Raw genomic sequence first — 212,307 nt, forward strand, 5'->3', positions numbered from 1 at the left:
TTTTCTGGATGTAATGGAGTCTGTAGGGTCTCTTGTGGATTGGTCTCACTCCATATGCGGCAATTTTGCTTATTAACAAACCCGTTAAGCCAAAAATGCGGCTCATCGCTGAACACAATTTTGCGATAAAACAACGGGTCATTTGCCAACTGCTCTAGAGCGAATCGACGACTGATTTTCAAAGTAAATTTGGATAATTTCGTAGCGTTGTTCAAGCGTGTGTCTATAAATGATGATTTGTCAGAGTATACTGAAACAAATAAAAAAAAGTTTCATCAAAATTTAATTTTTTGTGTTACTTTTTACAATTTAAAGTTCTATCTAGCTTAAAAAAACCCTTTACAAATATACAACTGTATAAATTATTATTTTTTTAGAGATCACCTTCAATAATTATTGCTACACATAATGCTACGCAATTTTTCTTTCGTTAGTTTATTTCCATTTATTTTATCCATAAAACAAAAACAAACAAAATATGTATACATAAAAAAATCATGGTTAAGTGACAGTTTATTTCGTATATCAACAATTCCATCTTAGTTAATCTTATGTAGAAAAAGACATTAATAGGATAATATTTAAATTTGAAATAAGTATTACAGCAAAAAATATACATACAAATATAAATGAGATTACAACATTATTATTATAATAAGGAAAGAAAAAAATAAAACAAAATATAATTAACAAAAAAGTGTAAAAAGGGGGAAGATATTGCAATGTTCTATGGTATTTGATCAATATTTATTTGTTGGTGGTTTAATTGTAAAATAAAACAAAAACTTATTTTTTACAAACAAAAAAATAATTTTAGACTTTTTTATTAAAAATGATAATTTCTTTTTCACTTGGTTTAGTTTTGTTTTATTGCAAATGTGCGATTTGTTTTTATTTGTTCTTTTATTTTTTGGGAGGTCAATTTGTTTAAATATTTACCTATTATTTTTATATTATATTTATTTTTACTTAATTTGTAGAAAAAATTAGAGATTTTATTTCTATATATAGATAGAGAAGGAGAGTGTTTGTGTGTGTATGTGTTGTTTACTTTAGAAAACTATTTAATTTATTTTTTCGTTTTAAGTTTATTTCCGCTTTTTATCTGCTCATAATTTTCTAATGCTTCGATCTGCTGCTGCTGAATTAAGTTTTGATCTGTAAAAATGAAAAAAAAAAATAATCATTAAAATCTATTGGAACAAAATTATTAAAAAATATAACAATTGCTTGCAGAAGGAAACAAAGCGAATAATTTGCAACTTGTGTTGAGAAACAAACAGCCAGAAGGTGAAAAAACAATAAGCATTAAAAAAATATAACAAGAATTTTGATGTTTGTTTTGAGTTCATAAATATGCCTATTTCAAAGTGTAAATTGTTATTTGTTACAAATATAAGAAGCCATTCTTATAACTTTATGTTGGAGCAAAATGAAAGTTGCATTCCAGTACTTTTTTAATATCAAATGTAGCAAAAAGAGAGAACAGTGAAAAAATGCTTCCACATACAAATATTGACAAAAAGTACCGGAACAAAACTTTCTGCTTCGTTAACAATTTAACAGGGAGTAAAAGATTTTAAATCGAGGCAAAAGCTTCGAACTGAATTTGAAATAGCGTAGAAAAACGAGCCGCTCACAAGTGTATCATTCAAGATAAACCTTTTTATTCTTAATAAGTCTTATTTCAAAGCGATAAGCCAAAGTTAGAAAGAATGCTGAATAGGCATTATAGCGAATAAAATACAGAGTATATAAAAGTTTTAGATCTTATGTATAGGGATTCGTTAAACTCACAGATAAATTGAAAGATTCAACATTTTATGTACAATTTATAAAACATTTAGGAAAAAACTTTAAAATATAAAACAAAACAAAGAAACAAAAACATATTTTACAAAAAATATTATTTTTCAATTCAACGCTTAAATTTTACATATTTTTGCAATAGAAAACACATCACATGTGTAGTAGTATTATATGTAGAAATGTTAGAAGTAAACTTGGTTTTTATTATAAAGGAAGGTTTAAATGTAATAATTACCGCACTTATATTTGTTTTGGAACAAATTCAATATCAACAACTAAATGAGCATTAAATGCATATACATACATTTAATGGGGGCAGAGTCTTGTAATAAATGTTCGCGTGCCTATGATACCTGGATTGAAGAAGCGAATCTTTGGCATCTTTGAAATATCCTCAAAATTAATGGTGAAGCATATCGTCTGTTACAGAAACAAATCGAAACACGTCGTATGATACAAAGAAAATGATAGTATGTCGCGTTTTTCTATATGTTTTGCCTTTGTGGGTCGTAAGTAAGAAAAACGTAGAATTTGAATACGAAAAGGTCGTAAGTCCACAGACAAAATTATATTTTAAAATAATACTACAGCTAATGTAGTTCAGATATACTCGTAATGTTTAACACCATCTATGGTTGGGGTACATTGCAAATATGTAACTAGTCTACACCTTTGGATGATAATCGGATGATATTTGGCGGAGCCAATGGACCAAACTTTTGAACAAAAATCTGATCATTTCTATTTAAAAATTTAATTATTTTGCAACGAAAATGTATACATAACAGCTATTTTGCTTTATAAGTTGGACACCTGGCCTTTTCACTGATGCCAATTGTGATTATGTATGTGTTCAAATTCCATATTGCAAAATTTGTAAAAAATTAAAATTTTGTTTGTCCTACATCTTACATAAAATTATATGTGTTGTAATACGTCCTCTGTGCTTTTGCAAAATAAAAAGGTTGATGTTTCCGCTGATTATATATGTATGTATGTATGTATGTATGTATGTATGTATGTATGTATGTATGTATGTATGTATGTATGTATGTATGTATGTATGTATGTATGTATGTATTTGAATCAAACATGTTTTTAAAATTTTAAAAACGTTTCATTCTTTAAAACTATTCGATCTGGTCGATGGTGCAAAAGTGACGGATTTGTGTGATTTTATATACATGTCAAATTGCGATCAATTGTTTGAACTAAACTTTTCAGATCAGGGGAAAAGTTCTAAGTTCTCCTCATTGGTGTTCTAACCCACATAAATATTTGGCAATTCCGTTATTTAGCCGCTTAATTTTCATCAATGGAAAGGCCAAAAGTTCTTTTCCATATATTTTTAAGCAACTTTACCGAAATATGTAAAATAGGCACCAAAAATTTAACTTGACTATTTTTAAAACCAAGTACTATCCAACCATCTTCCACAATGGTTAGCATCTTTCTTTGGCGAAAATGTTGTCGATATTGAATTATAAATGCGTCCTCAATCGTAATTATGGTTAAAATACAAACAATAAAAATTGTGGATCCCGGTATATATTTGGCTGAAACTCTGTTATCTGACCATGTGTATCAACATATTTGGCAGAGTTTCTCTACTAAATATAACTTATGGGGACGGAACATATCTTCCAATAATAAAGATATAATAATTATACTAAGAATGTTACCAATTTTTACATAAAAGTTTCGGTCCATTTAACCCGCTAATTATTGTCTGATCATCATATTAAATTGAAAGCTTCCTCTTTGTCGTAAACCCAAATCTTACTTAAAGCTTCGCGCCGATCAAACCATCATTGCGACATCCCGAGTCGTTGCAAAATAAGACAAAAATTTGATTTTGGTTCGTTTCACCCCTTACGAACATCACCAACAAATAATAGGGGTCTCTTTTGGTCGTAACTTGCCCTCCCCACAAAATTTCGTGACGATTGGTCCATAGTTGAGGCCTGGAGTTTTTATTACATTTTTTAATGGACGGACGGGCATATGTTGTTAGTTCGCTTTATCTCGTCAAGATATGAAAAATGGCAAGGGGGATCTGTGACGAATATTTCGCGATGTTACATGAATATTGGTCAAAAGAAACTTACCCTTTCCACATTGTTAAGTAAAGAATAAATAATTTATTTAAAAAATATTCTTAAAAATTCGTTCGAAGGAAAAGGTCGTAAGTCCCAACAAAAATTCAAAACTATACAAGGAAAAGGTCGTAAGTCCAAAGATATCCAATTATCTCCCAAACGCCATGGAATTTGATCAAACAAAATACAGGTATTGAAGCGAAAAAATAAATGAAGAATACTGTTTTTACCACCATAATAAAATGTTTAATACAGATAGCGGTAGAATGTTTTTTCTACCTCCTGGACAATTTCTAAAAATGGACTAACGACCTTTTCGTACGTAGCAGACGATATGATCCATTCCTTGGCCATCACAATAAAATTATTGTTGGCCAAAACTGTCTTCCACCACAGTGACAACGAAATGAGGATCATACAGTAACAGATTTAAACACCTCGATATACATATGTATATACATAGGGCCATGTAGCTGTCACAAGATAAACTTACAAGAAACCAAGACGGGCGGGGCCGACTACCTGATACCATACACCACCACGATTTTAATATAATTTGGGGAAATTATTTCTAGAGGAAATTCTGTCATGGGAAGTTCGTTGCATCTAATACATGGAATCGGGAGAAAATATCTATGCAAACCACCGACGTAGTCGGAGGGGACTTTTTTGCACATTTTACTTGCAGAAGTTCAAATGATGTCCGCCAAATACATAAAATCGGGCGAAAATATATATAGGAGTACATGTGTACAAATCTGAGCCGATACTACCCAAAAGTAATAGCATTCTTCGGACAAAAATGTTACCTGTACATTACATACATTGACATACGATCAGACGGACGGATCATCAAAAGTAACCATGGGTCTACCTCGTAAAAATAGGGAAATGATAGAACGAGAAGCTCCAAATTTCACCAAAGAGAGAAACATCAAACTGATGGCTGTAGCCACATTATTCTGTAGCGAATAGTTAAAACCCTTTCACCTTACTCAGATCACTTTGCTGTTTTTTTCCGATCAGAATCGTGGGTATATCAAACAAAAATTTGTCTTACTAATTTCTGAGAAATTAGTAAATTGTCTCCAGGTATGCAATTATATATAACTGACCCGAGCTGGGTTTGTCAGTTCACATAACGGGCGCGTCCCTGATGATCATACTATTTTGTTTTGAAACTAAAAATGTCAATCAATGATATGAACTGTTCGGCACAGAATAGTGTGGTCATCTGTCTCCTCCTAAAACAGACACAAAACATGGAAAATGTAAAAAATTTACGGTGCAGGACCTAAATAACCCACTTCCTGCGGATGTTGTTGGTTGTCAACCAGAAGAACCAGTTTTCCTGAACATTAAGGTTACATATTAGGGGGTAATCCTGGATAAAAAAATATCCAAAAAGGGGGCTATGACTCCTAATGGTGGTTCAATCCTAAGACGATGCACTGGTTATTCATATGTGTAACTACCCCCTTCTAACCTACGCATCAGTAGCTTGGTGACAGGTATAGATAAAAAAATGAGCATTAAAATACATATTACATAAAGTCGAACGAATGTTATCCGCTAGCGTCTGCAATGAAGACAGTAGATACTATATATACACTTAATAGAAATATAAATGAAAAAGCCAATATGAATCGGTGTATACTCATTGATATGAGAGAAGTCTCCCGTGTTCCTTCGGGGATGTGTATGGGTATGTATATGTGTGTATGTGTCCATTTCGTCCAACATTGTAGAACATCCTAGAATGAGGATTCTAGAACCGTCTATGCTTCAGGGAGAGAGTATAAATATGGGAGAGTAGCAGGTGGGTGAGTGAGTTGTAAATCGGATCACGAACTAAAGCCGTCAGTTAGTACAGAAGTATTAAAATTTCCACACAAACAAACAAAATGACTAATTTAATATACCCTCTATTATATGTTGGAGCGTACATAAACAGGTAGCCTACTAAAATCGTTAATGTGAGAAGTGTATAAAGGAGTGGCTCGAAATATTAGGGGAAAGTAGCTCAGGAAATATTGGCTTATGATGTGAAAATTGGGATAATCAGTTCGTAAGTAATGGTCCCCATCTCTCATTTTTGTTGGTGTTGGCATGGTTTTTAGAGCTTTTGGGCCATTGTCTCAGGACGCATGGACTACCGAAAAAATTACACCATCGTAGCGGAACCAAGGACAACCTGTTGAAAAAATCGAAACGATCCCAAAGCTGATCTTCACATCACATCAGATAAAGTATTATCTGGATAAAATATTACGAGAAATAAATTTAGGAGCAAATAATATTCTGAACTTTTGTGAGTGGGCCGATATGGTCCATCTTCCAACTACTAATATGCCCAAACGGGTAATACGTTCGAGTGTTGTCGTGACAGATTAACGGACATGGCTAAATCGACTCGAAATTATCTGAAACGGATTTCGCCTAAACATATTTGGGATATACAATTTTAGGCCCTATGTGTGTTGGGCGCCAAAATATCATGTTTAAACCCTATTCCAAGACAAAACACGACTTGCACAATTTATACAGCAAATTAATTATTGTTATTTTAGAAAGGTATTGAACTTTATTCATGCTGTTATTGTTTATTAGGACACGTAGCGAGGAAGAACATTCAAAAAACTTTAACATGTAGGTCATTTTCAAAAATAATAAAACGTATTGTACATGCAAAAGAAATACCGCTTACCCATTTCCCCGTTAACAAAATTTTCTTTATAGAGTTGAATTTTTTTCTATCTAAAGCTGGTTCTTATTTCAAATGAAAAATATTTTCTGCTCATTTGCAGTGTTTCATGATTTGGTGAAACTCGTAAATAGTTTAAAAATGTGTGTATGAATTTCAGTTGGAAAAAAGAAAAATATTACAAAAATATGTACTTGAGTATGTTCTTGTAAAAAATGCTATTTTAGAAGAAAAAAAATTTTGAGATTTTGAAGAAAAATTACTCTATTCGATATTAGATCCATTCATCCTAGAGAATAAAAGTACAACGTTTTTTATTGACACGGGGAATATGTATATAGAATGGAAGAGAAATAACAAAGAAGAGATACGTTTGTCATTATTTGATTATGTAATTGAATGTGTTTTGCAAATGTTATTAGGAATAAACATCTAGCTTCGCAAAGGCTGAGAAACATAAGTTTTTGGCATTGAGTTGAAAAGAATAATGGACAAGTACGAATGTGGCTCTCAGAGTTCTTTATTTTTTTACCAGAAATTACACAAGCAAGGAAGATATTTTCTTTTGTGTCTCAGCCCTTAGTTTTAAATATCGAAATAAATGTTATTGAACTTGTATTTAGTAATACAATAAAGTGAAAAATGTTGCTTGAACGAATCAGAAAAATCGTTAATATTCAAAAAAGGTGTAATTTCATGGGTGTCTCAGTCATTCAAATTCAACACATCAAATCCATAAGGATTTAAGTTAGAGAGTTTTCAGTGGCTAGTGTGTTGAAGTTTTAAGCAAGTTTTATCTTTAGAGACTGCTACGAAAAGTTACATAGCTACATGGCTTAATGACAGTTAAAAGGATTTAATAACGATTAGATTTGGCTGATGTCACTATTGATCAGTATGTTGGATTTACTATATTGCGTGCTACCGATTATTTCTTATTACAATTAAAATGACTGAGATACCCATATTTCAGAGAGTTTAAAATCGAAAAAGCTAGTGGTGGTTCCAGGCAAATGAAAAAGTACATATTATGTATGTGTAAAAAATGATGTTTTTCTTTTTTGTTTAGCAGAAATTCATAACCTCAAAAAATTATTTTCATAATACTTTGCAAAAAATGACATTTATTCAAAAAAGCTACCAAAAAAAAAAACAAAATTATTACGACAAAAATGGAGCTTTCGATGTAAAAAAGCTTACAAAATTAAATTAAAAAAAAACATATTAAATATTTTATTATTTTAGCTGTGTGTACAGATAGATATGTAGTTGTACTAAAGTGTACAATAAGAAGAAGACGAAAAGTAGTTTAAATAAAAATAATAATTAATTGAAATATTATATCTTTCTATTTAGAGACATTAACTAAATGTAAATCATTTTCTGTGAGTACCGGAAACGAGGCCCTTTTTTGTTGGCAAGACACAAATGTAAATATAATTTATTTATTTATGTTTTTAAATAAATGAAAAGAAAGAGAAAAGTAAAATATTAATAGAAATATTAGAAATAAATTTTAATAAAGAAATTATAAGAAAATAATACGAATATATTCGAAATAAATAAAAAAATATATATATTGCAACAATAAATACTTACAATTCCATTGAGAGTACAGTTGGATTGGGACAGGCTTGTGGTGCCCGGACATGACATTGTTTGTGACAAATTAATTGACAGTCACGACACTCGTAGCCCTGTTTTCCAGGTCGTCGGGGTATTGATTTCATACATATCGAACATTGCAAGCCACCGCTAGAAGAAACAGAAACAAAAATAGAATTTTATTAATAATGGAAAAAAATCAAGGCATAATGATAAATTAATAATGGTAATAATTTTTGTAATTATGGTTGAGAATAACTGTAATTAAAAATACCCGAGGGTGTTTTGCCACTTCAGATACGGGGGAGTTGAATGGTCAGATATATAATCAATGGCACCATCGATAATATCGACTATTTTTTTTTTTTAAATTCGATATCGACAGATAGTTTTGTCTATCGATATTATCGGATTAAGAATCCCTAACCTAAGCGGCTTTTCGGTGTTGTGGATGTGAGAAAAGTAAGTCCGTAGTCGCACGTACAAATTTGTCGGAAAAGTAAATTGTATTTTTATTTGAACATTTTGCCTATTAGGGCGAAGATAATTTTTAATATTAAGTTCTCGTTAGAGTCGATCGTAATGATCAATGATTTTTGCAAGTGAAAAAGGAAAGCCACACAACCACCATATCGGCTGTGGAGCGGCTTTGCAATTTGTTTTTTACAACGCTGAATATTTGTTCATTCATTGTATGGCTTGCATGACAAACGCTTAGCGTTGTAAAAAAACAAATTGCATATGAAACAGAAACAGTTAGGTGATAGCGAAGCCGCTCCACAACCGATATGTCTGATGAGCCTGTACCAAAGGCGAAACATGTCACCTAGTGGTGGTTGTGTGGGTTCGAATTTTCGGCTTTCCTTTTTCACTTGCAAAAATCAGTGGTTATTAAGCTCAGCTCTAACGAGAAATTAATTAAATTTATTTTTATTATTTTTATTAAATGAAAGCAATTGTTTTTCTCCTTTATATTTTTGTCAACTACTTGTGCAAAATGTCAACAAAAGCGTAGACATTTCCACCATGTTCATATCCAAATTAATGGTGATGACAAATAAACGATAATATCGATATCAATAGATTTTTTGAAATGAAATATCGAGAACATCTAAGATTGGGAATATCGATAGTTTGCCAACTCTAGTCAGAATACTCTGCTCTGAACTAGGGAAATCACTTGTAATATGACCTGCTTTGAATAAGAACAGTATGTCAATTGCCTCTGGAAAACTTCGAGTTTCACTGGAGGGTGAAAGAGGATTACACTTGCCTTGTGGTGTGACTTGACGTTATCTCACTGGCCAGTTTGATGAAGACTAAGGGCATGGCGTATTGCGGTTCAAATGCCAACCATTTCAAAGTTGCCAGGACAGGTTAAACCCCCCGAGCGACTTACAGGAGCCCGTCTATTGCAGGACCCATGATTGAGGTCATCTAAATAAACCTCCATCGAAGTGGAGTTAGGTGAGTTGGTTTGGCTAGGCAGTTAAAAAGATACATCGTATCACGCGGACTAGTATTGCATGCTGAACAGCTGATCTGCGTTGTCAATACTGACCCACCAGAAAGAATTGAGGCGGTTATACCAACCGCATCTCAATTGTGCCAAAACAACTCTCATTTATCTAGTCAGCTGTAGTTCTTCCGTTGCCAAGGATGGTGGGTGATCTTCGAGTAGAGCTGGAAAACTATTAATAGTCTGACTATCGTTTTGATTACTGTCACAAAACAAAGGTTAAATCGGCCACCAAAACATGTGGTTTGGGTTGTCTGTCGCAAAGTACTTAACAAAAAATTGTTTTGGAGTTCGATATGAAGAAAGCTTTAGGACAGCGATTAAAACGATAGTCGGACTATCGATAGTTTTGCCAGCTCTATCTCAGACTACGTCAGTATGATTATCCCTCAAATCTGTCTGGCAAGCTTGTTGATCTAGAGGTTCTCTTTTGTATCTATGGACCTCCCTCCCTAGATCATGAAAATCTTTCCTGACATGTCTGGACGAGGAGTACCTATCCTATCCTACCTAGATAGTGATTTGGATGGTTTTGCCTATAGCATCCAAGCAGATATTGCATCGACACCATCTTGGTGTGACGACGCACCGGCAAGATTTTAATCTCCTCATGTAAATGGTCCATTCAAGACATGAGAAGACACCGTTTATCGGTTCTCAGGCCTGCATTCTGCAAAGTTTGAAAATGTTCCAATTGCGTCTCACATACGTTGGCAAACCTGCCTGGAGATAACAAGGTTTCTTTGTCTGCTCCCTAAGTGCTCCCTGCTAGGTTTTTAAGGACCTTGTTCCTACTCCTCATCTTGTCGCACATAGTTGTGGATGCGTGGACGACTTGTAGAATCTGTCGAATGTGTCACTTAGAACTTTGTCGTAGTTAGTGGTCGGAATTATTGACCCATCACCCTGCATATCCGCAGTCCATGTGGTGAACAGGGTGCCTCGCGTGGAAGAACTAAACAAGATCAATTAGATACGCGTTTAGTATGACACAAATCAACAACAAATCAACGGTGGGACCTGACGCCATTAGCGTACAATCATACTTATCTCAATGCTGTCGGGAGGACGTGGAATTGCAAAAAGGTCCCGGAGATATCACCCCGCCTTGGGAAGCTTCCTGTTTCACTCAACGTGGATTGGACTTCTTGCTTCTGAATTCCACGTATGACGGGCGACCAAACATATAGTTGGTGAACCAACGTTTCAAACAAGGCTCGACATCCTCGAACAGCTAAACATGGCTGACCTAATCTCTAATCAGGTCCAATGCTATCATCACTGTTTTGTGGCACTGTCTCTTTTGGTTGAGACCTCGGCTAATATGTGTGCAAATGGTGTGCATTGCTGTTGTGGTACTATGCTGCTTCCGAAACCCATGTTGATGATCCGCAACTGGATAACAAGCTCAGGTGCTGGGTAGAAGTAACGTCTTTGCTACTTGTGACAATAGTGAGATCGGCCTGTATGATTAATCTTTGCTGGCATTTTTGCCAGGTTTCAGTAACGGGACCACCATGCCCGTTTCTCAGGCTTCAGTAACTATTAGCCTGGCTAACGATAGCCGGAAGACCTTGCCCTGCATCACCACTGAAACTGCTTTAGCATCACCACTGAAATTCCGTCAGGTCCAAGCGCTTTGGATGATTTTGCATCATGATTTGTGGTGGTTCCACCTCGGCTGGAAGAGATCGCAAACTACATAAAACGCTTCACTTCGGCCACCAACCACTCCGTTAAACATGACAGACGTCCGATCATACCTTTTGCCAGGATAACGTTTTTACCGTTTTCCATAATTTACTACTACCGATTCCAATGTTGCAGCATTTCAGATGCCCTACCCCTTTTTCCGATTGTGCTCACCGACTCATCTATTGACTTCCATTGTCAGTTCTCTGCCTTTGGGTCGCTAGAGTTCGTACGGAGAAGCTCATCACGTCCATTCGCTAATCCCGTCGCCTCTGCTGAGAAATTAGATCTTATTTCAGGTATTCGATCAGGCGGGAGGCTGTAGCAGTAATGATGCCTCGCAAATTCCTCTCTGATACCCGAACATCAGATACGCCATGATTAACGTAGGTACCTACCTTCCGGTCTAACCCCACGATGTTCTCACAACACTGGACTGGTTACAGGCGACCAATCAGCGCCCCTTGGATCGTAGTGAGGTACTAATTGTCTTCAAGTGTTTGGCCCTGTTTACCACCTTGATTTGGTGCGGCTCCCATCTAAAATTCATGACTTTCAATGGCACAGACAGCCGATTGCACTACAACTCCACATTCAAGCCGGAGACTCTATCCGCGATTTGGGTACAACAGCAACCATCACCATACTCCCACTACTGATACGACCTCGTACTAGAGGTGGGCGAGTGTCGTGCCGTGAGTAGTGCGTGTTCGTGCCTTCTCGAAAAACGCCGTGTTTGTGCGTGTCGTGCCGGAATAAATTTTTGACCGTGCGTGATCGTGCTTTTTTGTTCGACACGGTTTTGCACGACACGACTAAACACGATCTGCACTATGTGACACGATCGTGCTAAATTTTTGGTCTCCCTTTAGAAGTCGTGCAAGAGACCATACTAAACACGAAAATCGAACAAGAATATAAAATCGACCAAAATATTCCAAAAATTATTTGCTTCGATTTTGTAGTCTGGTACTTATTGACGTTTTGTTATGGGGAGGCCAGAGTATGAGTGAATAAAAGATGATGTTTGTTTGCCATTTGTTTTGTTCATGAGGGAAGCAAATACAAAAACTACTCAGGGGGTTAACGCAATATACTGTTTTGCAAATCTTATGTTTATCTGACTGTATTATCTGTTATGGATGATGTTATTGAAAAACATCCTCTTCCCGAATTGGGTAAACTGATTGAATGCCCAAAAAACGTTGTTAGATATTTTAAACACTCGTAGCTGAACAACAAATTGTCGAAAATGTTAAAACGAGATATAAGAACACGTTGGGATTCAACATATACAATTATGCTTGAGAGCATATACCAAGTCCAGAATGAGATTAAGAGTATTTTGCTAGGATTTGGTAGAATGAGTTGGATCGTTTATCTGACTTAAAGTTTTCATTGCTAGAACTTCTATTGGTTTTTCATAAAGAGTGTTCCGAAACATCAAACTCGGACAAGTACCCTACTATGCACATTTTTGCCCTTTGGCCTAAAAACTTTTTCAGAGTTTTTGGATCAAAATGGCAAAAAGACGAAAAATGAAAAAGTCTCCAATTGATAATTTATACATATTATCGAGCAGTGTTAAGCTAGCTTTCAAACGGGTCGGTTGTTAGTGCGCTTAAATAAATAAAAATCACTACCGTGAATAGTGAGTGCTATTTTGTTATTGTGCTTTTGCACAAATTTGTAAAACAACAATAATATTATAGTGTTTATTTGCATACCAACCGGTCAGTGCATAGAAGCACCACATAATGGTCAAGCCCCCCGGGGGCAAACCGTCGGCACGCCGGGCCGACTTTCCATCTAGATCCAAATCTAAGGCAAAATCTCGTATTTTGTTTTCTTCGATGAAACCAATGGCTGATCATCCATCATGCTCAAGCTTTAATAGATTCAGTTCATTATCTGATATGGAGGATTTGAACGACTTGGCAGAGTCCAATATTAATTTAAATAATACCAAGGTATTACGAAAACCACCACCAATTGTTGCTGATGCAAATATTCCTTTGAAAGAAATTCAATTACTAACGGGTGACGGTTGTGCATACAAACGCACTTCCATCGGTACCAAAATTTTTCCGCAGACACAGGAAAAATACGATTTCTGTGTAAAATCATTAAAGGAAGGTCTTATTGAATTCCACACCTTTAATTCAAAATCAAATAAGCTGTATACAACTTTCCTATATGGTCTCCCAAAGATAAACACTGATGACATCATAGAAGATCTCACAGCATACAATCTTCCACCTAAATCTGTGACAGAAGTGCAAACCAGATATAGCAGTCCTCATAATGCTGTATATAAAGTACAATTCGATAGGAAATCATTTAACCCAAACCACTTAAAAAATATTAATTTGATTTGCAAAATCTATGTTACATGGAAAAAATACAAACCGAGAAAATCGGACAGACCAACTCAGTGCTGGAACTGCCTGATGTACGGTCATGGAGGTGATCACTGCAATAGAAAGTCAGCATGTATGACATGTGCAAAATCTCACCGAACAAATGATTGCCCTCTTTCTAAAGATAATAAGAGGCCTACTATTTTCTCCTGTTTCAACTGCTTGAAAGCAGGAAATGCAAGATCCGATCATGCCGCGAATGATGTTAATTGTCCTTTGCGCCAAAAATATATTGATATCAGACAAAAAGTAACGTCCAATCACAATAGAAGGGCCACCGTTGCACGTCCCAGACAAGCACGTACCTCTGTAAATATACACAACACACATCATGTTCCGCCGACGATCATAAACGACAACAACAACTATAACAACAGCTCGTATGCTGGGACCACAAGAAATGAATGCACAGATCTATTTAACATAGACGAATTGTTCAACATTTTTTCCTCATCACTTGATGAACTAAGCAAATGTACGTCGAGAGTACAACAAATTCAAGTGGTAATGTCTTTATTAAAGTATGCCTATGACCTTAAATAATTACATTGAAAACCTAAATATTTTACATTGGAATGCTAACGGCATTACTTCAAATTCTCATATGTTACAATTCGAAAATCTTCTTAAAGAAAAAAATGTTCATATAGCTGGGCTAAATGAAACATTTTATAAAGAAAGTCACAAGCCATTTTTTGAAAATTATATCATTTATCGCAACGACCGTCAAAGTGGAAATGGTGGGGGAGTAGCTTTACTAGTCCACAAAAATATTAAGCATATAATATTACCAGTAATTAAGACAGCATTAATAGAAAATCTTTCTATTGAAATTGTTATCAACCACAGAAAAGTCATTGTAACGACAGCGTATTCTCCTAGATTCGCGACTTCATTTACAAATGATATTAAACGACTTACTCCGGACAATGCTGACTTCGTACTGCTTGGTGATCTTAACGCCAAGCACTCCTCTTGGAACTGTTCATCTAACAACGCGGCTGGTAATGCTCTTAACAACCTGCAGCAGCTACAAAACTACTTTGTGTATTATCCGAACAAACCAACTTTATATCCACATCGTCAAAATTGTAATCCATCCACGGTGGATATCGTCCTAAGTAATATTTCGATACCGATGGCAATCACAACTTTGGACTACGAAATCCCATCAGATCATCGCCCTGTACTCTGTTCACTATCAGCTCGTGTTATGAAAGATAATTCTAGTACATATTCTTATAAGCACACGGATTGGAGCTTATTTCAAAGTATTGTAGAAAACAGTATCGGTTTATCGTTTGATAATTATAGCTCTAAAAATACGGTAGATAAAGAAATTGAAAAATTCATCAAACTAATATTAACAGCGAGAAATCTCTCAACCCCTCAATGTGAAACAAGGAATTCCAATCGAATACCTCGGGACATCTTAAATATGATTGGACAGAGAAAAAAATTCAAAAGAAAGCAACTTAGAGCTCGCAGTAGCTTTGAATATAATTTTTATGGTCAGTGTACATCATTTCTCACGAAACATATAGACCAAAAACTACATGAACATAAAAACAGGAAATGGTCAACTCTCCTAGAGAATATGAAACCGGGAGATAAGAGCTTTTGGAAGATAAGTAGGTCATTAAGAGGTAAAGGAAAACACATTATTCCATCACTTATTGACGGTCCTTCAAAATCAATTACTGATCCAGAAAAAGCTGAATTACTTGCGAGAACTTTTAGTAAATCACACGAACTAACATCCTCTTATAGTCACTCTATTGATCGTACTGTTAACAGAACTGTATCGCAATTGTATTCAGAACCACCGTCTGAAACGGATATTATTTATATAACAAATAATGAATTGACATCTGTCATTTCAATGTTAAAATCGTCAAAAGCACCAGGCTTTGATAATGTACCCAACATCGCATTAAAAAACTTGCCGCCAAGGGCAATAAGTCTTCTTGTGCACATTTTTAACAGTTGTCTTCGTCTCAATCACTTTCCACGAGCATTTAAAGAAGCAAAAATCATTGCCGTACCGAAGCCAAATAAACCTGCAGCAGAGCCAACCAGCTACAGACCTATTAGCCTCTTAAGCAATTTGGGAAAAATCTACGAAAAATTAATCCATTCAAGAATTTTGGACCTTGCAACAGAACTGAATATTATTTCCGAAAACCAATTTGGTTTTAAAAAAAATCATAGCACAACTCACCAAATCGCCCGAATTAAAAACAAAATAATTATTAACAAAAAACGAAGAAAATCGACTGGTGTTATACTTCTCGACATTGAGAAAGCGTTTGACACGGTGTGGCACAATGGCCTTCTATATAAATTGGTAAAGGCTAATATACCCACCTACCTATGTAAAATTATTTCACAGTTCCTGCAAACTAGAACATATGCCGTTGAAATTAATAAAAGTAGGTCTTCTTTCAAAACGATACCAGCAGGACTTCCACAAGGTTCTATACTATCCCCTACTCTCTACTCAATTTATACATCGGATTTCAAGCCTCCCCGTGAAGTCCTTACAGCTTACTATGCCGATGATACGGCACTAATATCATCAAGTAAATTAACATCTGCTCTTCTTAAAAAAATGGAGTTAAGCTTATTGGCGTGCAACAAATATTTCAGCAAATGGAAAATCAAAATGAATTATAATAAAACGCAAGCAATAATATTCCCATTCAACAAGTCCCCAAAAAGAATTGCTAGAAGACAATTACTTTTCCATGGAAATGAAATTAACATCGCCGACGAAATAAATTATCTCGGAGTCATACTGGACAAAAAGCTGACATTTAGGAAACACGTTGAATCGTCGTGCCAAAAAGCTCTAAAAGCCTTTCGTTCTTTATGGCCTTTCCTAAACAAAAGATCAAGTTTAAGCCTGAAAAACAAAAACCTAATTTTTAAAAGCGTTATTCGCCCAATTATGTCTTATGCTTCTCCAATTTGGTACAGAGCTGCAAAAACACATTTAAAAAAGTTCCAAGTGATCCAAAATAAATGTCTTAAGATGATACATAAGAAACACTGGCGTTTCTCAACATCAAGACTACATGAAGAAACTGGCTATGAACTATTCATGGATTTTGTAAAAAGACTAAATGATAATTATTTCAATAAAATTTTAACATCACGATATTCTAAAATACGTGAGTGTATAGAAGAATTTTAATATATTTTAATATAACAATTTAAAATCATCAAATGGAAAACTATTGTATTAAGACTGATTATGTACATATAATCTATTTTTAATCAATTAGTTTTCTAATTATATTTGAAATCTCTATAATATAATTTAAATATAGGTTTTGTATCCTTTTCCCTATAACTAAATCAAAATGAAATTCACTTATTAATGTAACATTACAAGAATCTCAATTGCTGTTAAATCTTTAAGATATATCTCGAAAATTGTAATACATGTAAATTATAAACTGATTATTGGATAAATAAAAATTGAAATTGAAAACATATTATCGAGTGCCGCATCTAGCCAAACTGATGTTTTAAACTTTAAACAATTATAATATAATTATAAACAATTATACTATGTTTACATTTACGAAATTCACTCGATTTCAACTGTCAATTCCATAGTGTATAGGTCAAATGAGAACTCATCTGAAATCGATTGGATTTAATTTGACGTTTGAGCAATTGAATTGACAGTTGAAATTGAGTGGATTTCGTAAATGTAAACTTAGTGTTAGCCAGGAAATGTTTGGCTATACCCGTCAGCTCAGCAAAGAGCGAAAGATTTTTTCCACATCTGGAAATATTTTCAACGTATTAGACTATTTTCAACGTATTAGACTTTTGAGTTCTAACATGGTCAAAATAATGTTTTCAAATAAGAATAGAACACGTAAAAAAGTATCAGTCGGCTTTGCCGACAGCCTGTGTGGATTGAAATACTTTTTTTTAAAAAAAAAAAAAAAAAAAACGTATGTATTTAGGGGGTTTTTAAAATTTTGGCCATATGCACCGACAAAAGCATGGATAGGATTAAAACTCAAAAATTTGCGGGGATATCGATAGATATGGCTTTTTTATCACACTAGCCTGCGAAACACATAATATATCTATATTTGGTAGTATATTCGGTTCGAAACCTCCAGCCACTACATATGGTACCATAGGGGTTTTTTTACAACTTTCGGGCTGTTTTCTCAAGAAATATGGACTTGCCCCTGAAAAAACTTTTACTGCCGTAATTGAGGCAGCGAATGCAACAAAAATCAAAATGATTCGAGAGCTGGTTTTTAAGTAAATTTATCCAATATTTTGTGTGGGAGGTACCCGAAGGAGTGAACATATATAGTCCATATTCGAACCTGATCTATATCTGGTATATATTTTTGGATGCGTAAGGTATGGACCAAATCGGTCACTCCCATCAAGAGTTATCGTGTGCACAATTTTTCCGAACATTTTTTAACTTTCGTGGGGAATGTACCTGAAGGAGTGGACCTATATGGCCCATCTTCGAACTTAAATCAAATCTGGACAAAATATTTCGATACCCAACATTTGAACCGAATCGATTGATCCGTTCGAGAGTTATCGTGGGCACCAGCCAGACAGACAGACGGACGGACATTGCTAGATCTACTGAAAATTGTCTGAAACGGATATCGTACAAAAGAACTTGGGGTCTAAAACCAGTATTTCGATGAGGCACATTTTTGGTTGGCCTCAGCCTAAAGGCTGAGGGTATAAAAATTAAAAGTACATATGAATATTTTTTTAAAAAACAAACAAATCTACACCTTCACTCCACGTCAGGAGAATAGAAGTCCTAATTTTTTTAATATTAGTTTATTTATCCCAAAACGAATGAATCTACGTTTTTGATCTTATATGTATTTAAAGTCTATGATGTTCCTTATCAAACACAGAACAAACAAAATTATGTTTCTAGCTCTCCGCGAAATGATTTTCTGATTCATTTTTCGATAGTACTATGAAAACTAGGCATTTATTTTTGGTCATCAGGATAGAACAGTCATTTTATTTTCCCGAATTTTTGAGATATTAACTCCTATTGATATTCCGAGATGTTTCAATTATCTGTCATTTAAACCCCTTTTACGATGTTATTTCGGTGTTCGCGGAATTATTTATAGGTTTTCTTTGGTGAAAAATGATTAGAAAGCCTTGCTTTATCGACTGAAAGAAAATTCGGCGTTAATATCCTAAAAATTCGCGAAAATAAAATGACTGTTCTTTCCTTATGACCAAAACTAAATGCCTACTTTTCATAGTACTATCGGAAAATGGATCAGAAAATCATTTCGCGAAGAGCTAGAAACATAATTTTGTTTGTTCTGTGTTTGATACGGAACATCATATACTTTAAATACCTACAAGATTAAAACGTAGATTCATTCGTTTTGGGATAAATGAGCTAACATTAACAACAATTTAGGTGTTCTATTCTACTGACGTGGAGTGTATATCGATTTGTCCTCTTTTGTAATTTCGTGCGTGAGTGTGCGTGTTCGTGTCTTCTCAAAAAACGCCGTGTTTGTGCGTGAATGCGCATAAAAATTTTGGTCCGTGTTCGTGCATGTTCGTGGCTAATTTTTCAGGCACGCGCCCATCTCTACCTCGTACCCAATACTACGACCAGTTGGTTCCCAAACGAAGCCGGGACTGTTGGCCCAAACCCGAACATCAGAGGGATTGAACAATTCTCTGAAGCGTTGGTTGGTGAATTCTTTGAATCCTTGCCGATTGGTTTTCCCATGTTTAAGAAAGTTCGCCATTCAGAGGTTATGATGCATATGAGGATAGGAAGATGGTTTGTCCCAAGGGAAATTAAGTGCTGCTAAGTCACGTCATACGTCAGACTAGGTGACAGTCTCATCTAAACCCGGTGCGTGCGTCATCGTTTACGGCGGAGGTGGAGGTGTCTATTTTCTTAGCCAACGCTATTGGTCTCTGGCCATTTCCTAGAGTTGAATTCATGATGCACATTGAAATTCCCTAGGGAAATTCCAACAGTGGCCTGATGTCAGGCGAATAACGCGGGGCATAGCTATTAATCGGAGGGATGTGCGCATTTAGCAATTCTATCTCGGAGGTTCCACACTTTACCGCTAACACCACACTCTCCAAATACGAATCACTAGAGTCGAGCTCAAGCGGTCAGACTGTTGCAAAAAGAATGCAAGTCTACCACCCCCCAAATCTCGTAAGATTCAAGCGAAGAACGTTGTATCCATCACAACTCCGAAGTCTGCAATTGTTGTTCTGCTTCGTTTCCTGAATGAATCATTTTTTTTCATCGACTCATAAAATTCACGAACTCATTGATCTTGCCACAAGGACCATCACAGTTAAACTGCAGGAATGTTACATTGTCAGGAACTGGAAAATTTATACGCGGTGTTAAAGACTGCGGTTGGTACTGCTGTTTTGGAGATTGTGGGGGACTTTCATAATCCCATGACGACAAAGACACACTGGGGATCAAGTTCATGCTGCACGAATCAACATAATCCCTATATCTATACTCCCTCAAGAAGTTCAGACCTGAACAATTCCTGAAATGTACCCATTCACGGCATTCGCTGCATCTCACCGACACCGACCTATTATGGATCAAACGGTGCGAAACCGAGAAAAATCACGGGCCGGCTGTTTTGGAAATTGTGGGGGAGTTTCATATTCCCATTACGACAAAGACACATGGGGGATCAAGTTGGTGCAGCACGAAACAACATAATCCCTATCTCTATACTCCCTCAAGAATAATTCTTGAAATGTACCCATTCACGGCATCCGTTGCATCTCACCGTCACAGACCTATTGTGGATCAGACGGTGCCAAGCCGAGAGAAATCACGATCCGGGGTTACTTCCTCTCTCTGTCATAATTTAGCATAGCAAACATTTGGAATCGTTCAATTTCGTTTTGTTCGCGAACAAATCGAGCGGCTTTCTAAATATATTTATATAAACTTACCCGCTTAAATGCTTGGCAATAAAGGTGTGATCATTGTATATGTGCAGTTTGGTTCCCTTACGGCGCCATCTGGGACGTTGTGCGATATTCAGAGGCACAATGAAGTGTCTGTGGGAAGAGAACAAGAATATAAAATTACACTAAGTTTCAACAATAGCGTTAAAATTCAAAATATGCTTTCAAAAACACAAACTACCTTCAAATCTTTGTTACTATAGTATATAGTATAGGTTTCTGCTTACCTCTTAATGCCATTTTCAATGGTTTCCAGTACCAGTGTGGAGGCTTCGTGAACATAGGTTTTTGTGCTGGCCGAAGAGAAACCTGAGATTGCTGAAGACTCTGAAATTGAAGAGCGTCTTGAGTGATCTAAAGTGGGTGACATGCCCGAGCGTCCTTTACAAATACCCCCGAACCACACATAAATATGTTTTTTCAATTAACAAACCAATTTTTTTTTGGAAATTAGAAAAATTTTTAGCAACAAAATTGGAATTGCCGTACAAACAAAGTATCAAAAAATAAAAATTAAAAATCAAAGTGTGTGCAATTTGTTTTTTGACAAAAAGGAAAAAGGATAATGTAAAAAAATAATAAATAATATAAAAAATTAAGTTGTAAACCATAAAACCATAGTTATATACAAAACCATAAATGTTGTTGTTGATGTAGTTGTTGTTGGTTGATAGATTGTTGTCAGGTTCAGTTGTCAAGTTGGGGGTCGAATTGTGTTGTTGTTGTTGAATTTCAAACCAAAGTTCAATAAAAATAGCGCCAAGTGTGCAGACCAAACCAAATAAAAATTAAATGTTTATGTTTTATATGAAATGAAAAAAGAATTAAAAAATAAGTTTATTAATAACAATTTAATGATTTTCGTTTTAAATTTATTTATATAAAAAAGAAGCAAATTTCAAAACGTTTTCCCCGACAATAATTTTGATTTTTTGCAAAATTTGTTTTTTTTTTTTCAAAATTTTAATTTTTTTGGTATGTGTATAAAATTATGTGCAAGGTGTTGCAATTTGTGTAGTATATTTGTATGTATGTGAGTGAGTGATTGTGTGTTGCATGGTGAGTGCAGTGAGTGAGAATGTTTATTTGTAATACATACAGTTAAGATTTGTTTTATTGGTTTTTTGTTACAAAGATAAACATTTAGTTGAACATTTTAAGTGTTTTTATGTGTGAAGAGTTTTTTTGTTTTGGAGAGAGTTAAGTTTGTTGTTGTTGTTGATTTTTTATTGAAGAAGAGAAAGACATAGATATTTTTTTAATAGAATATAAGAAAAGAAACAAAAGGAATAGAAATTAAAAATTACACACAGGAAAAGGGAAATGAAAAATCGTTTCAATGAAGAAATCAACACAAAAATAATGGGGTGGGGGGTCTAAAGAAAAAGTCTAGAAATTTGTGTAGAATGTGAATTACAGAAGCCACCATAAAGTTGGGAAACTAAGAGCAGGGTTTACTTTTATAATATGAACTGGATAAGTCTTTATAATCTTACATGATTGTTTTTACATATGTTTAACGCGGCTGCGTGACATTACATAAGTTATGTCCGCACTTGATGTAAAGACCAACATTTTTGGACTTATATATGCCGATGTTCTGAGCTGATATAACATCCATTTGCAAATCTAAATAATATTGTTTTCAAATTAAATGTTGATGTAGGTAGAAGTACTTCGGCCGGGAGATGATTAGAACTTAAAGTTAGACCAATTTCAAGAGTTGGAAGTGCGATAGAAACTGAAGTATCTACATTTGGCCATTCTACATTAACAACTATTGGAGGTACAGGATGAGCTTGAGAAGTTATGGGTAAAAATTCTGAAGATGGAATTTTAATCATCAAATTTTGATTAGAATTTGAAGTGATTGGAAGCTGTAAATACAGCGAAGAATCAAGCAGCACCAGGAACAACAGCTGGGGGAGCCATTAGTGTATTCAAAAATTTTAAAGATTTTTCAAAAATGTCCAGCTGGAAAAAACCTCTTCAGTTTAATGTTGAAATGGACACCGCTTTCTCGCCTACATCAAATTTTCAACTGTGACGAATTTTCCTGAGTATCTCAGCCGTTTAACACTTCTGAACTAGTGGCGTCTTAAGACACACCGTTCGGACTCGGCGATAAGAAGTAGGTCCCATATCATTGAGCTAATATGAATCGGGATAAACTCATTGATATTAGAAAATACTGCGTTGTCCCTTTTGGAAATCTATTTCTATCTATTTCATGGGACTTGCAATTACCACATACCCAACGAAGTCCTGCCTCTGGATACATACGACTTCTCCGCGAACGAAAAAGTGACAATGGTGGTGTTACCCTAAATAAAAACAATTGATGGAAGAAGGTAAATATAAAATAAAAGTTACGATGCAGGGCGTAAATAACCCGGTACCAGCGGGATTAGTGATCTGCCTGTGAATCACACCTCGTCGAGTCATACCAGCGATGGTGTGCAAACCTCTCTGCCTTGGCATATGTGGTCGAAGGTACTGCTACAAACACCTAAAGGAAAATGAGAGGATGAAGAAAAGAAGCCGCTGTCAGGGGCTCAACAAATCAAGTTGGGAAGAGCCAGGTTGGGAATAAAAATACAGCACGATGATCCCTAGGAGATCAAAACTTTCTCGGTAATGTCGAAGAGGATAAAATCTCAGGAAGAGCAGAATACAGCGAAATAATCGAAAAAGAGCTTCCCTCCCACCTTAAAATGTGCGGACTAAACCTTGCCAATACCCACACAAAAGTGACTATAGCGAGAATCTTTTTGCACAGGGCGACACAGTGAATTCAGAATTGAAGAATTTGAGTCCGACAAGCGAACCTTTTAGAAAGACTGAGGATTTTGAAAGAAAAGCAGGAGACAGGAAATGAGCAGTCATAAATTACGCCACATTAGCCAAAAGGCAATACAGGAACGAACTATGTTATGGGGTGGTCGATACCAGAAGAGGATCTGGCAGGCTACATAGGGGCCATCAGAAAACCATGGAGGTAATTGCCAACGATAAACTCTTGGACTACATCCTACAATGGCTTGGACCAATTGCAATCATCAGCAGTAAGCTTAATGGGCCTATGCAGTTTTCGGGAGAGATAATCTGACAACGAATCCGACAGCAACAAAAATCCGTTGTGAAAACCCTTCTAAAGAGCATGTCCACAAGATGGCGGACGAAGTGAAAGAGGGCATCGCAAAGCTTGCAATAGGAAACAAGCAGCTGGCATGAGCTCAACGACGCACATTTTAGAAGTATAAGGCGCGGCTGCCCGAAAAACCAGCACGCTGCTCCGAAGGAGGCCTTACCTTCACTTCCTCGGAAGCGGGAAGGAGCATAAGATTTCCCGAAGAGCAGAGTACTGCGAAACCATTGAAGAAGAAAAAGAGCTTCTCATCCTCAAGTGCATCGAGTAAACCTCGTCAAGAGGTTCGGGAGATTGTCCCGAATTTTTTTTTTTTTGCAGAGGGCGACACAGTGATCTCCGACATAAAGAAGGTGAATCATCCTTGAATGACAGGGGTACTGAAAGCAAATCCCTGACCTTTCCTGGCCGCGGAACAGGAAATATGCCGCCATCAACTTACGCCAAAGTAGCAGAAAGGCAATACAGGGACGAACTGTGTTATGCGGTGATACCAGTAGATAGTCTGGCAGGCTACATAAGAGCCATTAGAAAATCGTTAGCCGTTGACTCTTGGACCACATGTTACAAAGGAGTAGCGAACTCTGCCAGTCTCGGGGAGACCATCTCTCTCCATATGCTGGGACATGAAGGTCTCTCACTGGGCGTCTGACAAATACATCAAGGGTATTACGTATTACGTCTCAAATGTTGTCCACATCAACATTGGAAGGGCCAAAATCGGCGTTGGCATACAAAACCAGATTTTGAATGTGAAGAGGTGTGAGGTCTTCAACAGAATGGGTATGGCACTCTTGTGGTGGGACTTGAAGTCTATCACTGGATATTCTGACAAATAATAAGGGCATGGCGTATTGCGTCCTAAATACTGTCCATTTTAAAGTTGGCAGAACAAAAGGCGTCGAGGACGAGGATTCCAAACATAACAGCCAGGAGGTAAAAACCCCGAACGACACACAAGAGGGAGCCAATACTATCAACGACTCGTTACTGGAGCAAGAAGGTTAAACCCCCCAGCGCCACACAAGAAGCCCGTTTTCTGGAAGCCCTAAGATTGAGACCATCCAGATAAACCTCCTCCAGGAACCTTGGAATATAAAGAACAAAGTTTCTGGATTAAATCTTGTAAAAAATCAACTACTAGGACTGGACTGGACCGAGAACCTGTAGAATATGCCACAAAAAATGTATGTTTTCTTTTCTTTCCAGTGTTGTCAACGTCGGGCGCCACTTTACTGAAACAAGGGAATGGAAATATATACCTGGCGTATAGGGCCAATCTCTGGTTTGAAGTCCGTCTTTTGCCATCTCTTGCGCTAGTTGTCTATAATTTCCAATGCCCAAAAGACTTTCATCTGAAAGAGCGATTTCGACAAATCATAGGCAGTCACAACAGCCACTACTGAAACGACTAGGTCGACTAGAATTTGGTTTGTGGTCACAACAGTGCCAAGCATCAGTTCTGAACATATACTTTATTAGTTATACTTAATTAACATTGCGCAAAGCAGATTATTTCAATCAGAATTCAGAATAATGACGGCAGCAAGAATTGGGAACGAAATAGAGAAACTTCCTGATCTCATCAATTGGGCATTTGTCGAGATTAATGAAACGCAGTCTGAGGAGTACCCTGAAGAGGCGTATGAGTTCTTCGAAAGTCAGGGAGCTGCAGCATCGAATCAGGCACATAACAATAGAAGGATCCGCTTGTTTACTGAGAGGATTGAGTTGCGAGAGAAAGAGAATGCAAAAAAAAATTCCCGATTTAGCCATGCCATGGGAGGAACGAGGACGTGGGAAGGTCGTGAAGGAGAATCCAGCACCAAGAGTTGTAAAAATCTGAGCGAACCTTGTTGAAATTGAGGACAATGAATATGAAACTCCTAAGTGGCCCGAACAAGCGATATACATACATATGTATGTCAACATTAGCTTTGAAGCTAAAGTGGGCGCTTAGTTTGAAATTATTCGAGACCACCAGCTTATAGATGTAGAGCCCAAAAAGAAGTCCGTGGCCTGAAGAAACAAGTGGACGTGGACGGTGACACCCCAAAACAGAATAATACCCTAGCCAATATTCTGGCATTTCTTTTACATTCCTATGAAATAAATGTGAATGTTTTTTGTGATATAAAAATGTATGTGACAATAAATAGGTGATGGGGTGAAAAATCAAACAATATATATGGTAGGGCATTCTACAATAGAGGGTTAATGAGGAGGATGGTGACGGTGGTGGTGGTGGAGGTGTGGAACATAGGTAATTACCAAGTGAATTGCTTTTGGACAAAACAGCACGATCGACAGATAATGAACGTGAATCACCATTAAGTGTTCCTGTTGGGGTAGTTGTTTGATTAGATTGATGTTGTTGTTGATCGGCCGAATGGGTGCGTGTCTTGGAACGGCTTAAACGTTTTTTCAAAGTACCAAAGAAATTGCGTTTCTTACTGCGGCCACGATCGTCCAGATCAGAATTTGGCGGCGATGATAATGGTTGTTGGGTCATAACACCGTTGCGAGGTAAACTGTTTGTGGAATAGCCATTATTCGAATACGAGTTATTGTTGTTGTTAGCAGGTGAATAGCCACCCATTGAGGCACCATTCTGTTGATAATTGTTATGACCATTGGGCGAGGAGGCAGCATTCGGTTGACCATACTAAATGGAGAAGAAGAAGAAGTTACTTGATTAAAGCTTTTATTAGAATATAAGCAGAGCAAGTAACTAAAAGCCAAGCTTTCAAAAGGAGCTTCATGCTGTTTTAGTAAAATCAAGAAGAAACATAACTTTCTGCGACGTAAGTTCCAACTTACGTTTGTAGTGTGTCTACTTACCTCTGTGGTAGAGTCTCCCAAAGCACTATCGTTACCTGTGGTGTTTTCTGGGGACGGTTTTTCAGTTAGGCACTCTGTTTGTGGATACGAATCAGTTGGACTTGCAGTTATATCTGTGGTCACTGATGTATCCTGTGTGATTTGTTCGATATTCTCTAAGCTATCGATAGGCAAAATAGATTCGTCCGTCGCCTCTAGTCCAGCAGTGCTTTCCAAAGCTTTTGAGACGGCGGCATTTAATACATCTTGAGATTCTTTAACTTCGATTTGTCCATCTTTATTGACTTCGACCTTTTGGTAGTTTCGAGTTTTCGAATTTTGATTCGAAATGGGTTTTATTTAAGCGGGGTTAATAAAAGCGCAGAGTATGCGGTAACGTAACGCAAATTTTGAATCGAGACGTACACGCACACATAACAAAAGTTTTTTATACAAAAATACAGGCCATGAAAAGAAAATATTTTCAAAGTTAGCATTTGAACAATTTCTAAACTAGAGAGACTTAAATGCAGAAATTTTCAGTTATTTACAATCTAAAACTAAAGAAAAACGCACGCTCTTCATCTTATTTCATCACCCAGTGAGTTGTGATCAGTGAATGAATAAGTGAATGCAAATTAAATTTAAATCGAGCATGATTAGAATTTTTTTGTTATTTTAAATTTTAATGAACCAAAAACTCAAACGAAACTTTTAAACTTAAATGTCATGAGCGTTTTTTCAATGAAATTTTTTTCGCAGATCTGTTGAAATTACCTTAAATGCATTTGGATTGCTTGAATTCTGTTCGTGAGATGAATGTGCAATAACGATGATGATTTTTTTGAAATCATGAACAGTTTTCAGGGAATAAGTAAGTGATCAGTCAGCAAGGAGTGCAGAATGCAATAACGGAACATGAAAATAAATATGAGAAAAATTTAAAATAAATAAAGACAACCAATACTGAAAATCAAATTGTGTCGAATAAAAGAAATAAGCTATTAATGAGCGATAAATATGCTAGAAGTTCGATAAAAGTAATTTTTGTTTTATTTTATAATAATTAAGACACAGTTATGATTCGATTTTCACTATATTTTTTATACATAAATTTATTTATATATATGTAATTCTCAAATTGTTGTTGGCGTTTTTTATTGTTGGACTGCAGAATTTTACATCTTTGTGTTTATTTCAGCTTGAGTCCATATTTTGTTGTAATTCAATTGTTTGAATAACAACAAAATATTTTAAAGTGGATATGAAATTGATTAGTTGCGGGCGAAGGGTAGGGAATACTATAGTTTCAGTTGTCACCAAACAACTTCATCAGTTCCCTTTTTCGCCGACTTTGTATCGATAAACAGGTCAATAAAGCCATCTAGCAAATTAAATAAAATGAGAAATTTGCTGTATGGCCCTAAAGCTGTTTACCCTACAATTTGAGTCGAACTAAAGAATTTCATATCCACTACTGTTTTTATGTCGTCTTTGCTTCGCAAAGAATACGAACATAGTAGTGTTGCTTCAATAAGCGGGGGTAAAAACAACAAGAAAGATGTTTTTGCTTTACGCATTGATCAACAAGGCCGTGCTGATGCCTATTATTGTTGTTGGCGTTTTTTATTGTTGGACTGCAGAATTTTACATCTTTGTGTTTATTTCAGCTTGAGTCCATATTTTGTTGTAATTCAATTGTTTGAATAACAACAAAATATTTTAAAGTGGATATGAAATTGATTAGTTGCGGGCGAAGGGTAGGGAATACTATAGTTTCAGTTGTCACCAAACAACTTCATCAGTTCCCTTTTTCGCCGACTCTGTATCGATAAACAGGTCAATAAAGCCATCTAGCAAATTAAATAAAATGAGAAATTTGCTGTATGGCCCTAAAGCTGTTTACCTTCGCCCGCAACTAATCAATTTCATATCCACTTTAAAATATTTTGTTGTTATTCAAACAATTGAATTACAACAAAATATGGACTCAAGCTGAAATAAACACAAAGATGTAAAATTCTGCAGTCCAACAATAAAAAACGCCAACAACAATAATAGGCATCAGCACGGCCTTGTTGATCAATGCGTAAAGCAAAAACATCTTTCTTGTTGTTTTTACCCCCGCTTATTGAAGCAACACTACTATGTTCGTATTCTTTGCGAAGCAAAGACGACATAAAAACAGTAGTGGATATGAAATTCTTTAGTTCGACTCAAATTGTAGGGTAAACAGCTTTAGGGCCATACAGCAAATTTCTCATTTTATTTAATTTGCTAGATGGCTTTATTGACCTGTTTATCGATACAGAGTCGGCGAAAAAGGGAACTGATGAAGTTGTTTGGTGACAACTGAAACTATAGTATTCCCTACCCTTCGCCCGCAACTAATCAATTTCATATCCACTTTAAAATATTTTGTTGTTATTCAAACAATTGAATTACAACAAAATATGGACTCAAGCTGAAATAAACACAAAGATGTATAATTCTCAAATATTTTCGACAGAATGTCATTACTTGTAATCTTATTATTATTATTTCTATCCATACTTTTTCCCCTTTACTACAGTTTCCAACATGAAATAGAAGTATGGTAACATGGGTCGGCTTCGCCACGTTTTTCTTCAAAATGTTCTCATATCGACACCGTTAAAGTTTTTTCAAATATTATTTTTGGTAAAAATATTAGCATATCTTGACTATAAGTTAACCCATCACACCTCTATCATGGCGTAGGCGCCCCGCCCCCACTTAATTCATAATATGAATATATTAGGGTGAATATTGCGAAAAGACTGGTTTCTGTGTCCCGACGCATTTAGGGTTAAAAATATTGAAAACAAGTAAAAAAGTATCAGTCGGCTTTGCCGACAGAGATATACCCTCAGCCTGTGTATATTGAAACAATTTTTTTTCAAAAAACGCATGTATTTAGGGAGTTTTAAAAATTTTGGGCGTTTGAACTGACACAAATGTTGATTAGGATTTAATATCAAAAGCTTTGCGGAGGAGATACTAAAAAGAATGGATCTCCAGCCACTAGGGGTTTTTTAGAACTTCAGGGATGTTTGCTCAAGAAGTATGAACTTGCCCCTGAAACAACTTTTACCATCGCAATTGAGGCAGCAATGCAAGTTGCTTCAACAAAAATCAAAGTGATTCGAAAGCAGGTCTTAAAGTGAACATGTATCCGAAATTTTGAGTGGGAGGTACCGGATGGAGTGGACAAATATAGTCCATATTTGAACCTGATCTATATCTGGTAGATATATTAGGATGTGTAAAGTATGGACCAATTCGGCCACTCTCTTCATGAGTTATCGTACGCACAATTTTTCCGAACATTTTTGAACTTTTGTGGGGGAGGTACCTGAAGGAGTGGACCGATATGGCTTATGTTCGAACTTAAACTATGTTTGGACAAAATATTACTAAGGCCAAACTTTGGACCGAATCGGCAGACCTGTTCGAGAGTTATTTTGCCCTCCGGTGTCATAGGGGTTTTTTTGCAACTTTCAGGCTATTTTCTCAGGAAGTATGGACTTGCCCCTGATGAAACTTATACCGTCGTATGGAGGGCAGTGAATACAAGTTGCTAAAGCAAAAATCAAAGCGATTCGAGAGATGTTCCTAAACTGAACTTTTCCAAAATTTTGTGTGGGAGGTACCCGACGGAGTGGACCGATTGAGTCCATATTAAAACCTGATCTAAGTCTGGTAAACGCTCCACGATGGGCAAAGTATGGACCAAATCGGTTACAACCTTCAAGAGTTATCGTGCGTACAAATTTTCCGAACATTTTCGAACTTTTGTGGGGGAGGTTCCGGAAGGAGTGGACCGATATAGCTCATCTTCGAACTTAAACTAAGTTTGGACAAAATATTACGAAAGCCAAAATTTGAACCGAATCGGTTCATCCCTTCGAGAGTTATCGTGCGCTCCAGCCAGCCAGACAGACAGACAGACAGACAGACAGACGGACGGACATTGCTCAATCGACTCCAAATTGTCTGAAACACATTTCGTCCAAACATACTTGGGGTCTAAAACCATTATTTCGATGAGGAACATTTTGCCCGTATGAAAGTGTATATACCCTTCATAGCCTAAAGGCTGAGGGTATAAAAAATTAAATTCTTAGAAACGGAATAAGTAAAATTGAATGTTCTTAAACGAGTCTCGAAAATCAAAATTAAATATTCTACATATTTACTATATGAAAAATGGTCGCAAAATGCAAATACTCATTACCGTAGCGTGTCCCCAGTCATTTTGTGTTCAAAAAACAATGATATTCATTAATATTTCAAAATATATTATATAAATGAAGTACGTCGAGTTGTTCTAGAAGAATGAACTAAGTCCCTATTTTTTGTCATTTCCGTGGGCCAATGTGTTTATTAAGAAAAAATGCTTTAAATCGGTTTGTATTTATATGTAATATGTCAATGTAACGACAATTCCCGTTAGTTTTAAAGATAATCGACAGAAGTGAAAAATGTGTTTTTGTGCATGTTCCTGAAATTTAGTCATCCCGTGGTGAGTATTTTTTCCGTTATTTATATTATAATTTCAAAATTGATGGTATAGGTATGTTCATTTTTAAAGTCTTCATTAAATTATATTATATCATATAACAAATTTTGAAGATTTTCACATTTAAATCGAAGAATAATCACGTTTCCATCATTACCGTGGGTATAATTAATGTACATTTGAGATTATTTTATTTATGATAATTATTAAATAAATTTATCATAAGATTTTTAAACAAACCATCAAATACAACATGGAACTGTAAAGAAAGTAAAAATGCAGAGGAAAATGAATAGTCAATAAGGATAGGATAATGTCGACCGGGCCCGACTATATGATACCCTACACCAATGTGAATATGTTAAATTGTAATTGGGAGCTATATCCAAATAGACCGATTTCAAAGTCAAGGCTATAGTTAATTAAAGCAAAGAAAGGACAAATCAATCTTACAAAGGGATGAAAAACTCCTTAAATATTCATGGACCGTTGCTGATTTATGCATAACATTGTCTTATAAAAAGTATCAGCCGAAAAATATTTATTTAAGGTCATTTTGGCACTTTGCTGTTTCCGACCCTCGAAACCAGTCATTTCACAATATTCACCCATTAAAATTTGTTATTACTTTTTTCATGCAAATTATTGGGATTTCTTTTCTTCAGTAGTTATCTTTTAACTGCATAGAATATAGTTTTGATATCACAGAAGGTAAACAAGATATTAAAAAATATACCTACCATGAATTTTTTTCGTAATACTATGAAAACCGCGTGCATCCGTAATCATATTTTTAGCACAAATGCCAACTTTTGGAAGAAGGTAGATCTTCGTTAAACTCACAATTTTCCTTTTAACGATTTTTTTCTAGAACTTGTAGTTTTCATGAAAATCGGCGATGGCGTAGGCGTCCCAGTGGCCGGCCCATGTTACCGTATACTCTATTTTAATAACAAGAGTACATTGGTTCGTATGACTATTGCCACTATGTATACACCACCATGTCTCAACAATGAATTATAAAATGTTGAGACGATGTGTTAACAAAGAAATCCGAAAAATAACCAAAATGATCATTCTCTATGAAAGAGATGCAACTAATTTCTATAATCCGGAAAATCCTTTTCAGAAATTTTGTCGCTTCGCTCTTGTTTGAGAATATTATTACATTCACTTGACATAAGTCATCCAAATATTATCATTATCGATATCAAAACTAATTTCAATAAATATCTACAGATACTAAACACATAATAAAAAATATTTTTCATGGCCCGATTATATATTTAGTAACGAAGTATTACATTGCTGAATAAATTAGGAAATACTATGTCTCTAACTGAGGCGTACTTGTCATACAGACAGAACTCCACCGAAGCGATATGGCAACCGTGGTCCTGATGGAGCGAATTAATACAGGTAAACTACATATTGGCTTAATTCAGAAACTTTGAACTATTCAGAACAAGATTTCTGGACTAAACCATATTAACTACCATCGTTTTTAGGCTAACAGGGGTCTCAATCGAGAACCCGTATAATATGCTACAAAATGTATGTTTCTTTTCTCTCCAGAGTTGTCAATATAGGACGCAACTGTGCTGAAGCTGGGGAATGGTAAAACAAATATCTGGTGTCAGTATATCTAATCGACCCGGACCCGGCGGTACAATCATCTACATACATTTCGATCTCTATGCCGTCTGGAGGGTGTGGTATTTCAGAAAGGCAGAAGTTAAACAGTTCCGGAGATATCACCCCACTTTCGGGAACTTACTTTTTCACTCTACGGAGTTTGGGCTTCTCATTTCTGAAACGACTGGTGTCCGCAGATATAGTTGATTATTCAACGTTTCAAACACCTTCGATAGGACAAGTTCAGTTCTCTACTGATATGGCGTGTAATACTGTTGTGGTACTATTCATTATCCGGTATCCATGTTGATGTTGGACAACCGAAAAACAGCTTCTCGTTGTGGGAAGAGGCACTACTTCTCTAGAATGTTTACTCTTGGCAACAAGAGGGAGATCGGGTTGTATGATGCGCCTCTGCTGGCATCCTTGCTTGGCTTCAGTATCGGAACCACTTTCCCAACTTTCTAGGCTTCTGGTACAATATGGTTAGGCACCCATATTAATAGATTGAGAATACTTGTTAAATACTCAACCCAGGCTTCATATAGTTGCTAAAGCATTAAAATTGAGATTCCGTGGGGACCCATCATTATTTGTGGTAATACCTCCTCGGCTGGGAAGGCTCTTATACGTCATAGCACAGTCCTCTTCGCCCTGTCATTCTCGTGGTTTAAATTGCCTGTTAAAATAATACGCACACCTCTTCGAATCTATCACTGTCACGCCGTTGAAAATAGCAGCCGTTCTAGCATCTTCTTCTTCCAGATTCGAGAGAACCGTTGTCCACAATTTACTTAATTCGGTACCGATGTTGCATTTAGGTGGTCTAGCCAATTCTTCCGCTTATACTCGCCTGCTGGCCAATTGACTTCAAGATGATGTCCCGGAAAATTCTCCCAACTATCCAAGGATCTGAGGGAATGGGCAGCTCAGAAGCGGTGATTGGTAAATTGATACCTTGCCTATCATGTTCTCCATGGTTCAGAAAAGAATGCCGGTGAAGTCGGATGGTCTGTTATAGGAGACGATGATCGAAAGATGGTCTGAGACAAGTGAAATGGCGGGTTGCCAAGATACATTATTTATCAGACCTAGTGCCACAGTGGTAATGTCTGGCGAGCTGTGGCAATCTCCTTTTATCCTCATAGGAGTGGAGGGTAGTCTTCGTTCACCATGACAAAATGCGCAGCTTTTAATATGCTTGGCCAGTGCTGTACCTCTTTGGTCATTGCATAAAGTCTAGAGTTAAATGACCACACATCCGTACTGAACATAGTGGAGAAGGGGAAAACCACTAAAATCGTATGGAGTACCCAAACAAAAGTAAATACCTCTTATTACTGTGTAAAGCAGATAGGAGTAGGCTAACGGTGTCCTTACAGTCCACCTGGGTTTAGAGGCTCATCTGCACAAAATTAGATATATGCACATCCTATTTTGTGCAGATGAGAATAGCATATGGAGGGCATGCGGAGAAATACGGAGGCGCTTAAATGCCTTTTATACTTTTGGCATCAAGAATAAATGATTTGCTTTAGCTATATATTCGGGATTCTATACAGGTCTGGTCGGTTTCTTAATGTAAACATTTTGTAGCAAGAACAGTTGTGTTCCAGAACCTGCAAATGCTAGAAACGTGTTCCCGTACTCCAAAAACTTGCAGTTCTGTTTAAACAAAAATTACTCTACGGAATTCAGATCACAGAATTCTAAAATATTTTTTAAAGGTGTATATTCTTTTATTAAGGCCATCTATGAGATGAATTTAGGCCAAAGTATTATCTTGTTGTCTTGCGGGAAGTCTATCAAAATAAAATAAAATAACAAAATATTGTTCAAAAGATATAATTTCATCATGTAAATTGAATTGCGAACAATGTTTGATTATTTTATTCTATTTTAGTGGATTCCTTAATTTTTAAATTAAATTATTCGTTAAATTTTAATTTAATTATTTGTTGATGGAAGTGTATCCCAGTTCTAAACTAAATATATTCTAATTTTCTTAAATTGCTACACTACAACATTTTATCGATCTTTTTTTAAATAATCTAATACATATATAATCCACTAACATGATGATTTCACCCCATTCCCCACGGGAACAATTTCAACTTACCCTCTGAACACTATGTATTATTAATGTACTCTTGCTGGGCTGGCCGTTGGTATTCAGGGCGCCCTCTTGTAAGGCACGTACGGCAGCATCAGCCAAATTTGAACCGTTCTTCAAGTGTTCGTTTATACTCGGCGTACTAATGTGCAAAGCTTCTTTCAGTTTATATGGTCTAGGGCCGGCAGGTATTTCGGCACCTTCAATGAAAACAAAGTCTACGGTTATGGAACCAGAGACTTGTTGTGTTTCATAGGGACGTGGTTGCAAGGCCAAGACTTGCGTTGAGGCTGGACCCACGGCCAATTCATCAATGCCTACCAAACCCAGGCCCAAAAACTTGGGAGCTTCCGTGGCATCAGCAGGACGATCATAGACTTCGAAGAGGATCTCGGCAGATTGTGGAGACAAATCGCTGGAAGATAGGAAATGCTACATAAACAGATATTAAAAGAAAATATGTCAAACACTACTTACAATAAGAAATGTTCATCCCAATAGGGTTGATTGCCCTGACGGGCACCAGTTTGATTCTTTTGAGGTGGCTCATCCATTTCTACAACAACATAAGGGTCGCGGGCATCTTTCAAGCCTTCACCCTTAACGATCTTCACAAGCAAACGGCGACCCGATATCATTGGTGTTGGTCCCTGTGCACCAAAGTCCATGTTGTTCTGTGTGGATGGTGGTGGATTCGTTCAAGTGTTAAGGATATGTAAAGAACATTTGAAAATGAGTAAAAAATGCCAAGCTAATGAAAAGGGTGGGTGCTAAAAAACAGTAAAGACTGCTAAACCGAGGAAAGGAATATATCACAATGAAAAAACAAAACCTAAAATATGTCTTTTTTGGATATGTGGATCGTTGGCGGGGTGGTATTTTTATTCAAAATTTATAAAACATTTGACAAATACATAAACACAGATTTCTTTCGAGGTTAGCAAATTTATATAGAGAAATGAAATGAAAATTTAGTAATTGTAATAATATTGAAGGTGTCCCTGAAAATAAGAAAATAAAGAAAAACAAAAAATTGGGAAATTAAAATAAATTTGCCAATAAGTACCCAATCTCGTGAAGAAGGTGTTTAGAAGAATAAAAAAACACATGATTTTTAAGGGAAATTTCTTTGGGACTGTTTGTTGTTCATTGAAACGGTTGTTTTTGTTAGACATGTATAGGGGTTTAGTTTGATAGACCTATATACACAAAAGTTTAAAACGTTGTCAGACACTTTATAGGTATGGTTTGGGTTTTGAGTTTGGTCTTATAAAATATATAAATGTGAAGTAAAATATATAAAAGTGAATGTAGTCTCTTTGGATGTATACGTAAAATGGCTAAATCTCCACGTTAGTGGTGTATTTGAAGTCTCTCAAAATAACAATTTATTTTTTTTTGTGTTTTGCTTGAAAATTATTACATTTCTCAAGTGATCATCCGAATAGGGTTTCCGATTAACATCCTTGTCCAAAATCATGTTATGAGAGAATTGAACCTATTTTCATGTGAACTTAATAATCAAATGACAATTATATTTCCAAATAAGCAATATATAGCTTGCGGTACTTATAAGTGTTGTCAGAATGTATACGCCACCTATGTTATTACCATTTTAATTGCTGATTACATGGAAATAACCCGGTGCTTTTTGTCAATTCACCTATCGGGTGCGTCCCCACCGGCGGATATGGGAAGCTGTATTGTCATACTACTCTACTCTGTGTTATAGAAATCACTTATGATATGACCTGCTTTGAAGTAGAGTAGTATGATCACCTGCTTTTGAAATTTTCGAGTTCCCCTTAAACAAAAACATATATGGAAGATGGTAAAAATGACGATAAAGTTAAGATCCAGGGCCTAAATAATTTAGTACCGGTGGAGAAAAGTAATCTAACTGCGTGCCACAACTTGTCATCATCAAGCGATCGTGAGGAAACAATCTCCCACAGATGTGGATGCCTTGATATCTTTGGTCTTAAGTACTAATAAAGCCACACATCCTAAAGGAAAAAGGAAGCTTATAGAGAGTTTAATCTGGACACAATCTTTAGAGACTGGTCGCTCTGAATTTGACAGCAGTAAGAAAATGAACACAACCCCACTAAGAACGATGTCCACAAGATGGTGGACGACTGAGCGAGAGCATCGCAAAGCTCACAATGAAAATTAAGCAGTTGTCAGGAGGTCAACGACGAAAGTTCAAGAAAGACCTAGCACGGCTGAATAAATTAACAGCAGAATGTTTTCAAGAAGATCAAAAGCTCCACTTAAACGGAAGCGGCAAAGAGAATAAAATCTCCCGAAGAACAGAACCCTGCTAAATCATTGTTTAAGTTCTTTGGCAGAGGGCAAGAAAGTTAAGTCGGATATGAAGAGAGTGAGTCCGATTACAGAATCTTCTGAAGAGACTGGGGATTGCGAAATTGAATCTCGGTCCTTCCAGTAGAGGAAAATGGCCGCGGAGATCAGCCATACGCTAAGGTAACCAAAAGGAATTACAAAGAAGAGTTTTTTTTATGCGGTGATAAGTATAACCTGGAAACCATTGAGAAAATGGTCAACGATAGACTTTTTGACTACATCCAACAATGGTACAGACCAATAGCAATTATAAGCAGCGAGTTTAAGGGGGACCTACAAAAGCAGCACTTGGGCTTGTAAGCGAACTTCGCCGCTCTCGTGTAGATTGTTAGCAGCATAGAAAACCATTTGGAAAGTGGCTATAAAGCTGGTGAGGAGGGACGAAATATCTCATCTGACCAAAGCGGCTGTATGTATACATGAGGGGAGAATTATGATGCTCCAAGGAGATCAAAAGCAGTCCCTCAACTTACATAGAAGCAGCGAAGAGGATAAGATCTCCTAAAAACAGAGCACTGCTAAAAATTTGAAGAAAAAGCTTTCCACCTTCAAAACCTAGTCAAGACCCCACGCGGAGGTGACTCTCTTGAGTGCCTTTTGACAGAGGGCAACAAAGTGAGCTAGGATATGAAGAGCGTGCGGCCGAATATTGATTCATCTGAAAAGACTCAAAGCAAAGAAAGAAAATTCCGGACCATCCTGAAAATGGCTGCGGAGACCGTCCATACGCTAAGGTAGCCACAAGGGATCTCATCCAACGAGGACCTGGACCAATAGCATTTATCAGCAGCGAGCTTAAGGGGGACCTACTGATGTACCACTTGGTACAGCATGCAAACTATGCCGCTCTCGGGGAGATTTTTGGTAACATCGAATTCTTTGGGAAGACTCGAAACGAAAGCTCGGAATCTTTGGCGACCAAAACTAGGCTTTGGGCGTTAAGAGATGCGAAGAGGAGAAAGAGGATGGAACTTTTCTTGTGGTGGAACTGGACGATCTCTCATTGGTACGACTCAAATAATGTCCACTGCAAAATTGGAAGGGCAAGAATCGATGAGGGAGAGCAAAATCAACCTCGAGCTCAAAAAACTACCTTTAATCTATTCTTGCTGTAGTCCATTCTCCACAACTGAAAATAAGCAAGCACTCTCAAAATCTAACCTGGTATAGCCGCTAAATTAGACTGAATCTACCGAGAGTTTATATTCCATAGCGGCATTCGTATGAAAGTGTGGTTCGCCACATTTTTTACAGATGCTCTGACCATCCCATTTTAGGGGGTATTAAAAATCATCAAAACCAGACCAGAATTCAGAAGAAGCATTAAGGTATACAGCTATTGCCCTTCGGGTGACGTAGGGGATGAATGATACCAAGCAACGGTCTTGACCGGCTTTAACATGGCAAAGCCCAGGATTTATCTTGGTCCCTCTTTCATCTCAAGTGGACACTGACCTCCCCGTGGTGTCACCTGGGGAACTGCCTTTAACACCCGTTAAAGGTAGTGAGCTAACATGTGCCGCGCGTTCACCCATAAGAACGTTAAAAACTTGGGTTTGGGCGTCGGGTTAGTAACCCTCCCCTAGAAAAAACAGCCTACTATGAAAAAACGAAAGAAAAGAAAAACAAACCCCTCTAAAGTTGACGAACCCCGCAAACGTTTTAAGGACCATGATCTGCGAATCTGCACCTGGAATGTTCGCACTCTTTATAGAGAAGGTGCAGTCTTCGCATTGGCAGACGTACTTGAAAGGTACAAGGCCGATATTACTGCCATACAGGAAATACGATGGATTGGGAAAGGCGTCACAACAACACCTAAAGGTGACGCACTGTATTATAGCTGCCATGACGTAAAGCATGAGTTTGGTTGCGGATTCGTAGTTAGTCGGAGACTAAAACATCTGGTATCCAGCTTCACCCCAGTGAATGAAAGACTTGCTGCAATTCGAATAAAAGCTAAATTCTTCAACATCAGCTTTATTTGCGCTCATGCTCCCACTGAAGAAAAGGACGAACAGACCAAAGATATATTTTACGAGCGCTTAGAAGAAACATACGACCGTTGCCCTGCCCATGACATTAAAATCATTCTAGGCGATTTTAATGCCAAAATTGGAAAGGAGAATATCTTTGGCCCAACAGTCGGGAAATTCAGTCTCCACAGTGAAACATCTGACAATGGTATGAGGCTGATAGACTTTGCAGCTGCAAAAAACATGGTAGTTAGCAGTACCAGATTTAATCATCTCGATATTCATAAGGGCACCTGGCTGTCTCCAGATCAAAGAACAAGTAATCAAATTGATCATGTTGTAATAGATGGAATACATTCATCCAGCGTGTTGGATGTACGATCGTTCCGAGGCGCAAACATTGATTCGGACCACTACCTTGTTGCAGCAAAGGTACGTACCCGTCTAAACGTTGCAAATAAAGCATGAACAGACACAACGCGGAAGTTGGACATCGATAGGCTGCAAACACAACAGATAGCCACAGCATATTCCACTCAACTAGCCCAATTGCTTAACGCGAGCACTCCTTGTCCCGATAACATAACAGCACAATGGCAACATATTGCCCACTCCATGCAAACAGCCGCAAAATCCATACTTGGATTCCAGAGACCTCCACAAAGGAATTCATGGTATGACCAGGAGTGTCGTGCTGCTACCGAAGAGAAAAATGCGGCATATAGAGCTACTTTACAATCAGTAGCAACGCGTAGCGCACGAGAGAGATATCGGGAGAAAAGGAGAGAAGAGAAACGTCTTTTCCGCAAGAAAAAGAGAGAAATGGAAAAGCGGGAGTGTGAAAAAATCGAGATGTACAGGAGCCAGAATGAAGTCCGAAAATTCTACCAAAGAGTGAAACATCAAACAGATGGCTTTGGTACAGGCACATCCTCCTGTAGAGACCAGCAAGGTAATCTGGTAACAGATACAGACAGCGTGCTCAGGATATGGAAGGAGCATTTCTCCAATCTGCTGGTATCCAATAGTAGCGAAGACGATGATACCACAGATCCAATCCCAGAAGATGGTATAGAATATATACCGCCCGGCCAAGATGAGGTAAAAACAGCAATCAACCGGCTGAAGAATAATAAAGCAGCAGGAGCCGATGGCTTACCAGCCGAGCTGTTTAAAACCGGAGGCGACGCGCTGATAAGGTGTATGCATCAGCTAGTTAGCACCATCTGGCAGGAAGAACGCGTACCCGACGATTGGAACCTGAGCATCCTATGTCCCGTCCACAAGAAAGGAGATAAGACTGTATGCTCCAACTATAGGGGCATAAGTCTTCTCCCTATTGCCTATAAGATAGTGTCAGGGATATTGTGCGAACGACTAAAGCCAATGGTCAACGAAATAATTGGACCATACCAATGTGGCTTTAGACCTGGCAAGTCCACCATTGACCAGATATTTACCCTGCGGCAAATCCTAGAGAAGACCCAAGAGATGCAGATCGACACATTTCACCTTTTTGTCGATTATAAAGCAGCATTCGACAGTCCCCTCCGACCAAAGGTATTCCACGCAATGTCTGAATTTGGTATCCCCGCAAAGCTCATCCGGCTTTGTAAGATGACTTTAACTGATACTAGGTCCTCAGTTAAAATTGGAAAGAACCTCTCCGAAGAATTTTGTACCAAAAGAGGTTTCAGACAAGGAGACAGCCTTTCGTGTGACCTATTCAACATTTTGCTGGAAAAGGTAATACGAGATGCAAATGTCAAAAGAAATGGCACAATTTACACCAATAGCCACATGTTACTTGCCTATGCTGATGACATAGACATCATGGGACGGTCAGTAAAGGAAGTAACTGATACCTTTAGGAAGGTCGAAGCAGAATCTGCGAAAGTGGGTCTGGCGGTAAACGGCGAAAAGACCAAATTGATGGTGTCGACGCGCAAAGCGTCCATAGAGCTCGGGCCAACTGTGGAAGTTGGTACCTACAATTTTGAGGTAGTTAAAGATTTCGTCTACCTCGGCACTGCCATAAACACAACAAACAACATCAGTTGTGAAATAAGAAGAAGAATTGTATTGGCCAACAGATGCTACTATGGTCTAAGTAAGCAATTTAAAAACAAAGCCACATCTCGTCAAACAAAAATAACACTATACAAAACGCTGATACTACCCGTGCTAATGTATGGCTCCGAAGCATGGGTACTTGCGCAAGCAGATAAGGCAGTGCTTGGTGTGTTTGAGAGGAAAATTCTTCGAAAGATCTACGGGCCGATTTGCGTTGACGGTGAATATCGACGTCGTATGAACCACGAGCTATATAAGCTATACAAAGACATGCATATAGTTAAACGTATCGAGATGCAACGATTGCGTTGGCTAGGCCATATTATGAGAATGAGCGATGATGAACCCGCTAAAAAGGCGTATGAATACATGCCACATGGCGGTGCACGCAGAATCGGTAGGCCTAAGCTTCGATGGAGCATACAAGTGGATGAAGAAATGGAAAGGCGCGGTATTCCAAAAAGTCAAGCGAAAAACAGAGGGGAATGGAGATCTTTTCTTAGTTCGGTCTATGGAACAAATGTTCTGTAATGGGCCAACTAAGTAAGTAAGTAAGTAAGTAAGTAAGTATTGCCCTTCTCTCGATGTGTTTGAAGATGTGCTGCGCGGCCCATTGAAGAGGTTAAAAATCATTAAAGCCAGCCACGAATCCAAATGAAGCATCGAGTTACCAACCTATTGCCTTTCTCTCGGCGTGCTTGAAGCAGTTCGAACGATTTATATAAAGCCGCAATGATGACGATATCGATAAGACCATGCCTAAAGAACAAGCTGGCTTTCATAAGGGGCGAAGCTACAATGACCACGTACAGGCCCTCATGAACGACATCGAACATGGTTTTGTGGCAATGCAAATAACTGCAATGTTGTTCGTCGGCCTACCAGCTGCCTACGACAAGTGTGGTAAAAGGGCCTCATAGTAAAATTGAACAAAATTATACCTTGCAGTAGGATATGTAATATTATCCATGGGATGTTCTTCTTCTTCTGTATCTATTACATATACAATTACACACAATAACTACTACGAAGAGGCCTCTAAGGTCATACTAAAACAGCTGTCCTATAAGCAACACACACTGCCTTATTACTACCCGCCCTGATTGGACAAAGGAGAATTGTATTTCAGTGCAATATTATAAACGTAGTCGTTACTACTTGTGAGTAATAATTCTCATTCACATTATATCTCAGGTCAATTAAGTATTTCAGAAATGGATGTTTACGTGGAGCTTAGAGGGATTTGATACCCGGGTTGAAATACTGTCCTAAGAGAACAGAAGCTGTTGTAGATCCATCAACTTACAGCTCGGCGTCATTACATTCGAAATGTGGTTTCAAGACTACCCACTAATTTATGGTGGGCAATGCATACACACAGGAACTGCAATTTGCTGTTCCACTGGGCCTTTGGATCGCTGTGCTATAGTGACTTCGCTTCGCTGTTCCACAGGGACTTCGATTCGCTGTTTTACAGGAACTTCGGTTCTATTTTCCGTACATAAAAACCACTAGCACATGGTACAGACTATATCGTAGCGCTAGAACTAACAGTTTGCCAGGGGGATCATTCCCAGTTCCAAATCTATTTAACCTTTAAATCATCGACCTTGTTGAAACTGCTTCCCGCATGTTCAACTATGTAGACGATATCGCAGTTTAAAACCCGAAATTCGACATTCTCAAAATCGTTCTCGAAAAAGATTTATCTGCAATTTCTTCCTACTGTCACAAATGGAGATAATCACTCTAAGACAGACAGAAAATTATCTACCCACTGCTCCTTCGAGAAAAAATAAAAAATCAAGTCAAGAAACAACATAATCCAGAAGCTCACATAACCTTTGGGGCTTCGGTCAGTTGATTACGAACATCTGTATTGGCTTATCCGACGGCTGCGTATTGGGACCGATCTTGCAAAAATTATCCACAACTATCGAGATTAATATCCAGAAAACGACCATCGATGCTAGCAACACACCTAGACAGCGACAACTTTAACATCCAACAAGCGTGGTAGGCACAGTGGAGCGACTGGCGACGCAGCAGTCCTCTATTCAACTCAGACAACATGGCAGCAGTATTCGATTTTCCCCTAAATCATGGTAGTATTTCATCCGTATCCGCTCTTCTATAGCGAGAACATCGGAAACTCTTTCAAAGTGGGGCCTTTATGATGGGCTAGCAATATACATATGTGGTTCCTCCCAGAAGACTATCGTTATTTATTTAGACAGTTATTTTTTAATCCGACAATCTCTCATCCAATTCCGGAAATTTCCGGTATAATGTTTTCAAGCTTGCATCATATGAAGTTTAAGACGATTCTTGAATTAACTTTTCAATGAGATTTTGGAGTAGAACTTGCAAATATCCAAGCAGCGTATGCAAATCGAGGGTATAAAGGTAATTATTATATATTAAAATTATAAATAATAAAAATAATATTAGCAAAATTTTTCATCGCCACTGCAAAAAATTGAGACATATTTTAGGTTTTCACTGTTTGAGAATGTTTGAAATGTTAGTAAAAATTAAAAATAAATATATTTTTTGTTAAAATAAAAGGGGAGGTAAGGGATATAGAACATAGAGAAGTGTTGTTGTAGTATTTTGTGGCAACAAGTATTTGTGTACCAAAGACATTAAAGTAAATCTGTTCACCACACAGACCAGTATAAAATAACGAACATACATATGTAGATTTAAAGGAAGAAACTGTATAAAATGTTCTGTATAGTGTATGGGTTCCAAAGGGGGGTAAAGGAAGGAACAAATCCCGATTATTACATAAAACAAAGATAAAGAAACGTATTATTGACATGCTACTATGATTATTTATCCAAAAGCTGGATAAATTGAAAATATTGAATGTATGTTGGTATGTTTGTATGCATGTTTAGGGATGCATTGATATCAAGATAAACAAAATGGACTGCTGCTTCTCAATGTTCTTACGCTCACCGCCACTGTTTCATATGGCATTGGATAAATTACAGGTAAATCCATGGGTTCGATTTCGGCACGTGGACAGGTTGTATAAATGGAGAAATCTACGGGATAGACGGTTTCACGTAAGGCACGTGTCATCATTTCCGAAATGGTTGCCTGGACTTGTGTTTCCTCTTGGTCCATGGGCTTAATGGCACCGACGCTGTTCATGGAGATGCGTATCTAAATTAACAAATAGTGGTTATTTTCTTATAAGGAATTAGTCCTGACTTTATGAACTTACATCTGGAAAACCTTCAACACGCATATCACCCTTCAATGTGTTGTAGTTCATGGCATTGGCAATGCGTGCTCTAAATCTGGACACGGTCAATTTGTAGTGTGATGTTTCCACTTTACCAGATTTTTGGCGGAAAGCCTTAACTTGGAATACGGGCATGGCATCACAATCGAAAGTGATTAACTGAAAAGAAGGAAATGACGTAAAGAGGAGGAAATTAGAGGGAATATTATTATGGGCTTTTTCTTATTGTTCACTTACCATATCAGCGGGATTGGCTTCATCGGCATTACAGAAGATGTTACTTAAAGCTGGTGGTGGACTGTCCGGTAGGACACGTACAATTTCAACACCAACAGCTTGTTGCTGAAAATAAATAAAAATATAAATTGAATATCACTGATAAATTGGAAAAGAATATAAGTAAATCGGATTTATATTTGAATTTTGCCAGGTTTGAAACGTTCGTTATATAAATAAACTGTCCTAAAGCTAATATCAGTCGTGCTCTTTTGAAAATGTTTTTGGGTCTCGATGATACCTCGTGCCTGAGCTTGATTAATTAATATAGAGTGTGAAAGCCACAAGCTTCTGAAAGGTTAACGAAAATGAACAAAGATGTTCCAATGGAGAAGTGGTGCGTAATCACCAATGAGCCACCTAATATGCTTTTTTTTGCTGGGTTAACCTTTTTATAAGGATTTATTTGCAAGCGGAGATAATGTTCGCAAAGAAAGCTCGTAGTATACTTCAATAGCATCACACATTTAACCCAGTAGAAATGTTTGTCGATAGTTATGCGGTGCTCCTAGCTTTAAAATCAAACACTGTAACATGATAGCTACTGAAAGAATATAAAGAAGAACTTGCTAAGTTAGGACGTCGGAATAGAGTAGTTACTGCATGGATCCCGGGCCATAAGGACTTGTAGGTAATAAAAAGATGGACGAACTAGCCAGGACAGGATCCTCCACTAACGAACTCCCGAATTCAGACATTCGCAACACCAGTGGGAGAAGTTAAAGGGAATATCTTCAAATGTGCATTACATGTCGCAAGCAGAGATCAGAGGGGACAAGACTGAAACATGTCTAATATAACAAGTAAAAAAATATCAGTGGACTTTGCCGACAGAGATATACCCTCAGCATGTGCTAATTGAAACTTTCTATATGGACTTTTCAAGAAAACATAAAATCGCTGTAAACAGTGTCAAAATGAGTAGCATCGGTATAATTTTCCAGTGATCTTCGAACAGAACCTAAACTGCACTTAAACAAAAATGTTGAACTTTTGTGGGCGATGTACCCTAAGGAGAAGACCGATATGGACCATTTTCGAATTTAAACCACATTTGGACAAAATATAAGGTGGTCCATAGTTTGGACCAAATTGGTTGCTCCGTTAAACAGAGCTAGTACGTACCATTGACATGGGGCGCCCATTTTCGAGCTTAAACTAAGTTTGGATAAAATATTACGGAGATCAAATTTTGGACCGAATCGACTGATCCGTTCGAGAGTAATCGTGGGCTCCAGTCGTTGCATATGGTGCCATATGAGGTTTTTACAGCTTTATCTCAGGAATTATGGACTTGCCCCTGAAAAAAATTTGTATCAGGTCTTAAACTTTTTTTCCGAAGGAGTGGACAGATAGAGTCCATATTGGAACCTCATCCATGTCTGGTACCAATTTTAGGATGTGCAATGTATGGACCATTTTGGGTATAATATTACGAAGGCCAAATTTTGGACCGAAACGGCTAATCCGTCCGAAAGCTATCTAGCCACTCTATATATGGTGCCATAGGGGGGTTTTACAACTTTCGGACTATTTTCTCAATATATATGTCGTAATGGGCGCAGCGAATACATATTGTTATAACAAAAATCAAAATGAATTGAGAAGAGGTCTTAAACTGCACTATTCTGAAATTTTGTGTGGGATGTACCTGAATGCGTGGACCGGTATAGTACATATTCGAACTTGACCCATGTTACGTTAGCGAAAAGTTTTGAACTTTTGTGTGAGAGGTATCCAAAGGGGTGGACCGTTATGGCCCATCTTCGAACTTAAACTCAGTTTGGACAAAATATTTCAAATGCCAAATGTTGGTACGAATCGGTTGATCCGTTCGAGAGTTAAAAGACAGACGGACGGACATGGCTAAATCGACCCCAAAATGTCTGAAACAGATTTCGTCCCAACATACTTGGGGTCTAAAACCATTATTTCGATGAGGCACATTTTTGGTCGTATTTAAATGTATATTAGGGTTATGACTTTTCGACATTTTTTCTCAAAAATGATTTCCTATATAACGGATGAATGAACTTTTGGCTATTAATCAATAAAATAACGTTTATTCCATTGTAATATAAAAAAGTTCACGCACAAATCGATTTAAAAAAAAATATTTTTTTTATGTATGAAACGAAATTTTTTTTCTCAAAAATTATTTCCTATTGCACGAATGAATAAACTTAAGCCTAATAATAATAGCTAACATTACGGGTATTCCATGCAAATATTGAAAAGTGTCATGCACAAACCTTTATGAAAAATTTTTGATTTTTTTTCTTAAAAAATTATATCCTAAAAACCCCGCTTACGAGATGTTTATGATTCAGAATTAATGAAAATTAGAGAGAAATAAATATTGTCAGTTTGGTTATCTCATGTGGCTCTAAAGTTTATTTTAAGTAATATGTCTGCTTACAGTGAATTCAAAAAATTTACTATAATTCTGTTAAATTCAAATTTTAGAATCATTTTGTCGGAGATTTTTTTCATCGAATCTCCTTATAATTAAGATTTTATGTAATCTTATGTAGAAACTCATCACGCTATGATACAGGAATATGATGTTATAAAAAGTCATAACCCTAATGTATATACCCTCATGACCACGTTACAACATGAAACGTACTAGGATCTTTAGCCAAAACCGACGGAACTTGTTGCGCTTCTAACCTAAAACTCAAACATTACGACCACAATCGCACATTAAAGCCAGAACTCTTGAGTAGAGTATTCAAAGTTCTTCTTTTTTGAAGATACCTTTACAAATGGTTTCCAAGATTGTTTGTTTCAAGAGTTGAGTTGGAGAGGTACATTGTAAGGGGTCGAACAACCGTATGTATATGTGTGTAGGGTGGTCCTGTTACTGAAGTTTGTCAAGGATGCCAGCAAACATGCATCGTACCGATCGACCGATCTTGGCGTCAGTTACTCAATTACACATAGTTGAATGTCCCGGAAGATGGCAACAGAATTGCGATAAAGAAACCTTGTTGACCACATCGCCACGAGAATTTCAACAGGGAACCCCTAGATCAACAAGCCTATCAATTAGGTTTGGATAGCATTCAAACAGATACAGTCGCAGATGCCATTAACAGGTTTTGTGTGAATGCGGTCCTCGGAGTACATCCCCCGTCTATCGCAGCTGAAGAAGGTCAACTGCCACGACAAACCAAGCCAGAGTAGGTTTGACTCAAATACGTTCTATATGGTGTGTTCGTTACAGCAAGAGCGGGACTAAGCAAGAAAACAAACATACAATCATACCATATACTGTTACAACAACCCACTGTAACGACCAAGATTGCTGTGGTGTTACAGAAGTTAAGAAAGCTCGATGTAGTTTTTAATTTCTGAGTAGAAATAGGACTACTCTGATATTAAAAGCTACACGAAACATTAAAACAGGTATCGGCACCAATACAAACGCATTGTTTGCGGCCTCACGCATACGTCTCTCTCTCGCTCTCTCCACAATGCATTGCTAAAATTAAAAATCATTGAAACAAGCGACAACAGAACCTTCTTCATTGACTTCTGAACGGAGAGGAGTGGTGGTTGTTCTGTTGTTATTCTCATCAAGCGCACGTGTGCCGCTTTTTGCCGGATGCTACATTAAAATATAAAGACAGAGGGAGAGAGAGGGAGAGATAGAGAGGGAGAGTGGTTTCGTAGAGAATGAAAGTGCATAGAATACATAATGAAATCGGAAATATTACCAGGGACAGAAACATCAAACGGGTGGCTTTGGTGCCTTCACTTAGTAGGTTGTGTCTGCATCAAAGTCGCCAGTTTGATGACCAGTGGTTCTGGCAATAAAGTCAAGTTACCAAGTTATAATCAAATAAATGGTATCAATAATCAAGATGTCCAATAGACTTGTACCAGCTGTGAAACTTGAAGTCTATAATTTTGAGGTAGTCAATGAAAAATTCTTCGAAATACGAGAATGTTAAGATCCGGATGGAATGACTAGAGATATCGGAAATCATGCTACTCAAAATTGAAATAAAAAGAGGATTCTTGCCATGGACATGGTACTTTAATCCTATCACCAAGAGCGAATGTGTGAGTATGGATGCCCATGACGTTAATAACCCAGGTCCAAAATTCGAATATTTGCAGTGGTGTTCTATAACCAGTTAACGACATATTTACCGACTAGACCAAATATGACTTTTTGGAAGAAAAATTTCAAAAAGTGTATGAAATATATTTATTTCGGGGGGCCCGGGTCCCCCGTGCAACACCCCTGGGTACGCCCCTGTAATAGTTTGGGCCACGCTTGATCACACACTGCCAACCACTAGACTGATATTTCCACTGGAGTTGACTTGTGGTAGTCAATATAAACTCTCTGATATCGAAACAAGTAAGAAAAGCGTTAAGTTCGGTCGGGCCGAACTTTTTATACCCTCCACCACAAATTTCAGCCATTTCGGTGGATTAATGTGGCCACAACCTTCAAAATACCGAAATTCGGAAGGTACCGTTCTATGGGGGCTATATGATGGCGTGGACCTATACAAATTTCTGGAGGAAAGTTTTATACGCCTAAAGAAAACTAAATACCAAATTTCAGCCATCTCGGTGTGATAATGAGGCTAAAACGTTCAAAATATCGAAAATCGGGAGATATTGTATTATGGGGGCTATATCAACACGTAGACCTACCATTTTACCATTTTATGGTAGAAATTTTTCTTAGACTCTGGAAACACAAAATACAAAGTTACAACCGATTCTTTGGTCAAATGGGTCTAATACATTCAAAATATATTAAAATGACGCGTACTTTATAAGGGGCCTTATGTGGGGGGCTATACCAAAACGTGGACCTATATAAATCAACTTTGGTAGGAATGTTTTCTGGCCTCTGAAGACACAAAATACCAAATTACAACCAATTGTGTGGTCAAGTGGGTCTAATACATTCAAAATATATTAAAATTACGCGTACTTTATATGGGGCCTTATATGGGGGCTATACCAAAACATGGACTTATATAACCCAACTTTGGTAGGCCTCTGGAGACACAAAGTACCAAATTACAAGCAATTCGGTGGTAAAATGGGCCAAATATCTTAAAAATTCCTTAAAACGACGACGCGTCACGCGTCATTTTGTATGGGGGCTATACGAAAGCGGGGACATACATAGCCCGCTTTCAATACCAAAAGTCCTACGTAAATATAACATGTTTTCCCAAAATTTCATCAACCTACGTTAATCCGTTCGGACGCTAGAGTGATTTCCACAGACGGACAGACAGACGGACAGACGGACGGACATGGCTATATCGATGTAGAATTGCACGCTGATCAAGAATATATATACTTTGTGGGGTCTACAATGATTATTTCGAGTAGTTACAAAAGTAGTGACAAACTTAATATACCCCCATCCTATGGTGGAGGGTATAAAAAGATTTCGAAAAGATGCTTTTCAAATTTTCAAAAAAAGACAAGAAAAAAAATCGTGTTTGGTAATTCTCATTCTGGGATAAATGTTCTGTATATGGGCCATTATTATATGTTTTCTTTTACTTTTGGATGGATTTGAAAACGCAAAATAAATCAATTTGGAGGCATTAAAAATATAATTTTTACATTAAAAGTTAATGCGAAGAAGGTCTTTCTTGACATTTAATGATTACTTTTTACTTTAAGTTCACCGGAACGCTATAAATCTGTCCGTAAAACCTATAATTTAGCAAAAGAAGACTTATAATAATGGGGATATGTATATTAAGTAGGTTTATATATACGGTCTGTTCCCGTACTTTATTAAATGAATATTGTTGCATAAGTCTAAAAAGTGGCGAATGACTCCCTTATAAAGTGTGATGTGTTTTGGTGTAAGGGAACGCAAAAGGAACGAAAGTAGTACAGATTTTTTTAACCTTTTAGTTCTGGAACATTACTATAGCAGTCATGAGAGGATTAAGTTTGTACCCATATTTTCTAAACGGATTATATCATTTTGATTTTCTGTCCAATTTAATGTAACAGTTCATCTCGTGGTAGCGCGAGGTTTTGTCTTTACTTCTTTATTACAAATATAACTTCTTAACCAAATTCTATTGACATCAGAAACCTTACAATAAATTTCAATACTTCAACGCTCAATCACGTATTTAAGGCTACTTCCCTTTTTCGACAAACGTGAGTCGGCCGACTGAGAAACATATTCAAAAATTAAATATACAAAAAACGTTTCCAGCTTTTCGTTTTCAATGCTAAGGCCAAGGTCGTAATTTGACCGCAACCCAACAAAAACAACACATGTTTTTAAATAACAAACAAGAGACGTCATTTCTCATTCAACTCAATACATTGCCAAGCTAATAAAAGATTTATTGATAAAAAATTAACATACATAAAAGAATTTACATACATACGCGTAAACATAAATATTTTATTGTCTCATTATATACATGCTTTTGAAAAGAAATATTAAAATTTTATGTAAATTTATCTCACACTTTTTTTTTTTTAAGTTTAAATAATAGGCTTAATAATTTATCATTATAAATTATGAAGTTTTTGAAACACGGAAAGAAATTCTTACGTAATTTAAGCTTTTTACATGAATTGTGTCATATTTGTGTGGTTTAAGTGTAAAATCTACTGGGAGCGGTATCTGAATCTGACTCAATCTGAACTAGATGGACAGATATTCTGACATACATATGTATGTGATGCGATTCAGAAGGCAGCTCTAAGCTTCGGATCCAAAACATATAAAATAGCAAATGTTAAACTGGCTAAGTGAAAATAGATGCTGATGCTGCACCTAGAAAGTAATTCGAAACAGAAGACTAAACGTCCACGTTAAAGTACCCTCCTTCACGGTACTTAGAAATTTGTTTCACGAAAATTTTTTTCAAATGTGATATTATGTTAGAAGAATTTCAGTCACCCAAAAATTCTTAAAGGCTACGCCAATGATTTTATAAAATTGTGGTTTAAAATTTAAAAATCTAGTTTCTAATTATTGCAAACATTGTTTCTGATTGGAAGCTTTTTCTGTGGTTTTATTTTATACATGTCTAAGTATGGAGCAATCAAAAAACTGAAATAAAAACATATTGCGGGGAAATGCCAAATAAGTAAGTAACAAATTTATGCGAAAAAAATTCCAAATGGAACAAACCTGTTTAAACCATACCTAAACAATGTTGGGTCAAATTCCCTGTAATAATAATAATTAACAAGTGTCAATTTGAACAATCAAGTAGCCGCATATTAACATCCCCAATAAGTGGTCAGCCAGTAACATATGGCAGGGAGAATCAGAAAAGATACCATGTGAGTAATGAATGACGAGTAATTGTTTTGGAATGAACTACAAACTTTCACTAACTGGCTGACTGACTGATTGACATTGACATCATTTATGTGAACTGGGTGGCGCTCAGTTTATGATGCATAGCTGTAACCACTTTACGACCGTTCCTATTGTAATAACATTTGAATACCGCGTAAATTTCAAAGAGAAATGGCACACTCAGACACAAACACCAACGACGACATCAAGTCTATTGATACAAATTGATAACTAGCGAACCGTGAGCTAAAGGCGACAACACAAAAAGAAGAAACAATGAGTGTGAACATGAATTGAATCTGAATATGGTTAGGCACTGTGACATTGAGTAGAGTAGAATATTGGTACTCAAATATCATGACTATAGTTTTTTTCAATGATTCGGAAGACTCACATTTTTGCACAAAACATACAGAAGGGTTTTTTTGCCAGTAACATAATGCTTTATTCCCATGACAAAAATTGCTCAAGTCCAATATTCGACTATATTCATATAACCCAATCTCCATTTAGTTGATTGTAAAAATACTCATACCCAAGTTCCGACATATCTGCCTTAGTTGAGGACTCAACCAGAACGGTCTACGTTATAGATTAGTTCGGGTAACGCTTGATCTATCAAAAGCACACTCTAAACCACATGGATTATGGAGGTGATATGTCGACGACATGACATTGACTACTCTCAGATTCTCACGGACCTCAGTTCTAAGACGCCTTTACAAAATAAAGGCAAGGAGAAGGTGCCTAATGCTTTGTTGACCCCAGTGAGGAAATGAATATCCTTCCTTTACGGAAGGGTGCAATTCCGGGAGACATATAAAGAATTAATTGCTGAATTGAACTGAGACCAGGTATGTATGGCAGAGCTGCATTCACACCGACAATTTTTTAAGTTGAGATGTTTAAAAGACCTGGTTGAACACTCACCGCATTACCACCATTTTCCACGCGAGGAATAAGCAAGAGATGAGCACAGAACTGTATTTCCGGGACGATGGTAACAGAATTCCGACTAACTACCTAAATATTCTAGGCGTCACATTCAACAGTATGTCGACGTCGTTGTCAAATCCCTAGTCGGTAGCACTTGGGGTGCAGATAAAGAAACATTATTGACGTAGGGGATGAATGATACCAAGCAACGGTCCTGATCGGTTTGAACATGGCAAAGCCCAGGATTTATCCTGGTCCCTCTTTCATCCCAAGTGGACGCTGATCTCTCCTTGGTGTCACCTTAAAGGTAATGAGCTAACACGTGGCGCGCGTTCCCCCATAAGAAAAAATAAAAATTTGGGTTGGGCTAGTAACTCACCCCGTCAAAAGACCGCCAACTACGAAAAAAACACACCCCTCTAATGTTGACGACGCTCTCAAACGATCTCAAGGACCATGATCGGCGAATCTGCGCCTGGAATGTCAAGATTTTTTTTTTGCAGAGCAGGTACAGTTTGCGTACTGGAGGATGTACTTGATAAGTATAAAGCCGATATATCATTAACGGAAGTGCGATGGAATCGGGTAGACGCAAAGATCACAAACGATTACGCACTGTAATTTAGCTGCCATGAAGCGAAATATGAGCTAGGTGTTGCATTTATGGCAACTTTGAGGCTTAAAAATCTCGTCTCAAGTTTCACTCCAGTTGATGAGAGAATTGCCGCAATCCGTATAAAAACAACGTTTTTTGACATCAGTCTCATCTCCGCCCATGCCCCGACCGAAGAGAAAGATAAACAGACAAAGGATGTATTCTATTAGCTCCTAGAGAGAGCATATGACCGCTGCCCCGGCCATGATATTAAGATTGTTCTAGCAGATTTTAATGCTAAAAAATGGGAGGGAAAATATCTTGGGTCCCACGGTCGGCAAGTTCAGCCTTCATGACTTAACATGACGTAACCAGCACCAGGTTCCAACACCTCGACATATATGAGGCCACGTGGATGCCCCCAGATGGGAAAACCAGAAACCAGATCGATCATTGTTGTGTTGTGATAGACGGAAAAATTTTTTTCCAGTGTGTTTGATGTCCGACCGATTTGAGGGGCAAACATCGATTCGGACCATTTCCTTGTAGCAGCCAAGGTACGTACTCGTCTTACTGTTGCGGCAGAAGTGCAATTTAATAAGGACGGAAGTTGGATGTCGAAAAGCTGCAGATAGCACAAGCCTACTAAGCTCAACTTAACCATATGCTGGAAGATGTCAATCTTTGTCCCTATAATGTGGAAGTGCAATGGCAATGAATATTCCACTCTCTTGTGTTTGATGTCCGACCGATTCGAGGGGCAAACATCGATTCGGACCATTTCCTTGTAGCAGCCAAGGTATGTACTCGTCTGACTGTTGCGACAGAAGTGCAATTTAATAAGGACGGAAGTTAGATGTCAAAAATCTGCAGATAGCACAAGCCTACTAAGCTCAACTTAACCATATGCTGGAAGATGTCAATCTTTGTCCCTATAATGTGGAAGTGCAATGGCAATGAATATTCCACTCTCTTCAAACTGCTGCAAAATCTGTACCAAAAACCCCCACCTAAAAATCCTAGGTACGACCAGCAGTGCTGTAAGGCTACTGAAGAGAAGAACGCGACATACAGAGCAGCCCTGCAGTTAGTAGCAACACAAAGCGCCTAGGGAAAATATCGGGAGAAGAGGAAAATCGTATTTTCAGAAGAAAGAACAGGATACACGGAAGCGTGAGAAACTCGGCACGGCAGGCTTATTCTTCTGTAAAGATGAAGACGGGAACCTGGTAACTGATAGAAATACTGTGGATCGTACTGTGGATACAGATACAATCCCAATCGACGGCATTGAGTGTTTACCACATAGCCAAAGTGAGATCATGACAGCAATTAATCGACTGAAGAACAATAAGGCAGCAGGATCTGATGGGAGGAAAGCAACGATTGGAACCTCGGTCTGCTATGACGTGTGCACAAGAAAGGAGACAAGACGTTGAAAAATAAAATTTTGAAGTAATTAAAGATTTTATTTACCTCGGCACCGCAATAAATAAAACCAACAACATCGGTTTTGAAATAAAAATAAGGATAGTATTGACCAACTTTGTTTTAAGTAAACAGTTAAAAAAAAAAGAAAACAAACACCCCTCGTCGAACAAATATTACACTCTACCAGACACTGATAGTACCCGTACTTATATATGGATCCAAAGCATTTGTACTTGCAAAAGCAGGTCACGCAGAACTTGATTTGTTTAACAGAAAAATTCTTCGAAAGATTTATAGGCCAATATGCGTTGACGGTGAATACCGGGGTCGTATGAACCTCGAGCTGTACAAGCCGACTGACATCGACATGGTAAAATATATCTAGCTACAACGATTGCGTTGGCTGGGTATGGATAAAGAGGCCCCTGCCAGAAAGGTATATGAATACGAGCCATTTGACAATATACGCCCCAAGGGAAGGTCAAAAACCCCGATGCAAAAATGATGTCACAAAACATGGCACTCAAAATTGGAGAAGATCGGTGCGTTAGGAAATCTATTCTTAGTTCGACTTATGAAACAAAACGTTCTCTTTAGAATAAAAACAATGCAAGTACGTTAGGAATATTAAGGACAATTTATTTTTTCTCCATCTCTACTTTTACCAAGTAGACTTTCGAGGACGAGTAAATTTAACCTAAAGTCTCCTAGAAAAATGTAAATAATAAAATCAAATTTTATCAAATTTATACCCTCGGCCTTTGGGTCAGCGAGCGTATTACACTTTGATACGCTTTAAAATGTGTCTCATCGAAATAATAGTTTTTGGACCCCATGTAAAGGGTGTTTTTTTTTAAGCTAGATAGAACTTTAAATTGTAAAAAGTAACACAACAAAATTAAATTTTGATGAAACTTTTTTTATTTGTTTCAGTATACTCTGACAAATCATCATGAATAGACTCACGCTTGAACAACGCTACGAAATTATCCAAATTTACTTTGAAAATCAGTCGTCGATTCGCGCAACTTATAGACGACTTCGTCATTTGTATGGCGTACATAATCGTCCATCTGAACAAGCCATTTGTCGAACTGTGGATAGATTTCGTACCACATACTCTGCATATGGAGTGAGACCAATCCACAAGAGACCCTACAGACTCCATTACATCCAAAAAAATGCACCGTATGGTGCGGTTTTCACGCTGGTGGCATCATCGGACCTTATTTCTTCAAAAATGAGGCCGGAGCTCGAGTTACGGTCAATGGAGATCGTTACCGCACCATGATCAATGATTTTTTGTTTGAAAATATGGATGACATTGATCCGGAGGAGATGTGGTTTTAACAGGATGGCGCCACGTGCCATACGGCGAACGCAACCATCGACTTATTGCAATCAAAATTTGGCGATAAGTTGATTTCGAGAATTGGACCTGTCAATTGGCCTCCAAGGTCAATTGGCCTCCAAGGCGATTTGACAAATCTCGATTATTTCCTGTGGGGCTACGTGAAGTCACTGGTTTATGCTGATAAACCAGCAACAATTGATGCCTTGGAGGCCAGCATTGTTCGTGTTATTCGTGACATACGGCCAGCAGTGCTCGAAAAAGTGGCCAAAATTGGACGTCCAGAATGCACTTCGTCAAGAACAGCCGCGGTGCCCATATGCCCGAAATCATTTTCAAATGTTGATGTCACGTATTGATCTTTCGAATAAAAAAAAAATTGATTACAATTTAATTTTTTGTGTTATTTTTTACAATTTCAAGTTCTATCGGGCTTAAAAAAACACCCTTTATGTTTGAACGAAGTCTAAAGTCGATTTATCCCTGTTCGTCCGACTATCTGCCTGGTTAGTGCGCACAATAATTCACGAACGGATCAACCGTTGTAACTTGTAATATTGTGTTCAAATTTATATCAAGTTCGAATTTATATCAAGTTGGATAAATATGGATGCACTACTTCTGACACCTCCACCACAAAAGTGTAAACAATTTCGCTAAAAATTAAAATTTCCATAATTCTCGAAGGGAGTAATCGGCACCTTCGGGTACCTTCCGCAAAACATTTAAAATCTGTTGTTAAGGTGTATTTTAAGGACATGCCTCGGATTGTTCTGAATTTTTTCCAAAATGCATACTTTCTATAATAATTTCCCAAAAGTTGCAAAAAAACCAAAACCACCAACTAAAATGGCAAGATAACTGTCGAAAAGATAGAGAGTGTCCGATTTGTTCAAAAATTTGCACATTGTAATTGTTCTTCCAAAACATACATCAAATTCGATCCTGGACTGTGTCGATCCACTCCTTCCAGTATATCCCCCACAAACGCTCAAACAGGTTGGCGTAAGTACGTATTTAGATCTGTTCAGGTAAATTTTCCCGTCACAGCTGCTTGGAGCTGACTGAATTTCTGACTAGATTTATTAGTAATAGTATGTATATCTTTGACAGAAGTTAGAGGAACATTTGTTGGCATAAAATAGTTACAGAGAATTATTAAAAAAATAGAATTTTTATCGAAGCAAATCTTCTGAATCGAAAATTAAAGTTCCGATTTTTGGAATATGTTTTAAAATTCGTAAATTATTAAAATATTAATGAACCTGAACCTGAACCGAAACGTGGATATCTCCGAAACTAGAGCGGAAATTCAGAAAGAGCATACGCGAAAACCCTTGAAATCTCCTATATTCCAAAAAGTCTAAAATGGCGTATGGAACACTTAAGCATGACATCGACGGTTGGAATTTTTGGGGTTTCAATGAAACAAAAGTTTCCGTATCAAAAAATGTTGACATAGATCAATATCCAACCGAATTAGCTGTAAGTTGAACAATAGTTTGGTGCAGCCTCAATTAGCCTGATTTGAAACCGAGTCAGCTCTAATTCGTTTGTTTTTCGAGTTCTCTACAGACTGGAAATATGCCCAAACTTCCTGAAAGTCCTATATTTCTTCAACAAGTTGCTAGTTCCAAAAAAATTTTCACAAAATTTAAAAACCCACTATATAAATAATTTTTGTAAAACAAGATTTGTTTTCGGAGAAGCAGCCTATCTTAGGTACACAGAAAAAACTTTTCCGATAAACAGCTTTATCAAAATTGGTATTTTGTAATTAACTAAATTGTTGAAAGACGATGAAATAAAAGTTATTATGTTTTTAATAAATAACTACGTGAACAAAAACAGCACCTCAAAAAACTGAAAATATTTGGGGAAAGGTTTGATAAACACATTTGTAAATATGACAATTCGTTTATCGCCAAAAAATCAATCAAAATTAAATTGAATATTTGAATTTGTTTATCAAATCGTTGTTCATTTTTTCTGTGTATGCTTATATTTTTTACTAGCAAAGTGCCCGCTACTTCGTATGCGGAAAGGATATAAAAAACAAATAAACAATATATAATATGAAAATGGCGAACACTGAAGATTTTATTGTACTTATACCAATTTTAATCAATATTTATTGTTATTTTAGTACTGTTCGTACCGCTTTAGTTCGATTTTCAAAAAGATCAGCCGTATCTCACCCTTACATGTTAACAGCTACACCAACATTGTACACCAGTACTCACACTAAATTCAAAAAATGCAGATTCCGGCACTGTTCCTAGACCCAATAGTACGATTTTCCAAAACTACCTCAATCCTTCACTTCACCAGTAACCTAAATTCCAAAAAACAGGATTCCAGCGCCATCGGTACACTAAAATTGTACCATTTGGTATATTTCGTGGCCATAAGTATGAATTTCAAAGACTACCTCCATGTCTCAATCCTACACTCCAATCTTAGTCTTACCAAATTCCAGGATTCCAGCTCTATCCGTTCCCCCAAATACCCACTGTACCAAATTTAGTATCATTTAGTACTTTTCGTACCCATAAGTACGAAGTCTGAAAACTACTTCCGTTCTACTCTCAACCTGCAGCCTTAATTCAAAATTTCAGGATTCCAGCTCTATCCGCTCAACCTAAATCCAAATTGTACAAAATTTAGTACCATTTTGTACCTGTCGTACCGATAAGTACGAATTTTCAAAACTGATTCCATTCTACTCTCTAATTCAAATTTCAGGATCCCAGCTCTATCCGTTCGCCCAAATCGTAATTGTACCAAATTTAGAATCATTTGGTACTTTTCGTCCCCATAAGTACGAATTTTCAAAACTACTTCCATTCTACCATTCAACTGTAGCCTTAATTCACAATTTCAGGATTCCAGGTCTATCGGTTCAACTTAAATCCAAATTGTACAAAATTTAGTACCATTTAGTACTTGTCGTACCCATGAGTACGAATTTTCAAAACTACTTCCATTCTAATCTCTAACAGCAGCCTTAATTCAAACTTCAGGATTCCAGCTCTATCCGTTCGCCCAACATCGTAAATGTACCAAATTTAGTACCATTTAGTACTTTTCGTACCCATAAGTACGAATTTTCAAAACTACTTCCATTCTACTCTCTAACATTAGTCTTAATTCAAATTTCAAGATTCCAGCTCTATACGTTCGCCCAAATCATAATTGTACAAAATTTAGTATCATTTGGTACTTTTCGTACCCATAAGTACGAATTTTCAAAACTACTTCCGTTCTACTCTCCAACAGTAGCCTTAGTTCAGGATTCTAGCTCCATCCGTTCGCCCAAATCGTAATTATTCCAAATTTAGTACCATTTAGTACTTTTCGTACCCATAAGTACGAATTTTCAAAACTACTTCCATTCTACCCTCTAACTGTAGTATTATTTAAAAATTTCGGGATTCCAGCTCTATCCGTTCAACCTAAATCCAAATTGTACCAAATTTAGTACTTTTCGTACACATAAGTACGAATTTTCTAAAGTACTTCCATTCTACCCGTCAACTGTAGCCTTAGTTCACAATTTCAGGATTTGAGGTCTATCGGTTCAACTTAAATCCAAATTGTACAAAATTTAGTACCATTTAGTACTTGTCGTACCTATGAGTACGAATTTTCAAAACTACTTCCATTCTAATCTCTAACAGCAGCCTTAATTCAAATTTCAGGATTCCAGCTCTATCCGTTCGCCCAACATCGTAATTGTACCAAATTTAGTACCATTTAGTACTTTTCGTACCCATAAGTACGCAATTTCAAAACTACTTCAATTCTACCCTCCAACTGTAGCATTAATTCAAAATTTCTGTATTCCAGCTCTATCCGTTCAACCTAAATCCAAATTGTACCAAATTTAGTACCATTTAGTACTTTTCGTACCCATAAGTACGAATTTTAAAAACGACATCCATTTTACTCTCCAACAGTAGCCTTAGTTACAAATTTCAGGATTCCAGCTCTATCCGTTCGTCCAAATCATAAGTGTACCAAATTTAGTACAATTTAGTACTTTTCGTACCCATAAGTACTAATTTTCAAAAATACGTACATCCTACTATCCGTAGCCTTAATTCAAAATTTCAGGATTCCAGCTCTATCCGTTCGCAAAAATCATAATTGTACCAAATTTAGTACCATTTAGTACTTTTCGTACACATGTGTACACTTTTCCTAAGCCACCTCCTTATGTCAACCGTACCTTTTAACCTTGATTCTCACACCAAATTTCAACTTTTAACCTTTATCCGTTCACAAAATACGAATTGGCACCAAATTTAGTACACTTTAGTACTTTTCGTACACTTATAGTTCGAATTTCTAAAAACCTTTTAGCACATCTTTCCTACACTCCATCAGTGACCTTCATTCCAAATTTCAAAGTTCTAGCTCTACCGGTTCGCCAAATACAAACGGTACCATATTTAGTACCTTTTAGTACTTTTCGTACCCTTCCAGTTCGAATTTCCAAAAACCCAGCCTTATCTGACCCCTTCGGACCAAATGTGATCCACACCCAAAATTTCAAGATTCTAGCTTCAGTCGTTTCGTCTGGGCGTTGATGAATCATTAAGTCAGTCAGTCAGTCAGTCAATCACTTTACTCTTTTATTAATATAGATGTTACAAACTGAGGGTACATCTCTATCGCCAAAGCCAACTGATATTTAATTCGAAAGCAAAAGTTAAGTTTTGTACCTTTCGGCGTTTTCTTTCAAAGTCCACTTTGTGGCCTAAAGGATGATTTGACGATTAAATTCGGCATTATGATCGATTTTAGATAATTTTGTTGAAGGGGCCGGCCAATGGAAGAACGCGTTGGTAGAAAAAATTGGAGACTATCATTGAAAGCAAAGTTTAGGATTGTCGATTTCGGCTTAAAAATAAATTTACGTATTTCAATAGCTACAACTGACCAAGGGATGTGTAAAATTTAGAGAGAATTTAAGTAATATTGATGAGAGAATAGATGACAACAATGTCACAATTCCATCCTGTTTAAAATACTATATGGTAAAGGTAATCTATCTTTCTTCGCAGAGTCACCTCTAGAATCCAAATCCACCTTCAGTTTTAAATCCAATGAAACCACAATACAATTGCGCCAGTTGAAAACAATAAACAATTTTTTCCTTGTAGAAATGTGCATACAACAGACATTGTTTTAGAGAAATATATATTTTTTCTTGTTTTTTTTTTGCTACTTCTGTGCAATCGTAAAATATTTTACATATTCATCACTGTCTGAGTATAGAAATAGAAATCAAATGAATAGCTATGATTTAATTGTTTATTAAAAATGCATAAAGAATGAGAAAATTTGTTGAGAAAATGAATCTAAGAAAGTAAGGAAGGAAGCAAGGGACAAAGAGAAGTCGCAATCACAGATGTTGATGATGGACATTTGTTCGTTCAATGAATGACGCTGCTGTTAATTAACATTACATTGGCAGTTCGTAAACAAAGTTCGGAATTTTGGTGTCAATACTGAGGTAGATAGAGACTTCATATTAATATGACATCATTAGATTATTGACGATGAAAAATCTCAATTTATTGAACTTTATTTTATTTAATTTTATTTTTTTTTTGCACAAAAGCAGATGATATCACACTTTTTAAAATTATGGCCTTTATTTGAATTAATAATGATGTCATTAATATGTTTGTTTGAAAGACCTGTAGGACAGGTTTATGACAATATAATGTCCACTGTATATTATAAATGTTTCCGGCCAGCATGGTTGGCCGATTTTATATGGGTAATAAAATGTAGAATAAAATATGAGCAAATTTTGTTTGTTGTATTCTATAGGTGGAACCTCTTTTAAATAGAAAACCTTCTATTCCATTAATTCGAAGCATAATTGTTAGAAAAGGCGATTCTACTTACCTCATCTGTATTTTTGCGCAGTGTATCATTCAAGGCAATAACCCAGGACATAAGTAATTCATTGACAATAACCAGATCGCTGTAGAGCCAACGGAAAACTTGACTGGTCCAGGTTACAGAAGTCTAAGAAAGAAAGAGATAAATCAAAATGAACAAAACCAGAAAATTTAATTTTTCAATAAGAAGTTCATTTAAAATTTTAATTTCACAAAATGAATCTATAAAATTAAAAAAATGTTAATAAATACTCACTGTTTCTGGTCCAACAACATTTGATGGTGGTGGCACATAACGCTTCTTACGATTTTCTGGTCCAGTCGAACTTTGACGTACCACACGACGGCGTGCACCCGAACTGCCCATACCCATGCTACCACCAACACCACCAATACCACCGGGGCCTGGTGTACGTCCACGACCACCAACAGCACCACCCGCCGATGGTTTACTGAGTAAATCTTTAATTTCACTTTTACTCGCCAATATGTCACGGGGTTCCGATAAACGCTTTTCAGTTTTTACTCCACCAGCACCGGGAGCAACACTGCTCTGTCGACTGTTACTGGCGCTAACCGGCTTATCTTTAACCATATATTTTTGGTATAAAAATTTACACAGCCATACTAAGAAGAGAGCCAATACGGCCCATATAAATATGAACATAGCTAATGAATCCATTGTTATATCACCAAGACCTTCAAATGTACAAATATAATCATCGATTTGATCGGCTAAATCCATAATAATTTAACACGCAGGATGTTTAAGATGTTTGATGCATCATATCTGAAAATAGAGAGAGAAGCAATGATATATTTAGTTAGTTTTTGGCAATATGTATTTAATAATAATAATACATTTACAATATAAACCTAAAATTTCTATGTGTAGGAAACATCGTAAAATAAGTAAAACAGGTTTTAGTAGGAGTCATACCCTAATAAACATTTGTATACATTTGAAAATAAAACTGAAAATGATCAAGGACTGGGCAAAAGTTATCGAGAAAAATCATCATTGTTTTGTACAAAAAGACTTTATCAATAATTATTTATCAATTCTAGCACAACCTCTAAGCGGAGATAAAGAACACTATTTCGTTTTCTTTGACATCAACGTACTGCCGTCATCATTAAAGGCAATCGGCTAACATGAAGTTTAAACGAATAAAAGGATATGGCGATTTAATTCCCAATTCACTTAGGGTATGCCCAAAAATTAATTTTTTTTGTGAAACGAATTCGATTTTTAGCCACAACAATGAACTGGTAAAATTTCTCTAACGAAAGTGTTTGCAAAACAAGACAAACCTTCTTCACTGTTATGTGTCCTTGTTGAATTACAATGAAGACAACATAACAAAATTTTGTTGGTCTGTTTGTTATAGTTTGTTACATAACCGTGCCAGTGTCTTCAATTAGATCATTGGTGGCGTTTTTGTCTGGCCTAATCCCATTATTGTTGAGAATATTCACAAACAAGAAACAAGGGAACTGACGAGTTTCTGTGGCGAGAATCGAAATTATGGAAACAAATTTTCTCCACCAATAAATTAGTTGTTGTAAAATATTAGAACAACAACAATGGGACTAAGCCAGAATATTTCGAAAAAAAAAACAAAATTACAAAAATTATTTAAATTTAAATTATTTTCTCGGCAAGTATGAATTTGCCGAAAATATATATGTAGGTCTTATAGGGACTTTTCAAGGGAATATCTTGACAATTGTGGACGTTGCGAATAAATGTGGACTTTTGCCATTAAATTCGATTGAGATATATCTTGTCCATAAACACCTGATTCGGTTAGAAAGCGTGCCTAAAACAATCTAAAAACCCTTCAAAATACGTCAAATCCGATGTTACCGTTATGTGACAGCTATACCAAAAACGTGGACTAGAATGTTCCATCCTCTAACTTGAGCTAAGTTTGGAAAAAAATATTATATAAGAACGGCGTGAAGTTCGGCCGGACCGAACTTTTTATGCCCTCCACCACCACTGTAATGAAATAAATATGAACAATTAGTAATTCCTTGAAAGCATGTGGAGGCTACAACCTTAAAAATACCGAAAATCGGGAGGTACCGTTTTGTGGAGGCTATATGAAGACGTGGACCTATATCGACAAATTTTGGGTGGAAAGTTGTATGCACCCCACTAAGTCTAAGCACCAAATTTTAGCCATTTCTGTGGGATAATTAGGCTAAAACCTTCAAAATACCGAAAATCGAGAGTTACCGATGGATAGACGGACATGGTTATTTCGACTTAGAATTGTATGGTGATCAAGAATACCTTATAGAGTCTCCGACGAATATTTCGATGTGTTACAAACGGTATTAGAAATTTAATTATACCCTCCATACTATGGTGGAGGGTATACAAATGTTTACACCAAATCGATTAATCACTTCTATATTTACGACGCGCGCAAGTCAGCCAGATAAGTGAAACTGTTTGGCTTTAAGCCAACGTCTTCAGCCATAAGGTTTGGGGTGTAAAGAAACATCATTTTGGTTAATAGCTGTATATGTTTGGGAACTTTCGGGCCATTATCCATACTATGGTGGAGGGTATACAAATGTTTACACCAAATCGATTAATCCCTTCTATATTTACGACGCGCGCAATTCAGCCAGATAAGTGAAACTGTTTGGCTTTAAGCCAACGGCTTCAGCCATAAGGTTTGGGGTGTAAAGAAACATCATTTTGGTTAATAGCTGTATATGTTTGGGAACTTTCGGGCCATTATCTCGTAATAAGAAACATAAAAATTATCCCAAATAAACTTTAAAAATTAACCGCGAACTTTTTCCGATTTACGAGGATTAACAGCTTTAACAATTTCAAATGATCCGAAAGCTGGCTTAAGTTGCACATTTTTGAACGTTTTTTGAAATGTTGGTCGTTTTTACAATATCAGTATGTTTACAATATCAGTATGTTTGAGTAATAGAAACGTCTATACGAAATTATAAAGCTCAATCTTAAATACTGCAAGCTGTATCTTGATTTCAACAGGCCGAAGGAGTTACAGACGGACATGGTTGTATCGGCTTAAAATTTTATACTGATCAAGTATATAGGTTTGTATACTATAATACATTTTACTTATAAGTTCGAAGAAATTTAAATTGCGTGTAACTTAATATTATTTAGTCATATGGAGTGTAATTATTTTCGTTCAGTCAGCCTTAAGTTATCTGGTATGAACCAGCCAGAGCATTCTGTTATTTTAACAATATTCAGAATTTGAAATGGCTAGTGTGTTTTGTAAAACAAACGAAGTTTTGGATGCTTCAAAATAATTTGGATAGGATTAAAGCGCAAAAATTTGCGAGGATTTTTTTAAACTGAGTTTCGACAATATTTAGAGTACCATTTTAGCGAATATTTTCGAACTTTTGTGGGGGAGGTATCGGAAGGTCCACTTCTTCCACCTTCGAATTTCATTTAATATTCGAAGAAATATTACGATATCCAAAGTGTGGACGAACGCAGTGTTCGGTTCGAGCTCTCCAGTCACCACATATGGTGCCATAGACGGTTTTTACAACTTTCGGGCTTTTTTCTCGAGATGTATGGACTAGCCCTCCCAGCAAAATGTTAGCCTCCAAAGATGCAGTTAAATGATATGTACAAGTGATCTGGATGTGCATCAAATTATGCATTTTCACTGATGATTTTTACAAGAGCGTGACTACTGAAAGATGCACTCCAAAGCACTGCATTTTAACTAACCCTTTGGCACTGCATTTTAACTGACCCTTTGGCATTGCATTTTAACTAACCCTTTTGCACTGCATTTTAACTGACCCTCTGGCACTGCATTTTAACTGACCCTTTGGCATTGCATTTTAACTAACCCTTTGGGGTAGAATAGGAGGCAGTCCAAAGCACGTGTTTGGTACAGGCATTCTGCGGAAATTGTGCAAGCCATTACAAAATATGCCAGAACAAATAAAATGCATTTATTATTTGTGCAAAACAAAAATATTAAGAACTTTATTACATTAACACAAATTATGAAAATTCTCCATTGAATTCAATCGCAAACATGCGTGTTTCCTCCGCTTGCATTGGTTCCAAGCTGAACTGTTTTTGCTTCATTTGCTAAATGGGTTGTCTTCCCATCACCAGTTAAGATTTCGACACGTACTCCAACAGCACTCCATTCGGAAATTTTCTTCTGGTGAGTTGCCGGAAAAATGTTCACAAATTAAATATTATTTAAATATTAAATATTATTTAGTTTGTATTAACAAATGTTTGGACATGTTAACACGCTTATCTCTTTTTGGAAAATGAAAGCCGCTGCCTGTAGAGATGTACAATCTGATTTATGTACATATAGGGATCTCTAACAACTGCTAATAAAATGTAGCGAACGGAGCGCCTTTTTCACGACTCCGTTTGGACTGCATCCGGATGCTGTTAAATTGTGAGGAATTGGAGTGCCTTTTTCACGACTCCGTTGAACTGCATCCGGATGTTGTTAAAATGTGACAAGTGGATGTGATTCTTTGGATTGCATCCAAATGCGGTTAAAATGTGAGGACTGGAGTGCCTTTTTCACGACTCCAGTTGAACTGCATCAAAACATGCCGTGACAGAACTAGTCCACATTGCACTACTTCCAATTTATTTTGCTGGGCTTGAAAAAACTTTTACTGTCGTAATTGAGGCAGCGAATGCAAGTTGCTTCAACAAAAATCAAAGTGATGCGAGAGCAGGTCTTAAAGTGAATTTATCCAAAAATGTGTGTGGGAGGTACCCGACGGAGTGGACAAATATAGTCCATATTCGAACCTGACCTATACCCGGTAGATATATTAGGATGTGTAAAGTATGGATCAAATCTGTCACTCCCATCAAGAGTTATCGTACGCACAATTTTTCCGAACTTTTTTGAACTTTTGTGGGGGAGGTACCTGAAGGAGTGGACCGATATGGCTTATCTTCTAACTTAAACTAAGTTTGCACAAAATATTACGAAGTTCACATTTTGGACCGAAACGGCAGATCCGTTCGATCTTACGCTCCAACCACTACACACGGTGTCATAGGGTTTTTTCTGCACCTTTCAGGCTATTTTCTCAGGAAGTGTCGACTTGCCCCTGCTGAAACTTGTACCGTCGTATGGGGGGCAGTGAATATAAGTTGCTACAACAAAAATCAATGCGATTCGAGAGCATGTCCTAAACTGAACTTTTCCGAAATTTTGGGTGGGAGGTACCCGAAGGAGTTGACCGATTAACTCCATATTGAAACCTTATCTAAGTCTGGTACACATTTCACGATGTGCAATGTATGGACCAAATCGGTTACTCCCTTCAAGAGTTATCGTGCGCACAAACTTTCCGAACATTTTCGAACTTTTGTGGGGGAGGTACCTGAAGGAGTAGACCGATATGGGCCATCTTCGAACTTAGACTATGTTTGGACAAAATATTACTATAGTATATTTTGAACCAAATCGGCTCATCCATTTAAGAGTTATCGTGTGCACCAGACAGACGGACGGACATTGCTAAATCGACTCCAAATTGTCTGAAACACATTTCGTCCAAACATATTTGGGGTCTAAAACCATTATTTCGATGAGGCACATTTTGCTCGTATGAAAGTGTATATACCCTTTCTAGCCTAAAGGCTGAGGGTATAACTTGTTATCGTCCAATTATTGCCATTAGAACGCAGCGCACAGCCTAATGCTCAAAGAGAAAGTTAAAGAATACACTTCAGACATTAAGTTTCCAATGTGTCATTGTACCCTACACCACATTGTGGTAAGGGCTTTTCTGTCTTTTTGTTTTTTTTTTATATGTAACATGCAAAAGGAAACGAGATAGACCCATAGTTCCTTTTGGGGATATACATAGAATCACTTTCTGAGTCGATTTATGCATGTCGGTTCGTTTGTCCGTCTGTCCATGTATTTTTGTGATCAAAGTACACGTCGCATTTATTGTCCGATTTAGCTGAAAATTAGGGAAGATCGTTTTTTAGCCATAGGAAGAACGCTATTGCTTTTGGTGAAAATCGGTTCAGATTTGATATAGCTTCCATATATATTTTCACCCGCTTTGAGATAATTGGTGCACCAAATACCCAAATTATATCCAACATTGTTCGAATTTGGAAAATGTCACCGGATTTGAACTAGAAATAAGTATTCCAATTTATACTGAAATAGTTTCAAATTTGGATATAGGTCCCATATTTATATGTTTTTAACCGATTTCATGCATTTGGTGCTCCAAACACCCAAATTCTGTCCAATTTTGATGATATTTGGAAAATGTCACCGAATTCAAACTAGAAATAAGTGTGCCCTATAGATCCCTTATATATTTTCGCCCGATTTCATGTATTTGGTGCACCAAACAATAATTCGGTTCATCTTTCACATATATTTTCGGCCGATTTCGTGTATTTGACGCACTAAACACAACATTATACAGATATTTTTATGATATTTGGAAAATGCAACGCAATTTGGTCTAGAAAAAAAATCGCCAAATTATATTGAAATCGTGGTAGTGTAAGGTATCATATAGTCAACTTCGCCCGACTTTGGTGATTTCCTTACTGTTGTTTTTTTTTTTAATTTTCACTTCAACCGCGTCAAAAGGAAGCTGACATCTAGAAGCAAAAAATAGGTGGTTTTTGAATTTTTGCTCTAATCCAGATTTGTCTAAAAGCTATTGTGTGATTGATTGTAGTACTCATGACTTCGCATGTTTGCTTGAAAAACTCGAGAATATAACCTTCATAGGATTAGAACAATCCACTCACAAGGTAGACATTTTTGTGCGTAAATTAAAAAAACCTATTTTTTGGTTTAAATTTTACAATTGTCATACTTATAACGATTTCGTCCCCGATATATAAGTACAGACAGTCGCATCTGTTTAAATTTGCACTACTTCAAACAGAGCTTTGAAATTGGGCACAGAATTCAATTCAACATGAAATGTGATATAATTAGATAAATGTAGCTATAAGTCTAAAAATTGTTTGAATTCCGCACACCTGTGAAATTATTGCTTATTGCAAAATAATCACGGGCAAAATAATTAATCCCTTCCATTTGAAAGTTTTTTCTGTTTGTCCGTGCAAGATTTTCGTTTCAAAAATCCTCTCAAGAACAATACCGTTCTATATCAGAAGATTTGTCATCAATATTTGTTATCGGAAGTTCTGACAAGTTGGTGGTGGCTTAGGACGATGAGGTTCAAATCCCAGTCTAGTTCATGCTGAAATTATTTTATTTTTTCCTTATTAAGGCGAAGGTCATTTTATCGTGATATTTGAATTAATTATCTTTCGAGTTGAGCTCTTATGGCATTTTCATTGAAACTTACCACATATGAAAATTATTTTATGAACATTTTTTTGAAAAATTAAAGAAAAATATGTTTTGGTAATATTTTTTTAAAACGTTTTGCAATATAAAACGTAAACAATTGCAGCCGAAGAATACACGATTAATGAGTGCTTCTGAAATAAATCACTTCAGAGAAAACAAAAATTATTTCTTTTCTAAACAAATGTTCCAAAAAATAAACAACTCGATATTACACAGAGCGCTGGATATAAATTCAAAATTTACCACCTTTTAAATTTATACACCGCTGGAGAACCCGAACGCATTTAAAACAAATGCCAAGATAACAAAAACAATGTAAATTTACAATATCCATTGAATAAATAATGCAATAAATTTAAATTTAATGTAAATTATTTGTTTAGCAGAAAGTGTCTGTGGTTGCGCAGATATTATAAAATAAAATGTTTACATATTTTGTTTTTGCACAGAAAAGAAAAAAAGATCGGAAAGAACACATCTGGGATCTTGAAAAATGGCAAGTAAATGAAAAACAAGAAGAATAAGTAAAATAATACACAATTATGTTTGTTGAATGTTTTCTTGTTGTTTTATAAAATACACAAACAGATGGAACAGATGAGACGAAGATATCCCCACCACAAAGAAAAAAGAAAATCCCCACCAAACAATAATATCACCACCGTGCTAGACATTCGTTTTTTTGTTCACATTTTCACTTTTTCGTTCTGCATGTTTTGCTTTTTTCTTCGACAAAATTTTGTAGGTTATTTTTAGATTCGTTTTTCTTTTCATTTTTTCTTGTTTCAAATATGAACAAATTTTCCAAATTATATTTCCGTTGAAAATTTCCCAGTGACCGATATTTTCATTTTCAATATTCTATCACATATTCTATTTTAAAGACTTTTATTAATTTTTTATTTGATAGATTTGTGACACTTGTGTTCTAAAAACAAAACTCACTTCAGATATTTCTCCACTTATTTCTTGTATATTTTTATAATTATGTAAATTGCGGCAAAAATTAATACAAAAATTAAAAATTAATTTCTTAAAAGGAAACTAAAAACTCAAAATCGTTTCGAACTAAAACTGCAAACCGAAAAATATAGGAAGAACAAACGAAAAAAATAAAACCGAAGCGCGTTTATCGGAAAATGAAAATTTTTCACTTTCAAACCCCAAAAAGAAACTGAAATATTCTTTTGAATATCGTACAGATTTTGGTCAATGAGAGAGCATGGCGAGACACAGACACCGAAAAAAAAGTTGCGCCGAGATGGTGATCGTGCATAGCAAACAATGAGAGCAGGAAAAAAAGCTTTCAAAGTTCATAGGCAAAAGAAAGCTATTTGGCGGCGATTAAATTTGTGATACATAGAAGTTTGAAATTAATGTTAACTAACACCTGTTACCAAACCAACAAAAACATAGGTGCAGTTTTTCTCTTAGTGATAGGGGATTTTTAAAGGATTTAACGAAAATTTTAACCTAGTCCGGTCAAAAAAAAAAAAAAAAAAAAAAAAAAAAAAAAATCATAAAAATAGTGTCAAGTATGAAAAACTCCCACAAAGCAAAATTTTCTTGAAAAGTTAAAAAAAGTCCTCATCCATCTCATAAATGTTAAACAAATTATTGTAGCCAATTCGAGATATGAACCTTAAAAATTATTTCTTTTGACATTAATGCCCCATATCTTTCGTGGCTTATAAAAGCAAAAGTGCATGACTTTGGGAGAAAATACGCTTAACACTGCTTTCGAATTAAAAAAATTACACACTGTGTAATTGAATTTCCATAAAGCTAACGGTGGACTTATCAAGCCTTTATAGTGATCCTTTAGAAGTCGTTCCACTACAATCTTAACCTTTGTTCCTAATGATCCTCCGATTTAAACAGATTTCTATAGAAGCGCCGAGATACATTTAAGATTTTTTAGCGCTCCACCTATTTTTAGTGAGAAATTATAGAGCTCGGACGTCTATGAAGCTTCTCCTAATCTCAGGACCGTCACAGACAGCCAACATATACTGATTGATTATATATAGATTTTCTGTAATCACCTGAAGCGAATGTAAGCTCAAAAGTATATCATCCTCATCAAGCGCCGCTGCCGTAAATGACAGCTACTTCACTCTGTGACATTTGAAGGAAAGGTTAGAGGGATTAAATGTTTTAGGAAGAGATGAAAATGGTGTTTCAATAGCTTGCCTTGTAGCGTGGTGCGCTAAATCCTTCTCTTTGCAGCCATTTCAGACCTTTGGCAAGGAAAGCTGATTTTTTGCCTCAGTTACGCAAAAGGTTGGGTGGTATTTTCAGCGGCATAGTAAGTGGTCAATTGTCTCGATCTATCTACATATTTGTATAGTCTACAGTAGTGAGTAGTCGTTTCGCCTGATTATGATTATAGCTATCCACCAACGGTTTGCTTTGCAAAATTTTTTTTATTTCAAAAATTTATTTCCCGAAGGGGAAATATGCACTTTAAAACAATAAAAAATGTACCTTACCGAAATAATCGTTTTAGAAGTTACGAAGTTCTTCGGCAATTTACACATAGGCTCGGGTGTACTTACTAACTAACGCGCTGTCATAAGTTGCCAATATTTTGAATACATTTACAGTGTATACCTTAAGTATGTTTCGGCGAAATCTGTTTCTTTGAAGTCGAATTAGACCTGTCCGTCCCTCTATCGGATGTAACGTCCGAAATGTGGCCTCGTAATATTTTAATAATACTTAGTTCAAGTTTGAAAATGGGCCCAATCGGTCCCCAACTACCAGTGCCTCTTTTAAAGTTCAACATTTTCCTAAAATGGTTCGCACGATAAATCTTATGGTCCAACATATTTTCTCGTATTACATATTTCTCCCAAACATAGATCAAACTCGAATACCTCCTACACAAAATTTCAATTGTTTTCAGGGGCAAGTCCATTCTTCCTGCAGGAATCAACTAAAATGACTGATGAACACAATTTCTTACAAAATGAGTATCCGATTTTACCAAAGCACAATGGTCCCAAATCCTAATTTTCTGGCCAAAACTATTTCAACGTCCATTTTGTATTGAAATTAATTATTATTTATAATAAATGTGTACAAACAGCAGTTCTTACGTCTTACAGACCAAAATGACCAAAAACTGCCAACATTTGTTGTTCCGTTGTGTGGGGTCTAAACCAAAACATTGACCAATGTTAATAATTTTTGGTACGAAGGATTCATATCTTCCAAGAGGTCAAAATACCAAATTTCAGCCGAATCGGTCATAAAGTGTCGCTAAAATCCACAAAATATCTAAAATCGGACGGTACTTTTATGTGGGGGCAATGACAAAAAATTGACCTATTTTCAAAAAATTATACATACTTGTTTTCTACACTCTGAAATCCTTAAATATGAATTTGAAGGAAAATCGGTTGATAGATGTGGGTATTACCGTTCTATTTCAATTGGATACTACGTACAGTCACAACAGGTATTTACAAAAAATTCTCCCATCTTTAAATAGAAAAATCCACTTTATTTTAACTGTGGCAAATTTGAGCACGATTTGACTTCTGAATTTATTAGTACAAACCCCCTGCTATCTTTCAAATTCGATTTGTGGGTGGACATATTTGGAAATTTTTTTAAAAGTTTAAGTATATTTAAAAAATATTTGTAAAAATAATTTTTAATATATATAAAAACATTGATTTTATTACGCTAATTTTACATATTTCATCGTTCTTTTTGTAAATATTATGAAAGCACTCATTAACAGCTTCCCGATTCATAATAACTTTTGTTTCACTTCTGTACATTTATGCAGCGACGCAGTACAACAAAATTGTATATTTTACAGCACAAAGTCTGTTTTATTTTTACATAAAAAAGTATCAATTTGGTACTGCGCCAATCAACAAATACTAACGTTATTTACAAAAACTAATTATTTTCAGATGACTTGATGTGTTTTTTATTATTCTGTGCAAAAAAAGTTAAAATTTCGAAACATCAAAAAAAGGGTTTTGGCCAAAAATGTCCTGATTGAAACCTATGTGCCTTGTTAAAATAATAATCAATCAAATCAATTTATGAATACAAACATGTAGGTGGGTACTATACATCGTATGAATACTGCCGCTACGTATACGACATAAGGGCTTCACATGGAAATATTTGTTTTGAAACGTAGCATAATGGATGAATGTTTGGGACTTCGGTAGACTCCTAATTATACACTTTCATACGGGCAAAATGTGCCTCATCGAAATAATGGTTTTAGACCCCAAGTATGTTTGGACGAAATGTGTTTCAGACAATTTGGAGTCGATTGAGCAATGTCCGTCCGTCTGTCTGTCTGGCTGGCTGGAGCGCACGATAACTCTCGAACGGATGAAACGATTCGGTTCAAATTTTGTCTTTCGTAATATTTTGCCCAAACTTATTTTAAGTTCGAAGATGGGCTATATCGTTCCACTCCTTCTGGTACCTCCACCACAAAAGTTGGAAAAATTTGTGCGAACGATAACTCTTGAAGGAGTAACCGATTTGGTCCAAACTTTGCCTATTGTGAAATGTGTACTAGACTTAGATAAGGTTTTAATATAGACTCAATCGGTCCACTCCTTCGGGTACCTCCCACCCAAAATTTCGGAAAAATTCAGTTTAGGGCTATCTCTCGAATCGCTTTGATTTTTGCTTTAGCGACATGTATTTACTGCCCTCCATGCGACAGTACAAGTTTTATCCATTCTTCCTGAGAAAATAGCCTGAAAGTTACAAAAAACCCCTATTACACCGTGTATAGTGTTTGGAGCGCAAGATAACTCTTGAACGGATCTGCCGATTCGGTTCAAAATTTGGCCTTAGTAATATTTTGTCCAAACATAGTTTAAGTTCGAAGATAAGCCATACCGGTCTACTGCTTCAAGTACCTCCCCCACAAAAGTTCAAAAAAATTTCGGAAAAATTATGCGCACGATAACTCATGAAGAGAGTGGCCGATTTGGTCCATACTTTACACATCCTAATATATCTACCAGATATAGATCAGGTTCGAATATGGACTATATTTGTCCACTCCATCCGGTACCTCTCGCACAAAATTTCGGATAAGTTCACTTTAAGACCTGACATCGAATCACTTTGATTTTTGTTAAAGCAACTTGCATTCGCTGCCTCAATTACGACGGCAAAAGTTTTTTAGGGGCCATTTCCATACTTCTTGAGCAAAACTTCTGATCTTTAATCCCTATCAAAATCTTTGAAACCCCCTAAATACCTACGGATTTTGGAAAAAAGTTGTTTCAATATACACAGGCTGAGGGTATACCTCTGTCGGCGAAGCCTACTGATACTTTTTTACTTGTTTTCATTGTACCTCTCATAACAACTCGAATGATAATCAATTCAAATATCACTATAAAATGGACTCCGCTATAAAGGCCTGGGTACATAAGCTGCCTCGCCTTGTTGCCTTGCTTTCCTGCTTCATTTCTAACAAACATAAAAGAATAAAGAAGAAAGAAGAAAGGGCAACCTAGTTCGAATTGGCTCGGCCTTATTTATTTTTTAAATTAAAATTATTTTTTTTTTTTCAAAATGATTTAAAACCCGAGTAAATTATGAAAGTAGAACTAAAAATGTGAGACACGTTTATCGGCGTTTTATAGTTTATATCGGGAAGTAATCTCAGTAGGCGAGGCAAGTTCCGCCCATTTCTATTTTTTTCGAAATATTCCATTTAAGATATCTTGAAATCCTTAGATATATAGAGTCTTTAGCAACTTTACAGACAAGAGTGCGAGGAATATTTTTGTTAAAAATGTTAACCCTCATTAGAGAGGTCTTTTTGGCCCCTGTTCCAAAATTGTTTAAAACGTCTGCCTTTAAAGTGTGGTCGTATTAATATGTTCTACAAAATTAAAAAAAGTCTCCAAAGAAAAGAAATTTGTATTTATATTATATATTATTAAAATAAATGGATAGTTTAAGGGTACGTATGTGGTAGTTGTGAATGGTATACAATGTTTGGTTCTGACCCGATTATAGCCCTGCTTAATTCTTTACCATAGTATTTTTTGTTGGTTGAACTACAAATTCTGAAGAATGCTATATAATAAATGGCATTTGGTTTTTCTTTATACATTATCAGTAGTGGGATTCTCTAAGGCGGTTTTTGGTTACCGACAAAAATCGGTAAAATAAAAACGCAAAATTATGAATGAAAAGTTCAAATGAAAGTTGACAACACCGTTGCTATCGGTAATACTTATTTTGGTTGCTACCTTACCGACAATCTTCGTTAATTAACGAAGTTATAAAAATTTTAATTTTACCAATTGTTGTCGATTACCAAAAAATGCGTTAGAGAATCCCACTACAGATCAGATGTTCTGATCAGATCATCTGTTTTTTTTCGTAACAGCATATACAACATATTTCATCTAACTGCAAGTTTCCGCTCCCATTTCCTTTCTGACGCCGGCAAATAATACATTTGAACGCCAACGATAGCTTGTGGCACAAGTGAGAACATGACATACTCAGTGCGCCGCCTCCAAGAGATGAATTAACAACAAGAAATATGACGTTATGCTAGCAATGTTTATTTAAGCAACTCAGCAACAAGAGACTACCACAATTATGTTTTATGTTGAATGAGGTTTGTTCGTTCTCATGAACTTATACTATACTAACATATGTTGGAATAAATATTGCAAAATATTCCTAAAAAAATAAACAAATTGGAGATAATTTGAATTTGTAATAAGATTTTATGCCCACGTTAAAAATAAATTAAATTATAATTTTTATGCATTTTTCTATTTTTTGTTATTTATGATTATGCATTACATTGTATTTTAGCCAAGTTCTTTCTTTTGTTTGTTTTTCTTTTGGCTCCAATGCGTTACGACGTGTGGCAAGATTGAGTAGTTGTTGTTTGTTGGCAACAGCTTGTTTGGATTGCATCACGTATATATGTATGTACAAATGTAAAAATCATTCATAGAACATCAACTACAGAGCATCCGTATCATCTGCAGCACAGCTTTAGCAAGAATACCTCATCACTGACGTCATTTGACCAACTTTGTTGTCAAGTTTCTGTATCTTTTCTTATTGCTTTTTCTGATTTGTTTTTCACTTCAATTTCAATTGAAACTATTTGATTTGTAATTGCTTGCGGGGTTTTTTAGAATTAAAAACTAATGGGAAAAAGCAGAAAGAAAATAGATCTGCTGATTATTCTAAACACTCATAGATGAGTATGAATGTAGATTTGTGTATGTGTAAGTAGTGGTGCATGTTCATATATATGTAGGTTCGAATGTAATATATACTTAGTAGCAATGTCTTGTTCCCTGTTGACTCTTTATAATCAAATGCCAAATTCCTACAAATGTAAAGACACGGCCTTTTGTTGTTTTGAGTGATAGAAAACATTTTGGCCGATGCGACCGCCCGTCAAGACATTGTTCAGCTGGCTGCAACAACAGCTTTTAACACTTTGCAAACGAAAAATAATTAGTTAAAATCGTTAGTTTTTTATGTTAAACAAAAAAGTTATTTCAACTTGGGAAAATTGATGAATGAATGAATTATTACGTGAGGTCAATATTTATGCTCCCGGTTGAGTACAGCTTTTGGGGTTCATGACGAAAAAATGTATATCATTGTAGAAGGTATTTCACCTTTGTATGGGTTTTTAGAGCTCTTGGACCATTATGTGTGAAAGCTTGGACTTGCCCACGAAACACATTATATCGTTGTAAACAGGACCACAAGGAATACCTGCGGTACAAATTTCAAAACGATTCTCAAACAGCCCTTATGCTGTACTTAAGCGAAATTTTTGAACTTTTGTGAGGGAGGTACCCGAAGGTACCTTTCTTGGAACTTGATTTATCTTTAGAAGACATTTTCAATGTGTAAAGTTTTGGCCAAATGGAATACTTAGTTCGTAAGTTATCGTGCTGAATGGTCATGCTGCTTTAGTCCGACAGGGGTTTTTATGTTTTTAGGCAATTATCTCAGGAAGTATTGCATTTTATCCCGAAAAATTGTAATGTCGTAAAAAGGGCCGCGAAGACAAACTATTGCATAAATTTCAAAACTATCCGACAGACAGCTGGTCCTAATCTGCACTTTTGCTAAAATTTTTCAAATTTTTTGTATAAGATGTCTGATAAAGAGGAAAGATATGCGATCCTGATTTATGTCTGGAAGAAATATTACGATGTACAAAGTTTGGACTAAATCGGTTTTTTCGATATGGACCGGAATGGTCCATCTTCGGACTTGATCTAAGTTTGGACAAAACCATTATGGCTGAGGTTATAAAAATTCCCAAGCAGACCCAATTATAGAGCATTTGCTTAAATTTTGACTTTTTCCTCCATTTTTGTAACACAGATTGTCTTAAAAGTTTAAAATTTAAATTTAAAACATTCCATATGTTTTAGCTATTTAAAATTCAAAACTGATGTTCACTTGCTTTTCTTTAAACGTCTGCACAACAAATTGAAATGCAAATTTCATATTCAAACGGACATTGACATTTGATGTAATAGAATGTATGCCAATATGTTTTTTGTTCGCATGCTTGGACAGATAGGCAGCTTGCGTGCCACCACATTTTGTATAACGCATTAAAGAGAAGAAAAAAAAAACTAACAACGAACAAACAAACCCAATTCGTGGCACATGAAATTATTTAAAAATCAAAACAAAAGCAAAGAAAAATGCTACTAGTTACAGTATTTAAATTCAACTAAAAAGACATCATACACATTTCAATTTAATATTAAAAATATTTTATATTTTGAATATTGAATTGAGAAAGTGTAATAAATGAAATGTAAACCTTACTTGGTTTGTTTATTACACTATGCAACAAAATGGAGCTCGACGTCTGGGGGTGGAAAATTCCTTTTGGGGGTGAAAGCCCTTGATAAGTACATTCAGAACCCCAAAGGGCAGATCCGCCATAAGTCGAACTTTGGAGATATGGTGTGATGAATTTTTCCCATTAGAAATTTTTAATTTACTGTGGTTTTTATCTCCCTTTTTCTTCTTTTATTTTCAAAAAATTGCATAGCTATGGTGTAATTACTTGTTCAAATACAATATTCAATTTTATTTATTTGCACATATGTTGCATTGTGTGGTTACTTATTGATTTGGTCATCCATCAATTGATTGCTCGCTTGTTTTGGTTTTTACGCCACGCATTTCCAAGCATCTCCAGCAGTCGATATATGCGAAGTAAGTATTTAATTTCAGTGATTTTTGCATCCGTAATATGGTTTTGCATTTCATTGCAATATTTGTTATGAAATATCGCATAATTGTGGAATTGAAAGATCAAATTTCTTAGAGGGTTACAATTGATTAGGATAGGCGGCCAGTAATTTGAAAAGAATTGATTTGAACTTTTAAGTTTTAAGCATATTTAAATTAAAAAGACGTATCTAATTATAGCAAATATTTCCCTGGTATTCAACAGATTTTTCTCTTTTCAGATTTGACTGTGAATTCTCATATGGAGATTGGGGTAGTTTGATTAAAACTTCTTCAACACCGAAAACGATTTTTTTACTTTATTAAAAGCCGAAATTGTGTAGTTGGTGAAATGAATATGGATAATGTCCAGAACGACATTCATCCCAATATCTATATGGCAAATACAAATATGAATATGGTAAACAACTTAAATATTTGATGAAATTAAATATTTTGCTGAAATCCTCCTAGTCTGATATCTGAAGTTTAGAAGTAGTTTACCTTTCCGAGTCAAAACAACCTCAACAACATTAGTAGGATTTTATAAGCTGTGATGAAGACAGATTTTGAAGTGAATTCATATGTAACCTACTTCCATAAGAATCGATTGGCTTTGTTGAAAGCTAAATACCCACAGCCTTTGTATGCACTATGAACAGATCCCTAATTAAAAAAATAAATTGCATTTTCGTAGTTGACGAGAGGCGTATTGGAAGTTTCCAAAGTGAATCTATAATGAATTATCGGGAATTCGTTAAGAATTTTCGTTCACCCAACAAAACATATTGTCGAAAAGAATAAAGCAGGGGCTTTGTTTGGACCGTGTTATATCATTCACCGTCATACTGTCATGTTTTTTTAATTTTAAGTGAAAGCTTAAGCTGAAATATTCGTCATTACAACGAAGAAACCACATGTTACATGTACATAAATGTGAGATGTTCTACCTTGCTCTAATATATGTATGTATGAGGAGAACCTAAAGAGCACAAAAAGATTTGATCCCTAAATACTATCTGACCATCACATGCTCCTCTCTGGGTCATACACTTCCACAACAATGGCACACATCTAGTCTATGATTGAAACAATTATGCATTCAAAATTAAAATTTGGAATAATTTAACACGACAGGAAAAAATTCCTTGTGAAGTCATTAGGTCGTATACGGAGCGTCAGTATTCATGCGACCCATGGTACACTTAAACTAATAATAAAAAAGTAAAAAGAAATCATTTAGCATTGCCGACATACTACGCAAATAAACAATAAGGTGACAAATGATGTTTTGGAAGATCTCAGCGTAAATATTTAGGCGTTTGTAGGATAGGAGGCGGTGGGCCTACTTATTCCACTTATAGACCCAATAAAACCAGTCTATACCAAACAAAAAAACACAATCCTTCTTATATTTGAAGAGTGCAAGGATTTTTGGGCATTTTCGGAAAAAGTATGAAGAATCAAATTATTGTTTTGTAACAAATACCCCAAAGAATACTAAACATTACTGCGAGAGTGTGTGGCTCTAAATATTGGGACACTTCATGGCCCATATCTCTGGAAGTATTGGCTCTAGCAAAGCAGCAAAGCACATATAATGTATAATGTTGTAATGATCACAACGATTACTAAAATCTCAACTGGATTCGACAACGTTTGCGGAAGGGGTCTTGCAGGTATGGACCGATACTGTCTATATTGGTTCTGAATCTAATTTTGGGATTTTTTACGATAAGTATGGTGCCTACGAATAATTTTAGTTGTTTACCCTAAGATTTTTCAGAGCTTTTGGGTCATTATGTCGAGAAGCACGGACTAGCAAATGAAAAAATATATCGTTTTAATCAGAATCACAAGGACTAGCTACCTTCGATAAAGGTTCCAAAACAACTCTGAAACAGCCGTTAAACTGCACTAAAACGAAAATTTTGAATTTCTGTTGGGAAGGTACCGGAAGGAAGTAGTCCAATATTCTCCATCGTCGAACTTAATCTAAGTTTGAGACAAATATTACGATGTGCACGGTTTCGACTTATGTCAGTCACCAGGATCAAAAGGATCCAAGACTTGTCATTAAACTGTACTTTTGTGAGGGGGTACCCGACATAGTCTATGGGCCATTATTATATGTTTACTTTTACTATTGGATGGATTTGAAAACACAAAAAAAATTTTGGAGGCATTAAATGTATAATTTTCACATTAAACAAGTAAAAAAGTATCAGTCAGCATTGCTGATAGAGGTATACCAACAGCCTATATAAATTGACACATTTTTTCTCAAAAACTTATGAGTTTAGGGGGGTTTCAAAATTATTGGCGTATGAACCAACAAAAGTGTGGATTAGGATTATGGGCCATTTTTGAAAGTAAATTGGTTGTTCCGTTCAAGAGATATTGTGAATACCATTTTAGAGACAATTTTAAATATTGGGGGGAAGCACCGGAAGTTGGGAACCGGTATTGCCCATCTTCGAACTGAAACTAAGTTTGGACAAAATATGACGAAGGCCAAATTTTGGACCAAATCGGTTGATCAGTTCGAGAGTTTTTGTGCTCTCCAGCCACTACGTATGGTGACATAGAGGGTTTCGGGCTGTTTTCTGAAGAAGTATGGACTTGCCCCTGAAAAAAAAACTTTTTCCATCGCATTTGAAGCAGCAAATGCAAGTTGCTTCAACAAAAATCAAAGTGTTCTGAGAGCAGGTCTTAAAGTAAACTTATCCGAAATTTTTTGTGGGAGTTACCCGAAGTAGTTAACAAATATAGTTCATATTCAAACCACATCTATATCTGGTAGATATATTAGAATGTGTAAAGTATGGACCAAATCGGTTACTCCCTTCAATTTTTCCGAACATTTCTGAACTTTGGTGGGGGAGGTACCTGGAGGAATGGCTTGTCTTCGAACTTAAGCTAAGTTTAGAGTGATCGTGCGCACAAATTTACGGACATTTTTTTGGACGAAATATTCCGAAGGCCAAACTTTGGACCAAATCGGTTCATCCGTTCGAGAGTTATCGTGCGCACCAGCCAGACAAACGGACGGACATTGCCAAATCGACTCCAAATTGTCTGAAACGGATTTCGTCCAAACATACTTGGGATCTAAAACCATTATTCCGATGAGGCACATTTTGCCCGTATGAAAGTCTATATACCCTTGTTAGCTTAACTGAAACCTAATGATCACTTTTAACTTTAAGTTAGTCAGAACGCTATAAATCTGAACGTAAAATCCAAACAATAACAAAAAAAGAAATATTACTATATATATTGTATGAAAGAAATATTACGATGCGCAAAATCGGACTAATTCGGTTTGTTCGGCTTGGGTTAAAATGTAAAGTCCAGTTGTGACGACCCTTAAGTCTAGGGTTTCTCCCTTTTAGAGGCCAAATGAGATGAAATGCGATGTTGTCACTTCTTTCCTTTTTGCTAGAGGTGGAGGAACTGGCCTATGGTGTTCGGGAGCGACGAGGTCGATTGATGAAAATCGGTAATGAAGATGTTGGTCGATGACAATATTTGTTGATGATCGGGAGTGAAGAAGTTGGTTGATTCCACGATTTAGTAATAATCGGAAACGTGTTGATTTCTTGATTGGCGATGATATTAAGGGGTTCGGGAGCTCGGCAGATGACAATATGATACGACTATTGTAATGACAAACTGATACAACCATAATTACTGATACTCGTACAAAGTACTAGGTACATTTATGAACAGAGAACCAACGTTCCTGTGAGTGACAGAAACCGACGTCTCTACCTAGCCTATATCGAAGTATATGAGAAATTAGAGATGAATGCAATTGAGCAAACAATGCCATCGTTGAGCAATCTTGTTATTTGCGAGTCCAATGCAGATACGGCTGGAAGTACTTGTAGTCAGAAGAAGTACTGGTAGTCACATACCTGTTATAAGTCGCCTCCGACAGCCAAAAGTGTCAAATTTTGCAACGCTGCAAAATTAAAACGTGGTATTTAAACTTTGGGGGCAACAAAGAAAAAGATCAGTGCGTTTCAAAATCTTTTTTATGTTCTGCATAAAGGACAAATGTGCGAAAAATGCTACCTAATATTTTATGGAATAAACAGGCGTGCCTTAAGGCAGACGTGAACGCGTCTTTACGAAAACGGCGATCACAATTCTCACGAACACTTACGCTCAGTCGTTTAGTCGTTGTTGAAAAGGCAACGGATTATCATGCACGTGGATGTACACATTATCTGCTTTGATATTTATTAAAATTTTTGTTTTTAATTAAAATTACACCTTTTAACACATTTAACAATGAAAAAAACTAATAAAACCGAAACTTAATATATTTTATTTAATTTTGATTTTTCAAAATAGTCTGGCTTAATCCCTTTTGTTGTTTTAATATTTAAAACAACAAGTTTATTAGTGGAGAAGGTTTGGCATTGTTCGCCAAGGGGTAAGGCAAGGAAGACTAGTTTCGATCCACGCCACTGGATCTCATCAGTTCCCTTTGTTTCTTGTTTGTGGATATTCTCCACCGAAGTTATTTTTCAATAACTTCTTCAACAAGGAACTTTTTATACCCAAACATCAATCGTCAGCTCGAAGTATAAACGTAAACAAAGAAAACCTTTCAATGAGAAGTTTTTCTTTGGTAACCTAACACAACTCTGACGAAAGTGTTTACGAAACAAAGCAAACCTTCTTCCACTCGTATGTGTCGTTGATTTTTCAACAAATGCACATACCCAAATGCTGTTTGGTAGCTTATATACCAACAACACACAAAACCGTGCCAGTGTTTCTCAAATAGAACATTGGTGGCGTTTATTTAATTGGGATAGCTGTTACAATTTTGATTTTTCAAAATAGTCTGGCTTAATCCCTTTTGTTGTTTTAATATTTAAAACAACAAGTTTATTAGTGGAGAAGGTTTGGCATTGTTCGCCAAGGGGTAAGGCAAGGAAGACTAGTTTCGATCCACGCCACTGGATCTCATCAGTTCCCTTTGTTTCTTGTTTGTGGATATTCTCCACCGAAGTTATTTTTCAATAACTTCTTCAACAAGGAACTTTTTATACCCAAACATAAAAACTTCTCATTGAAAGGTTTTCTTTGTTTACGTTTATACTTCGAGCTGACGATTGATGTTTGGGTATAAAAAGTTCCTTGTTGAAGAAGTTATTGAAAAATAACTTCGGTGGAGAATATCCACAAACAAGAAACAAAGGGAACTGATGAGATCCAGTGGCGTGGATCGAAACTAGTCTTCCTTGCCTTACCCCTTGGCGAACAATGCCAAACCTTCTCCACTAATAAACTTGTTGTTTTAAATATTAAAACAACAAAAGGGATTAAGCCAGACTATTTTGAAAAATCAAAATTGTAACAGCTATCCCAATTAAATAAACGCCACCAATGTTCTATTTTATTTAATCTTAGAAAAATTCGGTTCTCTTTTCCATACAATCACCCAGAATAGCATGCTCCTCGTGTGCACCTCTGTCTTAAGGCTTCTTATTAGGAAGATTTTTTATCCCATTACATCGGTTGAAAATGTTATAAAACCCCTTCAAAGAGTATTCGAAGTCATTTTATAGGGCCCTACAAATGAAAAACGTTTTGCTCAATCCCGTCAAAACTTGAACTTATAAGAAGCATTTATGTTAAGTTCTGTAAAACCGGTATGCAACAATATTTAATTCGCTTCTATTTAAGGGTCAAAAGATCATTTTAACGGCATTAAATTAAAAAAATAACACCCCAACTTCATACTAGCACTCTGCGTCACAAAAGTCACACCATATCCAGTCAACTTTCATAATTCTCTCATTAAAACAATTATTCTAGTTTTTTTCATGTGAAAAATTAAATTTAATTGCAGACAACAGATAGCCTAGCCATATTTAAATATGGCCCGTACAAAAAACAACAAAGCGAAAGAGAGGAAAAATACAGGGAAAAAACTGAAACAAATTTTAATGATGCAATCAGTTGACCTGATTTGGCCTAAAAACATCACTGAAAACTGAAAACAAGCAGAAACAGAAACAATCTTCCGGTGTTGTCTTTTTTTGTTAACGGTTTGTTTTCATGCAAATTGTGTTGCTGTAGTTGTGTGTTCTCTTCATATTTTTTTCTTTTGAGACGGCAGAAGACATTCATATTCTCAACGAACCATAGGGAAATTATGTATGTTAATTTTAGCCACAAACAGGCTTCTGAACGAAAAATTCTCAAAGCATTTTGAAAGAGGCGATATTATCAGTGCCCCACACACAGACACAAACAAAAATTAACATAAAGAGAAATTTGTATTTCATTATTTTGGCTTTTCTTTTTGGTTTTTGGGAAAATTAAATTGTTTAGTTTCGGGATTTCAACAGATGCTTGTAATACATCAAGATTGCAATTGTTCGGAATTGTTTACATATATAAACGAAAAAATGTGTAAAACCATAAACAGTCCAGTTGGCAAATGTGAAATTTTGCTATGGAAAATGTTAGAAAAACAATGCACTAAAGTAGCGTTGAGTACAGCTATGTTTATGGAAAATAATTGAAGGTGTTGCAATAACAATTCTTATTGATGAAAATCAAATCACACAATGGTCATATCCCCATTCATTGATTGTTGGTATAGGCCAATAAACATTAATGTTTATTTGGAAAGAATTTCATGTTATAGGCTGCTCAACGATTTGTATGTTTCATGGTATGTCTGCTGATTTCATGTAGCATAAATAATAAACTATTTCCTTTCAGATTTGTTGTATACAGCAAGTCAGGTGGCTGAAAGTCATAGTAGACGAAATAGAATATTTTTATTGTAATTATTCAAACTCCTAAAATTTATGGAGTCCAGAACTCAAGGAAGACTCATCTTGTGGTGTATTTTTTGATTTCAGTCTTCAGTAAAAGTATTATAGAACCTCTCCGAAAAAATCTGTGACAAAGGAGGTGGAAGTTTATAAGTACACATTTCAGGTAGTGAACGACATAATGTACTTCGAAATCGCTATCACCATTCGTTTTGACATAAAAATAATAATACCCAACCTTTATGCTAACGAGACTATATACACTTTGATACGATCAAAAATTTCCGTCATCGAAAAAATTGTTTTGTACCCCAAGTGTGTTTGGACGAAATCTGTTTCAGACAATTTGCAGTCGATTTACTCATATCCGTCTGTCTGGCTAGTGCGCACGGCAACTCTCAAACGGATCAACTGAAATATCCGCTTGTGGAAAACCACAATAGCAATATTATATTTTTTACTATCAAAAGAAGTGACTCCATCACACTGCGTGTATGAGAGTTGACTCGGAGGAATCTTCGACCAGGGACCGTCACCTCAACATCTATTATGTGTTTGTGTTCGTGTATATTTTCACCATTGGAGCAGCAATGTATAACGGAATGCCTGCTCCGTGTTCTTTTAGTGCAAGTCGGGAACAGAAAACAAAAATATGAGCCATGGATCTGTTCCGTTTGCCAGAACCACATCCACACATGTCAACATCGGTAAGATGCAATGGATGTAGGAAATGAATCGTCGGAATACGAGACACCGCTGCAGTCTACCAATAACAACAAACCTAGCACCTTTCACCCTATGTTTTTCCGAACATATTTTTCGACATATTTCAAAAAGTTTGAATCATGGAATGTATTGAGATGTTAGTAAAGTGTGGGACATATCTTTTGAGTTTTGGCATTCCATCCGAGGCAAAGAGCAGAGAGCGTACGGCGCTGGCCGGGCAAATTGATAGCTTCAAATTTTGCACTGCGAACGAAGACGATCCTACGAGGATAAGAAGAGATTACCACAGTTCGGTAGACATGACCATAGTGGTGTCCAGTCTGATATATGACGTGACTTGACAACCCTTCATTTGGATGAGCTCTCCTTTGAACGCCGTATTCCAACCATGGGAAAGCTGATTGACAAGATTATCTACCAATCACTGATTCAGAGAGCCGCCCTTTTCCTCTGATCCTCGGATAGCTGAGAGATGTTTACGGGACATCATCGCAGCTGCAACCGCTCTCTGCACAATTTTAGTTTATATAGCCGAAATTAGAACAAATTTCTCAGCAGAGGCCACGGTACATGAAAATGAACGTGATGAGCCCCCTCGTACGAACCCTGAAGGTCCAATATTTAGGGAATTTAAATTAAAAAAAAAAAAAAAAAAAACAGAAAAAGTGACTAGACCACCTGAACATTGGTAAATGATTGAGTAAATTGTGGGCAACGGTTAAATCATCTCGAGTCTGGGAAAGAAGGATGTTATTTTCAACGGCGTGGCAGTGCGAAAAGGTGAGCGTGTTTTTTTAAATTCAGTTTATAGATTATGGGGGTCACCCTGGTGCAGTGGTATGCACACTCGTTTTACACGCTGAATGAACGGGTTTGATTTACAGACAGGATCAACATTTTCAACGCTGACAAAAATGGTCCTCAGTGTAATGTTTGCTACATTTTCTGAGTAATTCAGCCATGTTAAACTTCTCTACAAGTGGTGTCTTAAGACAAGCAGTTCGGACTCGGCTATAAACAATAGATTATAATGTATTGGGGACACTCTTTGATATGTAAGAAGTCTCTCCTGTCCCTTCTGGGATGTTTGTGAAACAATTATATTATTATATAGTTTGTACAGCATCCCGAGAGTGATAGGGCGAAGAGGAGTGTGTTACGCCGTTTGAGATCCTTCTAAGCCGATGAGGTAACACCACAATTTACGATGGTATGTGTTATACGAAACGTTGGAGAGACAAGCATTATGCTACGTTTTGCGGGTGGTTGGATGTGTGGGACTTCGATAGACTTCTAATTTTTCATTGTTACTCTTAGGTCATAACAACTCAGCTCGAATAATCAATTAAATAAATATCACTAAAAGTTACCTTGTCCTTAATAAGGCGAAAATATAAAAGAATTATTTTTTGTAGACTGTTTGTTCTAAAGAAAGGAATAACTTCCCCGCCAAAAGATGTGCGTTATGAGACACTATTTGCCAAACACAGTCAATATTTTCATTACTCCCTCTAGAATATGTCTTATCGCACTTGACTATTCTGTTTAAAATTATTTCAATTTTTAAGTTTATGAATAAATAAAAAAGTAATCGCCCACTACTGTTAAAAATTCATGCTTATGAAGGCTATAAAACATTTTATGTGCAAGGGGTTGACAAACTATGACGTGGCCAAGAAACAAAGTAAATTTAAGAAAAAACCTCTTTAAACTTTCTATCTTGCTTCCACTGGTGTAGAAAATAATTGACGAATTAAAAAGTTGCCTTACCATATCCAAACGGTAAGACAACGTTTTAATTCGGTACCTAACTTTTCTAAGATTTACTGAGAAAGATTTTGGTGGCAGTCACTGTCAACCACAGTTAATTGTGTAACAAAACTGTTACGTTTCAGGCAACATGCAATTACACTAAGTGAAATGATTATTTATTTTTTAATTTTTTCGACGATTAGGGTGAAGATAATTATACCCTATACCACAATGTGGAAAAGGGTATAATAAGTTTGTTTTCCCAAAAATTCATGTAACGCCGCGAAATATTCGTCGTAGACCCCTCATGTGGTATACCAAACTTCATATCTCGACGAGATAAAGCGATTTAGCGATGTGTGTCCGTCCGTCCGTCCGTCCGTCTGTCCGTCCATTAAAAATTGTAATCAAGCTAGAGGCCGCAATTATGGACCGATTGTCACGAAATTTAGTATGGAGGTCGGGTTTGGACCAGAATAGAACTGATTAGTTTTTGGCGATGATCGTGAAATGTTAAAGGGATGAAATGGACCAAAAACAAAATTTTTGCTCGATTTTGTAGCCGCTCTGTAGGTCGCAATAATAGTCCGATCGGCGCGAAATTTTAAACGTAGTTTTGGTTTGAGATGAAGAAGTAGCGTGCAAGTCAACGGTATGATCGGATAATATTTAGCGGGTTAAATTGATCAAAACTTTTGTGTGAAAATTGGTAAAATTTCTAATGCACATCTTATAACAGCTAGCCCGGAAAGCTAGTGCACAGGGATAGTGGTATAGGGTATCACATGGTCGGCCCCGTCCGACTATAGTCTGTTCTTACTTGTTTTTAATTAATTTGTTTTGATTTTTTTTAATTTTATTTCTCTTATAAAATTGAACAACAGCTTTGTTAAAATCTCTTGCAGCAAGATTTGGTTATCGTCATAATATCAACCACATACCACCATTGTTCTTTGAAAATATTCTAAAAATGCATTTTCAGTGCATTTTTCCGCGAATACAAAGTGATCCATTTATAAATGAAGTAACAACAACATAACAATTGATGTTGATCATTGTGCCTGTCGTCATCATTTAGCATTACATATGTTTGTAAAGAGCTGCTGTTGGTATAGAGATTTTTTCAATTTATTTTCTTGCCATCCATCACCGACGACGACTGCTTGGCAATCTTCTCTTGGGGCCAGTAGTGCTGTGAAAATGTCTAAAAATAACCAAAGCGGCAGCACTCAGTGTTCATTCAAGATGCGTTTCTAAACATATTCACTTTAATTGGCTGTTGATCATTATCCGTAAATTAAAGACAACGACGACAGAGATTGTTGAACTTCTGAAAATAAATTATTTGAATTTTTTCTGTTGGCTGCTTAGCAGTGATTCATTGTTGTTTGTAATTGGAATGATAGGAATTTGTTGAGTATATTTATTTTGGTATATTTTAAAGTATGTTGGAATGCAGATAATATGTTCATTCAAATTTACAGCAAGAGATAAGATATGTGAACAATTTATCCCATACAAGTACACGTCCTTTTAGGATTCATTTTTATATCCTAGAGCACAACATTTGTTATTTATAGAAATAGCTCAAACAGCCCTTAAACTGTACTTGAGCGAACATTTTGAACTTTCGTGGGGAGATACCAGATCACAACAACAAATTCGGTGAGATGCAATAGATGGCAAAAGATGGTGCATCTCAGTGAGGGACTACGACAGGTACTATATTGCTGCTGTTGCTACTCCCCGCAATCCCCACAACAGCAGCCGCACTCGCAGCACTTAATACCAGCCGTTGCTGTACCAATACGTGACAATGCTTGCTTTTTTGCAATTTAATTGCAATGGACTCCAAGGTAAGATCGAGGAAATAGTGGAGTTGATAAGTCGGAAGAATATCTTTGTCGTGGAAGTGCAGGAAACCAAGCTCAACAACAACTGAAGCTTACAGTGTTGTGATGGCTACAAGGTACTGAAGAAGGACCACACTAGAAGTGGAGGTGGGGGATTAGCTTTCTTATTGCACCAGTCTATTCAATGCAGACTTATCTCGCTTCTGTCTGGCTCTAATGGCCTTTGCATGGAATGTACGGGGGTAACAATCAGGGGTGAAACTGACGAGGTAGAGTCGCCTAACGTATACATCCCACCGATGAATATCGCGCTCTTGATTTGACAAATGATGTCACTTAGTAACCCGTCGTTTCTCTTGGGTCAGACAATCTCCATATAATCGTCTTCATCAGCAGTTCACCCTACGTCAATACCTCCGAATGCTCCGCTTTCATAAATCATGGGAAAGCTAACTGACCTAGTTTCAAAGAATTCACCAAGCATTGTCCAACCCTTCGGATGTTTGGGTAGCAGAAGGGACGTTCGGACGCGTCATCACTGCTGCAGCCGCTCACGTAGTGAAACCAAACATTCCAGCAGAGGCGACGGGATTAGCAAATGATCGTGATGAGCTTCGTAGTGCCAACATCAGTGACCCCAGAATCAGGGAGCTTACACTGGAAGTTAACAGGTTAGTCGGGGAGCACAGGCGGAACAAGTGATTAAATCATCTGCAGAGTTGCAACAGTCGGAGCCAGACATAGTGAACTGCGGACAACGGTGAAGTCACTCCCGAACCCTGGAAAGAAGGAAGATAGGACCTCAGTCAAGCTTGGTGACATTGCGCTGACTGATCCGAAGAGGTGCGCAAGCGATATTAGTCGACAATTTGTCGAGCACCCTGGGAGTGACAGGGCAAAGAGAAAGGTACTGCGTTGGATTAGATCTCTCCCTGCCTTGAAAATACCACCACAATTTACAATGGATGATGTTGCGAATGTCATCACGAACACTAAAGTTCTGAACCTGTCGCTAGCCATCCACGTCGTTCCCGAAGCCTGGAAAATGGCCAGGTTGGTCCCGTTACTGAAGACAGGCAAGAGTGCCAGCATAGGTCAATCGTACAGACATATTTCTCTTTTGTCGCCCGTAGCTTAGACTCTTGAGGCTTTACTCCTTCCCAGCGTCTGAAATATCTATCCGATATCAGCATGGGTTCCGTAAGCAGCACATATTGACAACAGTACTGTATGCCATCTCCACACTTATTAGTCGAGGACACAACCAGAACAAGCCGGGCGATAGGACAGTGTTGCTGGCACTCGACTTATCAAAAACCGTTGATAAAACCTTATCAAAACCCTTTGACTACCTCCGGGCAGGCTTGAGACTTTGGATAAATAAAGACCTGTACAGTGAAACAGGGAGTTCCACAAGTTGGGGAGATATCTCCGGAACTGTTTAACCTCTACCTCTCCTGAATTCCCCCACAAGACGGTATTGATTGTATAATATACAATCTTGGCTTTAGGTACCTTTCCTGATGTCATTTGTAAAATGCTGAACTCCCATTTGACTGATCTTGTAACCTTTTTCCACGCAAGGAATATGCCAATATCCGGCACTAAATCTACGGCCGTTCTGTTCACCATAAGGGCTGCATTAAAATGGCATGTTAGCGTTTGAGGTGCTGACAATATAGGTCGTGGCAAGCTATGCGGTGCCAGTGTGGTCCGCGAATATAAGTGCAATGCGATGGATAAATGTTCAAACCTCCACAGATGTAATCGCAAATGACATATCGCGGTAGTTCTTTACGTAATTTCCGGTCCCCGGAGAACATCCGCATCAATCGCAGCTCAGGTCAGCTACCACGACAAACCAGAGTAGTGTTTGCTCAACTAGCCTCGGGATAGTGTAGCTGTCTTAATTCTTATAGTGCAAGGATTGATGACACCGTGCAAAACATCTGTCCAGCATACGGCGCAGGCCGGCACTACACGCTACACCCATTCATCAGCCCTATCAAAACTCTTAACTAACTCCAGTAGCTTTGTGGTTACAACCAATGGAAACAGCTACATTCCTAGAACTGGAGATAGACCCAGAGCAAGATTAAGCAGAAAAAATAGCCTACAAATATATCATATGCTGTTACAACAACAACTGACCTCTCAAACAGCTGATGTTGATTTGCATCAGCTCCAGAACCTTTAAAATGGCAGATCTGATCCAGCTTATATGATAACCTGATCGTCAAGAATTCCGCCCAATGCCCTCTTGCATTTTGGATCCAAAGTACGTAAATAATCCCGCAAGGGACGAGGAAACACTTCTGTTGCATCAAAAAGTGCAGTACCATTCAGTGCGTAGATCGTTGGTATGGGACCTTCTTTTGCATGGCTGAAATAACAAGTTATTAAATAAAACAGTTTACTAGTTCCACCATTAAGGTGGGCCACTTGATTTTGTATAAAAAGGTTTAATTTTTCCATGTATTCTGTCATACTGAGTCTTCTCAAAGTTGCCTACCCTTGTCGGTCAAGTAAGCTAAGCTCTAAGCTTTTGCTAAATGTCGGTACTTCATATTTATGCTCCATGACATAAAAGAAAGTCCCATGTGTGTTTCATCTTTGCCGGAAAGTCTTTGTTTATTTAACGTGCATTGTCACTTGGCTGTCATAATATTAGCATGAACAATTAAATTAAATAAAAAGTTCTGCAATTGCTTTATGACCCCGATTTGTTTTTGGTTCAAGGAAAAAACTGTTCACAATCGAAATAGTTTCAATTCCATGGGGTCGTTTACCCCTTTAGTAGCGGCAATTTTTGCACAGTCATTTTTACATGCGACACAAAGCCATAGCCACTGAAGAACACCCGAACAGAGAAGTGGGGGAAAAGAATATGCAAAACATTGCCAGCCACGTCGTCGTGTGGTAGCCGGCACTTTTGAATCGGTTAAGCTTATAATTTAAAACTTTGTTGTTGTTGTGGCCACTAAGTATGGCTACTAAATTTTGAAATTAAAATGCTGTCATCCGTCACCGCTGTTGTTATGAACAACAACGACACAAACTATAACGGTCTACTAATGTCGAAAGTGACACTATTTTGTGTCACTTGTGTGTAGAGCTACCTTTATGGTTTAAAATGGGAATTGTGTGCAGCAACAAGTTTGCGCAATCCACAAAATGTACTGGCTAGTCAGCCATGCGATGGTAGCCGCAGCACGCAGTATTTCTATGTCTTTTGGGGGAAGAGTTGGACGAACAGGCGGCCACAAAAAATTGTGGTCTTTGATGCTGATTTTCTTTTGAAAAAAAATGCCAGCAACAATTTGCATAGTTGTTTCTATTCGTCTACCCGATTACCTGCTGGCTTGGGGATAGAGACCAGCAACAATCGCAAAATTATTTCTTATGCAAATTTAATTCATTCGAAAGTGTTAAATCAATTTGGAGAGTAATTACATGTGAGTGCCAAACAGTGTACCACTGGAGACACAATTTGCAATTGTTTCCACCAGATAGTTTATCAGTAATATGTGTGCTCTAGCACCCATCGGGGTGTTGCAGATTTGTTAAGATAGGTTTGGATCATAGGGTCATGAAGAGGACAACATTTACATACATATAACAATTGATGCAGGTTTCCAGAATATGCAAGAAGATTTATGTTTTAGAATTCAAACTTTGAGTACTTCTAATCTAATTGCCACCGTGGTGCAATGGTATGCACACCCGCCTTGCACGCTAAAGGTCGTGTGTTCGATTCCCCGGCCAGTCAACATCAAACACTTTTCAACGGTGGCAAAATACCCCTCAGTAATGTTGGCGACATTTTCTGAGTATTTCAGCCTTGTATAACTTCTCTACAAGTGGTGTCTCAGACACGCCGTTCGGTCTCGGCGATAAACAGTAGGTCCCATATCATTGAGCTAATATGAATCGGGGTGCACTCATTGATATGTGAGAAGTCTCCCCTGTCCCGCCTGGGATGTATGTGGAACAATTATTATAATCTAAGAAAACGAGAAATACTCTAGTTTTATAATTCGCACGCTTCGAATCTTAATATTGAGTCTAATTGCATTTACAAAAACGGGCATCCATTAGACCGAGTCGAACCCCAAAGGAATATTCAAGTCGTTATTTAACCCACTTAGCGCCGAGAATTTGTTTGCGAGAAAACTTAAAATTGTTTATGAAAAGAAAAAAAAACTTTTTTCTCTAAACTTATGGCAAAAAAAAGTGCCAAAAACGTTGGAGGGTAATATAGGTGTATTCTTATATTCCAATCCCTTGGTTTTTGATTGAGAAAATAATCTTACTATATTCCTTACAAATCCCTGACTATACGATTCTTCATCAAAATCGAAAATTATAAAAAGTCGATTTTTTGAATAGCTTGGTTTTTATTCCAATTGCTTGGAAATGCATAGATAAATGACAGATAATAGACAATACTATAACAAAATGCAAAAAAAAAAAAACACACACAAATATTCGAAAAAATCCTGTAATCCCGTACACAAAAACTTTTAAAACAAAAACATGTAAAAAGCTCTAAAAACACGTCACATTTGCTCCGTTCCAAAACTTGTAAAACTCTACTATTTTTAAAATTTTGAAATTTTTTGCCCTTTATAAATTTGTAAAAAAAAATCAAAAATAGTAGATTCTTCTAGATTTTGGAACAACAGGGAAATTATCTTACATACGTTTTTTATCTAAAACTTAAAAACGCCTTAAATTATACTTGCCAAAATACAAACAGGAAATTCACATTCACCACCATCCAAGAAGATAAAAAATACTCACCTGGAATGAAAAAAATGAAAACAAATATCAGAAATATGTCATCATCGTTATTTTAATTGTAATTTTTCTATTCATAAATGACATGTCGTTAAATTGTAAATAAAATTATTGGCAGTAAACGTTAGCTATTACAAAGATCTATAATTAGTATTCATTTAAATGTCAATATCATACTCAAATATTTGTTATGTCCATTTATTGTTATTGCAAAAAAATGCCTGGCTATTAAATATCTGTTATATTGCAAAAAATTGTTTCTATTTTCTTTTGCGGGATAGATCACTAACAGAGAGGTAAACAAGCCCAGCAAAATTTGACGGAAGGGGTTCTTTGCGATGACGTGATTTCATGTCATCTTTTGCATTGGTTCAAAGGAAGTCGTGGAAGATCCGATCTTTTCATTAGGATTTGAACCAATGCAAAGAAAGTCGTGAAAGATCCGATCTTTTCATCAGCATTTGTACCCATTCCATCGATCCAATAGAGATGATGTTTGTGTTTTTATTTACACACCTGTTTATTTTCATTTTGGTATGTTCCAGTACTTTAAAAATCTACTAATTTTTACTATTTTTTCCGATAACATAAAGGAAAAATTTTTATCGTAGTAAAAATAAGTAGATTCTTGCAGTTTCTGGAACAGACCAAAGTTGTTAGAACTGTCGTCGTGATGTTGTCTTAAGCATAGTACACACCGGCCAACAAAACTGACAGTCATCGAGGTCTATTTTGTTAATTTCAAAGTCTAGCTGAATAATTACTTTCCTAATCTCTAAATAATACTTTACATATTGTATATCAAGCATTATTACCTAAACAAAAGTTTTTATTTGCCAGAAAATTGTAGCAAAAGTTCGTTGACTGTCAGTTTTGACTGATGGTGTGTACTCCCCTTTACATTTCCTGCATATCAAACAACTAATGGGTACTTTACACGATATGTATTTTACATATGGGTTGTCACTTTTTATATACAAAATGTATACGCAAAGTGACAACCCATATGTAAAATACATATCGTGTAAAGTACCCATAACAGGGTGTTTTTGTAAAAATGCTTGCCTGTCACACGAACCGTTCGTACTAAAACGTATACGTTCAAAATTTGGTTCTTGTAAAATTTTACGAACCACTCGTTTTTATCTGAAAGCTTTCGTATATTTCATAAAAGCTTTTATATTTCAGGGTTTCCATGATACTTATTTTGTGAATTTTGCATAGGCATCTGCACGTATAATGTGTTACTTGATGGCAACCCCGAGAAACAGATGAAAAACAAAAAATAAGAAAAAAATGTAAACAAATTTGTCCAAAAATAATTGTGATAATATAAAGAAACGAATGTACATATACGCGTGTACTTCTATGGAAATAAATAAAATTGCATTCCCTTCCAGTTTTCGTGTGTTTTGTGCCATTTATTACTCAAATTATTTAATTTTCATTCAAAACGATGGGTCTTTTCCATTCGTTTATTTTTGACGTATTCGTTCGTCTGATTTTGTTACGAAAACCAACAAAATTACGAAAATAAAAAGCTTTCATTTGTTTGTCACACGAATACAAACGTCAACCGCTATGAAAACCAAATTGTGTCTTCGTTCATGAAATCGACGAACGAATGGGCAACAAGTTTTTACAAAAACACGCTGTAAAACTTCTAAATAATTGGTATTATATGAAGTCCGAACCATCGAGCTAAAAATAGAATCGGACTGCACACATTGTTATTTTAAAAGTTCCCTTGTCTGTTCTAAATCTGACATAGAATGAAATCAATCAAATCTCGCTTCTTGCCATTTGAAAAAAAAAGTCCGAAACGAAAAGGAACAAGAATCTGAAAATAAAGAAGAAACTACTTTTGGAAAGAAACAGTTAAAAATAAATTAATTAAGCATAAATGGTATTTTCCATAAAAAGTCTGTCCTCCCCGTTCGTTACATTTTGTTCTTAGAGATCCCTAAAGCAAGCCGGGTTGTAGATCCCTACATATTTCCGTCACTAAACAAAAGAGTATAAATTACCAAAATGTTGTTATAAAATAACAAAATTATAAAATAAAAGTAATTTACGAAATAAAAATACTTAAAGGAGTGCATTTGGAGCCCATGTCGAAATCTGAACTGGTGATGGGAAGGTAATTGAAAAACCTTTTGTAAGAGAAAGAATATCAGAACGGAGGAAGTAATCTTTTGCGTTGCAGCGGTGGTGATTACATTGCAATTTTGGATGTAAACTTTTGAAAAACTAAACTGATAAATTAATTGTAGTTATTTCATGAATTCGTTCGAATTAATAAAGAGTTTTGTTTTTCATGAAAACCATATTTCAATACAGCATTTCCATTTTCCAAACAAAACATGAAAATGTCATGCCAAGGGGTTGGTGAAAATGACATGCCAAAGCATTGGTTAAAATGACATGTCAAAGCATAGGTGAAAATGACGTGACAAAGCATTGGTGGAAATGACATGTCAACGCATTGGAGAAATGACATGTCAGCGCATTGGTTAAAATGTCATGCTTAGGATCCAGAAAAGAACGTCATCTTTTGGGGTCCACGCTCATATAAAATTCATCGATGAAGATGCTAAAAAGATGACATGCTAGATCACTTGCACCCATGATTGAATGTCATCTTTGGCATCGAACATTTTGCTGGGAGGTGATGTAGATGTTGGGAATGAAAAACGTCTAAATAAGTAAGAAAGTATTAGTCGGTTTTCCCGGCTGAAATGTACCACCTACATTTGACAGTAAAAGAAAGACATGACCCAATACAAGGTCAAACAAAGATTCCATCTGAATACCAATTTAGGTGTCAAAATACATTATTCCCAGCAAAATGTTCGATGCCAAAGATGACATTCAATCATGGGTGCAAGTGATCTAGCATGTCATCTTTTTAGCATCTTCATCGATGAATTTTATATGAGCGTGGACCCCAAAAGATGACGTTCTTTTCTGGATCCTAAGCATGTCATTTTAACCAATGCGTTGACATGTCATTTCCACCAATGCTTTGGCATGTCATTTCCACCAATGATTTGACATGTCATTTTCACCAATGCTTTGACACGTCATTTTCACCCATGCTTTGACATGTCATTTTAACCAATGCTTTGGCATGTCATTTTCACCAACCCCTTGGCATGAAATTTTCATGTCTTGTTTGAAAATGGAAATGCTGTATTGAAATAGGGTTTTCATGAAAAACAAAACTCTTTATTAATTCAAACGAATTCATGAAATAGCTACAATTAATTTATCAGTTTAGTTTTTCAAAAGTTTACATCCAAAATTGCAATGTAATCACCACCGCTGCAACGCAAAAGATTACTTCCTCCGTTCTCCGCAACTGATATTCTTTCATCTTACAAAAGGTTTTTTCATTTATCTTCCCATCACCAGTTCAGATTTCAACATGGACTCCAAATGCACTCCTTTAAGTATTTTTATTTCGTAAATTACTTTTATTTTATAATTTTGTTATTTTATAACATTTTGGTAATTTATACTCTTTTGTTTATTGACGGAAATATGTAGGGATCTACAACCCTGCTTGCTTTAGGGATCTCTAAGAACAAAATGTAACGAACGGGGAGGAGAGACTTTTTATGGAAAATACCATTTATGCTTAATTAATTTATTTTTAATTGTTTCTTTCCAAAAGTAGTTTCTTCTTTATTTTCAGATTCTTCTTCCTTTTCGTTTCGGACTTTTTTCAAATTCCAAGAAGCGAGATTTGATTGATTTCATTCTATGTCAGATTTAGAACAGAGGGAACTTTTAAAATAGCAATGCGTGCAGTCCGATTCTATTTTTAGCTCGATGGTTGGGACTTCATATAATACCAATTGTTTAGAAGTTTTAGTTGTTTGATATGCAGGAAATGTAAGACAACATCACGACGACAGTTCTAACAACTTTGGTCTGTTCCAGTAACTGCAAGAATCTACTTATTTTTACTACGATAACAATCTTTCCTTTATGTTATCGGAAAAAATAGTAAAAATTAGTAGATTTTTGCAGTACTGGAACAAACCAAAATGAAAATAAACAGGTGTGTAAATAAAAACACAAACATCATCTCTATTGGATCGATGGAATGGGTACAAATGCTGATGAAAAGATCGGATCTTTCACGACTTCCTTTGCATTGGTTCAAATCCTAATGAAAAGATCGGATCTTTCACGACTTCCTTTGAACCAATGCAAAAGATGACATGAAATCACGTCATCGCAAAGAACCCCTTCCGTCAAATTTTGCTGGGTTGTGTTTTGATAAGGGCCAAGGTCATTATTTGTGAGATATTTAATAAATTAATTTAATTTAATGACCTGTATGATGACTTCAGATTTGTTAGACAACAATCTCTAAAAAATGACGGGCCCCTCTGCCCACCTATTACTTCGTCGGTGGTGTCTACTGTTGTTAAACATTCGTAGGAGCTCGATGGTATCTGTCTTCTCGTCATCCTCCCATAGAGGTTTGTTAAGTAGAAGTAAGGAAGAAGTTCTACGACTCGATATAACCGGCTAGAAAATCCTCGAGACCGGGTTTGTTCTGCCATTCACGAACAATTACACCTGTGTAGAAGTTATCGAGTTTGTTAGTGAAGTGACATATTGAAGGATATAAAGTTTCCTCAATTGTAATATTGCAAGTACTAACTCATCGACAATTTCGTTCCCAACGATGTCGCTGTGTGCTGGCACCCAACAGGAACTGATTTAGTTTTGTAGTCTTCCTAGCAGATCGCTACACACATTAACAACCTCGGATTTGATAAAGAAGGGTTAAAGGAACAACAGTGTCACCTGGCTGTCGACAAAGACTGCTACCGATCTCTCACGACAAGTACGACGACAGCGATGTACACCATCTCCACACATAATAGTCGAGGACCAGAGTAAGCCGTGCGATAGAACAGTGATGGTGGCGTTCGCCTTATCAACCAAAGGGGTGTGATATATCCAGAATGGTTTACATGTTCTGTATTCCAGACGGCATGGAGATCGTAACTTATGCGGATGATTGTACTTGGCGTCAGGTACCTTCCCGCATGAACTCCTATTTAACCGATCTTAGTACCTTTTTTTACACGAGGAATATGCAAATATCCGCCACTAAATCTACGGCAGAGGTGAGCACTGAGTTCAATGTCATGGTCGATGGTAGCAGAATTCCGACCACCAACTACCCCAAGTTTCTAGGAGTCACATTCGACAGCATGTTCACGTCGTCCGCACATGCCTCAAATCCCTAGTCCCTTGGCGTGCGGATAAGGAAACCTCGTTGATCACATATAACGCAATAGGTCGGTCTGTGGTAAGCTATGCGGCGCCACTATGGTCCGCGAATATAAGTGCTGCGTGATAGAATATTCAAGCCTGTTAGAATGTTGTCCTGGGAACTGCAACGGGGTGCACCTTTATATCTTCAGTGGACCATCTATATGAGGAAATAAAGATTCTTCCAGTACAGCAACACTATGGCATGTTCTCGTTGCAGTACGTGATCAGGTGTTATCGTGAGAGCAATCCTAATCACCATATGGTGGATAGGACCACCTATCAAGCAGGTTTAAATAGCCTTTACACAGATGCAGTTGCAGATGGCATACACAACTATAGTGTGAATGCGGTCCTCGGAGAACATCTCCCATCTTTCGCAGATGAGGTCAGCTGCCACGACAAACTACTCTCTGGATGGTGCAGACGTCTATATTCCTATAGGGCCCGATGACACCTGGCAGCCACATTCCTAGAACAGGTGATAGACCCAGAGCCAGATTAAGCAAAACATATATGTTACAACAAATATCTGTTACTATAATCGGTCTCTCACTTAAATTGACCTGTTTCAGACTCAGGACCTTAAAGTAACTAGAATTTCCGCTTGGAACACGTTACAGATCTGATCAACTTATATGATCGCCTGACGTCAAACTTCTCGCAAAATTGTCTGTCTTTAGTGCCCACTTCCATTTTGGATCCATCCTTCTAGACGCTCTTAATTGGAATCAAGATTTTAGCCGCTGTGATATTAATTATCGGTGAGAAATAATTACAGATTTCCAGAGAAGACAGATAGCCTCTTGACTCGCCCTGAGCCTAACAGCGCGATATTTTCAACTAGAATATCCAAAGGTTTGATATCCACCATGCGTTCAGCGCACCCTGCGGAATGCTTTTGAGGGCGCCGGTGGTGAAGATCGATGTTCCGTGTTGTGCACTTTGAATAATTTGAGGTCTTAAGTACCAACTGAGTTCTTACACAAGTAGAGTGCAATTAGACCTGTTTTTTACGCGCCTCAATGTTCTTTTTCCATTACAAATGCTGGTCAAGGGGTACATACATACATACCTACATACATATATATGGTCCCACAAACTTCCCCGGAAGACTTCTCTCATATCAATAAGTGCATTCCGAATTATTTCAGCTTAATGAGATGACGTATCCTTTTTATAGCCAAATACGAACAGCAAGTCTTAACACGCCTCTTGCGGAGAAATTTTACATGGAGAAGTTTACATGAAATAGGATATGACGCCATTCAGCGTGCAAGACGGGGGTGCTTACCATTAAACCGCTGTGAAAATCGAAAAATAGCACCTTGCACCCCACGCCTTCGAAATCCTACAGTATCTCTATTAGTGGTGAAAATACAACTCCCCCTGTGGTTTTCTCTTAAAAACCGATTTCCTAATGCAACTCTCTACTAATCGCGAATTAATCAATATGCTTTTGAGCATGCCATCGATCCACCCAGTCAAGATAGATGAGACACCTAAGTCTTGCAAGACGCTGTGAATTTATTTAAGCTCTATTTTGTTAAACGTTTCTTTAATAACGAGGAAGGCAGCCCATGTGCACTTTGATCCCTCGATGTAACCCATTGAGTCACGTAAAATGGTTTCCATGGGCTTCACATTGGTATAAGCATACTGTGTTGGGCGTATCTTTCTATGGTCCGGTATATTTAAAATATTCAAAGTACTGATGGGCCATGAAATCCTGACATTACCTATTAAGTTATTGACCAGGTTCACATCTTTTACATAAGGTTACGATTCCAAACCTACTATGGTGGGTTTGTGTCAACACCCTTATGGTTCGGAGAGCTGTAAATATTGGACAATTGAGTTGTATCAAATTTATGTTTTTATATTTTGATCGTTAAGGGATTACCATCGCTTGTCACATAAAAAAAATCGAAAAATTGTTATTTGACTTATTTTGAAGAATAAGAAAGGAGCATACACCTGTTTTGCGAATTCTGAAACTACAATGTTCATAGATGAGAAAATAATAAAAAAAAAATCGCCGGAGGGATTTTTAAATAAATCGCTGTCAAATGTCACATTTTTAGGGTAGCAGTGAAATTTCTCTACAATATTTACTTTAGTCCCATTTCGATAGGGCTTTCGGTTTCCAAGAAAAATCCTGAAAACCTAAAATGATCCTAGATTGTGTCCTTTGGCCGCGATTTTTTTATTTTTTTTTGTTTGTTTCAGAATCCACAAAAACTTCCCAGATATAAGATCACACGCACCGTGTGAGGCGTTGGAAGTGGATCATTGTATTTTGTATTCAGCATAGAAAATTTTTACACGTTTTTTTTTCGAAATATCATTTTTGATGTCGGTGTCCAAAGGCTGAATATACTCAGCTCTCAAAAAAGTTCAAAAAACCACCACATTAACTACCAATTAATCATTGACCAACATAAATACAACTTCCCACTAACCGGATGCATTTCCAAATTTTAATCGGATATTATGTTGCTCAAAAACTAATTTGTCTAATTACTTTATTTACGCATAACATTCCCATTTGACTTGACACAATTAATATAATAATATTTACATTTCTCATCCAGTAGGAAGGGCAATGGACACGCATTGCATATGTACGTATGTAATTAAAATGTCATAATGATGCCAAACGTTAAGCTTATTTTCATTTCAAAGTTCTTTCTGACAATGTTGATACACATATTAATTTATTTAAAAAAGAACGAACCAAATGCGTGTCAAATTTAATGCGAACGCTTTTTTTTTTTGAAATGTTGTTCCCATTACAGGGAAATGAAGACCACCGCACAACATTAACATACCAAAAAGATGAGCATCATTTTATGAGCCGTGCGCTGCATGCCAAAACATTTAAAATAAATTGAGAATAATAATTTTCACCACAGACACAACGAAGCCACTGAATGACATTTTATAAATGTGTAACATTTTCATTCTCACGTATGTACAATGTACATACATGCATATGTATCTCAATATATACTGAATGTATATGAATGTTCACACTTTTATGTTTATTTTACATATTTACAGTAATAGCCAACATTTTCATTTCCGCTGTTGTCGAAATAAGACTATCACAACATTTATGAATGAATGAATCCATGGGGTATTCATTTTAATGTACATCATTCACTCATAAAAAACTAAAAAAGACGATTATTTCGTAGGGGATAAAACAAAAAATAAAATGGCTATAAATTCGTACATACATCTTTTGTAATATGGCCAATAACGTAATCAATAGTAAAGCCAATAAATTGTACAATCTTCACTAAGAAACTAAGGCCTAAAGAAGACAAATGTATTGATGGTGGTTTAGTTACAAACTTGTCGTGTTTATTACCACAGATCTACAGTTCTCTCGCAAATTGTCCACTTGCAAAATATTTTGTACTAGCAGACGATATTGTTGTAACTACCTTGGTGATGCATAGTAAACCAATCAATACTTTTTTATTGGATGCAATATCACGTTGCAGATTGCATTGTTTATATTTAAGCGTATATACTTTTTTGCTTCAAAGGCTTCACTCGTATGACAGACAGCATGAAAAAGCATTTTAATCTCTATTTACACATCAAATTATAACACCTGCAAAGTGGCTTTTGACCGAAATGTTGCGAGCATGTCATCATTAAAAATTGAGTTTATCTATATTGAATATCCGGTGCACTTTTATTATCGAATTGAGAGGGGTTGTTTCTGTCTATGAACAAAATAGTGTGAATGAATGGAATCTATAGTTATGTACGTCATTGTCTGTAAAATGATGTTAAGGGACTACTCTAAAGTGCATGCTGATAAAATACATTGTAGTAGATTTTTGTTATCCTGTGGAATCACTTTCTTGGTAAGTGAAGTTGAGTGGGTTGTTTAAAAACCATTTTCCAAATCTGCCGTGGCATCTTCATTATCATTTTGGTATCGTCTACAAAAAACCTTATGTCGAATGTTCAGAACAAATTGTTCAATATACAGTGGTATCAACCAGGGCAAAATATGGAAAATAAATAACACTGTGCCACAAATTGGAACTCAAGGTCTGTGCGGTGGAAAATTCCTTTTGGAGATGAAAGCCATTAGTGAGTATATTAAATGGCACTGTCCTACAAAAGTTGATCAGAAGAATATCCAAGCGTTCTGATGCAAAATTATATCGTGTTGCTATCCATGGACAACGGATTTCTATTGATCCTTCTTCCTTTTAAAGGGATAATATCTTTCGAACAAGTTATTATTATACCCTACACCACTATGTGGGGAGGGTATTATAAGTTGGTTTTGGCCAAAAAGTTTGTAACGCATCGAAATAATGGTCGTAGACCCATACTTATATATACCAAAATGAATGCCTCGACGAGCTGAGTCGATCTGGCTATGTGTGTCCGTCCGTCAGTCCGTCCGTCTGTCCATCTAAACCTTGTAATCACGCTACAGGTCGCAATTTTGATCGGATCGTCACGAAATTTTGGATGTTGATGGGGGTCCCGGAGGGGAAGAAGCCTATTGATTTTGGTGATGGTCGGATAATATTTAGGGGTCGGAATGGGCAAAAAACTTATGTGGATAAAAAGACAACGTTTTTTTCCAAAGCGAATATTTCAGCTTCTATACGGGATATACCAAAAGCAAAACCTGACAATAAAAGTAGAAAATATCACCTCTCTAATGATGTAAAGTAGGTTCTCGTAGGTGATCAAACAACGAAGATATCACAATAGTCGCAAATAAAACCCAAATTTTCATTTTTGCAATTTTAATTATAATGACGAATATCACAGCTTTGGTTGGGGACTTTCCAAAAGCAAAGCCTGGCTGTGAAAGTAGAAGATCCCATCTTTCAATGATGTAAACTAGGTCGGCGTAGGTGACCAAATAACGGAGATATCGCAATAGTAGGTAATACATCCCATTTTTCCACTTTTTTGGAAATCACGCTACAGGTCTCAATTTTGATCGGATCGTCAAGAAATTTTGAGGGTTAACGGGGGTCACACAGATGAAGAAGCCTATTGATTTTGGTGATGGTCGGATAATATTTAGGGGTCGTAATGGGCAAAAAACTTATTTGGAGAAAAAGACAACGTTTTTTTCCAAAGCGAATATCTCAGCTTCAATATGGGGTATACCAAAAGCAGAACCTGGCCATGAAAGTAGAAAATATCGCCTTTCTAATGATGTAAAGTAGGTTCTCGTAGGTGATCAAACAACGAATATATCGCAATAGCCGCTAATAGAACCCAACTTTTTATTTTTGCGATTTTAATAATAATGACGAATATCACAGCTTCGGTTGGGGATCTTCCAAAAACAAAGTCTGACTATGAAAGTAGAAAATCCCATCTTTACAGTGATGCAAAGTAGGTTGGCGTAGGTGGCCACATAACGGAGATATCACAATAGTCGGCAATACATCCCATTTTTTCATTTTTTTGTAATCACGCTACAGGTCGCAATTTTAATCGGATCGTCACGAAATTTTGGGGGCTAATGGGAAATATCTCTGCTTCTAAAAGGGGTATATCAAAAGCAAAACCTGCTAATGAAAGTAGAAAATATCACCTTTGCAACGATGTTACGTAGGTTGTCGTATGTGGTCAAACAACGAAGATTTCCGCTAAATGAACCCAACTTTTTATTTTTGCGATTTTAATAATAATGACGAAAATCACAGCTTCGGTTGGGGATCTTCCAAAAACAAAGTCTGACTATGAAAGTAGAAAATCCCATCTTTACAGTGATGCAAAGTAGGTTGGCGTAGGTGGCCACATAACGGAGATATCACAATAGTCGGCAATACATCCAATTTTTCATTTTTTTTGTAATCACGCTACAGGTCGTAATTTTAATCGGATCGTCACGAAATTTTGGGGGCTAATGGGGATCCTACAGAGAAAGAAGCCTATTGATTTTGGTGATGGTCGAATAATATTCAGGGGTCGGAATGTGACAAAAAAAAATATTTGGAAAAAAGGCCAACGTTTTATTTCAAAGTTAATATCTCCCTTCTGTAGGAGGTATATCGAAAGCAAAACCTGGCAAGGAAAGTAGAAAATATCACCTTTACAACGATGTGAAGTAGGTTGTCATAGGTGGTCAAACAACAGAGATATCGCAATAGTCGGTAATGCATTCCTTTTTCCATTTTTGTGCAATCACACTACGAAATTTTGATCGGATCCTCACGAAATTTTGGGGGTTGATGGGTGTCTAACACAGAAAGAAGCCTATTGGTGGTTGGCATACATCCCACTTTTCCATTTTGTATTTGGGTTGTACTGTCGATGCACTTAAATGCGTTTCAAAAAAATTGACCTGTGTTAATGTAGACATTCATAATATTTTGAATTTTATTAGTCAAAAGCTTATGAACAGGGGTAGTGGTGTAGGGTATCACACAGTCGGTCCCGACCCGACTATAGCCTTGGCTCACTTGTTTTTTTAGGTTAACAAATGGCTAAGTTATAGTGGTTTAAGTCTGAAAACCTCCACAAAAAAACTATAACTGAATTTCTCATAAGAAGCAAGAAGGATCAATAGAAATCCGTTTTAAAAAAAGAAGATATGTCCGTTTAAATTTGAAAATGTAAGAAACCCAGATTTTCACTACTTTTACCGTTATAAAAAAATAAAACGAAGTGATACAAACGAACTAAAGACATTGTCGTTGTCCATGGATCACGATATAATTTTGCATCAGAACGCTTGGATATTCTTCTGATCAACTTTTGTAGGACAGTGCCATTTATCGACATTTTTCGAAAAATTTGCACCTTCTCAAGGCCAAAACTGCCTGAAGGAGAGTTCCAATGCTTTTGCGATATATTAGAGAGTTCCTAACTACAGTCTTGGCTATAATTGTTGTCCTTGTGTTCGATCGCAAATCTCAATGGTTTGGCTGTTATATGCCAATATGTCCAAAAAACGTGGATAAAAAACTTAAAGTCTACATCGGGAGGCTCGATAGACCTATGGTCTAGTAGACATTTTTGCTCAGTTCAATCCTAGGAATAAGAATCGCGAAGGGCCCATTAAGGTTTTTTCCTTTCATACAAATCGCCCCGGCCTAATGAGCACTCTCTCGAAGTCAAATCTTTTACTCCTAACATCTATAAAAAATATTGATTTTAAATTTGTTCCACCTTTGAACTTAAACAGATGCAGTGGACCGATATGGCCCATCTTTTATCTTAAACTCCGAATTGTTCGAGAGTTATTGTGCGCTCCTGCCAGATAGACAGACGAATCGACATGGCTAAATTGACTCCAAATTGTCTGAAATGTATTTCGTCCAAAACATAATTGAGGTATAAAAACATTATTTCGATAAGGCAGATTTTTGTCGTTAGCCGAAAGGCTGAGGGTATAATAAAAACAGAAAGTGATGCTGGGCTAAGGTAATCACGGCTTATTGAAAGTTCTCAGTACGATTCAGGGAACAATTGCAGAGAGTACTAAATATGGATAAATTTTGTATACAAAATTTGGTAAAGCTGTTTGAATCAGTCCTAGAATGTCTGGTGTTGAAAATGGGCTATATCTTTTCAAGTTATAATATGGCCCATATAAAAGTACCTCCCGTTATTCTGTCATTTGAAGGGTTTAGCCTTACTGTCCCACCCAAATGACTGGAATTTGGTTTCTAGTTTTCGTTGGGGCTACAAAAATTCCCCTCTGAAATTGGTCTGCACGGGTCCATGTTTTGATATAGCCCTTATAGGAAGGTACCGTCCGATTTTCGATATTTTTAAGATTGTATATGTATTATCCTTCAGAAATGGCTAAGATTTGGCATTATATCTCTATTAGGGGTATGAAACATTTCTGCAAAGAACTGCCAGTATATGGCCACTTTTTAGACAGACTATCCAACCGTTGGGTTTATAAAATATTCCGGCAAAAAATTGTCGGTACAGGTCTAAGTTTTGGTATTTTTAAAGTTTCAGCTAATATGTTTGAAATCTGATTTCAATATACATAATTTATGGTGGTATAAAAAGAAGTAGGTATCCGCCCGCAGGATATAAGCCATGCAATATATAGGCCTACTAGACGTACTTGAATTGTATATGTATACCACGGGAAGCATTACTGGGCCATCCATATGCTGCGAATGGTGGAAAACTCTGTAGATATAGAAAGTAGCTAGTTTGTAGTTGCAGTTGAAGCTCTGGAAGACAAAGTGAGTATTAAAAACCCCAAACTTGCCGAAGCCTTGGGACTTTGTAGCCTGAACGTTCACGAGCTGTATGGTGTCTCAGGTAATTAGGTGACAACTGCAGAAAAAACTCATTGGAGCAGAGATCATAATATCACTGTCAAACGGGTGTGTGTTTGGACACATAGATAGCAGTCCTATCAACAAACTAGGTAATGTAGGCCAGCACCCACTTTTCCGAAGCTATATTGCAAACCAATCGCAGCGACCTATGATCCAGTGAAAGTTAAAGAAAAAATAATAATACCCGACGGAGTGTATTGATATGTACTTGACCTGAGGTAAATTTGTCATTCACGGGTTTGACGTGCACCTAGGAAGAAACCTTCGTTTCGATTGTCTCAACAAGGTTCGAACACCATCAGATATAGCAGGGAAACTGGACAGGCTTCAAAAGCCAACTCCGCTCCACTTATCATGATATCATCTTGTTTATACCCTCAGCCTTTAGACTATAGAGGATTTATACCTTTGGCAGTAAATTCATTTCATACAATTTGGAGTCGATTTAGAGCATCTGTCTGGCTGGTGCGCACGATAACTCTCGAACGGATCAACCGAATCGACCCAAATATTGCGAATGAAACTTCGGGTGTGTTTTTTTAGTTTTCGAAATATTTTTACCTTTGCTTTAGAAGCAAACGTAAAGCAAAACAAAAACAAATTTGAAAAACACAAACGTTTGGGCGTGTATCAGAAATTTGCTAACTAAAATGATTTGATTTAGCCCCACATTACGGTACCTACAGATCAATATATTTTATATATGGCATAATTATTGTCTTTGCTTTTTTGGTCAGATGTTGAAGGTATATCTCCGTCAGTACAGCTGACTGATACTTTCTTACTTCTTTTTTTTTTTGGGGGTAAGTAATAGGCTAAAGGTATTAAAAAACAAAATAGATAACGAATATAAGTCTAATGTAGTATATCTCATTAATTGTAAGGGTGGCAATTCCAACATATGCCAGAAGTCATATGTTGGCAGTACCAAAACCTAGTTAAAGATTCTGGTCTTTATCATACAAACCAGATCAAAAAGCACGCAAGAGACCTTTAGAAAAAACAGCAGCGCATTGCACCCTCACAGGACATGTCCCTGATTTCGATGGCATCAAAATTTTAGCTCAAGAGAATTACTTTTCACAAACGCTTCACTTTTGAGATTTTTCACATAATCTACACGCCAACAAACAAACGACTAAACTATAAAACAGATACTGACAATTGCGCTCAAAGTTACAGGCATCTGGTCAATAAATACAAATATGCAAAACTTTAGTTAAAGTAAGTTTTTTGGACAGAAAAAAGCCAATACCTCCTTTAAGTAAGTTTTTATACTAAATTAGTAAACAGTTTGTAATATGTAATTATTGTACTTCCCTGAAGATGATTGGACGAGAATCCAATTGAAACATCGGAAATAAATAACACTTGAATCCCCAAATCATCAAGTCATTTAATTGAAAAGCCAATAGCCGAACAATACAAAAACACAAGAAATCAAAAGACGGCAAACTATTAGAAAAATATCAAACAATATTCACTTATATATGTATTTAGTTTTTGTCATATATTTCGGCAGCCACAGCCATATCCCAATAACTGATTTGGAAAGAGCTAAATATTTGTTTGAGTTTTTGATCCAAGATAACGCATTTGCACATCTGTAAGCATTATATTTAAGATTTATTAAAACAATTCTTTAATCTTAAAGTTATAATTCAATTTTAATTTCGTAAACTGCATTGTTTGGAATTGCAATAAATCATTTCTAGAACAAACAACAATATTTGGAATATATTTTGTATTGCAAAGTGGCGGCAGCTATGCAATCCGCTAATAAATCACAGAAAACACATTCCAATCTGATAGAAACGCATGAAAATTATTCGGAATTTCAATTTCATTTTCTTTGCGTATTTTTAAGTGCATGTGGTGTTTTCGTTGTTTTTGCCTTTTGTACTTCAAGTAATTTCTTAGTAAGCTAATGATGAACATCACGTACAAAATCAATTATGACCATTTTGCCATGCTTTACCACATTGGCTGACGGGCGACCATTGTGGATCATTTAAATGATCTCATCTATTACTTTTATGGGTTTTATAAATCGATAAAATTAATTTCATTATTTTTGTGCGTCAGCTTAGTGAGTTTCTTCTTTCGTCTTTGTTGCCTTCTGGGTGCATGATCTCACTTTTCACAAAAAATACAAAATAAATTAGAATAACAAAGTTTCAATTTCGCCATACAATAAAGTAATTAATCTATGTCACACCCGAAACTAAGACGTCGTGTTCATTAGTGAAGATAGGTATTCAAGAGCGAAGGAACGAAGTTTAACGAGTTTTTCTTTGCTTCATTAAAGATTTTGGTAATTAAAAATGTGCTTCTGGTTATTTTGAAAGTGAAACACATTTGCATATCGGTTGCTTTTAATTCGAATACAGTAAAATACGTTAGCCCAAAGTTGGAGTTTTGATTTACGCTATAAGTTTATTTGAAAATTGAATCGAAAAATTATTATTGGCATATAAATGGAATAATATCGGAATAAAACAAATGTCCAATAAGCCGAACTCTGAGAAAATTGCCAAACCCTCCGATTGTTTACTCTGTCTCTCCCATTTTGGATACCACCCTCGTCGGACAATTGGTTACTCCACTGAAGTAGTGGGCTTCTCTTTTTTCGTACACGGAAAGGTTAATTTTCATGTGCTTTTCTAGTAGGGTAACCTTCATCCATTCTCCTGGCATTAAATCAACCCCAGCAAAAATTTGGATCCGTTAGTCATTATGTAACCCATTACAAAGTAATGGTAACAAAAGTAACTGCTTATTTTACTCCTTACTAAGTTACGAGTACGGTGGCACAGAGCGTGTGTGTCCGACTACAAATCAGAGGGTTGTGTGTTCAACGCTCAGCGCCGGCAGGGTGCTTTTTGGTAAAAAAAAAACAAAGAACAATTTGTGATGCACATGTAATGCGTGTGCGTGGCCTAGTGTGTTCGGCTATCAATCAGAAGTTCGTGTGTTTAAATCCAGCAAAGAGGGAAATAAAATAAAAATATAAAGTGTGTTGAAATTGAAAACAAATTCCTCCTCAACTGTTCTAAAACTAAAAAAAATATTTTTTAGCTTATAGCTTATTTTTCAACTTCTAGTGACCATAGAATAACTACACCCTTTTCAGATGTAATTCGAATTATTTTACTTGTAATTCGGTAATTCTATTTGTAATTCGTAACATTTCATTTGTAGTTCGAGAATTCCATTTGTAATTCGAATTATTCCGTTTATAATTCGAATGATTTCATGTGTAATTTTAAATAAAATAATTCGAATTACAAATGGAATAATTTATTTTACTTGTAATTCGGTAATTCTATTTGTAATTCGTAACATTTCATTTATAATTCGAGAATTCCATTTGTAATTCGAATTATTACATTTGAAATTCGAATTATTCCATTTGTAATTCGAATTATTCCGTTTATAATTCGAATGATTTTATGTGTAATTTCAAATAAAATAATTCGAATTACAAATGGAAAAATTCGAATGATTTCATGTGTAATTTCAAATAAAATAATTCGAATTACAAATGGAATAATTCGAATTACAAATGGAATATTTTGAATTACAAATGGAATAATTCGAATTACAAATAAAATGTTACTATTTACAGCTAAAATGTTTCGAATTACAACTGAAAAATGTGTGGTTATTCTAGTGGTCATACAATAACTAGTAATTCAGTGCGCCATGCCCTTATTAAAATAATGGGTTAAATCCCTTATAAAACCCATTATTTTGGGAAGGTTTTTTGCTGGGATTTAATCATTGTAACTAGAGTTGGGTAATCTAGTTCCTTGTAGTAGTTCCAAAACGTATGAGTAACATCATGAAATGTAATGTGTGATATTAAATATACGCAGTTTGCTCAAAGAAAAAATGTGGGCCATTGGAACTGCAAAGTGAACTAGATAGTTCCATATAGTTCCTTTGGCACAACTCTAATTGTAACTCGACATATTGAACCATGTCAATGTCGTTATATAGCCAATACAGTTCGAGGTTTATTCGACGTCGGAATCTTCAAAAGTATGAATAACAGTATTTTTATTTACTTTGTTTACTCAATAATAACCAATAAAGACCAATTTTCCATGTGTATTCCGAACTCAACCAACCATCCATAATAGGCTTTTTACATTTAATTAAGCACCAATTCACGATCAAAATACGAAAATACGACTTCGTGCAAGTTATTTATAAACTATGCATGTGTAAAGCTCAACTTTGACATTGATTTTCATTAAATTTGGATATAAAACCGGTATTTTTTCTATAGAAAACAACATAACAACAACAAAGCAATAAACAATAATTACTATACATATACACAAATTAATGTATGTACATATGTATGTATATAGTTATTACAGTTTAAGCTTCATAGCAAAACAGAATATAAGCTGCAGAAAAAGTACCGACAGTAGCAAATAGCAAAAAGTATAAACAAAACACGCATAGTCCGACTTTTTGCCTTATACAGAGAGAGTTGAACAAAAAATGAAACGTTAAAAAATAAAATTACTTCGTAATACATGTGGTAGTATGTATGTACGTATGTATTTGTTGTGTTATTATTAAATGTTGATGGATGTATGGCTGTATCGGCTAAACGGTTTGAATATTGAACTTGGCAGTTTTGCATTTTTTGTTTTGTTGTATTTCTAGTCCCTGTTGCTATAGTTAATGACAACTTGGACTAAGTACAGTGTACTAAAAGAACAAAGTCTAGTCTGGCGGCGATATCGTGTTAATTGATGCTAAACATTATTTCCATGACGTCGAACTTTGTAGTTTGTTGAAAAAATGTATGTAGATTCTTATTTCACTGTTATTAAAGGTGTCTTTATAATAACAGGGTAATTGGTCATCTACGCAAATAAATCATAGGAAAATTATTTGGAGCAATTTATTCATTGTAATTAATAATATAACTTTATCGACTTGTATATTTGAAAGATAATGGTAAGGACAGGTACCAATACCTGAATGTATTCACTAAATACCAAGAACCGAGTATTTTATTCATCATACGGTGAGCAACTGGAGGGTGCGCTATCTATCGAAAAGAAATGACTCTCAAAATAAGATTCACTTGCAAAATGGACTGTGCCGATGCATTACTTTAGGTACATTCTCCGCAACACTTCTGAACTTTAATCCAGAATTAAATTTGACGATATTGTCAATAGATAAATGTTTCAGTTCACACAGGCTGACGGTATATATCTGTCGACTGATACTTTTTTATTTGTTTTCATTATTTTTCACTTGTATCCCTTTATTATATATATCTTATAAATATATATGCGAAACAGAAGATGAACGAACATAACTCCAATCGTTCTTCATCTGATGAAGGTCTTAGAATCTTTTATGTGTAAACTTGCCCCAAAATTTATTGATGAATCATTCTAGGATTTGCGCTTTCCCATTCTTAGATTCTGTTTGATGGCGTTAAAATTATAATATAATTTCTATGAAATCTGATATTATGATATTAGGGCGGCCCAAAAATGACAAACTTGTTTTTTTGAAATGCCTATCCCCTAATTTTTTTCCATTTGATCAAAAAACTTTATATATGAAATTTTATAGCGATCGGTTAACGTTAACCCGTGCGCACAGAGGGATCTTTGTTTCCATAGTAATTTGTATGGAACCAGATGTCAATATTCACGAAAATGCTCTAAAGGCCGATCGCCATAAAATTTCATATATAAGGTTGTTGGATCAAATGGAAAACATTTAAAAAAATGTCATTTTTGGGCCGATCTACTTGATATACATATATCGTTCGCAGCAGGTCATTAAAACACGTAAAATCCTTGAAAAAAAATTCTATATACTTGCATGTTTGCCGATGTGAATACGTTTAGCGTTAAAGACATTGTTACTTGCAAATATTTAAAAGAATTCTTTTATATAATACTCTTCAGCATATACTAAAAATAAAAAAAGACAAAAATAACGAAATATGTTAAACGTTCTTTGTCCTTAAACCGCTAAATTGCGGTAGGTACATCGAAACAGCATGTTTTTGGCAATTTACTTCAGTTTCCTACAAAGACACCACACATGCACAAAGTGAACTTTATAAGGGATGTAGAACAGAATACAAATACATTTGGCAAACATAAAGGAAATCGAGGAAAGACAAACTTAAAGTTACTCCTATTGATTTTTGTTTTCAACGAAAACCCGCAGCAACGACCCAAATTAAAGTGGCCCCCATAACCACCACTACCAACTACCAGTATCGTAAGAAAATAAAATAAATGTCAAATAAACTATGTAAAGGAGGTCAAACAGCGAAAGGAAATACAACAACAAAAATGAGGACAATTGAGGAATTACCACACAAAAACAAGTTGTTTTCTGTTTTCCTTCTTCCTTCGAAAGGAGCAACTTGTTTTTGTGTGTGGAGTGCCACAGCCAAGAGTAAACTTTGCGTTGTGTGTTGCTTGGCGTGGTGAATGAGTATTTAATGATGTCAGTAAATTGTCAACCATTTGAGATACAAGTTAACTCTGGTGGCGCCATTATTGTGGTGTGGAGACGCACCTTAAAGTTGTCGGTCGGCCCGCGTTAAAGGATGACAGAAAATTCCACGAATTAGGTTAAGTGATACGCGCACGGCAGGAGGGATTTTGAGGATAATTAAGGTTGTCATATAGTTTCATTTTGATGAGTATTTCATGTGACATGCAAATATTGCTGTGCAAATGTCTTTCGCAGGTGTGTGAGTAGTGATGATTTACATGTTTTAAATTAGGATATGGATTTTTGAGTTCAATATGTGTCATATTGTTTGCTCCAATTCCCTAAAATAGGTGAATGATAGTTTTCGTAAATTTAAAAATTGGGATATCATTATTCATGTTTCATTAGGCATTGTACACGTTAGCTAACATGAATGAAAGTTGTTTTTCGTTAATATAATTATCTTATTGAATAATTATTTTTCTAATCTTTAAATAATGTCTTACAAATTGGTGCTGTTACTTTTATATACCTAAACAGAACTATGGAACAAAACCCATATATGAACAAGGCAACTATCTATATGACATCGAGGAAATATATTGACATCGTTTTCCGAAAATGAAGGAATAAAATATTTTGTGAACTAGTTTCCCCTAAGTACTGGTAGGTTAATAAACAAATACATTCAGTGAATACAACTCTCGTTCTCAAACAACTTTTGTAAAGAAAATTATTCACTTGCACCAAAAAATTTAAAAATTGAATATAGTGTATTTTTGCGTCCCTGATGTGGCATAGGTGATGTAGTGAATCAAATAAATCGCGGCACCAACTTCCTCCCTCCTGCTTTTCAAAAATCAATATGTGAAGACTGAAGAATAAAGTACCTCGTTATCGTATTTACGCCGCACAGGAATCGATTTTCCTGGCCACAACCCAAATTTTTTGTTGTCAACGATTTTTAATTTCTGTATGGAATTCGATAGTAAAAATACTGAAACTAAGGAAACCAAAAAATTATGTCAAAATATTGGAAGATGTTGGAGTGGCGTGCTTCAATATTTTTTTAATTTTTTCCAAAATTAAAATATACTCCTTGGGTTTTAATAAAATTCACGTAACTCTTATACAAACACATATGTATATTAAAAGATGTCCATTTGTGTAAAAAAACTATTATTTATATGGGAAAGAGTATGGAAAAAATAAAAATTTTATCCCATGTATTTTCAAAAAAAAAAAAGTGTATACAAGCTGTTGCCTAACATTGGAATTTCACTAAAATTTAGTACCAGAGGAAAAATAAAATAACTCACTTCGTGTAAACGCTACGTTAATTAATTAAATCGGTTCTTAAAAACAACAATCCTATCTACCTAACAAAATACAATGAAAACAATATATGTTATAGTTTTCGAGAAAAGGCTATTTCTTTCTCCAGAAATTTGCAAATATGACCTATTTAACAATAGGTGACAATTAAAAATTGTCACCTATTTCGCCAGGAAAAATCGATTCCTGAACCATGCTCCGACCGAAAACAAAGATGAGCAGATCAGGGATATTTACATAACTGATGATTTTAGTACATATATAACTACAAGTAAAAAAATATCAGTCATCTTTGCCGACAAAGATATGGCCTCAGCCTGTGACTGTACAAAACAAGTAATAAAGTATCAGTCGGCTTTGCCGACAGAGATATACCCTTAGCCCATGTGAATTGAAACACTTTTTGGACATTTGAACTTGCCGACAAATATGTGGATTAGGATTAAAGTCCATTATCGAAGTGAATCATATTTTGGGAGTCATATCTTTTCGATAGATATCGCGCCCTCTAGTCATTTCAGTGGGCCATCGTATAACTTTTGGAACAGTATGAAGGAAGCATGGACTTGTTCACAAAGGCTTTTCGAACAGACCCTAAACTGCACTTGGATACAAATTTTGAACTTTTGTGGGGGAGGTATCCTAAGGAGAAGTTTAACTAAGTTTGGACAAAATGTTAGGAGATCCAAAGTTTGGACCAAATTGGTTGACCCGTTTAAGAGACATAGTGCATACCATTTCAGTGACATTTTTTAAATATTGGGGGAAGTACCGGAAGCTGTGGACCGGTATTGTCCATCTTCGAAATGGAACTGAAGTTTGGACAAAATATGAGGAATGCCAAATTTTGGACCAAATCGGTTGATCAGTTCGAGAGTTATCGTTGCTCTCCAGCCACTACATATGGTGCCACAGGGGTTTTTACACCGTTTCGGGATGTTTTCTCAAGAAGTATGGACTTGCCCCTAAAAAAACTTTTACCCACGTAATTGAGGCAGCGAATGCAAGTTTCTTCAACAAAAATCAAAGCGATTTGGAAGCAGGTCTAAAAGTAAACTTATCCGAAATTTTGTGTTATAGGTACCCAAAAGAGTGAACAAATAAAGTCCATATTCGAACCTGATCTATATCTGGTAGATATATTTGGATGTATAAAGTATGGACCAAATCGGTCACTCCCTTCAAGAGTTATTGTGCGCACAATTTTTCCGAACATTTTTGAACATTTGTGGGGGAGGTACCTGAAGGAGTTGACCGATATGGCTTATCTTTAAACTGAAACTAAGTTTGGACAAAATATTACGAAGGCCAAATTTTGGACCGGATCGGCAGATCTGTTTAAGATTTATCTTGCGCTCCAATGGATCATATAAGGGAAGTTTGCTGAAAGGAGAGAAATTGAGGATGATATTGTAGAAGAAAGGGAAATATTTAGGAGGATAGAATTGAAGTAGAAGTTAGGAAAGAAAAGCTTAATTGTTCATCGTGGTACTGCCAATTCTTCTTGCTGCAGCCATTTCAGACTCTTGGCAAAAAGAAGAAGACTTTTTGGTTCGGTTTCACAGAAGGATGAGAGAGACTGGATCGTGTGTTCACCCGTTATCCGTAGTCGTTTGCTCGTGAGCATTAGACAGCGGCACAGTAAATGTTCGATTGTCTCTAATTCCTCCTCATCCTCACAAAGTCTGCAGTAGTCGGCGCCTTCGGTTCTACCCCATTTATAAGACATTGCTCTGATATTGCAGTGACCTGTGATTAGACCAACTGTTAGTCTGAGTTCGATCTTTTTCAATGAAAGTAGAGATGATGTTCTGCGTTTGGAAAGGAGTGGCCAGATTGCTTTGGAAACCCTACAACCAGGTTCGTTTTGCCAAATCCTGCTAGCCTTATTCCGATAGCCCTGCTCTAACAGCCGCATGAAGTAGCACAAGGGTGGCTTGACTGAGTTTTCGATTGTGATATCTTGTGACTCTGATCCGCGGCGTGCCAATTCATCCGCCATTTCATTTCCTACAATTTTGCAGTGACCTGGGACCCAACACAGTGTTACTGCTGATTTTAGGTCACTTAATACTTTTATACAGTCCAAAACAACTGCAGACTTGATGGAATAGGACATTAGTGATTTGAGGGCCGTCTGACTATCGACGTATATGGTCACCGGTCCATCGATGTTCCCTTTAATGTTCTTAATTAGTTCTGCAGCTTTTTTGATTGCAAAAATCTCTGCTTGAAAAACGCTACACTCTTTATTCGAAGGTTGAGAATGTCGCTGTATACACCTGCCCCTGTTCCATCTTAGATCCATCGGTATAGACCTCTATACCGTCTAGTGGTGGAGTGTTGTGGGTCCAGGCTTCTCTGTTGGGAATGTGCACAACTATTTGCTCGAAGTTCATTTGTGGTGATATGTAGTCGTCACTTAAATGCTCCTTGCTTGTTGGCACATTCGTTCGGTTGAGAATCGTAGCGTGGCCCTGTTGGGAGCCGCACCACTGGTTGAGCTCCTTGAGACGTAAAGCGCTCTTAGATGCCTGCTCCTCTACAATTAAATCTAACGGAGTAAGATCCAACAGCACGTTAAGGGCTGACTGTGGAGTGCTCCTAGCAGCACCAGTTATGAGCATTGATGCTGCTCTTTGGACTCTGTTTATTTCACGCAGATATGATTTCTTGCCTTGGGCATTCCACCAAACTAGAGCTCCATAGGTGAGAATTGGGCGTACGACTGTCATAAAAACCCGGTGTATGACTTGTGGTCTCAGTCCCCAACCCTTACCAATGGAGTTCTTGCAAGTGTACAGTGCTATTAGTCCTCTCTTGGCGCGTTCTTCGACGTTTCTTTTCCATGATAGCTGATGGTCCAGAATTATGCCTAGATATTTGGCTTCCAAAGAGAGCTCTAAAGTGACACCATTTAGCGTTGGTAGAGTGAATGCATCAATTTTCCTCTTCCTTGTGAAAAGGACCAGCTCTGTTTTAGAGGGATTCACCCCTCGTCCGTTCCGATGGGCCCAAACCGCTAACTTGATAAGTGCTCCTTGCATGACACCCGATATGGTCTGAGGGAATTTCCCACTTATCATCAAAACAACGTCATCGGCGTAAGCGGTGGTTTTAATGCGAAGTCTGTCAAATTCTTGGAGCATTTCATTGATCACTAGGAGCCAAAGTAATGGAGAAAGTACTCCTCCTTGAGGTGTGCCTCTGATGACAGACTTCCTAATGGAATTACAGTCGATGCGCGAATTTATTATCCTACTACTAAGCATATTGTCAATCCAACTGATTAGGGTAGGGGAGATGTCCAAGCCCACAAGTGAATTATGAATTGACTCAAAATTGACGTTATTAAAGGCTCCTTCTATATCTAGAAAGGCTGCTAACGTAAAATTTTAGTTGTCCATATTCTTCTCGATAAACCCGACAACATAATTTAGAGCAGTTTCTACCGATTTGCCCTTAGTGTAGGCATGCTGGGCAGAACTGATTGATGAAATTGGTAGTTTCCCTCTAATTTCAAATCCAATAGTCTTTCTAAAGTTTTTAGCAGAAAGGATGACAGACTTATCGGCCTATAGTCTTTTGGAAGTGTGTGACTAGGTTTTCCTGCTTTAGGAATGAATGTCACTGTGACTACTCTCCATAGAACCGGACTGTATGACAAAACCAAACACGCCTTGAAAATACTCTCCAGAGAAAGGATAAGCAACTCAGATGCATTCTGCATCATCTCAGGTATAATGCCATCTGGTCCGGGAGATTTATAGGGTTTAAATGTGTTTAAAGCCCAAGCGATCTTTGGGCGGCTTATGATCTTCTCGATGTCACTCCTGTCCACCGTGGCAGCGTTACGTATTATTGGATCGCTCTGGGGATCAGATACGTCCGCGCAGTTTGGGATGTGAGTGGTAGCTAGAAGATCGAGGGTCTCTAGATCAGAGTTAGTCCATGTACCGTCTTCACGTTTTATGCTTCCAATGGATTTGGGGTCCTTCGAAAGCATTCGGCGGAATCTGGTAATGTCCTTCTCTGTCTCTATTGACTCACTAAAGCATACCCATGATTTTGGCTTGGCCTTTTTGATTTCGCTGTTATCTTTGTTGAATGCTTCTTTATAAGCATCCCAGTCTGTAGATAGTTTAGTCTTATTGGCCTTATTGTATAATTTCCTGCTAGTCTTCCTTAGTTTCGCCGGAACACTCGTTGGATACTCTCCAATCACAGACGATCGATTCGTCCTTGTTTATGAGGGTGGGGTCAATGACTTCCTCCCTGTTCCTGTTTTGAAAAGTAGCTTCGTTTCCCGTGAAAAACGTATCTGTCGGCTTTGACGCCTGTGTGGATTGATACTTTTACCTATAGGCAGATCGAAAATCGGCTTCACAGACAATATATTTTTCCCCAAAATTTGTATTGTAGATGTTCTCAGAATTCTGTGGCTTTTTATGTACATATGAACTTACCGACAAAAATATTGAAACTTTAAGGTACCAATCTTAACGACTGTGAACGTTTCGAATATATCCTTACGTTTTTCTAATAAATTTTATTTGAATTAAAGCGAAAATGCGTTAAACTTTTGCAGAGAATGTTTCCGTAGGAATGTGCCGACTTAGTCCATTAAGCAAGTGCATCTCATTATGAGAGTCATTCCTTTCGATAGTTATCGCGCCCACCCGCCATTTTAGTTGGTCACCGTATTGGATATTTGGATATTTATGCACAATTTTAGCAACAATTTCTAACTTTTGTGGTGGATGTACCCGAAGTGATGGACCAATATGACATAAACTAAGTTTGGAAAATATTACGTTTATCCGTTTGAGAGGAAACGCCTTGGTATATGATAAATTTTGTCCAATAGATATTTCATGCACTTCCATTCCCCTGCGTACGTCCCTGTAATTGTTCCACAAACATCCCGGAAGGGACAAGGGAGACTTCTTTCATATCAATGTGTGCACCCCGATTCATATTAGCTTAATGATACTGGACCTACAGTTTACCGCCGAGTTCGAACGGCGTGTCATAAATACTCAGGAAATGTCGCCAACATTACTGAGGGTTATTTTGCCACCATTGAAAAATGTTTGATGTTGCCTGGCCGGGGAAATCTAACCCACAACCTTCAGCGTGCATACCATTGCACCACGGTGGAATTTACATCATAGTTATGTATTTTTAGGCATTTTAATGTCTACTAAACATTAAAGAACATTTCAAGTTCTACTAAATCTTATCATTGTCAAGTAGTTTGCCTGACTAGAATCTGTTTAACATTGCCGCCGTTCCTTGCAAAAATGCTCTCTTCAATTTTGTTAGAGCTTCCAATTGCGTTTATTTCCAAGGTAACAAATTGTTTTCCACCCTTCAGTTTGTACAATTTGTAACTTCATTGAATGTCATTATTGGCACGAAATGGCGCAAAGTTTGCGAATTGCGTTGTAATTTTGTTAAAATGCCTAAAATTAGCCTCGAAAATTTTGCATAATGTGTGCCAAAAAAGTCGTACTGGTGTAGTTTGCTTTCGCTACACCTACTCAACTTTAATAATGATTATCCATTATCATGACTAGTTGTTAAACTTTTTATTATCCATGACACTAAATATGCGTGTATACATGTGTACATGAAATTACTGTGGCAAATTATCATCGTATATGGGTATATGTATGTATGTATGTAAATATTTGTAGTTGAGCGTACCCACTATTACATATACATACATGCTTGAACAATCCCAAAGTAACTGAAGTGCCTGTTTTAGCCCTTTATTGCCGTTTTTCGATGATAGAAGTACAAATATTTTTTAAGCCCTTGCCGATCATTCACGGCGTCTGGTTGCGTGTTGTTAGTGAGTAAATATAACGATATTTGACTTGGGAATATCCACACGCAAAAATACATGTATTATAATTTTGATTTTATTTTCTCTGTCTAGCATTGTAGGTTCTAATTAAAACAGTGAGGTAGAATATTGGAACAATGTAGGGAGGTTGCTTCTTTGTTTCAATGAAACATTGTTATAAACATTTTTTGAAGATGTTTGTCAATACAAGTTGTTTGCCAGTGATGTGAAAATGACATGGTGGGCCCAGGAAAGTTGTCCTGGAGTAAGTCGAACACAATTTAATTTTGTTCTGAAGGTTAAACTACCAGCTCCAGAAATCATATCTAAATACATTCATAGCTTCAGAACGAACTAAATCAAGTTTCCATGGGCGAGGAAATGCATTGTAGATCCTTATTTGCACATGTAAACAAGCCTTTGCGGAATGTGATGCATATCACAAAAATCAACTACGCAATACCTCTTATTTAAATGGCTCAGGAACAACTAACCTCAACACCTCTACAGAGAGCAATTATTAACATATGTGTCTACTCGTACATGCATTAGTTATGCCTTTCGGGGAATACAATCATAATACTCAATGGAATGTGGACCATATTGGGATGCCACAAAACCACCACACAGCATTTGGTTATTATGCATACTCTATATTTCGAGCAAAGACTTCGTCGCAATTACCTCCCGATGTAACAATAAACCAACCAGCCTCTATATTTGCACAATATTGTGGCTGTTCTCGTTCACTCAATCACAACGAACAATTCCCAAATGGTGGGTGGTCGGTGGGTTGCTTAGTTGGTGTTTTTTAATCTGATGAGCTAACACACAGCTGGTATAACAACGAAAGTGTGAAGTTGCTCCCATGAAGTTTCATTGCATTCTTCTTCTCCATGGATACGAGGCAAATATTTTTCAAATGACGTCATCGTTTTGTTGCTGTTTTAGCATTTGTGTGCTAATCAAATGTGGGAAGTATTTCTAGCTGTTCATTCATATTTGTAGACCCAATGGGCCTTTTCAACAAACGATTTATTTGTTTTGATGATGACGACATGCAGAAGTAATTTTTTACATGGCAAATATATTTGGCGAGGAGAAAAAAAACATTTTGGTGTTTCAGTAGAGTTCAATAGGCCAAAGTTTTGCATTTGTATTTGCTTCGAGTAAAGTTAAACTATTATTGCCATTAGGGTTTAATTTTTGATACCTAGTTGCTCCAATTTAATAAGTACAGTCTAATTCGTTTATAACGACGGTCATGGGACCGACGAAATTGCCGCTATATCTTTATAAGCGATATTTGTGTTGTGTGGGCTATAAAGAGCAGCATAAATTTTGGACTTTTAGATTTTGTCGTTTTGAACGATATCTCGTTAAAAATGACGACGACTTTACAATCGAAATCGCGTATGACGACGATCAAGAGACCCACGAAATTAGTAGCAACAAGCGTCTGTCTTTATAAGCGATATTAGTTTATGTGGGCTATAAACAGCGGTCAGAAAGTCGATACTTTATTGATTCCGTTTCTATAATCCAAATGTCATTGTAAACGACATGGACTATGTCGAATAAAATCTGTTGCAGATCATTGTCTGGTTTCTATCTAAATGGGCATAATTACTTTTAAAAGATTTTAATATTACCGTAGTTGTTTTAGAATTTTTTCGCTTACTTCGAATTTAAAGAAAAAAAATGGATAAATATACATACTTTATTGGTGTTAAACTTCAGATAGGTTTCGATATTACTCACCTGAAAGAAGAAGAAAAGAGAATATTAAAATTATTTATACGTTATCACTGTTAATAAGGTATTTTAAAACAATGCACTCGAAATTAATAAATAATAATATAAAATTATAATAAAGATATTCATCTTGGTTTTTCTTTTATCTCACTAACCTCTCCGTGGTCTCACTACCTTAAAGTTAGTGAGATAATATGTGTCGAACCCATAGGAAAGATGAAAACTAGATTAGGAACACACCTCGGAACATGCCCAATATGAAGAATTAAAACGTTATAGAGAAAATTCGTTATAAAACGATTATTTTGTTTGAGAACTTTTTAAAACTGAGAATTATTCGTTATAAAGTTCGTAAGGTACAACAAAGACTACCCTCATATCAATGAGTGCACGCCAATTCATATTAGCTCAATGACATGGGACCTACTTTTTATCGTCGAGTCCGAACGGCGTGTCTTACGACACCACTTGTACATAAGTTTTTCATGGCTGAAATACTTGGATGTGTAAGCCAACATTACACTGAGGGGATTTTCTAATGCCAAAAATGTTGACGTTCTGGTCGGGGTTTGAACTTCAGATTACAGCACAAAAGCGTTGAATTTTTACGAAGGAGGTATCTGAATAAATGGAAAGAAACAGTCCATCTTGGAACTGAATTTGATTTTGGGAATCCTTCCTTTCGATAGTTATCATCCAACCAGTCATTTAGGTTGAAAGTTTGGACTTGCCGAAGAAGAAAAATATATAGTTGAAATCAAAATCATTTATGCGAAAATTCTGAACTTTTGTGAGGGAGGTACGGGGGTTGTCCCCCCCCGGGAATTTTCGGGATTACTCAAATCCCGGTTCCGGGATTTGTTTTTTCCGGGTCCCTGGATTTTGAAAGTTTCTTTTTAATAGGTTTTTATCAACATAAATATTAGTTTGCACATAGAATTATTTTGCGTAGGTATAGAATAATAATCATCATCTGAGTTGTTGAAAATATAATTGATCAATTACGCCACGAAGGGTATACTTTAAAAAACATGTATAAAATGTTCCGTAAAGGAATATCTCAATGAGAGTTACTTAAAACATACTGTTAAATTTGAAAGAAGATTGTACTTTTCAAACAAATTTTAAAAAAAGGAGAACGCAACTGGCGTAAGTTCTTTAAGTTCGTACCTACACTCGGTCGCAAAAGTTAGTATGCAACATTGAAATCAAAATGTAATGGGGGTAAAAAGCACTGTAACTTATTGAAAACTGCAAACAATTAGTTTTATTTGATAGACACGAAAGTAGTCTTCGGTGATAACAATGAAAAGTGTGTAATATTTGCATTCATTAGAAAATGTACGGTTCGAATCCCAAAAATCCAAATATATATATATATATATATATATATATATATATATATATATATATATATGTATATATATATATGTATATTAAGTTAGTATGAAGCTGTGTAAAAAGTTCTTGATATTTTTGAACAAAGTTAAACTAAATCTGTATTTTAGATCCTCAAGAGGATATTAATTAGTTTTAATGGCAGTTATAGTATTTATAATGACAAATCCACCGCACACTGGATTGTAAAACCCAGAAAAATAGGTTATCTATGAACAAAACAAGTAAAAAAGTATCAGTCGGCTTTGCCGACAGAGATATACCCTCAGCCTATGTGAATTTAACTTCCACCTACGAACAGATCTAATGTATTTAGGGTATTTTCAGAATTTTGTGGCCCTTTTTGGGCATTTGAGTTTGCCGACAAAAATGTGGATTAGTATTAAAGTTCAAAAGAGTTGCGAAAGAGGTACTTAATGGAGTGAACAGACTTGGTCCATTGTGAAAGTGCATCTTATTTTGGAAGCCATATTTTTTCAATAGAACTCGTGCCCACTAGTCATTTCAGTGGGTCATCGTATAACTTTTGGACCAGTATGCCAGGAAGCATGGACTTGTCGACGGAAATCATAATATCGCTTTAAACAGGACTAAAACGAACAGCATTTCGGTATACATTTCCAAAGGACACTGAACTGCCCTTAAACAAAAATGTTGAACTTCTGTGGGGGAGGTACCCTAAGGACAGGACCGATATGGGCCATTTTAGAAGTTAAACTAAATTTTGACAAATATTAAGAGATCCAAAGTTTGGACCAAATTGGTTGCCCTCATTCAAGAAATATCGTGCATCCTAATTTTTTATATATTGGGCGGAAGTACCGGAAGCTGTGGACCCGTATTGCCCATCTTCGAACTGATACTACGTTTTTACAAAATATGACGAAGGCCAAATTTTAGACCACATCGGAACTGATCAACCGATTTGGTCCAAATGTGTTATCGTGATCTCCAGCCACTACATATGAAGCCATAGAGGTTTTTTGCAACTTTCGGGCTGTTTTCTCAACAAGTATACTCGCCCCTGAAAAAAACTTTTACCGCCGCGTTTGAAGCAGCGAATACAAGCTGCGTCAACAAAAATCAAAGTGATCCGAAAGCTAGTCTTAAAGTGAACTTATCCGAAAATTTGTGTGAGAGGTACCCGAGGGAGAGGACAAATATACTCCATATTCGAACCTGATCTATATCTGGTATATATATTAGGATGTGAAAAGCATGGACCAAATCGGTCACTCCCATCAGGAATATTTTTGAACTTTTGTGGGGGAGGTACTTGAAAGAGAGGGTCGATATGGGTTATCGTCAAACTTAAATTAAGTTTGGACAAAATATTACGAAGGCAAAATTTTGGTCCGAATCGGCAGATCCGTTCGAGAATTATCTTTCGCTCCAACCACTGCACACGGTGTCATAGGGGTTTTTTTTTGCAACTTTCAGGCTATTTTCTCAGGAAGTATGGACTTGCCCCTGATGAAACTTGTGCCGTCGTATAGGGGACAGTGAATACAAGTTGTTGTAACAAAAAGCAAAGCGATTCGAGAGCAGGTCTTAAACTGAACTTTTCCGAAATTTTGTGTGGGAGGTACCCCAAGGAGTGGACGGATTGAGTCCATATTGGAACCTCATCTAAGTCTGACAGAAGTTTCACGATTTTTATGGACCAAATCGGTTATTCCCTGCAAAAGTTATCGTGCGAACAAATTTTCCTAACATTTTCGAACTTTTGTGGGGGAGTACCGGAATGAGTGGACCGATATAACCCATCTTCGAACTTAAACTAAGTTTGGACAAAATATTACGAAAGCCAAATTTTGGACGGAATCGGTTAAACCGTTCGAGAGTTATCGTGTGCACCAGCCAGACAGACAGACGGACGGACATTGCTAAATCGACTCCAAATTGTCTGAAACACATTTCGTCCAAACATACTTGGGGTCTAAAACCATTATTTCGATGAGGCACATTTTGCCCGTATGAAAGTCTATATACCCTCGTTAGCATAAATGCTGAGGGTATAACTACTGTAGCGACAAAATTCCGGCTTTGAAATGCTCAGAAAAGCTCTAAAGTTTCAATATGTGGTGATTTTGATCGAGTTTCAACTTGTCCTGTCTGATAAAACGGGAATATCTTGAAGCAATCCTATACTTTTGGGGCCATTGTCCTATCGAAACATGTAACAATCCTTAATCCTTACACTTAAGGACTTTCCTTTTGAATTAATTTTCTCACAAATTGGACCCGTTTTCATATATTCGTTTTGGTTTTATTTAGTATTGGTTTTAGATTATCCTCTGATGTTAGTATAAAGTATTTTATTGCCTGGTTGTATGGCGGACATTACTCACGACAGGAGTTGGGTCATTTTGTCAAATTTCCGTAAAAATTTCCAGAGAATGAATCTCCAAAGTGGTAGTCATGATGGTGGTACATTATTTTGCAAAGATGTTAAAGAAACAGAGTCTACATTAGGGCTATAACCAAAAAAATACCACCACATACCCGTGTAGAGCATGGAAAACTATTATGAAATACGGTGTCAATTTTTCTCTATCGCGAAAAAAGTTTCCGCACCAAATGCATGGAAGTGCAGAAATGCATTTTTTAATTTTATCTGCTATAACAACATGTTTGCTTTTTATTAAAATTTTTATTTTTTTGTAATCTAATTTAAAATCATTATCAAAGCGTTCTGGACCAATTTGATCTCAAATCGCGCCATTTCGGAGCATATTAGGAACTTTTGACACTATTGCAATTTTTGATTTTTCTTTATAAACTCGTGAATTTTATGTTTATATTTTTTGTACCTATCGGACAAGAGAATTTGGGGTCATTTGCAACGAATTCGCGAAAGTTACAGACCGTTAATGACATAATGATAATGATTTTAAATTAGATTACAAAAAAATAAAAATTTTAATGAAAAGCAAACATGTTGTTATAAGAGCTAAAATTAAAAAAAATGCATTGCTGAACTTCAATGCATTTGGTGCGGAAACTTTTTTCGCGATAGAGAAAAAATTACACCTTATTTCATAATAGTTTTTCATGCTCTACACGGCTATGTGGTGGTATTTTCGATATCTGCAAAAAAGTGAAAAAAGTTATATCCCCAGTCTACATAGCATCTGGAAAGTACGATATTAGGAATTGATAAGCTACCAGACGAACTGGTCAAACGTATGCGGTAAATATTTCAAAATTGTACAGGATGGGAATTTTGGGACCTTTGTAGGTTCTAATGACCCTAAAGTACACCATATAGTCCCTCTTTGAACATGATTTAAGTTTGGAAGAAATATTACATAAATACATACATATGTTCCCACAAACATCCACGAAGGGACATGGGAGACTTCTCTTATTAGCTTAATCATGTGTTACCTACTATTCATAGCCGAGCCCAAACAGTGGAGAAGTTTTGCATGGTTGAAATATACAGAGAATGCCGTCAACATTACGCTGAGGGATATTTTGAGATGTATCCTGGTCTGGGAATTGGAACACCCGTTGAATAACTATTAAACAGTACAACATTTTAACCAAATCGGTTAAATCAAGCGGTATTGGGCACACCAGCCAGACAAACAGACGGACATGGCTAAACGGATTTGGTCTTAACATATTTCCGGTCTAGAACCGTTATTTCGATGATGCATAATTTTGATCTATCAATGTGTAGATACTGTCTTTAATAAAATGAACTCTTTTCACTTTCAAATTAATAAATCAGACAAGGCGTACAGTAGGAATATTTATTACCATCTTTAACATTTTTTGATCTAAAAAATAATTGGCAGTTTTGATTTAATAAAAACATTGTACTTCAATTTGAATATTTTAGTTGTTTATACACTGAATCATCCTAAATAGCACATGCAATTTGTTATAAATTCCATTTATTAGTTATTGTAATATATTAACTATTCGTTACTGCAATAATTTAGCCTTCTTTTATGCAGCACATTTAACGGAATGTGTGTCATTACTTTGTTTTGTTCAGCAAATGCCATTATTCTCTTCTCTCTCACTCAATTGAAAGGAAATATTGAAGAAAACATGCCATTGCGCAGGACACGCATTTCAAATAAGTGCAAATATATTTCTGTGCAGACAGACAGATTGGAGACCTTAGTGATAAAATAGGGTAAAAGGGAAGGCCATTATCAAAATAAACTAAAGAAAAAGTACATATCAAAACAAAAGGAAAGCAAACAACATAATAGTTTTTTCATATTACTTTAAAAGTATAAAGAAAACCGAACTAATAAAGAAATTATTTCTATTGTCAAGAAAAGATTTTCTAAAAGAAACTTTGCGTTATATGTGGTGTATGTGTTTGTGTTTAGAAGACCAAACAGGATATTACTATAGCATATACAATGTATAAACGCCATCGATATTGAAGTGAATAAAAGTCACTTAATTAATTTTACATATTTCATATGTTGAGTGATACTTATTATTTTTTTATACATCAAATAATAGTTTATGTTAATAAAATATATTTCCTATAATCTATATATATAAAAGAGCTTAGTGAGTGAGTGAGTGAGTGAGTGACTGAGTGACTGACATATCATCGCCCAGACGAAACCGCTGAAGCTAGAAAGCTGAAATTTTGACTGTGGGTTGCTGTCGGTGTGTAGGGGTGAGATAAGGCTGGGTTTTTGGAAATTCGACCTAGAAGGGTACGAAAAGTACTAAAAGGTACTAAATATGGTACCCTTTGTATTAGGCAAACGGGAAGAGCTAGAATTCTGAAATTTGGAATGAGAGTAACTGATAGAGAGTTAGAAAGATGTACCAAAGGGTTTTTGGAAATTCGACCTATAAGTGTACGAAAAGTTACTAAATTTGGTACCAATTGTATATTTTGAGCGGATATAGCTACAATCTTCATATTTGGTATGGGAATCAAGGTTGGGAAGTGGTGTTGATATAAGGAAATGATTTTGGAAGTTCGTACTTATGTGTACGAGTAGTACTAAATGGTACTAAATTTGGTACAATTTGGATTTGGGCGAACGGATAGAGCTGAAAACCTGAAATTTTGAATTTAGATTACCATTGAAGTGTACGTTTGAGATATGGGGGTAGTTTTGGAAATTCGTACTTATGTGTACGAAAAGTACTAAATGGTACCAAATTTGGTACAATTTGGATTTAGATAGACATGGAAACCTGAAATTTGGAATTAAGATAACTGATGGAGTGAAGGATTGAGGTAGTTTTGGAAATTCTTACTTATGGGTACGAAAAGTAGTAAACAGTACTAAATTTAGTACAAATTGGATTTGGGTGAACGGATAGAGCTGGAATCCTGAAATTTGGAATTTAATTAAGTTTGGAGTGTAGGATTGAGTAAGTCTTGGAAATGCGTACTTATTGGTACGGAAAGTACTAAATGGTACTGAAGTTGGTACAATTTATATTTGGGTGAACGGATAGAGTTGGAATCCTGAAATTTCGAATTAAGGTTACTGATGGAGTGTAGGATTGAGGAAGTTTTGGAAATTATACTTATGGGTACGGAAACTACTAAATGTACTAAATTTGGTACAATTTATATTTGGGTGAACCGATAGAGTTGGAATCCTGAAATTTGGAATTAAGATTACTGATGGAGTGTAGGATTGAGGTAGTGTTGGAAATTCATACTTATGGGTACGGAAAATACTAAATGTACTAAATTTGGTACAATTTATATTTGGGTGAACGGATAGAGTTGGAATCCTGAAATTTCGAATTAAGGTTGCTGTTGAAGTGTAGGATTGAGGAAGTTTTGGAAATTCGTACTTATGGGAACGAAAAGTTCTTTATTTGGTACAATTTGGATTTGGGGGAGCGAATAGAACTGAAATCCTGAAATTTGGAATTAAGATTACTGTTGGTCTGTAAGATTGACATAGTCTTGTTGGAATCCTGAAATTTCGAATTAAGGTTGCTGTTGAAGTGTAGGATTGAGGAAGTTTTGGAAATTCGTACTGGGTACGGAAAGTACTAAATTTGGTACAATTTATATTTGGGTGAACGGATAGAGTTGGAATCCAGACATTTGGAATTAAAATTACTTATGGAGTGTAAGATTAAGGTAGTTTCGGAAATGCGTACTTATGGGTACGGAAAGTACTAAATGGTACTAAGTTTGGTACATTTTCGATTTGGGTGAACAGATAGAGCTGGAATCCTGAAATTTATAATTAATCTATATATATAAAAGAGCTTAGTGAGTGAGTGAGTGAGTGAGTGACTGAGTGACTGACATATCATCGCCCAGACGAAACCGCTGAAGCTAGAAAGCTGAAATTTTGACTGTGGGTTGCTGTCGGTGTGTAGGGGTGAGATAAGGCTGGGTTTTTGGAAATTCGACCTAGAAGGGTACGAAAAGTACTAAAAGGTACTAAATATGGTACCCTTTGTATTAGGCAAACGGGAAGAGCTAGAATTCTGAAATTTGGAATGAGAGTAACTGATAGAGAGTTAGAAAGATGTACCAAAGGGTTTTTGGAAATTCGACCTATAAGTGTACGAAAAGTTACTAAATTTGGTACCAATTGTATATTTTGAGCGGATATAGCTACAATCTTCATATTTGGTATGGGAATCAAGGTTGGGAAGTGGTGTTGATATAAGGAAATGATTTTGGAAGTTCGTACTTATGTGTACGAGTAGTACTAAATGGTACTAAATTTGGTACAATTTGGATTTGGGCGAACGGATAGAGCTGAAAACCTGAAATTTTGAATTTAGATTACCATTGAAGTGTACGTTTGAGATATGGGGGTAGTTTTGGAAATTCGTACTTATGTGTACGAAAAGTACTAAATGGTACCAAATTTGGTACAATTTGGATTTAGATAGACATGGAAACCTGAAATTTGGAATTAAGATAACTGATGGAGTGAAGGATTGAGGTAGTTTTGGAAATTCTTACTTATGGGTACGAAAAGTAGTAAACAGTACTAAATTTAGTACAAATTGGATTTGGGTGAACGGATAGAGCTGGAATCCTGAAATTTGGAATTTAATTAAGTTTGGAGTGTAGGATTGAGTAAGTCTTGGAAATGCGTACTTATTGGTACGGAAAGTACTAAATGGTACTGAAGTTGGTACAATTTATATTTGGGTGAACGGATAGAGTTGGAATCCTGATATTTCGAATTAAGGTTACTGATGGAGTGTAGGATTGAGGAAGTTTTGGAAATTATACTTATGGGTACGGAAACTACTAAATGTACTAAATTTGGTACAATTTATATTTGGGTGAACCGATAGAGTTGGAATCCTGAAATTTGGAATTAAGATTACTGATGGAGTGTAGGATTGAGGTAGTGTTGGAAATTCATACTTATGGGTACGGAAAATACTAAATGTACTAAATTTGGTACAATTTATATTTGGGTGAACGGATAGAGTTGGAATCCTGAAATTTCGAATTAAGGTTGCTGTTGAAGTGTAGGATTGAGGAAGTTTTGGAAATTCGTACTTATGGGAACGAAAAGTTCTTTATTTGGTACAATTTGGATTTGGGGGAGCGAATAGAACTGAAATCCTGAAATTTGGAATTAAGATTACTGTTGGTCTGTAAGATTGACATAGTCTTGTTGGAATCCTGAAATTTCGAATTAAGGTTGCTGTTGAAGTGTAGGATTGAGGAAGTTTTGGAAATTCGTACTGGGTACGGAAAGTACTAAATTTGGTACAATTTATATTTGGGTGAACGGATAGAGTTGGAATCCAGACATTTGGAATTAAAATTACTTATGGAGTGTAAGATTAAGGTAGTTTCGGAAATGCGTACTTATGGGTACGGAAAGTACTAAATGGTACTAAGTTTGGTACATTTTCGATTTGGGTGAACAGATAGAGCTGGAATCCTGAAATTTATAATTAAGATTACTTATGGAGTGTTGGATTGAGATAGTTTTGGAAATTCGTACTTATGGGTACGGAATGTACTAAATGGTACTAAATTTGGTACAATTTTTATTTGGGTGAACGGATACAGCTGGAATCCTGAAATTTCGAGTTAAGGTTATTGTTGGAGTGTAGGATTCAAGAAGTTTTGGAAATTCGTACTTATGGGTACGATAAGTACTAAATTTGGTACAATTTCAATTTTGGGAAACGAATAGAGCTGGAATCCAGAAATTTGGAATTAAGATTACTGTTGGACTGTAGGATTGACTTAGTTTTGGAAATTCGTACTTATGGGTACGGAAAGTACTAAACATGGTACAATTTAAATTTAGGTGGACGGATAGAGCTGGAATTCTGAAATTTGGAATTAAGATTACTTATGGAGTGGAGGAGGTAGTTTCGGAAATTCGTACTTAAGGGTACGGAAAGTACTAAATGATACTAAATTTGGTACAATTTATATTTGGTTGAACGAATAGAGCTGGAACCCTGAAATTTCGAGTTAAGGTTACTGTTACAGTGTGGGATTGAGGAAGTTTTGAAAATTCGTACTTATGGGTACGAAATGTAATAAATGGTACTAAATTTGGTACAATTTATATTTGGGTGAACGGATAGAGTTGGAATCCTGAAATTTCGAGTTAAGGTTACTGTTGGAGTGTAGGATTGAGGAAGTTTTGGAAATTCGTACTTATGGGTACGAAAAGTAATAAATGATACTAAATTTGGTACAATTTAGATATGGGTGGACGGATAGTGGTGGAAATTCGCAATTACTATTGGAGATAGTTATTGAAATTCGTACTTTCAAACGAAAAGTATTAATGGCATTATGAATAAAGGTGGAATTCGGATATTTGGTATTATAGCCGCTGTTGGTGTGTAGGATTGAGATATGGATGTGGTTGTGGATATACGTACAAAAAGTGTACGAAAATTACTAAATGGCACCGAATTTGGTCCAATTTGTTATTGTGTAAAGGGGTAGAGCTGAAATTGTGAAATTCGGTATTAGTATAGCAGTTTTGGAAATTCGTACTAATGTATACGAAAAATACTAAATCGCGGTTGGGATATAGTTTTGAATAAAAGGAAGTAATTTTTGAAACTTATACATACTATAAGTACTAAATTTGGTACCAGTTTGGTGTTGCAGGATGGGATATAGGTGGAATTTCGAATTGTTATATCGACGCCTCCAAACAATAGTATGTTAAGTCGACTTAGCATGTTTTCAAGTTCTTTACATTTTTATATTTAACGTCCTTTAACTTAAATTCTGTCTAATTTTGGTAATGATCGGTCAATCCGAACAGAAGTTATAAACAAATGTTGACTTAGCATAGTACTGAAGTTCAAAAAAATTTCCAAACTTTGAGAGCTTCTCCTGCAAAACTCACTTTTTAGACTTAGCATACTATTATTTGGAGGTGTCGATATGATGGATTGTGTTCATGTTTAGATACGGATTTTTTGAAATGCATACAAACTCTAAAATTAGGCTGAGGGCTGAATGATTTATTGAGAAATGCGAAATGTACCAAATGCTATTAAATTTGACGTTGGATGTAGCAATGAAGATGGAATTATATCATTAGTGCGTGAAAAGTACAAAATTGCAATAAATTTGGTATTGGGCTAAGGAATAGAAGTGAAATTATTGATTTGTCAGGTTCATTGTTAGGGTGGTCGTACAATAAGTGTACTTGAAGTATTAAATAATTCAAAATATTGAAGCACTGGTATTGGGTGAATCGATAAATGAAATATGTTTTGAGGATAACTGTTGAGATTGAATCAGATCGTTTATTTAATACGCTTTTAAATATATGAAGGTTTCTACATGTAATACAATTCACATTGGGTGAACAAGTAGAGCTAAAACTGTAACATTTGAGCTAAGGTCCAGGATTTTAAAAATTGTACTGAATATTGTACTATTGTTTTTAGGTTAGCACGAATTCGGTTTCTAAATAATGTACTAACATCAAAAAGTCAAACGTACCTGTTTTATTTTTGTTGTTTATTCTAAATGTTATAGTACGAGTTCATTTGAAAAGGTAGATCTATGCGGCTAATGTTTTACAAGAGGGTTTTTACATCCTGAGAATAAAATGCCTAAAATAAAATGTCTCAAAAATTAACTGTTATATAGGGTAGCATCTTCTGAATAATAGTTTTCTACATTTTGATATCACAATTTCCAAAATTTGGTTGGAAAATAAAACATGGGCTAATAAAACATGGACTGGAATTTAAAATGTAGGCCGCTGTTGAAGTGTAGAGGTCATTTTTTGAAATTCGAACAAAACGTGAACGAGCAGTACTCGAAAGAAATTAAATATCAATTCAAATAGGTATTACTACATCAAAATTTTCAGTGTTCTCCATATTAAATATTGTTTATTTGTATATTATTTCTTTTCCGCTTACGAAGTAGCGGGCATTTTGCTAGTTAATTATATAAGATAAAGGAATTACATGGTTCGGTGTTACCCGTTGAAGTGTTAACCATCTGATAAGAGCACACACATAGTTCACAAAAAAGTTAAGACACAGTGTATTCCAATTTCACATCTCTTTGTTTAATACAAATGTATTGATTGTAATCAGAATCACAAGTACTGTCAGTGATAAATTTCAAGAAGAAGAAGTTGATATAGTCCGATATAGTCCTTCTTCAAATTTGATCTAAGTTTGATTGAAATATTATGAAATACAGAGTTTGCACCAAAGTGGTTATTCCTTTTGAGAGTTATCGGCCTCAATTATCTCAAATTATCACTCCCACGGCTTACTTCTTTTGGTAAATTAAATTATTTTCGAAGATAACTGATTTACTTTATTGATTAAGGTATTGACTATATTGAGGTTTCGAGTGAGTAGTTCGCAAATAATGTAAGGATCACGTCCTTTTTATACCCTCAGCATTTATGCTAACGAGGGTATATACAATTTCATACGGGCAAAATGTGCCTCATCGAAATAATGGTTTTAGACCCCAAGTATGTTTGGACGAAATGTGTTTCAAACAACTTGGAGTCGATTTAGCAATGTCCGTCCGTCTGTCTGTCTGTCTGTCTAGCTGGCTGGTGCGCACGATAACTCTCGAACGGATGAACCGATTTGGTCCACAATTTGGCTTTCGCAATATTTTGTCCAAACTTAGTTTAAGTTCGAAGATGGGTTATATCGGTCGACTCCTTGCGGTACCTCCCCCACAAAAGTTCGAAAATGTTCGGAAATTTGTGCGCACGATAACTCTTGAAGGGAGTAACCGATTTGGTCCATACTTTCCACATCGTGAAATTTCTACCAAACTTAGATGAGGTTCCAAAATGGACTCATTCGGTCTCACACAAAATTTCGGAAAAGTTCAGTTTAGGACCTGCTCTCGAATCGTTTTGATTTTTGTTGTAACATCTTGTATTCACGGCCCCCCATACGGTGGTAAAAGTTTCATCAGGGGCAAAACCATACTTCCTGAGAAAATAGCCTGGAAGGTTCAAAAAACCCCTATGACATCGTGTGTAGTGGTTGGAGCGCAAAATAACTCTCGAATCTAAAATTTGGCCTTCATAATATGTTATCCAAACTTAGTTTAAGTTCGAGGATAAGCCATATCGGTTCACTCCTTCAGGTACTTCTCCCACAAAAGTTCACAAATGTTCGGAAAAATTGTGCGCACGATAACTCTTGTAGGGAAGGACCGATTTGGTCCATACTTTACGCATCCTAATAAATCTACCGGATATAGATCAGGTTTGAATATGGACTGTATTTGTCCATTCCTTCGTGTACCTCCCACACAAAATTTTGGATAAGTTCACTTTAAGACCTGCTCTTCACTAACTTTGATTTCTGTTGAAGCAACTTGCAATCGCTGTCTCAATTACGACGGTAAAAGTTTTTTCAGTGGCAAGTCCATACTTCTTGAGAAAACAGCCCGAAAGTTGTAAAAAACCCTTATGGCACCATATGTAGTAGATGGAGAGCACAAAAGTTGACCTTCGTTATATTTTGTCCAAACTTAGTTTAACTTCAAAAATGGCCAATATCGGTCCTCTTCTTAAGATACCTCCCCCACAAAAGTTCAACATTTGTGTCCAAGTGCAGTTTAGGGTCTGTTCGGAGATCCTTTGGAAATTTATACCGATGATGTTCTTTGTGGTCCTGTTTACAGCCAAATTATATTATCCGTGGACATGTCCATGCTTCCTGACATACTGGTCCACCAGGTGTGCGATAACCCACTGAAATGACTAGTGGGCGAGATATCTATCGAAAAGATATGACTCTCAAAATAAGATCCACTTCCGTAATGCACTATGTCGGTCCATTCCTTCCTCCGAAAAACTTATGAACTTTAATCCTAATCCACATTTTTGTCGGCAAGTTCAAATGTCCAAAAAGTGCCATAAAATTCAGAAAAGACTTTAAATACATTCGATAGGCTGAGGGTATATCTCTGTCGGCAAAGCCGGCTGATACTTTTTTACTTGTTCTTTAGAAGCCCAATTTTGATTAAACAGTTCAACTTTTGATTAAGCAATTGGTTCCTTCAGTCTTTCAGTTTCATCGTTCGCCATTTTTATGCGTTCGATCCTTAATTAAAAGCGTTAGTATGTTGTATAGTTGATATGGATGAGTACACAGCTAATCACTATAAGGCGTACATACTACCATCACGCATTTTATTACCCAGCAAAAAATTTCATTACCAAATAGAAGGTTCTCATAGTAATTTTTGGTAATCTTAACTACTTCCAAATCAATGAATAACTAATTATTCTATGACCACTAGAAGTTTAAAATATGCTAAAAATATATGTTATATTTTTTAGAACAGTTGACTCAATTAATTAGTTTTACTTTTATTTTGCTCCCTGCTGAATTTGAACATTCGAACTTCTGATTTATAGCCAAACACATTCTCCCGCGTAACAACATCAATGGTTATTTAAACGCTTGCATGTGCACCTGTAAAGCCGAACACACTTCCAACATTTCAGTAAAGCTGGTCGTCATTTCTGATAAAAGAATAAACAAGTAGGAAAAGCGTTAAGTTTGGTCGGGCCGAACTTTTTATACCCTCCACCACAAATTTCAGCCATTTCGGTGGATTAATTTGTCCACAACCTTCAAAATACCGAAATTCGGAAGGTACCGTTCTATGGGGGCTATATGATGGCGTGGATCTATACCTACAAATGTCTGGGGGAAAGTTTTATATGCCTAAAGAAGACTAAATACCAAATTTCAGTCATCTCGGTGTGATAATGAGGCTAAACCCTTCAAAATATCGAAAATCGGGAGATATCGTATTATGGGGGCTATATCAACACGTGGACCTATATAAACATTTTATGGTAGAAATGTTTCTTAGCCTCTGGAAACGCAAAATACGAAGTTACAACAAATTCTTTGGTCAAATGGGTCTAATACATTCAAAAAATATTAAAATGACGCGTACTTTATAAGGGGCCTTATGTGGGGGCTATACCAAAACGTGGACCTATATAACCCAACTTTGGTAGGAATGTTTTTTGGCCTCTGGAGACACAAAGTACAAAATTACAACCAATTCGGTGGTAAAATGGGACAAATATCTTAAAAATTCCTTAAAACGACGACGCGTCACGCGTCATTTTGTATGGGGGCTATGCGAAAGCGTGGACCTACATAGCCCGCTTTCAATACCAAAAGTCCTACGTAAATATAACATACTTTCCCAAAATTTCATCAACCTACGTCAATCCGTTCGGACGCTAGAGTGATTTCCACAGACGGACAGACGGACAGACAGACAGACGGACGGACATGGCTATATCGATGTAGAATTGCACGCTGATCAAGAATATATATACTTTGTGGGGTCTACAATGTTTATTTCGAGTAGTTACAAACGTAGTGACAAACTTAATATACCCCCATCCTATGGTGGAGGGTATAAAAAGCAAGGGCAACATAAAACGAATTTGTCTTTATTCTTTTATCAGAAATGACGCCCAGATTTACTGAAACGTTGGAAATGAGAGGGCTGATATAAAGCAAGGAAACTTTGGAAAGAGGAAGAGAAAGGAAGCTCGAAGTATAAAGGTGAACAAAGAAAAAACTTCAATGAGAAGTTTTTCTTTGGAAACCTCACACAAACCCGACGAAAGTGTTTGCAAAACAAACCAAACCTTCTCCACTGTTATGAGTCGTTGAATTACAACGAAGGCAACATAACAAAAGTTGTTGGTAGCTTATTACAGCCATAACCGACCATACAAACTAGGGATAGGTAAATCGACTTTCGGTTAATCGATTAATCTACTTTTTGCAGTAAAAAATCTAAAAATTGTAGTTGATTTTTGTCTGCAGATTATCGATCGATTTTCGAGTTTGCCCATAGATTGTGGACTTGGCGGTTTTACACTTTTGGTGGTTTTACAGTTTCAAAAGAAAACTCAAAAATCGACGAATAGTCGATTATAATCGATTTTCTGCGGTTATGAAAAAGTCGAAAGTCGAGTTTTAAGATAACTGAAATAATCGCAAGACCGAAAAATCGCATTTTTAGTTTTAGACCAAAATCGAAAAGTCGAAAAAAACGATTATTGCTTTCCGTTACCTATCCCTAATACAAACAGTGCCAGTGTTTTTCAAATAGAACATTGGTGGCGTTTTTTATTGGGATAGTTGTTACAATTTTGTTTTTTCAAAATAGTCTGGCTTAATTCCATTGTTGTTGTTTATAATATTTTAAAACCAAAACAAAATGGTAGCAAAACCCTATAAAAGACCTTCCAATACATCGACTTGTTCTTACAATTTTACGAAGTGTGCTTTTTTAACCTTTGATACAGAAGCAACCTACAGCAACTTCGTTCCGAAAATACGCCACTTTTAGAGAAGTTTTACATGGCTCAAATGCTTAGAAAATGTCGCCACTATTACACGAAAAGTTATTTTGTCACCGTTGGCAATTTGATGTTGCATGGCATGGGAATCGAACCCGGACATTCAGCATGCAAAAGTCTGCTTACCATTGCACCAAGGGGGTGCACAGAAAGTGTTTATATATTCTCATAAACTTGAGGACAATGCTTTTTCGCACGAGAATATTTTTCGAGAAAAAGACCAGGAACTGGAACACAGAAGTTGAGACAGAGTTTTTTGATCAAAACAATTATTAGATTATATTCAAAAAGAGCACAAAATGCATCAAAATATATGAATGGTTTACCCTATAGCGAATTTACAGTATTAACCTTTCAAATAGATATATATGTAAATTAATATATGTATGTAGATTAACTTTATTTGACTATATATTGCCTTGTCTTTTCAAGACAAGTGATTTTCACTGCACAAGCCACAATATCTACATTAGGGCTACATAAAAACAGGCATGCAGTGGACAATTTGCATGCAATCGGCGCGGGAACTTTTTAACAATAGCGGAAAAGTGGCAACACATTCCTTAATACTCTTCCTTTAGCCGATATCTATTTTTATATAATTTTATTGTATTTTTTTATTATAATAAATATTTGAAATAAATAAATAAATAACACTCTTCCATGTTCTACACGCCTATGTGGTGTTATTTTTGATATATGCTAAATTGAAAAAAAGATATAACCCTAATGCGCATATCATGGCTGAATTCAGTTACGTTTTGGCTAACTTATTATAACAACGATGCTTACATCTTGTGTTTTCATAACATCGTACATATCAAGCAAAGTCTATGATAATTATACGGTATTTAATCTTCTCTCAATAATCATCATGGTTAAGTATTTAAATAATCTCATTGGTCGCGCATGATTTGGATTGACCTTCATTCTGGAAATGTGAATGTCTCACATTTCAATTTTTAAAACCTGTTGTAAAATGATAAAGTTTTGTATTGATGCTGTAATTGCTATACACATAAAAAAGGGCTAAAGAACATACATACATGAGTATGGTAATAATACTTAAGATTTATGTCACGATGATTCTATCAGTTTACACAATAAATATAAAATGAATTTTTATTATGAGTTGTCAGTTCCTGTTTAAAAACTTTTAGCCACAATAAGTAAACTTGTGGGACAAGGACATCAAGCGTGTGACACATTCCCGAACTTATACAATCAACAATGTAACCCATTCAATTTTCTTCATGACAACTGAACGATGACGAAAACTTTGTAAAAGTAATTGTAAATTTCAAATTACCATTGCCTGAAATTATATTGAACTTTATGACATACTCAATATACTTACATTTTGTTACATTTTTAATTGTCTTATTTTCATTAGTCTTTCTTGGATTACCTCATTTCTCCTTCAAAACGTAAACTCTTAAAATTATTACTTTTTAAAGAATATTCAAGTTTTTTTATATTCCTTTTCTTCTTTTAATTTTAGGTCTTTTCATTTGGCTTAAGAACAAAACAAACAAGTTGTGCTACAATTTATTCCATTGCTCAAAAACAAAAACACCAACTATAACCAAAACGACTAAATGATGTCATCGGCTATTTGGATACCAAAAAAATATACATTTTTCTATGGCAGGGGTTTATTTTCGAAACAATGAAACAAGAAATAAAATGGCTGTGATACTCCCTAAACATTATTTATTGTGAGGAGGGCCAAAATTATATGTTTTTGTGTGTATGTAATCGGGTCCGCACAACTGAAACATGTAAAATTAAAGTACATTGTAATTATTTAAAATAGTAGAGTTTTAGGAACTTTTTGTTAGATTAAAAAAAATATTCTTGGTATATAAATCTTCTACAATTTTTAAGAAGACTATAAGTATATCTGTATAAAGAGTGTGATAATAAAATCGGCATGAAACTTGCCAAGGGGTAAGATTAAGACAAAATATAAAAAACGTCAATAGGGAGAGGAAGCTATGAACTTATTGTTATGGTAATGTGCCGTTAATCAATAAGGTGATACATTCAGTAGCCGTATCGAAGAAATTATCTCGCATAATCTAAAATCAAATATAACCAGTTAAAATCATTCTACTCTAACTTGCCTTCTTTAAATTTGTCATTCCGTTTGTAACACACCGAGATATTCCTTGGAGACCCTATAAAGTATATAGGTCGACGAATATATATATATATATATATATATATATATATATATATATATATATATATATATATATATATTATATAGATGTTTCTATTACTCCTAGGATGTTTGGTATTGAAAATGGGCTATTTATCACACCAAAATGGCTGAAATTTGGTATTTAGTCTTCGTTGGGTATACTAAAGTATGGATAGGTAAGTCGACTTTTTAATTTTAATTGACTTTTTGCAGTCAAAAGTCTAAAAATCGTAGTCGACTTTTGTCTGGAGGGTAAATCGCATAATCGATTATCTTGTGATCGATTTTCGAGTTTGTCCATTAATTGTTGATTTGCCGGTTTTACAGTTTTGGCGGTTTTACAGTTTCAAAAGAAAACTCGAAAATCGACGAATAATCGATTATAATCGATTTTCTGCTTATTGCTTTCCATTACCTATCCCTATACTAAACTTTTCCGCTGAAATTTGTCGGTATAGGTCCACGTCTTTATATAGCCCTCATAGAACGATTCCTCCCGATTTACCGTATTTTGAAGGTTTTAACTTCATTATCACATCGAAATAGCTGAATTTTGGTATTTAGTCTTCGTTGGGGGTATACAACTTTCCACCAGAACTTTGTCGGTATAGCTCCACGACTTGTCATAGCCGCCACAGAACGGTACCTCCGGATTTTCGGTGCTTTGAAGGTTGTGGCCTCAATATCCCACCGAAATGGCCATAAATTTGTATTTAGTTTTCCATGGGAGTATAAAATATTCCAGAAGAGAATTCTTAGTATAGGTCCACGTCTTTATACAGCCCCCATAGAAACGTACTTAGTCCTCTTTGGGACCAAAAAACTTTCCACCAGAAATTTGTGAGTATAGGTCCACGTTTTGATATAGCCCCCATAGAACGATACCTTCCGAGTTTCGGTATTTTGATGGTTTTAGCCACATTATCTAACCAAGATGGCTGATTTGGTAATTAGTTTTCGTTGAGGGTGCAACATTTTCCCGCTGAAAATGGTCGGTAAAGACCAAGGTTTAGAGAGAATTTTCGTGAAAATTCAACAATTTATTATGAAAACAAAAATCACTCAGGTGGCACGGGTTAACGTTAATCGATCGCGATAAAGTTTCATATATAAGGTTTTTTGGATCAAATGGAAAAACATTTAGCGGGTAGGCCTTTCAAAAAATTATTTCTTTCGTTTTTTGGGCCGCCCTTGTGTACATATTATATTCACATTGCTGTATACAGTGAACCTTAACTATTTACAAATTCTAATTAACAATTTAACAAAATCACATAGGTATGTATTTCGTTGACCTGTCTGTCCGTTGGTTAGAAGTCGTTAACAACATAAATAATTAATGGTTATATTCAAACAGCCTAATATTATTAATAATTATGTTGTTATGGACACATACTTATGTTTGTATATGCATGTACATTGGATAGACTAAATTACCTTCTCCCTGTATCAAGTTCGTGTAAAATGCTTCTATATGTACATTAATTTTTATACCACATTTTAATTGCCTTTAATTATTGTAGACAAGAATTTAAAAATTTTACTTTGATCTGTGGGTATTATGAAAATTAGGGCAGGTGTGACGAAGTTTAAAAATTCAGAAAGAGCGTACGGCAAAAGCTTCAAACTTACATAAATGGTAAAGACTTCAAAGTGGGCTATTTAACTCCAAGACAAAACGATTTGTGTGTTTGTCTGAGTAATTGTCCAAACCTCTCTTAATGTTGTATTCGGGACTTATGATTTAGCTAAATTTTTGAGAGACAAGCCACATCCTATGTGAATGGAGAGAGGATGGACACGTATTTTTAAAGAGCATAGTGGGATATAAATTAGCTGTCATTTGTAAAGATTCAATAACAAAGTTACTGTACATAAAAGTGTGGTAGCCCCAACCATTCAGCCATATACTATCGTCAACAAACTGAGGTATTCCTGTGTTTTTAGTAATGATAGTGGGACTCTGTTTAGTAGCGTCTTTGAGACATATGGGAACGATGTACCATACTGTGGGTACATACAATTATAAAAGAATTTGCAGTGGGTAGTATTCTGAGACCGTGAACGAGCTACTCCTATATGGAGTACCCATTACCCTCCATACCGATGCACAGTAGTTTATAAATAGATTTTCCTGGCTAAAACATCAATTTTTTGTCATCGCCGATCGTTAATGTCTATATGGGATCCGATAGTAAACATATTGAAACTACGGAAACCAAAAATTAGGTCAAAATATTGGAAGGCGAAAATGTTTCCCAATTTTGAAAAATACGTCATTTTTGCAATTTTATGGAGAAAGAAATAGCTGTTTCTCGGAAACTTTAATAAATATTGTACTCATTTTTTGTTAAGTAGGTCGGATTGTTATCTTTAAGAATCGTTCTAATATATTACCGTAGCGTTTACATCTAGTGGCTATTTTGTTTTTCCTCATATACAAAATTTTAAGGGAAATTCCAACTTCAGTGGACTAGAACTTTTAGGGAACAGCATGGAATGATGCCTGAGAGTGCCCTTTTTCAGTCCATATATACGTTTGTAACCGTCCATTTAACACTTTTTAAAAATTTATTGAAATTACATGAGCAAACAATTTTTGCTTTTCTTTGCCGTTGTCCCATATGAATTACAGGTAGAGTTGGGCAATCTCGTTCAATTGAACGATCCGGATCATTGTAAAACATAGATTTATGTTTTTAAATATACTTTCTAAAATGTCATGAATAAAAAAAAATGTTCAAAAGATACGTTTGACTTTTTGATTTTAGTGTATTACTTAGAAACCGCATTCGCGTTAACATGAAAACAATAGTACACTATTCAGTACACTTTTCCATGGTATTACATGTAGAAACCTCTCATATATTTTAAAGGCGGATTTTCATAAACATTCTGATCCAATCTCAACAGTGATCCTCATAACAAAATTCATTTATTGGTTCACTGAATGCCAGTGCTTGAATATTTGGTATTATTTAATACTTCTAGTACATTGTTGTACTACCACCTCTAACAGTGAAACTAACAAATAAATAATAAATCAGAATTCCACTTCTATTCCTTAGCCCAGCACCATATTTATTGCACTTTCGTACTTTTTCCATACTAATTATATACTTCCAGCTTCACCCAACACCAAATTTAGTACCATTATGTACTTTTTGTATTTCCAACACCAATTCAATAATTCAGACCTTAGTATCGACCTCCATACCTTCATTTCAAAAACTCCTTATCTAAAAATTAACATCGACCCTAATACAAAAATTCGAATCTCCAGCTATATCCCTTTATGCAACATCAAAACGGTACCAAATTCAGTACTTATAATAGATATAAGATTCAAAAATGACATCCCTATATCCAAAACTATATCCCTCCATATCTCAATCCTCCACTTCAACAGTAATCTTAATTCCAAATTTCAGGATTTCTCCTCTATCCATTCACCCGTAAACACAAGTGCGATATTCACAAAAACTATCTCAATACTACACTCCAACAGTAATCTTAATTCTAAATTTCAGGATGATAGCTCTATCCATGCACCCTAAATTTAGTACATTTCGTACGCAATAAGTACGACTTTCTTTCTACCTCAATCCTATACTCCAACAACAATCTTATTTTCAAATTTCAGAATTCAAGCTCTATCCGTTCAATCAAATCCAAATATAGTAAATTTTAAAAACGAATTTCCAAAAGACCTCCAAATCTCAATTCTTCACCCCAACAGTAATCTTAATTCCAAATGTGAGTATTCACACTCCATCAGTTCTCCAAAGTCAATATTGTATCAAATTTGTACCATTTAGTAGTTTTCCGTACACATAAGTACGAATTTCCCAAACCGCCTTCATATCTCAATTCAAATTTCAGGATCCTAGCTCTATCCGTTCACCGAAAACCAAATTGTACCAAATTTAGTACCATTTAGTTTTTTTCCGTACACAATAAGTACGAATGTCCAAAACTACCTCATCCTATACTTAAACAGCAATCTTATTTTCAAATTTCAGAATTCCATCTCTAGTACCAAATTTAGTACCTTTTAAGTACGAATTTCCAAAAATACTTCCGTAACTCAATTCAACACTCCAACAGTAATCTTAATTCCAAATGTGAGGACTCCAACACCATTCGTTCTCCAAAATAAATATTGTACCAAATTTAGTACCATTTAGTACTTTTCGTACACATAAGTACTAATTTACAAAACTACACCCATATCTCTACCTTACATTTCAACAGTATTCTTAATTCCAAATTTCAGGATTCCAGATCTATCCGTTCACCCAAATCCAAATTGTACCAAATTTAGTACCTTTTATGTACGAATTTCCAAACATATATCCATAACTCAATTCTACACTCCAACAGTAATCTTAATTCCAAATGTGAGGATTCCACCTCCATCCGTTCTCCAAAATAAATATTGTACCAAATTTAGTACCATTTAGTACTTTTCGTACACATAAGTACGAATTTACAAAACTACACCCATATCTCTATCTTACATTTCTACAGTAATCTTAATTCCAAATTTCAGGTTTGCAGTTCTATCTGTACACTCAGATTCAAATTGTACCAAATTTGGTACCATTTAGTACTTTTGTACCACCCTCATATCTCAATCCTACACTTCAACAGTAATTTTAATTCCAAATTTCAGGTTTCCAGCTCTATCCGTTCATCCAAATCCAAATTGTACTAAATTTAGTACCATTTAGAACTTTTCATGTACCATTTCCTTTTATAAACACCACTTCCCAACCTTGATTTCCATAACAAATTCCAAGATTCTACCTATATCCGTTCAAATGTACTTTTCGTACACTTATAGGTCGAAATTCCCTTTGGTACATATTTCTAACTCTTCACCAGTGATCCTCATTCCAAATTTCAGAATTCTAGCTCTTCCCGTTTGACTAATACAAAGGGTAGCATATTTAGTACCTTTTAGTACTTTTCGTACCCGATTCTGAACCTCTGTGCGACATTTGTATAATTTACTTGTAAAAGCTCAAATTACCCGAGAAGTGGTCCCTACGTCGCTGTCCTGCTACATAAAAGCAGAGTCAGAGTACATGGGCAAAATTTGACACTGAAAAAAAACTCATATTTGGTAAGTAAAAACAAGTAAGAAAGTATCAGTCAGCTGAGCTGATGGAGATATACACTCAGCCGCTGTCAAAAAATAAGCAAACGTAATAATTATACCGTATAATCAATATATTGACTTCGTATCACGACTTGGCTTCAAAATACGTAGAATCTGTAGTTACCATAATGAGGGGCTATACCAAAAGATTGACATTACCATACATTATCTCATTATCTAAGGGAGTTGGACTTGCTCCCGATAAAACTTCTACGGTCCTGAAGGGACACAATTATTCGGAGTTCTTAAACTTCACTTTTTCCGAATTTTGTGTGGGAGGTATCCGAAGGAGTGGACCGATATAGTCCATATAGAAATAATACGACTTGCAAAGTTTGGACCAAATCGATTACTTCCTTCGATAGTTATCGTTCACACAATTTTACGGAAAAATTTTGAACTTTTGTGGGGTAGGTACCCGAAGGAGTCGACCGATATGCCCCATCTTCGACCTTAATCTAAGTTGGGAAAATTCGCGAGTTATCGTACGCACCAACTACACAGACGGACAGACAGATGGACGGACAAGGCTAAATCGATTCCAAATTATCTGAAACTAATTTCGTCCAAACATACCTAGGGTCTAAAACCATTTTTGGTCGTATCAAAGTGAATATACCGTATTTAGCCTAATGGCTGAGATCATAATTATAAGTTCTAAACGAATGGAGACAAACAACTAAAATACTTTATAAATTTCAGATATATCGGCAATTGGCATATAACGGCGGGTACCATAACCGCCGTTATAAACTTTCCACTCCTAATAAATTGTCCAAACTTAGATCTAGTTGGAAGATAAGCCATATCGGCCCACCCATTCGGGTATATCCCACACCAAAGTGCAAAATGTTTCGCTAAAATGGTGCACACTATAACTATCGAAGAGAGTATCCAATTTGTTCCAAACATAGATTAGGTTCGAATGTGGACTATCGTTCCGAGTACCTCCGACATAAAAATTAGAAATTTTTGGCACAGGCGCTGTTAAGGGACTAACTTTTTTCCATGAAGGTATATATTGGAAAACATTTTAGGGACCTACCATTCAACATTTTTTGCTTAAGTGGTGACTACCAGTTGCAAAGCCCTATATTTTCTTCCCAAGAAAACTACGAAACTTTTTGGGTAGATTTTGTTCATCTTAAAAGACCACATCTTAATCCACTTTCTAAATATTACGAAAATTACTACATAGTTTTGTGGCAAGTTGCAGTGTATGAAACCCTGTAGCTCGAGAACTAATGAATCGATCGTCATATATTTTTGTAACATATCGTCTGCTCCGTCGGAAAAAGTCGTAAGTCCCTCTCAATAAATTTTTCAGGAGGAAGAAAAAACATTCCAGCGCTTTCTGTATTAAAGATTTTATTATGGTGGTAAAGGCAGTATTTTTCGTTTATTTATTCCGCTTCAATACCTCTACTTTGTTTGATAGATAATTGGATGTCTTTGGACTTACGACCTTTTCCTTGTACAGTTTTGTATTTTTGTAGGGACTTACGACCTTTTCCTACAATTTACGGACGTTTTTAAAATAAAATATTTATTCTTTACAAAACAATGTGGAAAGGGTATTATAAGTTTGTTTTGTTCAATATTCGTGTAACATCGCGAAGTATTTGTCGTAAACCCCCTCCCCTTGCCATTTGTTCATATATTGACGAGATAAAGAGATCTAGCTATGTGTGTCCGTCCATCCATTAACAATTTTAATACAACTCCTCAATTTTGGACCGATCATCACGAAATTTTGTGGAGAGGTCGGGTCCCAATCAGAAGTGACCCCATTAGATGTTAGTTATGATCGAAAGGTGTGAAATGGACCAAACCCAAAATTTTTACCCGACTTTGTAGCTGTCCTGTAGATCGCAGTAATATTCCGATCGGTGCGAAATTTTAAGAATGAATTGAGTTTAAGACAAAGAATAAGCTTGCAATTTAACATGGTGATGTGATAATTATTAGCGGGTTTAATGGACCAAAACTTTTGTGTGAAATCTAATATATAAAAGACAATGTGTGTATGTTTGTATGTTCCGCATAGACTCAAAAACGGCTAAACTGATGTTTTTTGAAAATTTCAGAGAATATACAAGGAACAACCGAGGTGAAAATAGGCTTAATATTTTCTGAATTTCGGAGGCGGTGGGGGCAGGCCCTATTTTTTAAAAAACGCTTTTTTGCAAAAGTTATGAAAGTATCGGTCAGAAAATAAATTTGCGAGGCAACGGTTGTTGAATCTCCGACCCTATTACTTCTAGGATGTTTGGTATTGACGCCTTCATATAGCCCCCATAGAACGGTAACTCCCGATTTCCGGTATTTTGAAGGTGTGCCCTCAATATTCCTCCGAAATGGCTGAAATTTGGTATTTATTCTTCGTTTCGGGTATAAAACTATCTCCCATAAATTTGTCTATATAGGTCCACGCCTTCATATAGCCCCATAGAACGGTGCCTCCCGAATTTCGTTATTTTGAAGGTTAGCCACACTGTTTTACCGAAATTGCTGAAATTTGGTATTTAGTCTACTTCATAAACGAAAGGAAACTAATTGAAGTAAAATTCAATACAACTCATGGTGGAGGGTATAACAAGTTCGGCCTGGGCGAATTTAACGACGTTCTTACTTGTTATTGATATTCACTTGCATATCCCAACTAATTTGCGATGCAAAAAAAAATAATTGACATAAGAAAAGGTAACATAAACTGTTTCAAGGGCCAGCAACGTGACACGTTGTACTTACGACCTTGTATTTTTGCCTTACGACCTTTTCCTTCAATTAAATTAATTCCGTTAATGTACATAGTTTCTTAGCTACATTGTAATCCCAAATAGTGTATTTCTGCCCGAACTCACTGCATCTTTTGTTTTTGTCTGCAAACCATGTAGAATCTTCAGCATGTAATGTCTTCTTGCGTTTAGGAAGTTTATCATCAGAGCTTTCAGAATCACCGTGAAAACCATGGGGAACTAGACCCATGACACCATCGTCTAACTCCATTCCAAATTCATACTGCTCTTTGTTAGCAAGAACCATGATGTCTTCTTAGTTTAATAACATTTCAATCAATTATTATTTTAGAATCATTTAATAATATAAACATTGCACTTACCCGTCCGTTAGAAGGTATTACTTTATTGAATTCAGAATACAAACTAATCTCGTTATGTGAATAAATGTCCCTAGAGAAACCACAAATTACCAGTTGATAAAGTTAAGTAAGATATACGACAGTAAAAACAGTAAAAATTTTGATTTTTTACAAATTTTTCAATATATGTATGAGGTATTTGAACACATACAGCATCCCAATTTGTATCAATGAAAAAGCCAGAAGTCCATCTTTCATAATCAGTTCGCTTATAGTGGAAAATAGATTTCAAATGTAAATTTTCGTTGCAATATAGAAATTATCACATTTTTGTTCAAAAGTTTGGTCCACATGCTCCGCCAAATATCATCCGATTATCATCCAAAGGTGTAGGCTAGTTCTTTACATTGTACCCCAACCATGGATGACGTTAAACATAATATCTGAACTACATTAGCTGTAGTATTCTTTTAAAGTATACATTTTCCTGTGGACTTACGACCTTTTCGTACTCAAATTTGTACGTTTTGTGGACTTACGACCTTTTCCGACAAGGGCAAAACATATAGAAAAACGCGACATGCTACCATTTTCTTTGTATCATACGACGTGTTTTGACTTGTACTATCATCCTGTAACAAAAACGCGATTTCCAAAAAAAGTGGACTTACGACCTTTTCCGACGGAGCAGACGATATGTAGTCTTGTGTTGATAGATTTTTTACAAAATTTTAGGCTTACGGAATGGTCCACAGAAAATAATCAAAATTTTCGAATATTGGTTGAAAAAACTGGCTTGTTTTTTATCATAAAACGGGCAAAAAAAACTAAAAAATCGATCCATGAAGGACTAGATTTTGATATCCTTCATAAGCCCAACAAATATATGACAATCAGTTCCTTACTTTTCGATCCAGAGTTGACAATTATTTCAGAAACGCTATTAAGAGATACACGCGTTTAAAGTTTCTATGCCACATACTCGTACTAGTACAAATCACAATAAATTTGCTCCGATCTGCTTGAAAATTTTGCCACATATTCTAATGTACTTATTCTTCAAAATAAGCAAATCATTCGTTTTAAATTAGTTTAAGGGAACATCGAGGATCGAGGATCTTGTTGTCCTGTTTACAGAGAAAGAATTTTTTCATGGGCTTACCCAGCAAAAATTTGGTAGGCGCATGTCATTACTTTCTGCATTACCAGGTAATGCGTACTCATTACCCTCCGCATTATCAGACAGTACATATATAACAGGTAACATATAACTAGTTACATCCTTACTTACTACTTACCTACAAAGGAATAAGTACGATGTCACAGGGCTAGTGTGTCTGACTACAAATCCTAGGTTTGTGTGTTCAAAGCTCACCGTCAGCATGGGAGTTTTTTGTTGACGAAATTACGAAGAAATGTTGATGTACATGGATGTTTTTAAACAACCCTTACTATTTGTACGAGTGGCCTAGTGTGTAGTGTGTTTGGCTAGAAATCAGAAGTTCATGTGTTCGACACCGGCAGGAAGCGGAATAAAAGAAAAAGAAGAAATAAAAACAAAAAATAATTGGAATATTGAATTTGAATATAATTTCACCACATTTGTTCTAAAAATAGAACATATGCTTTTTACCTTTTTTTTTGACTACTGGTAAGTGGTTAAATATGTACTTAAAACACACATTTAAGGAAGTACTTCCTCCCTATGACATCCCCATGTTAAAATAATGACTTTTACGGTCATTTAGTAAGTAGTTACAACTGCAAAAATTTACTGAATAAAGTCATTATTTGGTAATGACTTTTTTTGCTGGGTACTGACATAATAATATAAAAACTATAGAAAATCCACATTCAACATTTATCTGCTAAATATAAAGAGTTTTAAGTTTTTAAACGACTTTTTCCGGCTCTTGAAAAACTTTGCCAAAAGTAAGTATTTACTATGTTTCTATTAATGGGCATCAAAATGTGTAATACAATGAATAATAAAATTTTATTTATTTTAGTTTAAATTCAATCAACAAAATAATAAAATGTTAGTTAAGTTTAAATATATACATTTGCATTAGTATACATTTTTACATTAGGTAAGGTTAAGCTTCCTATGTTTTCTTGCCAAAATGTAAATGAATTTTGGCAATATAAAAACCAGCAGCATGGGCTAAAAAAGATTGTCAAAAGTAACAAAGTTTCTTTTCTCAGGGAGTTTTAAGGGTTGACACATCACACTTACAGATTAGTGTGTGCTGGTGGGGAATTTTGTAACGAAAATAAGGGTGGAAATAAATAACAATTATTAAATGGATATTGACCGGAGAAAAACAATCAGTGTATGTAGTAGACATGTTAATGTATATTCACATACATATATTTGTATGCCTCAATATATAATCTCTATGTAAATAAACTTAAAATATACTTACATTTCCAATAAATTCCGTTCAATATCCAATATTGTGTGCAGACAATGTTAATGCACGTTTTTAGCCAAATGTCACGTTTTGAAGGTTAAAGTTGACAGTTACAGGATGTTAAGTATTTCAGCAGGGTTGTTTCCGGGATTACGTTGTGTTTTTTTTTTGTATTTGTTTTTTGTTCGGTTCAGACCGTTGGTAATATTGATTAAAAACAAAATTGTTGGTTGATAAAAGATTGCGTTTGATAATAATGATTTTTTTTGAATATTCGAGGAATAAAAATTGCAAGAAAAAATCAAAGAAATTAAAATTGTATGTTTAATTTTAATGTGATGGTTTGTGTTGGAATTTCTGTGTTAGAAAAAAATTAAAAATTTTGAAGAAACTTGATGTTAAGCAAAATTATAATAATGCTAAGCCAAATGATGTGTGTGTTTTCGAATACGTGTTGTTATTGGGTTTTTATTTTGATGAACTCACTTTAACAATTAATATTATTTTTTTATTAAAAGGCCACTTGTTATTGATTTATAACTTTTAGTTTAACTTTTCACTAATTAGAATCCACTATAACAATTTTTCTATGCCAATTTAAATAGATGTTTAAATTAAAATGTTACTTTAAAGATGACAAAATAATTCAGCAAAATTTTCAATTTCAGCTCTCAATGCTTTAAAAATATTGCAAATAGTCACATGCAATCCTCAAGTCGTTTTCTTTTTTGCTTTTAGTCGAGTATAGTAGTCGTTGATTTAGCTAATTTTACGGATCTCTGTAAAATTTACTATAAAAATATATTAAAAAATTAATTTTTTTGGTTAATTAAAAATATGCTTTGCTAACATTATTATATTAATTTATGTATATTAATTATTTCGATGGATAAATTGAAACGCTCGTACAGAAGTCTACAAAATAGGTTATCCCACACGAATCCAAACTTAGCTGTAAATATGCAAAAAAAAAAACAAGGACTAATATACGGATATTTTTTGAAAAGAATAAATAACAATTGAGAGAGAGAGAGAGCGAGGGATACACAATAATCGCATAGTTTAACGTTATATAAACCAGAGCTAAAACCTAGCTTGTATCTATGAAACCTTCAGCTTACTACCATAATTTTCTGTTATAATTGTCTGCCTCCTTCGGGGACGTAAGTCTGAGTCCTACCGGACACATCCTCAGGTTGCAGATAGTAGATATATTGTGTGGCTGCGAATTAAATAAACAGAAGCGAGCAATTTATCGGATCTGGAACAGAGTCTGAAGGTAAATGAGACTCTTCGATAATGACTCGTTCTACTATGAACACGTTCACAAATAATATATTACTATGAAAAAAAAACAAAAGAAATTAAGAATGAACCACACTAATATTGACGACCCCGCAAATGTTCCAAGGGTCTTAAACTGCGAGTTTGGGCCTTCAACGTCCAAATTCTTTATAGACAAGTTCACGCGCTGGAGGATGTAAGTACAAAAGAGCGACCCAAATATATATATTTTTTGGAACTAATAATAATAATTGTTGCACAAACATCCCTGAAGGGACAAGGGAGACTTCTCTCATATCAATGAGTGCACCACGATTCATATTTGCTCAATGATATGGGACCTACTGTTTAGCGCCGAGTCCGAACGGCGTGTCTTAAGACACCACTTTGTAGAGAAGTTTTACATGGCTGAAATACTCAGGAAATGTCGCCAACTTTACTGAGGGGTATTTTGCCACCGCTGAAAAATGTTTGATGTTGCCTGGCCGGGGAATCGAACGCACGACCTTCAGCGTGCACCACGGTGGCACCCATTTTTTGGGAAATGTTATGAAGATCGATTAACGTTAACCTAGCTATCTTTGTTTCCATAGTAATTTGTTTGGGGCCAAAGGTGCATTTTCACGAAAATTCTCTTGAAACCGCAATTGTGGTCCAATCTAAAGCTAACTTACTGCAGCTCTTCCATCGATGGTGTCCTGATTCCGACCACTGACTACCCCAAGATATTGGGTGTAACGTTTGATAGCATGTTTATGCCGTCCGCACAATCCACAGCTATTTGTGACAAGATCAGAAGTAGGAACATGGCCCTCAAGTCGCTGGGCGACAGCAAGTCTCTACTGACAAAGAAACCCTACTGACTTCTTACAAAGCAATAGGCCGGTCTAGGCTATGCTACTCCAGTATGGAATGCAAATGCCAGAATGCGGCCTGAAGACTTTAACGGGGTACCTCCTCATGACAGCAGTGGATCACCTTTACAAGGAGACAAAGATTTTACCGGTGCATCAGCACAAAAAGATGATGTCGATGCTTGGGTGTTATTGCCGTGAGCATGCCTGCCACAATCTAGTGAACAGGCTTCCCTCAATCAGGCACACCAGGAAAGATCTTCATGATCTAGAGAGAGGTCAAAAGGTACAAACGGTAACCTCTAGGTCAACGAGCCTATCAGACATGCTTAAATAACATTTTCATACTCGGAGACCACTCCCATCCATTGCAGCAAAAGACAGCCAGCTACCAAAGCAAACATGAGTGATTTTAGTCAATTGAGGTCCGGACGATGCAGCGGACTTAATTCGTATTGGGTCCGAAATGAAAACTCGATACCCAACAAATCCCCTGCATGTGGATTGGGACCACACGGCACGCTGCATTTGTTTAACGGCCTAGCTAAACCTGTCTCCTGATTCTCTATGGACACAGTCAGTCCAGGTGTTGCGAACTTTTTGAATCTGGACAGAGGAATCAGCACCAGATAACCGTTAACATATTTTGTGTTGCTACAACAACAAGGAAGCGGTGGTACGACTGGAGTGTAGTGCTTCTACCTAAGGCAATACAGCATCGAGTGGTATCGGGGGAAAAATAGAGAGGAGAAGCGACTTTCCTGCAAGAAAAAGAGAGAAACAAAAATGTGGGAGTGTGAAAAAACCCTGATGTACAGTCCGAAGTCTGAAATCACAACCAAAGTGTTAAATATCAAACCGAATGCTCATCCTCCTATAGAAACAAGCCATTTAATCTAATATCAGATCAATATAGCGTGTATCTAGTGGTGCTTATGACGACTGCCCAGCCAGAACGAGCTGAAGACATCAGTAAGCCGGCCAAACAATAAAAAGGGCAAAAGGAGTCCAGAATGAAGGCGACATGGTGATAAGACGTATGCATCACCAAGCTTGCACCATCAGAGCATACCCCATGATTTCAACTTGGGAATCATGTGACCCTCCACGAAACCGGAGATAAGACTGTATGTTCAAATAAGTGTGGCAAATGTCTGCTCCCCATGTTGGCAAGCGTGCTGTGTAAACGATTAAGGCTTTTGATCAATGAAATATCATGTAAACGCTTCTTTTGATCTGGCAGAACCACCATCGACCAGATCTTTAGCTTACGGCTAATTGTGGAAGAGACTTAAGAGATGCATATCGACACTACCCTCTTCGTTCAAAAGTATTCTAAGTTAGGTCTGAATTTGGTAACCTCGCAAAGTTCATTCGGCTTTGTACAGTGAATCAACTGACACACAGTTCTCAGTTCAAATAGGAAAGAACATCTCCGAACAGTTAAAAGAATACCTTCGATCGTGTGATCCTTTCTACATACATCCAGCTGGAAAAAGAAATAGTGAGGTGGGGAAGTTTGTGGAAATGACACCCTATGTACAGTGAAATCGCGATAAATTGTACCCCGATAAATCGAATCCCTATAATTATTGGAAAATGGAAACAGAGATCAATTTTCCAAGAAACCCATCTTCAGTGATGAGGCACATTTTCACTACAGTGGATTTCTCAATAAGCAGAATTGCTTCATTTGTGCGAATGATCCAAGAATGGAAAGTATAAAATAGGAGGAGATGGTGATCTTGTTCAGCTAACGGATCAAATGTTCTGTACCGGACGTTCCAAGTAAGAAGGTATTTTAAGAGCTTGTCACACATTTAAATAAATACACGTTAATTCTTCAGACTAGCCACAAAATATCACAGTTATTCTATTTCAGAAACAATTAAGATGTGATGATCCCTTTGAAGATAAACCTTATTTAATGTAAAAATCGTCCAGCTGTTCACAATTATTTATTGTTTTCACTTTCCAAAGGTGAACCAATTGTTTGTTTATTTCATTGAGTGAAAAAAAACATTAGAAGCTTAACATTAATTAGAAGTATATTCTTATTATCAGACAATTAACTGAAATTGTTTTTCGAATAAATTCGCAATATTTTGAAACCTTTAAACATACCGCAACAGATGTTCAAATGGCGCCATCAAAACCCCCACAACTCAAAAATCAAATTTCCTAATATAAATTCCACAACAATGTGTGTATTGCAGCAATCAAAACGAAAATTCTATACAAGATGACGACATTGCTGAGAGAGAACGTCATCTAATGCCTCATCGATAGATTGTACTCCCTAAATATGGCAGCAGCGATATGGTCGGTCACACTGAGTCATAAAACCCAAAGGCGATTAGAAAAACAATTTGTAAGAAAAAATTCTCAGCGTTTGTCGTTAAGTATAAGCGTGTGTGATCATGATCATGGAGAAATGTTAAAATTTTCGAAATTTTTTGACACGTTCCATAGTTTAAGGTTAAAAGGGAGTCTAAGTTGAGAATGATGGCAAATTATGTTTTTAATACTCAAAGTGTAATTCAAGGAAATATTGTTTTTAAGGAGATTAGATGAACATTTAAATGATTCAATGCCTTTTTCTCGTTATTGAACATAAAAATTTGAATGTTCTAAAACAGCCGTTCAAATCCTATTAAAATAATATATCCGCTCATTGACTTTGAAAATGATAAATTAATGTAACATTACACGCTTGGCACACATAAGTTTTGTTCTTTCAAAAAAGAGTTTAAAAAATGTTCAAGGCCAATGAATATGCCAATTATTCAATCAATGTTGTTCAATAGAGCAATCATGTTATCTAAAGCCACACTAATATAACCAATAAAGTGCCATCCGTTGCACGTTCTTTGGTTCCTTATGTTTTCACTGATGTCATGAGAAGTGTGAACTCGAATGTAAAATTCAACTTACTACCATTAAAGCCTTCTATTTAAAAGCCTTTATTACAATACATATGACTAAGAAGAGTCTTTCCCAATACATATCTTAAATCGAAAAACTACTTCAAAATGACATGTTGCAATCTCCAAAAAGAATCTCTTTTTAAATACATTCGATTAATTTCTGTTTAACAACCACAATCATTTCAAAATTTTTGTTTTCTGATTATCTCCACAATATTTTGAAGTGTATATTGTCGCTGTAGCTGCTGTTGCTGTTGTCGTCTCTCCCACTTTCATTGTGCTTATCTAGGCGATTCCCGCCTACAAGGTTATTAGCCACCAACAAACGCAACAACCACTTGCGAAATATAGTTCATCCATCCACAGAGGGAAGTCGACTTTTGCCGGTTCGTGAATGACGATTGTTTGGCTACTACTTTAAAATATAAATAAAAAATTCCCATAAAAAATAAACGTATAAAAGTATTGATAATTAATCAAATTTGTAAACAAAATAAATTTTAGTCGGTGTAGTAGTGTTGGTATTACCACAGTATTTCTTATCACCGCCACCAACTGAGAGTGAGAGTGGTTTTGGGGAACAATGAGATGGCCTCTTTGAGTCTGCAACGATCGAATTTAACTAATATGTATTCTTAGACAGGGATGAAAAATAAAAAGGTACATTTTGCCAGGAAAGGTAACGAACAAATTCTCCGAATTTTTTAAAATTAGTAGTAGTAGTCATATTTCATGATGTAGGGGATGATCGATACCAATCAACGATCTTGACCGGCTGTAACATGGAAAAGCCCAAGCCTTATTTTGGTTCCTCTTTCACCTGGAGACACCTGGCGGTGTCACCTGGAGAGCTTCCTTTAACACTCCTTAAAAGTAGTGAACTAACATGTGCCGCGCGTTCACTCATAAGAACGTTAAAAATTTGGGTTGGGCGTCCAAAAAGCAACATGCTATAAAAACACAAAAGAAAAACAAACTCCTCTAATGTTGACGATTCCCGCAAACGTTTTAAGGACCATGATCTGCGAATTTTCACCTGCAATGTTCGCACTCTTTATAGGCAAGGTGCAGTTTATGCACTGGCAGATGTACTTGAAAGTACATGACCGATGGATTGGGAAAGGCGTCACAACAACACCCAAGAGTGACGCACTCTATTATAGCTGCCATGACACAAAGCATGAGTTTGGTTGCAGATTTGTAATTGGTCGGAGGTTAAAACATCTGGCCATCCAGCTTCACCCTAGTGATGAACGACTTACCAATATGCGGATAAAAGCGAAATTCTTCAACATTAGCTTTATTTGCACTCATGCTCCAACCAAAGACAAGGATGAACAGACCAAAGATATATTCTTAGCAGACACATATGCCCGTTGTCCTATCCATGACATTAAAATTATTGTAGGCAATTTTAATGCCAAAATTGGTAAGGAGAATATCTTTGGTCCAACAGTCGGAAAATTCAGTCTGCATAATGTAACATCTGACAACGGAAGGAGACTGAGATACTTTGCAGCTGCAAGAATCATTGTAGTTAGCAGTACCGTAAAGGCTCCTGACTGTCTTCAGATCAAAGAACAAGAAATCAAATTGATCTCGTTGTGATAGATGGAAGACATTCTACGGACCAACACCTTGTTGCAGCAAAGGTACGTACCAGATTAAACGAAGCAAATGAAGTACGAACAGACACAACACGGAAGTTGGACATCGGTAAGCTGCAATTACGTCAGATAGCCACAGCATAATCTACTCAACTGGCCCAATTGCTTCATTAAAACACTCCTCGTTCCGATAACATATCAGCACAATGGCAAAATATTACCCACTCTATGCAAAATCCATACTTGGATGCCAGAGACCTCCACCACGGATGCTGCTACCGAGAAGAAAAATGCGGCATGCAGGGCTACTTTACAATCTATTGCAACCAGGAATGTCAAGTGTTCCGAGGAAAAAATCGCTACAGCCACATACGCACCATAGGTCTGTAGCGATTTTTACCTTAAAACAGTTGACATTCCTGCTTAAACAGTGGTTTTTGTACATCAAAAATCAGCACAAATAGCGGGAAAACCACCAACTTGGCACCCCTGATTGCAACGCGTAATGCACGAGAGAGACTTCGTGAGAAAAGGAGAGAGGATAAAAGTCTTTTCCACAGGAAAAAGAGAGAAATGGAAAAGCGGGAGTGTAAAAAAATCGATATGTAACATCAAACTGATGGTTTTGGTACAGGCACATCCTCCAGCAAGGTAATTTGGTAACTGATACATATAGTGTGCTCGGAATATGAAGAGCATTTTTCCAAACTGTTGGTATCCAATACTATCGAAGGCGACGAAGATGCCACAGATCAAATCCCAGAAGATGGTATTGAATGTATACCGTCCGGCTATATTGAGGTAAATAAGCAATAAACCGGGCGGATAACAATAAAGCAGCAGGAGCTGTTCAAAACCGGTTACGATACGCTGATACGGTGTATGCATCAACTAGTTAGCACCATCTGGCAGTAAGAACGCGTACCCGACGATTGGAACTTGATTATTCTATGTCCAGTCCACAATAAAGGAGATAAGACTGTGTTTTCCCTATTGCTTACGTATAAGATACATAGTATCTGGAATATTGTGTGAGCGACTAAAGCTTATGGCCAATGAAATAATTGGACCCTATCAGTGTGGCTTTAGACCGGGCAAATCCACCATTGATCTGATATTTACGTTGAGACAAATCCTGGAAAAGAACCAAGAACTGCTGATCGACACCTACCATCTTTTTGTCGATTATAAAGCAGCCTTCGACAGCCCTATACGTTCAAAGGTTTTCCAAGCGATGTCTGATTTTGGTATCCCCGCAAAGCTCACCTGGCTTTGTAAGATGCCATTAAGTGATACTTCGTCCTCATTTAAAATAGGAAGGAACTTCGCCGAAGAGTTCATTACAAAAAGAGGTTTCAGACAAGGTTATGGCCTGTCGTGTGATCTCTTCAACATCCTGTTGGAACAGGTTATACGAGATACAAAGGTCAAAAAATTGGAACAATATATACAAATAGCCATGTGTTACTTGCTTATACCGACGATATTGACATCATGGGTCGAACGGTAAAGGAAATAACTAATACCTTTGCAAAAGTCGAAAAAGAATCTGCTAAAGTCGGTCTGGCAGTAAACGGCGATAAAACCAAGTTGATGGTGCCGACTCGTAATACGTCCACAGATCTCGCACCGACTGTGAATGTTGGTACCTACAATTTTGAGGCAGTAAAAGAATTCGTCTACCGCCATAAGCACAACAAACAAAGAAATAAGAAGAATTGTATTGGCCAACAGATGCTACTTGGGCCTAAGTAAGCAGTTTAACACACATCTAGTTAACCAAAAATAACACTTTTGTGTGTTTGAGAGAAAAATTCTTCGAAAGATCTACGGGCCAATATGCGTTTACGGCGAATTTCGACGAAGTATGAACCATGAGCTGTACCTGCTTTACAACGAGTATCGGTATAGTTAAACGCGTCGAGACGATTGTGTAGGGAGGGGGTGGGGCGATTTGAACACCTTATTGGGCCCTAAGCGTTTCTGATTCCTGTCTTCAATATGTCTTCGGTAAAAATCAAGCCTCACGATTTTGATTTGAAGCTTTTTGTCCACAAGGACAAAACTGCCTGAATACATGAGTTCACGTTTTGGTGTAGTGTCTATGAAACGTTTATATTCGCATGATTTATGTTCGCACATTTTGATATATCCCTGATCATGGTGACGCCTTCTTACCAAAAATGATTTAATCTACCTTGACTCTAACACCATTGCCAAATAAGGATGCATGTTTATGTTTAATTTTGTTTTATTTTGATATATTTCAACAAACTTATTACAACATTTCTAAGTCAGTAAACGTTATCATGTCAACAACAATGACTAAGAATTATTTTAAAAATAAACCACATTTCTTTTTATTCAACACTTAAACTTGGTTGGTAACCAAGTCATGATTTGAGGAGACAACAGCAACAATAAACCAAACACGAATACGTACCTACATACATACATATATACAAAGAAGAATAATTTCATTTGAAAATGTTTTTGAGCTATTTTAAAGCGAATGTTTACGCGATACATGATGTCACTCAATGGTTCAGTTAGGCTTGGTTGTTGATTCATAAGTGCGGTTGGTATGTGTTCGTTGGTGTTCAAGGATCATTTCGTGTTCAGTTGATAACAGCGATGAAATAATGTTATTTCATGAAATAAACAAATATATATTAAGAATTAACTTAAAAATGTATTGCTTATTTTTTAAGGTACTGCAAATGATATTATGAATGAAACGTTTACGAGTATATATGGCAAATGACATTATTAAAAAAAATTAAATAAATGACATAATCCATTTACATACAAATTATAAACAAAACTCTAGGTTTAACGAATATATTTTGGGTTAATATTTTACTATTGTAAATTATAAGATCTTGATTACCATTTTAAAAAATGAATTTCTCAAAGTCCAATACTCAGAAATGTTTACCCTTTGAAGAACCTCCAAAAAACATAGTTTCGAATTCCCAATATAAACAAATAAATTGACAATATTTTGAAAGTATGTATATCTTCATAAAAATATTGTCGCATTTTTTATATTTATCAGCAATTTGTCAGAACATTTTATTGATTTATAATTGGATGACTGCCATACATATTTATTTACGGTTACTGATTAGATGACTATTGGTCATTGAAATAAATATTTTGGAAACAATACAAGCAACAACTTGGTCTACATATCTTAAATATACATAAACCACTAAAATGGGCCAAGCGGGCGCTACTCAAAATCTTTAATAAAAACATTCAGAATTCATACCGCACAGTGAGATTTTATACGGAGGTATTTTTGCCTCTTGATATAAGTTGGAACATAAATCTCTTGAGCGAATACTGTAAAACATATGATGAGTTTCGGTTTTCTAACTTTCTGAACTAGATTAGTGGAAACCAGTAACAAACAACCATACTTATCTACTATGTCGAAATTCAATACACACCTGCATTACATCAACATAAAAAAATAAAAAGAGGAAAAAACTAAACCGGAAATTAATCAGAACAAGAAATTGAAGCTCTTCTTGTTCTTTTTAACAAAGCATAAAAGTCAAACAACACGGTTATAAACTGACCCTGAAAAAAAAGAACCCCATGATGATGATGCTTAAAATCAAGCAACAATTACGACAACCAGCTGGAATAAATTAAAACCAGAATCAGCAGTGAAGTCAAAACCGGCAGACTGTGAGGCATCCATCCATCCCCCTTACATGTGATGACCATGAATTGCTAGTTGGAGCCAACCAACCAACATCGATGAATGTGTTTGGTGTAGGTGATAAGAACCCATGTGAATGTGAAGAAGGTTTTGTTACTCAAACAGAAAAATAAGCAAAACAATAAAGGCCGAATATTTTTTAAACACATTTTCAAGTTTTGTTTTGTAGGGGAATTAAGTTTAAATATCAAATTTATCAAGAATTATTAACGAATTCAAAAACACCTCCACACAACCAACCACTTAGCATAATGTGATAGTTATTCTCTTTTTTATGTTCTAAAATTTTTTACATATTTTATCATTCAAATGAAATATAAACTTGTCTGATTTTTGCTTTTCATTTATTTGAGTTTTTTGTTGACCATTAAAACCTCTTCTATGTGGCGCTGACATTAACTTTGGCCAATAAAACATTTTGTTATGTTGCCACTGTTACATGTAATGCCTATGTGGTTTGTTTGTATGTAATGACCATGTTTGTTTACTTTGCCGGCTGGTTAGCTGGCTGGCAGTCTGACGAACTGTTGTTTATTTTCGGCGTAAGGCAGAAAAACCTATAAGTATATCACACACACTGACCGTCGACCATACGGAATGTATCTTTAAGATATCAAAACTAAACACATATAGCCATAAATATAGACAATGGTTGTTTTTTATTTTGCTTTATGGGTCTCTTCGACCATGGGGATTTACAAAGTCACTGGCGTTATCTAGCAGAACCAAATATAAAACGCATTGGCAGCCATACAGTATTGCAAAAAAGGTATTAAATAAATAAATTAATAAAAATGACGAGTCTTGGGACAATTCCTTCAAGAGGGCACAGCATCAAAATGTTATAAAAATTTAATTCATTAAATATGTATATTCTCTATAGCCTAGCCAAAATAGAGTTAGGATTTGCCATTATCAGCAGTGTTTTAAAAGTCCCCAAAGAAAGTTCAATAGTAAAGCTTTTATTTAAGATTATTAGTTCAATCGGCGCCACCGTGGTGCATTGGTATGCCCGTGATCGATTCCCAGACAGGCAACATAACATTTTCAACGGTGACAAAAATACGCCTCAGCGTAATGATGGCGACATTTCTGGTGTACGAGTACTTCAGGCATGTAAGATTTCTCTACAAGTAGTATCGTAAGACACTCGTCTATAAATATAAGATCCAATATCATTGAGCTAATATGAACCGGGAGAGAAGTCTCCACCGTCCCTTCGGTGATGCTTGTGTGAACATACGTACATTAGGGTTATGACTTTGTTACAACGTCGTATCCCTGTATCATATTTTGATGAGATTTTTCTAAGATTAGATAAAATTTTAATTATAAGATGATTCAATAGAAAAACCTCTTGCTAAAAATCATTTGAAAATTTTTATTTATCAGCACCTTGAACAATTTTTTGAACTCATTGAAAGCAGATAATCGTATAACTGAAAAAAAAAACGCTTTAGAGCCACACGATATAACATAAACTTACTACTTATTTTATTTTAATTATGTTATATATAATTTTATTGCATATATCTTATCAATTGAAAGCGGTTTGTGCGTGGTCTTATTCAATATTTAAATGGATTAAAAGTTAGTTTGGATTAACGAACGGATTGACGTAGGTGGATGAAATTTTGGGAAAATCTATTATTTGTACGTAGGACTTTTGGTATTGAAAGCGGGCTATGTAGGTCCACGCTTTCGTATAGCCCCCATACAAAATTACGCGTGACGCGTCGTCGTTTTAAGGAATTTTCAAGATATTTGTCCCATTTTACCACCGAATTGGTTGTAATTTGGTATTTTGTGTCTCCAGAGGCCAAAAACATTCCTACCAAAGTTGGTTTATATAGGTCCACGTTTTGGTATAGCCCCCATATAACGCCCCATATAAAGTACGCGTCATTTTAATATATTTGGAATGTATTAGTCCCATTTGACAACATAATCGGTTGCAACTATGTATTTTGTGTTTCCAGAGGCTAAGAAACATTTCTACCATAAAATGTTTATATAGGTCCACGTTTTGATATAGCCCCCATAGGACGATATCTCCGGATTTTCGGTATTTTGAAGGTTTTGGCCTCATTATCACACCGAGATGGCAGAAATTTGGTATTTAGTCTTCGTTGGGGGTATAAAACTCCCCCCCCCCCCCCACAAATTTGTAGGTATAGGTCCGCTCCATCATATTGCCCCCATAGAACGGTAACTTCCGATTTTCGGTATTTTGAAGGTTGTGGCCAGATTAATCCACCCAAATGGCTTAAATTTGTGGTGGAGGGTATAAAAAGTTCGACCCGACCGAACTTAACGCTTTCCCACTTGTTTTAATTTTTTTCGTTTCATAGTATTTTTCACAAAAATATAATTTCCAAATGGTTTGTGCGGGACCTTTTTTAATAATTCAAAGGAATAAATGCTATTTTACCCGGCGTTTACAAACGACAATTTTAGGCAGACAATATCAAAAAAACAAACCTTTTCCACCAATACATTTACAAATGTTTAAATATGTATTGAGAAAAGTATAAATGTATTGGGGAAAATGATTTGTATCTTTGCTATTGTCTACTCAAAATTGTATATGTGTAAACGCCAGGTTAGTCATAAATAGGCCAAAGTTCATTTATTCTCGTATCAGGAAATCATTTTTGAGAATAAAGTTAAACAAATCATAACCCTAATGTCCATAGGTAGTTCAATCGACCATAGTTGTCAAATTTCAATGAAATTTGGAGGCGTGATGAAATTTTATATAGAAAACAATTTGCTAAACTTTATTGAAATCGGTCGAGATTTGGATATAGCGCCAATATATATTTTCGGATGGTTTGAGATATATGACGCATCAAACACATTATTTCGGTGTAATTTTAATGAAATTTAGAAAACGTGACGGAATTTGTTCTAGTTTGCCAACTTATTTTGAAAAAGTTTCAGATTTGGATATAGAGCTACCATATATATTTTCGCTCGTTTTTCTATTTGATGCACAAAACATCACAGTAGCGCAATTTTCTAACTCATTTTTTTAGTTACCGACAAAAATCGGCAAACTTAAAATGCTTATAAACGTATTTGAGCGACCAAAGAAGTAATCGTAAAGTTCTAAAGATAGCAAGAGTGCTGTCAACTCTTATTTGAAATGTGCTTTCATAATTTTGTGTTATTACTTAACCGATTTTTGTCGGTAACTCAAAATATTTTGGCTTAAGTACAGCTTGAGATATTATTTAAGGGGCCTTACAAAAAATTATTGACTTATGTAAGTCAATATATAGTACAGCCCCATAAAGCTACATTGACATTCGGGTTCTCTATGGATGTAAAGCATCTATGGACAGGAATGCACCATAAAACATTACCTTTTGATTTCACGTGTTTTAAATATTGTTGTTATTGGTCCATGTTTTGTATAAACGCTTATACAACCGTATTTACAGTTTTTGGTTATTAAAAGATCTTAGGCACCTTTTCCACTCGAATTAAATTCAGTTTGGCATATCAAGTCCCCAATGAATAGGAAATGTACCAATCAAATCTATTGCTAATAGCCAGGATAAAGTGCCCAATAGTTCCAAAAGACCTAGATTTTTTTTTTGCAAGTTTATGCCTTCTGAAAAGCCCCTAAATTAATAATTTTTGGTAAAAAAGGATTTTGGCAGCCGCTATTCGATCAAGCAATTTTCCATTTTCTTGCCGTTTCATAGCAATAATGAAACATTTACATTATATTAATGGAAGTATTTAATGGAGCATTAATAACAGTGTTTCAATATATGAATGAAGAAGTTTCATTGTATTCATGAAGAAGTTGCATTGCATTAATAAACAATTTCATTAAGGTTCTTTCAATGAAGCTTTTTTCATTCATTCAAAATCAATGACAACTTTCATTGACATAACGCAAGATTTCATTCATGTTATGAAGCATTTCCTTTCAGAGTAGGTTTAAATTAAAAATCGAAATTCGCAGAATTCGATGTTTCCATTCTATTTTAAGGAGTCTTTTTACCCATCGCAAATTAAAAAAATCTAAATTTGTTTATTGGCTAGTTTTAAAGTACAGATAGAATAGATATAGATATGTTGCAACAAATTTCGAGTCGATCGGACAAAAATTGGCTGAGATATGAACATTAGAAAGGAAAAATTTACTGTGTTTTGTATGTTTTGTTTTAAACGCGGTTTTCTCGAAATGACGTTTTTGAAAGCAGTATCCACTGTAGCTCGAATACGGATGATCCGATCTTCATATGTTTTTGTGACATTATTATACATATAAAAAGCTTGACTTTAAGCGAGAGACTTTAAAAAAAATATAATTTGAAATGGCGACAATACTATTATTTTTGTCGTTAAAACCGTAATTCTGACTTTGACAGCTCACCATTTTTTTAATGGATTTTTTGTATTCCCTTTCGCTTAAGGACAAGATTATTTTCTTCTTAATCTAGAGCTACGAGCTACAGTGTGCACCGCAAAATGCTTTAGTAAAAATAGTATTTCGTAGGCGGGCATTTGTCAGAAAACTATGCAACATTTTTCATCAAAAAAATATTCAGAAAGTAGCTCAAGGTATGAGCTTTCAGATAAAACAAGTAAAAAAGTATCAGTCGGCTTTGCCGACAGAGATATACCCTCAGCCTGTGTATATTGAAACAATTTTTCCCCAAAAAAAGTATGTATTTAGGAGCTTTTAAAAATTTTGGGCGTTTGAACCGACAATTTTTGTTGATTAGGATTAAGGATAAAAAGTTGTGTTGAGATACTAAAAGGAGGAATGGATCGACTGGACCATTATAGAAGTGGATCTCCAGCCACTACATATGGTGTCTATGGAGTTTTTACACCCTTCGGGCTGTTTTCTCAAGGAATATGGACTTGCCTCTGAAAAAAAGTTTACCATCGTAATTGAGACAGCTAATGCAAGCTGCTTCAAAAAAAAAAAAAAAAAATAAAATAAAAGTGATTCGACATCAGCTCTTAAAGTGAATTTATCCGAAATTTCGTGTGGGAGGTACCGGATGCAGTAAACAAATATAGTCCATATTTGAACCTGATCTATATCTGGTAAATATATTAGGATGTATAAAGTATGAACCTTTTGTGGGGGAGGTACCTGAAGGAGTGGACCGATATGGCTTATCTTCGAACTCAAACTAAGTTTGCACAAAATATTACGAAGGCCACATTTTGGACCGAATCGGCAAATCCGTTCGAGGGTTATCTTGCGCTCCAACCACTACACACGGTGTCATAGGGGTTTTTTGTACCTTTCAGGCTATTTTCTCAGGAAGTATGGACTTGCTCCGAACCAAACTTGTACCGTCGTATTGGTGGCAGTGAATACAAGATGATAAAACAAAAATCAAAGCGATTCGAGAGATGGCCCTAAACTGAACTTTTCCGAAATTTTGTGTGGGAGGTACCCGAAGGAGTGGACCGATTGAGTCCATATTGAAACCTTATCTAAGTCTGGTACACATTTCAGGATGTGCAAAGTATGGACCAAATCGGTTACTCCCTTCAAGAGGTGCCGGAAGGAGTGGACCGATATAGCCCATCTTCGAACTTAAACTAAGTTTGGGCAAGATATTACGAAAGCCAATATTTGAACTGAATCGGTTCATCCATTCGAGAGTTATCGTGCGCTCCAGCCAGCCAGACAGACAGATGGACGGACTTTGCTTAATCGACTCCAAATTGTCTGAAACACATTTCGTCCACACATACTTGGGGTCTAAAACCATTATTTCGATGAGGCACATTTTGACCGTATGAAAGTGTATATACCCTCGTTAGCATAAATGCTGAGGGTATAAAAAGAATGTTCTAAAAAAGTTTGGAAGATTTCTTGTAAAAATTTCATGAAAATGGGAGATGAGACTTTACAAATCAACTATTTTTTAATTGAGTTCGATGTCGAACGGTGTGTGACTGAGCCTTTCTCTAATATCTGCGGGTATGTGAATTCGTCGTACCGTAGTGTATATTAGGGTTTTGACTTTTTGACGTTTTTTTTTCAAAAATGATTTCCTGTAGTGAGAATGAATGAACTTTTGCCTACTTATGCCTAAAACAACATTCATACCAATTTGTTATAAAAAAGGTTCCACAAAACCACTTTGAATTTTTTTTTTTTTTGAAAAACTACAATGAATTGAAAAAAAAAAATTATCAAAAAAAATTTCAAAAGTTCTGAAAAATAAAAAGTTTAAAACATTGGGAAAAATGGAATGGTTGGACATCGGAATGGATTAAGACATTATTAAAAAAGCGTTAATCATGAAGAAATACAATTCAACGGCCAAATATCCGTTATTGTATAAAAACAGATTTGCATTTAAAAAACCAAAAGTTCTAGGACAGAGAAGCCATTCCACAGTCGATATGTCTGAAGAGCTGCCCAACTAACAGCGAAACCGGTCACATAATTTGGTGGCTGTGTGGGTTCGAGTCCTTGGCTTTCCTTTTTCCCTTGCAAAAAATGTCGATCATCACGCTTAACTCTAAACGAGAAAATTAATAAAAATAATTAAATGTTGTTTTACACTTCTTTGGCCTGGGATTTTGGTAAAATGGTGGACGGGCCCTATTAAGATAGCCCAAATGTTTATTAAAGTGATGTTGATTTTTAAACTTTTATTTTTATACCACGTTAATGTGGAGAAATGAACTTTTTGATTTGATTTTATGTACTTAAAGCACTTTAGATTTCCCGCGTTTCCAAAAGTTTGGAAAATAAAGGAGGTATATCTCTCGATTTATTATTATAATGTTTCTGTTGTTGATTAGTACCTATTATCTATTTTACCAATATTTTAGATTGAGGAACTTGAGGAAAATATATTTCAATGGAAGTCAACGCTGTGCGAAACGAAGCACCAAGAAGGTCGATATGGTTCTATACACCCGTTATGGGTGAGTTTATGAAAATTATGTACATTAGGCAACATCGAAATTTAACTATTTCTTCAGCTAATATTTCGCCGACTTCTGCAAAATTCTCTCTTTTATCGGATAGCCATACAAAAATTAATAAATTTGGATATTTCATAATTTTTAACCACTGTAAAAGTGTGAAATTTGCTATGCATATTTATTTTTGTATATAGTAAATAGAATATACATACATACATATGTATTAAGTACATATGTATGTATTAATGTATATTGCAAATGTGTGTCAGCTGTTGGTTTGGATTCGGTTGGTTTCGTAAATTTTTGCGGTATTTTTTTATTTTCAATATTGTTCTTGTCATTGAAAACTTTTTTGTTGTTGTTTAAAATCCCGACAAAATTAAAAATAAATAATTTGTTGTGCTTTCTTTTATTTATTTGTTTAAATAATTTGTTGACAAAATGTAGAACGTTTTTTCCAAAATCGTTTAATTTTCCGTAATTTTGTTATTTCCTCTCATTTCTTTTGCTTAGCAATCAATGTTTTTATTTTTTTGCTGTTGCCGTTTTCGTTATTGTTGGCATTGTATCAGTTAACAACATAAAACATTGGCTTTAATGGTTATATCGTGGGGGCCAAAAGGCTTAGTGGCTGACTCGCGCACACGCACACACACGAAAGTGTATTCTGCATTATTAACGCAAATCAATTAAAACTTTGCCCTCGTTTCTACTCCACTTCACCGCTTTTCTAAGATGGGCTATAAAAACACACAGAAGTTTGGTTTTGTTTTGATTTGGTTCTTTCACTTTGGCTTTACTTTGCCACTCTTTTTCGTATCTTTGAGATTCGCTTTCGTTTCATGCGTGTTTTGATTTAGATTTTCTTTTATTTTTTCTCTCTACAGGGGAAAAATTTATGAATATATTTTTGTATTATATTTTCACTGCCACCTCTGCAGGTTCTTTTCACATTTCTTTATTATTCATCAATTTATAGATATACATCAATCCGCCTGCATTCTATATGTTAGGCCACCGATATTTTATCGTTTTTTTTTTCTTTATTATATTTATGTCCCCACGAAGAAGAACAAAAAAAAAAACAAATATACGCTACACGCGTCGCCGTTAACAAGTTTGAGCTCCAACACAGCAGACGTACCTTACTCGTTGGCGTTCAATTCTAAACTAATGTAGCTTTTCATTTTCTTGTCAGCCACTTGTCGTCGTTGTCATTGGTTTATTCATTCGTTCGTCGTTATTACACTGAGAGTATCTGTGAGTGTTTGCGTTTTATTCGGTCGTTTTCAACGGCATTTCATGCTCCAAACCTCTTTGCTTACCATCTTTTAGTTTGAGTTTAATTTTGGGGAGTATTGTGGAGTCTCAAAGCATCTGAGATATACGTAGATAGAGAGAGAAAATCACAATAGGGGAGAATTTGCTTTGTTAGAGATGTCGTAACATGATTTTTTAGGATTAACACGGGTTTTGTACGGTACCTACATACCGGTTTAATTTCAGAATTGGAATATTATTCCCTATATTCTAACATTTTCAAATGAGTTTTATAGTGATTCGTAAATAAACGAACAACAAATTGCCAACATAGGTCCACATCGCAGGAATTCTTAAGAAATGGCTAAAGTCTATATATCTAAACTTTGCAAGTACGTGGTGACGTATACTTAGCCAAAATCACCTAATGTTGACGACCCCCACAAACGATTACAACTAAACTAATTTTATAAAAAAAAATAAAAAAAATTTTCTGTTAAATATTTCGTAGAATTTCTCCAAACATTTTGATTTAGAACCATGTTTGACCCTATAATGAAACATGTCGCTAAATGTTGAAAAAATATCGTAAATTAGGTGGTACCGTCATATGGGGAATATATTAAAACTTGAACTATTACTAACAATAGATAGGTGCTAAGTTTATGGTAACTTGTCTCCACATTCAGTCGGATGAATGAAAAAAATCACTACAAAGAAAAGTGCTCATCTGCCCCCATATCTCAACGGGAGAGAAGAACATGCCGAATTAATATTATACCAGCGCCTAGAGAGAACATATGACAGCTGCCCTGGCCATGACAAAAAAAAGTGTCATTATACCCTCCACCATAATATGGAGGGTATAATTACATTTGTCATTCCCTTTGTAACACATCGAAATATTCGTCCACGTTTTGATATTGCCCCCAAAGAACGTTACCTCCCGATTTTCGGTATTTTGAAGGTTTTAGACTCATTAACACACCGAAATAGTTGAAATTTGGCATTTAGTCTATGTTGGAGGTGCAAAACTTTCCACCTGTCGGTACAGGTCCACGTTTTCATATAACCCCCAAGAACTGTACCTCCAGATCTTTGGTATTTTAGAGGTTGTGGCCTCAATATCACACAGAAATGGCTGAAATTTGGTCTTTGGTCTTCGTTGAGGGTATAAAACTTTCCAGCTGAAATTGGTCGGTATACATCCTCGTCTTCATATAGGCCCCATAGAACGGTACCCTCCGATTTTCGGTGTTTTAGCCACATTATTCAACCGGAATAACTGACATTTGGTATTTAGTCTTGGCTAAAGGTACAAATAATTTATACAATTACAAAACATTCCTTGCGAAAAATCAGACAGTATAGGTCCAAGGTTTTGTATAGCCCTATATAAGCGTAGCCACCATTTAAGTTTTTTCTTTTTTTTTTAAGATTTTAGTTTTTCTATAAAGGGTATAAAAGTTCGGTCCGGCCGAACTTAACGCCGTTCTTACTTATTTTTTACCACAAATCCGTCAAAAATATTTAAACAATTTCCCTCGTTGGAGTTATCACCGACTTCAATCCTTATAATGGCATAATAATGACTGAAAAAAATATTGCTGTGGGAAGTACCAGATTTAAACACTTCTGCAAACAACGACAACGTGTTCGTATATTTTTTACCATGGGGGCGGCAATATATCCCGGAATTTCTGCTTCGATCTCTTTTTATCCGTGCTGAGATAGGGAAGAACCACGGGCCGTGGATCTGTTTCAATTGCCAGACCCGCCTCCTCCATATGTCAACATCGGCGAGATGTAATGGATGTAGGAAATTGGTGTATATTTGGCAAATTAGTATGTTTACCCATAGAACGGTATCTCCCGGTTTCGGCATTTTAAAGATTTCTACCACATTATCAAACCGAATGGCTAAGATTTGGTATTTAGTCTCCGTTGGGGTTATACATAGCCTCCATAGAAGGGTATCCCCGATTTCGGTAATTTTGAAGGTTTTAACCACATTATACAACCGAGTTGGCATTTAGTCTTCATTGGAGGTATAAAATATTCCGACGGAGAATTGTCGACACAGGTGCACGTTTTGTTATGGCCCCCATAACTTACCTGCTGACACCAAACGTTAAATATAATAAAGCTTAAAAATCGCAAATTTAGCACTAAAACGTACTGCCGAAACCACTATAAAAATTGTCAATAACAAATTAACCGTTATTCCACTCTGGCTGATGCAAAACAAATTAAATGCGTTGGATTCTTTAGATCAATAATGCACTAATAAATTTTAAATTTCCGTATGTGTTTTTATTCCATTTTTGGCGTGCTAAATCCGTATTTTTTCCAATGTGCTCTGGTCTTAGTCGCCTCCAGGACTACTTCGATAGGAGTTATGCTGCAGCTTGCTTCGCAGTCTCCCCCAACAACAACAAACGCAGCATTTAACACCACATGTTGTTGTATAGTGCCCCGAAAATGCATCATTCCTGCAATTCAATTGCAACGGCCTTCGCGATGAAGTCAAGAAATCGAAAACTTTATGAGTCAGAGGAACATCATGTTCGCTGCGATCAAGGAAACAAACCTCGCTGTGGCCTGTAGCTTGCAACATTCCGATCATTATAACGTTTTGAAATGAATGGGGGTGTGGGACTGCCGAGGTAGAGTTGCTTAATGTTTACATATTTCGATCTTCGTCTACGTTAACAGACCACTCGACTTCATTACCTCTGAGCGTCGTACTTAGAATTTTTCGGGACAAACAAAACTGCTGGTCTATTACACTGTGCAAAAATTTTAAGGTAATCTTGTGAAAATAATTTGAGCTTAGGATTGTTTGAAAGTACGGACCCAAACGACAAAAACACTAGTTGGGTTTTGTTGTGTCAGATCCAGCTTGGATTTTGTAGCCCTGACAAAAATTGGTTAAATATTGACTTTTATAAGCAATTCGGGGCCATATCTCTGAAACCAATGCGAATCTTCTTCTAAGCTCTGAAGCAAATTTGTATATAAGGACAAGAATAAAAAATGTGAAATGCTGAACTCGAAAAACTACATTTATTGCCTTAAATTTTAAAATATATCTAAAAAATCCATAATTTGTATACATTTTGCACCATATCTCCAAAACTGTTTAATTTTTCTTAACGTTTTCTTTTAAAAAAATATTCGTTGGAATGTAGTACACAACATGCCATTATTGTAAAGTGCCTCTATCACGTTGTTTTCAGCATATTTTTCAACGACGATTTAATAAATATGTGAATAATGTTGTGAAATCCGAAATGCGAGAATAAACTGTTGGTGTGAACTGTGTTTGAAATACGTGTTATAAAGGATATGATGCAAAATACCACTGAAACAACATGAAGTAAGCATTTTAGAGTTTCAGAATGTTCTGAAGAATTGCTGAGAACTTTATTTGGAAGATTTTTAGCAAAGGTTACTTGTTACTCAACACCCAATAGTTTAGCTGATACTAACAAGGATTTCAACAATTATGTAAAATGTTGTATATTTTATCGATTTTGATGACCTAGAAGGAGTTTTTCTTATGTGGTCTGTTCCAAAGATAAGTTATACTAGTTTAGGGCTATAATATTGCCAAAGGCAGAAAAGCCAAATTCCTAATCGTTTCTGAAATAAATGCCCGATAAATCCAAAAAAATGTAGTTTTAGCCCGGTTTAGATGAGGCCATAAAATCCGAACTCGATCTGACAGGACAAAACCCTACTAGGGTTTTTGTAGTCTCAATATGTACTTTCAAAAAATCCATATTAGAAGTTGTTTGCGTTTTCAGTGTTGCATAGTGTTACCCTGTTCAGAACAAACTTCCTAGCAAAGGCGACGTGACTAGCAGATGAGATTCCCCTAAAGTTTACTCTTGAAGTCAATAGGCAAGTAGTAAAAAGTGGCTAGACTATCTGAAGAAATGCAACATAGGCAGGACTCAGTAAGTTGTGCGCAATGGTGTTAAATTACTCTCGTTTCTGAGGAAGAAAGTTGATAGTTACGAATTACTTACAATGACGTGAAAGTGGCAGAACCAAAGAGACGGACGTGTAATTTTAACCGCGGTTTTTAGAGCACCCCGAGATTGATAAGAGCCCTCCCAGGCCAGGATTTACGACCACAGTTTATGAAATCATCTAAAGGGTTGGCCTACACGGTTTCTCAATGGATGAACCCGGCGTTGAATATTTAACAAGTACCCTCATTTATTGTACTAGATACCCGCACAGGCCGATTTCCCTCCTGTCGCCATTATCGAAGATTCTAGAGCACTTCTCTTCCCCATGATAAGATGCTGTTTCCCAAACCTAGGAAAAAGTAAATCATCCAATCTTGTAGGGAATTTTCAGAGCTTCAACTTTTTCTGTAGTCCGATTTTGATATGACTTGCGGTTTCCAAGCAAAATCTTGAAGACTTAAGATAAAAACCTAAAAATTCGAACTGAACCTCTATATCTCAAAAATGGCAAAACCTACGAAAAAGCCTAAAAGTCAGTCTTGTAGAAAAATTTCGCAGTCACAATATTTTCTTTAGACTCATTTCGATACGACTTGCGGTTTCCAAGCAAAATCGTGAAAACCTAAAAAACCCCTAAAATTGTGAATTTTGATCGCGATTTATTTAAAAATCCCTCCGGCAATTTTTTCTGATTTTTTTATTTTTCTTATCTATGAACATTGCTGTTTCAGAATCAGGGAAATCTTCCCATGTGTAAGCGGTTTTCATCAAAAGTTAGTTAAAGCGCACTGGGCATGATATTGTTTTATAAGGAGGGGATACAGTCAGTGCATTGTCTCAATTTGAACTTCTATATCTCAAAAACGGTAAAACCTACGAAAATATCATAAAGGTCAATCTTGTGGAGAATTTTCACAGCTACAACATTTTGCGTAGGCCCATTTACATAGGACTCGCGGTTTCCAAGCAAAGTCGTGAAAACCTAAAGAACCCCTAAAAATGTGAATTTAAATCGCGATTTATTTGAAAATCCCTCCGGCGATTTTTTTTGTTTCTTGATATTTCTCATCTATTATCATTGTAGTTTCAGAATCTGCAAAAACTTCCCTGGTGTAAGCACCTTCCATTTAAAATTAGTTAAGGCACACCGTGTTCAACCATGCCAAGCTGTTCGAGGATATGGAGAAGATTTCCCTCCAGCCGTGTTTGAAACGTTCTACAATCAACTATACTATATGTGTGGTCTAAGACCAGTAGTGTGAAAATGGGAATTTCCTTCTACCTTTCTGCAATGTCGATCTCGTAATTTTTTGTCAATATTCGAAAATGGCCAAAAAATTTTAACATTTTTGTTCCAGTATAATTGAAAAGGCTACAAAATTCACCCTAAATACATAATTTTTGAGTAAAGAGAGTGTTTCAATGCACACAGGCTGAGGATATGCTCTGCCGACTGATACTTTTCTACATGTTTACATATGTTTTTGTTATAACAGTATGTTTATTACATGTGGCTCTGGTTCCATCTCCAGTTCCAAGAATGTAGCTGTTTCGATGGGAGCGTAACCACAGATCTACTGAAGTTAGTTTAGTAGGTTTGGCAGGGCAGTTGAAAAGGTGCAGTGTGGCATGTGGGACAGTGTCGCATGCTGGGCATATGCTTTGCATACGAGTAGTGTCATCGATCCTTGCGCTACTGGAATACGGACGGCTGCACTACCCCTAGCGTAGTTGAGCCAAAAGTACTCTGGTTTGTCGTGGCAGTTTACGCTCCTCAGCTGCGATAGATGAGGGGTGTTCTTCCAAGACCGTATTTAAACGGCAGTTGTTTATGGTCCATGTGAATTCTATTAAACCTGCTTGATAGACTTGCCGATCTAGGCGTTCACTCTATCTTGTGACGTTGGACTTCTCTTTCTACATAGATCATGAAGATCCGTCCTGCGTTTGGGGGATCCTATCGAATATATGGTGATTAGGATGGCTCTCAATGTAACACCTGATCACGTACTGCAACGAGAGCATGCCATTGTGTTGCTGCACTGGAAGTATCTTTATTTCCACATGTAGACTGTCCACTGAAGACATATGGAGGCACCCTGTTGTAGTTCTCAGAGAGACATTCTGACTGTTTTGAATATTTTTTCAATCGCGTTGCACTTATATTCGTGGATCAAGCTGGCGCCACACAGCTTACCACAGATCGATCGTTATAAGTGGTCAATAAAGTTCCTTTATCTGCTGGCGACTAGGGATTTGAGGACCTTGTTCCTACATCTCACAGATAGCTGAGTCATGTGCGGAAGATGTGAAGATGCTGTCGAATGTGACCCCTAGAATGTTGGGGTAGTTTCTGGTCGGAATTCTGCTACCATTGACCATAACATTGAACTCTGTTCTCACCTCTGCCGTCCATGTGGTTAACAGAGTGGCGGCTATTTGCATATTCCGGAAAAAGGTGGTAAGATTAGTGAAATAGGAGTTCTGCATCAGTACCTGACGCCAAGATCGCACAATCACCCGCATACGTTACGATCTAAATGCCGACTGGGGGGTAGAGGTTCAACTGTTTTGAAGATATCACCTCACCTTGGGGAACTCCCAGTTTCACTCTACGGGGCTTGGACTTCTTGTTCCTGAATTCCACGTAAGACTGGCGTCCAAACATATAATTGATTTTCTAACGTTTCAAACTTGACCGGAGGGTTATCTGCTCGATGTCCTCAAACAGCGTGGAGTGCTTGACAGCATAAAAGACTTTTGAGAAGTCAAGCGCCAACATTACTGTTTTATCACACGGCTTGCTCTGGTTGAGTCCTCGACTAACATATGTGTGGAGATGGCGTACAGCGCTGTTGTCGTGCTGTGTTGCTAGGGTTTTGGGTAGGGAATTCTCGCACTGCGATTTCCCGGGAATTCTCGGTATTTTGCTACGGGATTTCCCCGGAAAAGAAAATCATATTTCCCTGGAAATCGGAAAGTATGTATTAACATTTATTAAATGTATTATAACTGATATTGAATAAATGATTAAACTAATAAGTTAAGAACCTATGATAAGGATAATATGTTCTATATGCCCGTCTCTTTTATACTATGAAACCAGAATTCGATTATGATTTTACAGAGTCAGTTGATGACAAAAGATTTAGAAATAAGTTAAATCCACAATCGATTTTTTAGGAAAAAACTAACAGCCTGTTTCTGTATGTTAAAACGAAAATGTTTGCGAATGAAACACGCCCAAACGTTAGTTTTCGAAATATTTTTAATATTTATTTTATATTTACAGAAGCAGCCTGTAAATAAGACCAGCACAAAAAAACTTTTATTCTACTTCAGGTAAGTGCAGAAAAATATTTTCTATTTAAAGTCCCATTTTTTGAAGCAATCCGAAACATGAGAACACATTTTTTGCACATCGAAATTTCACTTAAAAGAATGAAATTTTTATATTTATACACATTTCCAAACTCCGCTTCCATTTAGTATCATCTAAATTTATCCCAATGTTCCGTCATTATGTTGCCTTCCATAACATAGAATTTCTGATCAATAATATCGCTGTGCGAGCCAAATCTCTTTCTACCGAACGTTTTCGTTAGCTTTAAGTAATGAAAGTGGTGACTGTGGCCTAAATACGGAAAACGCCAATTCGTAACCCAATTCACACATTTCCCATATGGGGATTTCAGAGTGAAATAGGACACTTTTTCACTTTTCCTTCATTTTTTGCAGTGTTGATGTTGCTCATCATCAAAACATTCCTGTATATTTTCAGATTTTTACTAACTATTCCAGAGCTATCGCTCCTTGAAAAAGTCGAATTCTGTAAAAGCTATATGAAAAGCAATACTCATAACTTCTTTAATATTGGTCCAAATACAAATTATCTTTTTTTTGTATTTTTGTTTTTATCAGCTATCTAATAAAAAATAGAAAGTAAATTTGAACAGTGAGCGATTTAATATTTAAAATCAACTTTTATCAATGATTGTACCTTTTGATTTTCTTAAATTGTTTTTTATACCCTCCACCATGGTATGGAGGGTATATTAAGTTTGTTTTTCTGTTTGTAACACATCGAACTAATCATTTGCGACCATATAAAGTATATACATTCTTGATCAGTATAAAATTCTAAGACGATCTAGCCATGTCCGTCTGTCCGTCTGCTATAATCACTCTAGCGTTCGCAATAATTGAGCTAGAGCGCTATATTTTTGCACCCGAGTATCTTTTTCCATAGGCAGGTCAGGTTCGAAGATGGGCTATATCGGCCCACGTTTTGGTATCGCACCCATATAACGGTACCTTCCAATTTTCGGTATTTTGGGTGTTTTAACTAAATTTGTTGACCAAACTACTTGTAATTCCACGTTTGGGGTTCCCAGTGGTCACAAAACATCTCCGATATTCGGTATTTTGAGGATTTTAGCAACAATTTGAGGTATTTTGAGGATTTTAGAAAAAAAATTTAACCGAACTATTTGTAATTTGACGTTTAAGGTCATAGTGGTCATAAAACACCTCCACCAAAAACTGTCAACATCGGTCCATGTTTTGGTATAGCCCACATATAACGGCACCTCCCGATTTTCGGTATTTTGAGGATTTTTGCTACTTGTAATTTGACGTTCGATGTTCCAAGTGGTCACTAAACATCTCCACCAAAAATTGTAATCATAGGTCCATGTTTTGATATAGCCCCCACATAACCTCCCGATTTTCGATATTTTTGGTCCTCAGTCGTCACAAAACTTCTCCACCAAAAATTGTCAACATAGGTCCATACTTTGGTATAGCCCCCATATAACGGTACCTCCGATTTTCGGTATTTTGAGGATTTTAGCAACAATGTTTAACCGAACCATTTGTAATTCGACATTTGAGGTTCCCAGTGGTCATATAACATCTCCAACCAAAATTGTCAACATAGGTCCATATTTTGGTATAGCCTCTATATAACGGTACCTCCCGATTTTTCGAGGATTTTAGCTACAATTTTTGACCGAAGCATCTGCAACTCGACATTTAAGGTCCCCAGTGGTCAAAAAACTTCTCCACCAACAATTATCAACATAGGTTCACACTTTGCTTTATCCCCATATAGGTTAGGTTAGGTTGAGAAGAGAGGTGATACAAGATCACCACATGTCCTTAAAAAGAAAGGGCATACACTTAAGCCAGAAGAGGCCTGTTGTGCGCTCTAATTTTATGTGTCCTGGAAGTTGTTGTTAGTTTACGAGTTCCGTCCCATTGACGTAGTCCCTCAAGGTTTCGAACCCGATGTCCTTGATATGGTCGAGTCCTGTAATTATGTCGTTTCCCATTAGTTGAGTTCTCAAGTTTGTGAAAGCCTGGCAGTGGCAGAGATAGTGTTCCAACGTTTCGTTGTCCTCGCCACATGCCCTGCATTCACTATTCTCTGCACAGCCTATCCTGTGCAGATGCGCTTGTAGTCCTAGATGCCCTGTGAGGACACCGATCAGTCTACTGATATCCTTTTTACTCATCACTAGGAGGTCACTTGTTTTGTCCTGGTCTGGGTTTCCCCATAGGATTTTTGTAGTTTTTCCCTTTTCCTGGTTATTCCATAGGGATACATGAGCATTCTTTGCCCAAGCTTTTAGTTCTATACGCGCCGCCTTTAAAGGTTTGGCATTGTCTAGACTTACTAGACTTACTGTAGGTAGCTCCCTGACTTGTTTTGCTAAGGAGTTTGCTACTTCGTCTCCCGTAATCCCTATGTGTCCTGGTACCCATATAATGTTTACCGAGCCATAATGGGAATAGTCGTTAATTGAATTTTTACACTCTAAGAAAGTTTTCGATATTGTTGCCTTAGTTGTTATAGCTCTAATAGTTGATTTACTATCCGTAAGGATGTTAACTGTGAGTGGCCTTGTATTTGTTTTAAACCAGTTCAGACATTCTGTGGTCGCTCGGATTTCGGCCTGGAGGATCGTGTTATGATCCGGCAGACGAAGGGAGATCCTCGTTTCCGTGTCTACGATATAAAGACCCAGTCCCGTTCTCCCCCCTTACACAGCCTCGTCCGTAAACCCGCAGCTTCCAGCGGGAATCTGTGCAAGGGTTCCATCGATCCTCATATCTCTGTCCGGTATTAGAACTTCACACAGAGCTACTTCACTTGATTCTGGTATCCGGCCCGATACTATTTGATTTATAGATTCAACCGTTGTGAACCGTAATATGCATTGGTGGCATGTTTGGTGGTCTCTTTCGATCCACTCGCTCATCGCTTTCAGTCTTATAGCCGCGATGGCTGCTTCATACCTTACCTGTATTTCTATCGGGTGGACAAATAGAATGTCTCTAAAGCCCTAGTTGGTGTAGTCCTCATCGCCCCGCTAATGCCTAGGCAACACATTCTTTGGACGTTTTGCAATGTTTCCACATTGTACTTTTTGTCCATAGCTGTCCACCATACAACAGATGCGTAAGTAAGAATCGGTCTTATTACGCTTCTGTATAGCCAGTGTATCATTCTAGGATTAAAACCCCATTTTGAGCCTATAGCCCTTCTACAAGTTGACCAACATCTGTGTGCTTTGGCAGCCCTTTCCTGAATATGGTCTTTCCATTTGAGTTTCCTATCTAGGATTACCCCCAGATACTTAACTGTTGGAGATATAGTTAATGTCTTATTCAGGAAAACTGGTTCCTCGACGGAGGCCAATTTCGTTTTCCTAGTGAAAAGACATAACTCTGTTTTTCCGGGTTAACATTAAGACCTCTTGGTCTAGCCCAGTTGTAAGCTATATTTAGAGCTCTCCTCTTAGGCTCTCCTGCTAAGTAGATTTGGATTCTTTCCCCTTAGAAGTATTATAACGTCGTCTGCATAACAGACTGGTTCAAATCCTTCCTTGGTTAAGGACCTTAGTAGACTATTTATGGTAGTGACCCACAGAAGCGGCGATAAAATCCCCCCTGTGGCGTTCCCTGCCCTACTTTGTCTCTTCTTGTTACGTCATGTAGCGTGCAGCTTATCCATCTGTTCCTTAGCATGTCGTCTATCCAGTTCCTCAGCGTTCTGTCTACACGAAATTCGTCTAAGGAGTGGATCAGCGTTTCCGTGCTGACGTTGTTGAAAGCACCTTCTATGTCGATGCAAACTGCGAGTGTGTACATCTTCATTTCGAAGGTCCTCTCTATGTGGTGTACTACCTCGTGTAATGCGGTTTCCACTGATCTACCTTTCACGTATGCATGTTGTTTATATTTCAACATGTCGTTGGGGATTTTGCTCTTGATCATGGTATCGACTGTCCATTCCATTGTCTTGAGTAAAAAAGATGTTAAACTTATCGGGCGATAAGATTTTGGTACTGCGTAACTTGCCTTACCTGGATTGAGTATAAAAACCACCCGTGCCTCCTGCCAGGCTATGGGAGTATACGCAAATTTTAAGCACGCGTTGAAAATTTTGACCAGCTTGGACGAAATGTAGTCCACTTCCCTTTGAAGTAAGGCCGGGAAGATCTGGTCAGGTCCTGCTGCTTTTTTTGGTGAGGAGCTCATTATGGCTTGCTTAACCATAGAGCTGTATATTTTTGGTACTTCTTCTGATGTGTGGACATTTTCCGTCAAAAGCACTGTTTGGGCCGCAGTGCTTGAAGGAAAGTGTGTTCTCATCAGAAGGCCTAAGGTTTCTTCGCTTGTTTCCATCTTCCTTCCCATTTCATCAACCATTAGCTCGGCTTGTGTATGCGTTTTGGATAGAAACTTTTTAATTATTAGGTCGTTAGTATTCAAATAATCTAGAAGGGCTTGACCCCTTTTGTTAGTGTTAGTATTACCCCACGAAATGTGGTGTGAGTTAGCATCGCTACCTACTAGTACTTCGTTACCTGTTTGCTTGATTTTCCTCACCAGCTGCTGCAATTCCGACGTAGGTGGTAATGTCGGGGAGTCGAACGGTAGGTATATAGACGCTAGGTATATATTACCATTCCCTTGCTTCAATACCGTGGCGTCCGACGATGACAACTCTGGAGAGAAAAGAAAGCATAAATTTTTATGGACTATAATACAGGTCCTCGGACGGGTCCTGTACTAGCGTAGAAAAGTTGATAATTTATATGGTTCAATCCAGAGACCTTGTTCTTCACTGTCCAAGGTTCCTGGATTATACCTATATGTATATTACCTTTGTTCATTTTCTCCATCAGCGCATGAGTTGCCGTTTCGCTCTAATGAAGGTTGATTTGGATGACCTCAATCATTGGTCGTCCAGTAGACGGTTTTCTTGGGAGGCGCTGATGGGTTCGTCTCCCTCTGTGTCTTCGCTCGGTAGGTTTTTCTCCCGGCTAGGTAGTTGGGCATCTTCCTCCTCTCCGACTCTTGCCCTCCCAGTCTTGAAGGTGACTGCGTTGCAGATATAGAACGCTCTGCCCTTCGTCTTTGAGAGACTGGCTAGTGAGAGGTCGTCAATTCCCACCACAAGGACAGTGCCATCTTCTTTCTCCTCATATAAGGTTGCCAACCGATTGAAGACATTTCTATATGCATTTTTTACCTTATTTAGGTATCAGTGGTCACATAATATCTCCGCCTTAAATTATGTACAGAACAGAAAATTATTATTCCGTTTTAGTTCAGAATATTTTATCGTGGAGATTATAAAAACTTCGGCTCGGCCGAACTTAACGCTTTTTTACTTGTTTTGTATTAAACTATGATTAATTACAACAATTTGAAGTCCTATTTGGTTGTGGGATTCGAGTAATTACTATTTTTTCTAAATTTTTCCCGTTTGCCGGGAATGATTAAATCCAGGAAAACCCATACATATGTATGTGTCGCCACTTTGTGTGTATATATAATGTATACCCAAACTGATATGTAAGGCACATATCGAGTAAAGTAACCATAACTAGCAAATATAAAAATTTATCTCCATCTAAAACCATAACACATAACATATTGTAGATTTTGTTCCACTGTTGTATATTAAATCTAAACTTGTGTGTTGTTTTCCAAGAGCTTTTAATAAGCTTTTATTTTAATTTTGTCTTTACAGAGATCAATACAATGTTACTGTCGATATGGTACAATAACATAAAATGCAATAAACTTTGTTAACATTTATTAACATTATTATACCCTCAGTCCACAGCCTAACGAGGGTATGTATAGGGTCTTTTTTGTTTATTTCAGAGTCTTAAGGCAGTGTCCACGCACCATTTCCAACAAACAAAATCAGTGAACATACTCGTATAAATATTTTTTTCGTAGCAACAACTAATTTTGACAACAAATTTAGAAGAATTCTGCAAAAATACTACTCTGATTTTTGGAGAATTCGCCAATAGGATAATCTAATTCTGGAACCATGGACTGAGGGTACATCTCTGTCCGTAAATACAACTGATACATTTTTACTTCTTTCATTTCAAATTATAATTGCCATTTGCTTTGATTAAATTTTATAACATTTAAAATCAAATTTCTTATGACAATGTAACAAAACGATTTCGTCGTGTAAGAGATTTAACATTTTACATTCTCCTACAAAAAACAATAAATACTTTTATCGTTACCAGTACACCAGTACTCTCTTCCTCTCTGTAATACATACATGCATATATATTTTAATTCAAAGATTACATATCTCATAAATACGAAACTCATTGCTATTATCGGGCGGTCATTGCATTCGATTCTCAATGTACGATTTTAATGTGGAAAACAACCGGTATTGGTTTTCAATTTCAGTTCTACATTACACTCGAAGCAATGAAGTGTTCGGACACGTTTATTCTAATCAGCGCTTTTCTAATTATAAATTCTATTCAACAAAATCAATGCGCTAAAATACTGGCAATATTTCCATTTCCTGGCCCATCTCAATATATTTTGGTGAAACCTTACCTCAAAACTTTAGCTGCACGAGGTCATGAGTTGACGGTAATAAATGCCTTTCCCTCAAAGGAAAAGCTAAAGAATTATCGAGATATACCTATTATGGAGGCACATGAAATACAAAAGGGTAAGAAATTCGGTGGTCGTATGGATGATTTGTATTGTAGTTTGGTATTGACCATAATTGTAATGGGTTTGTTTTCCCTCCTACACATTTCAGATTATATGCAAGGAGCTGCTGTAGAACGAAATTTATGGTCAGGCTTAACATTTACTTCGGATTTTTTCTACAATGTCACAAGATCAGTTTTAAGATGTCCCCAAGTCCAAGAACTACTACGGACAGAGTCATATGATTTGGCCATTATTGAGGCAGTCAACACAGAGGCTTGGTACAGTTTTGGACCCCATTTTGGTGTGCCTATTATTGGAGTTTCCAGTTTTGGAAGTGATTTAATTATAAATGAAATTATGGGTAATCCTGCGCCATTCGCTTACACACCTTCAATGGATTCTGGTTTTACAGAGGATATGTCATATATAGAACGTCTGCAGAATGTAGCCATACAGTTATTACAACTATTTCACAATTATTGGATACATTTGCCTAGGCAACAGCAACTATTGGAAGAATACATGCCCCATATAGAAGAACCCGTTAGCAGCTTACGTAAAAATATTTCATTATTTCTATTAAATCAACATTTTTCTCTTTCATATGCCCGACCCAATGTACCAAATATGATTGAAGTGGGAGGATTTCAAATTCCCACCCAACCGAATCCCCTGCCAGCGGATATCAGATCAATAATAGATACCTCACAAGAAGATATAATTTATTTTTCCATGGGTTCTAATGTCAAAAGTAAAGATTTCCCTCCTCACATTTTGGAAATATTTAATGAAGTTTTTGTCCAACTACCCTACACCGTATTGTGGAAATATGAAAATCCTCAACTACCAGGAAAACCATCAAATGTCTTCATTAATCCATGGCTGCCGCAAACTGATATTTTAGCTGAAAAGAAAGTTAAACTTTTCATATCACATGGTGGCCTCTTATCGACATTCGAAGCAGTTCACCATGGCAAACCAGTACTGGGCATACCGATATTTTTCGATCAACATTTAAATGTTAACAATGCCCAAAAACGAGGATTCGCCTTAAAGCTGGATGTCAACAGTCTGACCCCATCTCTGTTTAAAGACAGCATTCTGGAATTGATGACTAATGCCAGTTACAGTCAAAAGGCTAAGGAGATTTCCCAGCGTTATCATGATAAACCTGTAAAACCACTGGAGTTGGCAATTTACTGGACCGAATATATCCTCAGATATGGTGGAGCTCCACACTTGCGCAGTCCAGCTCAGAAGATGAATATTTGGTGCAGTCATAGTTTAGATACTGTTAGTGTTTTGATAATTGGAACATTGTTTGTGTTATACGTTATAATTTGGGGTCTTTACCAGCTACTAGGACTTCTATTCATACGTAAACCGATAATTAAGAAAAAGTTACCTTAATTGTTTGTTCTTGTTAAATTGCTAATAAAGTTGGATTTATTTTTTATGTTATTTCCAATTCTACACTTGATATCTCACCAACATGTGTTAAAAATGCTCTATGATGCAATTCAAGGTACTGTATGCATTTTAACGATTAGCCATGCTACATTTTAAGAAAAAGCTATCCTCATTTTTATTTAACCGACGCCAATTTTAACCATTTTTACTTGGAACCATACTACATCAGCGTTCTGGTCAGCGGCTGCCATCTTTTTTCTGTGTTGGGAGCAGCATATCCCGGGATGCCTGCGACGGATTCTTTTGGTCCTTGCCGGGATAGAGGAAAACCCAGGACCAGTATGATGTGCTCAGTTTGTCACATCCGCATCCATAATACCTAAACTTCGGTGAGGTGCATCTCAGTCGTTGATCTGGACTCGTTCATATGAGGGACTATGACAGGGATTATGTTGCTGCATGCTGCATGAACACAGCCCCTAGTGAGTCGTCGTCATATGCGAGACTCCCCCGCAGTCTCTCTAACAGCTGCCGCTCACCCAGTCGTTGCTATTGCAATGGTCTCCGAGCTAAGATGGAGGAAATAGTGGATTTCATGGTTCGAAAGTATATCATGGTCGTGTATACATCCTGCCGATACTTCAGGTAATAGGAGCAACACTAGCCCGCTTTTGGAAGGTCATATCTTGGGGACTTTAAGTTCAACATGAGTGGTAACATTCGGACTTAGGCAATGGCCAGAGGGTATAATGCTGGCCGAGTAGCTCTACGGTTTGCACGGTCAATGAGGGCGTCCCTACCAGAATTAGCAGAGAGTGTCACAGTTCGTAAGATATAATCATCGTCGAATGCCCGAAGTGAGACAAAATGTTACATAGGAGGCAACGGGATTAGCAAATGAGCGTGATAAGGTGCCAACCCCACTGACCCCTGATTCAGGGAGCTGACACTGGAAGTTAACAAGTTGGATGGTGAGCATATGCGGAACAAGTGGCTAAATCATCTGAAGAGTTGCATCATTGGAGCCGGTAAAAACGAAGATAAAACCTCAGTCATGTTTGGCGACGTTACGTTGACTGATCTGAAAAACCGCGAGTTATTTTAATCGACAGTATGTCGAGCACCCCAGTATTGACAGGTCGCATTAGATCTATTCCTGCCGAGGTGATGTTAGAAATGCCATCAGGAATATTAAATCATCCAAAGCATTGGATCCTAATGGAATCCTCATGGTAATGCTGAAACAGCTGGGAGTCGTGTATCTCACCAAAGTTCTGAAACTTCCGCTAGCTACCCACATCGTGCCGATGTCTGGAATATAGGCAAGTTGGTCCTGCTACTGAAGCCAGGCAATGATGCCAGGCACGGTGCTCTTGAACCAACTTTAAATGGAAGGTGCTTACACCCCGGAAGTTTTTGCGGATTCTGAAACTACAATGTTCATAGATGAAAAAAATAAAAAAAAAAACAAGAAAAAAAAATCGCCGGAGCGCTTTTGAAATAAATAGCGTTCAAACTTCACATTTTTGGGTTTCTTCAGGTTTTCACGATTTTACTGGGAAACCAAACAATATAAGTATTTTTTATTACGAAAAAAGAAATTAAGTAAGGTTTTGAAAAATTCGTATGTCCCTTTACTTTCAAAAATGATAAAAGTGGCAAAATTAGTATAAAGTTTTCAACTGCCCTCGTACCAATTGTATGCTTTTTGAAGTAGGGGTACGCTTTTCTAATAAAAAGTGGTAGAACTTAAAGATTCTTCTTCTTCTAGTGCGTATGATTGTTATTGTAATCTTTCTAATTATTAACAATCATACGCACTGGGGTTCCAATGGGGATACATTATATACACCATAGCCGACCAAGAAGAGCGAGCGCTTAAATTGTTTATGTGTGGGTAAAATTACACCGACAGAACAGAACAGTGTGATGATTTTCATATTGAGTATGAAATGAAAAACACAGGAAAAAAGTTGTCACGGCGTGTTAGCGTTCAGAGCCAAACATAGTGGTGGGTGTGTGGGTTCGAATCGTCGGCTTTCCTCGATTAATAAATTAAAAAAAAATAATACTAAAAATGATCTTCGCCTAAAAAGGCAAAATTTTCAAATAGAAAAAATATATTGTTGGCGCGTTCGCTTGCTATGACTAAAATTAAAAATAATATACAGTGAATCACAGTCAAAAGTATCCACTTCAGTTTCTTTTATTAAAACTGCGATTGCTAAGAGTTAATTAATGATAGCGATTTCAACTTTAAAATTTCTTCAAATGCATTGAACAAATTGTCTACGGTTCTAATATAAATTAGCATTTGACTTGTGTCCCTTATATCAGTGCTTTCATCAAAGCAAACAGATACATATACCGCATTTCGAATCCTCTCCTTTGTTTATATACATTTTTTATTGTTGCATTCCAGACGAGGCATTCTGCGTCATTAAAAATATTAATACAAAACAAAAAATCATTTTCAAATTCTTCCCTCCACATTTTTGCTGTACAACTGCAAAATCTTTTCAGTGTACCCAAAAAAAAAAAAAACAAATAAAGCGGCATCAACCTGCTTGCATGACATTCAGTACAAGACTGAAGTAAAAAAATCAAAACATTTGCTCTCTTACTTTGCGTTCGGGTCGCGTGTGTGTGATTTGCCGAAAAACTTCGTAACCATATCAATACCTACGAACGGGTTTGATCTACACGAACATAATCAGGGCAATCATGAATATTTCCATCAGTATTTTCCGCACGGAAAATAATTCTAAAAAGGGAAATTCTTTAACATCAATATATTGAAACGTTTAAAACTACTAGAATCAAGTAATTATGGAATATTTTCGCCGAATCGACAAAAATATTTCCTTTTTCGACATAAATCTGGAAATAAGGAAATAAATTCCGCACGGAATTTTTATTCATTCATAAAATCAGTGAGAAACAAAATGTTATTTCTGTTTTTTGTTTTTGTCATTTTGGTCATGTCGTGTGGCCCTAAGGCTTGTTTTCAGTTATATGCATATCTGCTTACAGTGACTACAAAAAAACCTGTCCAAAGTGCTGATAAATAAAAATTTCAAAATCAATCATTTTGTGCGGAAGGTTTTATTTTATTGAATCACTTTATACTTAGCTGGCGCTCTGCAGAACATTTGTTCCATAAGCCGAACTAAGAAAAGATCTCCATTCCTCTCTATTTGTTGCTTTATTTTGCAAATTCGGGATATCGTGTTTTCTGATTTCGTCGTCTACTTATTGACTTCATCTAAGCCTTCGCCTTCCAGTTCTGCGTGTACTGCCATGGGGCCGTATTTATACGCATTTTTAGTGGGGTCATCGCCCCCATTCTAAAGACATGGCCTAGCCAACGCAATAGTTCCTACACGATGCATTTAACTATACCGATGTCGTTGTATAGGCGATACATCTCGTAGCTCATAAGATGTCGGTATTCACGTCAACGCAGATTACAGAGTTTTGACCAATTAAACAAATAGGGGTACTTTACATTTTTTATATGATGAAAAGTGATATACTATGGAAACTTTTGTTTTAGCATCTTTGATCTATAAAATATCGAAAGAATCACATTCATCATTCCCTGGTCGCATTTCTTACGTTAAAAATAACATTTATTTTCTTGATACGAACGGTATTACGTGCGGTATTACAAAAGAGTCGAGACCGATTTTGCTAACGACGCAATATAAAAATAAAAACAAAACAATTAAAAAAGAATTTTTTGGCAATGATTATTAAAATATATTGGAAAATAACTGAAATAAAACACACATTTTATAACTTTTATTCATTTTCGTATGATAAATTTCGTGACAAACTTTCTATTGAAAATTTGTTAGGTTTCTCATATAACGATTCAAGCAATGCAAATTTCTTAGTTCTTGTTCGAAAAACGATTTGAAACGAATTGTTTTACAATTAAAAATATATATTTTTTTAATTTTGTATAAGAAAAATTTTTCGTTGCCGTAAATTTTTCGTGGTACCAAAAAATAACGCTTCGACAATGATTACGCCAATGCCCACCAAAACGTCTACGCCAAATTATTATTTTGATTGTAAAAACTGTAGGGTTGGTATTTCTTCTGGATTAAAAGATTAAAAATTCTACTAATACTTGTTAGGACAAAACAGACGTAAACAAAGAAACTAACTTCTACATGAGCCTACATGCTACGAATTTGGTACATTAAGAAAAAATACCTTTTTAAAGAACATTTGGTTAAGAAAATGAAATAATTGTTTTAAATGCTCATAAAGAACACATTAAATTTTAGTCCTATTCAGTTTTTTGTGAAAATTTTCAATTAGTTTCTTTAAAAAATAAGGATTCACTCAGCTCTCGCCATCAAAATTACAGTTTGTCGAACTCACCAATATTGGGTGTAATGTGTGTTGCAGAAACGCTTTGCGTATGTACATTTCACTTGGACGGGTGAGGTGAATGTCAGAACATGTCCGTATATACATCTATACTTATAAAAGAGTTCAGTAATGATGACTCACTGACTCACTGACTGACTGACTGATAATCAACGCCCAGACTAAACGGCTAAAGCTAGAATCTTGAAATTTTGGGTGAGGGTCACTCTTGGTCCGAAGGTGTCAGATAAGGCTGGATTTTTGGAAATTCGAACTAGAACTGTACTAAAAGTACTAAAAGGTACTAAATACTGTACCCTTTGTATTAGGCAAACGCGAAGAGCTAGAATTCTGAAATTTGGAACGAGGTTCACTGATGGAGAGTTAGAAAGGTTACCAAATGGTTTTTGGAAATTCGAACTATAAGTGTACGAAAAGTACTAAAAGTAACTAAATTTAGTACTATTTGGTATTACGTGAACGGATATAGCTAAAATCTTGAAATTTGGAATGAAAATCAAGGTTTAGAAGATGAGTTGATATAAGGAGGTGGTTTTGAAAATGTGTACTCATGTGTACGAATAGTACTAAATGGTACTAAATTTGGTACAATTTGAATTTGGGCGAACCGATAAAGTTGGAATTCTGAAATTTGGAATTACTATTACTAATGGAGCGTAGGTTTGAGATATGGAGGTAGTTTTCGAAATTCATACATATGGGTACGAAAGGTACTAAATAGTACCAAATAAGATACAATTTGGATTTGGGGGAACGGATGGAGCTGGAATCCTGAAATTTAGAATTAGGATTACAGTCGGGGTGTAGGATAGAGGTATTTTGGAAATTCGTACTTTTGGGTACGAAAAGTACTCAATGGTACCAAATTTGGTACAATATCAATTTAAGTGATCGGATAGAGCTGGAATAGTGAAATTTGGAATTAAGATTACTATTGGAGTGTGGGATTGGGATACTTTTGGAAATTCGTACTTATGGCAACGAAAAGTACTAAATGGTACCAAATTTGGTACAATTTGGGTTTGTGTGATCAGATACATTTGGAATTAAATTCGAAATTAAGATTACTTTTGGAGTGCTGGATAGAGGTAGGTTTGGAAATTCGGACCTATGGGAACAAAAAGTACTAAATGGTACTAAATTTGGTACATTTTGGATTACGGTAATCTGATGCAGCTGTAATTCTGAAATTTGGAATTAAGATTACTCTTGGCGTGTAGGATTGAGGTAGTTGTGGATATTCGTACCCTTTGGTACGAATAGTACTAAATAGTACCAAATTTGGTACAATTTGGATTTGGGTGAATGGATATAGCTGAAATTCCGAGATTTGGAATAAGGAGTACTATGGAGTGTAGGATTGATGAAGTTTTGGAAACTTTTAGTTATGGGTAGGAAAAGTACTAAATAGTACTAAATTTGGTACAATTTAGATTTCAATGATGGGATACATTTGGAATCGTGAAATACTGTTGGGGTGTTGATAGAGGTAGGTTTGGAAATTCGTACTTTGGATACGAATAGTACTAAATGGTACCAAATTTGGATTTGAGTTATCGGATGTATCTGGAATTCTGAAATTCGGAATAAAGCTTATTGTTTGAACATAGCACTGAGATAGTTTTGAAAATTTGTACTTATGTGTACGAAAAGTACTAAATGGTACCAAATCTGGTACAATTTGGATTTCGGTGATTTGATGTAGCTGTCATCCTCAAGTTTGGAATTAAAATATCTGTTGAATTGTAGGACTGATAAAATTTTGGAAATTTTTAGGGTAGGAAAAGTACTAAATAGTACTAAATTTGGTACAATTTGGATTTGAGCGAACGGATAGAGTTGGAATCAAGAAATTTGGAATTAAGATTACTGTTTTAATGTAGGATTGAGATATGGAAGTAGTTTTTGAAATTCGTACTTATGAGTACGAAAAGTACTGAATTTGGTACAATTTGGATTTGAGCGAACGGCTAGAGCTGGAATCTAGAAGTTTGGAATTAAGATTACTGTTGGGGTGTAGGATTGAGGAAGTTTTGGAAATTCGTCCTTATATCTACGAAAAGTACTAAACGGTACTATATTTGGTACAAATTGGATTTGAGCGAACGGTTAGAGCTGGAATCTTGAATTTTGGAGTTAATATTACTGTTGGGGTTAGTTTTGGAATGGGTGACGTAGGGGATGGAAGATACCAAGGAACGGTCCTGACCGGTTTTAACATGGCAAAGCCCAGGATTTATCTTGGTCCCTCTTTCATCCCAAGTGGACACTGACCTCCCCGTGGTGTCACCTGGGGATCTGCCTTTAACACCCGTTAAAGGTAGTGAGCTAACATGTGCCGCGCGTTCACCCATAAGAACGTTAAAAACTTGGGTTTGGGCGTCGGGTTAGTAACCCTCCCCTAGAAAAAACAGCCTACTATGAAAAAACGAAAGAAAAGAAAAACAAACCCCTCTAAAGTTGACGAACCCCGCAAACGTTTTAAGGACCATGATCTGCGAATCTGCACCTGGAATGTTCGCACTCTTTATAGAGAAGGTGCAGTCTTCGCATTGGCAGACGTACTTGAAAAGTACAACACCGATATTACTGCCATACAGGAAATACGATGGATTGGGAAAGGCGTCACAACAACACCTAAAGGTGACGCACTGTATTATAGCTGCCATGACGTAAAGCATGAGTTTGGTTGTGGATTCGTAGTTAGTCGGAGACTAAAACATCTTGTATCCAGCTTCACTCCAGTGAATGAAAGACTTGCTGCAATTCGAATAAAAGCTAAATTCTTCAACATCAGCTTTATTTGCGCTCATGCTCCCACTGAAGAAAAGGACGAACAGACCAAAGATATATTTTACGAGCGCTTAGAAGAAACATATGACCGTTGCCCTGCCCATGACATTAAAATCATTCTAGGCGATTTTAATGCCAAAATTGGAAAGGAGAATATCTTTGGCCCAACAGTCGGGAAATTCAGTCTCCACAGTGAAACATCTGACAATGGTATGAGACTGATAGACTTTGCAGCTGCAAAAAACATGGTAGTTAGCAGTACCAGATTTAATCATCTCGATATTCATAAGGGCACCTGGCTGTCTCCAGATCAGACAAGAAACCACATTGATCATGTTGTGATAGATGGAAGACATTCATCGAGCATGTTGGATGTACGATCGTTCCGAGGCGCAAACATTGATTCGGACCACTACCTTGTTGCAGCAAAGGTACGCACCCGCTTAAACGTAGCAAACAAAGTACGAACAGACACAACACGAAAGTTAGACATCGGTAAGCTGCAATCACAACAGATAGCCACAGCATATTCCACTCAACTAGCCCAATTGCTTAATCAAAGCCCTCCTCATCCCGATAACATATCAGCGCAATGGCAAAGCATTGCCCACTCCATGCAAACAGATGGTGTGCTCAGGATATGGAAAGAACATTTTTCCAAACCGTTGGTATCCGATAGCAGTAAAGATGGCGAAGATACCACAGATCCAATCCCAGAAGATGGTATTGAATGTATACCGCCCAGCCAGGATAAGGTAAGGACAGCAATAAACCGGCTGAAGAATAATAAGGCGGCAGGAGCAGATGGCCTAGCAGCCGAGCTGTTCAAAACCGGAGGCGACACGCTGATAAGGTGTATGCATCAGCTAGTTAGCACCATCTGGCAGGAAGAACGCGTACCCGACGATTGGAACGTGAGCATCCTATGTCCAGTCCACAAGAAGGGTGATAAGACTGTGTGCTCCAAGTCTGCTCCCGATTGCATATAAGATAGTATCTGGCATATTGTGGGAGAGACTAAAGCCTATGGTCAATGAAATTATTGGACCCTATCAGTGCGGTTAGGATATTTAACTGCAGTGTAAAATCTATTCTACTGTATGGTTGTACGACTTGGAGTTTTACGCAAGCGACCACTAGAAAGCTCCAAGTATTTATATTCTGGCCTAATAAAATATCAAATTCGGAACTACTACTCCGAACCAATTATAGCCCTGTCGAAGTAGAAATTCGAAGGAGGAAATGGACTTGGATAGGCCACATCTTTCGGCGACCACACAGTGACATCGCCAGAACAGTTCTAGACTGGAATCCGCAAGGACAACGTAAGAGAGGACGCCCAAGAAACACATGGATCCGTTGTACAAAAAGAGAGCTTGAATCAGCCCATATATCGTGGGGCCAGGCAAAACATCTGGCCAATGATAGAAGGAGATGGAGAGAGCTTGTCGATGCCCTATGTTCTACCTGAACTTTTTACATCTGTTTTTTATGTAATTAATGCAATTTTTTTATGTAAGATATACCGATGTAAATAAAGGACATATATATATATATATATATATATATATATATATATATATATATATATATATATATATATATATATATATATCAGTGCGGCTTTAGACCTGGCAAATCCACCATTGATCAGATATTTACCTTGAGACAAATCCTGGAAAAGACCCAAGAAATGCAGATCGACACCTTCCATCTTTTCGTCGATTATAAAGCAGCATTAGACAGCCCTATACGTTCAAAGGTGTTCCAAGCCATGTCTGATGCTGGTATTCCTGCAAAGCTCATTCGCTTTGTAGAGTGACGTTAACTGAGACGAGATCCTCAGTTAAAATAGGAAAGAACCTCTCCGAAGAGTTTATTACCAAAAGAGGTTTCAGACAAGGAGACGGCCTGTCGTGTGATCTATTCAACATCCTGCTGGAAAAGGTCATACGAGACGCGAAGGTCAAAAGAGATGGACCGATATACACGAACAGCCATATGTTACTGGCTTATGCCGACGACATTGACATCATGGGTCGATCGGTAAAGGAAGTAACTGACACCTTTGAAAAAGTCGAAAGAGAATCTGCTAAAGTTGGTCTGGCAGTAAACGGCGAAAAAACCAAGTTGATGGTATCGACGCGTAATATGTCCACAAACCCGCACCATCTGTGAATGTTGGTACCTACAATTTTGAGGTAGTAAAGGACTTCGTCTACCTCGTCACCGCCATAAACACAACAAATAACATCAGTTGTGAAATACGAAGAAGAATAGTGTTGGCTAACAGATGCTACTTTGGGCTAAGTAAGCAGTTTAGGAATAAAGCCACCTCTCGTCAAACAAAAATAACACTTTACAAAACACTGATACTACCCGTGCTAATGTATGGTTCCGAAGCCTGGGTACATGCTCAAGCAGATAAGGCAGTGCTTGGTGTGTTCGAGAGAAAAATTCTTCGAAAGATCTACGGGCCAATCTGTGTTGACGGCAAATATCGGCGTCGTATGAACAACGAGCTGTATCAATTATACAATGACATCAATGTAGTTGAACGAATCGAGATACAACGATTGCGTTGGCTAGGCCATATCATGAGAATGAGCGATTGTGAACCCGCTAAAAAGGCGTATGAATACATGCCAAATGGCGGTGCACGCAGAATCGGCAGGCCTAAGCTTCGATGGAGCATACAAGTGGATAAAGAAATGAAAAGGCGCGGTATTCCAAAAAGTCAAGCGAAAAACAGAGAGGAATGGAGATCTTTTCTTAGTTCGGTCTATGGAACAAATGTTCTGTAATGGGCCAACTAAGTAAGTAAGAATGAAGGGGAACGAATGAGTCGTCTTTGGAAATAAAAAGCTTCAATTTGAAATTCACAAATACAAATTTGCAATCTTGGATATATAAATAGGAGCTCCAAATGGCGAAAATTGTCTAGCAACAACAACATCTAATATGTCTGAGGATGTTAACCTAACCAGTTAACGAAACAATCGTCACATGGCGGTTGATGTGTGTGTAGGACTTCGCTAGATTTAAATTTTTCAATGTAATCTCTCTAGGTCATATAGCTCGATTAATTAAATTGATATGTTCTATTTTTAGAACAATTGAGGTGAATTTTTGTTTAAATTCAACACACCAAATTTTTCTTGTTTTTTGTTTATTTGGCAGTCTGCTGGTTTTGAACACACGAACTTCTGATTTAACTTCTGATTTAAGTTGACATTTTCAGGGGTTGTCTAGGTTTTCACGATTTTGCTTGGAAAGCGCAACCCCTATCAAAATGGGACTAAAGAAAATGTTGTAGCTATGAAAGTTCTCTACAAGGTCGACCTTTATGGTATTTTCGTAGTTTTTACCATTTTTGAGATATAGAAGTTCAAATTGGGAGAATGCACTGACTGTATCGCCCCTTATAAAACAATGTCATGAAGGGTGCGCCTTAACTAACTTTTGATGAAAACCGCACACAGGGAAATTTTTTATGAATTCTGAAACAGCAGTGTTCATAGATGAGAAAAATGCAAAAACAAGAAAAAATTGCTGTTGGGATTTTTAAATAAATCGCGGTCAAAATCCACATTTTTATGTGTTTTTTTTTAGGTTTTCACGATTTTGCTTGGAAATCGAAATGGAGCTAAGGAAAATGTTGTAGCTGTGAAAATTCTCTAGAGGATTGAAGTTTATCATTTGTTCTCATCCTGTACCATTTTTGAGATAAAGAAGCTCATTTTACATTTTTAGGTTTTTTTGTTGGGGTTTCGCGATTTTGCGTGAATACGGTAAGTCTTATCGATATGGGACCTGAGAAAATCTAAAAGCTTTGAAAATTCTCTACAAGACTGGCTTAAGTAACTTATCCTATGTTGTAACATTTTTTTAGATATATAAGTTTAAGTTGGGAATTTGCAGTCATGACATTGTTTATAAGGGGGCGATACAGAATTGAATTGAATTTGAATTGTCCCAATTTGAAGTTCTATATCTCAAAAACGGTACAACTGACGAGAATACCGTAGGGGTCAATCTTGTAGAGAATTTTCATAGCTACAACATTTCATTTCACATTTTCTTTAGTCTCATTTTGATAAGACTTGCGGTTTTTAAGCAAAATCGTGAAAACCTAAACAACCCCTAAAAAGTTCAACTTAATTCGCGATTTATTTAAAAAGCGCTCCGGCGATTTTTTTGTTTTTTTTTATTTTTCTCATCTATAAACGTTGTAGTTTCAGAATCCGCAAAAACGTCCGAGGTGTAAGCACCTTCAATTTAAAATTGTTTCAAGAGCACCGTGTTAACAGTTCGTAATTTTATTAACAAAATAATCCTATGCCAACGGTGAGCTTTGAACACACAACCCTTGGATTTGTAGACGGACACCCAAGCTCTGTGCCATCGTACTCATTACTTAGTAAGTATTTACTAATGAGTAAAGTAAGCAGTTATGTGTATGTCATTATTTATGCACGGCCTGATAATGCGGAGAGTAATGAGCTCTAATTACTCGGTAATGCATGAAGCAATTACATGTGCCTACCAAATTTTTGCTGGGTATATGAGGCTTTATATGAGTTTTATTAAAACCCAAGGATTTTTTATTTCTTAACAAATTTTAAAATCTTTGAAAAAATTTTGAAAAATTATTATTATTTTTTTTTAATTTTTTTTTGTATTTTTATGGTTTGTTTATTGGTTTTTAGCCTTTTTTAATACATTGGGACATATGAAAAACTCAAAACCACTAATATTTTGATGCAAAATATGAAAAGACTACTCAAAATTTTAACTTTGACCTTGAATTCCTCTGTAACTAGACCGAATTTTAACGTTTTTGATGCATCCTTTGAACCCCTGTGCGACGTAAACTTGTTTCGACTGCAATCCAAATGATAGTCAGATTTTCGATAGTTGGCCAGTATGATCAATCTGCCAATATGATCAATCTGGTTTCTGGTTGTTTGATCTGGCCACAGATTGGAAGTTTTGATTAAATCGAGAGTCTTCAATCGTGTCACTACCATATTTCTACATTAAATTTACCTATTTAAAATTACCTTGAAATTCTGACCCCAGTAGCGTCAGGATCAGGCCTATGCAAATTTGTACTAACAATAATAAAACAAAGTTCTAAATACATTTCAAAATCTTTATTTATACCGTTAATTCTGTTTTCATTTTCGTCTTGTCAATATTTTGACATTTCGATTTTATTTAAGTATATTTACGTTATTCCGATATTTACTTAGAATAACTATTCGAATACATGCTTACATAACTAAGTTGGTTGTTGTTGTCTGTATTGATTGATATTCATAATATGTTTTATTTTATTTTTCACAATTTGCATATCAACAATTTTAAATATTTCAGTACATTTTTTTGCAAATTAAAAATGGAATGCATTTTTATGAATAAACATGGTTTAATGTGGTGTATAGATCTGTGCAGGTATATGTGTTCTTATATACCGTATTTGTTAAAATGCAACATGTTTCCAATGAAATTTTTGCATTTCTTTTGTGTGTTTTGTTTTGTGGGTGTAATTATGTTTGTATGTACTAAAGATGTACCAATGATAGAACACAGTACCATCCATTGGGTTTTAAGAGTACATTTAGACTAACGTTTACTCTCGTGGCAATGACTCTGGCTGACTTCATAAACGCAACATTAGGTCTGTTCGATAACTCAAAAGTTTGTACAAACTTTTACAAAATGCTGTTCGATAACAAACTTGTTCTGTTAAAGAGAAATGAGAAGTAGTCGTAAGTACTTCACGGTGCGTCTTAACTAATTTTAAATGGAAGGTGCTTACACCTTGGAAGTTTTTGCAGATTCTGAAACTAGAATGCTCATAGATGAGAAATATCAAGAAACAAAAAAATCGCCGGAGGGATTTTCAAATAAATCGCGATTTAAGTTCACATTTTTAGGGGTTATTTAGGTTTTCACGATTTTGCTTGAAAACCGAGAGTCCTGTATAACTGGGCACAAAGAAAATTTTGTAGCTGTGATAATTTTCCACAAGGTTGACCTTCATGATATTTTCGTAGGTTTTACCGTTTCTGAGATATAGAAGTTCTAATTGAGACAATGCACTGACTGTATCGCCTCCTTATAAAACAATGTCATTACTGCAATTTCCCAAATTAAACATATATATCAAGAAACCTATCCAATCTTGTAGAGAATTTTCAGAGCTTCAACATTTTCTCTAGTCCCATTTTGATATGACTTGCGGTTGCCAAGCAAAATCTTGAAGACTTAAGATAAAAACTCAAAAATTCGAACTGAACCTCTATATCTCAAAAATTATAAAACCTACGAAAAAAAAACCTAAAGGTCAGTCATGTAGAGAATTTTCACAGCTACAACATTTTCTTCAGACTCATTTCGATATGACTTGCGGTTTCCAAGCAAAATCGTGAAAACCTAAAAAACCCCTAAAATTGTGAATTTCGATCGCGATTTATTTAAAATCCCTCCGGCGATTTTTTCTGATTTTTTTATTTTTCTTATCTATGAACATTTCTGTTTCAGAATCAGCGAAATCTTCCCATGTGTAAGCGGTTTTCATCAAAAGTTAGTTAAGGCGCACTGAGAATGATATTGTTTTATAAGGAGGCGATACAGTCAGTGCATTGTCTCAATTTGAACTTCTATATCTCAAAAACGGTAAAACCTACGAAAATATCATTAAGGTGAATATTGTAGAGAATTTTCACAGCTATAACATTTTTCTTAGGTCCATTTACATCGGACTCGCGGTTTCCAAGCAAAATCGTGAAAACCTAAAGAACCCCTAAAAATATGAGCCATGTAATTTCAGAATCTGCAAAAACTTTTCAGGTTTAAGCACCTTCCATTTAAATTTGGTTAAGACACACCGTGACTTGCAAATACTTTTTACTTGCGAAGTTATCAAACAGGCCTATTTACATCTCAAATTTTCGACATATGTGGTCTGTTCCTTTACTTTTGAAAATGGTAAAACTGGCAAAAGTAGCAAAAGTTGTAATCTACTTCCATATGAATTGTATGGTGTCTGAAGTAAAGAAACGCTTTTCGAGTAAAAAGTTGTAAAACTTGAAGATCCTTGCACGTAAAGGAACAGGGCTATGTATTAACATGAAGACAGAGTTAACACCATGTGTGGCAACACTGACATTGTCGAAAAAAGACGTGCCATTTTACTGCATGAACACAGACAATCGGTCTGTTCCAGAAATGCAAGAAACTACTAATTTTTATTATTTTTTCCGATAAAATAAAGGAAAAAATGTTATCGTAGTAAAAAAATAGTAGCTTCTTGCAGGTTCTGGAACAGAGCAAATGATTTACTTTGTTTACTTTTTGTAAAATTTTGTTTTTTTTTCTTGAAAATAAATTTATTATATTAAATACATACAACAACAAATCCGCCATTTTAATAGTTGTTTATCTATTTTTTTTTTTGCAAATGTCAGTTGACATGACAGTACTAAATAAATGTCAATCGCAGCGCAACACAAATGGTAACACTCAAGATACATACATATATTTACCAGTAGTGGAATTCTCTAACGCGTTTTTTTGGTTATCGATAAAAATCGTTAAAATTAAAATGCTTATAAATTCGGTAATTAACGATATTATTCGGTAAGTTAGCGACCAATAAAAAGTAGTCGCAAAGTTCTACCGATAGCAACAGTGATGTCAACTTTTATTTAAACTTTTCATTCATAATTTTGCGTTTTAATTTGACCGATTTGTGTCGGTAACCAAAAAATGCACTAGAGAATCCCACTATCATGTAAAGTTGGGTGGGTACACACGATCAGTTTTGCTCAAATAATGGGTTGCTTGCCGATGTGGCCGATCACTTTTGTCAGTCATCAGGCAACCACAAAATATTTTGTGGTTTCTGGACAGTTCGACACTTATCGATATTTCCGAAAAATCGACAGTCAAAAGTGATCGTGTGTACCCTGCTTAAGTAGCACAAGTACTACTCTGTTTTGCCTGAAAATTCTTCAAGATGTAAAAATGTTTGTTTACGTTTTCATAAATTTATTCACAATAACAAAAAAATGACAGATTGAAACCAATCAGCTGACCGTTTTACGCCACCTTATTATTTCATCATGGTAAGACTTCACAAATTTGAAAAACAAACACTGCGCAACATGACGCGCCGTATAACATTTATGAACTCGATGTCTGTAAAAGAACATACTGCATTTATGAACTCGTGTAGCATTTACGAAGTCAGCCCCTATATCGATTTGTTTGACGAATGCTTTTATACATTTTAAGACAAAGAAATCGAGGCAATGCGCTTTAAACGCGCCCTAATATTCATATTTTTATGTTCGTAATAAATAGTAACATTTAGCAATATTTTAAGAATATGTTTATAGAGAGGTTGGTAGAGAGAAAAATGGATAATTTTTAAACATAACAAAACCAACAAATTTGCATACATACTTATTTTTATGTTGTTTCTCTTAAAATGACATTCTTAATTAATACACTTATATTTCACATTGTAGTTCTTTTTAAATAAATACATGAGTATAGTATTGTTAATATTTATTCACGTAATAATTGTGGGAAATTTTGCAATATACATAAGAAAACAAATTTTATATTCAAATAAGTAAAGAAACAACATGTTAAAACTTTAAAAAAAAGAATAGTAAAATAAATATTATTTTTAAAGTATTACTTCGGCATTTTTTCGTTATTTTGTTTTATTTATGCTGTAATTAAATATTTGTATATTGTAGTATGTGTATAAAAATGTATAAAAACAATTTTAATCACATTTATATAAAACTCACTCACTAACTTAGATACATTTTGTAAAGTTGTTGTCTTTGTCTTTACGGTTACAAAATTTACAATACAATAGCTATAAATTAAACCAATTTGTAACACATTTTTCTCATATAAATTATTGAAGACTATTTTACATATTTTTTGTATTAATTTCTGTTTTGATTTGTTCCTATGTTTTATTTAATTTTATTGTTTTATTTCAACTATTTTACTATGTGATTTATTTGAGTCCATACATTACGATGTAAAAAGTATATGGATTTTGAGTTATGTGTTCATTATACGAAAAACTATATACAATATTTCAAATTGTGTTAATATAAATAAATTTCCACAAACTTATTTGTTATCTATTGTAATGTGTTTAACATAAAAATTTATGTTTACGTTTTTAATTAGATGCATAAGCGTTCACACATTAGCTTTTAAAGTATATTATTTCATTAGGAGAAATGTAATTTTCAATTAAATACCACAAAATTGACTTGAAAATAGAATGTTGTGCTATAAAACCAGTTTAAATAAGAACACGTTGTCACCTCATTTTAAACTAAATTGAAATATGTGTGTGCGCCCTAAGGTATGCTGCAAAAATTATATTACATTATAATATATTGTTTACATCAACTATTTTACTTTAAAACCCCCTAAGAAAAAGAGTTTTTTAATAGACTTTAAGAGCAGAAAGCAGCGAGAGTCAAGTGACGAAAAAATGGGTCCTGCAAATCTTATTCTATTTAAAACACCGCTGCTCTTATAAGTTTAAGAATCATTGGCAGTATTTGTGAAAGGATTTAAGGAAGATCAAAACAAACAATTATAAAACACTGACTGCTAGATCAAATTTTAGAATGAAGGGCAATGGTATTATTTGAAAATACCATGGGTTTTAATTTATAATAAAATAATGTTAATTTACCTACCTTAAACTATACTTACCACATCACCCACTGAACATACAAAGTAATTCAAATAAGAACGAATATATAAGATTTGTTCCGTTTACTTACCCAGCAAAATTTGACGGAAGGGGTTCTTTGCGATGACGTGATTTCATGTCATCTTTTGCATTGGTTCAAAGGAAGTCGTGAAAGATCCGATCTTTTCATTAGGATTTGAACCAATGCAAAGGAAGTCGTGAAAGATCCGATCTTTTCATCAGCATTTGTACCCATTCCATCGATCCAATAGAGATGATGTTTGTGTTTTTATTTACACACCTGTTTATTTTCATTTTGGTATGTTCCAGTACTGCAAAAATCTACTAATTTTTACTATTTTTTTCCGATAACATAAAGGAAAAATTGTTATCGTAGTAAAAATAAGTAGATTCTTGCAGTTTCTGGAACAGACCAAAGTTGTTAGAACTGTCGTCGTGATGTTGTCTTACATTTCCTGCATATCAAACAACTAAAACTTCTAAACAATTGGTATTGTATGAAGCTCGAAATGTGTGCAATAAAAATGAAGTCCCAATCATCGAGCTAAAAATAGAATCGGACTGCACACATTGCTATTTTGAAAGTTCCCTTGTCTGTTCTAAATCTGACATAGAATGAAATCAATCAAATCTCGCTTCTTGGAATTTGAAAAAAAGTCCGAAACGAAAAGGAACAAGAATCTGAAAATAAAGAAGAAACTACTTTTGGAAAGAAACAATCTATATTAATAAAAGAGTAGAGTGACTGATTCACTGACTGACTGACTGACTGATTGATTCATCAACGCCCAGACGAAACGGCTGAAGCTAGAATCATGAAATTTTGGGTGAGGGTCACTCTTGGTCCGAAGGTGACAGATAAGGCTTGGTTTTTGGAAATTCGTACTAGAACGGTACGAAAAGTACCAAAAGGTACTAAATATGGTACCATTAGTATTAGCCAAACGCGAAGAGCTAGAATTCTGAAATTTGGAATGAGGGTCGCTGATGAAAAGATAGAAAGGTATACCAAAGGGTTTTTGGAAATTCGGACTATAAGTGTACGAAAAGTACTAAAAGTTACCAAATTTAGTACCATTTGGTATTATGTGAACGGATAGAGCTATAATCTTGAAATTTGGAATAAAAATCAAGGTTTAGAAGATGTGTTGATACAAGGCGGTGGTTTTGGAAATGTGTACTCTTGTGTGCGAAAAGTACTAAATGGTACTAAATTTGGTACAATTTGCATTTGGGCGAACCGGTAGAGCTAGAACTCTGAAATTTGGAATGAGGGTCACTGATGGAAAGATAAAAAGGTGTACCAAAGGGTTTTTGGAAATTCGGACTACAAGTCTACGAAAAGTACTAAAACGTACTAAATTTAGTACTATTTCGTATTATGGGAAAGAATAGAGGTAAAATCTTCAAATTTGGAATGTAAATCAAGGTCTGGAAGATGTGTTGATATATGGTTTTGGGAATGTGCATTCATGTGTACGAATAGTACTAAATGGTACTAAATTTGGTACACTTTGAATTTGGCGAACCGATACGGTTAGAATTCTGAAATTTGGAATTTCTATTACTGTTGGAGTGTAGGTGTGAGATATGGAAGTAGTTTTCGAAATTCGTACATATGAGTACGAAAAGTACTAAATAGTACCAACTAAGGTACATTTTGAACAGATGGAGCTGGAATCCTGCAATTTAGAATTAGGATTACTGTAGGAGTGTAGTATAAAGGTATTTTGGAACTTCGTACTTTTGGGTACGAAAAGTACTAAATGGTACCAAATTTGGTACAATTTGGAATAGAGTGATCGGATAAAGGTGGAATCTTGAGATTTGGAATTAAGATTACTATTGGAGTGAATGATTGAGGTAGTTTTGAAAATTTATGGTTATGGGTACGAAAAGTACTAAATGGTATCAAACCTGGTACAATTTGGATATGAGTGATCGGATAGAGTTGGAATAGTGAAATCTATATATATAAAAGAGCAGTGAGGTGAGGTATTCACTGACTGACTGACTGATTCATCACCGCCCAGACGAAACCGCTGAAGCTAGAAAGTTGACATTTTGGGTGTAGGTTGCTGTTGGTGTGTAGGGGTGAGATAAGGCTGGGTTTTTGGAAATTCGACCCACAAGTGTACGAAAAGTACTAAAAGGTACTAAATATGGTACCCTTTGTATTAGGGCAACGGTAAGAGCTAGAATTCTGAAATTTGGAATGAGGGTAACTGATGGAGATCTAGAAAGATGTACCAAAGGGTTTTTGGAAAATCGACCTCTAAGTGTACAAAAAGTACTAAAATTTAAAAAATTTAGTACCAATTGTATATTTTGAACGGATATAGCTAGAATCATGGAATTTGGTATGGAAATCAAGGTAGGGAAGTGGTGTTGATGTAACTAAATGTTTTTGGAAAATCGTACTAATGTGTACGAAAAGTACTAAATAATACTAAATTTAGTACAAATTATATTTGGGTGAACGGATAGAACTGGAATCCTGAAATTTGGAATTAAGATTACTGTTGAAGTGTATGATTGAGACATGAGGGTGATTTTGGAAATACGTACTTATGTGTACGAAAGTTACTAAATGGTACTAAGTTTAGTACAATTTGGATTTGTGTGAACGGATGTAGCTGGAATCCTGAAATTTGAAATTACGGTCAATTGTGGAGAGTAACGAAGAAAACTTTTTGGAAATTCGAACTATAAGTGCACGAATAGTACTAAATGGTACTAAATTTAGTACAATTTGGATTTGGGTGAATGGATAGAGCTGGAATACAGACATTTGGAATGAGGGTCACTGATAAAGAGTAACAATGAAAGGTTTTTGGAAATTCCAACTATAAGGGTACGAAAAGTACTAAATGGTACTAAATTTAGTACAAGTTTGATTTGGGTGAACGGACTGAGCTGGAATACAGACATTTGGAATGGGGGTTACCGATGAAGAGTAACAATGAAAGGTTTTTGTAAATTCGAACTGTAAGGGTAAAAGTACTAAATGGTACTAAATTTAGTACAATTTGGATTTGGGTGAACAGATAGAGCTGGAATCCTGAAATTTGGATTGAGGATCACTAATGAAGAGTAAAAATGAAAGGTTTTTGGAATTAGAACTATAAGTGTACGAAAAGTAATAAATGGTACTAAATGTAGTACAATTTGGATTTGGGTGAACGGATAGAGCTGGAATCCTGAAATTTGTAATGAGGGTCACTGATGGAGAGTAACAAAGAAAGGTTTTTAGAAATTCGAACTATAAGTGCACGAAAAGTACTAAATGGTACTAAATTTAGTACAATTTGAGTTTGGGTGAACGGATAGAGCGGGAATACAAACATTTGGAATGAGGGTCACTGACGAAGAGTAACAATGAACGGTTTTTAGAAATTTGAACTATAAGGATACGAAAAGTACTAAATGTTACTAAATTTAGTACAATTTTGATTTGGGTGAACGGATTGAACTGGAATACAGACATTTGGAATGAGTGTCACTGATGAAGAGTAACAATGAAGGTTTTTGTAAACTCGAACTATAAGTACTAAATGGTACTAAATTTTGTACAATTTGCATTTGGATGAACGGATAGAGCTGGAATTTTGAAATTAGGGTCAGTGGTGGAGAGTAACAAAGAAAGGTTTTTGTAAATTCGAACTATAAGTGCACGAAAAGTTCTAAATGGTACTAAATTTAGTACAATTTGGATTTGGGTGAACGGATTGAGCTTGAATCCTGAAATTTCTAATGAGGGTCACTGATGGAGAGTAACAAAGAAAGGTTTTTAGAAATTCGAGCTATAAGTGCACGAAAAGTACTAAATGATACTAAATTTAGTACAATTTGGATTTGGGTGAACGGATAGATCTGGAATCCTGAAATTTGGAATGAGAATCACTGTTGAAGAGTAAAAATGAAAGGTTTTTGGAATTCGAACTAAATTTATACGAAAAGTACTAAATAGTACTAAATATAGTACAATTTAGATATGGGCCGGAATCCTGAAATTTGGAATGGCGGTCACTGATTAAGAGTAAGAAAGATGTACCAAAGGTCGAAAAGTCCTAAATGGTAGTGAGTTTAGTATGATTTGGATTTGAAGAGCTGGAATCCTGAAATTTGGAATTAAGATCACTGTTAGAATATAGAATTGAGATATGGAGGAAGCTTTGGAAAATGGTACTAATGTGAACGAAGCAGTACTAACTGGTACGGAATTCACTGTATTTGCGTGAACAGATTACTGTTGGAGTGAGGATTGAGGTAGTTTTGGAATTTCATACTTATGGAAAAGTGCTAAATGGAACTACATTGGCTATAAATTGGGCTTGGGTGAACGGATAGAGCTGAAATATGAAAGTACATTTTGGAAAATCGTGCACGAAAATTGCTAAATGGTACAAAATTTGATACCTTTTGGTATTTGCTATATGGTAGAGAATTTTGTACAATTTGTGACTTTGTAAAGGTTAGAACTGGAATTTTGAAATTCGGTACTAGATTAGCAATTGGTGTTTAGAGTGAAGGTAGGGAGGAGGTTTTGAAAATTCGTACTTATTTATACAAAAAGTATTAAATAGTACTATAATGGGTTTCAGGAGAACAGATAAAGCTGGAAAAGTGAATTGGGGTTAGGATATATGTTGAATATAAGGAAGTAATCTTCTAAAATACACTAAGTCGAGAGGTACCGTTATATGGGGATATACGAAAACGTGAATTTTTATGGTCATTTTGGATTTTTATGGCCATTTTGAATGCCGAAAATTTAACGGACCTATTCGGGTTCTGGGCAAAACCGCTAAAGCTAGAACCTTGCATTGTAAATGTGCGTGATTGTTGTTGTGAAGGCGTGAGATAAAGTTTAGTGTTTGGAAATTCGTACTGGAAGGGAATGCTGTGTTAGTGAAGGGTTAAAACCAGGAGTCAAATCTGAAATTTGCAATATGATACGTAGTTTTGGAAATTCGAAATAAAAAATATGGTAGTTGTGTAGGGAGGCGATACTTCAGATTTTTTTGTAAATTCTGACTACAATCGACAAAAATATTGGTAATAAAAATAGGTCTTAGTACAACAGAATCTCCAGTATTCACCATTCCCGTATTAAATATTGTTTATATATATTTTGTTCCCTTTCCGCATACGAAGTAGCGGGCATTTGCTAGTTAAAAATAAATTAATTACGCATAAATGGTATTTTCCATAAAAAGTCTCTCCTCCCCGTTCGTTACATTTTGTTCTTAGAGATCCCTAAAGCAAGCCGGATTGTAGATCCCTATATATTGCCGTCACTAAACAAAAGAGTATAAATTACCAAAATCTATATTAATAAAAGAGTAGAGTGACTGATTCACTGACTGACTGACTGACTGATTGATTCATCAACGCCCAGACGAAACGGCTGAAGCTAGAATCATGAAATTTTGGGTGAGGGTCACTCTTGGTCCGAAGGTGACAGATAAGGCTTGGTTTTTGGAAATTCGTACTAGAACGGTACGAAAAGTACCAAAAGGTACTAAATATGGTACCGTTTGTATTTGGCGAACCGGTGCAGCTAGAACTTTGCAATTTGGAAAGAAGGTCACTGATGGAGTGTAGGAAAGATGTGCTAAAGGGTTTTTGGAAATTCGAACTATAAGTGTACGAAAAGTACTAAATTTGGTACCAATTCGTATTTTGTGAACGGATAAAGATTAAAGATTGAAATTTGGTGTGAGAATCAAGGATAAAAGGTACGATTGACATAAGGAGGTGGGTTAGGAAAAGTGTACTCATGTGTACGAAAAGTACTAAATGGTACTAAATTTGGTACAATTATGATTTGGGCGAACGGATAGAGCTGGAATCCTGAAATTTTGAACTAAGGCTACTGTTGGAGAGTAAAATGGAAGTAGTTTTGAAAATTCGTACTTATGGGTACGAAAAGTACTAAATGGTACTAAATTTGGTACAATTATGATTTGGACGAACGGATAGAGCTGAAATCATGAAATTTGGAACTAAGGTTACTGTTGGAGAGTAAAATGGAAGTAGTTTTGAAAATTCGTACTTATGGGTACGAAAAGTACTAAATGATACTAAATTTGGTACAATTATGATTTGGGTCATCGGATAGAGCTGAATTTATGAAATTGGGAATAAAACTTGCTGCTGGATTATAAGAATGGCTACTGTTGGATTGTAGAATGGAGTTGTTTTGAAAATTCGTACTTAAGGTTACGAAAAGTACTAAGTGGTACTAAATTTGGTACAATTTGAATTTAGGGTGAACGGATAGAGCTGTAGCCCTAAAATTTCGAATTAGCATTGACGTTAGCGTATGGGATTGAGATAATTGGGAAATTAGGACTTGGGTGAACGAACAGAACTGGAATAATGAAATTTAGAATTAAACTTGCTGTTGGGGTGTAAGATGGAGTTAGTGTTACAGATTCTTACGGGTAAGAAAAATACTAAATTTGGTACAATTTGGATTTGGGTGAACGAATAGAGCTGGAAACCTTAAATTCGTAATTGAGATTAATCTTGAAGTGTAGGATTGAGGTAGTTTTGGAAATTCGTACTTATGAATACGAAAATCACTAAATTTGGTATAATTTGGATTTGGGTCAACAATCCTGAAATGTGGAATTGAGATTTCTGTTGGAGTGTAGGATTGTGGTAGTTTTGGAAATTCGTTCTTATGGGAACGAAAAGTACTAAATTTGGTACAATTGGGATTTGGAATCTGGAATCCTGAAATTTGGAATTGAGATTATAGTTGAAGTCTAGGATTGAGGTAGTTTTGGAAATTCGTTCTTATGGGTACAAAGAGTACTTAATGGCACTCAATTTGTTGTTTGGTGTAGGGGCAGTTATGGAATCTATATTTTTTGGATTTAGTGTGAGTATTGGTGTGCAATGTTGGTCTCGCTGTTAACATGTAAGGCTGATCTTTTTGATCTTTTGAAAATCGAACTAAAGCGGTACGAACAATACTAAAATATTAAACAATAAATATTGATTAAAATTGGTATAAGTACAATAAAATGTTCAGTGTTCGCCATTTCCATTATATTATTTTTTTTATATCCTTTCCGCATACGAAGTAGCGGGCACTTTGCTAGTGTTGTTATAAAATAACAAAATTATAAAATAAAAATAATTTACGAAATAAAAATACTTAAAGGAGTGCATTTGGAGTCCATGTCGAAATCTGAACTGGTGATGGGAAGATAATTGAAAAAACCTTTTGTAAGATGAATGAATATCAGTTGCGGAGAACGGAGGAAGTAATCTTTTGCGTTGCAGCGGTGGTGATTACATTGCAATTTGGGATGTAAACTTTTGAAAAACTAAACTGATAAATTAATTGTAGTTATTTCATGAATTCGTTTGAATTAATAAAGAGTTTTGTTTTTCATGAAAACCATATTTCAATACAGCATTTCCATTTTCCAAACAATATGAAAATTTCATCCCAAGGGGTTGGTGAAAATGACATGCCAAAGCATTGGTTAAAATGACATGTCAAAGCATGGGTGAAAATGACGTGTCAAAGCATTGGTGAAAATGACATGTCAAATCATTGGTGGAAATGACATGCTTAGGATCCAGAAAAGAACGTCATCTTTTGGGGTCCACGCTCATATAAAATTCATCGATGAAGATGCTAAAAAGATGACATGCTAGATCACTTGCACCCATGATTGAATGTCATCTTTGGCATCGAACATTTTGCTGGGTTATTTTAATAATAAAAGGAGCAGCTGTATTAACTCAATGTCATGGAAAGATCGATGTTTGAAAACAGCTCCTACCTTCTCTGTGGAAATATGCGGTACAAATATACGACATCAGAATTCGGAAGGAGTATTCGAGACTATGGGTCTGTTCCAGTACTGCAAGAATCTACTAATTTTTACTATTTTCTTCGATAACATAAAGGAAAAAATGTTATCGAAGTAAAAAATAGTAGCTTCTTGCAGGTTCTGGAACAG

The 212,307-nt window shown here is 36.1% G+C and overlaps 2 protein-coding genes across 51 annotated transcripts; one reads left to right on the plus strand and one right to left on the minus strand.

Annotated features, from left to right (window-relative positions):
- Positions 1-481: 481 nt before the first annotated feature.
- On the minus strand, positions 482-172,015 carry LOC141387809 (uncharacterized). 50 transcript variants are annotated; one of them, XM_073958101.1, is made up of 16 exons: positions 171,846-171,978; positions 153,856-154,160; positions 62,884-63,362; positions 62,632-62,754; positions 45,025-45,129; positions 44,767-44,946; positions 44,529-44,705; positions 35,593-35,789; positions 35,122-35,530; positions 27,605-27,631; positions 26,849-27,139; positions 26,462-26,672; positions 21,087-21,240; positions 20,845-20,952; positions 8,212-8,367; positions 482-1,158 (listed from the first exon to the last, which is right to left on the minus strand). In XM_073958101.1, the coding sequence occupies exons 3-16, from the start codon at positions 63,307-63,309 to the stop codon at positions 1,110-1,112; spliced, it is 2,613 nt and encodes an 870-aa protein (XP_073814202.1). In that variant the 5' UTR covers positions 63,310-63,362; positions 153,856-154,160; positions 171,846-171,978; the 3' UTR covers positions 482-1,109. The 50 variants fall into 50 exon arrangements, 49 of the variants coding, with proteins under 49 accessions (XP_073814202.1, XP_073814194.1, XP_073814186.1 ...); XM_073958093.1 differs by having other exon boundaries at positions 21,087-21,186; positions 26,336-26,672; XM_073958085.1 differs by having other exon boundaries at positions 21,087-21,186; positions 26,279-26,672.
- A 13,635-nt stretch (positions 172,016-185,650) lies between these two features.
- LOC141387812 (UDP-glycosyltransferase UGT5-like) lies at positions 185,651-187,411 on the plus strand. Its single transcript, XM_073958108.1, has 2 exons — positions 185,651-185,956; positions 186,050-187,411. Exons 1-2 carry the CDS (start codon positions 185,704-185,706, stop codon positions 187,351-187,353), a joined length of 1,557 nt encoding a protein of 518 aa, XP_073814209.1. The 5' UTR covers positions 185,651-185,703; the 3' UTR covers positions 187,354-187,411.
- The last annotated feature ends 24,896 nt before the right edge of the window (positions 187,412-212,307 follow it).

Source organism: Musca autumnalis, unplaced genomic scaffold (assembly GCF_047663935.1).
Source record: "Musca autumnalis isolate F117 unplaced genomic scaffold, ASM4766393v1 scaffold_5, whole genome shotgun sequence".
Lineage (NCBI taxonomy): Eukaryota > Metazoa > Arthropoda > Insecta > Diptera > Muscidae > Musca > Musca autumnalis.

What these genes read in the sequence shown, in the direction of transcription:
- LOC141387809 (XM_073958056.1), bottom strand. Translation starts at nt 63,372, where the DNA reads ATGGATTTAGCCGATCAAATCGATGATTATATTTGTACATTTGAAGGT. An exon ending in TAATACATAGTGTTCAGAGG is followed by an intron (nt 27,632 to 35,121) that starts GTAAGTTGAAAT and finishes TCTCACGAACAG; the next exon opens with AATTCAAGCAATCCAAATGC. An exon ending in GCAATCCAAATGCATTTAAG is followed by an intron (nt 27,140 to 27,604) that starts GTAATTTCAACA and finishes AACTACCAAAAG; the next exon opens with GTCGAAGTCAATAAAGATGG.
- LOC141387812 (XM_073958108.1), top strand. Translation starts at nt 185,704, where the DNA reads ATGAAGTGTTCGGACACGTTTATTCTAATCAGCGCTTTTCTAATTATA. An exon ending in GGCACATGAAATACAAAAGG is followed by an intron (nt 185,957 to 186,049) that starts GTAAGAAATTCG and finishes TACACATTTCAG; the next exon opens with ATTATATGCAAGGAGCTGCT.